Genomic DNA, 243793 nt, shown 5'->3' with positions numbered 1-243793 from the left:
AATTACATAGTCAAATATAGTTTGCAAATTTTGATGTATTTTGTGATCCCGTTTTCATAAACTGATCCTAATAACCCATGTAATGCAAGTGAAAATATAAAGTAAGAGGCGGGTACTCAAATTTATTAAGAATGAAGCTTGGGGACTTTCACTATCTATTTTTAATTTTTTTAATGGTTTGACCAATTTGCAACAAAAAAAATCCCATGTTACTTCTGGGCAAAGACAAGGAAGAGGAACGTGATGGGTGAGGGGACAGGGGCGACTGAGGCGGACCACTCCATCACAGCTGCCCCACACAGAAAATTGGAGGTTTGATTTGGATTCCGTCTTCTTAAGGGATTAGGGAAGGAGCAAAGCAAGAAGCCGGGTGCTCATGTGTCGCCAGGATTTCAGGAGCAAGAGACACTTTTCTTTGTGCCTCCTCAGCGCACCCCTCTGCAGTCCGTCAATTCTGGGCTGGGCACTGAGCTGGCCAAGCTTGATGGAAGACGGCGGTGCTCCAGGCTCGCTCCCTGGTCCTTAAATGACAGCAAATGAGGTAGGGCCAGGAGGGTGGGGACGGCGGGGTGGGAGGGGGCAGAGGAAGCCATCTCCGGCCGAGCGTTGGCTGAGGAGCCGAGCCAGCCAGTGAGCGGAGCCGGCGAGAGGGAGGAGCGCATCCTGATGCAGAGATGCTGCAGTGGCTTGGGGCGCGCACACACTTACGCACCCTCGCCCGCTGCCGCTACGCCAGGACAGCCAGTGGCTAAGGCCGGCGGGGCCAAGCAGCCGCGAGGCTGGCGGCAGGGTCTGCTCACCGGGTGGCAGCAGCATTGCCCCAGCCAACACCCTTCCCGCACTCCAGGTAGGTGCCTATCGTTTTTTTGTGTGTTCCAGACCAGGGGCTTCCCCGGTGCTGTTCCAGGAGGGGCTCAGAGCTCAGCCATAAATGTCTTGCTTGAAACTTGGGAGGGAACAGGAACACGCAGACTAAGTCCGGGTTGACCTTTCACCCCAGCCCCATAGTGGCCACCCCTCAGGCTCTTCCCCATACTGTCTAAGTGGGTGGCATTCTGCAAGGCCTGATTTACCTGGCCCAGGAAACTGGCCCCCAGGAGGGTCCAGAAATCTGAGCAGACAGTGGCAACTGCCTGCCAAGAGGGCAGGGACCCCTGGGCCTGCCCTGGACCCCAGCCAATGCCAAGCAGCTTTGTAAGACCAGGCTCTAGCCTGTCCCTAGAAGTCCCTACATGGGGACTTCCAAATTTGAGGTCATATGGGGGGCTGCTTCCGACAGATGACCCCTTTCCAAAGTCTTGGTTCTGCTGGACCAGAGAGGCTCTGGAAAAGAGGAGAGAGCACAAGGCTGACTGTCCAGGAGCTGGGACTTGGGAGAGAAACTGAGGCAAGTCATATCCCAAGGGTGAGGCTGGAATCTAGCCTGCAGTTCCTTTTCCCCTCCTCCCTCCTCAACCTTGTCTTCTTCCCAGATCCCTCCCCCTCAGCCTCACTGGTGGGAGGGAAGGATTTGCTCAAAGTTTGGCTTTCCAGGGGATTCTAAAGAGAGGGGCAACCCCTCTGCTAGCCCCATGGCTTATGTAATGGGCTGCAGGAGGGAAGCCGCACCTGCCAGGGACTGTCTGTAAGACTCTAAGACCACCTCTAAGACTGGCTGTAGCACTCAGGAGCAAGGGGCTAAGATGAGGCTGTACCTGTAGGGCAGTGTCTTGGACTGCACAGGCAGCCCGGACCCCGAAACTCTGTGCACCCCATTCCCGACCCCAGGAGATAGGGGAGTTGAGCTTTCTTCCTGCCTACAGGGTAAAGCTGCCAAAGTTGTTAGTACGTTTGTAATTAGTGTGACCAGCACTGAGTGGTTGTGCATGCAATGACCTCAGCCTTGGGCAGGGGTGGGTTTGAACACGGTTCCCTTCTGCGAAGGAGGCAGGAGAAGGTACTGTCCACATAGCCTGGTCCTGAACTCATACAGGCAGCTGATTCAGGCATTCTCTCAGATGTCCCATCATCTGCTTAGCTCTGAGATGATCTACCACCTGTCCTAGGTCCTGTTCAAAGGGACCAGACGCATCACTAAATAGCAAGGGCAGCAAAGTGTGGGCCACCTGTGGGAGGGGCCAGTGCGCCTGAGGCTCCAGGGGTGAGGCAGAGAACTGGTCTGGAGGTTAAAACAGGTGTCATGTTTCCAGGCTGCCTCCGAGTCAGAAGCATTCAGCTCCTCCCAGGGGCCCCACCAGCTAACTCTGGAGAGCCAGGCTCAGGCAGAATCACTAGTGCTTCAACCACAAGGTCAAAGTTCTTCCTACTCTCCTGTGGGAGATCTCGGCCAATTTAGAGGCCAGCAGGAGATGAGACAGACAAGGAGGCTCCTAAGCTGACGGCATCAAAGACACTCAAGGTCCATACTGCCCTTGTCCGGATGAAGTGAGGGGTTTGGGAAGAGAGGCGTGCTGCCTAGGGAGGCGGGGCCACTGAAGGGACCGCTCTCTGACCTTCCTCAGTCTCCACCAGGCCACATAATTCCCTATATCTCCTACCCCAGAGGTCCACAGGCCCTCAGTCTAACCCCAGACTCCATCCCTAGTGACCCTCCGCTGGGCACCTCCACTTTCTGCCAGTTTGAGTGGAGACACAAGTGTATTGACTCTGAGTACCTGTGATCCACTGGACAGTTGTGTGTCTTACCTTGGCCCGATTTCAGCTCTCTCCTAAGGCATGCATACATGGCCAGGATGTGTGTGAGCCAGCTTCTACGCTGATACTATCAGCCACGCATTCAGGAGCGCTGGAAGAGAGCAGAGTCCCTCTGCCAGAAAGTTTTTCCAGCCAAATAACGGTGGGGAAACATATTACAAAGCCGATCTGTAAGATAGGTTTGGGCAGTATTAGTATTTTTGGAGATTCTTCTGTGTGGTACTAGAGCATCAGGGAAGCCGTGGTTTATTGACACAGAGAGAAGAACCAGAGCAAAGAACACGCTGCTGAAGTATGAGGGACTTGGATCAGTCAGCAGATACTTCTGAGAAGGAAATAGAGCCATAGGGCAATCTCCAGTCACATGACTGTTAAGATGGCTGCAGAGCTGGGGTCAGTGTCAGGTTCAAGACGTGAGACAGTCATGCCTAGAGCCACAAGTTAGGCTGGGTGACAGGTACATTTCTCCCAGCCTCGGGTCATCCTCTTTCAAACAGCAAATGATGACATCCTTTTCATCCGCCTGCATGCTGGCATTTCTGGTTCTTCAGGAGGACAGCCGACTCTCATCTAGACTGAAATCCCCAGGGATGTTGCTAACGTAGGGCATTCATGGGGCAGATTTCACCCTCCTGGAACAAAGTTCCTTTTGTGGTTTAATGAGTCCATGTTTCTTTGTCTACTAAGTGAGGTACAACCAAAAACAAAAGTGTGTATCCCAAGCCTGAGCGTCATCCATCCTACGACACACTAGAATATACCTCAACATCCATCCCAGCCATAGGGCCCCCTTAAACTGCAGAAGTCAACCCCTGTCCTGCTCACAGGCACCCATCCTGATGTGAAACCATAAGGCCTCCTCCAAAGGCAGCCCATATCATCTCAACATCTGTCAATCCCTAGGACTTCGAGGTCCCCTCATGCACAGGCTCCTGCTCCCACCAGCTTGCAGAAAACTGTCTGGGCGCTGGAGGGTGGGGTGAGAAGAAGAAGGAGTCTCCTCTCAGTGAAGGGAGTGACATGCAGAAATTGCCTGCTAATGCATGAGGTCCTCTTCTTCCACATTTGATCCTTTAGAAACAAGTTGAAACAACTATTCATGCTCCTCCAGTTTCAGTGAGGATCTTTCTGAGGACTGGAGATAAAGAGCAGCAGAAAGAAGCTGTATTGTATTTTTTTTAAAAAGTGTGGCGTGTGAGGTCCTTCTCCCAAGGCCTTTGCTTGCTGCCCCACACTACACAGAGAAGGGCTGGCAGAGTGGGGAGACTGACTGGACCCCAGTCTTCACACTTCCTTCCCGAAAGACCTAAGTCGTCCCACCCCCACCCACCCCCATCCCTCTGGGCTTCTTAACTCTGAAGAGTAGACTCCAAGTTAAGAGCCCCTAGACTCCAGCCTGCAGACCAAGGGCCAGACTCCCCCAGTTGGTGTTGAAAGTTCAGACAGCCCCCTGAGCTGGGAATTACAGTATCTCCAAGGGACTTATTGTCTGTATTGATGCCTCAGGAACTGGCTGCAAACACACGAGTCGTGCATGCTGGGAAAAAAGAGAACTGAGAACTTCCACCCCCTCTCGCTTGGAGCTGAAGGTCCCTATCCCATCCACGCCTCCCTAAGCGTCTCTCTACTTCAGGCCCTTGCCCTGCCCAATGGTGCCTGGCCTGTGAGTGCCCCAGCAGCCTCCGCCCCTCTGCTCAGAGCCCCATCCTCCCAGCAGGCTGTGGTGCCTGAGACCCTCCTGGACTTTGATGGTCCTGCCATATAGTGATTCCCATCCTAAGAAGATGACAGGTGTTGAGCCCAGACTCCCTCTGCCCTAGTCAGGAGTTGGGCACATGAGAGAAAAATCACTGAGAGTACCATGGGCACACCCAGGCCACCATGTTTCCTGAACATGCGGTTTGGGTACAAGTCTGCCAGTGGGCTATCTTTGTGCCACAGTCTGGGGTGATTGCTGGGGTCTGCCTCATTATATCACCTCTATGGAATGGGAGGAACAAGCTCTGTCTTTACCATTAGCTTAAGACTTTGTCAGCAAGCCTGACTCGTACAGGTGCAGCGTGTGTAGATATTCTGGGGACAGGGGGAGCTTGGCTATAAGATCCGATTCCTCCCAAGCATTGGCAGCAGCCCAGGTATGGCTGTGACCTCACCATCATCCCTTGAGGTGACCCTTCTTGATCCCATTTTACAGAGGAGAAACTGAGGTGCAAGGGTTTAGTACTGAAGGCAGTGACTCAGGTTATAGTAGTTAGGGATGCTAGATCTCACTGGCTCAGTAACCTGCTCTATAACCTGGGAGACATGCTACAAGGCAGAGGCCGAGGTGAGCATACGAGAGGCCCGTGCACTACCTTAAAGGTTGACCCTAGATCTCTCTGTCTTCTGCTGTGGTCCAAACCCTCCCTTTCCACCACACTCTATTCACGACTACCACACCCTTTAATCTCTGGTCTCCTTGACTGGAGAAGGAAAGAGCGGGGCCTGAGCTGGACATCTCAAGAAGCAGCAAAATGCTGTTGAGTTAGCACTTTTTTTGTTGTTGTGTTTTGTTTTTTTGTCTGACTCCATAGAGACCCTTAGCCAAGAAACCCTGTCGTGAGCTGGAGTCTAGCTTATAGTCTGCTGTCCCCAAGCTGTCCCCCCTCTCACTCTTTGTTTCCTGAACTGGAAGCTTCTAGTGTCCCTGAAGCTCTCAGTGGCCTATTCTGCCATGGCTCTCACAGAATCACCAGCCCCTCGATGATGACAGCCTGTGCCCGACTGTGACAGCCTGTGCCTGCACCCCTGCATCAGGGCAGCTGGCCTGGGCAAGGCTTGGCTGGCTCAGAGCTGGCAAGGCTAATCTGGGTCTGGCAGAACTCCACTCCAGCCTCACTCTGACCAAAAAGGTCCTCTCCATCCTGGGCCTTCTAGAACATGTCATATGGGGCAGGGAGATGACTCATCTCTGAACTCGGAAGCACATCTCATGGCTACTCTCAGCTGGCCAGGGAGTGCCATAAAGGGAGTGTCTCCGTTCCTGCCTCCCGTGTGCTCAGCATAATGCCTGGCTTATGGTCACTGAAGACTATAGTGGGGTTGGATGTGGTAGCACATTCCTGTGACCCCAGCTAGAACAAGAGGCTTGTGGGTTCAAGGCATAGAAAAGACCTTGTCTCCCATCGCCGTCACACGTGTACATGTGTGTGTGCATGTGTGTGCACACGCATGCATGCATGATAATGGGAACAAATGCAAGGCAGTGTGGATGTTGGCTGCCTTATCTTCAGGGAGGCAGTAAGCTCCAACCTTTACTCCAGACATGTGTGTGAGTTCTTACTAGTTTATTCAGAGCAATGGGGCTCACTGATAACACTGACTTAGCGGCCAGTGTGTCCCAGGAGAAACCCCACATCCTCCTGATCCAGACATATCTCTAAGGCTACAGGTCTTGGTCCCTAGAGGGCGCCCAGGGCATTTAGACCAGACTGATGACTGATAAAAAGCCCAGATTAAACTAAAGTTTAAGGGAGGCAGTGGGATTGGATTATCCATAATCTACAGTCTTCACCAGAAAGACAATACAGAATCTTGGCCACCGCATGGCTGAGGCGACCCCTGTGACTTCATCTCTGCCTTGCTCTGGTGTATGCAGATAAACACCCACAGCCCGGCCTCCTCCCAGGCCAGCCCCGTGTGCCTGAGCTGAGCTCTGGCCCAGATGGCTGGCAAAGGGCAGGAGTACATGATAGGCAGCTTCCCCGTGCCAGGAGCGAGTTCACGATTCTCCAGTCCCAGGGATGTTCACATTCCTCAACAAGGGAGCATCCTGGGAAAGTCAAGAGCAGGAAGTAGATACCAGAGGAGATGGAGGCAGGAGAAGGGGGGCATCTAGAGCTATTCTCTACCTCTCTCCCCACAGTAGACTGACAGATGACTCCGGGGCTTCACAGCCACTGATAACCAGTACAAGGGACACCACATGTATCCACTGATAACCAGTACAAGGGACACCACATGTATCCACTGATGACCAGTACAAGGGACACCACATGTATCCACTGATGACCAGTACAGGGGACACTACATGTAGCCACAGAACTATTCTGTAGTGCTCACATCATCCCCATTTTACTGACGGGAAAATTGAGACTCCACACCAGGGTAATAACTTGCCCTCTTCCAGCATTTGTGGGCACCTACACTCACATGCGCATACCCACACAAGTACACATAATTAAAAATAAAACCAATTTACAGGAGGAAAAAGGAGATGCTTCTGCTCTTGACTCCCACCCCTGCTTCTTGAGTTTTCTGGGCATCCCTGCTGACACCCTGGGGAGCCCAGGGCAATTCTTCCTCCTGACTTTTAGCAGCTGGAAGCAGAAAATGTGAGAAGCCAGGTGGAGGAGGGCTGGGATTTTTTTCTGTGAGGCACATCCCGAGGTCTCATTCATCTCTAGTCTTGCTTCTGGGCCCACGGGGAAGGGGTCCTGACTGCTCTCTCAGGAAGCATGAGAGCCTAAGTTGAAGGACCTGAAAGATAGCAATTTCACCAGGGACACGGATGCAGACAGCAGGGCTCCACAGCCAGTTAGTGGGGAAAGCCTTGCCCCGGGCCTTCTGCAGGCAGGAGGGAGGGCAGGCTGGTAGAATCTGCAGCCAGGTGCCCTGGCCTATGGCAGCTCTGAGAGGGAGGAATGGGCTGTGGTGACCAGACTAATCTCAATAACTAGAAGGTAGCTCCTGGGAGTCCTTGTCCCTCAGAAATCAGGAGTTCTTCCTGAGGAGGAATAGATAGAAAGGTGACCCCCTTCCCTGTCCTTGCCTCATCACATGAGGCCCTCACCTTCCCAGCCATTGCCCTGCTCTCTGTGACCTGCCCAGTCTCTGCTATCCCAGTGTAAGATGGAAGCTGGGCCGTTAACCAGTGTGCTGGGAGTAGGGCTGATAGGACCAAGGTCAAAGAATCTTGGTGCTGCATCTGGGCAGAGCTAAGTCATAAAACTTCCCTTTGAGAAAATCAGTCCTGGTTCAGAGACTGTGCAGCTGCAGAGGGGCTTGGTGGCCCCCACCCAGGCGACTGTGGGAAAAGAGCAGAGAGAGTTGCCCTGGTCCCCAAGTACCACAGGAAGATGTTCTTGGCTCCCTTCCCAGGCACACACCCCACTCTCTCAGGGCTCCTCTGACACAGAGGGATCACGATTGCCGGCAAACAGGCAGGTGGGTTCCTGCCTTCCAATTAGTTCTGCTTCCACTTCCTGGTCGGCACCTGCTGGATGGAGGGAGAGGCACCGGGCAGACCAGACTCCCGGGGGAGGTGAGGGGCGGGGGCAACAGGAGGTACTCAGCCCTGGAAGCGCTCCTTGATAATAGCCAAGCCCCTCCTCTGGGACCCAAGGAAGATGAGTGCTTGTGCTTCCACAGTCACTCACCAGATGTGTTTGCAGCTGGGAGGGGTGCCATGGCTTAGAGCTCTTATCCTCTGTCTCCTTAGGTGTCTCTCTGTCTCCAGTTGATTCTTCTGGAGCTGGGCTTTGGCTCCTGCCCTCTGGACTCTGCCTGAAACACCCACCATGGGGACACACGGCAGGAAAAAGTCATGCTCGCTGCTGCTGGTGCTGGCTACAGTGGCCCTGGCCTCCTCTCCAGGTAAGAGTGCCTGATTCTATGGTTAAGTCATTACTACCACTTAGGCGGCAATTCCTCTGCATTGCTGAGGCCATTTTCTTGCTGAATTATTCCCATCTGTGAATCTTACCTGACCTGTGGAGTCGGGAGGAGAGGAAATGGATCCTGGTTATGTTGAAGATGAAGAAAAATGGCCCAGAGAAGCTGGATAGCTTACCCTGTGTCAGAAAGTGCAATGTGGCAAAGCCAGATCTCCATGCCAACCATTGGAGCTGTGGCCTCTAGAACAACATTGCCTAGTGTGGTAGGCATCGCCAAGTGTCACCCCTGAGCTAGCATGTGATTTAAATGAAAATGATGCCTTCGGCTGTACTTGCCTCATGGCCAGTGCTCAGTGGACACCCCAGGCCATAGGACACCTCCAATATATCCAGATGTTTTTCCCTGGAGAATGCTCCAGGGTCCCGGACCCAAGGGGTTAACAGGTACTTCACAGAATCCTGAGAGACTTTCTTGAGGCAACCTGGATGGGAGGGGCAGAAAGGGACAGATGAGGCTGATCAGAGTTGCTGACAGAGGGTCCCATCTCCATGGTAATCTCCGTACTCAGATCAGAGATGAGAAACAGCTGGCAGAGGGCAGAGAAGGGAGCAAGCAGAGCTGGAGAGTTTGTGCCCAGGAGCTGGGTGTCTCCAGGGCTTGTGCTGAGGGGCCAGCTGGCTACTGTTTGGCTGGGCCTGAACCCCAAACTCAGATCAACAGGAGTTTCTTTTTTCCCAAGAACTCCATGGGAGAAGGAGCACTCATCCCGCAGTCCTGGAGTCTAGACCCTACCCTGGAGTTTTGCCCACAACCCTCCAAGACACAGCCGTGCCTTCTAGATCTTTGTCTAGGCTGGCATGCTCAGAAGCTCTCACTGGGTCCCTGCTGCTCTGATTTGCTCTGCACCCAGCTTGATGGGGGTGCTGAGGAGTTGGGCTCACTCCAAGACCCCGGGGCCTAGTTATCTGCCCCAGGGTCCTCCAGACTGGGGGAACTAAAAGCAAGAGGTGTGAGCACCGCTCAGGCTACCCTGATCTAAACAGGTCAGAAGGCAGTTGCCAAAGGGCCAGGACCCGGGCTGCTGTCTCCCATGTGTGACCCAGTCCTCCATCTACTCTTATCTGAGACCTGGAAAGTGCGTCTCTGTTCTTGGCTTGCTCACCTGATCCTAGAGTAGAGCTCTGAACCACTCACAGCCCAGGGCAAAGAGAGGCGTGGCATCTTGCTTCATACAGCATCTCTCTGGCTCCTTCCTCCCACTGCAACATGTCTGATGTCTTCTCTGGGAAAAACAGTAAATGGGGGCAAAGGTGCTTTGCCCAGGACTTTGTGTCCTTGCGTGGTCACTTGTGAGATGGGATATACGGGTATGTCCGTAGCTCTGGAGGGAAGTGCGGGCCATGTGACATTGTCTGTGCACCAGGGGCTGATGGAGTCTGGGTGTGAGTGAGGTGCATCCTGTACCCCGATACCCTCCACTGCAACCCTTTTCAAAAGCATTTTGTTTTTCATTCCCCGAACTTCTGATGTCAGGTTTCTGGGGTGGAACCAGGGCCTCAGATGGTTCCAAAATCTGAAGTCAGAAATCATGGCCACTGTGGTTAAAAATGCTGGCTGCAAAATGAGGCTGGATGAGGCAGATCTCCCCCTTTGCTTTGAGGTGGGGCACGTTGTTACACCTTCCGGAGTCTCAGTCTTTGTTGGTGAGATGAGAATCACCCCCCTTCTCAGAATTCAGAGTGTGGCATCAGGTGACAGTGAGCAGTTGGATCGACAAGCACTATTCTTATTGTGGCTAAATTATTACCAGTGAGTAGAGCTACTTGTGAATATGTAACATACATATGGAATGAGCAAGCAGGGCTGAGTTCCTGGAAGCTGCTATTGTATAAGGTGGTTCCCAGCAGCCGGCCACCGCTGCTGTCTCCACATCCTTCCGTTTCCTCCCTCCGGCCCTCCCTCTTCCCCTCTCTGCAGGTGGTCCCAGCTGGGACAGGGTCCCCATCTTCCGCCTTCATCATTAACTCTGGATTAAGCTGGGTTTTCCAGGGGGAGATGATGCAGTTGCTGTCACACACCACCTCGGAGGCCTCGGGGCAGCAGCAAAGGAGAGTGACAAGCACTTGGTGTGGGGTGGGGGTGGGTAGCACGGACAGGACTCAGGGGAGGCCTTCCATAGACCACTCTGGAAGTCTACCCCATTCCTCAGACAGAGGGCTGCTTGACAGATGTCCCCACTCCCAAGAGGCCAGAGCTGGGCCTCAGCTGCAGCAGAGGGACCACGCTTGGAAGAGGGCTGGCAGCTGGATGTGCCCAGAAAGAAGCCACTAATTGGTTAATGGAGTTCCCTCCTCCCATCCCCCCACCTGACAAGGAGGGTCTGAAATCAGCTGCGTGAGAGATAGGAGCCAATTAAGAGGCCCAGCTCCCATCTGATCCCACAGTGACAGAGCCCCCACTGTGCTGATGCAGGTGTGAAGTACTGTCCAGCCCTCTGCCTGCTGACGCTGTTCTGGCAAGATGGGACAATGGCATATGCAGAGCAAGGTGGTGACTGAGATGGGGCTGGCAGATGTGAATCCCATTTGCTAAGCAACCCTACCTGCCTGATTGGCTGTGTGGCCCACCGGGCCTTTTTTTCCCTGAGATGTGACACAGTTTATAAAGTTGTCCCCACTTGACCTGCTACCACACACCCAACATCCAGCCTTTCATCTCCCCTGATCCCCGTCCCCAGTTGGGTCTAATAGCTGGTGGTTGAGCTTGCTCGCTGTGCCCAGGCCCTCCTTATTTCCTCCTGCCATTGACCTGGGAAGTGTAGTCTTCCTCTTTGCATGGGCAGACACCAGATCAATACCTGGGGGAGGGGGCTAGAACTTGCCCAAGGAGGCCCAGCCCAGCCTCCAAATGAGCCCTTTTCCCTGGATATACTTCCCTAGGAGCACTGGATTCTAGAAACACACACCCTTCTCTGCATTTCCTGCTGGTGATTTCCCATGTGCCACACCTGTGTGAGGTTCTCTGAGAGTCTCACCGTCTTGTCCCGAATGCTCTCTGTGACATGGCCCCCTGTGCTGTCTGCTCGTGGTTTCCTTCCCTATATTGCAAGGTCCTTCAAGGCAAGGGGGCGTGTGTCTGATTTTTCACAGCCCAGTGCCAGGTATAGAGCAAATGCTCACTGTGTGACCGTAGGTAGGTGACCAACAATGCACACATGGATTGATGGGACTTTCCCAGCCTTTTTAAATTCATTAAAATTAAATTTTGGTTTCTAAGTCACCTTCCAGATCCTCAGTAGCCACGAATGGCCACCCACTGGACAATGCAGAAAGTGAGGCATCCCCACTAAGTTCTGCTGGACAACATGCCCTTAACATTGGACTTGGACCATCTCACACCTTGAGCCTCTGGTGGTATCTCCTATTTGCAGGATGGAGTTTTGTCCAGGGAACCCCAGCTACCTTTGGACCTGTTTTCGAAGACCAGCCTGTAGGCTTGCTGTTCCCAGAGGAATCCACAGAGGATCAGGTGACACTGGCATGCCGTGCCCGAGCTAGCCCTCCAGCCACCTATAGGTGAGCCATGGATGCTGGGAAGCCCCGGGTAGCCATACGGGTTCTCCTCACATCAGCCCTACACGTTCAGGCCTGAGGTCCCACCCCAACATCACTCCTCCCTGCTGCAGGTGGAAGATGAATGGCACTATTATGAACCTGGAACCCGGTTCCCGTTACCAGCTGATGGGGGGCAACCTGGTCATCATGAGCCCCACCAAGGCACAGGATGCTGGTGTCTACCAGTGCCTAGCCTCAAACCCAGTGGGCACTGTCGTCAGCAAGGAGGCAGTCCTCCGCTTCGGCTGTGAGATCCGTGGGAGCCAAGATGTTGGGTGTGGGTGAATGGGGCCAGGGAAAGGTGCCCAGGAAGGACAGGTGGCAGCCCCAGGCTTTCCTGCCCACAAATGGCATGGTAGAAACTGCTTCTTCCCCATGGAGGAGGAGCTGGGGAGCCCCAAGCTCGAAGACAGTTCTTGAGCCCTGCTCTCCTTCTCCAGTTCTGCAGGAATTCTCCAAGGAAGAGAGAGACCCTGTGAAAACCCACGAGGGCTGGGGGGTAATGCTGCCCTGTAACCCACCTGCCCACTACCCAGGTAAGTGGGGCTCCTGGGCCACAGCGACGGGGGGCTGCACCAGAAAGGACATTTAGATGCTGGGGAGAGGAAAGACAGGACAGGAGATGATAAGTTTCGTGCTCCCAGTACCTGAGGACAGAGCTGAAGCCATCTCTTCCTTTTACATGTCTCCTCAGACCCTGTTTAGAGCTACAAGCTCTCCTGAGCAGGCAGAACATTCAGCATGTCAGGGTCTTGCCCCAGCACACCCTAGTCTCCTCAAACTCCCTTCCTTTCTAGGTTTGTCCTACCGCTGGCTCCTCAATGAGTTCCCCAACTTCATCCCAACGGATGGGCGTCACTTCGTGTCCCAGACCACAGGAAACCTCTACATTGCTCGGACCAATGCCTCAGACCTAGGCAACTACTCTTGTCTGGCCACCAGCCACATGGACTTCTCCACCAAGAGTGTCTTCAGCAAGTTCGCGCAGCTCAACCTGGCGGCTGAAGGTCAGGATCGTGGACTGTGAGGCCGGGCTGAGAGAGGCAGTAGGCTTTGGGACTTCCCTTGAGCCCAAGAAGAACAGCTCAGAGGTCCTGGGCCCCTGCTGTCAGAGACCCATGCACCGGTTGGGTAGCTGATCTTCCTGGGGTGCCCTGCCCAGGCCCCCAGGGGAAAGGGAATGTTTACAAATTCCAAACATTTGTGTTTGGAGATTTGTGGTCTTTGGAAGGCACGGCCCCTAAACACAGACCACCTCCCTGGAGTCCTTTGTGTGTGATTTCCATGTCTCTCTCCCCAGATCCCCGACTCTTTGCTCCCAGCATCAAAGCCAGGTTCCCCCCAGAGACCTATGCACTGGTTGGGCAGCAGGTCACCCTGGAGTGCTTTGCCTTTGGGAAGTAAGTACCACAGGAAGGACAAGAGTGCCCTGGGACTGCGCAGAGTTTCGTTTCAAAGCCCCTCAGGAGCAGGAGGGATCCCGGGATGAGAGAGGGCAAAGTCAGCAGGCTAGCAGGGTGCTGGTCACACAACAGGCATCACCCAGCACCAAACGAAATCAGTTCTGCCAGGAGGACATTACATACGAGGGCTTCATAGGCATGAGCGAATCCTGGTCCTCCTGACAGTAATGCAGCCCTAGGGCAGTTTGAGGAGCACCCAGGGCTAGAGGCAGGAAGCACCGTGTGCAAACCCCATCCTGCTGGTTCAAAGCCCCTGTTTCACCGCTTGCTGACTCAGAGACCTCTGGCAAACGACCTAACATCTCAGTCTAGGCTCCCTGACTGGTGGGTGGTCATGGTAACAGTGCCCGCCCTGTAAGATGGTTACAAAGATTAGACAAGTTAATGGATGCCAGGCCCTGAGAATGACGCTTGGCATTTACAAGTGCCGCATGAATGTTACATTAGGTCTTTTAAAAATTACCATGGAAAGCCTCTCTCTTGCTTTCCCAGAAAAAAAGGATCCATGAGAGCAGGGCTCCTTGGCCATGTGGGAAATGATTGTGCCTCCAGAAAACGTGTAAGGAGCATTTGGCGGGGCAATATGTTATGGCTCCCTAGACCCCTTTAGTATACAAATTACTAATAAAATGTCTTGGGAAAGTGGGGCGATAGGAAAGGGGACCTGTAAAGACTCCGGTCATAGGCCACTGTTGACCGCTGTGGTGTGAGGGCAAGCTGGCTTCAGAGTACAGACCACACAGAAAATCAGCTGCACTGGCTTCCTGGCTGTGGCTGGGAACAAGGGCCTCCGATAGGAGCGCCCTCTTCTTGGCTCTTCCTTGAGGATGTTCCTAGTCTTGTTTGTGCCCTCTTTCCCTCTGTCTCCTCCCAAACGAGTCCCCGTCACCTTGCCCAGCTCTTCAGGAGGGCCCGTAAGTGTGAGTGTAGGCTCTGGGGACACATGAGGCGCGTACCCAGCTCAGCTCACCCCCTCTGGCTCTTTCTCCCCTGTCAGCCCTGTTCCCAGGATCAAGTGGCGTAAAGTGGATGGTTCTTTGTCCCCGCAGTGGGCCACAGCAGAGCCCACCCTGCAGATCCCCAGCGTGAGCTTTGAAGATGAGGGCACCTATGAATGTGAGGCAGAGAATTCTAAGGGCCGTGACACCGTCCAGGGACGCATCATTGTGCAGGGTACAGAGCTGGAGACACCTCCCTTCTCTTTGAGGAAACAGCATGAAAAATCAAGGGACTGGAAGGCCTCCCCCTTGCCAGGGCTACTAAGCATAGTGGGAGAGGCCATTGCAGAGCTCAGCAGGGGCATACAAAAAGCACATGTCTTTCAAGAGATTTAGTTGCTAAAGCAGTCACTGGCACAACCATAGAGTGCCAGCTTTCTTCTGCCCCCACGTCTTTGTCTCTCAATCCCAGAATACCAACAGCGCCATCTGCTGTCGCTTACAAATACTGCAACCTTCTAATTCCCTATTTAATGAGCCTAAGGCTCCTCTCAGCCAGTCCAGGTTTTTTCTCTCTTACTTCCCCACAGCTCAGCCTGAGTGGCTCAAGGTGATCTCAGACACAGAAGCCGACATTGGTTCCAACCTGCGTTGGGCCTGTGCAGCAGCAGGCAAGCCTCGGCCCATGGTGCGCTGGCTGAGAAACGGGGAGCCTCTGGCCTCCCAGGTAGGAAACCGGGGCTCCCTCCCACACGACCACCCTCTTCTGCTTGCCTGGCCCTCTTACTAGCTGGGCCAACCAGGAGGTCTTGGGATGTTTTGTTGCTTCTTCCCATCTCAGAGTCACGTGGCCACAGGTGGGTCACCTGTGCACAGAGATCTGGGATCCCACCAAACGGGGGCATGATCCTAAGTCTGGCTCCCAGAAGGCCTAAGATACTAGGGAGGCCTGCGCTCATGAACCCCCCTACCTGATGCTGGCCTACAGCCTCTGCACCACCCCTTCTGTCCCTTCTGTCCCCCAACAGTCCTGATCTCCCTGCTCTGCCTTGGTTCTTCTGCACAGAACCGAGTGGAGGTCTTGGCTGGGGACCTGCGATTCTCTAAGCTGAGCCTGGAGGACTCGGGCATGTACCAGTGTGTGGCGGAAAACAAACATGGTACTATCTATGCCAGCGCCGAGCTGGCTGTGCAAGGTAAAGGAGTAGTCCTGGGACCTGCAGGTTGTGCTGGGTGGTGTGAGTCTTTGCTTCTCCAAACACACGCTTGCGTGTATACATCTGAACACACGAACACACACACACACACACACACACACACACACAGAGTTTCCCTTGGTTTTTCAGTAGCCCCTGAGTAGCACCAGTTTGAAGACACTAGACTGAGTTATCCAAGGACATGGCTAGACAAAGCGTGCTCGCTGCAGTGAGTGGTGATTTAACCTAGCTCTTTCAGCTCTGTGGCCTGTGGCACCCAATTCTCTGCCTCAGCTTCCAGATTTCAGAAATGTTTCCTGCTGGTGGTGGTGGTGCACACCTTTAATCCCAGCACTTGGGAGGCAGAAGCAGCTGGATCTTTGTGAGTTCAAGGTCAGCCTGGTCCAAAGAGCGAGGTCCTGGACAGCGAGGGCTGTTACACAGAGAAACACTGTCTCGCAAAACAAAACAAAGAAATGCTTTGCACTGCCTTTGACCACTGCTTTAGGGGAACTGAGACGCAAAGGGCTAACTGTGAAAGGCCTGACTTTGTTTGACAGGGGCCGAGGAACGTGAGCCCCTTGAGCTTGCTACGCAGGCTTTTTCTGCTGTAAGATGGACATGAGGATCCTTTATTAAGTTTTCAATAGGCTCAACAAGACCTTTTTAAAATTTTATTTGTATAAATGCTAATATTTGTATGTGTATCACATGCCCATAGAAGTCAGAACAAAGTGTTGATTCTCCTGGAACGGGAGTTATACATGGTTGTGAGCCACCATATGGGCACTGGTTCACTGAACTCAGGTCCTCTGCGAGAGCAACCATGCTCTTAACCACTGAGCCATCTCTTCAGTTCCAAGACTCATCCTTTCTTTCATTCATTTTTCAACATCTCCCGAGAAATGAACAAAAATTATCACTCTCTGGAATCAAATACTGTCCAATCCAATTGAGGGAGAGGAATAAGTAAACGTGAGGTTCATGCAGATAACTCTAAGAATGTGGTATAAGGAGATCCAGCAGAGCAGTGGTCCTGAGGTGAGCCAGTGAGATGGGCGGTCAGGGAAGACTCTCTGAGGAAGCCACGTTTGGACGTGACCTGAAGGAGCCAGCCTTGGAAAGATCTGGAGAAGCACAAAGATCCTGAAGCAAGAAAGACTTGGCAAATTCAGAGGATTAGAAAGGAAAGCTGAGGGTTGGGGTGGGAGTGTGGGGGGCTGGAGCCATGGCTCCACAGGACGCTGGCTGCTCTTGCAGAAGACCCAGGTTCTATTACAAGCACCCACATGGTGGCTCACAACTTTCTGTAATTCAAGTTCCCAGAGAATCTGATAACCCTCCTCAGGCCTCCTCATGAGGGTGTTGCATAGACATGCATGCAGGCAAAACACCCGTACACATAAAAGAAAGATAAATAGATCTTTCAAAGGAAAAGGAAAAAACTGAAAGCAAGACAGACATTTGGAACACGTGTGGCGGGAGAGAGTGGAGAGAGATGTGACGGCGCAGGGGTAGACTTGCGCTCTAGAGACACGCTGCCACTTGAGAGGCTGGTCTCCAGTGGCACGTCACAGGCCTTAGCACATGGCCAGGTGACATCTTAATGGTGCGGGGGGCTGTGGCTATCACAGGGTAAGTATGTAAGTAGCCTCTCTCCTACAGCTCTGGCCCCCGACTTCAGGCAGAACCCTGTGAGACGGCTGATCCCCGCTGCTCGCGGGGGAGAAGTCAGCATCCCCTGCCAGCCGCGCGCAGCCCCAAAGGCTACCGTGCTTTGGAGCAAAGGCACTGAGATTTTGGGGAACAGTTCCAGGTGGGTTCTGTGTGCCACGGCTGAGATGGCTTCTTGTTGGTTAGTCCCCTTCCCACGGCCACGGTGTGCCTATCCCTGGGGTGACTAGATCTTCTGTGTCCTTGCTGCAGAGTGACTGTAACCTCAGATGGCACCTTGATTATCAGAAACATCAGTCGATCGGATGAAGGCAAATACACCTGCTTTGCTGAGAATTTCATGGGCAAAGCTAACAGTACTGGGATCTTGTCTGTGCGCGGTAAGGACCATGGTCTGTTCAGACCCTTGGTCCGTTGCCAGAGTGCTCTTCTGCCAGACATCTGCTCCTGGCTCCGTATACTTCTGCTTCCAAAGCTACCTCAGAACTCAGTTTCTCTTGGGACCACCCTTGACCAGTCTCCAGAAACTGGTTGCTTATGAATTTTCTTCTTGGGGTACAGGACAGGGCCTCTCCCCTGCCTGGGGCCTTTCCATCCTTTTACACCAAAGAGCCTTATTTTGTTGTTGCTATTTTGCTTTGCAGATGCAACCAAGATCACTCTAGCGCCTTCAAGTGCTGACATCAACGTGGGTGATAACCTGACCCTCCAGTGCCATGCCTCCCATGACCCCACCATGGACCTCACCTTCACCTGGACCCTGGATGACTTTCCCATTGACTTTGATAAGCCTGGAAGTCACTACCGGAGGGCCAGTGTGGTAAGGCCAGAGGTCTCATAACTCTCTCTTCTTCCAGATAAGACAGGGGACCTGTTATATCCTCAGTCATCAAGCCCTCGAAAATTCTCCCTAATGCCTGAGGCAGCGCCCAGCAAGCCCATCCTGGGACTGACAGCCACCATTCCTAAATCCCCCAATGCCTATTCTTCTGAGTTAGAATCAGCTTTAGCATTATGAGTGACCCAGGAGTCCTCTCTGCTACTGTCCCTCTTCCCTGGTATAAATGTCATCACTAACTTGGCCCATGCAGGCTGTTTTATGTGTCACACTTTATTGTTCAGTGGTACCAAGTAGCTGATTCTTCCCATTGAACAGATAGGGAAACTGAGGCACAGCGGGCATACATGCCGTACAGCCAGAGAATCCGGGTTCTATTGATACTAGTCAGGGCTTCCTTCTGATCCATCATACCTTGCTGTTCCCTGTGCACAGAAGGAAACTGTTGGGGACCTGACTATCCTGAATGCCCAGCTACGCCACGGAGGGAAGTACATGTGCATGGCCCAGACAGTGGTGGATGGTGCATCCAAGGAGGCCACAGTCCTGGTCCGAGGTGATGGGAATCAGCTACCCCAGCTCCCCGAGAGGGTCAAGGCCGCTTCAGTCTCCCCACCTCCCGTCCCTCCCTGAAAGCTGGCAGAAGCCACAGAGATGGACACATCTGTTTAGTTCTTCTGTGATTCTTCGTGGATCCTAAATGAATAGAATGTTTCTTCTGAAGCCATACTCAAGAAAGAAAATGTCCTCTAAATGCCCCCAAGACTCTACCGAGTCCAGGAGTTCCAGATTTGGTGCTGGGAAATCTATACATCCCCTTATGGACAGCCTGTGACCCTCCAAGCCTGAGACATGTCCCTACCCACCATTCTCCTCTGTCCCTAACCTCTGGCTTCCCACCCAATATTTTTTGCCGTCTGGTGCTCCATCTAGATATTGAGCCAGGCCGAGCTGGGTACGGAGAAAACCCACTCACATTGGGAGCCATCCACATCTGACCCAGTGTACTCTGATTCTCGGTACAGGTCCTCCAGGTCCCCCAGGAGGTGTGGTAGTGAGAGACATCGGAGACACCACTGTCCAGGTTAGCTGGAGTCGTGGTTTTGACAATCACAGCCCCATTGCCAAGTACACACTGCAAGCTCGCACTCCTCCTGCTGGGAAGTGGAAGCAGGTTCGGACCAGTAAGTGTGAGGCCCCACCTGGAGCAGTTTCGATAAATCCCCCACTGGGTGCACAGGAGGAGACAGGGAAGAGGGTCAAGAGCTGAGCCCAAGGCTTCAAAGAGAATTAAATTTTGTTCTCTTTCTCCAGGGAGCACCTAGGCAGGCAGGGAAGTAGTCATAACCGGTGGGAAGGTAAGGAGAGGATGAAGGAGGCACTTGGTCTGTGCCCTTGATGCCTTCAAAGGATCATTGCTGGAGATGCCAGCATGCTCAACATATGTGGAATGAGGGGCACACAGCATTAGCAAAGGCCCTGAGACATCCGAGCTCAGCAGCTTTTCAGTCAGAGTGATTGAAAGCTTAGCTTGTGGTAGTACCAGGATGAGGACAGAATATGAAGGTCACACAGGCCCAGAACCTGCCCTCATCCCGGCAACAAATGGGTGCTAGCCACTGACCCCTGGGGCCTTGCAGATCCTGTGAACATCGAGGGCAATGCCGAAACTGCCCAGGTATTGGGTCTCATGCCTTGGATGGACTACGAGTTTCGGGTTTCAGCTAGCAACATCTTGGGCACCGGGGAGCCCAGCGGGCCATCCAGCCGAATCCGGACCAAGGAAGCAGGTGAGTGTCTGGAGTTCTAGAGGAAGCACTCAGCAGAGGGTGCCCTAGCAGAGCTGGAACGAAGTCCCAATCTGCTCACCAGTCCTGGGCTCTGATGTGAAGTTAGAGGTTACTGCGTGGACAAACGGCCTGATCCAAACTCCTTTCTGGAAAAAACACCTGCCGGTGGCAGATCTAGAATCATTGTTTCAGCCAAATATCTAAAGACAGAACTGATTTGATCAAGGGAAGAAAGGTCACACTGGGAGAGCCTGGTCTTGGACCTAGGACAAGAACCTTGAGCCATTTTTAAAGGTTTACACAAACTGCAGAAATCAGCTAATGAGGAAGACGTCTGTGAGCACGTGTACACTTGTGTGGGCGTGTCCACACGTGCTGTGGGGTTCTAGCGGAGCCGTCAGATTCCAGGCCCGTTTTAGCTGGTATCTGTGGAGCGGAAGGGATAAACTGTGATGTCCCATCTAAGATGCTCTCTTGGCCCTAACAGTTCCCTCAGTGGCACCATCAGGACTCAGCGGAGGGGGCGGAGCCCCTGGAGAGCTCATTATCAACTGGACTGTAAGTGGGCGGGGACAGAGAAGCAGGCAGGCGTCTTGCCTCTCAGGCGTCTTGCTCCTTTTGCTCCCTTCCTAGTTTGTTTCCAAACACAGTGGCAGCAAGCAGAAAAAACCACTGAGTCTCTCTAGGAGGCTGGCGGCTTCCCTCCCTCCCTTCTCCCCTTGCACCCGTAGCCTCTCACGAAACTCTTTAGAAGGCACGAGCATCCCAGGGCCACTCCTCTGGGTGAAGACTGGGCGGAGCCAGATGAATGGGCAGGGCCACATATCCATGACCCCTGGCCCATACCATGCTCTTGCCCCCAGCCCATGTCACGGGAGTACCAGAATGGAGATGGCTTCGGTTACCTGCTGTCCTTCCGCAGGCAAGGCAGCTCCAGTTGGCAGACTGCCCGGGTGCCCGGTGCTGATGCCCAATACTACGTCTACAGCAATGACAGCATCCATCCCTACACACCCTTTGAGGTCAAGATCCGAAGCTACAATCGCCAGGGGGATGGGCCTGAGAGCCTCACTGCGCTGGTGTACTCAGCAGAGGAAGGTGGGCTGGTGGGCCTGGGAAGGAAAAGGGATGCCCTATGGGAGGAGAAACAAGCCTAGGGTATGCCTGGGGTCCCTGGGATCCCTGGGATCCCCCAAATCCTAAGCAGGTGTAGCCCTAGTCAGGGCAACTCCATGGGACACTGAGGTGTCTTGGGAACGTATGCCCATTCTTTATTGGTCCCCAGAGCCCAGGGTGGCCCCTGCCAAGGTCTGGGCCAAGGGGACCTCATCCTCAGAGATGAACGTGAGCTGGGAGCCTGTGCAGCAGGACATGAATGGCATTCTCCTGGGGTACGAGGTGAGCACCAACTGGGGCTGAGAAGAGGTAAGGCTGGGCTCTCCAGAGTGGGCGGGAATATCTGCCAGCCTACTAGTCATTCCTCCTGGGATGGCTAATTCCTCAGCAAGAGGATCGTTTCCCCACCAGCCACCCACTTCCTCTTTCACCCCATACACTGGACACCTCCCTTGGACTGGACACTCAGTTGAGAACCCACAGATGCAGGGCCTCATAGCCACGTGACCTTGCTTTCCCGGTCTGCTGACCTAGAGTGCAGGTTATCAAGCTAGAGTCTACCACAGGACCAGCCTGGGTGGCGGAGAAGCCTGAGGACTGGGTAGCCAAAAGCTTCACTGTACACGTTAACATACCTTGCCTGTTTTAGATCCGCTACTGGAAAGCCGGAGACAAAGAAGCAGCTGCTGATCGCGTGAGGACCGCAGGGCTAGACACTAGTGCCCGAGTCACTGGCTTGTACCCCAACACCAAGTACCACGTAACTGTGAGGGCCTACAACCGTGCTGGCACTGGACCAGCCAGCCCTTCAGCCGATGCCATGACCATGAAGCCCCGTGAGTGTCTGCCAGGGTGAAGGAAAGTCGTGTGCCATGCGGTAGGGACTTGTAGAGGCTTTGTTTATCTAGTAAACCACTTGCTATTCCTGCCACATGGTCTGCACCAGGCAGAAGCAGGTCAGGGGAACATGGAAGTAGAGTCAGGCTTCTGGGGCCTCTTTCCCTTCTTCAACTTCTGTATTTTCATGGTGACAGCTTGCTCTAAGAATTCCTGCTATATGGGCAGGCATCAGAAAGGGGCTGGCTAGTGGGAAGGGGTGGCCATGGAAGCATATGGCAGTGTCTCCCGTCTCCCCTCCTCTGGCAGCACCACGACGACCGCCTGGCAACATTTCCTGGACTTTCTCAAGCTCCAGTCTCAGCCTCAAGTGGGACCCTGTGGTACCACTCCGAAACGAATCCACAGTCACTGGCTACAAGGTGAGGCAGGGGCACACGGAGCTGCCATCAGGAAGTAGTTATAGAGAGCTGCAACCCCTAGCAAGAAGGTTTGAGAAACAGGAGCGTGGCATTTGGGGTTAGGATGCCATGAAATGCAGGCGCTCTGGGTGGAGGCTATAAAAACAGGTGCACGGTACAGCGGCTGAAGGGGCAGGGCAGCAATGGGCCGGGAGTCTGAGAGTTTACTGCTTGCATGCTTGCCTTCCACCGATGAGAAGCCTGGCTAGTGGGAAACTGAGGGGGGCAAAAAGGCAAAACCTCGAGGGTCCAGGAAGCCGTACCTGGAAACTTCTATCCTGCAGATGCTGTATCAGAATGACTTCCACCCAACTCCTACACTCCACCTCACCAACAAGAACTGGATAGAAATCCCAGTGCCTGAAGATATAGGGCACGCCCTGGTACAGATTCGAACCACAGGGCCGGGAGGGGATGGGATCCCAGCAGAAGTCCACATCGTGAGAAATGGAGGTACTGCCCCTCCCCTTCATCCTCTACCCCTCAGCAGTCCTGGTCCCTCAGATACTGGTGAAACGATTGTCTCCAGGAGCCGACTCTACTGTAGACTCCCAAAGAAAAAGGAAAAGGCAGGCAAGAATGAGTAGTGCCCATGTCGCTGTCCTGTCCCCACCCCAGAACCACCCCAAGGCACAGAAGGGAGTGTACCTCTTTTATGGAATGCAAGGGGGCTGGGGACCAAGAGCAAAGGCCCCGGCCAGTGCTGTATGTATGGGTAAAGCCAAGAACACCGCTGGTGTTCAGCTCTTCGCCTCTGTGTGCTCCTCAAGAGAGCTCTCGGTCCTACTGCGAGGGTGGGGTTGGGGGCAGGGGGCTCCACCCCACAGTTTTCTCTGCTGGTTTCAGGCACAAGCATGATGGTGGAGAATTCTGCAGTCCGCCCCACCCGTCCTGGCCCCTTGCTCTCCGGTGTGGTGATACTGATGCTCACTGGCTTCCAGAAGCTCTGATCTGATCACTGCCTGCCACACCCAAGCTGGACACCCGCCCTAACGGACACAGCCCCCCCTCCGACGCCAAGGTTGTCTAACACTGTGCCTGCGAGTGGTTGGCTTAGACCCAACAGTACCCTTTATGTAGGAGGTAGGGTATCTCTATTCTGCCGCAGGATAGAAACCGTGCAAGGAATTTTTCTTTGAATCAGGAGGCACTGGGCAGTGACTTTCATGATTAACACTGGGCCCAATGCCTGGACCCCTTGGGGTCCTGGACAGAATGAACAGGCCTTTGGACAGAAGGCATTTGATAAACATCTTCAGATCAAGCGGATGGCCCTCTGGGGTCACACGTGGGCACTGCCATCTGAGACAAAGGTTCCAGGCCCAGCAGGAACATAGACGGCAGCAGGCTGAAAACATGGTCTATAAGTTTCCCTCTCTGGAGCAGAGGGACCTGCCTTCTAGTCCTCGCTGGAGAAGCAGCGCAGCTGGTCCCGGCCTGGTCTTCCATGGCTCCCAGGCAGTCCTTCCTGTTTGGTAGCCAACAACCAGACCCCAGGTTACTGGGGAGAGGAGCTCCAAAGGGTTGAGAGGCTACAGCCCCTGATGGAAAGGGTACCAGCCTGGGGCCAAGGTCTATTCATCATGCAGGTGGCACTGCCCTCTCAGCCAGCACTGCCAACCCAACCCTGTCACCCTCCAGACTGGATGACGGAGTGACAGAACTCTAGGTGGCTAGGGGACTAAAGGGCTTGTCTTGCGGTGTTGCCTTGCCCCATTGAGATGCCTCCTTCCTGGCCCCTCCAGGGTATGGGCAGGAGCCCAGCTGAATGCCACTCTTCCCTTCAGCTCTGCCACAGACGTATGCCTGCCTCCACCTCCCATAATTGCAGGCCCTGGAAACCAACCCTCAACACAGCATCCATCCTCCCTCCGTCCTGGGATGGAAAGGCCTCTGAAATGGGCCAGCATTGATGTGGCCATGCCTGCTTCCAGAAGTACCCTCCACCACCTGGCCACAAATGCTCCCTAAGCTGCCTAGATTACTCTCTCAAGTCCCCAGAAGAAAGGGGGGTTAATAAAGGGGGCAGCCTACCTTGAGTTCGGGGTACATTACCAGTGCAGACCAGACTACCAGAACTGAGGAGGCCTTATAACTCAGCTGGCCCACACTCGGTCCTTAACAGATGAGGAAATGGAGGTTCAGAGGGGCTTAGGGACTTCCTACGGTCCCATGACCTGTAAGTGACAAGACTTGGTCAAGCACCAGAGTCTCCTGCCTACCTGTGGGAGGCATCCTCGTCACTAAGGTGGCCGAGGCCTCCGGAGGATGAGCCCTCTGCTTCGAGAGGTCCCGGCTGTGAGAAGATCAGCGTGGATGAGGCAGACTTCTGCTGGGAACTCAGGAAGTGATGCTGGCCGGAAGCTTCTCAGGCCCTCCGAGAAAAGAGGCCAAAGCAAGGACAAGAGTTCCCGAGACCAGGACCCTGAGGCAGCATGGCCAGGAAACCCTGGTGTCCACACCTAGGCCCACAGGAACTGCAGGGCAGGCGTCTCAAGAGGCAGCTGCCCTGTTGCTCCATGGCCCATTTCTGTAGTTTACAGTTAGAGCTCTATTTTGTTATGGGTTTTTAAACTTTAAGCCTTGCTCTGTTTTCCTGGGCAGGTTTATGTTAGGATTTACCCACCACAATTTTTTAAAGACGTACACTCACACACCTCCCTACTGCCCCCAATCCAACCCCTAGCTAGGGACTGCTTTCCTGGAACTGATCAAATTCCCCTCTCCTGCTCCTGGCACCTCACATACAAGGGTGCTAGGGGCTCAGCCATGTGATCATTCTCCCTCATCAGGACCCCAAAGTTAGTGTAGCATCCTTCTCTACCCTACGCTGGCTAAGATTTGGCTCGGGCCTAGCCCTGGAAAGGGGAACGGAAAGAAACCCTCCAAGGTTTATCTATTTCCCACTGCCTTGGACTGCAGGAGGGATGCTAGAGAAGCTAGCAAGTGGCTGGGCAATTAGGATTGTAGAGAAGTGGGTATCTAGAGCGAGCTGGTTTGGCACTGGACCTAGCTCGGGAGGTGGGAGGAGGCTGTCCCTTTTCTTCTGACAAGGTCCATGAAAAGCAGGCAGGCTGCTGGGAGACCCGAGAAGACTTAGCCCTGGGCAGGCAGAATTTGTTTGGGGGGATGCAGAGCGGTGCCAGCCATCTGGGGTAGTCTGGGGGCTCCAAGTGGAGTGTTAGTGACAGCGTCACAAGACCAGAGGTGACGCACTTGTAAATAGAAAGACTCTTGTTGAGGAAACTTGGACCCTGACTGGCTTAGAAAAGAGGGCTAGATTAAATGGCTTCTCAGACTTCCTGGCCAGGCTTGGGAGGTTGGTGGGCTTGCTCCTGCTGTGGTCATGACGGTTAGGTTCCATCCATGCACATTAAACTACAAGAGGTAAAAAGGGACAGCCACAAATAAGTACTCTGCAGATGTCTCTTGAGGGACAGGGAAGTGCTCTGTTCTGTCCGTACAGGGGCTCAGGCCACCACTGAGCTATCTGCTCCTTGCCATGTGATGGTGTCTGATGGTGTGGATGAAGATAGTGGTTCTGCCATCCCGGGTGGCAGGTGACTTCCAACAGCAGGGGAGCAGGGAGGCTATGGGGCTTGGCAAAGGACAGGAGAGGACAAAGCCAAGGGCAGAAACGCCTGAAGGAACGAGGAAGGGGCTTCTTTTGAGTAAGCTCTGAGGAATTCCGAGTGCTCTTGCAGGATCTTGGATGGGTGAAGTCCTGACTGAAGGGGTGGGAGGTGCTGAGTCCTTTTGGAGCTGAGATCTTAAGAATCAAAATGCCTAACATAGGAAAGCCTTAGCGGTGCCATCTGCTATGGTCCCCACAGCTTAACAAAGCCATCAAAGGGACTCATCCACCACAGAGCAGTCCTTACCCACTAGTGCCTTCCCCCATGGGCATTGCCTCTCCGCAGTCCCCAAAGCCATCCTTGCCTGTGCTCTGGCCAAGAGCTCAATGTGGCTAATGAGGTTTTCCTCCCCTCATGCCTTTTCCAGGGGCACCATTCTTTTCCTAGTGTCGAATAGCCAATAGGACTCCTGCATGCCAAGGGACAGCGGTGTGCTCATACCTGTTACTAGTTCAAGTGTGGTGTCCTGTCTCGCTAGCTAAGACCAAACCTGGCAAGGGGTCTCTGGGTAGGATTAAGTGGGACCCTAAAGGATGTCAAGAAGCTCACTGGAAACAGTGCTGGGAGCTGGGAATGGGGTTGTACCTCTTGAACCTGTACATATGATCACAGCCTCTGGGAAAGCAGGGCTTTAAAGGAAAACTGTAGAGGAACAAAATAGGCCAGTCAGCTTTGTCCAGGTCCAGGAAGCCCCAGCGGCCTACGGCCTACAGTTTCTTTAGAGGAGACTCCACCTGCCTTGGCACCAGGTGCCTCTAAGTCAGCCCCCACTTCAGAGCCTGGACAGCTCTGATCTCGGGGCTTCGCTGGCCCACGGATGATAGTTCCTGTTCAGATGCGACCCCTCCACCCCAGCCCGCTATTCACTCTTGTAATAGTTATTTATTGACTCTGGTAGCAAGCAATTCTTAAATAAAGGTGTTTTCTCAACCTGCCTGGGCAGCTGGCAGTGGCTGCGGTCCTCATCGCCTCACTAGAGCGTCCCGGGCCTGTTCTGCAACTCGTACATCCGCCTTTCACGTGGCCAACTCTGAGGACGCTGTACACAGTGCAGACCGCTTCCTCTAACCTGGAGGAAGACAGGCCAGGTGGCTGGCGGTCGGGCACCTGAGCAGGTCTCACCTAACATACTTGGGGGACAGAGACACTTTCGGGTCCCCTGACAGTACATTTGACATGTTGACTCTCTTGTCCCAAAGGAAGTCCCCTCCATGAAGAGATTAATGACCCCGACTGGTAAGGAGGTGACTGTTGCTTCTGATCAATCAGGGTGGCTCCAAGAGGTGGAACTCCTAGGCTTGACACAGCAGATGGCATTACAGGCAAGCTCCTGCAGGATCACACTCAGGCAGTCCTCATTCAAACGTCACTGGTGTCGTGAGTAGGATGTCATGCTGGGTCCTGAATTGGCAGGGGGCTTGCTGCAGAAAGCATGTGCAGATGCAAGTAGGCTCGTGCTAAGTTGCCCAGGCTGGCCATGAGAGTCCTGTGTAGACTAGACTAGCCTTGAACTTGGAATTCTGCCCCAGTCTCCTGAATAGCTAGGATTACAGGAATGTAACCATGTCTAGTTAGAACTAAGTTATCATCTTTACAAAACCCATCTGAAAGTCTTTTGTTCTCTTCTCTGCTCAATTGCTTCAAATTCTGAGTTAAAATTCAAGAGCCCAAGGCATGCAGAGAAGGCTATGAACCGAGCTATCCTATCCACCTCATGTCTGACTACTGGCCTGCAACAGAATGCAGGGAACGTGTTAATATCTGGTCCTAAGGGGTTTCCATCTACACAGTGTGAAGCAGGACCCTTCAGCGGTGTGTTACCGAGTTTACTGGAACGGAATCCTTCAAGGTCCTCTTTAGAGTGAGCTATCCTTGAATGTTTCCGCAAACTGCCTAGGACTAAATGACATTCCCCAGACCCAAGACTTTACTTTACAAAACAGCTTCCCTCGGGGGAGCTCCCTGGACCCCCACAAACACCTGTGTCAAAGCTGAGACTGGTTTTGTCATATGGCTGACAACAGAGCAGGGCCAGAACCAGGTCTTCTGAAACCCATCCTTTCTGGGGTGACAGACAGGTGTAACATCTCAGCCTCCTGGTGTGACACAGTATGTACCTGTGTAGGGCTCTTCTCACAATGTCGGAGTCACTGCTCATGAAGCTAATCGCAAGGACATGGGGCAAGTCCAGGCTGTGGGACAGCATGCAGACTACTGGACAAGCCTGGCTCTCCAGTGCACCAATCGTAAGGAACAACGGGAAGGACTCGCTAGGAGACTGCAGAGACAAACACCGAATGCAGAACATGCATCTCTGGTACTGGATTACAATTACACTAAAAAGCTTTAAAGTTTTGAAAATTAAAACTGGACGAAAGCCGGTGGAGGACCAGCAACTGCTCAGTTGGCAAAGCGACTGCTGCACATGCACAAGGCCCTGAGGACATGAAAATCTGGGTACGGGGACGCACACTGGGAATCCAGCACTGGGAGGTACGGGGACACACACTGGGAATCCCAGCACTGGGAGGTACGGGGACACACACTGGGAATCCCAGCACTGGGAGGTAGGGGGACACACACTGGGAATCCCAGCACTGGGAGGTAGGGGGGGCGCACACTGGGAATCCCAGCACTGGGAGGTACGGGGACGCACACTGGGAATCCAGCACTGGGAGGTAGGGGGGCGCACACTGGGAATCCAGCACTGGGAGGTAGGGGGGCGCACACTGGGAATCCCAGCACTGGGAGGTAGGGGGACGCACACTGGGAATCCAGCACTGGGAGGTAGGGGGGCGCACACTGGGAATCCCAGCACTGGGAGGTAGGGGGACGCACACTGGGAATCCCGATACTGAGGAGGCACGGGATGCACACTGGGAATCCAGCACTGGGAGGTACGGGGACACACACTGGGAATCCCAGCACTGGGAGGTAGGGGGACGCACACTGGGAATCCAGCACTGGGAGGTACGGGGACACACACTGGGAATCCCAGCACTGGGAGGTAGGGGGACGCACACTGGGAATCCAAGCACTGGGAGGTAGGGGGACGCACACTGGGAATCCAGCACTGGGAGGTAGGGGGACGCACACTGGGAATCCCAGCACTGGGAGGTAGGGGGACGCACACTGGGAATCCCAATACTGAGGAGGCACGGGATGCACACTGGGAATCCAGCACTGGGAGGTAGGGGGACGCACACTGGGAATCCAGCACTGGGAGGTAGGGGGACGCACACTGGGAATCCAGCACTGGGAGGTACGGGGACACACACTGGGAATCCCAGCACTGGGAGGTAGGGGGACGCACACTGGGAATCCAGCACTGGGAGGTAGGGGGACGCACACTGGGAATCCAGCACTGGGAGGTAGGGGGACGCACACTGGGAATCCAGCACTGGGAGGTACGGGGACGCACACTGGGAATCCCAGCACTGGGGAGGTAGGGGGACGCACACTGGGAATCCCAGCACTGGGGAGGTAGGGGGACGCACACTGATAATCCCAGCACTGGGGAAGCAGAGACAGGTGGATCCCTATGGCCCAGTGGCCAGCCAGCCTCGCCTCATCTGTGAGCCCTGTGTCTCAGCAAAAGACCCTGTCTCAAAAATAAACAACAAAAGAAACAAAAACCCACAGTGGATGCCATCTGAAGAATAACCAAGGTTGACCTTTGGCCTCTACACCGCGCGCGCGCTCTCAAACAAACACAGAGGCAAGAAATAGTCATCTGTTTGTCTAGTTTTCAAATGATTCTACAATATCAATATACACTTTGGACTCTTTTTTTTTTTTTTTTTTTTTGGTTTTTCGAGACAGGGTTTCTCTGTGGTTTTGGAGCCTGTCCTGGAACTAGCTCTTGTAGACCAGGCTGGCCTCGAACTCACAGAGATCCGCCTGCCTCTGCCTCCCGAGTGCTGGGATTAAAGGCGTGCGCCACCACCGCCCGGCTTTACACTTTGGACTCTTATGAGAAAAGGTTAAGAACTGATGAATCTGGGCAGTCTGTGGGTGGTGTGTAGGTTTGAGTGAGCTGTCCTCCTTAAGTCTCAAACATCTTGTACTCAGTGGCTGTTTGGAAAGGATAAGTGTGACCTTGATGGAGGAAGTATGTCACTGGGGGTGGGCTTTGAGGTCTCTCTCTCTCTGCCTGCTGCTTTAGCCCCTGCTGCAGTTACTTCTGCTATCAGGACTCTGTCCCCCTTGGACTGTAAACCCCAAATAAACTTTTTCTCTAAGTTGCCCGTTTTGTGGTGTTTTAGCACAGCAACAGAAATGTAACTAATATAGGTAGTCACTAGACCCTGTCAAGTTAAAAGTAAACATTAGTCATCCTTTGCTCAGAACTTTAACTGAATTAGCGTCCCAGGGCTGGGGATAAGGAATGTTTAGTGTTCAGAGCTATCCAGGTGACTCTGGCACAGCTACCAAAGAGAGCATTGGTGCCGGAGAATTGTCTGTATTCTGTCAATGATGATTTAAATAAATGCTGATTGGCCATTAGCCAGGCAGGAAGTATAGGCAGGAAAACCAGACAGGAAGTAGAGGTGGGGTGATGAGAACAGGAGTATTCTGGGAAGGAAGCTCTTTCCCAGTCCTGCCCAGACCATGGAAGAAGCAAGATGTGACCCGCCCCACTACGTATTAGCTCTTATAATGTATACCAGCCTGAGCTAATGGGCCAATCAGTTTATATCTAATGTAGACTCTTTATGTGATTTTCTCTGGGACTAAACGGCTGGGGAACGGGGTGGGACAGAAACCCCAAAGAGCATGGCCCTCGTGTTACTGAGCAGGGCCTCAGGACTCTGTCACTCCTGCAGGTAGACAAAGGGGAGAAGAAATGCTATCTTGCTCCCAGCTGGCCCCAAGGGTTCCATAGGCCAATTATCTCAGACTCTGTCTAAATGATCCTCAAAAGCCTTAAGACTGGATTTCCTAAGGGGAAAACGAAGCAATGGTCCTCCCCTGAGGATCTTGGTGGCTGTAAGAAACCAGTACACTTGGCCTTTCCAAGAACACAAACCCTAGATATATATAGTGCAAAGAGGAGGAGCAAGACAAAGGATTGTTGCAATAAACAGGACATTCAATTTGATACTGAATGAGCTCAGAGGGCCATCTAGGGAGGACAGGGAGGGCGGGGAACCTCTTAACACTAAGATGTCTATCAGCTGGGTCAGGTGTCACTGCTCACCTTTATAACACACAGGCAGCCAATACAAAGCAATCTGTCCCAAGCATGCTGTAGGAAACCCAAGGAAAATGAGAACCAGGCCAACTGTGGGACAGTTTCTACATGTGAGAAACCTTAAATAAAATAACAAAGGGTTAAGTTGCCATACAGTTACTGTGAATTGTTTTTATTGAACAAAAATAAAAAGTTTCCACCTAATCTGCTAATAGTACATTCTGGTCCATACACACTGTTCAGAGGTGGAGTGGAGGTGACGGCACATACACCGTGAGGTATGGAGAGGAAAGCAAGCTTGGAAGACACAACTCACCTAGGAAGAGAAGCAAAAGCTGTAGTGGGTCTCCTGAGCAGCCAGTATGAGAAAACCTGCTGCCCTGCATAGTGGTATGGGGAAGAAGCCGCATCCTCCAAGCCTCCTAGCCAACCTATGGCTCTGAGAGGCCTCTCTTGCCACACTCATGTATAGGCTGGCTGAAAGGTTACAGGCTGCTAAGGCTGCTGTGGTCATCAACCCTCTTCAGCACGCTGTGGACAGCAATGCTCACTAGCACGCCGCCAACCACACCACAAGCAATCCCTATGCCCAAGGCTGAAGACACCTTCTTTTGCCACTTTGGTAGGTGGGGCTTAGAATGGTTGTCCAGATTAACTTCCCAGCCGGCATCGACTAACTTCTGGTCCTCAGTAAGGGACTGATGGAAATTCAGGTTTACCAGCTTTGGAGGGAGGACCCTCAGCCCAAAGTAGAGCCTCTTGACAAATCTCAAGTTTCTGAGCAGCTGCACATCACATCGGTATGTCCCCGAGTCGTACTCATAGGCGGGGTGAAATCGCAGAAAGTGAGAGTTGGCTCGGAAGGGTTTGAAAATCTCATCATTAGTAGAGATGATGCCCCGAGCAAGCTTCCAGGTAAAGCGGAAAGCTTCCTGTCCTACCTCCAGGATGTCTGCACTGAGACAGCTCAGCTCAAACTCCTCCCCATGGAAAATGGTGAAATGGAGCATCCCACAGATCCAGTTGGCCAGACACTCCAAACGCTGGGACTGGCACTTCCTCCTCACTCCATCAGGGCCCACCTCGCAGACAGTCTCCTCCTTGTAGCCAAGGCCACAGGTAACAGTGCAGGCCGTGGCATTGACAATGACTCTCCCCACAGCTTGCTGTAGCTTCTCAGGGATGGCGAGTGTTTTAGGCGATGTCAACATCAAAGGCAGGTGGGTTATCAATACCAGACTCCCAAGGATAAGATGAGGGGCCCCAGTCTTCATGTCTCAGTAGGCAAGTTACCAGCAGGCATCCCAAACAAACACTACACCGTAACACAGATCCTCCAGCTTGAAATAACCCTTAGCGTTGAGAGATTAGGATGCATTGCTGTCAGCAAAACAGACACATGCGTGCGTGTGCACAGAAGTGCAGCCCTTCTTCCCAGGGGAGCGCAGACAGAGGGAAAGACTTACACTACTGATGTCTGACTACGCTTGCCAGGGCCATCCTCACAGGTGCCATCCTCGTCACTTCCTCCTAATGAATTTACACCCACAGGCTTGAGAACAAAAGAGGGAAAAGACCTCAGAAGCCGAAGTCTACCTCCACATTACCCCAAATGCACGAGTCAACTCTTTCCCTCCCTCCCAAACTGTGGGAGAGTTTCAAAGTCCCATGCGAAATCTGACCAAACACAGAAACCAGTCTTAAGGGAGGGGTGAGGTGGGGCTGGGTTGCAATGTTCATCTGAATACCTTGAACTCTCTATTGAGAATGTCCCTAAACCACAGCTGCTGAAGAGATAACTCTGGATTTGGCTCCCCAAATTTCCATTTTTCTTTCTTTGTAAGCTAAGATCACCCTGTCCAGTTTCAGGAAGGTCGCTTTGAACAGTGCACTAAAAACACTCTCCCCCTCCCCTGCAGTGTCAACTACTTCATTTGTAAAAACTTTTAAAGGACTGGGAAGCAAGGTGTGATGACACCTGGAGGCCAGGGGCAGGGTTGCTGACAAATTCAAGGCCAGCCTGGGCTACAGGAGGAGACCGCTGCTCTCAACAGAAAAGAAGCAGCTCAACAGAGTGCTGGCAGAGTGATTGCCCAGCGTGTAGGAAGCTCTAGGTTTGATTCCCAGCACCACACAAACTGGATGTGGCAGCAAATTCCTTACCCCAGCACCCAACAAGATCGGAAGTTCCAGACATTTTCAGCTACAGAGGAGTTAGAGATACTAAAGGGTGTGTGTGTGAAAATTTAACCTAACCCACCCTTCCAAAGGAGCAAGTGAGACTGCGGCGGAGGCAGCCCAGAGGCTGCTGTCTTGTTCCAGGTACTCTCTTTCCCAAGGGAACCAGGATGCTGAAGCTGCTTGACTCTAGAATGTTCTATTTACCTTGCAGAACAGAGGAGCTCACTGTTTGTTTACATCACTGAAGGTTGCTATGAAACAACTATGATGATAGAGATGGGTTCTTAGTGACAAGACAGGATGATTAGTAAGTAGACTGATTTGGTATTCGTTAAAACAGTACCACCAGAGCAGTGGTTCTCAACCTGTGGGTCACAACTCCTTCGGGTACTGAATGACCCTTTCGCAGGGGTCATTTACCAGATATACTGAGTATATCACGATTCATAACAGTAGCAAAATTACAGTTATAAAGTAGCAACAAAAACAATTTAAAGGTGGAGAGGGGTCACCACAACAGATGAACTGTATTAAAGGGTTGCAACCTTAAGAAGTTTAAGACCCGCCGGGCGGTGGTGGCGCACGCCTTTAATCCCAGCACTCGGGAGGCAGAGGCAGGTGGATCTCTGTGAGTTCGAGACCAGCCTGGTCTACAAGAGCTAGTTCCAGGACAGGCTCCAAAACCAAAGAGAAACCCTGTCTCGAAAAACAAAAAAAAAAAAAAAAAAGAAGAAGAAGTTTAAGACCCAAGGGAACTAGAGTTCTGAGACATCTTATTCTTATGAGACAGTGAATATTCAATATGGATGTTAAAGTTACTTAATCAGAGAAAATGACTATCAAGAAAGAGTGTAACTATATTTAGGCTAACAAAGACCTTGGAAGGCTAGACCCTCCAAGACATGTTACTGTAACCTCTCAGAATGCCTAGCACTGTGGCCTCTTCAAAGCTTGCACTGAGTTAAAAAAGATGACCTTTTTTTTTTATTAATTAACACCAGGTTTTAGCTCAAATCATTTATTTCTAGTTTGTACAAAGGAAGAAATCCAAACTGCCTGACCTTTCCAGACCCAAATGACCAGAGAAAGATCTAAACTCCACACTTAAATTCTATAAGCCACAAAACGAAGTGGCTGCTGAGCTCCAAAGGTAGGCATCTTACAAACATCTGTACTTGTGGTTTAATAAACATCCCATTTTATTTACAAAGCATTAAAGCTTTGGCAAGAAGTACCCAAGGCTAAGTCTCATCTTGTACAAAACTACAGAATATTTTAAGAAACAAAATGGAGAGGCAGGGGAAACAACAAAAAGGAAAAGAGAATATACATATATTACACAAATCAAAAATCCTAGCTCGAAGTAGACGGAAGGTTTTTGAAATGACAAAAAATTCCAAAAGTATAAATAATGATTAGGAGCTGCTGTCAGAGACAATCTGGCAAGGCCTGAGCTGATTGTCTCAGTAGCCAGATAATGGAAACAGACGCAGCACTAGCATCCAGATGGAGGAAATCCCTGTATTGGTTTGCACACTACTGCGGGGTGCTGTACAGAGAGACACGATATGAAGAGAATGTCCACAAATAAAAATGTGTCCTGTGACCCACTTACCAATCACAACCATTGGTCTCGCTCACACTCGAGGAAGCGGCACAGCAATGACTCTGGGGACTTCCTGCAGGGTCCACCTCACTTCTACCCCACAATATAAAGTAATCAACGGGTTTGGCTATCTGAAGGAGCCTTCACCAACTGATAGAGATTTCACAATTAGCACAGTATTTAACCCCCTTTCAATGTTGAGAAAGTATGACCCATGGCAAGCCAAAAGCTTACTAATTAACCCTTTCCACACTTGGCTTCCTGACTTTGGATTTTCAGAAAAATTTCAAACACTTATTGTACACATTCATCCAATTTGCTATTTTTATTAAAAGAACAGCAAATGCAGAGAGAGCCAGAGCAAGAAAGAGAAGGGTAAAAAAGCTAAGCAACCTTTCACAGAAAGGAAGTGAGTGAAAACACAGGGGGCCTGGCTCCAGGAAGAGACACACAATGGCTGGTGGGGACAGGTTCTCCACAGGCAATGATTTAACGAATGAACCTCATCTTTGATTTGAAGCAAGCTGCTGCTGCTTTGATTTTGGGGGTTTCCACGTCAGTCCTCGCACAGGTGCCCCACCCCCATGATACAGAAGCTTGTGGAGAAAAATACCTTGCTTTGTTTCTAACTCTGGAAGTCAACACAGGTAAAGTAATAGACAAGCCACTGTTGATTCTTAGCTGGAGATGGATAAAACTAATCCTATCCAAAAGCCATGATTATTCAGACAGATCTGATACTGGAAAACATGCAAAGCAAGGGAAGCCCCGGATTCCCTAGAGCCCAGCCCCTGAGCGAAAGGTGGTGAGACACAAACGACAGGGCCTCCTAATTTCCTTCCTTTTCTGCCAATTTAAAATCTTTCAAGCACTCGCTTCTCTGTACAACCTTTATACACAATATAGAAATACAGGAAGCATCTGGGTGGTGAAGTTATGAAAGCAACAGAAAAATGCATCAGTTTTCCTAGGATACTGGTAGCAAAATTTCAGAAAAGAACAAAGTCACTCAAGGACATGCACTGAGGATGGAAGGCAACAGGAGATAGGAAATGACATGTCCAAAGGATGTGACTTCAATAGTTAGCTGAACAAAACATGGGCATTTTCACCAGCAACACAACCAAGTGTGAAGTTGAAGTGAGTCAGATCTGACGTCTTCACGCATCCTCATTCCTGAGAGCCTACTTGGACTTATGCTTGAAAGGGAAGGCAGGGACCTGTGCTCTTCTTCCATAATTCACTTCTTCATTCAAACATAAGATCCGCTCCTCCCACCTCCTGGGCAGGAGGAAAGGCCTTTGTTTTCAATTCAAGCCAATCTCAAATGACCGGCCACACTGTCCAAAGGCTACCTGACGACAACGTGAGGGAACGCAGTTTCACCGTCTTCATAGCAGTTCTGAGATTGCTCCTCCTGCTAAAGAGATGAGACAGGAGAGATTTCCTTTAGTGTCACAGGCACACATGGGCAAGAATGTCCCATCTGAAGAAAGTGCATAACCCAGTTCCCAGTCACTCTTCATAGAAGCAACTGTCACTCTAAACCCAAGTCCCCACCCAATACTGTTTCAGTACTGTCCCGATGTGTGTGTAGAGAGTGTGAATGCATGAGCCTCTACGTAACTGCTGAAAACCAGGCTCTCGGGTGATCACAAGAGACAGACTCCAGGGACCGACCCTTTCACTCTTTCATATAGTAGACTAATTAACCAGTCACTAACCAACAGTGAACAGACACCCCTGTCCCAGCCCCACTGTTCCTTACGTGACATTTGTATCAGTTTGGAACCCAGATAACGTGCACCATTGATGAAAGCTACTATCTGTGTTTCCATGCATCAAGAACTGGTAAGTGAATAAAATCTAAATAGTAAGATCACATCAGCACTTCCCTGATGACTCCACAGAAGCTGCTCGACTTGTGAGGGCATCTTTAAATGGCTGCTGTGAAATATTAACTAGGAAGTATAAAAAGAGAACAAGATGAAGAAAGCCTCCTGGATAGAATTTAAGTGAAGGATTACATGATGCTTGGAGTTGTGAAATGGTGAAAATTAACTGCGTAAGTAATGAAAGAAAAGTACTCATTCACAAAGTTGCTTTGAATGTTATTTTTTAAATGAAACTCTAATAAAAATGAAAACTGGCAATAAAAATATACTCACATTTGCTGAGAACAGACTGAAATGAGCACAAGATACAAGCTTCTCTACTGAATGCTACACTGTGAAAAGTAAAACTGTAATTCCCAAAGATGTTTGTATTTGACAAACATACTTTTCAAATCTCCTTCAATATAAAATATAAGGAATTTCCTGAGCTGATTTAAAACTATAGATAACAGAACACAGTCTACTAGACTCAGTTAATTTACTTCTTTCACGCTGGTCTCACTGACTGCTCCCAGAGGTATGTTGACTGAATTTTCAGTTTACAAATTAACACAGCACCACCATTTTAACCATTAATCATGATGGAGAAAAGTGGTTTGATCATAAATCAACATCTTTAATAGGCACTCAAGACAACAAACGAGCCCCTTCTACTGTACAAAACAGTTTCTACACTACCCCCATTCTCATGTAAGACGTGCGTGCATAGTCACACATACAGGCTTACTCAGGCATTAGGCAACAAACTGAAATCAAAGCAAGCAATACTATTAGCAAAGTAATGTACGAGAAAACAGCTCGACAAAGGCCTGCAGCATCTGCCCATGGAAACAATATTTAGTTGCATCATACAGGAAATCTCCAGCAGTATAAAATTAAGAAAAATTCAGCTTAAGATAAGCAACTATTTTTGGTCTCTCCCACTAGGAGGCTAATTCAGGATGGCCAAAGAGAACATTCTACATGGTTTCCAATCCTTCACTGTCAGCTAGGAGGGTCCCACAGAATGAGATAGCAGGATCCTTAAATTAGCCTCTGTGTGACCATTTCTAAGAGAGAAGGATGAGGAGGACAAATGTAGAGTCCACTCACTACTGGGCAGCTAAGACCAAGGCTGCTGCAAGGGATTAGGGGTGGAGCTCCAGAAGGCAAGCGCTGCTGCAGAGTGGTCCAAGGTAGGGCAATCTGCATAGTGCCCGATTCTGAAAAAGCAGCTCTTCTGCCCACTTTGGCCTTGTTACCTCCCACAGATCCAGGTTATACATCAAGGCACTGGTCTATGTGTCTACCATAGGGGCAAGGGGATATTGTATTATGTGATAAACCAGTCCTTTGTGGCATTTTGCTGATGAGGTTTACTGCTGAGGAACCTTAGGTCTTGGGTAACAAGGAAAACGGAGCTTGTGTTCTCACCTCAAGCTCAGAAGAGTTAAGGTAACAGAAACAGAGATATTAGACAATGGCACCAGCAGGCCTGTCCCTAGCGAGTCCCCAACTCAGGCTTACCCTTACCAGGCTTCCCTCCACACACACACTCCTCACGAGTGCCGGCTCCTGTGCCAGTCACACTAATGCGCTGTGTGAAATCAAAGAATTTTCAGCCGCCCCAGATTCCAGATTAAGAGTGGTTCTATTTGCCTTCCCGTGTCCCTTGAAATCTGCAATCTCTTGTTCTAACATACAATAGATAACAGCAGTTTCTTGTTAGAACAATTAAGGTTTACAAAATGGATTCTGCAGCAATTGGTCAGTTGCACATATTAATAAACAGCTGTCATTTATCCAGCTTGAGCAAAACACAGCTTAACACTACAATTCTGCCTTCGAAAATTTGACTCTAATGCAAAAGCTGTCTAGTTAAAGGGAGTCCACAGAAATGAACCTTGAACACACCCCCAGTGTAGACTGGTTTATTTCTACAGTGCCGAGAGCAGAACCCAGGGCCCTGAACATACTACACAAATCCTAACACCGACCTATTTCCCTAAACCATGGGCTAATTTTCAGAGATCTCCGCTATAAGCATTCTAAATGAGTTTTATTTCTTAATATCTGGAGGAAAATAATGGCTACCCACTATCTTTTACTGAAAATCTCTGGCGCATCAGTATTCCAGTTTTCCTCAGAAGTCCCTGGAGGGCCACAAGCAAATCAACAGCAGGTCCAGGTTTTACTTGCTCAGGATCCTCCAAAAACCACCGTGTTATTGAATGAAGCCCTTACCTCAACCAAAGAATCTCACACAGAAAACATGATAGTTTATCCTGAGAGTGACATTTCCAGAATTATCTGGGACATCTAGTGTCACCACTCACAAATTTGCAGCCCCATAAAGTTCCAAACTGTACTCAACTGTCAGGAAACCCTCTGAAATCTGAAAGTCTTGGAACTATGCCTCAAGATCCCTGCTGAGGTTCTGTTAACCATGCTGATCCTTAGCACTGTGGTATTTAATCTGCTCTGGAGATTTCCATTCAGGAAAAGATCAATGAACCAAGGCCAGAGAAGAAAGGAGGACATGGGAAGAAGGACACATAGTTGCATGAAGAAGCACACGCTGCATGCAATCCTGAGGCGCTGCAGGACTGGAGGGGAATGGAGGGGACTGGAGGGGACTGGAGCTGCTCTATCCCTTGTGTATATTTCCCCTCACCCCACCAGGGACAAGTTCTCTAGTCCTTCTTAAGGATAAAGCTGTTAAAACAGTTGCCTCCCATTAAGGCTGATCCACTTCAGCGCTCAACAAAAGTAATTAGGAAACAAAAAGCCGACATGAAGTACCCTGTTACTAAAGACACAGTTCTACTTCAGTACTTCCTTCAACTTGAGGCTAAACAAAGTGACAATGGGGCATCTCCAAAAACAGCCTAGACAGAAGTACCTACTCTTAATAGAATAGGCTGTAATGCTAGCCAGCATACATAACCAGCATACATAGCCAGTATACACACATATGTATAGCCAGTATACATACATAGCCAGCATACATAACCAGTATGCATTTCACATACAGTTCAAAGTTTTACTACAAATCCTTTTCTGCTACTAAAATAATAACACTAATGAATTTGAGGAATAAAACGGCATTCTCCAGGACTGGGTAAACTTTCCAACATTTTGATCTTGGGTCTCATTTAGACATTTAGTTACTGTGGCTACTAGTAAACATATTGATTAAAATTGAAATTTTAAGTCTATTATTGAGACTTAATTAAAACACTTTAGGACATAGTCTCCATGCTTCTGCATAGAGCAGGCTGGCCTCTATGAGTCCTGAGCTGTGTGTGGAGCAAGGACTCAGGAACAAGGAGCACAGGTCAGCAGTTGACTTCAGATGAGCAGTCTGTTGAGAAAGATAATTTAAAAATTCTGTAGTGGTTTATTTACCATTTACTATATATACTTCCTATTGAAAAATACAACATTAATTTTAACTAACAGGGTTTTGTTTTTCTGATGATGCAGCTCAAACACAGGCCCTTGCATAAGCTAGGCAAATGCTGCTCCACTGAGCCACACCACAGAGCTCCCAAGTCCTTATAGGATGGTTCTGAAGAATGGGGGGCGGAGGGGCGGGGAGTCAGGCGTGCTTGCATACACCTTTAAACCCAGAACTCTGGAAACAGACAGGAGAATCTCTGTGAGTTTGAGGCCAGCCTGCTCTATGCAGAAGCATGGAGACTATGTCCTAAAGTGTTCTAATTAATTTTATACATCTGGCCACATTTTAAATCACGCAACTGGACTTTTTGTGGCAGGAAAATCTACTCAAACTTCAGATTGGGTTTCTTGTGAGCTGACACCAGCACATGCACACGGGCACAGAAAGACCATCAACAACTGCTGATGTCAACAGACTGCTCATCTGAAGTCAACTGCTGACCTGTGCTCCTTGCTCCACACACAGCTCAGGACTCAGTATGGAGGTGGAACTGCTGACCAGGTGCTGTAACCACTGCTGCAGGGGACTCCCCTAGTCAGGGTACAGTACTGCAGCATGAAAAATGCAAGTCCTGATCTAGTGAACTTAGAGGAGTAATGACTTAGTCTGTTTTTAAGTTTCTCTATAGAAAATAATTCCTATTTATAGGCAACAATTAACTAGCATAAGGTACAAACTGAACAAGGAATTCTGCCTTGCATTCTACTCTTTATCATATGTGGATTAACACATTTAAACTAAATCTTAAAGGAGAAAAAACTAAATATAACCACTGACATTTTATCTATCTTGTGTCGAATAGCTACAAAAAAAGAGAATATTCTATTAACAAAAGCACTTCTTTTATGTATGTCCATGTGTGTATGTGTGTCTATCTAATGTATACAGACTTGTGTGTGCACATGCATGTGTATGCATGTCTAATGGATACAGACAGACTTTCAAATCTCAAGGTGTTTATGTGTCTGTCTGTCTAATGAATATATACAGGCTTGCATGTGTGCATGCGTGTGTGTGCGTGTCTAATGGTACATACAGACTTTCAAATCCCAGGGACATCTGAGTGGAGATGAGCTCTAACTTGATCATTGTTTTTCGAATAAACACCACTTAACTGGTTCCCAGGTATTTTCTAGGAATTTCCATTCCTTGATAAAACTCCCTCAGTCATGTATCATGTGTTGGGGGCTGATATGGCTCAGATGTTAAGGGCTAAGGCTCATGATCAAAAGGACACTTAGATGTTAGGAAGCTATACTGTATCTTTTTTGCAATCTCCTCCTATTTTCAGATACTGGGGGAACCCTCAAAGCCTTTATGGTACTGTTACAAATTCTCCTTTCTCTGGACAGTCGAGAAAGACCACCACACCTTGGAGCACCTGAACAATATGAAGATGCTGAAGTTTAATAGTCAAGTGCTACATTAAACCAGCTTAGCTTTTATTTCTGGCTACTGAACCATCCACAAATGAAAACTTAAAAAACAAACACTTAGGGCACATACAGTCTAGGACATGTATTGGCTAGAGGCTCATATCCTTTTGGGTCAGAGATTTTCCTCTAGGAATCTAATGGAAAGTAGGGGTTCCTCCCCAGAAATACTCACATAATACTTTGTATCTGAAGGAAGTAGAGCCCTGGTAGTCTATTTATGGACCTAAGGTTGAAAGCCAGTGAATTAAGTCAATTTTGGTTTAGCTTGCCTTTAGCAGCTTAAAATCCAAAGACTACTTGATGCTGGGGAAAAGGAAGGAAGAAAGGGAGGGAAATCCCATTGCAGTTAAAGGAAGTCAGGAGCTGTACAAAGCAAGGCCACAAAGCAAGCCAGACAGTGCTCCCAATGTGTCCTTACCTGCCAAGGGCTGGCTGAGTTCCGCCTGCACTTTACCCTTCGTTGATCCTTCCAGAGGTAAACCTCTGTCCCCTTTGTAGAGTTTCGGTTTAAATGGAGAATCTTTCTCTTTACCTTTTGATCCTTTAGGCCGGCCTGCTTGCTTCTTCTTGGATTTGCCATCCCCCTTCACACCCAGTAATGGATGGACTTCTGCAGGAGGACAGACACCCATGAGAAACAGTCCATACCACAATGGTCCCATATCCCAACCAGACCTTTGCGTGCAGAGAGCATTGCTTTTTATGGCCCACATCACTCATCGAAGGGAAAAAGCACATTGTTTTTAAAGCTACAAAAGAATGGCTACTACACTGACAAATACTTTTAGACCAAAAGGTGTACACAGTCTATATTACATGGTTTATACCAAAACACAGCAGCTCCAAACTGAGAAACAGTTAAAATACCCACTCATTCTAAGTCAATCAAACCCAAACAGGAGTGTGTGGATACAGCACACAGTACGGGCATAAGCGATCAGAAAACAAATGGACAGACCAGGGCCAGAGTCCTGACTCCACCATTTTCTGTGAGAACTTGGACCAGTTATAGAGTTTCAGCTCAACTTCTCTCTTTTATAAAGCAAGAATAATAAAATACATGCAGGGTTGACGTAACTATGAGCAGTGGTTTAGAAACCAGAAAGACACTGCTGCTTGGACTAGAGTATACAATCAGAGATTATACCGTTGTATAATTAATTTATCTATTGCTAGCTGTAAGAGAAAAGAATGGAAGGTGCTGATACGAACACCACCCCGTCCCTAGTAAAACCCTGTAACACACGGTAACACAAAGCTCCTGACCCCACTGTAAAACTGGAAAGGGAGAAATGACCGTGCAGGTCTGACTGGCACTTTAGCAGGCAGTGAAACACCTCTATGGAAAAGAAAAAAAAAAAAGATGAGCAGTTCAAGGAAACAAATTCTAAGTCATGTATCAGAAGACAAAGTATGTCTGTCATCTTAGGCAAGGTACTGGAGAGCAGAACATTCTCATTTAAATGTGAACACAAATGCAAACATCACAGAACTGTGAAGCAATATAGAAAAGGACTCATGGGAAAGCTCCTTTAAAGTAAAAATGGCTCAAAAGGAAATTACTCGTGTGTGCCCAAGAATATAAATCAATGTATCTATAGGCACCGGAATAAAGAGGCGACTCTTACCATCATTCGGCACTCCTTGGAGTTCTATATTGGTTGTTTTAGGTTTCTTCTTTGGTGGCTGGGACCCATCTGCTGAAGACTGCCTCTTCTTCTCTGAACTAGCCCCTTCGTCCATCAAGGAGGTCGGGACTGCATCCGGTGGGGGGCCATATGGATTTTCTTCAGGGTCTTCTACCTCAGGGGCAATGGGTAAATACAACAGAGCCTTTGAATCCTCCAGCTCTTCATCACTATTCGGAACAGGATCAGACAAGGGATTGGAAAAAAAGAGGAGATAGTTGCTTAAACCACAGCCCTTCAGCCTTTCCTCTAGTGCCTACATTTAATACACACAACAGTTACAGACCTAGACTTTAAGAAAGACGAGACGAAGGAAAGAAACTGGGTAAGAGAACCATATCCATAAATCATAACCATAAACAGACTAAGCTCATTACTGTAGTTTCTTTTCTTTTTTTGTCCGAGACAGGGTTTCTCTATATAGTAGTCCTGGCTGTCGTGGAACTCACTCTGTAGACCAGGCTAGCCTCAAACTCAAAAGATTCACCTGCCTCTACCTCCAGAGGCCACCATGCCTGTTTTTTTTTCTTAAAATCTACATCACATTTTGTTCAGCAAAGGACTGATTGCTAGTCATACTACTAAGCAGCTGAAAGTGAAGGGACAGCTGGGGGAACTGAGCAATGCACAAAACACAGGAATGATACCCAGGCTTCCAAGGCATTCACCTGCTACAGAAGGCAGCGATGGGGTCCACGCTGGTGACATCTACTTCCTCATCTTCAGCAGCATCAGCCCCTGTAGGACAGAAAATTGGAGAGGTTTGAAAAGAAATGGAAAACTGCTTTTGGCCTGAGAATAATCCTTGCTCATTTTACTTGATTACTTAACAATAGGGGCTGAATTCCTACTAGGAAATAGCTGACAACCAAGAAAGTTGGGAACGGCTCTTCAGTAAATGTCTCAGTCTACCCAGGAAACAGATCATCTCAGCATAAAACAATAAATGTTGCAGTAAAATAATAGATGATGGGGAGATAGGAAGAGGGACTGGTTAATGTGGACACCTAAAAAGGTTCACAAAACATAGTCCAAGACTACCAGAACCATCTGCAATGCTCTGCATCCCTGGAGGTATTCCCAAAACACAAAAGGGCGCAGTTTCCAAGCTAGAGAGATCTAACTTCAACCTCTATTCTCTAATTCCTGTACCATGAAGTATCCAGGTGTCAACGATCTGGGAGCATAGTAATCGTGTACACACACACACACACACACACACACACACACACACACACACACACACACTGTGCAAAGTTCTATGCTAGAAATCACGAAGATAAGTCAAATCTCAAGATAGTGGCAATGCATACATGTAATCTCAGCACTGGGAAGATCGGTAATAAAGATTCGGAGTTTGTGCTACATAATGAGACTCTTGTCTTCAAATTTGCAACAAAAAAAAGTCAGATCTTTATTTTCAAGAAGTCCCTATTCAAAAATTTGGAAGATGAAATTAAAAATGACAATAACTAAGGTCATAACAGTGATAGACTTTGGGGTTCTTCTTCCAGGCTGGACATACACTAAGTGCTTTATATGAATTACTCTATTTATCCTCTACAATGTGAAGACATGGGTGCTACATTACTCCACTTCCGAGATAAAGGATTCAAGCTTAACTATTTTGCCCAAAGCTGTCTGGTACCAGAGTCCATGCTCTTGACCTTTCTCCAACTGACAAAGATGTAACAGAAGACACGACACAAGCTGAGCCTGAGCACATCTCTGTGCTTTGCAGGGTGCTGTATGCAAATCCTGACTTAACCATCTGTGACTCATCAGGAAATACAGATGAAAAGTCAAGAGCTGCCTGAGCACTGGTGATGCCCATGTGAAATCTTAACTAGAATCTAAATTAAGGCTCCTCAAGCACTGAGAAAACTACACATGCTTAAGGAAAAAGGTGACCGATACAACACTAACACAGTTACAGCAGCATTACCTGTTTGCTCAGGCTCACTCTTATCTTCATCTTCAATATCAAACTCTGATTCTCTTTCCTCATATTCTACATTTTCATCCAACTCTTTGAAATCTGGGGCAAATGCACTCCAATTTTCCTAAGACAAAACAGATAAGTCACCACATGAAAAATCAGTAACAATATCAACTTATATTCAACATGAAACAGATTCTAAGATTAAACTTGGGGTTAAGAGAATAAAATCTCAGGTATCTAAGTGTTTGCCATCATGATGTATTTTCTATATAAACATTTCAAGTTATTAACTGCATTTTCTCCCTAAATAACTCCATCTTTAATCTTTTTTAAGTGTACTTCACAAAGGTAGTTTAAAAGTGTTCATCAATATACAATAAACTGAGCTGGAAATAAGAAAAGCAAAATAAATGTTAAAAGGTTGCAGAAAGTGTGTACATATGGAAACAAAGGTGGAAACCAGCTCAGAACTAAGACTGTCCCTCTGACGTGAAGTGAAAATAAATAAAGTCGTAGTTAGCTTACTCTGTATAAAGGATTTTTGATAAAAAACAAATATTTAGTTTCAAAGAAAATCAACCAGAAAAATACTTACTACTTGATTTTGGGCCCAAATGGACACTACTCCACTAGAAATAGAAGCTATGATGGGTCGAACTGGATGCCACTAAATCATAATTTAAGAGAGAGAAGAATTGTCTATCAGCACAGATTTAAGTCATTCGAGAGTGCGTGCACAACCGAAGCAATACACTGCTCTCTCTACTCACAGCCACGTCCAGCAGGAGTTCCCCTCTGGTTCCGTGCAAGATTTTCACTAAGTTGCCAATGCTCTTCTCCCAGATATACAGGGCATGCTGCCGAGCAGAGCCCGCTACTATATACTCCCCATCCCCAGAGAAGCAACATTTTTTCCATGGGGTCCTAAAAGACAAAGAACATCCCCCAGAGAAACTGGAACCGGAGCCCAGGGAAGGTCAGTCACGTCCTCTCCTGGCAACAATACCTACCTATTCACCAAGTCCTGCAGCTTCTGCATAGGCTCAGGCTCTCCATCCCTTCCACACGTTAAAATCTCTCTGCCGTCATAAACTCTGATTATTCGATCTGCTGTGTTAATTAAAAAGCAACTATAGAAAGGAGAGAGATTATTGACTAGTCAGACATCTGCCCCTGTTAAAAACTTCTATACTTCTTAGGCCAGCACCACAGACCACCTAGCTAACTGGAGTGAAATTAAGAATGGCCAAGATTCAATGCTTGTATATCTTCTTGTCACTCCAAACCAATGAAGTGAAAATATGTGTGCTTTGTCCTGTATATTCCCAAACCTCATGTTAATACTGTCTGGACTTAACTGAGATCTAAGACCTCTGAACTGAAGCCAGCCCACTCAATTCACAAGTTTGCAATGTGCAAGATTCATTAAATACTGCATTTATTGGCCTGTTTCAAACATTGTAAGATTTTTAATGAGTCAATAAGCTAAATGTGTATTTTCTAAATTATGTTTATTTGTTTGGGGAGGGGATGCATATGCCATAGCACACTTATGGAGGAGAGAAGACAACTTGGAAGTCAGGTCTCTCCTTCCACCATGTAGATCCTGGTAGCCAGCTTCTTTACCTGCTGAGCTAGTTCTCTGGCCTTAAATATGTCACTTTTAAAATGGCTAACTTTTTATTGTAACAATAAAGGAAATTTGTTTAAAAATATGTTTTTCATCATTTTCTTACGGTCTCTATTAACTATTTTGTTTGTTTGTTTTTTATTTTTCGAGACAGGGTTTCTCTGTGTAACAGCCCTAGCTGTCCTGGAACTCACTCTGTAGACCAGGCTGGCCTCAAACTCAGAGATCCACCTGCCTCCGCCTTCTGTCTCTCAAGAGCTGAGATTAAAGGTGTGCACCACCACCGGCCAGCTTTTTGGAAATTATAATTACATCATTTCCCCCCGACCCTTTCCTCCCCTTAACTTCTTCCGTGTAACCCTCTCTCCCTTTTCTCTCAAATGCATGGCTTCTTTTTCTTTCCTTGTTTTTACATGACTTAGTTATTCTTGACTCAAGAGCAATCTGAGTGACTGGGCTGTTGCTCAGTGGTGGAGTGTTTGCCTAGCATGAGACTCCAACTTCAATCCCCAGATACACCACGCACTTTGAAGGTGAACGTACCCCAAACACTGAATGCTCCTAAAAAGAGAATGAGTGCTGCTGCCGACTGACAAGCCATTTTTTTCTTGTTTCTGTCAGTCCATCTACATCTTACAAACTCAGGGGAACATCTGGAATTAAACCAGTTAGCACATTTTAAGTGCATGCTCAACTGGGATATAAATTCTGTGACACCAGTCCAGGTTACGTGCTGGCTAGCTTTATGTCAACTTGACACAAGCTAGAGTCATCTGAAAGAAGGGAATCTCAACTGAGAAAATTCCTCCATAACATCTGGCTGTAGAGTCTTCTCTTAATTACTGATTGTTGGGGGAGGGCCCAGCCCTTTGTGGGTGGTGCCATTCATGGGCTGGTGGCCCTGGGTTCTAGAAGAAAGGAGCTGAGTAAGTCACGGGGAGCAAGCCAGTTCGCAGCACCCCTCCATGGCCTTTGCCATGCCTCCTGCCTCCAGGTTCCTGCCCTGCTTGGGTTTGTGCCCTCACTGCTTTTAATGATGATTTGTTATACGGAACTATGAGCAAAAGAAACCTTCCTCCTCGAGTCGCTTTTGGTCATGGTGTTTCATCACAGAAACAGTAACTAAGACAGGTTGTAAGCATATTTGGGACTGGGGATGTACCTCAGTTTTAGAGCACTTGTCAGGAAGGCCCTGGAGTTCTGCCCCTAGCACTGCTAAAGATAAGTACGTGAAATATTTAAAATTCTCACTCAGTGCTATGTGCCAGGCATTTTGATTCTAAGCAACAACACTTAAACATCTTTTCTGTAAAGGAGCTGCCTGGCAACCTCCCAACAACAAAGATGTGACTACTAGTTCAATAAGGGAAATTTTATGAACCTAAGAACCAGACAGAGATTCTAACAGCTTTAATAAATCTAATAAATTATCACACACGGAAAATTATTATTTGCATTCCACTCACTTAAGAAAAAAAAACTAGGGCTGGAGAGATGGCTCAGTGGTTAAGAGCATTGCCTGCTCTTCCAAAGGTCCTGAGTTCAATTCCCAGCAACCATGTGGTGGCTCACAACCATCTGTAATGAGGTCTGGTGCCCTCTTCGGGCCTGCAGACATACACACAGACAGAATATTGTATACATAATAAATAAACAAACAAACAAACATAAAAAAAAAGAAAAAAACTAAGAAAATCAAAGACATCACTGGGTGTGGTAGTGCCATTCCATAATCTTTGACTCAGGAAGCTGAGGTAGGAGGATCACAAGAGCTGGGCCATCCTGAGCTATGTAGTGAGATTCTGTTACAAAAACAAAAACTCCATACACACAGGAAGACAAGGCCTCACTCACCTCCCTTTCCGGGCAAACTCAATTGACTTAATGGCTGTAGTATTGCTTGTTCCTGTTGTTACTCGGAAGGAAGCAACAAGATCCTGAGAGTCTGTTTTTAGGACCAAGATCTGAAGTTTACAGAACAAAAATAAAAAAGTAAATATTCTGGTGACTACTAGTAATCAGATCTGACTTGTTTTTAAATTGTGCAGAGACGTAGCAAAAGTCAAGCATCTTGAGTCCTATATATTCCATCTCACTAACTGGTATTATGTTTTACTTCTTTCAATAAACTACAGAGTTTTAACCATCTACTCTTAAAACACGATGATTAACATTATTCACAACAGGCAACAAGTGGCAACAACCCTAGAATCCACTGACAGAGAAATAGGTAAAATGTGGCATATACATACAATACGATTAAACTTTGAAGAGGAGGGAAATTCTGACACACAGTTTAACATAGCTACCTTGATGACACAATGCTGTACGAGATATACCAGCTGCAAACGGGGAATACAGTATTATCCCATTCCTATAAAGTGCTTACAGTGGTCAAATCAACAGGAAACGGGCTGACAGCCGCCAGGGACTGGGACAGCCCTCTCTGACAGCCGCTCAGTCTGCAGAGGCTGCTGTTGAGTACCACCAGGTACTGAGTCCTGCTGACCTGAACACTGTGAATGTTCAAGAGGAGTTTAAAAGCTTATGTGCATCATCTTCAGTTCTTCACGCATGGAGGCACACATTCTACAGCTGTTAATATTTACCTTAACCACAATTTTTAAAAAACTGCTACCGGAACAAACACCTATAATGTACTACCCCCCAAAAGTCTACACTTCCAAACACCACAAAGGACAAGTTTAACAAGGAAAAAAAGATAGTCTCAGTACTCTAGTTAAATTGGCCTGAATTATACCGTGTTTCTTTGTGTGCATGTTTATACGGGGTTTTTGTACAACTAGATATTAAGCCATTTTTACCAGCATGCTCTAGGTGATGACTTTTAAATATTATTCTCTTCATTACTACTACTGGTCAAGACCCTTCTGTCCTTTTTTGTTTTCTCTGGCTCTGGGGAGTAACCACAGCCTCTTACATATACAGCAAGCACTTTACAGCTAAGTTACACCCAGGCTTTCTCTTCTGTTCCTTCTCTTAGCGTCTTGAGAGAGGTCTTGCTGTGCAGGCCAAAGCTAGCCTGGATCACCATTTAATTCAGACTGTTCTCGAACTTGCAGTGATCCTCCTGTCTCTGCTTCCCAAGTGCTGAAAGAATTTTATAAAATAAGCTGCCACACTGTCTCCATTCCTTATCTAAATCAAATAATCTACTCTAATTCAAAGCACAGAAATGATTATTAAGGCACGAAAGAAAACTTAGCTACATTTCCATTCGGGGATTATTCCAGGGAGAAAAGAGCCTGAAAGTAGAAGTAAATATGGGCCAAGGCAGATGCCCAGTCTTTCTTCACTGACCTCACAGCTTACCTTGCCTTTTGCATTTCCTGTATAAATATATTCCCCTCGCCTATCAAAAGAAGCCACCACGTTCAAATCGGAGTCATCGTCTACCGGCAGAACAACATGTTTGGAATCTGAAAGGGTCAACATGACAGGAGCAGATTTCATGGGACACACGAGAACCTTGTTCCTGTTTAAAAATATGAACACATATTGGCTATTGCTATGGTATCAACAGATGGAGTCCCTGTCCTTTATCCCTGGTCCCTGACCACTTCCTCACTGGCTCTCCCAGCCCCAGCAAATGTGAAATGGTGAAATCACATAAAGTCTACACACCTAGTAACAGGGAACAGACTCAGACAGAGCCTATCTCGACAAATAAAATGTGATTATTTTATTTACTAAAAATATTTAGTAAACCAGTAATATACTAATTAAAGTAAAAACAAAATACTGATTTTTAATTATATTAACAAGTATATGTATATCAGATATGGCCTGGGCTTTAGGCACATATAATGATCATCATACTTACAGAGAAGTAGATTATGAGAGATCCCAAGAAGTGAAAAGCTGTGTCTGAGTAATGGAATACTAGGCAACTTTTCCTTAAGTGCAGTCTTAATAGTAAATTGTTTCTTCATACTAAAGGATTCTAAAGAATCAAAGCCAGGGCCCACTCATTACATCATTCCCACCTTTGGTCATTTCCAAAGTCTTAATATTGATCAGTTACAATCTCCTTATAATATATTCAGTAGAACTAACCTAAGCACAAAAATTACTTTATATAGGTTTGAAAAGCTGTTGTGTTTGCCTCTTAAAACCTCAATCTGAAGTTGTCAGAGCCCAAAGCTAATCCACTCAGAATGAGACCCCGCCCTAGGAAAAGAATATCTTAAACATACTGATCTCGAGGATGATATTGGACTTTTAGGATGGGTGAAGGGAATCGAAACCTCTGGTCGCAATCGCCTGATAGAACATCCCACTGCGACACTATGTTATCTGTAGAAGCACTCACAAGCTTATGACCATCTCGACTCCAACTACGGGGAGAAACAGAGGTGAATTTAGCACACAGCACCAGGTAAAATATATATATAACACTACTATGGATAAAACAGTGACCTACAGAACATTGTATGCATAGTAAATAAATCTTTAAAAAAAAGTTTAAAAGGGGGCTGGAGAGATAGCTCAGAGGTTAAGAGCACTGGTTGCTCTTCCAGAGGTCCTGAGTTCAATTCCCAGCAACCATATGGTGGCTCACAACCATCTGTAATTTGATCTGGTTCCCTCTTCTGGCCTGCAGACAGAACACTGTATAAATAATAAATAAATAAATTTAAAAAAAACAGTGACCTAATTGCACATGTCAACATTTTTTAAAGTATAGTTAAATCTATAAAGTTAAATCAAACTTTCTTTTTCTTTCTTTTTTTTTTTTTTTTTTGGTTTTTCGAGACAGGGTTTCTCTGTGGCTTTGGAGCCTGTCCTGGAACTAGCTCTGTAGACCAGGCTGGTCTCGAACTCACAGAGATCCGCCTGCCTCTGCCTCCCAAGTACTGGGATTTATAACAAACTTTCTTATTACATACCCAAGCTGACCCTGAACTCACAACTTCCTGCCTCCATTTCCTAAGTGCTAGGAATATAGATAGGAATGTGCCACCATGCCTGGCTCTTGTACTGTTTATATATAGTCACGGCCCTATTTCAAAATAACACTACAGTTAGCACCCAAAATAACAAACTTGAGTGTCTTAGTTAAGTTCCCAAATCAGCTGACCTTTAAGAACGTGAAACAAAAAGGACCTGAGGAGTTTCAGGGATAAAGAACATGTGAGTTTCCTAAAGTACTCCATGACAGCACCAACAAGACAAAAGAGACAAACATGCTATTTCAAAATAATGTGCCTGCAATCCTAGCACTCAGGAGGTGGGGGAAGGAAGATCATGAATTCCAGGACAGTCTGAGCTACAGACTGTCTATTTCAAAAGCAAAAACAATAAAAATTAAAAATGAATAGTCATATCTTAAATGCAGCTAAGTATACTAGACATTTTGTTAAACAAAGACCGGAAGGTAGACTGACTAGTTAGAGACAGCAGAGCCCAATGAATGACTCAAGACTAAACTCCCTGGATTTTCTTCCTGCTTCAGATATCTGGAACTAGGTAAAGAAGTCAACAACCGGATAATGCCAACAGTTACACACAATCCTCCCTTTCTTTCCCCACGCAGACAAGTCCTAGAGAAAAACCTGCACCCACTTGTCCTCATCAGCATGGTCTGGACAGACAGCTAGACTTGCACCCTGACCTTGCTCTAATGAGGCCTCTATGACTTATCACAGATGCTATGAGATGAGAGTGGAAACGGCTTCATTAGTGAGATCTCACCATCACAGTGCCTGTGAAGGCCAACAGAAAGAAAGAAGGCTCAGGGCCTTCTGTCCTTCCCAAATAGGATGATGTCAGCAGAGACCCATGGAGAGTCTCTATTTCCAACCTACCAGCAGCCTCTGTAAAGGGAACTCTAACTGAAAATAATAACTCAAAGTAAAAATTCAGTAGAAGAATCCAGCAGTCAATGGAGTGGAGGAAAGATAAGAAACAGTTAACTCAAAAAATAAAAAAATACTCAACATGGATAATAGTATGGGTGGGAGGAACACAAGCTCAGGGATCAGACAACAACAAATAATTTAATATCCACGTCATCAGAGTCCTACAAAGAACAGAGTATGGCTTCAAAGTATTGGAAGAAATAACAGTTAAATTTCTCCAAATATAACAAAAAATAAAAAAAAACCCTACCGACTAAAAACAGGTGACTGAAATCAAACAATATAAGTCAAAGAAACCATTCCAGGAGTTGGGGACATAGCTTAGTTGATACAGACCTTGCTTAGCATTCCTAAGACTGCACAAAACCTGGCACAGGGACACACACTTGTAATCTTGGCACTTGGGAGATAAAGGAGGATCAGAAGTTCAAGGTCATCCATAACTAACTTAAGGCCAGCCTAAATACACAAGGCCATCAACAGCAGGCATGAGAAACTCTCTTTTGAGTTGTTGGTTAGAGCTGCCCAAAAGACTCCCACTAAGGAAATCTCTCTCTGCAACAGATGAAGACCATTACAGAAAACTGCAACCAATCAAAATGCAGAGTAGTGGAGCCCAGTCCTAACTGGTAAACCCGCACCACAACTCCTGCACGTAAGGCTGGCGGAGCATTATAGAAGATGGGGTAGAAAGATTCTAAGAACCAGAGGAATAGGAAGTTTGCTGTGAGATTGTGTCTCCTAGGAATATCACGAAGCTACACCCATAAAGCCTCACCAACATAATGGCCCAACACCGGATGAACAAAGACAACAGACATGCCAATGTGGATGGAGAAAAGTTTACAGTTCTCAACCATAGACAATGAACTACAGGCAACTAAGGAGGGTTGAGAACAAAAATCTTCCTCAGAAGAGCACAAAAAATGGTTATCAAATATCAAATGAAAACATACACATTCAAATACCATATTATTGAGCAGGTTATATTCACATATTTATGAATATGTGTGAGTGTGTGTACACAGACACACACACGAAAAATTAAAGAAAAAAAGCTATGAATTTTAAAGAGAGCAAGGGGTGTGGTACATGGAAGGGTTTGAAGGGAGAAACAGGAAGGGGTAAATTATGTAACTATAATTATAACATCAAAAAACTTAATAAAACAAAAATAAAAAATTCCAAAACACAAGCATATGTTGAATGTAGAAACATCCTCAATCTTAAGTCTTAAAAGTGGTAATAGGAAAGTGGCATCTCATCTATATAAAAACAGTAACACAAAGATAACAATTTCTCATAAAAAAAAAAAAAACTATAGAGACCAGGAGTCAGACATGATGGCACACCCTTTAATCACGGCACTCCTGAGACAGAGGCAGGATAATCTCTCTGAGCTGAAAAACAGCTTGGTCTATATAGAGAGGGTTCTATATATGTAGAACCCTGTCTCAAAAACAAAACAAACCCACAATAACAAAGAGGCTCTAAACCAAGTTCTCTAAATGGAAAGAAAAAGATAAAATGGAATCTTAGAACACTACAGATTTGTCTTGTGCTGGTTACAATGTATGCAGAGGAAATGTGTAAGGGAATTACATTTTATACAAAAGAGGCATCAAGGGAAAGAAGGCAAGGGCTCTATACCTTATCTGAACTGTTGCAAAGTCAGCCCTGGGGTATTTTAGACTGTGCTTAATCTAGTAACTACTAAAGGGTACACAACGAAACACTGAATCAATATAAAACCCTATATTTGTTCAAGTAACCCACAGAAGGCAGGAATCAGAGAAAGAAAATACAGAAGAAACATAAAGAAAAACAAATTAATATGAACCCAAATATGAAAAATGCTTTTTATTGAAGAACTTAGCAGCCAAAGCAAAAAGAATAGAAGCTCACAACCTAAACATTACTTAACCTTATAGCTGTGTGATCTTAGAGAACTGTATAGTTTTTCTGGGCTTCAATTTCGTATCTATGATAGGAAGGAGAAAGTCTTTACTTATAGAGGACTACTGAAAGAATCAGAGTGTATATATATATATATATATATATATATATATACACTCTAATTCTAATTCTATATTTCTTAATCCAATGCCTGGCATATAAAGAGTGTTCAGAAAATACTCATGATCATTTGTATCAGAGATGAGGCAAATGCACTTCCTAGACTCTGGGGACAAATGATGGCAAAAATAAGGATTTAACTATGAGGGACTAAGTTCAAGTCTGCACACAGAAAGACTGGGGTGCCGTTCCTACCAGATCTACAATACCTGCAATTAATCCTGGCCTCCATATGCATACACACGCATACACCATACATGCAAACATACCTATACACATTTTAAAAAAAGAAAAAAAAAATCATGGGTCTGAGGTATTTATTTAACTCAGTAGTAGTGTTAGCCCAGAATGTATGCGGTCCTGGATTCAATCTTTAATACCACAAAAAATAAAGTAAATAAAATCAAAATTCCTTACCACAAAGAACAGACTGGATGGATGTGTGCACTAATTATTTTAGCAATGCCTCTTGTCAAGAAATCCCAAATAACAATTCGGCCATCGTTACAGCCAACTGCAAGCAGTGTGCCCCACCTGTTAAAGGTGCACGTCAGGGCCATGCTGATGCAGTCCAAAGTTCCATCAGCTTCCTACAAGACAAATGTAAAACACACACAAAGGCCATCATAAAAGACAATGCATGCAATAATGATCTCTGCAAGTGTGCTTACATCTTTTAAATTGATTTAAAAAATAAACAATAATTATAAGAGCTAACCAAAACCTCTGGAAACAGTGATGATCAATCTCTCACACAAATTTCTAGAGGTCAATGAGCAAAGTATTACAGGAGTAACTAGAAGAGTTCTTTGGCTCCAGGACAATGTAAACACAATGAAACAGCTTGTGTGATTGACATTTTAAAAAATTACATTATTTTACATCCATGTCAAGCTTTATAAAGTAACTACAATGAAGCACAGGAAATGTTACAAATGCTAATTACACATAGTGATCATTATTACTATATAAATCACATTCATCAAAACTTGTAAAGTACACAAAAAAGTTACTGTATAAATGATGGAAGTATTTATTTTAAAAAGCCCTTTAATTAAAGTTGTGAATATTTTTTTCTTTTAGTTAAAAAAAAATGAACCTTGTCGGGCAGTGGTGGTGCACACCTTTAATCCCAGCGTTCAGAAGGCAGAAGCGGGCAGATCACTGGGTTTGAGGACAGCCTGGTCTATAAAGTGAGTTCCAGGAAAGCCATAACTACATAGTGAAACCTTGTCTCAAAACAACAAACAAAAAAACGCCAGGAAGTGGTTGCATGCATGCTTAATCCCAGCAGTCAGGAGACAGAGGCAGTTGGATCTCTGTGAGTTCGAGGCCAGGCTGGTCTACAGAGCAAGTTCCAGGACAGGTTCCAAAGCTACAGAGAAACCCTATCTCAGGAAAGCAAAAAACAAAAACAAAAAAAAGAACCTTAAGATTTAAAAAAATTACTGAAATTTTTCAGCCAAAATTGCATATTACCTGTTGCTCAAAGTTAAACATTTCTTTTTCTTTTCTTTTTTGAGACAGAGTTTCTCTGTAGCTTTGAAACCTGTCCTGGAACTCACTCTTGTAGACCAGGCTGGCCTCAAACTCACAGAGATCCACCGGCCTCTGCCTCCCAAGTGCTGGGATTAAAGGCAGTGTGCCACTACTGGAGGGCTGGAGAAATGATGGCTCAGTGGTTAAGAGCACTGCCTGCTCTTCCAAAGGTCCTGAGTTCAATTCCCAGCAGCCACATGGTGGCTCACAACCATCTGTAATGAGAGCTAGTGCCCTCTTCTGGCCTGCAGGAATACATGCAGACAGAACACTGTAAATAATATATGTATGTGTGTGACACATTTAATTATTTAATCATCAAATAAAAGGCAATCACTGTTTACCACACATTAACAACAAAACTAAACTCACCTCTGGATAGTTCTGCCCAAAGGACTCTGCAAGAAGGCAAGAAAGAAAGTGGATGACACAAATCACACAAGGACCCGCTGCCCACGAACAGTCCACAGCTCACTGCCCAAGTGGGAGGGGCTGACACCTTTTCAGGCGTCCATGAGGTCATACTACTCATCACCACAGGCAGACGACATATCTTTCTCAAACTCTTGTGCTTTCATAAGCGTACAGGAAAGTATTCCAAAGCTGATGAGTACGGAAGCAGACGTGAATCCAACCAACTTCTATTTAGGTAACACTAAAGAGATTTGTCAAAATGCAAGATTCCTTTCACTCATGTTGTTTGTTTTCAAAAACCCCAGGAAGTGGGAAGAAAGTCAGGGATCCTAACTTTGAGTTGTAACACTCACCTGGTTGCAGCTTGGAGATGTCCTGAGAGGGCAGACAGACTACAGAGTGAAGAACACTAGCCCTAGCGGCTGGAGTTGAGAGAGCCAAGGACGCAGCCCAGAAACCGCTGTATGCTGCTGTGCTGGCAAGCTGAGCTGAGAGCAATAAGCTTCCGCTTAAGGTCCTAACAACAAGACTCTAGCTCCACAACCCTGGAGCCATGAGTCTAGTTCTCCAGCAGTAGAATATAAAACTGTGAGTTTGGAACAGTCCGTGAGCCTCTAGAATGCAGGGTCACCAACTGTCCTCACTGCCTATCCAGGAGTCCTATCTTACAAAACCAAAGAACCGCTTGTAAGACATTCAATCATGAAAAGGACTGAAAGCAAATGCTGAAATATATCAAGAGCAGTGTTTCTGAAAATTGTTTTTAAAGTTACTCAAGTAGAACAAGTGTTACATAGAAATGCGTATCTGGGCCTGGAGAGCTGGCTCAGAGGCTAGAGTGCTTGACAGGAGGCACTGAACACTTGAGTTTATATCCATAGCACCCACCTGAAAAGGGGGAGTGAGGAGACAGGGGCTAGCAAGATGGCTTGGGCGGCGGGGGAATAAAAGCACTTGCCATGCAAGCCTGGTGACCAAGCTCAATCACAGGAACCCACAGAAGGGAAAAGCCAACTCCTGGGAGTCCCCTGATTTCCCCAAGAGCATCATGGCGTGCACATACATACATAAGAAATGTGCGATCAAAAGGTAACAGCCTTCAAAACACTTGACAAAGTAAAAACTTAACATATGTTCACATAAGCATTTGCTCAAAGTTTTTTAAATAAAAAACTATACATATTACAAGGTGACATGTTTGTTTCATTTACTGATCCAGCCAGTGCGTCTTCCCAATCTTCGGACTATATTCACATGGTTGAAAAGTAAACAAATGCGTGTACTCATTTAAATACTAAAAACAAAAATCAGGATCACGAAGATGGCTGAGCAGGTAAAGGTGCTGAAAGCCAAGCCTGCAGTCCTGAGTTTAATCCCCAGGACCCACAAAGTAAAAGAAGAACCAACACCCACAGGTTGTTCTTTAACCTCCACATGCACCACACATACACACACATGTATTTTTAATGTAAAATTTTAAAAATCATTTGGCTAGAGATAGGACTCCAGAGCCTCAAAAGCTATGTAAAGGGCCAAGGTCAGGGAATGTGCAGGGGAAGAGGACAGGCCCTGGAACTCACTGGTCAGACACTCTAGCCGATCAGAGACCTCTGGGTTCAGTGACAGACCCCATCTGAAGACAGGAAGAGGAAGACACCCAACATCAACCTCTGGCCTCTCCACATATAAGCAAACACTGCACCTACACCAATGGACACACACACAATAGGTATCCACATCATATACACACAAAATATTTAATCAAAGAACAAACATTGAAAAATCATCAAGAAAGGCATTGTTATGAACACCTTTATGTAATTCTAGCATTCAGGAGACTGAGGCAGCACTGAGTTTACTACTCAACAGGCATTTCCACCCTTCAATACTCTAGGTGAAGAGAGCTAGTCACTAAGGGTAAGTCCCGCAGGTAAGAACTGGCTTACTCTCGCCTGCCTCGGTCAACCCTTCAGAAAACCTGCAGGTCTAACTTCTTCCACCACAACTGCAGAACAGCACTCACTCACTTAAAACCCTTCTCTGCTGGACAAAATGAACAAAACTCTAAGTATTGTTGAAGGAGCTGCGGGATGCATTCTGCCACCCAGGTCCCGCCACCAGCTAGCTTTATCCGAAATAACAACACACAAACTGTATTCTTTTAAACACTGCCTGGCCCATTAGTTTCAGCCTCATAACCCATTTCTAATAATCTATGTAGCACCACGAGGTGTGCTTACCAGGAAAGATTCAGCATGTCTGACCTGGTGGCTGGCTGCATCGCCGTCTGCCCGGGAGAGGGGAGCATGGCATCTCTGAGCTCACTTCCTCTTCCTCCCAGCATTCTGTTCTGTTTACTCCATCCACCCATGTTCTAACCAATAAAATGGGCCAAGGCAGTTTCTTTATTTTTTAACCAATGACCTTCCTCCATCAAAGTATAATCTTGAAAAGCAATCTCAGCTTGGCCCTGGCCAGCACTTTTCATTTGTCTTTTGTCTTGTATGGTCAGCATCTCTGCCAGAGCTTCAGTTAACCATGCCGAGTACCAGCTGCAAAACACACCATTTCCTGCACCCTCACTCATTCATGCCTAAGAACATTTGCCTCTATAGTTTTCTCCACTGGAAGGTAACCCTACAGAAGGCTCCTTTTCCGACTTTTCATTGGTTGCTTGGTTTGGCATCTCTATCTCAGTATCTTCAATTGAACAGTACCTCTGTAAAATTTCCCCAAATTTTACATCAGTCCCACCAACAGTGCAGAACTAGCTGCTTTCATATGGATTCCCCACAGTGTACTAAGGTACTGCAGCTCTGTATTACAGAGTTACTTGTTTTTCTTCTCCTGGTTGTGTTTCATATGGGTTCCCCACAGTGTACTAAGGTACCGCAGCTCTGTATTACAGAGTTATTTGTTTCTCTTCTCCTGGTTGTGTTTTTATCCAGGACAAAAGCAGCATCTTATTTTGTTTTCAACTGGTATAATTTAACCCACCCCCAAATGAATAAATCATCATAATCCATTAGGACAAGATTTTAATAAATTAGTGCAGGGAATATCAGAAAATAACAAACCAAGGCATAAAGTATAATTTCAAAAGCTTCTAGAGCCTGAGAGATGGCTCAGTGGTTAAAAGCACTTGCTGCAAAGCATGAGGCCTGGAGTTCAGATCCTGGAACCCACGAAGTCCAGCACAGTCCTGCACATGCTTGTAACTCAAGCACTGAAGGGGGCTGGTTACCAGTTCAGCAGAAACACATGAGCTCCACATTGATAGAAAAGACTGTGCCTCAAAGGAAAAGGACAGAGAATGACAAAGGAAGTCACGATTCCTCTGTATGCGTGACTTCTCTGGCCTACACACATGTGCACTCACACAAACATAGGCATACATCACACAGACACACCCTGCCCCCCAAAAATATTCCAATTACACATGTGCATACATAGCGGTTGTGATTATTTATTCCTTGGGCCAGTGAGATGGCTAAGGAGACTTGCTGTCAAGTCTAAGGAGCTGAGTTAGACCTCTAGAACTTCCCACATGGTGAAAGGAGAGAAATGACTGCCCAGTGCTGTCCTCTGATCTGCATATGCATTGCTGCCTGCACGCTCACCACTCCCCCCCCCCCCACTAAATAAAAAAGTTTAAAATTAGCCAGCAGTGGTGCTGCATGCCTTTAATCCCAGCACTCGGGAGGCAGAGGCAGGTGAATCTCTGTGAGTTCAAGGTCAGCCTGGTCTACAAGAGCTAGTTCCAGGACAGGTAGGACTGTTACACAGAGAAACCCTGTCTCAAAACAAAAAGAAAAAGAAAATGAAAATGAAAAAAAAGGGGGGAAAGAAAGTTTAAAATTAATTTTTAAAAACAAAATATCTCTTGATATGACTTATAGAAAAAAATGAGTTTGAAAACCTATCTTAGACTGGTGATGTGGCACTTCCTAAATGCATGTGCCTGGGACAGAAGAGAGGCTGTCCTGGTAATTTTGCATCTCCAGCATAGGCCACCTGTTACACAGCAACGTCTCAAGAAGTGGTCAGATGGTCACAGAAGTTATATTGGTCTCCAGTCTAGGATCCATCCCACAACCTATCATCCTTCCTTCATTTCCTTATCTGACCAGATGTCCTTCACGGTGTTCCCACAATCACGCCACTTCTGTTTCTTTCTCCTCTTATATACAATCAGTAACTTTCTCACGGTAAGACTCAGTCATTTCTACAGAGATGTTTATCTTTTGGAGACCCAGACTTCTTTTTAATTGTCAGATATGCTAAATATTCCTGAAGTTTCCCCCTTTGGAACCTTCTGTATCATTCAAAAGAACTTTCCCCAGGACCTGCAAACCCCTTCAAAGGATTATTGTAACATCTTTTCTCTCATAAACAAGGATAGGCTCTTGGTCTCCACTTCTCCCACACTTTCCTAAAATCACTGTAACAACCTTCATCTTAGACTGTTAAGGAGTGCAAGTTGCCCAGGGATAAAATGGAACAGCCTTTTCTCAGTTTTCAGTCCCAACTGCTCTGCAATTAGTGTCTACGGAAAGGAACTATTAACCCATATCCTCTTCTAGTGGCTGTACATAGGAAAATCTATGGAAGGAACCTGAAAATGTGCCTAGCTTATGGAAGAACTGCATATGTTATATAATTCATAATCACCTGCTCATTCTTTTTCCTCCAAATATAAGAAACAAAAGATCTTCTCCCTGGCGATCTTCTTCTCTGACCCTCTCATCTTTTCTCTTCCACCTATCCACAGGGTTTCATTAAAACCACAATGAATGGTGATCAGAAGTCAAAACTTGTTTCCCAAGCTCTCAGCCTACACTCAACATATCCAAGCTCTCTCTCAAACGCCCTTCCATCTTACCAGTAGTGTTGTTATTATTATTATAATTATTATTATTTGGTTCATCTTCTCATGAGCACTATACTCAAAATTCTGCCAACACTGCCTCTTCGTTTTTTCTTTCCATGTCCTAGCTCCCACATTCCTCATCACTCATACACTGAAGTTTCCAAATTAGTGTTATATTGTTTCAGCTACACATTACTGTCAGATAAACGTAGAAATCTTCGCTCCAACTGAGCTGTCAGTGGCTCTGCCCTCCCTTCCTTACAAAGCAAACTGTCCAACCTGTCGCCCCTGAGCCTCCACAAAATAGTACCAGTCCAAACTCCTGATCATCTCTTTCTCACAATATACATATTTTGGACAAGCATAAAAAAAATCTCTCACTGGGGGTAATGGAGAAATGGCTCAGAGGTTAAGTGCACTGGCTGCTTTTCTAAAAGTTCCAAGTTTGATTCCCAATACCCACATGGTAGCTCACTACCAACTGTAATTCCAGTTCGAGGGGCTCTGGTTCTCTCTTCTGGTCTCTATGGGCACCAGGCACCCAACTGATGCACAGACATACATGCAGACAAAATGTCCAGATATATAAAATAATAAATCAAAAAAACTCTCACTGATGGCTTATTTCATACACATCTTCCACATATTTTCATACTTAGTCTGTCAGCATTATATCCACATGCATACATGCACACTCTAAAAAGCTACCTGAAGAGAAAAAACACTTTAAAAGTGATCTTTGTAACCCTCTGTCCCTTACCATTAAGGGCAGCCAAGTCATATAGGAGCTCTTGAAAACAGACGTCGCCAAGCTGCAATGTTAAAACTACCTCATAGAAGGCCACAGGAAAACACCAATGTGGACAAGGAGTTGGGAGTCAATGACTTAAAGACACGGCGAGAATAACGGTAATCCACACCTCCCTACGGTTAAGGACCTTAAACTAGAAGTCAAGATAACCAGACTCTATGTGCCAACTACGTCACTTAGTGCTCAGTCACAACACTCTTACTTCTTTTTCTTAAATAAAATCTGATTAAATAATACAGTTCTAGTAAGAGTTATTCTATCTAGGTACCCGATTCCGTGACAGGTCTTCACAATTTCACCCTAGGTCACTCTGCCTCAGACTGCATCTCCAAAAACTCTGATCCTGCCTGCTCTGTTACTTCAGCACCTGCGATCCTCGAAATCACAGCTCAGTCAAAAAGTGCGCCTATGACTCCACAAACTGATCTGAAAGCGGCTTCGGAAAGGTAATGCATTCTTCCAGGACAGTAGCTGGATTTCCCCCTGCTGCTGCAACTCCACACCATGAGCATCCAATGAATCATCTAAGAAGAGTGTCCCTAAGGTTGCAGCCTGTGATCCTTCCCGCCCGGTTCCCTCCTTTCCAGTACCAAAGCGTTAGCTAACGCGCAGCCACAGCCCTCCTCACCCAGCAACTCGAGGTTCATCCCTGCGGACGCTGGCAGCCTGGTCTCCGCGCTGGCAACAGTTCTTTCTCCCCCACCCGCTCAGAAGCCCCGCGTCTAAGTGGGGGGCGCCGCGAAGAGCCTGGCGCAAGCTCCGGAGACTTTCGGATTTAGAAGGCCCCGCGGCTTCCGCTTTCCTCCCCCGCTTTCCTTGTTCGTTTTACGTAGCTGTCTACATTTATCCCTAATTTTTAAAAAAGATTAAACGCTTTTTGGAAACAACCAATTATAATATTTTTGAAATAGAAAAATGTCGTCGTCGGTCAGAACTCCAAAAAAGTGCAAAAATGCAAGGCTTTTCTCTCCGGGACCATGTAAGCGAGCAAGAGATTTCAGGCATATCACTAACCCCCTAACGCTTACTGTGCTGTGTGTTCCTTAGGTTGTCCCGGCGGCGGCCTGTGACTCCGCAAGAAAGGTTCCGGGTGATTCTTTCTATGGCAGGAAAGCGGGAAAGGTCGGCCCCTAGTGTTTGAGTGTTGGAGCTCCTAGACGTGGTCAGAGCGCGCGCTGGCTTGGCTCACCCTGTAGTTACCATGTGTCTGACTTAATTTCTTGAAGATTATTTCACGTCTCTAAAAAGTATGTCATACGCCACGGCAAGGAGTACGATAGCATTTGTTAGGACTTTTCCTACGGTTTTACTGTGTACATAACGTCGATTAGGACACGGGAAAAGAATTGTCCAGAGAGAGATGGACTGAGTTCCCCAGTTGTCAGACTTGACAGAGCAATCAGAGAAGACCAATGGACGTGGGACAGAAAGTGTTTATCCGACTCTAGATGTGGTGGGCATTCAAAAAAAAAAAAAAAGCCATGAATGGCAAAGGCCTCCTGAACTAAAAAGGAGGTAAGCACGTTCCCCTATGTCGATATAATGGCAGTAATCTAGAGTTCCTCCTGACCCCACCCCTTACAGGTATTTAATCCTCTGTGCCTCCGTTTCCTTGTGAGTAAAATGGGAGTAATAATACTACTACTTACAGGATTATGAGGATTGAATGCGTTAGCATGCAAGCACCTAAAATAGCAGGTGACAGCCATTATTCACCAGTTACCTTATCTTAAACATGTCAATTTCTTGTAGCCATTTAACCCAATAACAGTAATTGAGTCTCGGAGATATTAGACAATTTTCACTCCTTTGCATATTAGGTTTTCCCAAAATGCTACCCCAAAACTATACTTACCAGGAATATTCTGTAGATGTCATTCTGCACCCCGCACAATGCCTTATTATCAAGTCTCTTCAGCTACACCCACTGTGGATAAGTGAAAAAAAATCATTGTTTCACTTGTTTAGTAATAGAGATGAACTTTCTATATGTATACATTTTATTTTTCTCTTTTGTGAGGCAGTTGTTTGGTGTCTTTTGCCAATTTTTTAAATGGGACATGCATTTTGTAAAATTTTCAAGGAAGAAATAATATGATCAAATTGATATTTAAGAAATAAAACTCCTGGGGCTGGAGAGATGGCTCAGTGGTTAAGAGCATTGCCTGCTCTTCCAAAGGTCCTGAGTTCAATTCCCAGCAACCACATGGTGGCTCACAACCATCTGTAAAGAGGTCTGGCGCCCTCTTCTGGCCTTCAGGCATACAGACAGAATATTGTATACATAATAAATAAATAAATTTTTAAAAAAAGGAAATAATTTCAAAAAAAAAAGAAATAAAACTCCTGGAACTGGAGAGATGGCTCAGAGGTTCAGAGAACGGACGGCTCTTCCAGCGGTCCTGAAATCAATTCCCAGCAACCATATTGTGGCTCACAACCATCTGTAATGAGACCTGGTGCCCTCTTCTGGCACAGTGTGCAGGCACATATGCAACAGGCAGAATTAAACAAACAAACAAGCAAGCAAACCAGTTGGGGGAGGGAAAGAAAGAAACTCTTCTCGGGAAGTGGTGATGGCAGGCCTTTAATCCCAGCACTTGAGAGGCAGAGGCAGGCAGAGCCTAGTGAGTTCGAGGCCAGCCTGGTCTGTAAAGTGAGTTTCAGGACAGCCAGGACTGTTACACAGAAAAAGCCTGTCTCGAAAGACCAAAAAAGAAAGAAAGGAAGGAAGGAAGGAAGGAAAGAAGGAGGGAGGGAGGGAGGGAAGGAAGGAAAAAAAGAAGAAAGAAAGAAAGAAAGAAAGAAAGAAAGAAAGAAAGAAAGAAAGAAAGAAAAAGACTCCTACCCAGCTCTGTAGCACATACTCGTGACCTCAGCACTCAGGAGCCTGGGCTATATAGTGGTCCTGGTGTGAGAGGGAAGAAGGAAAGAAAATTTCAAGGGCTGTGTGTGTGTGTGTGTGTGTGTGTGTGTGTGTGTGTGTACGCACGCGCGCGCGTGCATGGTGTGCTTTCTGGTGCTGGTGACTGAACCTAGAGCCTTATCCACAAGCCCTACCCACAAGCTATAGCGTAGCCCTAAAAATAAAACTCTTAAGAACACTGGTCAATAGAAATTCACTTAGGGCTGAAAACTCTCCACAAATTTATTGTGATGATCCTGTGGAAAGATGAGGATGATTCAAATCACATCTATAATAGAGGAAAACAAGCAATGAGTTTGAGAGAGGTTAGGAGAAAGGATTGGAAACAGTAGAATAGGAAAGGTTTTGTATGTGGGAGATAAGGGAGGTAATATGTCTGACACAGGCCGTGTCTTAACTTTGGGGGCTCCGTTTGCTAGTGCATAGGACACCAAAAGAAACAGCTTGGACAAGGGAGATGGATAAGCACAGCTTCAGAGACACTGGGTTTAAGAAGTATATGAGAAGGCCACAGACCAGAAAGCATGGACTTCAGAGAAGTCCAGGCTAAAGACGTGCTGCTGTGCTTTGTCAGTTTTATAATATGCATACTTTTATATTTTAAAATCTCTAAGTCGGGGATCTAGCATATATGAGATTATCCCTCATAATGAATGAACAGTGTTTTTGTTTTATAGTATTCTACACATTGAATGTCTTGTAATTCATTGTATTCTACTTTGATGAAAAACTCTATTGGTGGGCTGTGTTTTGTGAGGGTTAGTTAGAGCTTATTAATACTATTAACTGCCAGAACGGGGTATCTGAATTTCTATGCTGAGGGGCCTGGAGCAGTTTGCACCTGTTATTGTGACTTTGTAAAAAAAAAAAATGAACTTGGTCCTTAGCCACGCTGAACTTCCCTCTCATTAAAATATTTTAATTTCATCACTTGGGAGGCAGAGGCAGGCAGATCTCTGTGAGTTTGAAAACAACCTGGTCTACAAGAGCTAGTTCCAGGACAGGTTCCAAAGCTACAGAGAAACCCTGTCTCAAAAAAAAAAAAGATATTTTACGTCCTCCATGCATTAGGCCAGCTAGTACTTACCTCTCTTCCAAATTAAAAATCAGAAATTCTGGACTGGAGTACAGTTCACTTGCCCTCTGAAGCACCATTGGGGAAGATAGGGGTTGGGGGATCTCTGCCTGGAACGCTTCTGCTTCACGGTCAACCATGAAATCCTGTGGGCAGCGGGCTTAGATAACTTGAGTGTGTTTGAAAGCTCCTATGTGATTCCAGCATACAGTCACTGTGGAGAACTGCAGCAGAGGGCTGCGGATGGCCTGAGACAGGGATTAAGTCACTCTCTGAAGTGGTATACAATTACAGGCCATGCTTACTGTCAGTAGAACTACAGAGTCAGTGTTGTTAGAGAGGAAACAAGGACAGTTACAGCACAGCTCTGAATTCCATGGAGAGCAGAAAACTGAGAAGAGAAGAAAAGTACATAGGGATATAGATGCCATTCACTTGAAAATACATGGCCGATGATGGACGCGTGTGTGCACACATGCACACACACGGGCATGGCGCGCGCACACACACGCATGCTCACACACACGGTTGTTCCTTGCAATAGTATCTGTAGTTGTCATATAATTGAAACAGTGAAAAATTCTGAAAAACAGAGAGCTTGAACTTTTAGTTTATGTTGATATGATCTCAAAAATCTGTTCATTTGTAAATAAAAGCAAATTCTTTGCGGGAAAACCCCAGGAGCTCGTTGTGGTCACAGATTATGCGGGAAGTGACCAGCAGTAATTTGGTTTATCAGCCATTGCTGTCTCCAATACTGTTTATGCTTTACTCCAATTATGTGTTGAAAACATGCTCTACTATTCCTAATAAAGAAGGAATATATTATAAATAGATGACAAAGCTTCTTACCAGTAAGAAGCCCTCATCTCTCACATATTCAGTTTTTTTTAAGTAAACCTGTCGTTCAAAAGTGACAACAAAAGTATGAAAATAAAAGAATTGTAAGCACTACCTTCCACCAGATGTAGCCATGCACAGCTGAAACCCAGTACTCAAGGGCCAATAAAGGGTGACTTCACACTAGTGAGTCTAAGGACAGCCTGGTCTACAATGTGCAACCCCCCTTTTGGGGATGAGAATGCAGCTCCTCCATAGAGCCAGCCCTTGCCTGGCAAGTATGTGTGAGACTGTGGGTTCAGTCCTCAGCATTACAAAAACAAAAAGAAACAGTTTGTACAGCTTTGCGACAAGAAGCTTTAGAAATATGAGGAAAACGGTTTTTTTTCTATTGTATACTTGCAAAGGTAATTCATTCATAGGAAAAAATGAACTACTAGCCATGGCAAATGATAAAGCTTTTAAAGACAACCCAAGGGAGGCATGGTGCAAGCTTCAATCCCAGCATCTGGGTGACTGAAGCAGGAGGACCTAAAGTTCAGGGCCAACCTGAGCCATGCTATCCATGCTATATAGCAAGATGCTTCCTCAAAAAATAAACTTAAAAAAAGGTATCGAGGGAGAGGAGAGAAGAGGAGAGGAGAGGAGAGGGGAGAGGTAGAATGGAGGGGAGAGGCAAGACGTCATAGAAAGGGAAAGGAGAGACAGACGGGAAGTCTCCATGTGCTCAGATTTTCCATGTCTCTCATGTTTCTCAGGCATCACCCCATTCCTAGCAACTACTCCATCTTTGGGACTTTCATCTTCTTGAACTATTCCTACCTCTGCTTTCTTGCTAGGGACCAACTAGACAATTATAGTCAGAATCCCAGGTAGCAACAAGTCAGCATTAAGTTTACCCTCTCCTCTCGTACTGGATCAAATTTCCTCTCTTGAAAAATTTCCCTTAATATAATTTCAATTACAAGAAATAAGCCTGAGTTTCCTGAGATCCTTTTTCCAGACCGATGGAATGAGGCTTGCCCTCCTTCCTGATGTCCATCTCTCTTGACTGGCAGGAGGAAACACATCTTTGCCTCTCAGCTGCCCTGGGTATTTTGACTCTCTTTGTTAGCTGTTGACCTTGGCTATCTGCGGGTCACTACTTATTAGACATCAGCCTTGTGGGTATTATGGGCCTCAGACCTTGGTGGGGTCTGTCAGTCATTTATTAGACTGTTGTATCTTGGTCCCATATTTTTGTGGACAGCGTGTGGTTTTTATCATGGCAGGGAGCTAAGTCCCATCACAGCTACCGAGTTGCAGCTGCAGTCATCTCTGGTTGCCTCACACCCAGCTCCGTGTCTGTGGGGTGGTCTGGGCCAGTCTCCTCTCTGGAATAGGTAGCGGGTCCGTCTGTTAGAACTAGCTGTAGCAGAGATGAGAGTCTATGAGAGCACAGACGTAGCTTGTAGATGGCGGGGGAGGGGCTTCCATGGGAGTGGGAGCCAGCCAGCCAGCTGACACTGACCTCGTTTTTCTCAGAATCCCCGTCCTTCCTCTTATCTGGTCAGCTTGGCTGACTCATACCCAGCTGCAAAGCTCTGTTTTCTACCTTCTTCAGTGTTCCTGGCTGCAGGAACTTTAACCCTAGCATTCCTCTTAACATGGACATCTGTTTTCACTGCAGCAGAACCCAAGGCATTGTGCATGCTAGACAGTGTCCTACTGATGCTCTAGCCTCGTTTGTAGATTAAATTTTTTATATTTAATTTATTTATTTACTTATTATGTGTCTGTAGGTAATGTGTCTATGGCATACCTGTGAATATCAGAGGACAATCTTGGGGAAGGAGTCAGCTCTGTTTCTACTACATGGGTCCTAAGAATTGAACTCAGGTTATCTGGCTTGGTGACAGGTGCCTTCATACTCTGAACCATCACCCATCACCCCTAATTCTAGATTTTTAATTAGAGTAGAATTGAGTTCTCACCTTCTGTTGGAGAGCCATTTCCTCTGAACTTCCCCTCCTAGAGGGAAAGGCTTCTAAGATCCAGCAAGCTTCCAGGCATGGCGGTGCACCCCTTTGCTCCCAGCTCCCAGGAAAGACAGGTGAATGAATCTCTGAATTTGAGGCTGCTGTAGTCTACATAGTAACCTTGAAGGCTATGGAAATGTGTAAGGCTCAGAACACTCAGAAATGTACCAGGTTCCCAGGGTTATCTAAGCCATGGACGATTGCTGGGGGAAGCAGAGGCTGTTCAGTGGAGCTGGCTGCAAGTTGTTTAGTTTTCCGGTGATGGGGTGTTCTTTGTCATCAACTGTGCCTAAGCGGGCTCTCTGGTGATGGCCTTCAACTCACCCATGCTTCTGGTAAGTGTTCCCAATAAGCTTGTCACTTTACCAAGGCGGACTTACGTAAACTTGGTTTTTGGTTTCTCATCATTGCCATACCTGGAGTGCACATCTGTTCCTGCCTCCCTGGGAAAAGACATGCTCTCCCTTCCTAAGGTCTGTATAGCTGTGATGGCTCCCACCGAAGCCTCTGTCAAACCATTTCTTCTCCCCCTTCCTGAGAAAAGAAATCCCTGTCCTTTAAAAAGCACTGCCTCCAAGTGACCCTACCCCTCCTCCTCCTTGCTGCTGACGTCTAGCCTTTCCTCCACTCTTCACAATGTGTTGTCTGTTCAGGGCCTCACTCGTCTTCCTTTTGGCTCTATTCCTGTCATCACCTCGGTGACCTCAACAACCTGGCAGTTTATTACATCACCTTGACTCCCTGGCTTCTTGCCTTCTCTCCTCCAGTGACCTCTCTGATTGCACTTTATTGCATTCCAGCCTCTCACTTGCAGGGACATAATGCTGTGGCCACCAAAAAACAAACAAACAAAAACTCGCACCGCCTTTGAGATCTCAATTTCAAGCACCCCATGCTCAAAATATACACTCTGTTTTTGTGGCTCACTTACTCTAGTTTCCTAGTCAAATTTTCCTTCTTATCTAAATCTCTGTGACTCCCAATCCACTTTGTTCTCTTGCACTCCTCTCACGTCTCCTGAAATTCACACCCAGCTCTAGTGTCTATTAATTGTACTGCGCTGGTTGCTTAGCCGTGGTGCTGAGTTCTCCTGATGTACTTGGGGAATCTTTTTAGTAAGCAAACTACTCTGGGAGGGGGTATTCAATGCTTAGTACCACTTAGAAAGGAGAAAAAAAATGCTGTAATAACATCAAACCACACAAAACAGAGAAATACACTTAAAATCCATTGCAACCCAGTAATAGCTCACCAACAGCCATGAAACAGAAAATGGTAAAATTAATGTAGAGTACTAGTGAGTTAAAAATTATTTAGTGTGCATGTAGAAATAATAAATGAATGAGATCAAGTAAAGGGGAAGGGGAAGTGAAGAGAGGAGAAGCAATGTCAAATAAAGAAAAAGCAGGGGCTGCAGAGATTGTTCAGTGGTTAAGAGCACTGGCTGCTCTTTCAGAGGATCCTGGTTCAATTCTTGGCACCCACATGGCAGCTCACAACCATCAATAACTCCACTGTCAGGGGACCTGGTACCCTCTTCTGGCCTCCATGGGTCCTGCACTCAGGTGATGCACAGACCACACATGCAGGCAAAACACTCATAATAAAATGAGAAAAATTTTAAATCATCTTAAAGGACAGGAAAAACAAGAGGGGGATGGTGAAGAATATTATGAAGGGGAAGAGAAAAGAGCAAGAAATTTTAAAAAGGAACACAAGGTTTCCCAAGGAAGAAAAAAATTTGTAACCAAAATTAGATAAACATAAGAAATGGAATAAAAAAGTTAAAAGATAAAGGTTTTTAAAAGCAATGAAATAAAGTCAAAATACTACTAAAAGTGTAGTAGACAGAAAAAAAAGAGAAATTGTCAGAGAAGATGAAAGAAAATTGCCAAACATAAGAAAAATATGTAATTAAAATGAGGTACATGCATGAAGGAAAACCAAAAACATACTTTACTGAGAAGAGCACAGTAAGAGAAAGAAGGGGTACCCCCCCCCCGTAAAAGGAAAGAAAGTTAAAAACGATGGAGTGTTGGGTTAGCTTCTTTCCGGCTGGGTCTTGAATATTGAAGTCTGCCAATATCTATGTATGGAGGAGCAACTGTGGACTCTATCTTCCCTGGGATTTATGGGTGTGCAACTTGTGGGCTCTCATCTTCCCTGGGATTTATGGCTGTGCAACTTGTGGACTCTCATCTTCCCTGGGATTTATGGGGGTGTGCAACTTGTGGGCTCTCATCTTCCCTGGGATTTATGGCTGTGCAACTTGTGGACTCTCGTCTTCCCTGGGATTTATGGGTGTGCAACTTGTGGACTCTCGTCTTCCCTGGGATTTATGGGTGTGCAACTTGTGGACTCTCATCTTCCCTGGGGATTTATGGGTGTGCAACTTGTGGACTCTCGTCTTCCCTGGGATTTATGGGTGTGCAACTTGTGGACTCTCGTCTCCCCTGGGATTTATGGGTGTGCAACTTGTGGACTCTCGTCTTCCCTGGGATTTATGGGTGTGCAACTTGTGGACTCTCGTCTTCCCTGGGATTTATGGGTGTGCAACTTGTGGACTCTCATCTTCCCTGGGATTTATGGGTGTGCACATGGAATATGTATGCAATGGCCACCATCGCTGTCTGTAGCTCTTTGTGTACTAGGGGGCGCTGCTGGACACGCTTAGCTTTTCCATCTTTGGATCAGATAGGTTTTCTGACTTTCCAAACTCTCCAGATTGTATGTGGCTAGTACTCTTGCTGGGAGTTCTTCCAATTGTGCTGGCATTCACTGGCACACACTGGGTTCTGTACTAGTGAACTTACTCCACACTTCCAGAACCCTCTAAGTGGTAATCACCCTGCTAAAGGGAGGCAGCTGTAGACACCAAGGGGTCTGTGGGAGTTTCAGGTCTCACTCTCCAGGAAAAGCCAAAGGATGACCCACCTGCTGACCACTGCTGCTACTCTGAGCGCATGAGGTCTTCAGCCGCAGACCCAGGGCAAGGGCATATTTCTTCACTGCTTCAGTCCCATGCCAGCTGGACTTTTCAGCTGGCCAGTGCCCTGCCCTCCTGTTTTCCATGGCTGTTTCCCAGGGCTACCACTTGCCTTGGGGCCACAGTAAGTTTAATTAAGGCACCATTACTTAAGACTGTTCCTTTTCTCTGGCCCTTAGAATAGCTCAGGTTTGAACAGTGGATTCTGTCTCAAGATGGTGCCCTGACACAGCCCCTGAGCCAGGGGAGCTCTTCTCATTGCTGACCCACCCCACTGAGAAGGCAGATCTTCAGCAAGCCCTGCAGCTGGATTGGAGACTTCTGAAGGCTGAGGGCTTGTCCTGCGGTTAGGACTGCTGCCTTTTTATCAGGACTCCCTGGATTTCTGTTTCCCCTGCCTCTTCAGACCTGGTGGTGTAACATGGTTCTTTTTGTGGCTTTTTGTTGCTCTTCCCTGGCCCCTTCTCTCTGAAGTAGAGCCTGTTTTATCTTACCTTGTGTACTGCCCCCCCCACACACACTTTGGTTTTTTGAAACAGGGTTTCTCTGTGTAGCCTGGCTTCCTGGAACTCGCTTTGTATACTAGGCTGGTCTTGAACTCAGAGACCTGCCTGCTCCTACCTCCCAAGTACTGGGATTAAAGGCCTGCACCATCACCGCCCAGCCTCCTTGGCCCTTCTTTACCAGATGACCCAGATGTAGCTCCTAGAGGTCAGCCATTTCATTTTATAGCTAGGCATTTGTTACAATAACCACTGGGCCATTCCATCTCTTCTAGCTTGAGAGGGCACAGCCTTTGTCCCTTTTTATCCTTCTGCTCTTTCATTATGAAGACACAGTGTTAATCAACTCTATAAACTGCAGCAACAAGGCTACATTTGTGAAGCAGAATTGACCCTGCCAGGCACCAAATTGGTCTGCACCTTGACCTGGGGCTTTCTGGCCTCCAGAACTGTATTCTAATTATAAATCATTCTATTTTTATTGTTGTTATTACAGGAGCAGACTGATAACCAGTTTTATCAGATAGTCTTTTTTTCCATTGACTTGAAATGCTACCTCGAGCATATACTAAGTTGTTGAGAGCATTGGTTGCTCTTCCAGGTACAAGTTGTCCCTAGGGTCCTAAAAAAACTTTAGTCTGTGCATGGCCACCCATACTAACTTTATAAGAATTTCTTGGTCATGATGTCTCTTCACAGCAACAGAACAGTGACTAAGACAGAAGTTGGTACCAGGGACTAGGGTATCGCTGTGGTAGGACTGACTGTGCTGTTTGTTGGAGGAATACAGAAGACTTTGGGACTTTAGACTAGTAAAGAAGCTGGATGCTTTAAGCAGGGATTAATGGGCATCATAGTAGGATCATGGAAGACAGTGCTAAGGGTGATTTGAATTATGGGGGGCCAGCTCAAGAAGTTTCAGAGGAGAAGAATATTAGTAAGTAGCCTAGAGATATTCTTGTCATATTTTGGTAAATAATGTGGCTGGGTTTTGCCCTTGTCCTAAAACTGACAGAAGCAAAATTGAAGAGTCTTGGATCCATTAATCCAAGACTTCAAGGCAGAGGAGATTTCAAGACAGCCTAGTACCGACTATGTCGGGTGGTCATTAGTAATCACTCTTATGCAGATCTATCATGAAAAGGAGCAAGATGGACAAAGAGAAATACAAAATGGCCAGTTTGAGGAGAAAGGGAGCACCAGGAAGTGTAATCAGAGTGAGGCCAGTTCTTGTGGAGATGAAAATGTTTAAAGAAAAGCCTGTTACTAAATGGAATAAAGGGTGTGGTGACCTCAGGGCAAGACCCCACCCAGCTAAGCTTCCGTCTGGTGAAAAGGAGATAAAGAAAAGCTTTAAGTAGTGAAGGAATTCATCAACAACAGAAAGCTAATGCACAGGGCTGTCCTTCCATTTTGGGAGACTGTTGGAATACTCCCGCTTTATTGCCAGCCTCACACTTTTCTCCCTTGAGCTGGTTCTACACCTGTCTGCAGCTTTCCCTGGCAGGTATCCCACGACTCTGGAGTCTCTAACACAATCCAGCTGGAGAGATGGCTCAGCGGTTAAGAGCACTGGCTGTTTTTCCAGAGGTCCTGAGCTCAGTTCCCAGCAACCACATGGTAGCTCACAACCATCTATAATGAGATCTGATGCCTTCTTCTGGTGTGCAGGCAAAGGCAAACACTATATGCATAATAAGTAAATAAATAAATCTTTAAAAAGGAAAAAAAAAAGCTGATGCAACTGTAATTCAATAGGAGGCCAAGTTCCAGCCCCATCAAACACCAGAACTTGGCAGCTTCAACCAGCCACATGGTTCTGGCTTTAGAGTCAAAGATTTAAGAGAGAGAGAGAGAAATTGTGGAGTCTCCCTTGACAGTCAAGGAAAGCTTCTGAAGCCAGGTTTGAAGCTGTGAAGGTAAAACCTGGATTGTGTTAGAGACTCCAGAGTCGTGGGATACCTGCCAGGGAAAGCTGCAGACAAGTGTAGAACCAGCTCAAGAGAGAAAAGTGTGAGGCTGGCAATAAAGCTGAGAGTCGGGAGTATTCCAACAGTCTCCCAAAATGGAAGGACAGCAGGTCATGGAGGGAGCAGGGCTTGGGAGCATCCTGTGAGCAAGGAAAAGCTGAAGCCAAACGGATAGCCCTGAAACATAAATGTGGTCTTTACTATGCAGCACATCTGCCATCCACATCTTACCAGCTTACAGAAGATCCACAGAACCGGCACAGCCATTCAAACGACACCAAATGAAGAAGAAAGCTAGGGCTGTGTCACTCAAAACAAACAAACAAACAAATACAAACATGAAACATGGTCCCACTCTAACACTGCCACGAAAAGAGCCACACTGCGCAAAAAAAAGGAGGGTACAGAGGCTGAGATTTGTGTCAAAGTAGTTTTTGTTATTGCACTTTATTCTACACACTTAGTATGTTACACTTATATAATACTGTAATAGACATTAGTTCTTTAAAACAAATAAAAATATTACATAAAGAGAAAAAATAAAACAAAAAACCCAGCAAGCCATCCAGACTAAGTTTCCTCCCCAGCAACCCCAGCTGTCGGGCGTTCCCACAGTCTCCTCCATGCTGATCACACTAGGTGCTGCTAAGAGAGCAGATGGAGTTCGGCTCTTCAGAGCGACAGTACCACCTGAAACTTCTAGGGGAGTCTGCAGTGCGGGTGCCCTAAGGCCACTCTAATATCACACTAGCTCTACCCCACATACCCCAGCGCCTAGAAGACTAAATCCTCATTTTCTTTTAAGGAAAATGTGGACGGTTTAACCCAGAAAATGCAAAATGCATGTTCTGAACACTTTCAACAGCTCTGCACTTTCCAAGGCTATAATCCATCCTGACACAACATGGGGTCGGGAAGCCTCCCAGTAAGCTAGATCAAACAAGCGGGGCATCTCTCCAGAGCAAGATCAGAGGGTGCCTTAGTTTCCCTAAGTGTGACTGTACTGACCCATCCCCTGGGCTTCTCAGTGCTAAATAAGACAACAACAACAACAAAAATAAAGTGTCAGTGCAGCTGTCACCTCACAGCCCTACCGCCCACGCCGCTCTGTCAGGAAGAACACTGACTTTCCAGCCCTCTTTGACCTCTGTGTTTTGTTTTGGTACTGGACACTGAGCCCAAGGCCATGTGTGTGCCAAGCACATTCTCCACTGAACTAGGCCCTGAGTGCTCTAACCTGTCTGAGAGCTCAAGCGAAAATACGAATGCACTGGGAGCTGACAGTCCAGCTCACCGTGCTCTGCTCTAACTGTGTAGTAATGCATCCTTTCTCGGGTTCCTTGAGCTTTAGTGTTAATATTTTGACCCAGTGGCTGCCTAGCCCTGTCCCTTAGAGTGGATGGAGTCAGAAGTGACTCTCTTTGGTCTGGGAAGAACCAGAGCAGTCCACTTTCTGAGAGCAGTGAAGACTGCTCAGTCAGAAGCAACTCAGCTGTGCTGCCGCGCGCTCAAGGGCACAGGAGAGCCGCGCAGGGGCCAGACTCTGCTAACATTTCTTCTGATTGCTCTGCAAGAGAGCCTGCCACTCCATTCTATAGCAAAATTAGTAACCAGGCTTTCAGCTCCTAAGAAGCAGCCAGGTGGTCACTTAAGGGCTACAGTAAACTGCCCCCTATGGAATTTTTTTTGAAGGTAACTCTTTATGCCACCCTTCTTCCTCCCTTAGCCTGGAGGTAAATCTTCAAAACTTTGGCTCTATCAAGCCCTGTGCTAAGTGCCACCACACTTCTCTGAGGACCTAGTGTCTTCCCAAGTAATATACAGTACAGTACATTTCATGGCATTTTATCACTAAAATAATAACAGATGCCAAAAAAACAATCCAAAATTAGCTTACAATGTTATAAAGTAAAATACACACAAATTAGACACATGTGTTCACATACTCAGCCAGCTGAGTATTGAAATACCACCACCACATACCCCTATGTGGCCTTTGGCTTGCCCGGCCGGACACTTTCAAGAATATCTTGGACTTTTTCAGATACTTTTTTATGAATGACTACAAAACTACTCCTTATCTCTTCACTTAGCATTAGCCTCTCCCTCCCACTGGGCAGAAAAAATGGAGGGAATCTTCTTTTTAAAAATTAAAGATAAAAAAAAAAAGAACCTACAATCTGACAGGAGACTGAAAATGGACTCTGGCTGGGGAAAACAAAATCTAACCTCCCACTTCTGAGTCTGAGCTAATATGTGCAAAGAATGTTAGGAATATGGTGTCCATGCTAGAACTACAGTCTCTGTATTAGAGTTCAGAACAAGGGGCAGCAGTCCTCCCCCCACACAGACCTCTTGAAGTTTCACACAGTAGACCTAACTCACAGAGATGGCTCATTCCTTCTTTCCTGACACCTGGCTTCCTGCACATCCTACTGTCTCCAGAGGACAAGTTAATGCTCAGAGCAGAGTACCTAAGTATAGTTGAGAGCTAAACTAAGCATTCTACCAAAGTGAGGCTAGAGCCAACACACCCAGAGACACTGGGCCTATCACGTGTCTGTTACAGTTTGCATGGAGAAAGCACTGCATGGCATTTCTGAAGAGCTGTAGTAGTAGAGACCAGTATGCTCAGCCGCATCCTCATCAGCTCACGGGGCCCAGTAGTAAAGTGAACTCTGAAAGCTCCATGAAGCTGGCGTGTGAGCATGAGAGCAGTTCTCAGCAGATGTGCGACTGTGGGGCTGACCCCCAGCACAGAGGAAGGAGATAAGAGAGGGAGCTGTACAGTTAAAAGCTGGGCATGGCAGCATATACCTGCAATCTCAGCACTTTGGAGCATGAGGCAGAAGGATAAGATTTTTAAGGCCAGCCTGGGCTATATCCCATTAAAACAACAACAAAATTATAGTCCATTTTTAATCAGACACTCAGTCCAACTACCATGATATCTGGAGTAGTCTCCCCTTTTTGAGGGAGAAGAAGGGTAGGGAGTGGGGAAAAACCCAAGGATCAAAGAGATTCTGTTCTGGGTTAGCCCTGCCCTGAAGAAACCAGGGCTCCCTGGCCCTGGAAATGTAAACACTGGGTTGTGAGGGCAGACAGCTTCACACCCAGCTGCCTTCTGGGGCTTCTGACTTACATACAACCTGAGATCCTGGTTACAGAGAACAAGAACCAGGCAACCACAAGGTATATTTGGCTGGGATGGTTTGTTTTTTGCCCTTATAATCATACAGTCCTGAACTAATGTCATGTTTTCTAAGTGCTCTCTACCACTGGGTAACTGAACTGTTCCAACCTAGAGCTGAAGTCATGACAATGATAGCTTTAGTCCCCTGCACTGCAGTGTCCCACCTGGTTTGGAAACATAGACCATGAATAGCCAGTGCTAGCAGTTGCCTCCTTTCAGTTCTGAGGCCAGAACATCACATTCTTCAGCGTTTACACATCTGACACAATCTTTTGCTAAAGAGATAGTGTGAGGCGGTATGAATCCTAAAACAGCCACTGAGTGCTTCAGGGTCCAGGAGCCATCTCTGCCCAGGAAGGTCTTGAGTTGTCAACAAGCACCAATTCCCTTGGGAGCTCCCTTAATAAACAAATGACAGATTCTCCCCATGGCCTAAAGGTGAGAGGGAAGGAAGGAACAGAATAAAGAAAAAGGTCTTGGTCTTCAAGTAGAGTCGTCTAGTCCTCTGTTTGGTTGCTCAGAACTGCACTTGCAAAGTCGGTCCATAATGCCTTGGAGCATAGGCTGGACGATGCCCAGGAGAGGCCTCTTAGAGGGGTCACCATCCCAACATGCTTCCATCAACTGCCAGCACTCCTCATCAAACACAGGAAGACGCTCTGGACGGGTCCCTAGAGGAGAACAAGGAAAACAGCCAATCAAGGAGAGCTGGGAGAGCAGAGAGCTCAGGTTCCCCCTGCAGATACCTAGATTATAACCTAACAGGAATGGCAAAACCAACACTGGCTTAGAAAACCCAACACTAAAAGAAACCATTTTTGAGATAATATAGTGCTGTCCAGTAGCAAAGGTCTGGTTTACAGTGTCCTTTCTGCATTCTATGGTCTGCCTAACGTTGTCATGCTGTGCAGTGGCCAGAGCACGAGTGTGCCCTGCTGTGCTATCAGGAGGGAGTTAAAGCATTTGGTGGCTCTCACCTCTGCGCACATTGTTCCAGAGATGATCTTTGCTAGCACACCTCTCAAATGCCTCAGGGAGCTTGACGGAGCCCGAGCAGATATACCAGAAAAGGATTCCAAAAGCATAGACGTCCACGGAATTATCGTACTTTCCTGCAGTAAAGACAGATGAGCAACAGTGAACCACCGCCTTGCTTCCACAGGTCCTTACACAATTCTTAAAGCTTTTTACTATCTACTGTTCTTCACAAGTTGCCTGGTAGGCACAGAACATTTGTAATGCCTATTTTACAGTATAGAAAGCTAGCTACTAAGACAGCCAAGAGATAAGAATTTGTCAAAAGAGATAGAAAATCATTTTAATGATTTTTATCATTTTAATGGGACAGTCTGCAAGATCAATTCTAAAGGGTCATATTAGAGAAATATGGGTGGGAACCAGAAAATAAATATTATAAAGACAAAGATTAGCAGGTATGGTGCACATCTGTAATTCCAGCACTCAAGAGGTTAAGGCAGAGGATCATTTGAAACCAGTCTAGGATACATAGGAAGATCTTAAAGGCAAAGAGGAGTATAGAGTTGGGCAGCATGTCTTTTTTTTTCTTTTTAGAGCAGGGATACAAAAGAAGAAAATATTTTTTAATAGTACTCTGACAGCAACAGGGTAGATAACAATAAAAGGAATTTAAATAAGCAGCAGGCAAGGCGGAGTAACAGCAGCAGGAAGAGAACAAAGTAAACCTAGGAAAAGAAAAAGGGTCTACTATTGTGCTCCAGTGGGCCAGACTCAGTTGTTTACTAGTTCCTGGTCCTTGTGTACCACCCAATGAAGAACCAGGTGACAACCTCTATGAAATGAATGAAATTTAGAGGCTGGAGAGAAAGAGAGCTCCGTGGTTTAGAGCACTTGGTGTTCTTACAGAGGCCCAGGGTTTGATTCCTAACATCCACATGGCTCACAGACACCTGAGGTTGCAGTTCCAGAGCATTCAACAACCTCTTTTGACCTCCTTGAGCACCAGGCACACTCATGGTACACATACATACATGTGGGCAAAATATTCAAATATATAAAATAAATATTAAAAAAGAAATAGAAATGCATTGTTAATTATTCCTCATATCAATACTAGTGACTGACCTATGATTTCTTTCCCATCTTCCTTGGTACAGTACCATCATCCTCCATCCACTATGGTTCAGAGTTTCAAAGTTCCATGACAGCCATTCTTTTCTATCCAACACTCACATCAAGGCAGTAAAAAGCTTTCCCATTGTCTTCTGAATTTATCTCAAATCTGTAACCCTGTTTATTTCCGCATCAGTACCAACCTTTATTAACCATGGATACAAATCTTTGCCTGACTGGTCACCTCACACTGATTCTTCACCCTCATATCCCTTCCACCAATGGCTGTGAAGCTGGTCCAGGCATATTATGTTCTTTGCCACCCTCCACTGCTCAAAAGCTCAGTACCTCCTTACTTACATAAGACCCTAACCCTCCCCAAGGTTTGCAGTCTATGGACTTCTCTGGCCTTGTCTGTCACTATTTGCCAAGTGGATTTCTTTCCTGCCATAAATATTTCTGTTTTGCAATTTCCCTTGGTATTTCCCCTTCTCCAGCCTCCAGATATTTCTGCCCTAATGATTGGAGTGTATAGGCAGAAAAGCCTAGGTTTGAGTCACAGTTTCATTGCCTTCTACCTCAGTGTTTGGGGCCAGTTACTTTATCAATCCAGCCCCGGTTTACCTATAAATCTGACATAAAATACACCAACATCACAGGCTTGCCGAAGGGATTAAGTAAAACAAGATCTTGAGGCCGGGCGATGGTGGCGCACGCCTTTAATCCCAGCACTCGGGAGGCAGAGGCAGGCGGATCTCTGTGAGTTCGAGACCAGCCTGGTCTAAAGAGCTAGTTCCAGGACAGGCTCCAAAGCCACAGAGAAACCCTGTCTTGAAAAACCAATAAATAAATAAATAAATACATACATACATAAAAACAAGATCTCGAGAAACATACCTGCCCTGCCTACTACAAAGTGCACACTCAGACCTGAGTTCCCTTTCCACTGATGTGGGAGTGTCATATATCAATCTGTTGATTTCATTAGCTAAGCAATAAAGAAACTGCTAGGCCCATTGGATAGGCCCACCCTTAGGTGGGTGGAGTAAACAGAACAGAATGCCGGGAGGAAGAGGAAGTGAGGTCAGACTCCGCAGCTCTCCTCTCCAGAGCAGACACCTCAGAGAGAGACGCCATGCTACCTGCTCCAGGGAAGACGCACGCTATGAAGCTCCGGCCCAGGATGGACTTAGGCTAGAATCTTCCCGGTAAGCGCACCTAGGGGCGCTACACAGATGATTAGAAATGGGCTAGTCCAGGTGTGAGAATTAGCCTAGAAGAGAATGGGCCAAGCAGTGTTTAAATGAATACAGTTTGTGTGTAATTATTTCGGGGCATAAGCTAGCCGAGCCGGGCAGGCGGCTGGGGTGTTTGGGGACGCAACCCTGCCGCTCCCCCTATTACTACATTCCACTATCTATTTTTCTAGATTGGACTCAACTATTACCCCAAATCTCACTTTTACCATAAAACCATCCAGCATTCCAACCTAAATTTATTCTTTCACTCTGCATCCCAGTAATCACGGCACCTGTAATTTAGCATTTAATGCTGTCTTACATCCCTTCCAAATTACTTTACCTCTCTCAGTATATCTCCATGTTGATAATAATTTCTCTAATGACAAGTTCCATCATTTAGAAGTTATTCAACCAATACTTTATGACTAAGTAAGTGCTAAGTATGGCAATTATGGCGCTAACAGCCCAGAGACACATCCAAAAGAGCACTTGGCAACTCCCATTTTCATTTACACCGTTCTTTCTCACTTCTTTACCTCTTCACTTCCCTGTTCTGGTTTCTTCATTACCTGGGCCACACCTGCCAGCAGTACTTGTCCACACTATTTACCCTGAGGGGAAGCACCCCACCTCAGAGTACTGGGGTCTAGCTAAATCCACTCTTTACCCTCTAGTCTTACCTGTGAAAAGTTCAGGGGCCATATGGATTGGTGTCCCAACAATGCTGCCTGACATCATAGCTTCTGGCTTGCAGAATCCTAAGTCAGTGATCTTGGCACGGTTTTGTTTGTCCAACTGCCAAAAATAGCAGGTCAGAGTCACCTTGTGTCCGCACACCCAGTCTCAAAGCAGTACTTACTAAGTCCTTCCTCCAACCTTACTATATCAGACTCGTTCCTGTCACTGTCCTCTTCCCCGAATGTGAGCAAGGACTGTTTCTTCACCTTTATATCCCCACACTGGGATCACTATAATCTTGGAAGAATGAGTAATGAAGGTCTGTAAAATGAGGAAAACATGTTGGCACCTGACCTCCCTCTCATCAGCTGAAGTAATTCTTTAAATTTTGAAGCTCTAATCCAGGGCTGGGTGTGGCTCTGTGGCAGAGACCTGAATCAGCATGCACAGACACTGGCTCTACCCCAGCATAGGAGAAAGAACAGCAACAAAAACAAATAAGCAGAAATTGATCCTAGAGAAGAAATGTGTCCCCTTTGGCTACTGATTGTCTCTTAGCTTCCTATCAATAATTTTTGAGTTATCTTTCTCTCCCTAAAACTGCAACTTTATGTGGTGTTGCCATGTGATACTGGAAGGTTCTTTTCCCTAGGTAATTACATTTTATTTATTTACTTTGTGTGTGTATAGATTAGAGAACAAGTTGTAGCAGTCTGTTTTCTCCTTCCACTATGTAATAACAGGTACCACAGCTTGTTGAGCCATTTCGGTGACTATAATAGATGTTTTCAAGAGGAGTCTATCAAAAGACTCCTTATGGTTTATGCAATGTGACTTCTAAGGTGCATTATGCATGTTAGCTCTCATCTAGCGTCTCTGATCAAGCCCTAAACAATAGCAAAGACCTGGACTCCTCAAAAATACCAATGACATAAAAAGGCAAAGATTATTCTAGATTGAAGAAGGCTAAAATAGCATGTAACAAGATATACTGTAGCATCCTTAGATTAGCTCCTAGGCAAAATAGATAAATAGATAAAAAACAGCAAACAGACCATATTTGGAGCAACAGGATATAATGGAGACAATAACAGAGTATATGTTTTGTTGTTGTTGTTGTTTGGTTGGTTGGTTTTGGTTTTGTCAAGACAGGCTTTCTCTGTAGCTTTGGTGCCTGTCCTGGAACTAGCTCTTGTAGACCAGGCTGACCTTGAACTCACAGAGATCCACCTGTCTCTGTCTCTGCTGGGATTAAAGGCACGTGCCACCACCACCCAGCCCAGAGTATGTGTTAATAACAGTAGTGTATCAATGGTAGATTTCTTGAGTGTGGTAATGGCATTTTAATTATTTAGAAGATACTTTTTCTTAGGAGAGATACACTGACATATTTAGGAGTGAACTGTTACCAGCAACTTACCTTCATATGGTGCAGGAAGAGAAACAGAAAATACGACTGTGAGTGGGGCACCCTGGCAGGAGCATAGGACACAAGGGCAGCTGGGTTTCCGCTATGCCAGCTTTTAGTGCCGCTCTATCCCACTCTTTTCTATGAAGTGAAAATTTCCCACAGTGGAGGGAAAAGTATTTGACACAGGTAGTCTGTTGAAATTGCTCCTTAAGCTGAAATTCAGGACACCATCTACCCACCATGGAAAAGCTCCTGCTTTCCATGCAGTCTTCCCTAGAATCAAAGGCCTTTTACACAGACCCTCTGCAGAGGGAGGGACCCTCTCTGAATAGAGCTCTTACTCACCAGCACGTTCTTCAGTTTGATATCCCGATGCACAAGCCCCTGGCTGTGCAGAAAGCGGATTCCCTCCACCACATCCAGAGCTATCTGCAAACGTGTCTCCAGGGTCAGCCCAGCCTGGGAAGGGAAGAGAGCCCAACTCCTTAGCCCAGCTGAGACCAACTGTGAGCGACTGAATGACTTAGGGTGGCACGGAGGGGATAGAACAGTGACTGGGAGAGGCAGGTAGAACACAAAGCACAAGGAAGCCCTTTGCAGGCTGCAGTTGGTCAGCAGGACCACCCCAGACCGAAGCATCTCACTCCCAGCATCCGGGTGACTCTGGCACTGTCTCATGGAAGATTTCCTTTCACAGGCTTGGTTAGCCCAGGTTTCATTTTATGGGCTCCAATTCTAAAGTTACTCGAAAACTGTCCTATTAGTCTCCTCCAAAAATTAATTTCCTCCAAGATCCTCAAATGGATCTGGCCCATTTATAAAAGAATTTCATGTGCTCCTGAGATAAAGAGGAAACCACTTAGAGTCTCTTCATCTCACCAATTTCTGTGACTCCTGAAAATATTCCTGCATTTCTCTCCCTTACTTCTGAAAGTCTCCATGTAAGCTCATATAGGGGAATCCAGACCCTCTGAGGTCAGCTTCTGTTTCCTTCTGTTCAGCTCCAAGGCAGGAGACAGACAAGAGAAATCTAATTCCCTTATTTGTGAATATTTTAGATGAGAGCTTAAACTCAGCATTCGGCTGAGAGTTTCCCCCTTACTCAAATGTCATTCTTCAGTGGCACACTCCAGTTTAATTTTTAAAAAAATCAAGACCACATAACAAGATCTTATGACTTCATGACTGACCCCACCCCACCTCTCTCTCATTGACTACAATTTTCTTAAACATGATTGGAAATTACACATCTTGCTATAATCTGATAGTACTTAATACAAACCTTGCACAAATAGTCATCAATAAATACTTGTTCACTTAACAAAAACTAGCTTTATCCAAAAGTATAATAAGAAGCTTTCCATTCTTCTAAAGAATCTACATTTTCATTCACACCACAGGACATCAGAGTGGTAAATAAGATGGGCCTGGTGGCACATGCCTTTAATCGTAGCACTGGAGGAGGAGGCATGAGGATCTCTTGTGAGTGAGAGACCAGCCTAATCTGCACAGGAGAGTTCCAGGCCAGCCAGTGCTACATAGTGAGAGCCTGTCTCAAAAAACAAAACTAAACAAAAAAAAAACGCAAATAAGCAATTTTTTAAAAAGTAATGAATAAAAGCATTACAGAAATATACTGGGATAAAAGTGAATTCTGAAAAATGTCTGACATTTTTCTGGAAATAATGAAGTAAATGAGGTTACTCCAACAATCTCTATGAAAGTGAGAAGTTCTGAAACAGCAGGAAAGGACGAAGTCCAGGAAGGAACCGGTCCCAGCTGGCTCTAGTCCCCGGCTGCCACCCTCACCTTCAGCCCTGTGTAGAGGTCCCGGTGCAGCCGCTCCATAATAAGCAGGACCGCGATGCTGGAGCCACCACCGTAGTTGTAATCAATGACCGAACCGTGAAGATCCACCAATCGCTCGTGCTTTGGCAAAGACCTAGGAGAAGGAGAAAGGCACCACACTCAGGCTCTAATTCTGCAAGAGATGCCAGGATGTAGAAAGAAAGAACCTCACAGTCACACATGGTCCAAGTCTAGAGAGAGGAAAAGAAAACTACTTCTCCGCCAAGTAAAGAACCATGGACTATCAATACTTGCAGTCCTTAGTGACAAGAAAGACAACAGAACGAAGATCTGAGAAATTGTGATATGAGAAAACTAAGCAAAGACAGCATTTCTGGCCTAACCTACAAACACTAGTTATAATGTCGTTAAATCTTGGTATACAGAGACAAGATATGCTGTAGCTTGTGATACAAAACTAAAGCCAGCCTTTGACTTCTATGGGTCTTCCCCAGATTAATGAAACCAAGACCTACCTCATGTAGTGAAACTCCAACGCCAGGTCATTCCAGTGCTTCTCATCAGGAGGAACAACTGACTTGAGGGCACAAGGGAAGTGTCCGCCCCAGTTGTCACACAGGTACACTACACCATACTGGCCCCGGCCTAGTTCCTGTCCTAATTTAGGTTTACCTATAAGATATAAAGACAGCAATAAGGCAGCTGGAAGAGGAACTTACCAGATATTCTTTTTAAGATTCTTAGGTGCAACCCTGCCTGGAGGCCAGAAGTTGGTAATCATGCAATCATGCGATGGGGAGAAACTCAAGTGCTGTTCTAACCCAGTAGGAAGTAACTAAGCTGGATGATTTTGAATAAACTTTGATCTTGTTATTCATATTACACCAGCAACAGAACCAAATAGGAATTCAGAAGCATCACTAAGTGCTGGGGCAGCTTTGCAAGGTAGTAGCAGTCTGAGACAATGGGATTCTTGGTAAAGGAATGCTAGAGGTCCCTGCATTCCCTCCAATTCACTTGGAAAGAAACAAGGACTCACGGTGAAGCAAGACGTCCTGTAAAGACCGGCTCTCTAGTGAAAGGCGGGCCAGACGGGGGGCGTGGTCTTTTCGAACCTTTAGCCACAGATCTTCAGTTTTCTCCAGCCGCCCAGAGTGGCCAGCTTCCAGCTAGGAGAAAAAGACAACATAAAACTCAAGTCCCTCACCTCAGATTCTCCATCGGATTCATAGAAATAATTATATATTTTTTATGCCAACAATTGTGAGAACTGAACAGCATATATATGACATGTTTAATACAATGATAGTGCATAGTCAATAGTCATTTTCCTCTTAGAAGCATAATCACATCTATTCATATCCTCCCTCTCCCTCCCTCCCTCCCTCCCTCCCTCCCTCCCTCCCTCCCTCCCTCCCTCCCTCCCTCTCTCTCTCTCTCTCTCTCTCTCTCTCTCTCTCTCTCTCTCTCACACACACACACACACACACACACTCAGGAGGACCATATAATTGTGATCTGGTATTGTTAGAAAGTCATTCTTCTGTCATTCATTATAAAATATGATATAAACTTATATAAAGTCAGTACTCCTCTCTGCTCTTTTTCATTCAGTTATATGGGAAGAAATTAACTGCACTCACTCTAATTTTCCTAGAGTTATAAAAAGATCCACATGAAAAATTTGGTGATGAAACTTCCTGTAACTTATTATTCTTTAACAGAATAAAAAATACACTGATTTTTTTAAAACTATAAGGATAACAGAGAGTAAATTACTTCCCTCTAGATGAGTATCTTTTCTGCTTATTCCAGCTTTCGCTCCTTTCCTGCATACCAACCTGCCTCAAGGAGGCTGCAAAAGCCTCGTGAGAACAATTGAGCCGAGTGCGGAACTGGCTACAAATGCTCTTGGCCAACTTGGAGGCACTGAGACTCTCGATGGCTTCCTGGGCCACCTTCCTCTTCCACTCTAGAGTGATGGTGGGTGGGCTCACCCATGTGATCCGCTGGATGATCTGCCGAGATGAGGACAGGAAAGTCACTGAAGGAAGCAGGAACTCCCCGGCAGCTCCAACAATGCCTCTCCTTCACTGGGCTCCTGCTCATCAGGAACAGCCCTTGACATAGGAGCCTATGGAACCCATCTACCTCAAAACCAGGGTTCATCCAGAGGAAAGCACCAAAGAACAGTAAGCCTAATTGAAATGCTTACACCCCTCAGCATGTTCTATTCAGGGCCAGGGATTAACTCTCCTCTGAAGCAGTAGTAACTCTACATAGATGCGAGTCTAAGATAGGAACCACACTCTTGGCCCCTGGCAACAGTGTGTGTGTGTGTGTGTTGTTTGAGACAGGTCTTTCTACATGTAAACCCAGGTAGGCCATCAACTCATAGAGATCTGCCTGCCTCTACCTCCTCAATGCTGGGATTAAAGGTGTGCACCACTATGACTGACTCAACGTCTAGATTTTTGTTGTTTACTTTTTTGCTCTTTTGGTACCAGGGAATCAAATCTGTGACCCTTTGTATTTTAGGCAAAACATCTACCACCAAGCTATATCCCCAGACCCAATAATACCTACTTCTGAGAAAACATTTAGGCTGAATAAAAGAAAGACAATACAACTAGTGAGGGGGAACTTTGTGGCTTCATCAAGTATTACATAAATCTATGGCTTTTTAGGGCTTAAAGGGAACACTGGTAGTCATTCATTGAGAACAAGCATACAACAGAATTCTTTCAGAGAGGCAAACCACCAAATAATGGCCACCTTATTTTAACAGCATATTCTACGATCTGTTCTGTTGGAGAGTCTAAGATGTAAGTGAGCCCAATATGGATTGAAATAATTCTCTGAGGAACACTCACCTGCTTGATTTGTTCCCAAAGCATCCTTGTAACTGAGGACCCAGAGTGAAATGTGACTTCAACATGATAAGCGGCATTTAAGATCTGAAAGAGAACACGTGATGAAACACATGCAGATAGTCATTTCTCAACAACTCCAAGAACAAGTCCAAGCTGGGTGTAGTGGCATATACCTTTAATCCCTGTACCTGGGAGGAAGAGTAAGGCGGGTCTCTTTGAGGCCACTCTGTTCTAGATAGCAAGTTCTCAGCCAAATGTTCTAGAGAGTAAAAGACCCTGTCTCTCTCTCTCTCTCTCTCTCTCTCTCTCTCTCTCTCTCTCTCTCTCTCTCTCTCTCACACACACACACACACACACACACACACACACACACACACACACACACACACACACCGTTGAGCCAGACACAGCACTTGGGAGGCAGAGGCAGAAGAATAACAGTTCAAGACCAACCTTGACCAAAATAGCAGTTAAAAGCCAGGCCAGTCTTGGCTACATGTGCATCACTCCTACCTTCTGCCTGCCCAAACCAAAGAATTACAGTCCAATCTGAAGGCTTGCAAATTTATCCCTAAACATATACAGAGTTAATTAAAGTTCATCACCTCTTTTACTTTACTTTCTTTCTTTCTTTCTTTCTTTTTTTTTTTTTTTTTTGATTTTTGACACAGGGTTTCTCTGTGTAGCTTTGGAGCTCTGTAGATTAGGCTGGCTTTGAACTCAGAGATCACCTGCCTCTGCCTCTGAGTGCTGGGATTAAAGGCGTGCACCACCACCATCGCCTAGCCTTCTATTCATTTTTTTTTTTTTTTGGTTTTTCGAGACAGGGTTTCTCTGTGGTTTTGGAGCCTGTCCTGGAACTAGCTCTTGTAGACCAGGCTGGTCTCGAACTCACAGAGATCCTCCTGCCTCTGGCTCCCAAGTGCTGGGATTAAAGGCGTGTGCCACCACCGCCCTTCTATTCATTTTTATCAACTGTAAATTTACAACTTATAAGTACCTCCCCCAGGCAGTAGTCATATAGTAGGAAAACAAAATGTAATTTCAAGTAGACTGTTTCAAAGTGAAATCCTTGGTTAATGTGAAGTTGGGCTTGTGTGTAAATTATTCTAGCTGTTATCTGTGAAACCATTCTTTTCATACCTGTTTGAGATAATTGCTGGTAATATGAACTGAGACATCCTGTGATTTTTCAAGGCTCTGCAGACACCGTTCCAGGGTCCCAACAAAGCTTTCCCGTAGGTAATCCACTGAGCTGATCAGCTTGTTGGCCACCGCCTGATTGAGCCTGGAGATGATGAGCTCTTGGATCTGCCGGATGCAGCATTTGATCTCTCTGGTGCCCACTGTTTCTCCATTCTCAGGGACAATGACATCTACAGAGGCAGAGATACACTAGTTAGCAGTGAAGGAAAGGTGCAGACACACTAAATAAGGCATCTCCCAAGTCATCACTGGTGAACTACCACGATGGCGGCTATGAAAAGATAGAGTTGGTTATCAAATTCTGAATCATAGTAAGATCAAAAGCCAGGTGATGCTCAGCCACTTACATTAAATAAGATCATGAAAATGAGCAGTTATGTCTAAAACAAGTCTATTGATCTTAGTAGCTTTTAGGATTCAGTTACAGGAGGAGAAGAACACCATTCCCTCAGTGGAAACTATGTGAAAGGCACAATAGTAAGCACTGTATATAGGTAATCTAACTTCATTTTCACAGTACCTTTGTTAATAGATACTAATGGATATATTCTATAGATTAGGAAATAGCCTCAGGGATAAGACAAAGTAGGCATTGGGAAAGAAGATGTGCAGTCAAGAAGCAATACAGCTAGAATTTGAGCATAAACCTCACTTGTTTCAAATCTAGGATTTTTTTTTATTATTATTATTTTTCAAGACAGGGTTTCTCTATAGCTTTGGAGCCTGTCCTGGAACTAGTTCTGTAGACCAGGCTGACTTCGAACTCACAGAGATCCACCTGCCTCTGCCTCCTGAGTGCTGGGATTAAAGGCACGTGCCACCACTGCCCAGCTGTCAGAGCAATTGTCACAAGCTATTACAGGTCATGACACAATTACAGCTTATAGCAATTGATAGTTCAGATGCCAACCCACCAGACAAATGGTTCTCTGAAAACTGTTGCTGTCATCTGTGATTTCACTTGTGCAATAACAGCTATGGTATCTCCCCATTACCATGCATTTTCATGAAATGTATACATGTAATCTCATGATTACATCTCAATCTTATGGGCACACGCATTTGTGAATGGTCAGGAAGATGACTTCTCATTTATCTGTATATATATATATTTTTCGAGACAGGGTTTCTCCGTAGCTTTTGGTTCCTGTCCTGGAACTAGCTCTTGTAGACCAGGCTGGCCTCGAACTCACAGAGATCCGCCTGCCTCTGCCTCCCAAGTGCTGGGATTAAAGGCGTGTGCCACCACCGCCCGGCTATCTGTATAATTTTGATGAACGGTGATGTGGGAGTGTCATATATCAATCTGTTGATTTCATTGGTTAAGCAATAAAGAAACTGCTTGGCTCTCATAGGTTAAAACATAGGTGGGTGGAATAAACAGAACAGAATGCTGGGAGGAAGAGGAAGTGAGCTCAGACTCGACAGCTCTGCTCTCTGGAGCAGATGCCATGCTCCCCTCTCCCGGGCCCACGCGATGAAGCTCTGACCCAGGATGGACGTAGGCTAGAATCTCCCTGATAAGCCACCTCGTGGGCTACACAGATTATTAGAAATGGGCTAGTCCAGGTGCGAGAGTTAGCCGAGAAGAGGCTAGATATAATGGGCCAAGCAGTGTTTAAAAGAATACAATTTGTGTGTTGTTATTTCGGGGCATAAGCTAGCCAGGCGGCCGGGGTGCTGGGGACGCAGCCCTGCCGCTACCATTACTACAGAACAGAAACATACTAAAATATGTTTCATAACTTTATCTATTGTTACAGGTGGACTATAAAACACTTAAAGGTCTGTTCTCTATCCTTGGATACATTTATATGTGTGTGTGTGTATACATACACATATGCTTGGGAATTTGTAACAGAGAAGTAATAAGAATGTAGAATGTAGAGGAATAAGAATAAGGATGTAAAAGAATAAAGAATTGAAACAGAAAATTAGAAATAAGAAATTATAGGCAATTAGGACAAGAGAATTAGAATTAAAGAAGAAATAAAGAAAATGACCCTCAGATCAAGTGAGTGAAATTAGTATAGAAATCTTTCATTTTCCCCACTCTTGAGAAACATTTCTCCTTTGAAACCCTGGGTAGGGACTGGGAGCTGATCTCTCAGTCCTTACATAAAACAAGAAAAAAATTTTGACATGTAACTCCATACATAGCCCAGGCTGACCTCACACCTACGACTCTTCTGCCTCTTCTTTGGGAGCTGGGAGTACAGGCAAATGCCACCACACCTAGATTAAAACATAAATATTTCCTAAAGTATGTACATCCTGTTACCCAGCATACATGACTGACTTTTATTTAAAGACAAAAATAGCAACAGAAATCTGGTCCTACCAGACTATGTGCAAGCTTGCTCTTAAATCAATTTGTTATTGCTTTAAACGTACTCAGAAAGGACTCAAAACAATTGCACCCAATATGTAGCTATTTAAGTACGTGGATCCACAGACCTACAAGTAAGCAGAGTCAGACATTTGGTCTACTAGCTTCAGTTATTCCAACATCTGTTTAAGCTAAACATTGCATCAAAGGCACTAAACATGGTACCAAAGGCACTAAACGTGGTATACCTTCCACAGTACAACCCAACATTACACTGTCACCTAACCCTGCTGCTCTGGCCGGCTGTCATCTTGTGGGTACCATGCCAGCACTGATGATCCAGGGTACTTAGTGAAGTGTTCAGAGGACTCTAGAACTTCCACTGAAATGAACATTTCTCAGCCACCAAAGATACATCTCTATTCATTTTTACTGAAAAAAAGAGAGAAGAGAGGGAGGAAGGAAAAAAAAGGAGATTCTTTGTTTTTGATGCAAGGTATAAGATGATGAATAACTTCAAGTTCATATTCTTCAACTCTGGCATTTCAGTACACAGAAGTATATACTAAAAGAAAGCAAAAGATGACAGACGTTAGTGAAATGTGGGGGGGGGGGGCACAAATAAGTGCAGCTGGCAGCAGATGGCAGAACTAATGACCTTACAAAATGTGGCAATTAAAGGGTGGTTGGACTTGGAAAAATTCACAGAAAAATAAAAGATATTTCGGATTTGAGGCAGGACACACGCAAAGAAAAGGTTTAGGGACTGTATGGAGGGTATCAAGCAATTAAGCAACCCAGTTAAAACTACAGGAAGGTGAGAATGGAAAGTATGGTTGGCACAGTTGATAAAGGCTTTGGGAGATCTCAGACTAGACTGGGGTTCTTGGTACTGATCTGTGGAACAGGAAGCCAATAAAGATGAAGTAAAAAAGAAAGAAACAAGCTAGGAGACTGATTGGGTAAAAATACTTCGCACAGACTAAAGAAGACAGTGTAGAACCAGGAGTGTTTTGAATGCTTATATTCCAACACTTAAAGAGGCTGAGGCAGGAGGAGTGTAAGTTCAAAGCCAGCCAGGGTTATACAATGAAATCCTGTCTCAAAAAATATACAGAAAAGCAAAGCATGGGTAGATATGAAGTGCAAGGAACTCATGGGTACTTGACAACTCTTTAAACAAGGGAATTCAGGGGAAAAGACAACACAGCACATGCTGAGGATTTGAAACTGGGGACCAGGATGAAGCGGGTATCAGTAACTTAGAGCAGTTTAAGCCAGAGGTTCTCAACCTTCCCAATGACCCTTTAATGCAGTTCCTCATGATGTGGTTGGTGATCCCCAACTATGAAATTTTTCATTGCTACTTCATAATTGTAATTTTGCTACTGTTATGAATCATAATGTAAATATCTGATATGTGACCCCTGTGAAAGAGTCATTCAGCCCCCTAAAGGGTCACAACCCACATGCTGAGAATGACTGGTTTAAGCAGAAAAGCACTGACTTATAAAATATGGGCTCAAGGACTGGGTGTGGCAGTGCATCTCTGTGAGTCTGAGGCCAACCTGACTTACATAGTGAATTCTAGGACATCCAGGACTACACAGTGAGACCATGTTAACACACACACACTCAAGAATTAGACTGTCTCAGTTCATATTCTGCCTCTATTATTTACTAGTTGTAGGACCTTTGGCAAAATTGCTTAACCCTTTTAAGCCTTTTTATTTCCTCATCTAAACAATGAAAATAAGCAGCATCTATCTAGTGAAGATTCTAACACACACAGCACTGACAAAGTCTAAAGTGGCTTTCATGGTCTGAGCACTCCTGATGTGCATACGTACTCGTAACTGAGAATGTCAGGAGTGACTGAAAACAGTGTCGTTTCAGCTACTGTGCGGTAGAGCTAATGCTCATGCATGGAGAGTCAGACAGCATCGAGAATTCAGACACCAAAAGCCCTGACTGATGGCTTCCCCCACTTTGTTATTCGTGGTGGATGAGAGACTGCTAGGAAAGCTAAACATGCTCTTGGAAATTTTCCTGAGCTGGATTTCAGGAGCAGCCTGAAGCTAAAATAAGATCATGGGACAAAAAGCAACACAACACCTTAATTATTTAGATGAGGTGGCCTCCTTTGCTCTCATGGACTTAAGATTCGCTTTGATTCTTTCCTAAGCCACGAGCTTACCTTTTCCTAAATTCATCCTTAGCGTTGTCTAATTCCCACCTTCTGTCTGCGTCCCTGTACTCCTGAGAAGAACTGCTTGAAGAATTTTACTATGCTGTACTTTGACCTTTGCTCTGTGGTAGTCTGAACGTAATTGGTCCCCATATGCTCCTAGGGAGTGGCACTATTAGGAGGTGTTGCCTTCTTGGAGGAAGTGTGTCACTGTGGAGTAGGCTCTGAGGTCTCATATGCTCAAGCTACACATTCCTGCTGCTTGCAAATCAAGACACAGAACTCTGAGCTCCTCCAGCACCATGTCTGCCTGCATGCCACCATGTCCCACCATGACAATAATGGACAAAACCTCTGAAACAGTAAGACAGCCCCTATTAAATGTTTTCCTTTCTAAGAGTTGCCATGGTCATGGTGTCTCTTCACAGCAATAGAAACCCTAACTAAGACAGGTGTCCTCTTGCTGGACCTTAAGAATCAAGACATGGGAGCTGGAGAGATGGCTCGAAGGTTAAGAGCACTGGCTACTCTTCCAGAGGACCCTGGTTCAATTCCTAGCATGGCAGCTCACAATAATATATAATTTCAGTCCCAGAGGATCTGATACCCTCATACAGACATACATGCAGGCAAAATACTGATGTACATAAATAAATAAAGTAATTTAAAAAGAATCAGGGTATTCAATTTCTAGCTCAAAGAATCAGAGGCCTCCTCTCTTCAGCCTATGACAGTCTGCTTCAGGACAAAGCAAAAGTGAAGTGAGAAAATGTCCAAAGGAGAGAAAGGTCCTGGCCCTGACCTGCTCAGGCCTGTGCAACCCACATCCTCTGTCCAGGGTTTGTCCTGAAAGTGATACCCTCTAGTCCTCCAGAAGGCTCTGGGTGAGACAGACCTGCAGCCTGTAGGCCTGGGAGGGGTGAGGCGGTCTCTCAAAGCATTCTCCCTCAATATTACCTGCCCAGTGTCACTGGCCTGACCCACAAGACAGATCCAGGATCTGTGGTGTGGCCATCTGCCAGACTCCCGAGGAGGGAGGCCAAGGGTGGCCCTAGCAAAGTATGTCTGCTAGCTGCTTTCATGCACCTTAGCCCTGCCCCTGGAGAGTACTTTTCTGTTGGCTTTTCCCTCCCAAGCCAACAGAAGCAGGGCATCAGCTGTCTGTTGCGGTGTTGGATTAGTGGGTGCTTTCTAATAGGGGGCATGAGGAAACAGTAGAGTCTGGGATCAAAGTGGTGTGTTGGTCCTTTCTAGGAAAGGAACCTTGGGATGAGGAGGCCTAAGGCATCTGCCAGATCCCAGTTAGCGGAGGCAGTGCCACAGCTTCTCCCACTAGCCACCCTAGGTCTGGCCTTGTCCAGAGCCCCAGGGTTGACTTCCTGTGACCACATCCCCAAGAATGGATCAGGGAATTGGGTGAGACCTGCTGCAGGCCATTCTGCCTCTGGGTCACTCGCCAAGCCCTAGAGGTCTGCTTTCTTGTAGCCTGCCTTTTTTATACTGGGTCTCTTGGCCCAGCTGCTTCCTTTTGATAAGGAGACCTGACACACCTCAGAGGGAGATAGGCTCCCACATACCCATCTGTCACCCACCCCCATACCATCCACAACCCAAAAAGAAATTCCTTCAAAACAGTTTAGGGCCAGAAGCCAGGGTGGGAGGGGCTTGTGCTCCATTGGGATAACACCCTGTGGAGTCAGTATACCAAGATCAGATTGGTTTTGTTTGTTTTTGTTATTTTTTTTTATTTTGTTTTGTTTTCCTAAACAGTCGTCAATGAGATTTGTCTTTGGACTCCAGCCTTGGTCTCCTAGACTGGGGCTATGGTAAGTGTAGGATAGGAAGAGTGCAGTGTGGCAGTGTCTGGATCCCACCCCACCCCTCTGAAAGTTCTCTTTTGTAAAAGCCAGGCGTGGTAGTGCCTACCTGTCATCCCAGCACTCAGGAGGCAGAGGCAGGAGGATCATGAGTTTAAAGCCAGCCTGGTCTACATTTGAAAAAGAAAGTTTTTCTTTTGTTAAAGAAATTAAATGAATTTTTAAATCTGAAATCTGTGGTGAGACGAACTATTCCTCCTCTTGGAATAGTCAGACGAAGACCCTCAATGGGACAAGGAAACTGCCTGAATCCCACTCACCAGCAGGCCACACTTTTAGAGAAAACTTGTTCTCTAAACAGGAGTGTAACAAAGGTGTAAACAGCATTTCCAAGTTGAAAGTCGATGGTGCAAATATGTATATAACGTACTGTATTTTTACAATGATTGTGGCATGGCTCCCCCACCCCCTTTTGTAGTGAGTATCTGTTTTTCAGAAACCTCACCTGCTTTCCCTCATGTGGTCTCTTAATCCTGAAACCCAGTAATTGTATTACTGCCATTAAAAGATGCAGTTATTTAAAAAAAAAAAAAAAGAATCAGAGGCCTCTGCAGTCCCAGCACCCCTCTAAGCTCTAGAACCTACCTTTAAACTCCATGTTGGCAGCATCATCCAGAAGTTCCTCTTTCATGGTGTTAAGTGTCTCAACAATCATGTCCTTCATTTCCTCCTGCTTTCGGTTGGCAATATTCATCAACGATTCATACAATTCATTCTCCTTTTTTCTAGTATATTCTAGACGTTTAGGAGTGATCTGTAGGTCCCGTTGCATGTCAAAAGCCTGGTTAATAAAGATGTCAAGACAGCGGCAGTGCACCACGTTCAGGGCCTTGGCTGCATCCACTAAGCGGGCCTGTAGCAGCTGGTGAGAAAATGTACTCAATTGTCTCAGCTTCTCACTTTGCTCCACCAACATGCTCTGAGCTTTGCTGTCCTCGTCAGGGGCTCCACAGTTCCTGTGACTGCCGCTCAGATAGCCCAGGTCCAACAGCTGTCGATACAGTGGTGACCGTTCACTCTCTGCTCGCCTGCTGGGGGAGTCCATAATCTCCAGCTTGGGTGCTTTGAAAAAGAACACAGGAAAGGAGAAATACTTTCTGATTTCCTGAAGCTCTTGCTCGTCCCTCTCAGAGAGTTCATCTTTGTGAAGTGCGTAGGTTATCACAGGCAAGAAATCATTCGCCAAGTCACCCAGAACATCTACCGCAGGCCGGTGGCTGTGGCATGGGGCCACCACAATATCCACTTCCTAGAAGGAGAAGGGGTCAGATCAGTACTTCAGGGTGGGAACCAATCCTTGCCTCCCTTGAGTCTAATCTACACTAAGACCAAAATCCGGACGAATAACAGAGCAACTGGACTTCATTTTACCCCAGTCACTTGTCCACCTACTTCCTTGGTTCCTAATACCCCCTTCTGTGACCTGCAAAAACAAGCATTCATCTAGACAGAGAAAATATAAGTAGAAAGGATGGCAGTCCCTTCAGCCATTTCAGATGAAAAGAACAGGACCTGCCTTCCTTTGATGCTTATAAAGTCCTATTGATTCCCCATGAAAAGGGGGCAATAGTGTAAGACAAATGAGTTCTTAGGGCAACTCTCAGACAGGGGGTAATCCTGTATTCTCCCTCTTGCCTTCCACTCACATCTCCATCCCCACCTGCCAGCCGGGCTAGCGCAACCAGCCTTTGAACATTGGTTGTAAAGCATGTCGTCATACCTTACAGTCTCTCCTGTAAGTTACAGGGTCCCTGGCACTCTGTCTCTCCTTATCTGCATTCAAAACATTCATAGATGACTTATCTGAAACCCATATTGTTTAGACATATGTAGTGGCATATGCCACCTGGGACACACAGTGAGTTCCAGGCCAACCTGTACCGGAACCTGGGGAAACCCTATCTCAGAAGAAAGAGAAGGAAAGAGAGGGTGAGGGAAGAAAAATAAAGAAAAGAGAAGTGAGAAAAAAATGAAGAGAAGACAGGAAAGAGGAGGAGAGGAAGAAATAGAAGGGGGAAGGAAAGGAAGAAAAGGGAAGAGAAGATGCTGTTCCCTGTTAGCCTATAAATCCTTTGAAGGAAGAGGCCATATTTACTTACTCACTATTAGAATGCCAATATCTAGCACAGTAAATCCACAATACAATCAGTTGTTGAACCAAGAAATCATTCTGCAAACTGGTAGCCAAAGTCACCAAACATTTCTGCCATTTTCCAGGACTCTGCAGATATTCCAAAGGCTCAGTCAGGTTACACTGTGGTGATACCATGAGGAATATAGGCATGTGCTCACTGGGTATGTGGGCACAAGTATGGGATCTGAGTCCATTCCTAGCAGCTGCATAGAGATCCAGGAATGGCCACAGGAGCCCCCTGGCTCAGGAAACTTCGAGTTCAGCGAGAGATCCTGTCTTAAGGCAATACGGTGAAGAGCAATAGTGAAAGTCCTGCTCTGCTTCTGCATGTGTGTGAGCTTGCACACACAATTCTATGCCACATGCATGCACACACATACACACACAATTATGATCACTTGGTATGGCAGATAATAAGGCTCGCCAATCCAATATTTAGCTTTTATATTTTGGGGAAATTGGGGTAAGGCAAGAGAAAATGAAAAACAGAACTGATGGGTTCTAGCAGGAAGCATGCCTTTTGGCCTTGCCCATCTTCCTTCTGCATAAGGACATGACAGAGTAGCAGCTGCATGTAGCTGCCTTAGGCAAACTTGCAGGTAGATGCCAAAAGAGAGAGTGTGGTGGCACAAACCTTTAATCCCAGCACTCAGCAGGCAGGCAGTCTAGTCTATAGAGTGAGTTCACAGCCAGGACTATGTAGAGAGACCCTGTCTCAAAAACAGAAGCAGTAACAAACAGGAAGCCTGACCCTAGCTGCCCATGTGAGGAGGAATTAACCTGCTTGCCTACACATCTGTGTGTGTGACAGTCTGTCACACATAACAGACTTCGTCGCAACTGATACTCCCAAATTTGTACGGAACTTTCCAGAAAGCCCTTTGGTTTTGAAATAAATCCTCCATGGCCTTTTTCCTATTCTGTAGTTTCTGCTTTTGTTTTCTCTCTCTCCTGAGCATATATTTCTATCCAGTGTACCGGTGCTCCTCATCTCTCTGAAACTGTCACAAAGGTGTGAGTGGGGACTCTGGCCAGTCATCAGCTGTGTTCATAAGTACACAGTTCCTGTTGCCTTCAGAGATCTACAAACTCAAACCAAGCCTTCCTGCAGAGTTAACTTACAGAATATATCTTACAAAGCTCTAAAAGAATTCATCCGTTATCTGTTCAGGTTTAAGTCCTTGACAACTGCCAGACTGAATATTTATTTGAAACTTAAGTTTGTTGTTTCTGTTTTGGTTTGGTTTTGTTTTTTGACAGGGTCTCTCTTATGTAGTCATGTGCCCTCAGACTTGCTACTTGCTATGTAGCCAATACTAGCCTTGAACTCTTGATCCACCTTCTACCTCCCAGGTGCCTGTTTTACAGGCTTGTACTATTATTCTGGGCTGGAAGCAACTTTCTTCTTTTTACATTTTACTCTGCGTGCGCGTGTGTGTGTGTGTGTGCACGCACACACTCACGCAGCCAGGCCCAAAGGTACACATACTAAGCCGTCTTGCCTCCTGTGAAGGTATCTATATTTGACAAAATGTATTTTAAAATGAAATCCTGACATATCCCCCTCTTTAATAGCCTTCTCTAGACACGAGAAGTCAGAGAAAGCTAGCCTATTTATCTATCTAGTATCTGTCTTCTATCAGCACTGATACATGTTTGTACTATGTTTTTGTTTTTTCATTTTTCCTTTTTTAACAAAGCACCAAGTTCAGGCTGGAGAGATGACTCAGAGGTTAAGAGCATTGGCTGCTCTTCCAGAGGTCCTGAGTTCAATTCCCAAAAACCATATGGTGACTCACAACCATCTACAAGTGAGATCCGGTACCCTCTTCTGGTATGCAGGCATACATACAGGCAGAATACTGTATACAAAATAAACCTTAAAAAAAAAAAAAGCACAGTTTCTCATTTTCTTGCCAGCAAAAAACTAAACTTGCCAGTCAGTGATGGTGCACACCTTTAAACCCAGCATTCAAGAGGCAGAGGCAGTCAGTTCTCTGAGTTGGAGGCCAGCCTGGTGTATAAAGTGAGTTCCAAGACAGTCAGGGTTATACAAAGAAACCCTGTCTTGAAACAAATTCTACCCCACTTCCTACCCCCAGCAGAAAAAAATAAAACAAAACCCTAAACTTTATTTCCAGGTAAGTCACATAATACTTTAGTCACTTGAGCTCCGAGAAATCTGAGCCTTTTAGCATCTCATTTGCAATTTGAGCAAACTACGTAAGTCCATCCACTCCTTACCCAAGCCAAGATCAAGAGGAGTCTGCTGTTTCATCTCTCCCATAAACACAGGGAGTGTATTCTAGGTGGAAACCATGCCTGGCTCTCATCTTGCTGTCCAGAACAGCCTCTTACTGCCCTGACTTACACATGCTGGGATGAGAGCAGTCCCTTCAGGTAAGCATCTTCAAAAAGCTGGTTCATAAGATTTCAAGGTTTAGATTGGAATACACAACTGCATAAATACCACAGCAAAGTCACAAGTAACAGTGAGAAAAAGACTAAAGAGTCCTAAGGACCAGAGGGAGAAAGAGGACGAGAAGAGGGAGCCTGGTATTTGTATGATGGGGTCAGAGGACTCTTCAGGAGTTGGTTCCTTCTTCGTTATTGTGAGGCAAACTCTAGTTTCGGCTGCCGTGCTGCACACTCCAGTAACTGGTCCACTCAGTTCTCCATCTCGCTGTAGGAGCACTGGGATGCAAATGCTGGCGGCACTCAGGCTTGTGGTAGACTCCAGATTGAATTTGGGCTTTCTTTCACCTACTGGGCCATCTCTCTGGCTCATACACTACATAAGTTACATGTAGTTTTTGTTTTGTTTTGTTTTAACCACAGCTCCTCTAAGTGTATACACTCCCGCTCTGAAACAGGATTTCATGTATCCCAGTTTGGCCTCAAACCTGCTGTGTTGTCAAGAACCTTGAATTCCTGATCCTCCTGCCTCTACCCAAATGCTACATCACAGACATGCATCGCCATGCTTTCCTTACGCAGTGCTAAAGACTAGATCCAGGGCTTCCTATGTGGTAGGTAGGCACTCTACCAACTGGGCTATACTCCAGCCCCCAGACATTGTAGAAAGATAGAACCGATTTTATTATAAGAAGAAAGCAAAATATTCAAAGTCTAAGTATTATCTGGAAATTTTTCATTTGAGGGAATTTATAGCTGATACTGTAAACCTGACCAAAAGCCGAAGCCTGGGAGGTCACAGGCCGTAGGAGGGAAACGCCTACTGCTGCCTTGCTAACTAACCATGTGGTCAAACTGCTGACCTCAGCCTTAGCCAAACAAGCTTCTCCCTGTAGTGGCCAGTAATTAACTAAGCAACTCATAGCTGGTCAAAATGCTGAGATATGAGACTGGGCCCGACATAGCATATCTATTAAAGCTCCACGTGTATCAAGGCTTAAGGAACATTGTAGAAAAGGGGGTAGAACCGCCATCTTCTGGAAGACATGGCCAGTATACTCATGCACTCACTGAAGCTTTGCTTACCCACACAGGGTCAAGTCAACAAGACCAGTCAACATTCCAACAGGCAGCATTAATTGGACTAAATGGATTATAAAAAATGGGGGTGGGAGGTGGACACATGAAGTTGAGATGGGGACATGTTAGGTGCCTAGGAAGAGTGAGAGGGGAAGAGTTAGGATAGAAATGATGAAAATACATTATTTACATTCATATGAAATTGTCAAAGAATAAATAAAAGATATATTTCATCTAATTTTTTTCAGAATAATTTTATTTGGTTAAATCGTAAACATTTTCAGGTTTTCCTCAAGGACCCCTTTGTGCCTAAGGAAACCATCAGTGAAAACTGCCAAGTCCATACATAAGACTGACACCCTCTTTAAGAGAACAGAAAGAACGGGCAGTGGTGGGTCACACGCCTTTAATCCCAGCACTCAGGAAGCAGAGGCAGGTAGATCTCTATGCGTTTAAGGCCAGCCTGGTCTACAGAGCTGGTTCCAGGGCAGCCAGAGCTATACAGAGAAACTCTGTCTTGAGAGAGAGAGAGAGAGAGAGAGAGAGAGAGAGAGAGAGAGAGAGAGAACAAAAAGAACATTTACTCATAAGTACAAATTCATTAAAAGAAAATTTCTGATTAAAGGCCTTCTTTTTTTAAAGACAGTGTCTGTGCCTCAAATTGTAGGGAATGGGATCTGGTTGGAAAACTTGTTTGACACTGGCTGTTCAAAACAACACCTTCTGCTGCCTTGACTTATATCTGAGCCACTTAAGGAAGCACATTCTAACAGTCCATCTCCTGAGCTTAACTGCAGGACTTTGTGTACAGCCCTGGCTGGCCTGAACCTGCTATACTCTGTTGGCCTCAGACTTATGTCAGTATCCCTGCCTCACATCTGAAGTGCTGGGATGACAGGCATGTGTCACCACACCTGCCAAACTAAAGGCGTTGTAATGATGTACTAGCACTTTTGAGAAAAGCTGTACTCCTAAACCTCTGTGCTGCTGTTTGGTTGTGTTGTGTTTGAAGGTTTTTTTTCTGTTGTTGCTGTTCTGAGACAGGATCTCCACATATACCTATGTAGGCCTTAAACTCACTAAGTAGCACAAACTATTTAATCTTCCTATTTCAACCTCCTCAGTGCTGGAAGGACTGCTATGCCCGGCTATTTGTAAATCCATGTTGCACTAAATAAAAATGGACAGAAAGCAAACGCAGTGCTCTCTCCTCCCACCCCGTCAGTTCACCTTGCTGCTGGTCCCGCAGCTCTCCCATGAGTCAGTGCAGACTGCCACTCACGCAGCAGTCAATATCACCTAGACCACAGTGGGATTTGTGAAGCTAATACTGTCTTCTGGAGGCAGAGAGTAGGAAATAATAATTAATACTGAGTGGATGAACCAGAGCTATCCCAAGTCCATTGTAGCCACCTGAGATAGACATCTGACCTCAACTGTCTATATCACAAAGGCTATATACCTTCCTACCACCCAGAACAGCCCCAGCATACAATAAGAATACAATCAGAACAGTCAGACAGCACACAGTAACTGTGAATTAACCAATAAAGAAACTGCTTCTGTTACTTGCTCAGAAGCACATGTGATCATCATACAAACTCTTGCACCTTTCAGGTCGCATCCCACACATTCATCTGACCCTGCTGCTTGAAGCAATAGGTAAGCATATTGCTCCTTAGTCAAGAGAAAACTCAGGAATCAGGATAGAATCCCTTGATTCCCATTTGAATCACAATGGAAGAGCTCTCTTGTAGGATACATTCTGCACAAATTCACAGACCACATAAGAGGTTTCTGTAAACCATCAATTCTTCTAGCAAGATTAAGAAAACATAAAAGAAGGGGAGGTGGGGACTGGGAGGAGTGGAGAGATGAAAGGCTGAGGTCAGGAGGTATTAAGAGAAGAATTTTAAAAGATAAAAAAGGAAATTTTTTGAAAAGAAAGAATGTAAAAGAAAGTGCTTGCTGCTCTCAGAACAGCCGAGTAACAGCTCTTTGGCTTTGTTTCCATATGAAGTGGTAAAGCCAATCATTGATCACTCAGTCACCAAAGAAGGCTGAGTGCTTCCTACGGTTATCTGCTCATGTTGGTAGGGACGCTAACTCGGCTGCTAAAGCTCAGTTACAGAAAAAATGACATCCGTGGTCAACCTGAGAGAAGCTAGAGTTATCTGAACATAGACAAGCCTTGGGCATTTTCACAATTAGTGATGGATCAGAGGGAGCCCAGCCTATTGTGGTGGTGCCACTCCTGACCAGGTGGCATGTCAGCGAAAGTCCTGAGGAGCACCCTCCATGGCCTCTGGGTCCTGCCTTGAGGTCCTGCCTGACTGCCTCCGTGGTGGGAGGGACCTGAGAGCTGCAGGCTGAACTAACCCTCTCCTCCCCAACCAGGACTGCTCTGAGACTCAAACAGCTAGCTGTGTGTTCAGGCTGAAGGTGGGAACTAGCAGTGTCTTGGCTTCCTCCTCATCCACAGCTCCGGTTCCCGAGACCACACGGAGAGCAGCGCACTAATAGAGCCACGGTCCTGCCTGTGCAGAGCACTTACACAGCGCAGCCTTCGCCCTACCCAACTTTTTTTGAGGCAAAATACTTTATTTTGGAAAGGTTTGATGTGTGAGGTTTGGAAAGGTCCACCCTCTCTGCTGTCCTCTGCAGGACAGATCTTCAAGGTCTTTCTGTCACAAGAGAGCCCTACCCATGTCTACCTACAGTTTTCCTCCATAACCCCTCTCATTGGCATCTGAAGTTTTCTTATTATTTTACAGGGTTGACTCTGAATTCACTTCCACTTTATTTAAGCATAGCTTTATTTATTATTAAGGTGTGTATAATATGTGTATGGAAGAATACAGGTGGCCGTGTGAGAGACCACATATGTGGAGGTAAAAGGACAACTTGAAGAAATCAGACCTCTCTCCATCTACCATGGATTCTGGAGAGCAAATGCTACTCTTCAGGCATGCTCAGCCAGCACTTTGACCCACTGAGCTATCTCACCTGCTCCTCACCTTTAAATACTAATTACATATTAAAGAAAAACTGCCCTACTCTTGCCATGTCGCAGAAAATATAATGACTCTGGTTGACACCAATGCTCTCTAAGGGGAAGTTTAAATAAATAGGTTTCTAGGCCATTAGATGGTTCCTAAGAAACTGAGGTTAATATGAGGCCATCCCAGGGCTCTATCCCAGAAGCACAGGAATAGAGAGGCCATCTCAATAGGAACCTGAAGCTTTATTCAGCAACTGATGAGACTCACAGGCAAAGAGAAAATAGATGGAAAAGAAAGATCTGAGTTAAATTTTCACACACTTCTGTACTGCACCTTCTGAAACAACTGTCTTTCATTTTACTCTAAAAGCAAGTACGATGGATTGTGAAGAGTTTATTCCTAGTAAGGCTGGGTAACTCAAGGTTCGCTAGCACAGGGGCTTCAGTTTGGAAAAGAAGGAAGTCTGCATTTGGCTGGTTATCAGAGAAGAGACAATGACTACAAAAATAGGGACTGTATTCTGTCTTTTCAAAAGTAAAACATTTAAATTGTGTGTGCATGTGTGTGTGTGTGTGTGTACATGTGAAAGTGCAGGGCCTGCAGAGGCCAGAAAAGGATGTCAGATCCCCTGGAGCTAGAGTTACAGGAAGTTATAAGTGGCCCCACAGAGCTGGGAACTGAATTCAGGTTCTCTTCAAGAACCTCCAGCCCAGGAACGATTCTTAAAAACACTGATTTAGCCGGGCGGTGGTGGCGCACGCCTTTAATCCCAGCACTTGGGAGGCAGAGGCAGGCGGATCTCTGTGAGTTCGAGGCCAGCCTGGTCTACAAGAGCTAGTTACAGGACAGGCTCCAAAACCACAGAGAAACCCTGTCTCGAAAAAGCAAAAAAAAAAAAAAAAAAAACAAAAAAAAAAAAACACTGATTTATTCTCTAAATGGAAGGGGGAGCTAGCTTATTATGTGCTAACATTGCTGGGTTCTTTATACATTTTGTCTCATTTTTGCTTCACATCAATCCCAAAAGACAGGGATGACTAGACCATCTTACAAAGTCACAGAGCTAAGTGACAAACCCAGATGGCTACACAGTTCCTCATCTACCTAGCCACAAAGGCCATGTTTAATCAGTTCCTGAAGATCTACTATGTATCAGGAACTGCCTGATCCGATGTCAGGGAAGTTCTGAAAAAAGGCATGGCATGCTAAGCAGAGGTCTGAAGAATCCTCTCTCACCCCATGCTTAAGAAGTATGCTGGCTGCAGAGTAAAGCCTCCATGTAAAACAAGACAGCGTCCTCTAAGAGTGCCTGAGGTATCACAAAAGAAATCACAAAGAAATTATTTTCAAAAAGCTTAACAGTCAAGTATAACTCACTCAGGGCTTTGTGCTCTGCTGTCTTATTCAGGGTTACTATTGCTGTGATGAAACACCATGACCAAAGGCAAGTTGGAAAAGAAAGGATTTATTTGGCTTATGCTTCCATATCACTGTTCATCACTGAAGAAAGTCAGGACAAGAAGTCAAAACAGGGCAGTAACCTGGAGGCAGCAGCTGATGCAGAGGCCATGGAGGGTGCTGCTTACTTGCTTGCTTTCCCTGATTTGCTCAGCTTGCTTTTTTATATAATCCAGGACCACCAGGCAGGGTTGGCACCACCTACAATGGGCTGAGTATGCCCCAACCCATCAATCACTAAGAAAATGTCCCACAGGTTTGTCTGCAGCCCAATCTTTTAGAGGCATTTTCTCAACTGAGGCTCCCTCCTCTCTGATGACTCTAACATATCAAGTAGACATAAAACTTGCCAGAAGATCTACTAACTGAGATGCATTCCTAGCTCCTAGATAAGAATTAAAAAAAAAAATCCTGGCTAGAGGTTTGGTTCAGTGATAGTCACATCTTTGTTATCCACAGGCCTTGAGTTCAATCCCCAGCACCAAAGAAAACATTCTCTTTTAACCACACATCTACTTAATGTGTCTATTAACCTAGAATAGGTGTTCCTGGTTTTCTTTGGCAAACAGTGTAAGCAGGATAGCTGCACTTCACTATGTATGTACAGCATACTAGGATAAGGGTAAGATTGCTAGGCAAAGAACACGTGCTTACTGTCTCCAAGGTATTTATGATTTAGTGTTGGTCTGAACTTCCTACATCCTACCTGATACATCATTTCAGTTCCCCTTTCTTGCCCCATAAAATAATCTGTTCTTTACTTCAATTAGCTCTCTAAAAATATCTCTAAAATATCTTTACTTTGAATACTTAGAATATCTCTTCTTTGGATATTTTAACATGCCCTTATTTATTTTCTCTTGGAAAACCATCTGGACCTAATTCTATGCCCTCCTTCCTGCCAACAACATCTTGCCATAGTCTTCGTTTATACTTCTTACCTATCAACTCCAATCTTTCCATCTAAATACTACATTCCACAGACAATGCAGCATCTAAGGAAATGCACTGGCTGGTCTCATGTCAACTTGACACACACACTAGAGTCATCTGAAAGGAGGGAAACTTATTGAGAAGATGCCTCTATATGATCCAGCTGTAAGGCATTTTCTTAATAAGTGGTCAATGAGGAAGGCCTAGTCCATTGCGGGTGGTGCCATCCTTGGGCAGGTAGTCCTGGATTCTATAAGAAAGCAAGCTGAGCAAGCCATGGGAAGCAAGCCAGTGGGCAGCATCCCTCCATGGCCACTGCATCAGCTCCTTCCTCCAGGTTCTTGCCCTGCTTAAATTCCTGTCCTGATTTTCTACAGTGATGTGGAAGTGTAAGCCAAATAAACCCTTTCTTCCCCAACTTGCTTTTTGGTCATGGTGTTTCACTGCAGCAATAAAAACCCTAACTAAGACAGGTAACATACAATGCTTGTTTTATTAGGCACCAGAATAAATGCCAATAACTAGCCAGAATGTATGAGTAGCTAGTCTCATAGCAATAATCTTAGGAAATTTCAGGGTCAAATTTTGTATAAATTTTTTGTTCTCTTAGGATGTTTTGTGGTGACTAGATTTTGAAAGCATTAACTGCTAAGATATAATTAAAAATCAGTATATGTATTAAAAACAGGTTATTCCCACTGCTAGCTACTTGTTGAGGGCTATAAAGAGAAAAATGTATCACTGTAACTGGTTAGTTCAAATATTTGCAAAGTAAGTAAGACCTTGTCTAGAAATGTTTGTCTTCCTCTGTTCCCTGAAATATCTCAGCAGACATCATTATGAGCGAACAACCATGCCACCATGTCAGTTGTGTAGCAGGTGACAGGTACATTTCCTAAAGGCCAGCAAGTACCTGTTGGGATAAACAAGCTACTGATAAGGGCGGAACAACACAGCTAGCTGTGGTGGCTCATATTTAGAATCCCAGCAAGTGGTAGGCTATGGCAAAAGAATTAAGTTCGAGGTCAACGGCAAAATAAGTAACATTTATGTTGTTGTTGATGATGATGATAATGGAAGAGGGGAAGAGGACAACAAGGAGGGGTGAAGGGCAGGGAGGAGGGGAGGAGGAAAAGAGGAAGAACAACAACCTCAGAGCAACTGAAATTATGTAACCGCCACAGTAAAGGAAGCACTGCCGGGGTGAGGGAATCCTCTCAGGTTGAGCAAACTGGATCTTTACAAAAGAAATACACACACACACACACACACACACACACACACACACCTACCACCAGACCGTACAAGTGTGAGGCAGACAACTGTTCCATTATCCCTGTAAGAGGAGATTTGAAAAGGAGGTGGGTAGATGCAGATGACAGAAAGTGAGTGGAGTGGGGAGGGAATATAAAATACTTGTATGAGAGATTATGAAATGTGCTGCCAACTGGGGAAAAAAGCCACATCTGAACACTGAGACTAAATAAGGTCTCAAATACTAAAGGCACAACAGTGTTCCCCTTATTAAAGCATAACCTGGGAATCTCAAGGGATCCAGACTAACAAGTTGGAGATACTGCGCAGTGTGAGTTGATATAAGCTGGTCTATTTTAGAATATGCTGAAAATGGTGAGGTTATGAGAACTTTAACATATTAGAAAAATGACCATTGTATAAGAGGGCAGAGGGAAATTCTGCCTTGATAGTTTGACAGCTCAAAGGGACATCCATTTCCCCTAATTCAACTTTGGTTTCCTTTAGTTAAATGTTTCCTTTCTTTGCCACCCCCTTCTCCAAATCAAATAGAACCATGAACTCACTGATCCTAAATATAACTGGAGCTGAAGAAAATATCTTTTTCACGGGCATGAGCACTCTCCAGGTAGCCGTGCCCTGCTCCCACAGTGAGTTCAGCATCCTGACGACTCGACAGATAAAAGCATGTGGTGAGAGAGTGGGAGCCAAACCCACAGAGGCCACAAAGCCCCTGGCATCACAGGAAGCTAAGCTTAGAATCCCTGAAATCTGCTCCCAGATCCACATCAGAGCACTGGAGAAGAAAGCAAATCTGGAGAAACTGCTTAAGGGAAATCTCATCAGCCACAGAAAAGAGCAGGAGAAACTAGAGAACTTCTCAGGAAGAGTGAGAAGCTTCATTTTAACCATGCCAAGAAAAGGCTGCTCTGGTACTGTAATTCCAGTACCCTTCTCAATTATAATCTTTGTGTGTGTGTGAGGGTGTGTGTGTGTGTAGCATGATTGATAAGCATCTGGCATACTGCTCTGGCTTCTACACATACACCAAAAACATGCACGCACACACACACACACACACACACACACACATACATTTAAATAAATAAATAAAAGCAAATAAAATCCTAGAGATATAAACCAAATAGGGTTGGTATGTAGCTCAGCAGTTCAGCACCTGAAAACAGAGGAAGCCCACAACTACAATTGAACTGAGAGAAAATGGGGATTGTTACATATCCCACTCCGGCACATAAAGATAAAAGAAACATGTAGAAGGAAGTGAGAAGACTGTCTCTTTTATAGGCCACAGTCACTGGCAGAGACACCAAGTATCCTAGAAGAGGGGTAGATGGAGAGGTACTAATAGAGACAGAAACACTCTCTCACATTGGTCACACTAGCCCATCCCATCTAGCACAGCCACACTGTGCTAGATGATGAACCCTGCTCTGACCCCAACCATCACATCCTTCACCAACCCCCCTTTCCGTCTAGCCTTGGCCTACTCCTAGCTATCTAGTAGCAAATGAAGGCCAGAAAGAGGGGAGTCTTCTTGTGTGTAAGCAGGAATGATGAAGAGGCAACATGATAGCTTAGGAGATGCCACAGCCCTGTGCTTTCCTTGGGAGTTTACATAAAAAGGTTCCCTTGTATCGAATCAGACCTGTCTATGTTCCTTCTAAGGTCGGGAAATGAACTGCCCCACTCGGTAAATTAACAGCTAGCGCTGAGGAGAAAACAACAGAACTTCTCACATGGTCTCAGTTTTACTAAAAATATTAATTATTCATCGTATCACTGTCTCTTTAGAGAGAAATGACTAGAAACCGTTCTAGAAACAAAAAGGGCCTTCTAACTTTGATAACTACTCTGTAAGATCTTGTCGAGATGCAACAATCACATATCACATATCCCTTCCTCTCTAATGGAGACAAACGTTCCCCAGGGCCTGCAGAATGATGAGCAGCCACTGGCGTGAAGCTAACTGCCCAGTTAGCTTCGAGGATTATGTTTCTCTCACTGTGTTCCTTTCAGAGCCCAGAATACACAGCACCAGACTACTTTTCTAAAAAGTCAGAAAAGAAGCTGGTGCAGACATACATGTAAGGCTGGTACCTGTAGGAGAGCATGATGCATTGTCACCTCCAGCTCAGCTAAAACATGAGCAGCATCCTTGCTGTCTTCTTGAACCTCCAAGTCCTCCTCAGGGATGGTCTCCCAGTTGTTCTGGTGTGCAGCCAGCGTGTGTACTAGTTCATACTGACCGGGGAGTGCCAGGCTGACCCGAGTCTGAGTCCCATAGGTGAAGCGGAGGCGCCGATGCCTACAGCTCTCGTCGCTGTCTAGCTTGATGGTGGGAAGCACCTGCACCCCCAGCAGCAGGTTCAACAGCTGGCACTTGGCATTACAGTCCTGGCCGAGGATCAATATGCAGGGAAGGCAATCCACAATCTGCTGGAGATATTTCTCTTCCTTAGGTGGGAAGGAAATGCAGCTCAGCTGACCTGGTTGGGGGATGGGGAGAGTGGAGGAAAAATAAGTGGTAAAGAATAAGGACAATAGAGAGACTCACACGAAGACTCAACTAGAAAGGCACAGTCCCAGAGGGAAATTTCCAGGAAACTTTTGATTAAAGGAGGTACCGGGAAAATGTACTAGTCAGAAAATATTCTTCAAATGTCATAACTGACCAACCAATAATGTCACCTGACCAACTCATGTCAGGAAACAAAAGGGGACAGTGACCTGACAGTCCTCCTCTTTCATGCAGTGGAGGGACAGTTTACAGGATTCCATCACAAACACAAGATAATTAAATGACAATAACTAGGGTCTGAATCCAAGTAGAGACTATATCTAAATGTACCAGAATTAAACCTTCCTCTGACAGAAGGCAAAATACTTGAATGCACACTCCTTTTAAATCCCTACCCTATGCAGTTTTAGCTTATGCTCCTCATTTAAACTTATTTTATTCCTAAATGCTGATGAATACATATATGGAGGGGGCAGTAAAAACCTCTGCAAGATGACATGAGCTCTAAGACGTGTTCTAATTCATCACCCTGACAGCTGAGCACAGCACCCCAGCTGCCAAGTTTTCTTAAGATACTGGATGCTTAATTGAGATCTATATTCCCACATCAACCCATACTCTTTTCTGTTGATGGCTGACAAGACCATGAGTAAGACAAAGGGACAAAACTGCTCAGCAGGATAAAATCTAGGCAAATCTAAGAGATGTGATCTCAAAATTAATCTCCTTTGAGGATACCACCACTAACCTAGAGGGCTCACTTCCTCAAACAGATTTCAGTACTGCTTGCTATACAGACCAAAAAGCTTAAAAACCTGTTTGGGAAAGAATATGAAACTGGTTCCTGGAAATGCTCAAGAAAGAACTCACTCAGTCACTCTCAAACTGCTTCAGCAGTGGGGTCTCCCAGCATCTAAGATTCAGGAAAGCCAATCTTTGAGCCAAACACACACGTCATAATTGAAGCGTAAGGAGATACTATTTGCCTTAGTCACCTAACAATATATTACATCAAACCACTTGTGGGGTTGTTTTGTTCATGAGGCGAGAGGCCTGACTCACTGAAAAGGTAGTTCTTCAGAACATACCTGCCTCATCAGAACATACCTTAACCTTCACCAGAAAGGTTCAAGAGATCTGTCCTCAATAAGTCCCTCTCTACATTTATTATGGTTCTCTGTTTCATGTATAGCTACTTGTGCGGCACCATGGCCTCGGCATATATATCAGCAACACTAGAATGGGAAACCTGCTCTCCTGGGGAAGAGACAGTTCCTCCGAAAGCCTAGAGAGCATTTCCTGAGAGCCTGTTTCTGTGCAAGCTGTCTAAGAAGCACACGAGTGAACACAGCCAGGATACTCACTAGTCTAATCCTAGCCTACACTCTAAACTGGGAAGGAACAAACAATGGTCTGTTGCAAAGAACAATAGGCAACTCCTGAGTTCTGGGTCCCTTTGTCCACTATATACCGTAATATATTCCATACAGAGCAGAGGTCCTTCTATTAATAACTATTTCTAAGAATCAAAGCATGAAGATCCTTCCTATTTCTCTGCCTCCTCAGCACCCAACACAATGACCGACAGCACTGAAATGATGTATTTGCTCTGTGTGGGAGCTCACTGGTTGTGAGCAGCCGTCTACCGAAGTGACTCTACTGCATCTGTAAAGCACAGTGTCGTAATGAACAGTTTCAAGAGAGCCATCATTCCTAAAATGTTCCATCTTTACACAGTGAGCAGCTGTGAAGAAAACAGAGCTGCAGAGTTTGAAAGGAAGATGTCAGCTGCCCTGCCGTCACTCTCACATCCTCGTCCCCATTTTCCTCTTTTCTAGCCCTGCCCAGAATCTCACCTAAGGACTCTGTTCACACTGACAACCTTGACTTTACCATCATAAAAGCAGTTTTACAAGCAAAACAAACCAACAGCCCTAAGTAAGTTCTGCCACTGCTGCTCCCTCTAGCAGAGTGTGTAATAAAGAAAATCCACTGAGCCTCTTTCAGGACAACACCTCTGAAAGTATCAGCAACAGGAAAGCCAATAAAGCATGCTGCATCAGCCAAAACCACAGAGACACACCCCATTATTCATCTGACCCAAATCATCACCTTCCCATGCTCCATCTCTCCTACAAAAACAGTCTGCAGAAACAAGCCTCTCTAGTCAAAACAGACAAAACTGGTGCTGTGGCAAGGGGGCTGAGGTTGAGCCCCGTTCTCCTTCCCATTTCCTGGCACTCTGCCAGGATTTCGTGTGCAACCAGCCGAGCTGGGAAGGCCTTTATCAAGAGAGCTGCTCTCTTGTTTTCCAGCATATCACTACCCTCGTCTTCTGCTTCTCCCATGAGGCTTTTTCAGTGATCGCCAACATGTCCACACAATTTGAATAAGTGCACAGATGAAATGAAGCCAAAAGCAGAAGAGATAATATTACTTCTCTGGGCACCTTTGTGACAAGGAACTCAGCTGGCAATGGAACAGCCTGAGGTGATTTTCTGATCCTGGCAGTCTACTGGCCCTTTCTGGTCCTTACACTGCTCATCCATGAACTGACAAGAGTTAGACCATCTTCAACACTCTCTCTCTCCGGTTCTGAATTCTCATTTTAACTGATCAGATTGTTGGCAATGCTATTCTGAGATAGGGTCTATGTAGACCTGGCTAGCCTGGGTACTAAGTAGATAAGGCTGACCTCAAACTCAGAGATCCACCTGCCTTTGATTCCTAAAGGTGTGTGTGTCAACATGGCAGGCTGTTTTTATTTTTAAATTGTACATGTATTTAATTGTGCAAGCTCCTCTTGAACTACTATTAAGTACAGATCAAAAGTGACTAGACTCTCATGGGCTCTAAGGACTACAATGCAGTCTTAGCAAGCTCTCAAGAAAAGATTAAAAGCTGTGTCTGACACTGGGGGAGGAAGGAAACCTGCTCCTGAGCTGCAGCAGCTGCCTCACAGACACTTAAAGGACTTCTGAGTTAATCGGGTTTTCTTTGATAATTAATACAGCAGCATCTGCATATGGGCCGCCAGAAGGTAACGGTGGGGCTTCTCAGCAAGTGCACATTAACCCTGCCAACTCTAACTGCAGGAAAATTCAAATCAAATTGTCCTGAACGCAAACCAAGGCTTTATCTCTCTGTCTTTCTTCATGGTGGTTGTTCTTAAACACAGAGTTATCCTGATTGAACTTCCTTCTAACAAAGGTTTCAAGTTAGAAGGAAGAAGTGCAAACAAAGGAGTATGCCACTGTATTTACTTGGTCTAGATAGTATTTTTGATCCCTTTCTGTATACTGACCTCTGTTTGCCTCATCTCAATGTACTTGATTCTCCCAGATAAACTTCTGTCCTCCTTTATAAATTAGAAAATAGGCTTAAAAAAAAAAAATCAAAGGTGGCCCAGGTGGTTTCCCCACTTAACTAAGGAGCTAAAACAGCAGTGCAGAGCTGCACCCTGGTCTCAGGAATGCCCCCACCATGCCATTTCCCAAGCCAGGGCTAAATATACAAAATTTGGTAATTACACGACTTCAATTTAAAACAAACTGTACAATTGCTATGACTGTTCCTCTAGCCCATGAGGAATAAAGCCTAGGAAGAAAACAGAAAGACCTGCCAGACATGGCAGCTCACACCGTGAGCCCAGCACCAGGAAAGCAGAGGCAGTAAGGTCAGGGTCTGAGCCAACCTGGGCTGTAATGAGAAGCTGTTAAAAACAAACCGCTGGTGAGAGGATGGCTCAGAGGTTAAGAGCACTTACTCCTCCTCCTAAATTCAATTCCTAGCCCTCATGTTAGACAACTCACAATCTCCTGCAATTCTAGCTCCAGGGGATCCAGTGCTTGTTCCAGGCCTCTGCAGTGCCCTGACACTCCTGGCACACACAGCGCGCACATGAGTGAAAGTAAATCCCTTAGCAGAGACGGGGGTTCTGAGACAAGGACTCACTATGTAGCTCTGGCTGTCCTAGAACTCTATGTAGACCAAGCAATCCTTGAACTCACAAAGATTCACCTGTCTCTGCCTCCAAGTGTGTTCTGATTAAAGACCTGAACCACTACGTCTAGCCAAAAAGAGTAAATCTTTAAAATAAATAAACAAACAAACAGAATTACTTTTGACTGGTGCACACTCAAAGCCACCATTTATTCCACATATTTCTGGAATCCCTTCTCTCAGAAGCTGTAGGTGACTTTCTACAAAGTTCTGAATGTTCTTCCCATCAGCCAGGGTATAGCACTTTTTGGATTTGAAGTTAAGACTCATAAAGAGAGAAGTAACATATTATGTCACTAGTGCCCTGTTAGGATACACTGATAGGCTGGATTACATTTGCAGAAATGGCTAATTGGCTTGTATCCATACACTTCCATTCTTGCTTGTTTTCCACCCCAGTTGGTAATATATACTCATGGTGAGCCAAGGATTAGAGAACATCAGCTCACGGTACTATCTAGAATAAGTGCAACTTTGGTCTTTACCTTTTAATACTATGGTAACACTGGGATCCATAAAATAGACTGCCAAAAACATGGCACTTCAGCAGGCTGAATACTTCCAGTAAAAGTCCAGAAGGTCTCTGAAATAAAGTCTCTCTCCTGATTCTTCTGCCTGCCAGTTTTCTACCCTTCTTCAAAGTAATTCATAGAATTCAATATTTTCTTCCTGAAGGTGGACATGGAAATTAGAAAAATCTTCCATGCCAAGCCAGTCATAAAAGTTACAAAATTCATACCTTTTCTCTTTTCCTTTTGAGACAGGCTCTCAGTGTAGCCCAGGCTGACCTTGAGTGAGTGCTGAGATTACTGATCAGCCACCATACTTAACGTCATTTCTTTTCTCTGGATTTCAGCAGTGTCTCGCTGCATACTGAGAGGAAAGAAGGCTATAAAGGAAGCCCAAGAAACGAACAGACAGGCCTGCTGGGCCTCCCCACTGTCTACAATAGTATAGGTCATACCCTCGCTAGTGTCATTCTACACAGCTGTCCCTTCTTCACCAAACCTAAGCACTACAATCATTTCCCCTGGATTTGGGGCCATCGTTTATGAAGCTCCGGGCACATAAAACTTTAATCCATCACTGTGCTTTGCTCATTAACTTGGTTTTGCTACAGGAGATTGGGTTTTGACCTTGAATGGAAAAAGAATGGTACCACACCTCAAGACTGAATGACAAGGACTTCAGTGTTCATTCAGGTCTTAATTCCTTCCCTTGGCTTTTTGTTTGTTTGTTTGAGGCAGGGTCTCATTGTGTAGTTTAGGCTGGCCTCAAATTTATAATCCCCCTACTTCTACCTTCCTACTGTTGGGATTGTAAGTGTATGCTACCACAACCACCCTTCAGGTTATTTTTTCTTGTTTTTGTTTGTCTGTTTATATCACTTTTAACTTAACTTCTCTGTATACTACGTGGTTTTGTGGCAAGCTAACATAAATCTTGTCGAGAAGCAAATAAAATAGATTCTATAGTTAACTAAAAGGAACTGTGACACAAACATACATTTCTAAAGTAAGTAGTGGAATTTGACTTTCCACTAGCTACATGTGCCAAGAGTAGAGGAAAGGATCAGTCCTACGCTGAAAAAGGAATGTTACAGTCTTTCCACTACAGTTCTGAAGTACTAAACTTGGAACAAGATTCCCAAAAGTTTACAGAAAAAAATCTTAGATAAGAAACATTTATTATTTCCAAAGAACTCTCTGAGCATCTGCTAAACATAAAAGATTCTGGGGGCTGGAGAGATGGCTCAGTGGTTAAAAACACTTGACTGCTCTTCCAGAGGTACTGAGTTCAATTCCCAGCAACCACATGGTGGCTCACAACTATCCATAATGAGATCAGATTCAGCGCTCATATACATAAAATGCACAAATAAATGAATCTTTTTTTAAAATAAATAAAATAAAATAAAAGATTCTGAATGATACAGGAGACACATGACTTAAGAAAACACATTTTGAGCAGCCTAGGTTTTAGAATCTTTTGGGACCAAATAGGACAGGGAACTGTGATGGAAGGGATGGTGTTTGGAGAAGAAAAGCTGAAATGTATTGAGGTAACCAATGTTCTTATTGCAGGCTCAAGTCTAGCTGCTGGAGTATGGCTGAAGTTATTCTGTGTGTTAGCCCTGAGAAGACCTCCATATTTTCAAAATCCCAGAGGTTGTCCTGCACTAAAGAAAAAAAGGAGACCTCCCTAGCAGCTGGTACCCCAGAGCCATGTGAAAAACGAAGGCACTCAGCAGCCTGCCACCAAGTCCCTTCCTGAGTGAAACTGCTTCTGATGCCATCGTGGTCACAGGGAACAGAAACACAGCAGCTGAGGCTGTCATTATGGGCTGCAGAAATGGAAGTGATTCCTCGAAGGAATCCAGGCCTATGCATCACTGAGGCCTTAAGTTCTGCCATTTGTAAGAAAGCACATTAACCATTAGGAATGATTCAAAGGTGAGGACATATCAAAGGATACTGTAACCAGCCTGAAAGGGTCTCACTAACCAAACAGGATAATTTAATCATAAAATAAAAAATAATAAAAGTTATGTCCTGTTCAAAAGTATCCCCAAGCCCAAGTCCACAGTGATATAAATAAAGCAAGCTCTCTTTAGAACAGCAACAAGAAAGGAAGAAAGAGTGTTGGATATGAACACTACCACTGAGCAGTGAGGACTGTTGGTGGATGCTATTCTAGATGCTACTCTAGAACAGTGGTTCTCAGTCTTCCTAAAGCTGCGCCCTTTAACACAGTTCCTCATGTTGTGGTGACCCCAACCATAAAATTATTTTGTTGCTACCTCATAACTGTAATTTTGCTACTGTTATGAAATGTAATGTAAATATCTGTGTTTCCCAATGGTCTTCAAAGACCCTTATGAAAGGGTCATTCAACCCCCTAAATGGGGCCAAGACCCACTAGTCTAGAGAAAGAAAGGGTTCTGAGGAACAAGCTATCAGTAAAACCTGAGAACACATTAGCACACAAGATTAAGCTGGAGCCAAGGGAGAAACGGTGAGGCTAAAGTGAAGCTATCTAGAGGATCCCCACCTAATTAGTGATCGCGCTCACCATCTCCAGAGTCGAGGCACAGTGGCCTGTGCTCTGTGAGGTGCTATGTGCTGTGTCATTTTTCTGAGATTCGTGAGGGCTCGTGACTGAGTCTACTCATCACAAACGACATGCAGATCAGATTAAGTCATTCTACACAAGGTAAGGCCTGTCCTTTTAACTTGTCACAGATACAAATGTCAAGGAAAGGGCAAGGAAGCTGCTCTAAGGGAGTCTGAAGAGGTGTGACAACTAAACGCAACATGTGTTCAAGGGAAATGCCAGGGACATGTACTGGGACAGTCAGCAAGCTCGAATGTGGCCAAAGACTGACGCAGTGAATCCACACTGACTTCCTGACTTGGAGAGCAGCATGGTGTGTGGGATGGCGTCCTTGTCTGGAGAACTGCACACTGGAGTGGTTAGAGACGAGACAACCTGTCTGAATCTTGCTCTTAAAGGCTCCGCAAAGATGGGACATAATATGGGGGACAAGGGTCAACTGGGAAATACTAACAACTGGCAAACCGTATGAACAAATATACGAGCTCTTTTCATGCTGCTGGAAGTGTTCATGCATCTTTGAAATTATTTCAAAATATTTTTTTTTGGATTTTTTCAAGACAGGGTTTCTTTGTAGCTTTTGGTTCCTGTCCTGGAACTAGCTCTTGTAAACCAGGCTGACCTTGAATTCACAGAGGTCCGCCTGCCGCTGCCTCCCGAGTGCTGGGATTAAAGGCGTGCGCCACCACCTCCCGGCTCAAAATATTTTAATGACCAGAAAGGACAGCTAGTTAAGACACAGCTCTAGATCCCAGGAAATAGAGACCAAGAGGGAAAATAGAGACCCTACAGGTCAAACACAGCACCAACAGGACTTGGTATATTTTTAAACAACTTGCTGCTGCCCTGTACAAATCTCTCCATCTCTTGGATCTTCCTCTGGTTTGCTGCTCCCTCTTGGGAGAAGAAGGTGCTTTCAGGGCACTAATCTAAGTAGTTCAGAATGAAATTTAGAATCCAGATCCACAAGCTGAAGCAGCAGGTCTCCAACAGACCAACTAGTAAGTTCTTTAATGAAGAAGCCAGAAGAGAAGCTTGACCTTACAGTGCCTGCAAGTGCCCCCCCTCTTCACTCGGGAGTAGAGGGAGCTTCGCCACGTCTAAAGAGTTCAGGCATCCACCTTCCTACCCTTAATTAGTTTTAGTCTATACTAATAAGACCGCTTTTCCAGGTTAGGCTGGTAGGAATTCTCTGTCTCTCTGTGAAACAAGCACAAGAAAACAGGTCAGTTGTTCTTCCAAGAGAAAGTGAAGTCACCTTCTCCAGAGGGGCCTTGTAAGCCACCCAAGAACAACTTCTCTTCCACTGGCTGTTTTCTCCACATCCTTCAGGTACTCACCTGTCTTCACAATTGCAAAGCTAAAGTCTCTTTTACAGAATATTCCTAAAAAGTAAGTTCTGTGAGAGTTCAGCTATGCTCTCTCTAACCTCAATTAGAGAAGGAGTTTTCATAGAAACTAATCTTGTAACCTGGCTCCTTCTGGGCTCTGCAAAGTCTGTGGGGGGGGGGCAGGCAAATGGGGAAAGAGAAAGACCAAGGGATTGGGGAAAGAGATATGAGAAAATAGAGAAGAGGAGAGAGATGAGAGGAAACTTGTGAAATTCTCTCCCCACTATCCAGAGAGGAAAGGGTAAAAGCCATCAAAGAGAAATCAATCTGACATAAATAATACATTAAAGTTCTTAATCTGATTAATCTAAATTTAGATACTTTACATCCATCCAAGTAAAGAGATAAAAGGCACTTTAAAAAAAGAAATGTATTTTAAAACTCAAAGGCTTTTATGACTACATAATCAAGACATTATTCTCCAGAACAATTCTGATGCATCAATTAGCTAGACATGTGAAAAGCTAAACAGTTCTGAAATCCTACTTCCAGCTTCCTGCCTAGAGAACAGTGCCCCAGGGAACAGAAGCAGAATTCCAAAGTGAGCCTGGTCCGAAGATTCCCACAACCACATGGCACAGAGCTGGAGAATACATCCAAACCATTCACATTACCCAAGAGAGGGCAAAAAACACACTGCATAAGATTGGCACTTCAAATGGGGACAGAAGGTTGTCAGTGAGTCCTCATGCTGTGGCTGGCTTTCCTTCAGGATTTTGGTCTGGACTTGAGAGGAAAATTATACATAAGGGGACTTTCACAGAAACCCTGATTTATACAGCTCAAAGCAAGAGTACACACATCTCAGCCACTACTACACATGTTCTCTGTCAGGTCTCAAGTTCCAAGATCCCAAAACCACCAAAAAACTGAATCCTCAAGCCCAGGAAAGGACTGAACTGAGCCTGGCATCTCAGCAAGGGACCACAGCCAAAGTTCTAGGAGGTAAGAAAGAAAAGTTCACCTTCCACACCCCATTACATTACTGACTCTCTGTACCATGTAGAGAACAAAACTCACTGTCCTAGAGGCTGTTTTCCTACATGCAGGTAAATTCACCTCGGATCTTGCGACTCTTGTTGGGGGGGGGGGGGAAGACAACCCACTTTTCCACAGGAGCATCACACTCTTCCTCTAAGAAAGGCAGAGGTGGGAGGATCACTAATGGTAACGGGATGGGATGTATTCTGCACTGAACCACACAAACATGACCACCATCATTACTCACAAAGAGTACAGAGTACCTCAACTCCTTTTTAAAGTTTGTTGTTTCTTTTTAGCAATGATGGAGATGGGATCCCAGTTAAGTAAGCTCTATCACTGAGCCAACCACCATGCCTCAACTCTTTATCAACACAGTGTGTGTGTGTGTGTGTGTGTGTGTGTGTGTGTGTGTGTGTGTGTAAGAATATATATGTATCATGCACACATCTGTAGAGGTCAGAGGACAACTTACTGGTTCTTTCCTTTTACCATATGGATTCTGGGGCTTGAATTCAGGTCTTCAGTTGTTTGTTAGTTTGTTTGTTTTTGAGGCAGGGTCTCTGCATAGTTACTGCTGTTTTGAAGCATTCTATGTAGACCAGGCTGGCTCTGAACTCACAGAGATCCATCTGCCTCTGTCTCCTGTTTACTGGGATTAAAGGTGTGCACCACCATGCCCCGTTTAGGTCTTCAGTCTTCTATGTCCTTAATCCCATCATACTCTGTCCCTTCAAAGACAGGTGATGGTTAAGGAGGCAGCCAATCTGTAGATCCTTTAATGGGACCCGATGAAACGCTAAGCTTCCTTTCCTAACTGCAGTCTGGAATGGCTCATCTCACTCAGGTCCCCGGGTAGTCTGACTTACACAGAGAGCTGCTGAGTGCGTGAACATTAAGAACACACTTCTCATACCTTGACGGCACTCTGGTCTAGTTAGTATTGTGTGAAAATCATTCTCTGGGGCATGAAAATAATTATTGTGGATGGGGCATGGATCTAACTTCAGCTCAACTAGGCACAGTCGCACAAGTCGACAGCCCCAGCTACTCATGAGGCTGAAGGAGCAGATCAAAGAAGCTAGGAGTGTAAGAGAGGTGGAAGACAGGCTGAAGAGGAAAGGGTGCAGAAGCTATTATGCTCAGAGAGGCCAATTCCTAGCAAGTCTCTGATCAGCAAAGGTGGTCCCTAAAGCCCTGAGCCTCAGGGAGTAGGAACCAGGACCTGAAGGTGGGTCACATTTTCTTCACTGAATGGGATAAGGTTTCCTACTACAGTAAATCATGGTTCTAAATTAGGACTTGTTTGTAACAGGCTCTGCGAAGAGTGCATTTGAATTCCTAAGCCAGGTCAGGGAAGCACAAGGAGCCACAGAAGAACTGGACCTGAAGCCTGGAGACCGGGTGGAGACCTGGCTCCAGTACAGTACTTTGTCCCACCTTCATGTTTCTGTCTTCTTGCCTTCTCTCCCCTCCCCTCCAAGCCCATGTGCCCACTTGCTAACCCATTGTTCACCATACCCTCCCATGGGCAAAGTCACATCTATTAGTATCTACACCTGGACCGCAGTGTCCACTGTCTCTAAGTGTCACAACTTTGTAAGGTGGGCATTATCACTCTCGCATCATACAATGAGATAAAGTGATCACTTTTTGTTTGCTGCTTTGACTTTTGAGATAGAGTCTCACTATGAAGCCCAGGTTAGCCTGGAACTCTGTATATAGTTCAGACTGATTTTGAATCCCAGATCCTCCTGCCTCAGTCTTCCAAGTGCTGGGCTCACAGCTGACTACACTCTGTGACTTCCAGGACAGAGCCTGTTTTCAGTAAGTGTTGGTGCTTAATTGTAAAATTCTGGCAACCCATCTATACTAAAAGTGACAAAAAGAGGCCAAAGAATGCTGAGAAACACATCTATTAAATAACAAAAGCAAACAGCTATAAAAACCTAAGAAGCAAAATTCATTTAAAAGGCCTATAACCTAGCCACTCTACCTTCCTGCTTTCCTCTCAGTTTATGTGTATAAATTCTAGCTGAGATTATACCTCTGCAGAGGACCAAGTTCAGGCCTCCAACTTCTTTTTTTCTACCACACACACAGAGGTTCTCTGTAATGATGACAATTATCATTAGTTTTTCTTAAGAGAAAAGTGTAAGCTAAAGTAGTGCCATACGCCTACAGTCTCCGCACTTGGGAGGTGAGGCAGGGTTACAGGTCTGAGGCCAGCCTGAGCTACATCTTGAGACTCTAAGAGGGAGAGAGAAGGACTGGTATCCGCTCATCCAAGGTAAGCCAAATTTCTTTACTTGACCCTAACCCCCATATGTAGCATGCTGACCGCACGTCCCAGGCACTCACGTGTCTATCTAATAACGGCTACGTGGGGCCAGGTGCGTACCTGTAATCCTAGCACTTGAGATAGAGACAGAGGGATCACTTGAACAGAGGTGCGTAAGACTAGCCCAGACAACAGTGAGACTATACCAAAAACAAACGGCAGCTGCTGCTTACCAGCACCTTAGCAGGCTGTCCTGAATATGCGCAGTCCTAACTCCCAACAATCCAGAGGTAAGGTCCATTACAACCCCCATCTCCAGATGAGGAAGCGGTGACATCACACAGCTATGATCAGTTAAGAGCGAAGGGAGGCAACACAGATGACAGCGTTCCAACCAGACATACATGAGTCATTCCCACTTCTTAAAATGGAGAGCTTTAAGAAAAACGGCAATAGCTAGGACCTCCACTGGATCATAAAGTAAGACAAATGTTTTCCCTTCTTCTGTTTTGTAATACTCTACCCTGCCTCGCCTGAAAGGGGTTCAAAGTCTTTATCTCATTGCTTCTGAATGCTCTAGCAGAGGAGAAGAAAACAAATGACAAACAAAACCCTCAACAGATGGAGGGGTCTCTCCCCCACAGCTACATGAGATGGCTGGAACAACAAAGGGAGAGTCGAATCAGTGAACCTTCTCTGACAGTTCTCTCTGTACAAGCGAAGCTACTCTCAAAACCAGAACATTTCAAGTGTACCACTACAATCACCACCACTACACAGCCCAGGCTGACCGGAGCTCACAGTCCTCCCATCTCAGCCTCCTAAGCGCTGGAGCTGCCGGCACGTGCTGCCATGTCTAATTCCATCTACATTTTTTTCCTTTCTGCTTTTCTTTTGATGGGGGAGGAGCAGTGTGAGACAGGGTTTTGCTAAGTAAACCTGGCTGGTCTGGAACTTGCTTCGGAGCCCAGGCTGGTCCTGAATTTAATAGAGACTCTCCTGACAGTGACCCTTCTAGTGGCGTTCAGGGTTGGAACTACAGGCCCATACCACCAAGGTGGGCCTCACCTGGGCCTTCCATCCATACTTAACTTGTAAATACTGGAACTCTTTTATGTTCTATACACGGACTTGAGTGAATTTATACCTAACAAAAATAAGAAGTGTTCTTTTGGAGTTCTTCCCAGTTCTCTGTAGTTGAAAGTGAATTTTAAAAAAAAAAAATGGTGTTATATATTATGACAAATAGCATACAAAGAAATATTAAAAAATGTTTTTATTATTGTTGCCATCTTTTTAGTCCAACAACTTCAAAGTATAGTTAGTCCCTGATCTTTAGTTGCTAAAATACACTGCATTAAACTGCAAAGGGCTTGTTAGGTTAAGAATTGAGGGCCCCTTTCCTCCATGTTCTGAGCACCTATTAATCAGAAATCAACACTCACAAAAGAAAGTTGAGACAGCCCCCAGTGACTTTGACCTTACCAAAAAGCTCCAACTAGCACAAGGAGCTAATTGTCCTTTAAAGAGTGGTTCTACTTTCTAACACCTTTACCAGACTATCTGGACAACAGCATCCTTCAAGTAGACACAGAGATACTTAGAACCCTGGTGCAGCCGCACCCCCAATGACTAGGAAGCATGGTATAAAACAAAATCAAATTGTTCCCCATCCTGTCAGCTGTGAGCTTCTGGCATTTTATTGAGATGGGTGCATTCCAAAGGGTGAAAAAGTTCAAATATGCAAAAGTTAGATCACAATGCAGTCAACCAGAAAAGCCAATTAAGCAAAAATAATACAGAGGTGTTTCTGTGTCTTAGGTTTGCCTTGAAAGAAAACAAGTCAACCAAGATGCTTGAAAATTTACAGTCTCCATCTAAGGTAAATCCATTCTGACTTTTTTGTAAAGGAGTAACTCCGAAGCAGTCATTTTAAATAAGAGCAGCAATAGAGGGCTTTTCAAGTAAAGCTGCAGGAGGGTCTTCAGATGGAGGAAGTCGCTGCAAAGAATGGAGGCCATATTCTCTTCTAGACACAAGTCTCCAGGTGTGGCCAAAGCACGTCAGAAAAGGTAGGTACCACCCTAGTGCTTTTTATTCTGAGTTACATAAGAACTTTCCCCTGACAGTGGTGGTACACGCCTTTAATCCCAACATTCGGGAGGCAGAGGCCAGCCTGGTCGACAGGGTGAGTTCCAGCACAGCCAGGGCTGTCTCGGAAAACAAAACAAAAAGACAAAGAAGGAAAAAAAATCTTTAAAAAAATACACATATTAAGCATCGGTGGTGCATGCCTTTGATCCCAGAACTTGAGAGGCAGAAGCAGGTGGATTTCTGTGAGTTCGAGCCCAGCCTGGTCAACAGAGAGAGTTCCAGGACAGCCAGGGTTACAAAGAGAAACCCATTTGGAAAAACCAAAAATAAATATATATTTGGTGTGTGTGGTGTGGTGTGGTATGTGTGTGTGTGGTGGCCAAGGTCAACTTTCAAGAGTAGGTTCTCTCTTGGTCAACTCAGGAAATCAGGCTTGGCAGCAGGTACATTTACCAGCTGAGTTATCTTGCTGGCCCAAAACAAGGACTCTTTATTTTTTTTTATTTTTTATTTATTTATTTTTTTTTTTTTGTTTTTGTTTTTGTTTTTCGAGACAGGGTTTCTCTGTAGCTTTAGAGGTTGTCCTGGAACTAGCTCTTGTAGACCAGGCTGACCTTGAACTCACAGAGATCTGCCTGCCTCCACCTCCCCAGTGCTGGAATTAAAGGCGTGCAAGGACTCTTTAAAACGGCCTCTTGGGCAATGGAACAGTATCACTGAAGGCCCTATCGGGACTCACCAGTCTCAGACAAATTTAAGATAGTAAACATGCACCTAATATGAGTGTGGAGTCCAACTCACAAGTTCATCTTAAGTCCAAATTTGTCACCAACATCACATTTCTCAAAGTGTTAATAAAACACCTGTATCAGATCCCAGCCTCTTCGACTGCTGAATTAGACTCTTAGGACCCACCTACTCCGATGACACAACAGAGCCTGAGACATGGTGTTTTTAATACACTCCTGAGGTTGTTTTAATGCATACTGCAGCTCGAGAATCACCAAATAAAAACGAAGGGCATATCTGCTGTTATGCTGTCCCCCAAACCCTATCCATATGGAATGCCAGTGGCTTCTCCCTTCCTAACACAGCGGTTCCCCTCCAGTTCCCCGCCAATTGCAGTTCAACAGTAATCAAGGAGGATCAAAGATCTGGCAGTATTTAAAGTGATTTGGGGCCTCTGACACATCCCACGGGGTGGGGGGAGATCAAGTCTAAAAGGGCAAGTTCTTTAAGGGCTCAGGACCGCCCCCCCTCCACCCCCAACAACAACAACAACAACAACAAAAAGTCTTCCTTAACTCTTTCACGATAAGCGCAAGTAACATCTCTGGCCAATTAATTGCTGGCACCCATTAGATGTATTTTCCTTCGGAGACTCCAAATCCTATTTAGAGGACATCTTCACAAGGCTGCCTCTTGACTGAATTACAAGCAGTTTACACTCAAACCCCACGCGTGCAAACATCCCAGTGCAGTCCCAAGGCGTCCAGGGACTTCAGGAACACCCAGCCTAATGCCTAACTGGGAGGACTCGGCCTCCTAACAGTGCAACCCCAACTCAAAGCAACTTTCCACTCTCCGCTTAACCTTCTCGGGTTCTGCCTCCCTGTCTCGAGCCCTCGCCACCTCTCCCCAGGGATGTCCTTCCACTTCATCTCAGATCCCCGCGGCCCAGGCCCCGCGCCGCCCCGCGGCCCACTCCCACCCGCCGCCTCCTCCTGGGCTTGTTTTGCTGACAGGAGTGCCACCCTCCAATTTTCCTCTCTGCTTCGGGCCTGTCCTCCTTACCCGCTGGCAGCGGGGCTTCGGCGACGTCGCCGGCAGGGCCAAGCTCCGCCGCGCAGCCACCCGCGGGGGAGGAGGGACAACTGTGACTGTGGGAGCACTTGATGTCGCGGAAGAACTTCTGGGTCTCTCGCAGGTTCTGCCGCAGCCGTCCCAGGTAGCGGCGGTAGCGGCCGAAGCCCCGGCACAGCTCGCGGATCATTCCGCCGCCTCCCGGGCCGGGGCCTGACACGGACTCGCCGGCCCACGGCAGTCCGTCGGCCTCCATCGCTCAGCCCGCTGTCTCCGCGGCTAGCTGCGCCGCTGGCCCGGCCCCCTCCGCCCGCCCCCTAGCGCTCAGCGAAGGCGGAATCCGCCTCCCGACGCCCCTGCCGGCACTCAACCGGGCCTCCAGCCTCGATCACCGCCACCGCAGAAAGTCAGGGCGCCCAGCGCTGGCCAGAACCTTTCTCCTCTCCCCCGCGGAGCGAGGGAAGCGCTCACCGAGGCACCGCCGTTGCGCGGGCTCCTGGGACTTGTAGTCTGGACTGGGTGGAACGCCACAACGCCCACGGGAAAGCGCGGGAGCGGGTGGACCCGACTGCTATCACTCTGTGCCTATACTCATTTCGTTTAAAGTGTATTCTTGCTCTGTACACAAGTCCCCAACGAAAGGCAAAAACAGTGGGGTCCGAACGCCGGTAGATGTGGGATACCCCGAATCAGGTCGAAATATTTTAATAGTCTAAAGAGGAAACAAGACTGAGGCCAGAATATCTGTATGGACACAACAGATATTAGAGAATTGATTGAGAACACCCTGGGAATAGTGAAAAGTCTCCTGTTTGTGCCACAGTCTACGTTTTCTTTTTTTCCTGCTCTAGATGTGGAAGAGGGGTTGTGAAAGGGTGGATGAGATATAAAAGAAAGGACTGTTAGTTTCTTGTAGAGCCGGCTGGTTAAAGGGAAGTTGAGGTCTGCAGCCTTCTAAAGCTTTCTGATTATCTTACGAGGCTTCTGCCAGTGTGGCAAACTTCCATTACTCAGACTGTGTCCCGAACTGTGTAACAAACACAAAAGACAGAATTTGACACCAGTCACCTCTTTACCTTTTTCCTGACACACACACACACACACACACACACACACACACACACACACCTTGCCTTGTAACTTTAACCAAGACCCTGTTTAATCAGCTGTGATGTCTGGACTACTCGATCTCTAAGGCTTTTCAGGTCTATAAGTCTAGCTTTTCATTTTTACCCACACACCCAGCTCATTGTATCTTGAGTAACCTGGGCTCTTCACTAAATGATGTCATTATATGAGATTAATTCGATGTGAAATGTGAAGGCTTGAACAGGAACTTGTGGCGCTTTCTAAAAGTCCACCGATTCGAATGAATCTGCACTTCAATGTAGGCTAGCTGCAAGGAGGGAGCCCCACATTCCTTCCCATCTGCTTCTTCCTTTGTGCATTCTCCACAGCCCATTCCTCTCCTCTATGAGATTGCATTCCCCATGTTTCCCAAAAGACTCAGTAAAACAGAAGTGAAAACACAAAATGATAGTTCCAAGAAAAGAAAGTTGATAGTGTTCTTTATAAATAGAACAGGGGCTGGGTGTGGTGGCCGAGCACTTGGGAGGCAGAGGCATGTGGGTCTCTGTGAGTTCAAAGTCAGCCTGATCTACATGTGAGTCTATCTATCCAGGGACACATAGTTAGACTCTGCCTCTATTCTAACAAAGCAGTGTGTGAAGATTCTTCACATAAAAGAATTTCCAGTTAGGAGAATCAGTGGAGAAAACACTCAGGCTGGAGGATGAATCTTTCTAGATGAGACGTACCTGTAATCCCAACCCTCAGGAGGCTGAGGAAGGATAATCACAAGTTCATGACCAACCTGGAGTACATAGCTAGACCTCATCTCAACATCACAAAGCTATTCGTTGCTACCTAATATTTTAAAAATAAGTAGGAAGGGACTGGAGAGATGGTTCAGTGGTTAAACGCTCTGACTGTTCTTCCAGGGGTCCAGGGTTCAATTCCCAGCGCTGACAAGGTGGCTAACATCTGTCTGTAACTCCAGGGGACCTGATGCCCTCTTCTGGCCTTCATGGGCACTGCTCACTTGGTGCACAGACATATAGGCAAAACAGTTATAGACTCAGAATAAAAATAAATCTCAAAAAATTAAGTTAGAGGTTGAGGAAGGAGGAGGGTGAGGTTTAAAGTCTGCCTGGAGTACATAGCAAGTTCCAAGCCAGACTTAGGTAGTAAGACCTGTCTCCAAAAAGAAAAATGATATAAGAATTCATACAAATTTCAGTTGATATAAATGGTACATGAGGAAAACTAAATCTCCTTTAGATTTTCTATCCCTGTTTCCTAGTCACCTAGTTCCCTTCAGGACACAACAACCATTGTAAAAATTGCACATGTACTTTAAACATAAGTGAACACCCTGTACACACTCTGTTACAGTCTTAAAGACTTTCATACCAGAACATAAAAGTCTACTTTATTCTTTTGGGCTGTGTAGTATTTGGCCATATGGATGGCATGTTTTATTGAGCAGGTCCTTTACTGGTGTAACATAGAAGTTTTGCAGCAGGAACCAAAACCTATGCATCATTTAAAAATGTGAAGGCTCATGTTACCAGTTTTGAGCTGCTGAGAAAAGAAATAGTTGTTGTTATTTAAATTTTTTAAGGTTAGGTGGAATCACTCAGTTGCTATGGTGCTTACTAAGCAGGCATGAACTACTGGGCCCAGTCCCCAGCACTGCATATGCTGGGCATGGTGGCACAATCCTGCAGCCCCCAGCATATACTGGGCATGCTGGCACAAGCCTGCAATCCCCAGCACTGCATATACTGGGCATGCTGGCACAAGCCTGCTGTCCCTAGCATATACTGATCATGGTGGCACAAGCCTGCAATCCTAACACTTGGGTGGTAGAAGAAGGAGAATCAGAAGTTTAAATTCATCCTTAACCATAGCGAGTTAGTTTGAGACCAGATTGGACTACATGACACCCTGTCTTTTGTGTGTGTGTGTGTGTGTGTGTGTGTGTGTGTGTGTGTGTGTGTGTTGGGGTTGGAATGAGAGCGCTGCCTGCTCAGTTCTCAGCATCCAACTGGCCCCAAGTTCAGTTCCCAGCACCCAGCACCCACATGGTGGTTTACAACCATGCGTAATTCAGGTTCCTGGGATTCAAAACCCTCTTATGGCTCATTGGGCACCAGTTACACACACATGTTGGACAAATATACATGCAGGCAAACATTCATAATTTTTAAAAATTAAGCCAAAAGGCTGCAGTGGTGAACTGTTGTATGACATTAACTAAAGATGTGCTGGGGAACATTTGTTTAATGATGCAAAGGTGTGTCACATTCTTTTATGTTGCATTTTATTTGTTTAACTCTGTGAAGCTGTGTTCCTTTGCCTGCCTAAAATACCTGATTGGTCTAATAAAGAGCTGAATGGTCAATAGCTAGGCAGGATAGCCGGGCGGTGGTGGTGCAAGCCTTTAATCCCAGCACTCGGGAGGCAGAGGCAGGCGGATCTCTGTGAGTTCGATGCCAGTCTGGTCTACAAGAGCTAGTTCCAGGACAGGAACCAAAAGCTATGGAGAAACCCTGTCTTGAAAAAAAATCAAAAAAAAAATAGCTAGGCAGGAGAAGGGATAGGAGGGGCTGGCAGACAGAGAGAATAACTAGAAGGAGAAGAACGTGAGAGGGAGCGAAAGGGAGAGGAGGATTGGAGGGGCCAACCACCCAGCAACACACCCAGCAACTGGAGTAAGAAGGGAAAAAAAGATATGCAGAAATAGAGAAAGGTAAAAGCCCAGAGACAAAGGATAGATTGGATAATTTAAGTTAAGAAAAGTTGGGGCTGGAGAGATGGTTCAGCGGTTAAGAGCATTGCCTGCTCTTCCAAAGGTCCTGAGTTCAATTCCCAGCAACCACATGGTGGCTCACAACCATCTGTAATGAGATCTGGTGCCCTCTTCTGGCCTTCAGACATACATGCAGAAAGAATATTGTATACACAATAAATAAAAAGAAAAGAAAAGTTGACTAGAAACAAGACAAACTAAGGACAGGCATAAGAAAGAATAAGTCTCCCTCTATTTATTTGGGAGATAGGTGGTAGGCCCCTAAAAGAGCAAATAACAAAGATCGGGGGGAAAAAACCAACAACAGTGAACCCTTCTTAAATAAAATAATCTACCAATAAAAATACATATTTTATTCAAATATTTAATTCAAAGGATAAATGAGGGAAATGAGAGTTTGAATGGGAGGAGCAGAGAATTTAAATTAATATAAAGAACTGATGAGTTTAATAATTAGTGAAGATGAACTCAGATCTCTTTTATTTCCACCTAGAATACCATTAAAATGACAAGAAGGATTTTTTTTTTTTAATTTCTTGAAATAAGATCTTCCTATATTCCAAGCTGGCCTGGAATTCACTCTGTACTCCTCTTCAATCTCAGAAGTTGGTAGAGGCTGAAACTTTCTTGTCAGTTCTAGAAGTATAGGCTGTACAGGGGCCATGAACAGAAATTAAACAAAGTTTTGAGGGCTAGAGAGATGGCTCAGTGGTTAAGAATGGTGGCTGCTCTTTCAGAGGATCCAGGTTCGATTCTCAGCACCTACGTGGAGATTCACAGCTGTCCAGTTCCAGGAGATCTGCTACCGTCTCCATGTGGCAGACAGATATTCATGCAGGCAAAACATCCACACATATAAAATAAACAATAGTTTTAAAATTTGAGGAAAAAACAAGAAGGTTTTAAGGGACCTGTAAGATGGTTCATTGAGTAAAGTCACCTGCTAGCAAGGCTGAAAACCTGAGTTCAATTCCTGCAACCCCCAGGACAAGAGAGAACAGACTCCTGAAAGTTGCCCTACGGCCTCTACCTACTGTGGTACTCACATGAGTAGGCACAGAAGCACACATAGTAATAAACATAATTTTTTATTTAAAGGATTTTAAAGTTATGTAAGTGCCCTTGAAATCTTGGACCTTCCTTAAGTTTCCAGCCGAAAGAATATGGAAGGAGTTAATCTCCAGAGAGGATAAAACAAGAGTTCTCCACCTCTGCGGGAAGCATAACTGAGTATATGGAAGCTCGATGTCCTCAAGCCCCACCCAGCAGCCAGGTCTTTGGTTACCAGGTATTTATTCACCAGATAGGAAACTAGAGGTGTCTCCTTCGAGGAGTGTGACCAGCTCCTGAGGAAAGATCCAAGGACACGGATCAGACAGTGACTTGGGGAGTGTGGCTTGGTTTGTTCCTGCTAGCCTTGAAGCGTCTAGAACAGCACTTGCTGTCCTTCCGCAGGCACTCATGAGCTATTTATCACAAGGAGTGTTTGCTGTGGACATTTCTGAATATCCAGGAAATCAGGAAGAGGGAAGAACCACTCACATCCTTACAAACTAGAAAGAACCAGTGGGTTATGGCTGTAGGTCTGCGGTTTTGTTTATTTGTGGTACTAGAATTTGAACCTAGTGCCTGCATGTAGAACAAGCACTCTATCTCTGAGCTATACCCCTAGTCCTCTTTGTTTTGAACTTGGAGTCCTTCTGTATCAACAGTCTGAGGAGCTGAAAGTATAAGCCTGTACTAGGAAGCCTGACTATTAGGTTTTTTGTTTTGTTTGTTGAGACAAGTTTTACTACATAGCCTAGATTAATCTTGAACTTGCAATCTACCTTTCCTTTTTTTTTTTTTGAGATAACATGAAGCATGATTAATAAAAGCTCAGATAGAGAAATTGGGGTTCAACCTGAAGGTCAAAAAAGTAAAGCAGCCGCCTCTGGCTCTTAGCTCAGTCCAAAAATGGCGACCCTGCCTCTAAGAATCTCAGAATGAGACTGAGAGCTGTCTCCTCCAGTCTTAAAATCCTGCCCAGGGCTGGGATTAAAGGCACACACCATCCGGTTTCTATGGCAACTAGTGCGGCTACTGGGATTAAAGATGTGTGTTACCACTGCCTGGTCTATAAGGCCAGTGTGGCTGTTTTACTTTTCTGATCCTCAGGCAAGTTTTATTTATTAAAATACAAGTAAAATGCCACTACAATAGCATCTCATGTAACCCGGGGTGGCTCAAGCTCAACATATGACTGAGAATGACTTTGAACTCCTGATCCTCTTGTCTCTACCTCCCAAGTAAGTTAATGGTGTACACCACCACACCTGGATTTTTGTTGTTTTGTTGCAAAGTCTTGCTCTGTAGTCCAGGCTGACCTTGATCTCCTTCCTGGTCCTCCTGCCTCCACCTTCCCAGGGCTTGGATTTTGAATATGTACTACCATCCCTGACTTAGAAATACATCTTTCAAACTTTTCTAATACAAGTTCTTGCTTAGATGATATTTTTTCTTTTCTTTTTTATTTATTTTTTAAAACAATCTTTTCTCAATTTACATACCAATCCCAGTTCCCTTTTGTCCCTCTTAGATGATATTTTTAATTAAAAAATTATTTTACATGTATGGGTGTTTTGCCTACATGTGTGTCAATGCACCATACGTATGTGTGGTGCCCTGGAGGTCAGGAGAAAACATTAGATTCCCTGGAACTGGAGTTACAGCTGGTTGTGAGCTGCCATGTGGGTGCTAGGAATCAAGCCCAGGTGCTCTGGAAGAGCAGTTGCTGCTCTTAATTGCTGAGTCATCTCTCCAGCCCCTGCTTAGAAGATTTTTGAAGACTGATCCTCCTATTCACATAGATAAAAACTGTGTGGGTCTGTGGAACAAATATGTTAATACTTAATTCTTCCATGTAAATTGAGAAAAAGTTTATTGCCAAGAAGCATGGTGGCACATACTTTTAATCCCATCACTGGGGAGGCAGAGGCAGAAAGATCCCTCTGAGTTCAAGGCCAGCCTGGTCTATCTAGTAAATCGCAGTACAGAGCTATGTAGAGAGATCCTGTCTCAAAAAGAAAAAAAAAAGTTAATTTGCTCAATTGTCTTCTTCTAAGTTACTGTCAGCTAAATGAAACCAGGCTTAAGGAAGGGGAGAATTATAGAAAAAGAGATGATTTTTAAAAAGAATGTTTAATTTTTCCTATGAATTAGAAACAATCACCTATATCAAATTTATTTTTTAGTTGTGTTTATTATGATTAGAAGGAGTACACATGCCATGGCACTTGTGTGTATGTCAGAGACAACTTTTTGGATTTGGTTCTCTCCTTATGTGGCTCAGGGGCCCCAACGCCAAAGTCTAGTAATAAAGCATTCTTCTTCCAGCCCAAGCATGTTTGGAAATTCCTAGATCTATATTGTTGTAGAGAATCTTCTGTCCTTCTTGGTCCGTTTTGTACACAGCTAGTAGTGTTGCAGAACAGTACTCATCCTATGCACAGCAACCACACAGGGAGTTCTCTTTTACCTTTTATTGCACTTTTGCATTTATTTTGTGTGCATGGGAGGGGCACAGGTGTGCCATGCATGTGTGTAGATGTCAGAGAACAACTTGCAGAAGTCAGCCCCTTCTACTTTGTGGGCCCCAGGGATTGAACTCAGAGCATCAGGCTTGACGACAATGCCTTTAACCACTGAATCACCTCACCAGCCTCCACATGGAGATTTCTGAGTCAATGAGCATTCTAGCTTGCTTTCTATGGCTGTGACAATCCCCGTGACCAAGATCAACTTAGAGGAAGAAAGAGTTCCTTCAGTTTCCATGTCCCAGGTCACACTCCATAACTGAGGAAAGTCTGAACAAGAACTCATATAGAAGTCATGGAAGGGAATTGCTTACTGGCTTTCCCAACAACTTTCTTGTATAGTCTAGGCCTACCTGCCTAGGGATGTTGTAACGGATTAAATAAAAATGCTGCAGGTTCCCGAGTGGCTGCAGTGGGCAGTGGGCCATGAGATCATGCTGCAGGTTCCTAAGCAGGGCAGGCAGCAGGCGGGGGTCCCGAGAGCAGCCAGTCTCAGGCAGGGAAGGTGCATGAGACCACAAGGAGAAACAGACAGATGGACGCACCACAAGACCATGCTGCAGGTCTCTGAAGGTGGCTGGTCCTAGGCAGGGAGCCACACAGTGGATGAGAGACAGAGACATGGATAGGCACTCTATGCAGAGTGAGGTTGGTTATTTATTTAGTGGGTTATGGAGGGGGAAGGGAGAAAGGAAGAAGAGCAGAGAGGCAGAGAGAGAGAGAGAGAGAGAGAGAGAGAGAGAGAGAGAGAGAGAGAGGAGAGACGGAAGCTGCCTCTTAGAGAGGGAGATGGAAAAGGAAGAGACTCAGGCTGCAAGCAGGAAGGAAGATCTGCCTGCCTCAGGACAGGGAGGAAGGGAGTGGATGGGGCTTGTTTCTTAAAGGGACAAGACAGATCATTACATTTCCAAGAGACCAGCTATGTGAGGATGTGACCAGTACCCAGCCTTCTTAGGTCTCCCCCCTCAAACAACACTCACAAATAAGCAGGAAGCAGTCTTGAGAATCTGCCCCCCAATTCCTTTAACTTGTGGTGCCTAAATCTCCTGCCTTTTTATTACAAAAAAGAGATGGGAATGTAATGATCTGTCCTGTCCCTTTAAGAGACAAGTCCCACCCACTCCCTCACCCTGTTTGCTGAGGCAGGCAGATCTTCCTTCCTGCTTGAAGCCTGAATCTCTTCCTTTTCTGTCTCCCTCTCAAAGGGGCAGCTTCTGTCTCTCCCCACTTCCCCACTTCCCCTACTTCTGTTTATCTCTCTCTCTCCTCTTCACCCTTCTCCCCTTCCAAAACCCACTAAATAAATATCCAACCTCACTTTGTATGGCATGCTTATCCATGTCTCTATCTCTTGCCCAACACATGCCTCCTTGCCCAGGACCAGCTGCCTTCAGAGACTTGTGGCATGGTCTTGTGGCATGCCCATCTGTCTGTCTCTCCTTGTGGGATTAGCTGCCCCATCAAGGTCTCTCACCCACCATGCAGCTTCCTGCCTGGGACTCATGGACCACTGCAGCAACTCGAGGAATTGTGCCAGCCCTGCCTGGGACTGATTGTTCTCAGGACCCGCTGGCTTGGGGACCTGCAGCCATTCTGCCAATGCAACCACTAGGAAACCTGCAGCATTTTTACTTACTCCATTACAGATGGTACTGTCCATTGTGGCCTGGGTCCTCCTGTATCATTCACCACTCTAAACAACTCTTCACAGACATGGCCACAGGCCTGCCTGGTCTGGGCAATCCCCCAATTGAGACTTCCTCAGATGACTCTGGGCTATGGGAAGTTGACAGCTAAAGCTAACTGGGCCATACACCTGTGAGATGCTTTAGGTTTCACAACTATAACAAGTTGTCAGTGGTGCCAATGTTGCTGACCCATGAACCATAACATGGGCAACAAGGATGCAAAGGTCCTTTACAGGAGTCAGGAAGGACTCAAGGTTAAAGAAATGAGTCTGACCAAGAAATTTGCATTAAATCCTGTTCTCCACTTCCTAAAATTTGTATTCCCTTAAACACTTATTTTTTAAGTCTTATTTCCTTACATGTAAAATGCGAATGATGGTACTTTATTTACATGATAATTATATGTAAAAGGACATCAGTAATCTCAAAGTAGGTCCAAGTATGTTTTTAAAAGAACAGTTGTTTCCTCAGGGTTGTTTTGTTTTGCTTTGCTTTCCCACAGAGTCTCACTAGGTAGCTCCAGCTGGCCTGAGCTAGATGAACCCGGCTTGCTGGAACTCCCAGAGATCCACCTGCCTATGCCTCTGGAGTGTTTGAACTAGAGGTGTCTACCACCACCCTCAGGAAGAAGAGCTGCTTTTAGCAACTGCATTATCATTACTATAAACCTGGGGTCTTAGTCAGTGTTCTCTCGCTGTGAAGAGACACCATGATCGTGGCAACCCTTTTTTTTCTGTTTCTATGCTATTATTTCAGTCTTTATTAATAAAATAGTGCTCTTTGCCTTATTCCTCTGATTTTTTTATTGGTTTTTATTGAGCTCTACATTTTTCTGTGCTCCCCTCCCTGCCTCTCCCCTTCCCTTCAACCCTCTCCCATGGTCCCCACGCTCCCAGTTTACTCAGGAGATCTTGTCTTTTTCTATTTCCCATGTAGATTAGATCCATATATGTCTCTCTTAAGGTCCTCATTGTTGTCTAGGTTCTCTGGGGTTGTGAATTGTAGGCTGGTTTTCTTTGTTTTATGTCTAAAAGTCACTTATGAGTGAGTACATATGATAATTGTCTTTCTGGGTCTGGGTTACCTCACTCAAAATGATGTTTTCAAGCTCCATCTATTTGCCTGCAAATTTCAAGATGTCATTATTTTTTTCTGCTGTGTAGTACTCCATTGTGTAAATGTACCACATTTTCCTTATCCATTCTTCGATCAAGGGGCATTTAGGTTATTTCCAGATTCTACCTATGACAAACAACGCTGCTATGAACATAGTTGAGCACATGTCCTTGTGGCACGATTGAGCATCCTTTGGATATATACCTAAAATGGTACTGCTGGATCTTGAGGAAGGTTGTTTCCAAATTTTCTGAGAAATCTCTATACTGATATCCAAAGGGGCTGTACCAGCTTGCATTCCCATCAGCAATGCAGAAGTGTTCCCTTTTCCCCCCAACCTCTCCAGCATAAGTTGTCATCAGTGTTTTTGATCTTGGCCATTCTTACAGGTGTAAGATGGAATCTCAGAGTTGTTTTGATTTGCATTTCTCTGATGACTAAGGATGTTGAACATTTCCTTAAGTGTCTTTCAGTCATTTTAGATTTCTCTGTTGAGAGTTCTCTGTCTAGGTCTGGTCTCCATTTTTTTTTATTGGATTATGTGTTCTTTTGATGACCAATTTCTTGAGTTCTTTGTATATATTTGAAATCAGACCTCTATCTGATGTAGGGTTGGTGAAGATCTTTTCCCATTCTGTAGGCTGTCGTTTTGTCTTGTTAACCACGTCCTTCGCTTTACAGAAGCTTTTCAATTTCAGGAGGTCCCATTTACTAATTGTTTCTCTCAGTGTCTGTGCTCCTGGGGTTCTATTTAGGAAGTGGTCTCCTGTGCCAATGCGTTCAAGTATACTTCCCACTTTCTCTTCTACAAGGTTCAGTGTGGCTGGTTTTATGCTGAGGTCTTTGATCCATTTGAACTTGAGTTTTGTGCATGGTGATAGATATGGATCTGTTTTCATTCTTCTACATGTTGATATTCAGTTATGCCAGCACCATTTGTTAAATATGCTTTCGTTTTTCCATTTTTTTTTTTTTGCTTATTTGTAAAAAAATCAGGTGTTCAAAGGTGTGTGGGCTAATATCCAGGTCTTTGATTGGGTTCCACTGGTCCTCCTGTCTGTTCTTATGCCAACACCAGGCTGTTTATAGTATTATAGCTCTGTAGTAGAGTTTGAAGTCAGGGATTTTGATGCATGGCAACTCTTATAAAGGAGAACATGTAATTGGGACTGGCTTACAGTTTCAGAGGTTCAGTCTGTTATCAGCATGGCAAGCTACGAGTTCTACATCCAAATTGGATGGCAGCAAAGAAAGTCTCAGCCTGGCTTGAGCATTTGAAACCCCAAAGCCCACCCTCAGTGGTACACTTCCTCCAGCAAGACCACATAGACTCCAACAAGGTCACACCCCCTAATGCCTGTCAAGAAGCTCCACTTCCTAGAGACCGAATATTTAAATCTATGAGTTCATGGGAGCCATTCCTATTCAAACCACCACACCTGGGTTCTCCTTTGTCTTGCTGCGTCAAATCTCAGTCAATCATTGGTCCCTCTGAGTCTTGATTTTCTTTTCCACCAAATGGGATAGTATCACTCACTTCCATAGTTACTGTGTGGGTGAAAATAATGGGTAAAAGCACATAAACTACTTTACACTTAGAAGTCACTGAATAAAGGTAACTTCTTTTGAGAAACAAAAGCGATTGTGTGCGTGTGTGTGTGTGTGTGTGTGTGTGTGTGTGTGTGTGTGTGTAGCTGAATTTTCCTCTGGGTCGCCAGCTCACGAATAACAACACAGTGTGAAAGCTCAGTCTTATTTTAGGCTTGTTCTTATAACTTAAATTAACACATTTGTATTAATCTATATCCTGTCATGTGGCGCTTTTGTCTTCCATCCCTCACCTCCTGTTTCTTCTCATGTCTGCTAAATTCATGCATCCAGATTCCTCCTCTCAGTTTCTCTCTCTCTTAGGAGGTCCCGTCTATTCTCTCCTGCCTAGTTATTTAGCTCTTTCTTAAACTAATCAGAAGGTGCCTCAGCCAGAGACATATCTTTACAGTGTAAACAAATATTCTGAAACTTATATGTATTAATGTGTGTGCGTGTGTATATGTGTGTGTAATTCACCTTATACTGAATTAGTGATTCACACCTAAAAGGCTGAGAACCCAGAAGTTGCTCGGTCCGGGAGGCTGGGTGACTCAGCAGTCCCAATCTGGCACCAGAAGCCGGGAGGTTCCTGGGAAACCGCTGGCCCTTAATCAACGACCATGCCTGGACATACTGGTTCTGATATCAGCTAAGGAATCAACAGGGGCAGCTGCCCAGCAGCTCAGCTCAGAGGCGAGAGGGAAGGCAGAGGAAGCAGAAGACAAACAATCCTCTGCGGTGATCTATTTATCCAGGCCGCCACCTGAAAATGCCACCCACAGTTTGGAACGATCATCCCACATCTATCAAGGCACTCGGGACAATTCCTAAGGTGACATGCCTCACTCAGGTGATTCTAATTTGTGGCAAGCAGACTCTAAAGTCAACTATCACAGTAACTGATATATTGGTAACGATAGACCTAGGAGTTAATGCTAGTTCTCTGATAACTTTTTTAAATTTTGTTTTATGTGCATTGCTGTTTTGCCATGGGTGTTGGATCCCTGGAACTGGAATTACAGGCGGTCATAAGCTGCCATGTGGGTGCTGGGAATTGAACCCAGGTCCTCTGGAAGAGCAGTCAGTGTTCTCTTAACCACTGAGCCATCTCTCCAGTCCCAGATAACTTCTCTTAAAAGAAAAGATCTGGGAGCTGGGGAGATGGCTCAGTGGTTAAGAGCACTGGTTGCTCTTGTAGAGGACCTGGGCTTGATTCCCAGCACCCACATGGCAGCTGACAATTGCTTATAACTCCAGTTCCCGGGGATTGGACACCTTCCTCTTACTTAAGTGGGCACCAGGCATGCGTGTGGTACACGTATAAACATGCAGGCAAAAACACTCATACACATAAAAAATAAATATAGACAGATAAAAGAAAGGATCCGCTCTTTCTGCTTCCTGTCTATGTTGCTGTGAGCGGCCTCTGCTGTGCCCTCCAGCCTCTGTGCTCTCCCTCACCAAGGCCTCGGAGTCAACAGAGCTAGGGCAGTCACCGAAACCTTTGAAACCCTGATGGATTCCAGAAAGAAGTCTTCCCTCGACTATGTGTGGCACAGCTGAGAATATCAACCAAAAATTAGTGCGGGAGAAGTGGGGTCGTGGCTGTGACTAAATCTGAACATTGCAGAAGTACCATGTGAGTGGAACTGGAAAAGTCTGGAGAAGCGAACTAAAGAAAACCTCGACCGCTTGAGCTCAGTGTGGCGGTTTGAATGAGAATGGCCGCAGAGGCTCACATATTTGAATGTTTGGTTCCTAGTTGATGGACTGTTTAGGAAGGATTAGGTGGGGTCTTCTTTGAGGGAATGCGTCACTGGGGGTGAGCTTTGAAGTTTCAAAATTCCTCACCAATGCACTAATCTCCTCCTCCTCCACCTCCTCCTCCACCTCCTCCGCCTCTTCCTCCTCTTCCTCTTCCTCCTCCTCCTCTTTCTTCTTCCTCTCTCTCTCTCTCTCTCTCTCTCTCTCTCTCTCTCTCTCTCTCTGCTGCCGCCTATAGATATGGATGTAAGCTTTTTTAGTCACTGCTCTGGCACCATGCCTGCCTCCCTGCCACCATGCTCTCTACCATGATGGTCAGGCACTAACCCTCTGAAACTGCGAGCAAACACCCCAATTAAATGTTTCCTTTTTATAAGTTGCCTTGGTCATGGTGCCTCATCACAGCGCTAGAACAGTAACTACGGCTGAATGAAGAGCCAGGTGGGACTTCAGAAAACCAAAATACTGATAAGAATGTGGCCCACAAAGGCTTGGCTTGTGAGGTTCTGTGGAGAGAGAAGGGCCAGATGCCATTAGCAGTGGAATCCGAAAGAGGAACTTACTGTAGAGAGCCTGAATGAAAAGGTGACGGCTAATTAACCTGGCAGAGATCACAGAGCGGTCCAGCATTTGGAGCGTGGCATTGTTATTGACGGCTTCTCTTTGATGACTTACAGTGAGAATCAGAGCAATAAGCAGCACAGCAGTTTGGAGATGTCGTTTAGTTTAAGAGGTGCTTGTCTCGCATGCGTGGAGCCCCAGGGTTCCACCCTCAGCACTGCGCTAAAAACATGGTAGTGCATGTCTGTAACCCTAGAACACAGGAGACGGAGGCAGGTGTAGCAGAAGTTTAAGGTCATCCACAGCCATATAGCAGCTTCAAAAATGTAGAATGCATGTGACTCTATATGAAAAAAGAAGCATAGAAAGTTGGAGTTTAGCCATAAAGCCTACATAAAGTTAAGGAAGGCATGATTTCTGAGAAGAAAAGAGTGAAAGACAGAAATGAATGCGTCAGGAGAAAAGCCACATACTTTGCATCAGGAAAGATACCACGAAGGCATCTCAGGAATTGGTCCCACACATTACAGGTTGAAGGGCAGATAAAAGTCAAGTGATTTAAAATTCTTTCTTGCCCAGAGGTAGTGGCACACTCCTTTAATCCCAGCACATGGGAGGCAGAGGCAGGTGGATCTCTGTGAGTTGAGTTCAGCCTGCTCTACAAAGCGAGTTCCAGGACAGCCAGAGCTATTACATGGAGAAATCCTCTCTCGAAAAATCAAAATAAATAAATTGTTTGATTAATTAATTAATGGTCTTTTTTGAGATGATAGTATCTCCAGAGTGTAGCATCTCCAGAGTGTCCAGCACCAACAGGCCCACCTAGTACACTGTTTCTCCAGATTTTGATCATGATGCTCAGCTGACCAGGCTCTCAAAGGCAAATGTAGCCATGGTCCAAGGAGTTCAGCTGCAGTTTGGTTCAGCAACAGGCTGAGCCATCATCCACATGATGCTGGTTTTGTAGGCATGCAGAATTCAATTAGAAGGGCCACAGAGGCTTCTATGATCCTATAATGGCTTCCTTTCTTTTCAAAGGAAGGCTTGGGAGGCTGGAAATAGTGAAAAGGTCAGGATCCCTGCAGGCAGCCCAGAGTGGGTGGTGTGCAGTGCTGGGAGAGTTGCGATGGATTCCCAGGGGATGCCGGAAACATGGCATGTTTACTATGGGAAGCTAGAGGAGCTGGCGGGAGATGTAGCTATGTGGAAAGAGTGCCTGCCTCGCATGTATGAAGCCCTGACTTAGACCTCTGAAGGTGTCAATCAAAATAAAGTCTAGCCTCCCTTTAAAAACTGAAGGGAGGAGCCGGGCGGTGGTGGCGCACGCCTTTAATCCCAGCACTCGGGAGGCAGAGGCAGGAGGATCTCTGTGAGTTCGAGACCAGCCTGGTCTACAAGAGCTAGTTCCAGGACAGGCTCCAAAACCACAGAGAAACCCTGTCTCGAAAAACAAAAAAAAAAAAAAAAAAGAAGAAGAAACTGAAGGGAGGTTGCTTTCACAGTACTCAACCTCACCTGGTTATTGGAAAGACTAAGTGAGTCATGGTGTACGAGACTTTTTTTTTAAGTTTTTTTTTAAATTTGTTTAATTTTTTATGTGCATTGGTGTGAAGGCGTCAGATCCCCTACAACTGGATCTTCAGACAGTTGTGAGCTGCCATGTGGGTGCTGGGAATTGAACCCGGGTCCTCTGGAAGAACAATCAGTGCTCTTAACCACAGGGCCATGTCTCCAGCTGTACGAGACATTTTTAAAATGAAAATCCTGTAAAATATTTAGAGAAAAACAATGGAATCAAAGAGACAACCCTGTCTTGGCTGGGGTGCTTGCTTTCTTCATCATCTTAAGCAAAGCACTTGACTTCTCAGCTTTTATCTCAGGCTTTATCATTTAGAAGGACCAAGCACCTCAGATTAATATGGAAAACCCTTTAATAAAAACACACATCCTGATCCTAGCTAAAGCCTATGGGACTCTGACCACGAACACAAGTCTACAACTTATCTAAGTTAAGCTGTAACCCTCTGATCTTACCTATGCTCTCATTGGTAGGTGGCCTTTTAGGCTCCTACCCCAAGTTACATTTTCTGAACAATTGGGTGGGTTTTACAGACACAGGAAGAAGCTGCAGTCTGGCTTCTCCCCAGAGCACACTCGCTGGGCTGTGAAACACTGGTGCAGTTTTCTACTGAGCCAGGTTTGTCCTCTGAGCAGCTGGCAGCCAAGGTCATTTTCTCTTTGCTTCTTCCTCTGGTGAGAAGAGGGGGGCTCCTCGAGAGCAGGCAGCCCCAAATGAGTGAGCACCAAAGAAGCAGATCCTCAGTGAATCTAAATTCTAATTATCTGAGAAGTACAACTCTACTGCCCTTATCTTTCATGGGTTCCGAGAAGTTTGATTAGCATGCTGCACGTCTTCGAGTTGTCTGAGGCAATGCTTCTTCAAGCAAATTCCACTGCTATGAGACTTAATATCTTCTTTTTTTTAAATATTTATTTATTTATTATGTATACAATATTCTTTCTGTGTGTATACCTGAAGGCCAGAAGAGGGCACCAGACCTCATTTCAGATGGTTGTGAGCCACCATGTGGTTGCTGGGAATTGAACTCAGGACCTTTGGAAGAGCAGGCAATGCTCTTAACCGCTGAGCCATCTCTCCAACCCCCGAGACTTAATATCTTCTAAGCAAGCCTATTGGTAAATTCTCTAAGACACTTGTTTGTGATTCTTAATTCTTTTCTCCAATAGTACTTATTTCATAGCATTGTTGAGGTTAAAGGTCATCATGTGAAAGCACTTACCCGCTTCCTGTTATATGTAATCTTCCTTCATAGCTGTGCTCATTCAGGATTATGGGGTTTTTTTTCCCAAAGAGGATAGTATTTCTAAGAATATTTTGTTTTTGATTATGAAATTGTCTACATGAATATTTATTAGCTTGAGGATTAAAGATCTATAAAATTGAACTGCTAAATGCATCCTACTTAATTATACATCAAGTGTCATCCCAATGTTGAATATTTCATCAGTGGCTTCCCTGGCTGAGAGAATGCAGAGCCTGGGGAAAGAAGGCAATCAATTAAAGAGAATTTGGTACAGCCCCAAGCAAAGACCATTTTTATTTTACTGCCAAGTTGAAGAACAAGGTTTTCCAAAGGGTTGTGTTGTTGTTGTTATTGGGGTTTTTTTGTTTTGTTTTGTTTAGAATAACTCACCCCAAAATTTTCAGACGAAGCCCTGGACATAGCTTGGCCATGATTCATTTTCCACCAGCAGTATCAGTAGGCTAGTATTGCTTTTCCCAGTCTAAATGGTTAGAGACTGGTGCTGGAGAGATGGCTCGGTGGGTGAGAGCACGTACTTTTCTTTTGGAGGACCCCAGGTGGTTCCGAGCATCAGTATCAGATGGCTCACAGCAGCCTATAACTGCAGTTCCAGGGCGTCTGTCGCCCTTTGGTCTCTGCGGGCATCTGCGTGGGACTGGTGTATATAAGCTCACACAGGCACACATTCACACAAATTTAAACCATAATAAACATAGGTGGTTGTATCCTCTCTTTACCATGTTTCCTGACAGTTCAGTAGAATCCATCTGTGTTAGTTTGAGTGAGAAATGCCTCCCATAGGCTCATGGATTTCAATACTTGGATCACTGGTGGTGCTGTTTGTGGGAAGTTACGGGATCTTTAGGAGTGGGGCTTTTACTGAAGGAATCCCATCACTGAGGGCAGTCTTTGAGGGTTTATAGCTCCCACCCCACTTCCTACTCAATCCCTCTCTGCTTCCTGTGTGGATGCAGATGTGCTCTGAAAGGTTGCCGCTCTTTCTGCCTGCTGCTGTGGCTTTCCACCATGACAGACTCTATCCTTCTGGAACCACAAGCTAAAACAAACCATTTCTTCTTTAAATTGCTTTGGTGGTAGTGTTTAATCCCACCAACAGAAAAGGGAACAAAACACTGTCTTCATTTTATTTCTTTATCCACACAGAACCACTTTACAATAGGTTGTTTCAGGTTTTTTTTTAATGTATAATTTATTTTAAGTTTTCTTTTGTGTATTTTGGGTGTTTTGCCTGCATGTATGTCTATGTGAGGTGTCAGAACCCCTGGAACTGGAGTTACAGACAGTTGTGAGCTGCCATGTGGGTGCTGGGAATTGAACCCAGGCCCTCTGGAAGAGCAGCCAGTGCTCTTAACTGCAGAGCCACCTCTCTAGCCCTCATGTTTTGGGTTTTTTGATTAGAATAAATAATGCCGGCATAAATAGTTTTCTTGTGGCTCCTGTAGCTTGTTTTCTTCTTTTGCATTATTTCCCGGAGATAAATTCCCTGGTGAAAGGTTACAGGATCAGTGTGGCTTTAGCTATGTATTATCTACCCATCCTCTGAACAGACCGTCCTGTGTTGTCGCATCTTGAAAGGGAGTACTATCTTCCCCCACCAGCCCCTCGTGAGAGCTGTAAGGCAGGCCAGGGTGGAGTCCCTGTGCTGCATGGGTATGCCCTGGGGCTGTACGATGCTCCCTGAAGATGGCGCGTGGTACAAGTGTGTACACTTCAGACTAAGATTTCACATGAGCTATGATCCCAAATCTCAAGAGCGGATTCCAGGATTAAGTTTGTCTTTCAGAAGTCACAAGATCAACAGAAGTTACTCCTTTGGTTTTTTTGTTTTGTTTTTTAAGAAACTGACATTTTCTTCTTGAATCAGATAGCATCTGTGCACTTGTATATCAGAAAGAAAGTGTGGCATCTGTTTGAAATAAAAGCTAGACTGTGGCACATGGTTTGCCATTCCAAACTGGGCCCCGAGGGGTTGAGATAAATAATACCAAGTAAAGAAAGTCCTGGCAGAGCTAGATTTTCAGAATCTGTTAGGAAAGTATAAAAATGAGGGGCAGGTTCTTTTCAATTGTGTGGAAAGTTATTTGGAGATTGCATATTAATATCATACATGGCAAAAAAGTCCCTTTTACAGTTGTGGAAAGGTTTATATCTGAATCATACAGCACACAGTGGGACTCATATGACAAATATTATTGCCACACATGGCAACTATTATAGCCTAGGTGACAGTGTAGTAGGCGTTGTGGAAAGGTCTGGATACTGAAAGTTAGCAGAACTGGTTTGGCCTTCTCAGCTGAACAGGTAACCTTGGACAAGATCTGATCCTGCCTCAGTTTCTATGAAATGAAAGTTACACTGCTTTCCTACAAACATTGCAGACAGAATGACAGTGTGTGTCAGGCTTGCAGTAAGTGGTCGTTTAACTCATAAATGGGTCGATAAAAGACCAACCAATCTTTCCCTACCCCAGAGCTTCTCCAACTTCAGTGTGACTATCACCTGGGCTACTTCTCCAAAAGGCAGGTTTTCAGATTCCTTCTCCAGAATTTCCAATTCTGTAGAAAAAAAAAAGGATGAAGCCTGGGAATCTACATATAAAACCAATTCCAAAGTGTTCATGCGATTAGTTCATAGACCATACTTTGAGAAACACTGCCCTATAATCTCAGAGAATTAAAACATAGAAAAAAGATTTCTATCATCAATAGGCTACAAAACTTTGATAGCAGGCAAGAGACCCAGATAATAAGTGGTTTTATTTCCAAGGCGCTGCGGGTAGTTTTTACCAAATGGAACTAAGATTTCCTACGCAACGTCTTATCTTTTAGCCCTTGTGATGGGTGACTGTGTCCTTGAGCCACCTTAGCAATCTGTCCCTTTTCTAGACTTCAGAACATCTCTCCCATTCAACACACTGACAGACACTGCATCTTTACTCTTGTGTTATTGCGCACTTGATTTGTGCCTCATTTCCCACAACTAGACTAAGTATCTTTTATTGTTTTATCCTCCACAAGCAACAAAAGAATCCTTTGCAGTGATAAGTATTTCAAATACATACTTTATTAAATACAGATATATGGGGACTAGGGAGATGATTCAGTGGTTAAGCTGCTCTTCCAGAGGACCCAGGTTCAATTCCCAGCACCCCAGGGTAGCTCACAAGTGTCCGTAACTCCAGTTCCAGGGGATCTGAGACCCTCACATAAATGCATATAAAATAAAATTAAATTAAAAATTCAGAATAGATATACATATTGAACTGCTAACCGTTGGTCATTGGCAGATCCTTTGCCATGAAAGCGGCTCAGACGCATTCATGACGGCTTGAGGTCTAGGCTTTGGAAAAGGGAAGTAAGTGCTGTGGCTCCACATGCTGCTTCCTCCCATAGAACAGAGCCTATTCTTACTGCCCAGGGTTGTATAGGGAGGATTAAATAAGAAAATGTTTATAACGTTTCTAGCAAAATGCCTAACATTTGTAAAGATACAGGCTCTTGCTGTTACATCTGAATGAACCACACAGAGTACATAGAGCTATTTCAACATCCTCTTTTTGATGCAAAGTCACTAACTGGTTATTTCTGAGCAAAACTGGTATTTTATCTTTCTATGTGCGTACGTGCATACATGCATACATGCGTGTATGTGTGTGTGTGTGTGCACTCAAGCGTGCATGTATGGCACATATATGTGAAGGTCAGAAGGTTTGCAGAGATGGTTCTCTCCCTCCACTATGTGAGTTCAGAGAATTGAACTCAGGTCATTAAACTTGGCAACAAGTGTCCTTACCTTCGGAGCCATCTTGCTCATTCAGCTTGCATAGTTCAGGTTACTGACATGAGCCCCGAGACCAGCACAGGCGTTTCCCAGGCACTGTTTGCTGGAGTCTTCACTTCGCTTTTTTTTGTTTGGTTTTTCGAGATAGGGTTTCTCTGTAGCTTTGGTGCCTGTCCCGGAACTAGCTCTTGTAGACCAGGCTGGCCTTGAACTCCCAGAGATTCACCTGCCTCTGCCTCCTGAGTTCTGGGATTAAAGGCGTGTGCCACCACCGCCCAGCTTCGCCTTGCTTTTTGAAACAGGGTCTCTCACTGAACCTGGAGCTCCCAGGTCAGGCAAGGCTGTCTGGCTAGCAAGCTGCAGGGATCCTCCTATCTACCTCCTCAGCCTGTGCTAGCATATCTGGCTTTCTAATGTGGGTGCCCTCATGCTTGTGTGACAAGCACATGAACTGTCTTTTTGGCCCCTTTTTCTTTTGTTTTTGGCATCTCAAATTTTAAGCTTTAGGAATCTGATTGTCCGGAATGTGTGTGGATTCTCCATAGAGATGAGAAAGCCATTTTTACCGCCCCAGCTTTCACAGAGCAGTTCAACTAAGGTTCATGCTTCGCAGTCATGTGATTATCGTGACTTTTCTCCCATTACCTTGGAACATCCAGCTTTCAAAATAAAGAATATGAATCCCGGGGCTGGAGAGATGGCTCAGAGGTTAAGAGCATTGCCTGCTCTACCAAAGGTCCTGAGTTCAATTCCCAGCAACCACATGGTGGCTTACAACCATCTGTAATGGGGTCTAGTGCCCTCTTCTGGCCAGCAGGCATACACACCAGAATATTGTATACATAATAAATAAATATTTAAAAAAAAAGATTATGAATCCCACCTGAGCAAGACCCACAGACTTTCAGCCTTGTGCTGTGAATAGGAAATACTCCAGCCCTGGGAGTGAGGCAGACACTGGAATCTCGGGGCTATCGTGCGAGCAATGGGATTGCCTAGTCCTTTGGCATAAGTCAGTTAACTACAAGAGGGTCTGTGCCATGGAGAAAATTATATAATATACATAAACTATAGTTTCTGTATACATATAGGAATTTCAGCTAAAAGCAAGAAACTGAGACAGTTCCCAGTGTCTAAGAATAAACTGGTTAGTGGCTAAAGCAATGAGAGATTTATTTGATAGGCTGTAGAGGAATTGTTCTAAATGGTTACAGAGACCTAGAGAATACGACTAAGTAATAATGTGGAATAATGTGAGAAATGCAATAACATGTAAAAGGCTCTGGGCACATTTTAAGAAAACCAGAAAAAAAAAACAGTAAAATTTAGCTTAAGCTCAGAGCTTTCAGCAATTGTGGAGTGATGTAGAACCTTCCCAGCACTCCCTGCCTCTTACAAAAGCCAATAAGGACCACAGGCTTAGGTGGTGGGATTGTGACATCATCAATCCTCCAGCCAATCTCTTTGATGATTATTTGCATAGTTTACTCCTCCTACTCCGAAAGAAGTTGATTTGTTTTCCTGACAGGACGGAGTGAAAGTGTTAATCTCCAACAGAAAAGGAAGAAGAAAACTACATTAGCAAAGACATATTTGTAATGACATTGATATCAAAATACAGTGATCAAAGTGATAACTAGTCCTGAGAGTGCTTTTCCCTTCTAAGTGCTCCAGTCTGCTTGGTATGCTGAATCTTAAAATAACTCCCCAGCAACTTGACAGCTCCTTATTCATTCCCATGTTTAAATGTTGTTTTAAAACAGATTCCAAGGAAGTGGAGGCCAAGTTCAAAGTATCCTTGGCTACAGTAGTGAGTTAGAGGCTAGCCTCAACTCATGAGACTCCACCAGACAAAAACAAAAAACTCAAAGGTTTAAAACAAATTCCTAACTCCTAATAGAGCTTTAAAAGAATACTAGCAATTTTCTGGGATGCTCTAGAAGTCTCTCACTGTTAAGAAAAAGAGAAACCTATTTTTCAGACCTAACTGTTTTTTATAGAAAGAAGAAGTGTTTACCCACTCTAGTCTTACCTGCCCATCTTCCCATTTTACCCTCTGTAGGAAAAAGCATCAGTTCACCAAACTGACCTGGGTGCTGACAAGGGCACAGGATTCTGGGACACTCCTCTTTATTTGTATATGTATTCACCAGGTTAGCAAAAGCGAGGGCTGACTTTGTTTATTATTCTAATTGAGATTTCTATTCAAAGAGAATGTTTAGTAGGTCAATTCTCTTGTTCTCATACAACCTAGGGGCGCATGGATCCATCACTAGCTTCATTCAGGTGTACTGGCATCAGCCGTGTGTTCCACACAGGCATTTTGTAGGCCCTGTCCTCTTGGCTCTTCAAAACAGCGATGTGAGCACGCATATCGCAACTGAGAAGAACGTGGGTTAAAAAGGTTTATTGATTTGGTTGCCCCCAACAGAATCAGAATGCTCACATAAAATTCCTGACATAAAGCTAGCATTCTTCTCACTATGTTATATTTACTTAAAATAGATGCATCAAAACAGAATGGAAAATTCTACTCCTATATGCCAAACATAGCCTCTTGCTTTGTGAGTCTGCAAATGTTTTTTATATCTTAAATATAAGCATATAGTTTGTGCTTGTATTTTCTAAAGCCACCGAGAACAGTTCGAGAACAGATCAATTCAATACTTTAAGCAGAATGTCTATCAGCCAAAGTACTTTTGAGTTGTATATATCCCAGCCAGGCTAGAAGAGGCCAGAGAAAGTGTTGGATCCCCTGGGACCGGAGTTGTAGACTGCTGTTAGCTGTTATTTGAGTGCAGAGAATGGAACCGGGGTTCTCTGGAGGAGCATTCAGTGCTGAAACTGCTGAGTCATCTCGCCAGTCCCACTCTTGAAGGATTCCTGAAGAACCCCATCTGCTTTTCTTCAGCTCAGAGTCAGTCATGATCAAAGATCAGGGTGGGCCCACTGTGCGCTCCACACTCCTTGCCACCCCTTTCTCTGTCATGAGGTGTGTATTTAAAACAGAGAAAAGGTGTACAGGGCTTCTGCAGTTCTCCCAGCTCAGGCAGAGAGCAGTCTGCTTCTCTCCTTTATACCTTGTACGAAGGGAATCTGCCCCCTCCCGCTATCTAGTCTACCCACGATCTGCTCTGGCACGCCGCCATTCCGCACCATTGAAAATTCGAAAAGCTTATAGTTTTGCATTCCCAAACTGTGCCTGATAGTGTGCAGTGGATCTGGGGGGTGTTTTTTTGCATTCCCAGCCCATTCTAAATTCCAATTTTCTAAAAATGGAGCAGCTTAGTTTAGAAAGTGGCTCCCTGACTGTAGTAAATTCTTAACAACTTGGTCTCTTTTAGGATACACATCAAAATAAGGGATTGGAATGGGAAAAAAAAGACTTAACAGAGTCAGGAAACTCACACACTAGTGGGACTGAAGTGAGGCTAGAATGGCCTGGTGAGTGTGAACGAGATTGGTAAACTGTAAAATCCTCCAGAGAAAGCTGTGTGACTCACAGGATCAGCCTTTCCCAGCAGCCCAGGCCAGTGGCTCTCAGATGCTAGCATGCCACAGAACTACTCAAAGGGCCAGTGAAACGTCCGTCTCTGGGTCCAGAATTTTAAATTTAATAGTGTCTGGGAATTTGTATTTCTGTCCAGTTCCTGAGTAACACTGATGCTGCGGGTCCCTGTTTAAGCCTTAACAATTGCGGCCCGCTGAATAAGGGCAATCCATCACTGCCATAGCAGGCATACCGTTTGCAGGGAGAACAGCAATTATTAATACTACTAGTAGAATACTACTACTCCCCATTTCTTGGTAACCCCAACATCGGCTCTCATTTTCCAAATCACTCAGTGCCTGTATAGGGCAAAAAATAGCATTCCTCTTCTATTCTGCAGTATGTATCATTAATACCTACCAGCAACAACCCATCCTTGCTTAAACGTTGCGTTCAGGGAGCAGGGGACTCTCACATGTTATTGTGTACCTAGTTTCCAAACGTAAAGCCTAAATTCTTATGAGATGTGTATTTAAAACAGAGAAAGGAGCAGTGTGGCAGAACACACCTTCTTCTTTGCTTTTGTGGCTATGAATGTAGGCATAAGTTTGTGACTCAGATCACGTATCCTAGAAGGGACCAGCCTGTCCCTAACTGAAGGGACGGGTATAACATAAGGTGCAAAGTTAGGGGAGTGATGATAAACACCTTACTATGCCCCCAACAAAGCGAATAGGCGGGGTGATTGTAAAGGCCTAGCCTGGGAGAGGTCGCTCCAGAGCCGGCCCTCCGCAGAGCTCCAACGCAGCCTCATGTCGCCCTCCAGACCCTCCCGGGGGACGCGCGGTGCAACCAAGCCTACAGCGGTGGCCGCGCGCCGCCGCGCAGCCCTCCGGCCTTCCCATTGGCGGGCGGCGCCATCTGCGCTCGCCTCGCCCTGGCGCCGGCGGGCGGAGGCCCGGGCGGGGTAGGCCGCTCTCGCGGCGGGCTGTGGCCGCAGCCTTGCGCTGCTGCTGGCGAGGAGCGGGGCGCGCGGCGGGAGGAGGCAGGCCCATGCGGGGCGGCGGCGGGCGGCGGGGCCGGGGGCCCAGGGCGGCCCTACGGGACCCGCCCGGCCGGCTCCCGCGCGCCCTGCCTGGCCCAGCAGCCCGGCCTGCGGGCAGGGATGCGCCGTGTGGTCCAGCTTCCCGCCGCCCTGCGCGGCCCTGAGGCAGAAAGTTTGGGGGTCGGGAGCGACCCTCCTCCCCGCCAGTGACTGCCCAAGGACTCCTGCAGCCCGGCTTCGCCCGCCACCTGCCTCCGCTCCCCAGGTCGGAATGAACTATCCCAAGCCTCCCCCTCTTCGCCCTTCCCTCATCCTCCTTTAAAAAGATATTTTCTTAAATTCAAGAACTCGTGATCTGCCTACTCCCCTCGTCCATAATTTAAACCCCAGGTCTTTTGAGTGCAAGAGGGGGTGCGGTCTCCCTCAAGACAGCACGCTAGAAGGACAGATTCCCCTTGCCGACCCACTTACACCATGAAGAGGTGCAAATCGGACGAGCTGCAGCAACAGCAGGGCGAGGAGGATGGGGCTGGGATGGAAGATGCCGTTTGCCTTCTGCCAGGCGCTGACCTCCGGCCTGGGGAGGCCTCGGGTGCAAACTCCGCTGGCGGGCCAACTTCAGATGCTGGCGCTGCGGTGGCACCCAACCCGGGTCCCCGAAGCAAGCCTCCTGATTTAAAGGTGAGCTCAGACCGTTCCCCAGGCAAGCCCAGCCCGCCACGTAGCTTTCCCCACCCCACGCAGAAGTGTCTTAACAGAATAAAAGTGATGGAGAAGCTCGCAGAGGTCAGAGAGGATGAACGACATTCCCGCTAGGACCGGAGTGGCAAGTTAGGTACTGTTTGTGCCTGTCTATCAGTTCCATTTCAGGCCTCTGTGTTCTTCATTATTCAGCCAACGGTCTAATGACTCACTCATCCGAGATTGTTTGAAGAACGTGTGTGAAATGCTATTTGCAGACAAAGGGCTGGAGAGATCCAAGATGCTAACTTAGAAAGTTCACAGTACTCTTCCTTCTGTAGGAAGGCTGGGGAAGAAGATTGCCGCACGGGATGCTAAATAGGTTACCGCTACCTTCCTATGCCAATTAGCCTTCTCCAGGTGGGATTTTTGAGCACCTCCCTGAACGAAGCTCAGTTTGTCTATCTATGAAAGGGGGCTGTAGATGTCTTGCCGTTAGGTGGAGCCAGAGGTTAAGCTAGTGCTTGGAGATCCCGGTCTGCCTGCTGAACCAACCCCCAGGGTGGAGAACTGACAGGTGGCAGGGCAGAGCTTGGGCTGGTTGGGGCCTCGGTTCAAGTTGCACACATGCTGAGCCGGCAGCCAGAACCAGAATTGGAAAAGGCCGTTCACATGGAGCTGTTTATTTTCCAGCCCGAGGTCTTCTAGACAATCGGCGAGCTGTATTGAATATATCTCTATGTCAATTACTGCAGCAGCCGGGATAAATAATGCGCCTTTGCTGGAGTTACCGCCAGGACTGCCAGCTCAGGCTCCTCGGGCCAGTTCACTACTGGGCTGAGAGAGATGTCAGCCCCAGGCAGGAACTTAGATGCCTTGGGGATTGATGCCTTGGAAATTTTCTCTGGAGAGGGTGCAGGGTCTGGGATAGGGGAGCAGAAAGGACTCCCGTCATGTTAAGACCGTATCGCTATGGCTGTGGGCACTGAGGAGCTCTCCAGAGAAAGCCAATGACATTCCTTCTTTGGCCTGAAGAGCTCAGAGTCAGGAAGCCAGGTGAGTGCATGTGTTCTTTTGTGGTGTGTGTCTGTGTGTGTGTGTGTGTGTGTGTTCATTTGTGTCCCTTGGGGGAAGGGAGCCCCTTACTCCTTGTGTGGTCTTGTAAAATTTTGTGGAAGTTTTGCAAATCTGACCTCTTGTTCACGAACCTTATGTCTAACCATGGGCTCTGTTGAACACTTAGGCTCCCTTCACAAAGCTTGTGATTTTCATCAGACCCCAAGAAGTGTCACTCCCTCCCCCAAGTGACATGTTTCTGTTTTAAGAGAGATGACAAGCACAAAGAAGTCCCTTTAATGCAGCAGAGAGGAACGGGAGGGGGATCTTTTGGCCTCACTCTGCTGGCTGTGATATGGGGGCTACAGTATCCCTGTGTATGGGAAGCTGCCTGAAGGTTGGTGTTTGTACCCTCCTATATTACCTTTTTTGGTGACGCTCATTTTGGTCAGGAGCAGACAGAGCAACAGCTCTGCACTTGACTGTAACGTATTAACAGCTAGACTGTCTTGAAGGAGAATTGGGAATTAAGGACCCTCCCCTCCACACATGCCCCACCTCCACACAGCCCCCCAGTGTGGACCCAAACAAGGAGAACGTGGCAAGTGCAGCTCATGCAAGCGCAGGGAGGCTGGCAGAGCTCTCCTGCCTGTTTATCTCTGTCCTCTTCAGCACAACATGTTTACTGCGGGACAGACTTCTCCACAGATGTGGCGTGGAGGCCACCCCAGTTTGGCAATGTCACTTAACTTTTCAGAGGAAAGAGACAAGGGATATTGGAGTGTGGCCAAACTTGTTTTCCATTGCTGGGCAAGTTTTCCATGGCTGACAGTTCAGTGGAAAAATTTCATCATTGTCTCTAGAAGTGGGTAGAAGTTGACTTGTTCTAAATTTGATGATGGTACCGAAAGGGACATGTTTCCTTTTTAATTTGTGATACCATTTGTCCCATACTTGTGTTTAGTTGATGCTGTTCAGCGGCCCTGGCTCGCTTTTGCTTTCATTTTGAACTTGGAGATAGGAACTTTCAGTCCCTTAGTCCTACTTCTGTTTTCTTATGACAGCTCTGGGGTTGTGACTGATAGAGTGTCGTGGGGGAAATCATCTTGAGCAAGGAGCAAAAGCATGGAAGGTTCTGTCTAAAGCACCTCCATGGTAGGAGAGGAAGCAGAAAATTCCCGTCTTTGCTAGAAGCATCTGAATGTTTGACTAGTGATAGCCAGCATTGTCGGGGGCCTCTACTGTCTCTGGTCCTTTAAGAAACATCATATTGTGTGTTGTGCATTTCTCGGTTATTTTGTGTATGGATGGGTGTGGGGGTGGATGTCCTGAGATCATAACTAGAGTTTTGAGCATGCTAGCCTGAAATCTGTGATTATGGAGTGGGTAGGACCCGTGGGGTAGGGGGGGGAGGGAGAAAAATAGCTACGTAGTAGCAGTTTTTAAACGGTAACTATAACAGAAAAGCAACCTGCAAATGGGCCTGGCCCCACAGGAGGCTTGTGTAAACACTTCTGAGGCTTGCCACAACTTCACATAAGCATGTATCCTCCAGGGGAGATCTCAGCAGACAGTGTGTAAGAGTAGCTTGACAGTTTAGCATGGATTCCTGTCTAGCCACCCAAGCTTATGTCTCCATTCATTTGTTCTCTTGATCCCATCCTTTACTGCTCTCCAAGTCCCTGCTTGTTGAGGAGAGATGCTGGTGACTTGCCACAGAGTCTGCTGGCTGACAGAAAGTGTAACAGAATTCTCCAGCAAGGAGACTGGCTGCAGTGTGAAGGGGTGTGGAGAGGAGCTTAAGAGAACTCTACAGACAGAGATCCTGTCCAGAATACAGCATGTAGTCGGGGCCTGGGTGAATGGTTGAGCTGAGCGTGTAGTTCTGTCCTGAGAGCTTGGTAAGCCTGAGATTGGGCAAAGGCATTACCCATCTCCCACTGTTCCAATCCCACTGTTCAGTTCAGGAACAGAGCCCTTCCTGAGAGGAAAAGCCTGGGGATGCTGGCCAGGGAAAGTTTCCAGAGGTGCTCTGTCTCCTTATAGAAGCCGGATTTCCCCCTGGGATTTCTGAATAGTCATTCCCTGAAGAAAAGGGGGAAGGTCCACCACCCGTTGTTCCCATCTGGTTGTAAGCACTTTTCACTCCTCTATACCATCTTCTCCCTTCCTACTGAGTGAGGAGCATAGAGGACAACAGATCACGCCAAGGGAAAGCCACAGCTGAATCCTAGTGGTTCTCCTGTACAGGTGCTCGAAGGTCCTTCAGGGCCCTGTAAATGGCTCATGATCCTTTCTTGTTCATCAGTGCATCGGCAAGAGGGTATGTTTATGCAGTCAACAGATCCTGGACACTTTCAGAGGGGAAGATGTTATTATAAACAGTGAAGTGGGACATGCATATAAAAAAGTATCCACAGAGAGACATGAATAAAGTTTAATAAAAGCAAAAATAGACAGATCATCTATTCACCACCAAAGTCAAGAAAATAACACTGGCATTCCCAAGCCTCTGTTGGTTGAAATGTGGTATCAGTTTTTAAATGAAGGAGAAGACCAGCTACTTTGGGGGTGGGGTATAAAGGCATGTGGGTTTCCTGGGACTTTAGATGATTCAGTGAGTGTGGGGTACAGCTACCTGGGACCGTACTACACTCTAGAGTCCTGCTGTCATTTAGAAATGGTGTACTCAGGCTTGAAGACCCCTGCACTCTGTGGGATATGGACCCCTGAGATAGATTTCATCAGGGGAGATAGACTTGAGGGAGACCTAACCCAAGAAATGGAAACTTAGTTTCTCAGCAAGGCAACACCAGGATGAAACACTTGCATGAAAACTCCCAGGCTTCAGTATACTTGGAACACCCTGTAATGGAATCGGAAACAAGAAGGGTGCTTGAAGAGGAGATGGTTTTAGATCAGGATATCAAAGAAAGGGCAGAGCGCTAATTAGCAAACGAGAGGAGAATTTCCAGCTAGGATAATAAGGTGACGAGAACCAAGTCCTCAGTACAGTCTTTGCCCTCTTCCCCGTCCCTGTCAGTGTCAGGGGCCAGAGAGCGCTGAGGAACGCTGAAGTTGCTAGTTTTGACCCATCTGTACCCGTCTATACCTCAGGACAGAGGATCCCAAGGTCCAGGACTGCCCCTACCCCTCTAGCCTGCAGCAGTATTCAGAGCAGCCCTACGTGTGGGCTCAGCAGGAACTAGGGCCGGCAGGAAAGCATGTGGCAAACGAAGCTCTCTGTTCCCCTGCCACATATTGGGTTCTAGATTCTCTCCCAGATGCCCTAGTTGCAATTCAGTTTACAGAACATGCTTCCTCTTGGTGTGTATCCAGTTGCAGCTTAGCTGCCAATTCCATTAAAAATGCCTTCCTCTATAAGGAGTTGAAGCATTCAATAAATTATGAATAGGGAGGTGAGGGTAAATGATACTATGGACAGGGGGAGGCTTGGTGAGTTCTCAGGGTGTGGCTGGGTGGTCTAACTGCTAACCCAGAATCACCCGTGTTTACCTCTTCCATGTGACTTGCCATCTCCCTTGGAAATCCCCACCAACTAGGATGGTGCATCTCTGGACCAAGGCCCTGGCTAAACAAGAGTCCAAACATAGGAGTCTCTCACCTGAATTAAGAAGTTAAAACAAAGCTGTTTGGGGTGGAGGAGGGAGGCAGGTTTTGGATTTGACCTCTCAAATGAATGAGGTTTCCTCATTCCAGCCAAGTTAGCTAAGTGATATCCACTGCAGGATGAGGCTGGCTGCAAGGGCACGAATCCCCAGCAAACCCTCCCTGAGCCACTTGTGGGGACAGTAAGTTCATTCTCCTGCCAAGCCAACACATTCTTGGCAAGTGACGAAGATGATAAATGGAGCCAGGGGTTCAAGCCATAGCAGGAGGGATCTGGATTTTAGACACAAGCAAAAACTGCTCAATTGAGTGTTTTCAAGTTTTAGAACAGATTAAGCCCTTGGAAAAGGTAGTTCTCTAAAGATTACATAACTTTTTAGGACAGTTTTGTGGACTTGGGACAAATAAATGAAGTGGAATAGCCATGTTTGCACTGGGGTCTCTGTTGGGTAAGAGGCGAGACAGCTATAGCGGCTGCTCCTCAGTCACTCGTCTTGTCAAGGATTCGGCAAGCTGGTGGGTGAGAAGCCCTTGGAGCAGGCACTGGGAGCGGAGTCGCAAGACAGCGCATGATGAATCTCAGAATGAGTGGTGGAGATAATGAGCCCTCATGGGTTCAGAGTAGAGGGAGGCCACGGACCCTGGCACGACCAGAGAAGGCTTTATGGAGTGGGCAGACGGACAGGGATGGTGACAATGGGAAGAGGCAGAGAGGGGACACATCGCAGTGACAGCTTTAATAAAAGTCTGTTGTTCTCGTGTGCATAAGTTAGTTCTGTCCAGAGACCCCAGTGGATGAGGTGGCCTTTCTCGACTGACCCTCCTTAACTCCAGTCTGACTGTTCTAAGTAAGAAAGGCGCAAAAATTCAAATGGGGTCATACTCGGCCTCAGCTGCTCCTGGGTTAAGTAAGCTCTGCTTTGCTTTGTTGTTTTGAATGTGAGCTGATCCTGGCGAAGAAGAATGAATCCAGAAACCTTCCATCGCTGTGAATGTTTCCAATAGAAACCCCGAGCAGGCTGGGAACCAGCAGCTGCTGCCTCTCCATCACTCTGTGGTCAGCAGCCGGAAGCCTGGAGCAATAGACCTTCCCTGCAGCCCCTCTGCGGCCCACGTCTGCTGCTTCTTGGGGGCAGTGGAGAGCACAATCCCCTCCGAAAATCCACAGTTTCTGTGGGTTTTCCTGGTAACTCGTTCTCTAGCGCTGGCCCTGTTTCCATAGAGACCCTATAAATAGAGGAGACGTTGGCGACCTAGGCTTATAAAGGCTCAGGGTGACCCAGACGCCCTATCTGTGATGGGGCAGAGGGAATTTCAGACCAGGTGGAGGAAGGCTAAACAGTTGCCACCTGGGGATCGTTAGTTCCGGGTTCCCCAGATCCTTTCAGCATTTCTGAGATTGAGGAGAACACAAGGACCCCCAGGTATTGGAAACTGCTTTAGGTCCTGTTTTTAGGCCAAATGGTGCCCAGGACACTGCACCCTGAAGCCTTTTCCTTTTGACTTCTTGAAGCTGTCTTTGCAGAATCCGAAGCAAACTTCCTTTTGTTGGGCCCACACCCAGGGAGGAGAACAGCTGAAGCCTGCTGTTCAGAAACCACGGCATTCTCAGGAAAGAATACCATTCTTCCTGAGAGCACAGTGTCACCCAGGGAGCTTGGGTCCTCCCTCCTCTTGAAGACAGTTCCAGGAAAGGGACAGTGCAAGTCCCTCACTGCTCTCCCCAGGTGTGGCACCTCCCTACCCATGCATATAAAGAGCTTGTGTCCGTCCCTGACTCTCCGGCCTCACAGCTCTCTCTCTCTCTGACACATGGTCTTGTCTGGCCGTCACAGTGGCTTTTGGCAGCTGGAGGAAAGCAAAAGTCAATGTGGAAGAGCAAGTGACATTTAGAAGCTGGAACCTGTTAGTCAGAGCAGGTGGTGCTTTCTGCTGCGTTGGTGGCGAAGTTCCCTTGAGCTGGTCGCCATGGTTTTCCTCTCTTCTGAAACTTGGGGCTGGGGATGTATATGCACTGAGGATTTTTATTCCCCCCTCATGTTAGTTATGTCAAAACCCTTAACCGTCTTCCTGACACCCACAGGTAGAAGCAGCTGGCCTGTGTGTCACCCTGCTTGCTATTCTTGCTTTTTACTCCCTCCCCACCCCACACTGTTTCATGGCTTCTTTTTGTTCTTTCTCTTCATATCTACTGTGGACTTTAACAGAGTCCTAGGTACTGCTGGTGGAAAGATCCTTTACCTGCAGAGCACCTGGGGAGGGGAGAAATAAAGAGCTGAAGAGCTGTGGTCCGAGGCTTGCACAAGTCCTATGACGAGGCCTGAGCAGACCTCCGAACAGTTCAGTGGCCTCCTTCTAACCCTGCGGTTTCTGCCTTAGGGTCCCAGGAGGCATACAGCATCACAACTACTGAAGCCTCATGTTAGGTGTGGGCCAGTAGATTAGACTAGACGGCAGAGGCTCGCCTTTTTGGCTTGGATGAACTACCTAACTCTTCTGTGTCTCAGTTTTTTATCAGCAAAATGGAATGAGGCTGCTTTAGCCTGTCAGTTTTTAGCTCCTGGAATAAGATTAGTTTCAGGTTAGATAGCATAAGTTGAAAAGCAAGGCTCATCAGGGTCAAGCTGATATGGCTAACGAGTAGTTGAGATCCTCCAACCTACCCCATGCACCCCATAATCCACCAGTTCCCAGGTTCTGGCTGTGTACCCAGGACCTCAGCTAAAGTTTTTAAGGGGAAACTGTCTCCCTGAGTGAATAGGAAAGAGGGGCTTCTGTGTAAGAGAAGCAAGTTAGGAATGGGGTGTGGAGGAATGGCCTAAAATAGAATATTAAGTTCAGAGGATATAGTATATTTAACAAAAACAGTTGGGCAAAGACCAGGGCCAAGAGGCCCCCTCTGTGGTGCCTCATGGGAAATCTTGTGTTAGCTTGAGTCTGGCCATGTGAGGAAGATGGTGGGTAGCTCAGGTAGGTCAGGAGGCCCAGGATCGGACTTACTCAGTTTATGGTACCTGCATGTTACTATCTCTGCCTTAGACATCTTGGTTCTCCCTAGTATATATTCAAGTGGGCTTGGGGTACTGACTCTCTCATTGCTGAAAAGAAGGCAACTCTGGGAACACCTGGCATAGAAGACGTGTTTCTAGGGTAACCCCAAACCTCAGTTCTTGAGAAGGAATAATTTCTCTCTCTGTGGGTGCGAGTGTGCAGTTGTTGCTTTTGTGGGTGTCTGGGGAAACAATGAGATTATGCAGGAGAGAACATACCTCCAGAGCTCAAAACTCAGCTTGCAGTGAGTTGTGAGGATGGACATGTGTAGCCGGTGAAGTGGCAGGCATCCGGGGTTGACTGGAGGACTCAGATGAGGCTCCTTCCCTTCTGAGCAAGTGCAGGCCTTGTAGTCACACGGGAGTGTGGGTGCAGCAAGCAATGACAGTGGTGGTGCGCAGCATTGAGTGGGCAGCCACTCAAAAGCTGGAGACTTGTGCTTTCCTGGTTTCTTCATGGTCTAACCTTTGCTCTGTTTGTTTCTAGAAGAAAATAAGGAAGAAAATTAGTGTGTGTAAATTTTTTTTTTGGACTGCCTAAATTGTTTTCTAATGACAGAGGTTGCTGTGTGAGGTTATAGGATGTTGGCACGGAGAAAGCCCTGCTGTGGCTCCTGAGCCCCAGGTGACTTGGCTCTGTTTCTCTCTTAGAGGTCAAAGTGAAGAGTTCCCCTTGTCTTCTAAGTCCCACCCATCCTCCCACAGCTCTGGAGCTCTACAGAGGACACGGCCCGCACAGAGATAAGCCATCTCCTCATGAGAAAGCTGCAGCCCGTGCACCAGCCATTCATCCTGGGCACTGCTGCAGGAGGGCGGCACCAGGCTCCAGGGCTCCAGCTTGGTTCTAGTCTGAGGGGGAATGAATCCCCTCATCTGGACAGCTGTTTCTGCTGTAGATACTCTGGGCTCGGAAAAGTAACGTTCATTTCATTGTCCGTTATGCCAGAACTTCACTGGCTGCTAACAGCACACGATTGTAGTAGAATCTTGTAGACGGAGGTAGGTTTTATGGACTGTTTTCTTGGATGTGTTGGTCCTCCATCATCAGCTGTCATCTCATGGTTACAGGATGGCTACTACATCCCCAGATACTATTGTCACATTCCAGATGGGAGAACTAGAAAAGACTAGTGCCTTTATCGAGAAAGCAAAGGTGTTTAAGAAACCATAGCTACAAGCAAATGTGCTGAAGCCGGAAGTTCTAGCAAGGTACATTAACACTTTGTAGTTTGGTTGGCGAGAAAGGGGGAAAGGTGCTGGACACACAATTAGCATAGCCTGCTTCGGTGGTATAACCTAATTATGTGGTCCTGCTTTTCCCAAGGGATCTCACAATGAGACCTCTTTGGGAAGGGATGTTTGGTGGTCTCGATGCCCCAGTGCAGCCTGAAGGACAGTCTAACATGGAAGAAGGGAGGTGATGGGTCTGGGGAGACCAGTCGAGAAGGATGCAGCCCCAGGAATGCCTGTGTACTACTTGTGTGCTTGCTACTAAGCCCCAGGCTCCAGTCTGAGAACATCCCATCTAGAGATCGGAACTTACTTTAGTATCCGAAGGGTAGATGCCCTTGTAAGCATGGCAGGCCAGCTCTAGGGACCCCAGCATTGGGAAGCCTGTACTAGCTGCTCTGGTCTCCTAAGAAAAGACCCTTCTTCACCTCCACCTGACAAGGCGTGCAGGGGCTTTCCATTGACCAGGGCTTTTTATCTCTCCTCCTTTAGAAAATCCAGCAGCTCTCAGAGGGCTCCATGTTTGGCCACGGACTGAAGCACCTGTTTCACAGCCGCCGCAGGTCACGGGAGAGGGAGCACCAAGCATCTCAGGAGGCCCAGCAACAGCAGCAACAGCAGGGCCTATCGGATCAGGACTCCCCAGATGAGAAGGAGCGCTCCCCGGAGATGCACCGCGTCTCCTATGCTGTGTCCCTGCATGACCTGCCTGCGCGACCCACAGCTTTCAACCGGGTGTTACAACAGATCCGGTCCAGGCCCTCCATCAAGCGGGGCGCCAGCCTGCACAGCAGTGGGGGGAGCAGTAGCCGGCGTGCCAAGAGCAGCTCCCTGGAGCCACAGCGTGGCAGTCCTCACCTGCTTCGTAAGACCCCCCAGGACAGCAGCCTGGCCGCCATCCTGCACCAGCACCAGGGCCGACCCCGTTCCTCCTCTACCACCGACACAGCCTTGCTCCTGGCTGATGGCAGCAATGCGTACCTCTTGGCTGAGGAGGCTGAAGGCATGGGGGACAAGGTAAGTCTCGGCAGGAGGGCCGCGAGAGAACCTCTGAAGTCAGGCTGATGGCCTGCTTGGCACTGCTTACACCTGCTATACCCCATTATCTGTCCTTGCTGAGAAGTCAGGACATGACCAATTCAAACACAAGGGGCTAATTTTTGTTTGTTGAGGGGATTGTTTTTCAAAAATGGTCATTTGCTTAGATTGTTTGATAGTAATTTTGGTTTGTTTTCCTTAAAGATGTTTTGAAGAGACAGGAGTCTGGTTATCCCTCTAATTAGCAGCATTAACTGGCCACTCAATCTCCTTGCTCCTCTGCATCACCAATTGAAACTGGGATGCAAGAAATGAATGAGTTAGCACAGGCAGCTTCCTGAACTGGAAGCTGGTACAGTTTCTTCACTGTGATTATTACCAACCAGAAAAGAAGGGGAGGAATCCATGAAGTGTTATTTGGCCCTTCATGAATGTATCCAACTCATTTGTTTATTCATTTAACAAATATTTAGCGAGTCCTCATTGGCTGTTACAGGAGTGAACAAACCAGCATTGCTGTTCTCATGCCGCCCAGCATCTAGAAACACTAGAGAATGGGTGGAAAGGCCCTCATGACTGCTTTGGGGATTTGGAAACAGAGTAGTCAGGGTGCAGAGGAACTGACCGAGACTTTCTGGAGGAAACTATTGAACTAAATCTCGAAGGAGGGAGGGAAGGTTGGTATGCAGCAAAGCAAGAGAGCTGGTGGCAGGTGCTTCTGCTTTTGGAGACTTGGGGAAGCAGAGGCCAGAGTACAGGGGGTTGTGCTGTGTCCTGTCTGGGAGTCAAGTGAAGCGAAGGGAGGCTGGGAAGTGAGTGCAGAGCGCAGTAGGACAGCAGGCAGTAGATTAGGAAGTGGGAGAGAAAAGGAGCCAAGGAAACCATCTTTGAAGTTATTGCAACAGCTGCAACCATGAAGATGTCAAAGAGGAAATCAGAAGATTCTGGAGAGTAGGAAGAGGCTATGGAAGTGAAGGAGAAGGAGAGGAACCTCTGACTTCTGACTTAGCTTAGTGGCACTCTCTCTGGCTAAGTCAGAGAAGAAGGAGCAGGGTCCAGGAAAAGGGTTGTCCTGCTGCACGTACATTGGGAGCTGCCCAGGTAGAGACGGCCCACTGGCTGGCGAGTGAAAACAGCATGGAGGTTGAAGTCACTGGTGTAGGTGAGACAGATCCTCAGAGGGGCATTTCAAGTGAAGAGAAAGCTCAGGTCAGATCGCACTGGCATTGAAGGGACAGGCAGCCAGCTCTGACCTGCTATTTTTCCCACATTGGTTTCTTCCCTCCTTGCCTCCTTTTTCTGCCTCGACAGCATCTCTCTTCAGGTTTGCTCCCCACACACCTGGGTGCCCTTCCAAGGCTCTGGGGCTGTGACTCATTTTCCTCTAGTGGTCTCTCTCTCCATCAGCAGAAGAAAAGTCAGAGCTGAAGACTTGATTGACAGGAGGCATGTCAAAAGGTCAAAGATGGCAGAGAGCTTGGGATTAGAGGGCTAGCATGATGTCTTGGCCTGCAGAAAGAGGTGAGGAAAGATGATGAGGTGGAAAAAGGAGATTCAGAGCTGAGGGAATTAAAGAGCCAGTGCACAGAGAAAGCCTAAAGAGGGGGTGGAGCTAGAGATGCCATTGTGGTACATAGCTATAATCCTAACACTTTGGAGCTGAGGCAGGAGGATTATGAGTTCAAGATTAACCCGAGTTATATAGTGAGACTCTCAATAAAACAAGGACTAGGGATATAGTTCAGTGATTGACTGTGTTAGCACATACAAGGCCCTCGGTTTGATCCTTGAAAGAAGAAAAAAAGGCTGGGCAGTGGTGGTACATGCTTTTAAATCCCAGCACTTGGGAGGCAGAGACAGGCAGGGTTGTTTTTGTGTGTGTGTATGAATTTGAGGCCAGCCTAAGTTATAGAGCAAGTTCTAGAACAGTCAGGGCTACACAGAGAAATCCTATCTTGGAAAAAAAAACAAAAGAAAGAGGAGATGGAGAGAAAGAAGAAGAGGAAGAAGAGAAAGGAGAAGGAAGAGAAGAAACAGAAAAGGATTTGTTATCTTGGGACTCAGACAAGGAAGGAATGGAGAGAGACTTAATTTGATATGTCAAGATCTGAGAGGTTAGGTAGTCCACTTGGTAGAGGGGAAGCTAAGAACATGGGCTTAGCTTGGGAAATGGTGGCAGAGGTCAGAGAGACATAAAGGCAGTCTGATGTGTGGAGGGCAGAGGGAGGAAAATTGTTAGGCAAGGACCTCAACAATGAGGGCAGGTCAGCCTGCAAGAGTTTGAGGAAGAAGGCGGTCCTGGTCCTCCTTCTAGAGCACAGGAGCTATGGGAGAAAGGGCTGCCTTGGGAAGAGGAGCTGTGGGGACAGCCTGCTGATGGACAAGTCCCTGCCTATGGAAGATGGATAGGCACAGTGGGAAAAGGGAGAGTAGGAGAATGGTGGGTGGTGTGGAGCTCTGTGTGGGAGGACAAGGGCAAGTGGGTTCTCCAGCATCAAGGTTCCAAGGACTCTGCTGTAAAGTTGTTCCTGCTATAGGTTGTCACTAGCCCAGAGTCAGCTCCCTACACAAGATCCAAAGCTTCCTAACATTGACTGTGATTTCTGAGCATCTTGACTTTTGGAAATATTTGGAAGTTGATCACTCAGCCATTCTGCCCGCCTAGCAGATGGACACTGGCTTAGGTCTGGCTGGATGCTCTTCCAGTGTGGACATCTTTTTGTGAATTCATTAAAATGGTCCCCTAAGCCAGGTGAGCCAGATTATAAGAGACATGTTAAAACCCCAGAGCTCAGTCCTGTAGCACAGTTGTGGTAGATCCTGGGTTTCCTAACCCCAAGCCCGTTGCTCCCCCCACCACGCCAGGCTGCCCTGCATGTGTAACTGGCACTGGTAGTCAGTGATGGGGCTCTGACCCAAGGTTTTGCTTTGGCAGAATGATCACACCCAGAGGTGACTTTGCAACAGTTTCTGGCCATGAGCTGTTGAGCCATTTCATATATTCTACATGTAACATGGGTTCTACGTGTCTTCAAGAAAAAGGGCTTTCCACAGATGGTTCTGGACCACCTGTCTGCAGCAGAGCCTCAGCTGGCAGCCATAAGTCAGCAGACCTCCCCGCCCCTCTCGAGTGCTTTCACTTGCCCCTTCCTGCTTTCCCCTTTATTTGACAACATTTATTGAGCATCTACTAAGTGCTGGGTCCTAGTCTAGGCATTGAGGATAATTCAGTGAATGAAAGAACAGTTCCTGCAGCAACACATCCCCCATCCTAGTGGGCGGAGATAACCACCAAATGACTGTGCAATGTATTTGGTAGTAAGAATGCTGAGAAGCGAAATAGAAGCAGAACAGGAAGGCAGAGGATGTGGGTGGGCATGCTATTTTGATAGGTTGGTCAGAAAAGCCTCTCTGACAATGTGATGGGTGAATTATGTGGATATGGAGACAGCAAAGTAGAGAACTCAGAATCAGATCAGGGACAGGCTGGATGGGGGATGGGGAGGAACGGGGAGCACTGCAGACTGCATGGGGGGCAGTATGCCAGGAAAAGGATTTTTAGGGTTTCTTTTTCTTTTTCTTCAAGTGATAGGGAAGGTTGCTAGAGAACTCGATACAAGATTACTGGTGTTACCCTGTAAGAACAGACAGGTTAAGCCAGGAGCATGATAGAACGCTGACACTCCAGAGGAGCTGATGGTTGGAGCGGGGTGGTTAGAGAAAGGATGCTGGCTGAACTCTTGATTTGCTTCAGATGTTAAGGCCAAGGGTTTCTGATGGATTGGATATGGGGCATGACGGGACAGAAGTCAAAGATGGCTCATGGTTTGGGGCCTGGCTGCAGGACAAAAGAAATTTCTGTGAGCTGAACAGCAGCAAGATGGCAAATTGAACAGCTATTCCTTTGCCGGGGGGTTGGGGGAGGAGCAAGCAGAGCTAAGTTTTGGCTGTGTTAAGTCTGAGGAGGCTATTAAACACCCCTGTAGAAATGCCAAATAAGCAGTAGGCTGTACAAGTCTGGAGTCCTGGGGAGAGATCCAACCTGGAGGCATAAATTTGGGAGGTGTCAGCATATAGATAGCATTTAAAACGATGGGACTGCATTTGCGAGCCTGGCTTCGGCTGGGAGAAGTGTGCAGTGAGGGGAGGACTGGATGCACTTGGCTGACAGGGTGTGGCCTCGTGAACCCAAGAGCTGGGGTACCCAGCAGCTGCCACCAGGTTGTTCAGCCCTTCATGAGAAAGTTCTGTATGTACAGCAACAGCCGAGCCCACCTCTCATGGGTGAGTGAGTGAGTATGTTTATAAATTTTAGTTGCAATAGCCTGTCACACAAGGGACTTGATTTTGGATGGAGGGGTGATCATTGAGACCTCCAGTTAATTGTGGTGCCCCTAGAGTTCTCCAGCTGCCTGGGAAAAACAGGGAATAGGTGGGCAGTAGGCACCTTCAGAAACTGGTGGTGATTGCTGCTTGGGAGTGCAGGGAGCTGGAGTCCTCTGGATAGGTGTGCCAGCTGGGCAGCTTTCTGGGGCTTTTTTGCCCTACTGTTTATCTTGACACCGTGTCTGGAGAATGTGTAGAAGGAGAGTTTCTTCTTGATGTGTATGGAAGGCCAAACCCAGAGCCTTGGGTGACCTCACTGGGGGACAGCTAGGGAAATGTTTGGTTGTTATTAGTTGTCATGTAGGTGCTGGGAATTGAACCATGGTCCTCTGGAAGAGCAGTCTGTGCTCCTAACTGCGGAGCCATCTCTCCAGCCCCATCTTTCCTATTCTTTTGTTTTGTTTTGTTTTTTTTAAGATTTAACTTTTGCTTAATTAATTAATTTTAGGCAGGGTCTCACTGTGTAGCCTTGGCTGGCCTGGAACTTACTATGTAGACCAAGTTAGCCTTGAGCTCTTAGAAATCTACCTGCTTCGTCCTGGAGTTAAAGGTGTGTGCCTGGCTTCTTCTTTGGAACTTTCAGCTTTGCTACTGTTTACCTGGTCCACCTTTATAACAGACAGTGCAGTTGGCAGAGCAGATGTCATTCTTTCCACTCCATAAGTGAAGGCTGAGTCTTCCAGAAAGGGAGGGACTGCAGGCTCAGGCCGTCCAGCTAGGTCCTGGCAAAGAGGCATTGTTTCTTCCTAAGGCATAGACTGTCCGGACCTGGAGCTGTCCCTCTAGAAGTAGGTGTGGCCCTGGGGGTCTTGAGGGGAGAGAAGTGCCTCCCTGTCCTTGGAAGATGGATCTTCTAGCCACCTTAAAGCCCCAGCATCTGACTCTCCAGACCCAGAGGCCATTGGCTGGTATGAGAAGCGTGTGGTTCCACTCTCTTGCTCCGGGTATGAATAGGAAGTATTCTTCTCTCTAGTAAACACAGCCCACATGCTCTCTTGCAGGCTCCCTGGCTATTACTAGCATCTATTTTTAATTCATAAGCCTCCCCCACTCCCCACACCCCTCACCATTGTTTGCAACTCACCAGCTGGCTCTCAGACCAGGGCACCCTGGTAGGGCTTGAGTTACCAAAACATCCCGGAGGCAGCTAGGGCTCCTGACGGGCCCTGCTGAGACTTACACGGCCCCCACCCAGAGAAAGAAGGGGGCTTGAAGGAGCAGGGAGTGGCAGAGACAGGTGGGGGCTCACATAACAGCAATTCAGTCCTGATAGTGGGACCTGGACTATCATTTGTCCCAAACCCAGCTATCTAAGCTCTGCCTTTAGTTATTTCCTTATTAGAAACAAACACTATTCCTCCTGGGCCCCACCCTTCTGTTTTCCATTCTGCGTGTGACTCTGAGAAAGGTCACTGTGGCACTCGGTCTTACACACGTCAAGTAGGGGAAACCATTTGTCAGCGTACGGGGTATCACAAGTGAGCACACAGTGAGGGTAACATTGTGTGTGACCCCGACTTCTGGGAATGGGCCCTGGGGCACGGACAGGGAGCCACTAGCAGGGTTAGGCCACTTGGCTCCTCGGAAAGAAGAGGAGACATGTTTCCTGCCCCCTCCCTATCTCTCTTTCATTTCCTTTTCTCTCTTTTCAAAAGCCAGTCCTGGAAAATGTGGGGTCAGAAGCTTCCCATCCCTTTGGTTTTTTTTCTTCATGTCTGTTTGGGCATCCCTCAGAACCTCTCCATACCCCTACCCAGCCTTGCCCATCCTGGACAGTGTAAGGCCTGCCATACTAGAGGCTGACAAGGAGAGAATGACACAGGAGCCAGCTGTGTGACTAATTTCTGACCTTGGCCTGGTCCTGTCTTCCTTTCTGTCCTGTGTGATCAAGGAGCCATGAAGGCCAGGGTCTGTGCAGCCTTGAGAGAATCTTATGACCAATAAACTCTTTTCTGCTGCCCCTGGGGTAGGTTGGGGTGAGGGAGCAGGTTCTCCATAGTCATAAGGAGTAAGGAGGTGAGATTCTGTCCTTCCTGGTCAGGTCACTCTAACTTGGAGGTGTTATCTCTAGTGCCAGACGGTGGAGGGAGAAGCGGTGGGGTGCAGCTCATCTCCCAGCCCAGGGCAGATTGAGGACATCCTGTGCACTTTCTACCAGATTTATCCAACAGCAAAATTTCCCTACCCCATGTAAATAAGTTCCCTGTTTACTTCCAGGATGGTGAGGGAGGGGGCCCATCCTTAGCCCCACCTCTTGCTAAGAAGTCTGAAGTTTTGGCAGACACCCAGGGGCCCTGGTTTATTTACGTCTAGCAGTCTGCTGCCTCAGGGGTGGGCGGGGCTGCCTGCTGAGAGAGGTTTCCAATGCCTCGTCCCCTAGGCATTGGGGGCCCGGAGACTACTCACCCATGAGGCCCCTGATGTCCTAGGCCTGGCTACACAGGGGCTGTGGTGACTCTGCTCTAGGATCACACCAGTTCAGCTTATTCACACAGCGACAACCCCTTCCCATATAGCACTGCCACCTCCCAGTGGTACAGCCACTCCCAGGTGTCTGAGGAGAACAGCTACCACCCGCGTGCCCTGCTCTCCTCTGTCTCCTCTCCTATTTCCCACTTTTCCTCTCTGTATGGAAGGTTCTTGCCTTCCATACAGAGCCAGAGGCCACTGTCCCACTCCTTGGAGGACCCTTTGAGACTGTGTAGGGCTTCCAGGCACTCGCCAAGCCAAGGTTAGCCCGCTCTGCTTTGCTTTGAATCATTCCTTCCTTGCTCAGTAAACCCAGAGTCCCCTGCTGCTTCCGTATACCCTGTTGTGCCTACTTTACTGTGATTGTATCCCTCACACTCAGGCAAAGCCCTCCACCTTGTTACGGTTTAGACATGAGAATGGCCAAAGAATGAAGACTGCACTTGACCCCATAGGTCATAACAGCCCCAGCCCCTTCTCTTTCAGAACCAAAGCTGGGGTCACTTGCCCCAGTACCCTTCCTTTGCCTTTGCCTTTGCCCTACCCCCACGGACATCCTTTCTCTGTGGAAATACTCTGCCCTCCTGATTAACTGGATTCTGGAGCATACAATTGCCTGGGATATGGTGTGTGGGTTAGACAACTGTTACCTAACCCCTTGTTGCTAAGCTCAAGCCAGAGCCTTGTGGGAGATGAGCTCTTTGTCTACAGCCCATGGGGCTGAGATGATGCCAGTCTAGAACAGGTAGGACACTACAGCCAAGGCTCCATTCTCTACCTCTCTCAGCCTCGGCTCCTTCGGCCATGCTGTGCACTGCCCAAGAAGGTGTACTCAGGGTTTGGGTGTCAGCCCCAGCCAGAGACGGTAACAGTCAGCAGAAAGTAGAACTCTGCCATCGGGCTCCAGACTATGTGGAGCCAGCACTGGGATGTGGGCATGGGCCATGGGAGTTGGCACACATCTCCCAGCTACCTAGCACACTCTTCCCTGCATTCGCCACATCCATGAGATGAGAAACATGACCTTGTCCCTCGGCGCCAGGTGAGGCAATGGAAATACAGTACCCTTAACCTGATCCCTGCATCTGCGTCTTGTTCTAGATGCAGTTCGTACTTTATGTCTTTATTTCCTGCGGGGCAGAGGGCTCTGGAATAAAAACAGAAGTTCAGAATACATGCCATTGCAGCCCTCTGAGGATCCTCAGAGAATCAGGGGCTTTCCTGAGCTAGGGTGCTGAGGTTATGGTAATGCCTTCCCCACCTCTCCTTTTCCTCCAGGGACAGGTGCCAGGGTGTCACAAACAGGTCATCAAGCAGATCTTACTGGCCCTTGACCCTCGAATACTCTGGAGGTCCTCTCTGACCTCCCTGCAAGCCTGGTTTCCAGTGTATACCTTCCCTCTTCCTTACGGCTCTCCTGACACCCCTACCCTCATCCCAGAGCTGGCTTGCTATCCGTAGCTCTTGAATAATTCAGCATGTTCAGCAAAAGCTAAATCAGATCCATAGCGATACTGTGATCAAGAGGCCCCCTCGGGGTGGCTGGAAAGGCGAACCCTGCCCTGGAAAGACAGGGGCCCTGTAATATTAACGTCATTATATAAGGTTTCATCGCCTCCTGAGACGGCGACTTCAAACCCAAATGTTACTGGGGCCCCGTTCCTGCCTACTTATTTCTTGGGGACTCAGTGGCCTTGTAGGCATGCTTCTGGGACATGCTGGTGCCAACAGTCCGTCAAACAGCGTGCCATAGTTTGCAGAATGCTTTTGTGCATATTTCTTGTTTAATCATATCAGCTCCAGTGGTAAGCTCAGAGCCCTGGAGTCAGCGGGAGCCTCCAGAAATTGTGTTTCAGTAATGTTCTCAATTATTTGTGGCAAATGGGGTTGGATAGAGGGTACTTTGTGTCCTAAAAATTGTGCAGGAAGGAGATGCCTTTTCCTCTGGGTCACTTTCTTCAGGACCTGTTCCCTGTAAGCCCTCCTCTGGGGAGCAGAGGACAGCAAAGGAATGAATTTGTTTGGCCTAATCATGAGCCAGATATATGGCTGTTTCCACTGACCAGGTTCCCAGGAATTACAAGGCCTTCCCCCACCCCCACCCCAGAGTATCTGAGACATTAGATCATCCAAGGCCTGGGGTAGAGGAGACGCCTCCTCCCTCCATGAAAGCAGCTGAAAGGTCTCATGGCGTTTACACGCCGATGCTGTGCTGTGGCCTCCTGCTCGATAGACCTTCTGTTTGCTTCTGCAGCTCCTAGGGCTGTATCTGTCTGTGTACTCCCAGAGTACACACCTGCCTTGATCACCGCAGTTCCTGGTGAATACCAACCATTCTCTTGTCTCCCCAGGGGAAAGCAGATCCTAATGGTGACTTGGTTAGGTTTGAAAGTAAGGGTGGGACAATGACCTCCCTGGCCCTTGTTTTCAGGGGAGGCATGGTGAACATCAGGGCAGCTGTTAGCCTCCCAAGAAGGAGCCCTCGCTGGGGCTTTGCTTGCCACACACCATATGCAGCCCAGGATATTTTAAGGCCTTACCTTGCCTTCTAAGATACTAAATTTAGTTGCTTCTCACCATTGTACTCAGGCTTCCCACTCTGTAGGATATGTGGACTCTGCTGACTGAGTTTTTAATTTTATTTGTGTTTTGTGGTACTAGGGAAGCAAACCCAGGGCTTCTTGCATGCTAAGCAAGTACTCACCACTGAGCTATACCCAACCCTATTTTTATTGTATTTTTTAAGAGAAAAAAAGTAAATAGTATGACTTTCTGCAGGAGGGAGAGGACGATAATATAAATAAGGCAGAGGAAAATAAGGAAGTAAAGGCTTGATATCAAAATTAAATGATGAGGAAGTATGGTGTGTAAGAAGAAGCCAAATGAGGAAGAAGCCAGGGTGAAAGAGAGCTGAACCCTGCCAGGCATGGAGAGCAGTGTGACTTCAGGCCCTGGCTCCACCAGCTCCCTGCTCAAGGACAATGTGGGTCTGTCTATTGCCCTCAGACTTAACTCTGTGTGGAGAAGATGAGTCCAGACACCCCCAGCTGTAGCTCAGCTGCTGGGCTTATAAACCAGTGGTAACCACCTGCCTGCCGTGGTGCTGTCTCTTCCTCAGCCATACCGTAGAGGAAGTGACCAAGAGGGATGACCGAGACTTACAGGAAGTACACGCAGTGGCGGTCACCCAACAGCACATTTTCTTTGCAAAAGGAAAGTTGCTTGTTGGTTTGTGTCCTTTCGGGGGCATTACTTGAATTACTTGTGGTGGCTCCCCTGTTTGTTCCCCTCTCAACTTCCCTTCAGATGACAGCTACTTTTCTGTTCCAGGCTAAGTCTTCGAGGTACCGTCTAGAATACTGTGATATGTGCATGGGTTTACACATTCACATGTGGTGATGGGGGCTCAGTTCTAGCAACCTGTTTCAGTGAGGCCGGCAGGGTGTCAGCCTCTGTGGACATAGCTGCATAGCTTCCGAGGCTCAGCTTACATTCTCTTTCCATGCCCCGCTTGGCTTTTTGGCCTCATCCTGCAGACCCCTCGGTGGGTACACCTGACTCCTTTGTGGCTAGGAAGAAGTATGGCTAGTACCTGTCCAGGCTACATAGCTTGTGGGTAGCAGGGTAAGAATCTCTACCAGCCATTCTGACTCCCAAGCACTGCCAGGCTACTGGCAAGTTTATTCAGCATCCCTGGAGCCCATTCTGTACATATCTTCCTCCCAGACATATTCACCTTCAACCCTTACCCATTCACATCCCTCCCCTTGTAACTGAATACTTTCAACCAAAGTTTTAGAGCAACTATGGAACCAAGCTTGAAACCCAAGGTCATAAATGTTCCCCGCGGTTCCTCTTGGCAGATTCAGGGTCTCTGCTCATGGATAAGGACAAGGACAACATCACAGAGGAAAGTGCTCTCTGCCTGCTGGCTTGCCAGGCAACACTGCCCTGATCACCATGTGTTCCTTTTCTCTTAGAGACTGCTGGTTTGTCCCTTGACCCCTTCCCACCCTCTTCCTGTCTGACATTGTGATGAGTTGTTCCAGGAGTGGAGCTGAAATGTCCCATTAGGGGGCAGTTTTCCCCATGGCCATCTTAATGCAATGTGGCTAGCAAAAAACTGTTTCTGCTGTTCTTAGCTTTCTGGATCAGAAAGTTGTCATTCAGAGACAACTCCACAATTTAAAAAAAAAAATGTGTGTGTGTGTGTGTGTGCGTGCGTGCGTACGTGGGAAGAAAACCCCAATCTTAGCCTGCTCTTAACCTCTGTCTCCTGTGGCCACTGCCCCCTCTTCCTCCTTTTTTTTTTTTGTTTGTTGTTGTTGTTGATATGGAAAAGGTTATGGGCCAGTGAGATGGTTCAGGGAGTGAAGTGAAGGTTCCTGTTGCCAAGCTTGATGACCTGAGTTATAGAAGGAGAGAGTGAGCACTCAATGCCAGCAAGATCTGCTCCACCCTCCACATGTGTGCTGTGGCATGTGTACCCACACACACACATACCCTACACACAAAGACAGATAAACAAATAAAGTGTAACTTAAAAAGGAAAAAGGAAAAGGAAGTTCAGAAAGAGACAGACAAGGGGGCGCCTCAGAGGACATAGGATTTTCCCCAGCAATCATGGGAAGTGTAAGACCTTAAGGCCAGAAGGCATGCTGTGCTGGTGTATATACTGGGCCCACTACACTCTCCCAGCTAAGCAGACCCCAGGTGGTCCAGTCTAGACCCCTGCACCTCTGCTCACGTGGGTCTGGATCCACCGGTACATCTGTCATCACTCGTATACTGTCCTCATTGTCCATACTCTGGTGGACGAGCGCTCCCTCCCGATGATGCAGACTGAAAGTAAACTCGGCTCTTTACAAGTAAGAGCATGGTGGGAAATACCAAGCAGTTATAGACTTGGTGTTGTTCGTTGAAGTTGTGAAATTCGATGTGAACCACTGAAGTGGTTTGGCCAATAAATATGTACATATATATGTATGTAACAATTTTGGAAGGAGGGTTATATGGGAGGGTTTGGAGAGAGGAAAAGGAAAAGAAAAAATATATAATTATATTATAATCTTGAAAAATAAAGAAATTTTAAGAATCTTAGCTTGGGGGTTGGAGAGGTTAAGAGCACTTTGCTCTTCCAATGAACCTGAGCTCGGTTCCCAGCACCCACATCAGGAAGCTCTCAACCCCCTGTAGCTCCTCCTTCAGGGAATTCAGTGCCTCTGGCCTCCACAGGCACCTGCTTTCACACCCACATACCCACACACACACATAATTTAGAATTTTTTTAAATTTAAAAATCTTAACTTGGCGAAGCCCAAAAGGAGGGGACAGGGAAGGGATATCTCAAGGGTAAGAATCTCAAGCCAGACTTGTTGCTACCTAGGATGGACCTGCTGCAGAGAACTTCCATTACAGCCCAGTGAGATAGTCAGCTGCCATTACACTGTTAGTGTCAAAGGAGACCAGCCTCGTGTTGGCCACAGGAAGAGGCCCAGATAACCATAAGGGTTACTCCTTACATTCCTATAGTTTAATATGGACAGAAAGACTTTATATTAATGACTGTTATGCAAAAGGAACAGTACTTGTCAAAATACTGTATAAACAGAGAGATCGTTTATGAAAATAGGAACTGCCTAGAGTTTTCCCTGATCCTACAGACCAGAGATGGCCCCAGTCATGGGAGACCCATGTAATATGTCTAGCCAGCCTCCTCAGAAACCCCTAAGTCATCAGCTGACACATGTTTGTACAGTTTCCAGGACCCCTGGGTGGGGGATTCCTGGTCTCGGTGATTTTGGCTGCAAACCTTGGCACTGGCTCCTAGAGATAGCACGGGGCCCTTCTTATCTCTTGGAACCTTCTTGAACTTGGGACTGCCCCATGAGCATGATCCACATTGACCGTTGGTATTTAAGCCCTGTGTGCTTCTGGGGGCTCACATGAGTGCAGAGTCGCGGGATGGACATTCTGTCTTGGGGAGCTTGCTGGTAGAGAGACTGGTGGACCCAGGACTGGCTTCTCCATCTCCTTCCTCACCACTTGCTGTTCTCTACGGTGGCCCTCTGGCCCCCTCTGCTGACCGACAGGATTTCCTACTGGGACTGCACAGATGAAGTCCAAGGAAAAAGGGACTGCTGTGAGTTTGTGTCTTTGTTGTACCCTGGGTGGTTCCTGCCTGGGCAGTGCTGGGGGACAGGACGTGGGGGGAAGCTGAAGCTGGGAGGGAGGCACAGAGGTGTCCAGAGCAGAGTGGCTTCATGGGACACAGTCTCAGGACAGAGGGATTCCCTTATTGAGGCTGCTGATGTCTCCAGGCCATTATTGGGGATTCTGGGTTAGAAGTGACCGAGCTTTAAGCCACGGAACAGGAAGAGAGGAGGAGAACTCCTGAGAGGGACCCCTTCTGGAAGACATACTTCCATTATGAGCTGAAACTGGGAGTTGGTGCAGCTGAGCAGGACTGTGGGAGGGTTTCTGATCACCGGGGAGATTCTTAGACGCGGAAATGGGAGGAACTGGTCAGTGTCTGTCTGGTGGGTAAACAGTTATTTGCCCTATATTTTCCTGTGACTTCCCACCTCCTGCATGCAGCTCGGCCAGTCACACTAGGACATCCTCCGACACACTGGGCTGGGGAGAGGTCCTCCCGCTGGATAGACCTCCATGTTTCCTGCCAGATGGGAAAAAGCGCTCTGGGGGAGGAGGAAATCTAGAGCAATCCAGCCCTAATCCCTGGCTGGGCCTCTCTCAGACTGGAGATGGCGGCCGCAGAGCCTGGGAGTTCGGGCACACCTGCTCTCAGGTCCCGATTCCCAACAGCCAGCCCAGTGCTGCCCAGGGACTGGGAGCCTGGGAGCCTGACACTGCCCTCAGACAGCTGGGGCCTTAAAGCTCCTGGCACATCTTCGCCAGCACGGCCTTGGGATACAGTATCCGCACAGGTGAGGCTCTGGGTCGGGGAAGGAAAGACTTTTCACGTGGGACATGGAGAGGGGTTGTAGAATGAAGGAGAGCCGTTTCTAGAGCTCGTTGGGTAACAAGCGCCCCAGAACCAACCTCTCTCCTGCCCAGTTACAGAGAACTCTAGATACAGGAGAACTGGCATGCCGTTAAATACAAGGGTGCTTCTAGTCATGGTGGCTCTGCATTCAGAAGGAAATGGAGAGGTTCTGGGAGCATTGACCCCCCATGGACCAAAGAGAGTTCAGGACCGTAGTGCTCGGCTACTGGAGAATCATAGGATGGAAAATAAAAGACTCTAAAATGACAGACCAGCTCCAGCATCTCAACCAAGAGTCTGTGCTGTGCAGAGAAGGAAGGAGAGCAGTGGGCGTTTATGAGGACAAAGGAGCTTTGTCCTGGGGGGGGGGGCAGGACTGGAGGGAGGATGGAGTTACAGGAGCAGCACTAACAGAAAGGGTCACAGCCCAGGTGGAGCTGAGACCAGGCCCTCCATCAGCTCTGCAGAGTTATCCCTTAGGCGCAGGGCGGGCTTGTGGGCTGCAGAAGGCACGGTGATGAGGCGCAGCTGGCTACACTTCTGCCTTGCGATGGATGGGTGCTGCATGGAGAAGGGGTGTGTCTCCTCATCTGTGCACAGTCTGCCCTCAGCCGTCCCCTTGTAGAAGGGAGAAGTGGGAGGGGGCGTGCTTTGCCTCCTCGCGTGGCTGGAGACTTGCTGTGGGACTGTTTCCACCTCCTTCTCACATAGACAAAGCTCTTTGTGTGCCCTGTTGAGTAGCTGAGCGTCTGACCTCCTGACCCCTCGAGACAGGACTCTAAGGCCTCCAGAGTATTTCCCCCACATCTTCCCATTGCCCACCTGGGAGTGCTTGGGTCAGTAAGGTGACCCATCCAAAGCTGGATTAAACATTTCTATGCACCCCATATGTTCCCACTGGGAAGAAAGAACCACCAGCCAAATAAGGTGGTATCTGCTGTATTGGAAGAGGAGCAGCCCTGACTTCAGGACCTAGGGCTGGGTGGGGTAGTCTTCCCCTCTGCCCTGGCAGTAATGTCAGGTGCCTTCTCTCAGTTTGACCTTTGAGGCTGGAGGATTTTAGCTGGCCACATGCTTTCCTCTCCATCCTGAGCTGGATTTATCTTCTTTCCCCCTGGGACTTAAGTTTTATTAAGGAAATCAGTGTTCTCCATCCCAAGAGAGTTTATAGAATAAGAGTCTCTCTGGGACAGCAGGGAGCTGGTCCAAGCACCTCTGCTGAATCACTGCTGAGTCCAAGTCCTGACTGCCTTGCCCCACCCCCAGCCTGCACATCCACTGCACTCTGACACGGTGGAAGCCAGGACCCGGCCTTCAGGAGCAACTCTTCTATGTGTGGCCAGGCACATAGATGGATCAGAGTGAACATGGGGCCTAAAGGGGGGATTAGGAGACTGGAAGATCTGTTTATTTGCTTCTTTTGTCTTCATCGTCGTCCTCTCCCTCCCCCCCCCCCCCAAGAGTAGCCTTACTATTGTCTTTCCATCTGGACATGCCAGCCCACTGTGGGTACCCTGGGCTGCCTGCCCCAAGGTAAGAGGAGATTATGAGTCTACTTGGGAACACAGACAGGAAGCATAGACTCCTCACAAGCAATGGTTATTTCTTTCTTTCATTTTTTTAAAAAAGACTTTATTTATTTATTTACTTACTTACTTACTTACTTATTTATTATGGCCTGCATGTATCCCTGAAGGCCAGAAGAGGGCACCATATCTTTTTTTTTTTTTTTGAGGGCACCATATCTTATTATGGATGGTTGTAAGCTACCATGTTGTTGCTGGGAATTGAACTCAAGACCTCTGGAAGAGTAGCCAGTGCTCTTAACCGCTGAGCCATCTCTCCAGCCCAGCAGTGGTTATTCCTAGGGCCCATGTGCATACACTGCTAAAGAAAGAAAACGAGGATTCACATAGCAACGACCTTTTCCTCCCTTTTGAAAGCGTCTCTTAAACTGGCGCTTTCTGTCCTAAAAGCACCTGCCATTTGCCTGCTGGCTTCCAGGATTCCAGCTGCTGGACTGCCATGCAGTGGGGAGGGCAAGTGTCCCACGGCCAGGTTAACACAAGGACTCAGGCCCAGGAGGAGGTGAGAACCGCAGAGGGCGATGGGAGCCAAGGCTGGAGAAGCCCTGATCCAGCCACTCCTGTCATGTGGCAGTGTGCCCCATCCAGGTTCAGTGTGTTGCTGAAAGCAGGCAGGGAGACAGGTCTGTGCACTGCCCGAGCTAAGTAGACAGGTACTCAGCTCTTCATGGACCGTGGGGAGATCTCACTGAAGCCAAGACAGAAAGAGGAAAAGCTGGCCCCAGAGACTCAGAAAACACTCCAGCTCTGCCTTCCCCAGAACCTTCATCACTGCATCTTAAACTTCAGTCTATAGCTGCAGCCCTGGCTAGTAAGCTCTCTGAGCAGGACCATGTAGGACCATGTTATGGATTCCCCAGCCGCCTAGCATGTGTGTGAGCCCTGCCCCCTCCTTGCCAGATCTTTCCTGCTCAGCCTGTTTGTGGGGTTTCATCCCAAGCCAGGTATTTATAGTGACCAAATTTCCTCAGTCACAGGAGTGGGGTCACTGTGCCATGGGGCTTCTGCCCTAGAGGTGGTACTGGCAGCTGGTGTAAGCTGAGGAAAACTCTACACCATTTGGAAAGAGGAGTGGTCTTTGCAGCCAAGCCCTCCTCCAAACCGGGGGCCTGAATTCTCCACCCGCCACTGGCAGGCACTGAGTCACTGCTGTGCCTCTCCTAGCGCCTAGTCTGGGAGAGAGCTGCTCTGGAGGGATTCAAGGTCCGGGTGCCCACTGTAAACCGCTCTGATGTGGCTGGATCCCTCCCTCCCATGTTCATGTGTACAACCATTACCTCCTCCGAGTTCCAAATCATCTTTATGATCCTCAGGAAGACCCAATACCCATTAGGGTCTCTTGCCTCCCCCAGTCCCCAGCAACTGCTCATCTGTAGATTTAGCACTGTGGAGGCTCCCGTAGTGTGACCATTCAGCATGTAGCCTCTACTGAGCAAACTACTTTTTAGACTCGTCTATGTTCTGGCATTATCAGAATCTCATTCCTCGCTGTAACTAAACAGTCTTCCATTATGTGGAGTCTCGTTTTGCTAGCCCATTCACTGGTTTAAATGGCCGTCTCTGAGCTGTGCCTACCCTTGGCTATTGAGAAGCGTGCCACTCTGAACTTGTACCAGTGTCTATTTCAATACCATTTTCAATTCCTTTGGTATTGTCAACTGTCACTTTGACACAGCCCAGAGTCCCCTGGGAAGAGGGAACTTCAATTGAGGAATTGCCTAGGTCAGATTAGTTTTCTTCCTTCCTTTTTTTCCTTCCTTTCTTCCTTCATTCCTTCCTTCCTTTCTTTCTTTTTTATTTTTGTTTTTTTGTTGTTTTGTTTTGTTTTGTTTTGAGACAGGGTTTCTCCGCATAGTCCTGGAGCTTGCTCTGTAGACCAGGCTGGCCTTGAACTCATAAACCCACCAACCTCTGTCCTCCGAGTGCTGTGTGTGCCTCTATGTCCTGGCTGAGGTAATTGCTTAATTGCTAATTGATGTGGGCAGTGCCATCCCTAGGCAGGAGGACCTGGGCTGTCCAAGAAAGGAAGCTGAGCAAGCCAGAGGCTCCTGCATCGTGCAAGCAGCATTTTCCCGTTGGTTTCTGTTTCAGCCTTGGCTTCCTTCTTGAATGGTCTATAACCTGTTAGATGAAATAAGCCCTTTCTTCCCCCAAGTTGTTGCTGGCCATGCTGTTTATCACAGCAACAGGAAGTGAACTAGAACATGTGCACACTCGGAGTTGAATTGGACAGTTATGAGGTAGTTCTGTATTTAACGGCAAGGGACCACCATTCTGTTCCCCTGCATTGGCTGCACCATCTCACCTTCTAACCAGCAAAACATTAGGATTCCAGCTTCTACATGTCCTTACTATGCTGATTTGCTTTGTTAAGAACATCGCTGGGCAGATGCAATGGCTCAGAGGTTCAAGGCACTTGCAGCCAAGCCTAACAACCTGAGTTCAATCCCCAGGACCCACAAGGGAGAGAACTGACCCCCCAAAAGTTGTCCTCTGACCTCCACACATGTGCCCCTCCAAAATAAATAAAAGTAACTTTAAGAACAAGAAATTTACTTTAAATAATGTGGTTTCCTATTGAATATGCAGTGTCTTGGTCTGTATTTATTTGTAGAAGCATAAATGACTGTACATTTTACATCTATAGCCATAATGCAGTTGATCATTTTATTTCCACAGTGTATTAATTGCTACAGAACAGTGAGAAAAGGTTCTGACTTCAGAAATATACAGTTTGAGGGGGCAAAACTAAAACCTTTTGCTTTAGATGCAAATTATCAATTGTTTTCATTTATCTATAGAATAATTTATGAATAATTTTCTGCATGATGATATGATAGTGTGCTTTTTATTGAGAACTTCATATATGAAAATAACATTTTCTACCCCCATTCCCTTCTCTCGCTCCCCCGCCACTTTTCCCTCCAAACTTCATGTCCTCCTCCTTTTAAAAACTCTCTGAATCCACTTAGCCCTGTGTGGGTATAGGACCATCTACTGCAGTGTGAGGAGCTTTTGGGGACCACATCCCTGAAGAAGACTTACTCTCCCTCCCCCTGCAGCGTCAGTTAGGCGTGGGATTTTATGAGCCCCTCCCTCGCCCATGCTGGGATTTTGGCTGGCTTCATCTTGGCTGCACATCTCTTGCATGCCATGCTAGCCACTGTGAGTCGTGTGTGCAAGAGCCCTGTCATGTCACTGCAGATGTCCACTGCCTCTGGCTCTTGCCTTTGCCCCCTCCCCCAGGGTTATCTCTGAGCCTTCGGGGATGGGGAGTGATGTAGCCATTTACTTAGAGCTGTACAGAGCTGAGAATCCCACAGCCTCTGGTTGACTGGTTATAGTTCTCCGGATTAATCTCTATCTGCACACAAAGAAGCTTCCCTGATGAGGGTCTGAGATGCACAGACTCTGATTCAGGACTGGTCCACATCCTGGATCTGCACTTTCCACGGTGGCTCCTGGAAAATCCGTATTTATTTTTAAGGAACTGCCGTATGTCCCTTACTTCATATCTCATTTTATCCTCTGAGAATCCCTTGAAGGAAGTAGGGTTACCCACTTCTTATAGACCATCTGAAAGCACACAACTGATAGCTGACCAAACCAGGGTTCCAGACTGCTGTCAGATGCCAAACTAGGCCCGTTCCAGTGCCCCTCACAGGCTTGTATCCTATCACTATTTTTAATAGAAATTTATTTTATTTTATTTTATTTTGTGTGTGAATGTTTATCTACATGTGTGGATGTATACATGCATACCTGGTGCACCCAGAGGTCAGAAGAGAATATCGGATCCCTTAAACTGGAGGTACAGCTGGCTGTGAACCAAACCCAAGTCCCTTGCAAGAGAAGCAAGTGCTCTTAACCACTGAGGCACCTCTCCAGCTCCACCCAGTTTTTTTAGGTGCTAGGATTTGAACCCAAGGTCTTTGTATATGCTGGGCAAGTACTGAGCCACTTAGCTGCATCCCAGCCCCCATTCTTCTTTGGCAAATCTTATCTATGTGCCTCACCACTTGAGGAACTCTCTTCTTTCTTTAACATTCCTTTCCCTGTTAAAATATAATCCTTCTTTGTGCCCCTGTGGCTGTCTGCCAGATCCTTGGCTCCCTCTATCCCTTGCCCCGTCTCCCTTCAGTCTTAAAGGGGTCTTGGTGGTGGCTGACCTCTGTAATCCCTCCACTGTGGAGGCCAGACTACATAGTGAGTTCCAAGCCAACCGAGGCTTGTGTGTATATGTCCTTTCTCCGTGTATATATTTCATTCTTTTATGTGTGCACCCATATACATGCACAGTGCGGGCAGAGGTCGCAGGCCAGCTCAGGGGAGTGGGTTCTCTCCTTCTCAGGTGGAGAGCAAGTCATTAGTCCTGGCAGCGATGCCTTTTACCAGTGCTAAGCCGTTTCACCTGTCTCCATAATTCCCTTTTCCTCGCTTGCACAGGATGCAAGACCCCCTCAAGTCTCACTATAGCCAATGCCAGCATAATTGCTTGAGGGTGAGGCCAGGTGTCTCGGGACCACTGACAGAAATCCTGAGACCACTCAAGGCAGGAATGTCTCAAGCTGCGGATGTGCAGGGACTTCCCAGCTGTCCAAGGGTCAGGCCCTGGGGCTAGGTGCCCACTAGGATTCAGATCCTATGCCATTCACTCACGCCTGTACTCCTGGGCCAGCCCTTAATTTTCTCTTCTGTAGAATGGGAATGGCAGTGTTGCCTGGCTCTTGGGTTGTTACCGGGGTTGAAGGGATGAAAGTGGAAATCCTGGCGAACCAACCACACCTGGCACAGAGCAGCAGACAAGGGAGGTGCACTGTTGCTGCCTTATTCTGCTATGGAAACCATTGGAATGGAAATTTGAGAGGAAAAAAGACCCTAGAGGGCAAAGGGAATTGATGCCACTTCTCTGGCAGCCTAGTAAGGTGCGTCCATGGAGGATGATGGCCTTTGACTGGAGATATGCCAGCGTGAGCCACACAGTTTATACCCCCTGCCAAAATACAGTTCTCAGGCGGGATGCCCAAGTTGGGGCCTGGGTAGAGGACGGAGAAGAGTGTGTATGCGGGGGTGGGAGTGGGTAAGGGTAGTCTCTGCTACCTTTGGGTGTCAAGAATGTCTAGCCTCACCGGGTGGCGGTGGCACGTGCCTAATAATCTCAGCACTTGGGAGGCAGAGGCAGGTGGGTCTCTGAGTTCAAGGCCGGCCTGGTTCTGCAAGAGCTAGTTCCAGGACAGCTAGGACTGTTACACAGAGAAACCCTGTCTCAAAAAACAAAAACAAACAAGAATCTTGCTTTTAATAAAGCTGGCCAGTGATAGCACAGGCCTTTAATCCCAGCACTAGGGAGGCAGAGGTAGGTGGATCTCTGAGTTTGAGGCCAGCCTGATTTACAGAGTGAGTTCTAGGACAGCCAGGGCTATCTCAGAAAAGCAAACCCCCCAAAAAAATGGAATTTAAAAAAAGTCTAGCCTCATTCCTGGGCACTGTACAGCATCCACTCTGAGACAGATGCCTCGTGGTGAGAGGAGCCTGGCAGGCAGACAATGTGCTGTCCCTCCCTAAGTAAGGCACTGCAGCTCTCCCAGCATCCCGCACCCGTCCCCATCTGTTCTGTCCACTGGCACCATTCACAAAGAGTGAATGGCAGCTTGCAGACTGCCAAACACATTACCATCGATGCCCATTACCTGCATATTCTTTGCCCCAGGAGGAGATTAAGGACCACCTGTGTTAAGGCCAAGTTCTTTGAGAGTAAAGGCCACGTGTTATATAGAAACTTACTTTGTACAGTTCCATCAATATTGAGTAATATGCTTTGATAGCCCAGCTTGGCTGTAGGCATCACTCCCCAAGAGGAAAATCTACCTAAATTCAGATCTGGCATTTATCATGTGCCTATGGGATGCCATCCAGGAAACCCTCCTATGGAACTTGAGAGTAGGCATGAGTACGCCCATTATACAGGCAGAGACACAGAGGCTCCGGAAAGCCAGAGAGACTGCAGGGAGTGACAGGCGCAGGAGGAGAGTCCCGAGGCACACACACCTGCTGGGAGGGTGAGGGGACATAAAGGGACACCCAAAGCCCGGAGGAAAGCCCTTACTTCAGAAGACTGTCCTCTTGGCATCCTTAGGGGACCCTAAAAGGAGCCCCTCCCTGCCTCCTGAGTTTGCCGGCGCTGTTGCCATAAGCGGTGTTCTCCAGTAACTCTGCCTGTAGTTAGCTCTGTCTGCTTCCAGCATGTGTGACAAGGCTGCTTTCTTTTGTTTAATCCCGTCTACAACATGGCATTCCCCTCTCCCCTCCCCCACCCTGTGATCTGATCCAGCTTGCTTCTGTTGTGTAATGATAAGGGACTCAGCTGCCAACAGTAGCCTGGGGTTAGTGGGCTCCAGGCCTGCCCACAGATCTATCTCAAATTCAGTATCTTCCCTGCCCTTTCCCTCTGATCCCCTGCCTCAGCTTTTCTCAGATCTCTCCCCTGTTTGTCTGAGTTTGTACCACACTGACACACTCAGGAAGCCTGCCTGCCTGCCTGCCTGCCTGCCTGCCTGCCTGGTGGGGAGAGGAGAGGCTCTTGCCTTCCTTCCTGCACATTCTCTTCCTTCTCAGGTCTTCCAGACTCCTGGCCTCTAGTGGCCTCTGAGTTACCTCTGGGTCTTTAGACTTCAAGGACCTGCCCAGTAGGGTGGGTGGGTGTGCTCTCTTTCCTCAGTTCTGGGAGAGTGGGAGAGATCGAATGTTCCCACCGTCATGAGTCAGAGGAGATTGCTGATACCCTCGGAGAGCAGGAAGGTAACAAAAGGGCTGTGAACAGGGCTAGTGATCCACGCAGCTGTGTTAAGTGAAAACGGGGTACGAGGCTGGAAGGCACGGGCCTACAAGTGGGCTTTCATAGCTCCGAAGGAAACGCATGGTCAGACAAGAGCCTAATTAAGAGATCGAATCCAGAGAGACAGCTGAGCCCATCTCTGGCCTCAGGGCCAGAGGGTCTGTCTTTTCATAGTGGTGTGTCCCCAAGTTACTTGCTAGAACACCCTGCTCCAAAGGCAAAGTAGACATGCCTAGACTTCATTTCAGAGAGAAAGCTCTTCATAAGGGTAAAGCTGGCCTGCGCTGTGGGGCCTGCTGTAGAAACTTAGGCTCTTCCTTCATCCTGCATCTGTTATCCAGGTGGAGAAGCCACACTCAAGGGTGGCCGGGGCTACACTGACAACCCTGCTGAGCTCCCTCCCGTGTCTCACAATTGGTTCTCCTCCCCAGGGTGACAAGGGAGATCTTGTGGCCCTGAGCCTCCCCTCTGGCCCTGGCCATGGTGACACTGATGGCCCCATCAGTCTGGACGTGCCAGATGGAGCGCCCGACCCCCAGCGGACTAAAGCTGCCATTGACCACCTGCACCAGAAGATCCTGAAGATCACCGAGCAGATCAAGATTGAGCAGGAGGCGCGGGATGATAACGTGGCGGAGTACCTGAAGCTGGCCAACAATGCGGACAAGCAGCAGGTTTCGCGCATCAAGCAGGTGTTTGAGAAGAAGAATCAAAAGTCCGCCCAGACCATCGCCCAGCTGCACAAGAAACTGGAGCACTACCGCCGGCGTCTGAAGGAGATAGAGCAGAATGGGCCCTCGCGACAGCCCAAAGATGTGCTGCGCGATATGCAGCAAGGGCTGAAGGATGTGGGCGCCAACATGCGTGCTGGCATCAGTGGCTTCGGGGGTGGCGTGGTGGAGGGTGTCAAAGGCAGTCTCTCTGGCCTCTCGCAAGCTACCCATACTGCAGTGGTGTCCAAGCCCCGGGAGTTCGCCAGCCTCATTCGCAACAAGTTCGGCAGTGCCGACAACATTGCCCACCTGAAGGACCCTATGGAAGATGGGCCCCCCGAAGAGGCAGCCCGGGCGCTGAGTGGCAGTGCCACGTTAGTCTCCAGCCCCAAGTACGGCAGTGACGATGAGTGTTCCAGCGCTAGCGCCAGCTCTGCTGGGGCGGGCAGCAACTCTGGGGCTGGGCCAGGAGGTGCACTGGGGAGCCCTAGATCCAATACTCTTTATGGTGCCCCTGGAAATCTGGACACTCTGCTGGAGGAGCTGCGGGACATCAAGCAGGGCCAGTCACACCTGGAGGACTCCATGGAGGACTTGAAGACTCAGCTGCAGAGGGACTACACGTACATGACCCAGTGCCTGCAAGAAGAGCGCTACAGGTGGGTACCTCTTGGCTTCCCAGCTGCAGGTGGGCCCCGTGGGAAAGGAAGGAAGCTGTTCTGAGCTTTGGAGGCCACTAGAGAAGCATCCAGAAGGGTCTTGCCATGCCGGGAGGAACCCCTGAGGAGCTTTCTCCAGACTGGAACAGGGGTCACTAGATCTCTGGAACAAAGGTTCTGCCGGTCTCAGGATACTTTAGGTCAGTGGTTCTCAACGTTCCTCACACTGTGACCCTTTAGTACAGTTCCTCATGTTGTGGTGACCCCAACCGTAACATTATTTTCATTGCTTCTTCATAACTTTAATTTTTCTACTGTTACAAATTATTGTAACAGTAAATTATTATTATTGTAAAGTAAATAACTAATATGCAGAATATCTGATATGTAACACCCATGAAAGGGTCGTTCGACCCCCAAGTTGAGCATCACTGCTTTGGGGTGTTATGCGCTTAACTCACACAAGGGAGACGAGAGCCAGCACCAGGTGTGATCTTCTGGAGACCCTGGTTCAGAAAGAACCTTGGAGGCAGCTACCTGGGTTCAAATCCCAGATCTTCCTTATATTGGAGTAACTCAACTGAGCAGCTCACACTCTACACTGTTTGCCTGTCTGTGAAGTGAGGGTAATGCTGACCTGACCTTAGGGAGTGGTCATAAAGAGAGAATGAGTCGGCTAGGTGTGATGGCACGTGCCCTTAATCCCAGCACTTAGGAAGCAGAGGCAGTCAGATCTGTGAGTTCTAGGCCAGCCAGAGCTACATTGTATACATTGTAATACTGTTAACAAACAAACAAACAAACAAAAACTGAGCGAGTCAACCTGTAAATGTGAAGTAGAGATAGATGGACAGTTGGAATGCCTAGGGGGTTCCCGAGGTCAAGAATGGGCTGGAGTTTGGTCCTTTCCCTGCCTCCCTCCCTCTCTCTCAGGGATTCGGGGGACCTTTTTCCTTAGCACTTCTTCTTTCTAGATGGCGGCTTGTAAAACTGAGGGAAACCCCATCTAAAGCCAGCCACCCTCACTCTATAGCCATCTTTGGATACTTGGTGCTTTTCAGAGCAGGGATCACATTCTCTATACTTCTGGGTCCCTGCTACCCACAAAGCATCTTAGAGTTTAGAGCTGGGTTAGAGTTACTCAGTCCTTAACTCCCCATCATGAGCCATGAGATCCCAGACAGGTTCTCATTCTCCCCACCTGTCGATACTGTCTGGTGAGGTTGCAGTGCTGGGTCATGCTTACCACAGGGCTGGCACAGAAAAGAACAATGCTCTCAACCAGGTTAAGATGAGGGCAGGACTGGACACATGGGTGGGCTGAGTGTCATTACCGACAGTGGTTTGTAAGAAGTACTGTCACCTCCTTTTTTCCTACCAGGTATGAGAGGCTGGAGGAGCAACTGAATGACCTGACTGAGCTCCACCAGAATGAGATGACCAACCTAAAGCAAGAGCTAGCCAGCATGGAGGAAAAGGTGGCCTACCAGTCCTACGAGAGGGCCCGAGACATCCAGGTATGGCCCAGGATATGTGGATAGAGCTGTAGACACAGGGTACAGGGGACAGCATTGGGGTGGACCTATCACATAAGGCATGATGAGCAGAGGTTTATCTATAGCATGGAGGAAAAGGTGGCCTACCAGTCCTATGAGAGAGCCTGAGACATCCAGGTATGGCCCGGGCCTCTCTGGGGATGTCCTGATGTGTGGATAGAGCCGTAGGCCCAGGGTACAGGTGACAGCATTGGGGTGGACATATCACACAGGGCGTTTATCCATAAATGATGAGCAGAGGTTTATCCATAGGGCAGATAGGTACAGGATGCAGAAGGCAGTGTTGCTGGGGTAGAGATAAGAACAAGGTAAGTCCTTGGCCAAGTGTATGCATTATGCAAAGGCAAACTGGTAGGCAAGGGCCACTTATGGTTGCCACATCTTTGGTATCAGATTTACAAATGAATTAATTGTTATTCCTGGGCATTTGCCTACCTCAATATGGAGCTGGAATCAATAAGCAAGACTTCCGCTTCCTTACATCCTCCTCAGACAGTCGTCAGTCAAGAGTTCTGTCCCCAGTTGTAGGTGTACCCTTCTTGGCCCTGAAGAGGGGCTCTGTTACCACCTTCTTGGTACAGTGGCATACTAGTGTATTCTTTGCTGTAGCGAATGTGTAAGGTTGAATAATCTGTAAAGAGAAAAGATCCACCCAGCTCTCCCCTCTGGAGACCCAAGAGGATGTCATCCTGTCTTTGGAGCTGGTAAAGACCGCATTGCTCTAGCCTCCCAAAGACAGGGACTGTATAGGAGAGTCACACAGTGAGGCAGAAAGCCAGAGAGATTTAGGGGTCAGACTTACATTACACACACACACACACACACACACACACACACACACACACAAAGGTTCTGCAACCCTAGCATTGCCATGACAGAAACCAATCTTCCAGCTCACAAACCCTTGGAGATCACACTTAAGCCCTATGGGGAAAAGAACAGGCAGACTGGGTTCCGACTAGAATCTCACCCACCCTGAGCTCCCTTACACCACCCTCTGTCCCCTGCAGGAGGCCGTGGAGTCCTGCCTGACCCGGGTCACCAAGCTGGAGCTGCAGCAGCAGCAGCAGCAGGTGGTGCAGTTAGAAGGTGTGGAGAACGCCAACGCACGCGCTCTGCTGGGCAAGTTCATCAATGTGATCCTGGCACTCATGGCCGTGCTGCTGGTCTTTGTGTCCACCATTGCCAACTTCATCACGCCCCTCATGAAGACACGCCTACGTATCACCAGCACCGCCCTCCTGCTCCTCGTCCTCTTCCTCCTCTGGAAGCATTGGGACTCGCTCACCTACCTCCTGGAGCGTGTGCTGCTGCCCAGCTGAGCAGCTGCTATTCCGCCCTGTGCTCTCCGGGTTCCACTGGTCACACATCTCCAGGAGGGCCTGGGACTCCTGAGTCCCTTGGATTTTGTCACATGTCCTGTTTGGCCTCTTGCCCAAACTCCCCATTCGGCAGCTCCTGCCCCTTCTCTGCACTGCATCTGTTTGACACCATCTCTTTTAGCCTGAAGGTTGCTGGGGAGGTGTGGAGGGGTGTGGGGGGGTGGGGTCGGGGCTGGAGGAAGTGGAGACACTCATGGCCAAATGGAGCAAGGGAGGACACCAGGGCTGCATTGTTTGAATTATTTAGTCATGTGGGACTTTTCTGGGCTGACCTAAGGATGTCCTAGGTCATGAAGGCCCCTAAGATATAAAACCGGTCTCAGTTTCCCTAGGAAAGAGCCCATCCTGGGGGTAGCCATAGTTTCCTCCCACAGAGATGGTCTGTCTGGATATAGCCAGTGGGAGGCTATGCTGACTGAGTCCAGGAAGGGGAGGGTCCCCAGCCTTGGGACCAGAGGGCAGGCTTGACACAGCCCCCTAGGAGCTCAGCCCCTGCTCTTCTCCTCACTGAGCTGATTTGAGACTGGTTTCTGGAGGCTGGGTGAGGTGTGGCTTTGGATTTGTGTTTTCTCTGCCCATCTTTCTCCCTTCACTGGGTGTGCTGTGAAACACAGGCCCAAGCGCCCTGAGCCTCTAACCCAAACCTTTAGGCCTCTGGGATCAAGCTGAGTTCTATTTATTTATTTATTTATTGACTTATTTATTTGTTCCTACCTTTCCCTTGCTTCTGCCCAGCTGGGCTCCAGGGAGAAGACCTGCCCATTCTCCCTCTGCAGCCAGGGCGTATTCTTGGCTCACCACACTCCAGACCATGTACCCTCTGATGTTTCTGGCTGAAAGAAGGGGTACGTGGCCACCCAGCCCGCTCTCCCAAGCAGCCCCACCAGATGGGTGGGAGAATCATGGCCTCTTTTATATATACCTATTTATTTTATACGTGTGTCTTTGAGGGGGAATAGGATGTTTGTTGATTTACTTCTTTAAGGCTCTGGAGTGTTGCGTACGATTCTGTACAGCCCAGCTTCCCGTGGGCCCTTCCAAGCACAGTGGAGATTTCTCGGGATGGGAGAGAGGAACCCGTGAAGCAGGAGAAGCAGTGCCTGCCAGCTGTGGTGGACCTTCCTGAGAAATAAATATCCTCTACGTTTTCCAACCATCCTGTCTGGTGTTGATTGGTTAAGCTGTCTCTCTGAAAATCACAGGTTCTCTTCCCCACACTCAAGCATTCCGGGTAGCACAGGCTGGACCTCATCTGTTGGCCTGAATTGTCTTCCTTCAGGAGACAACATCGAATGAGACATATCCACCCTCCAGCCTTGTTCTGAGCAACTTAAGTGAGGTGACTACCGTTCCATCCAGGCCCAGTTTTGCCAGAGCACTTCCCAGGAGGGATGTGGAGTTAGGACCAGTTGTGGCCACAAGAGGTCAGCAGAGTCCGTACTCCAAAACCTCTCTCAAGATGCAGTTCCAAACCAGCATCTATTGGGGCTAGCATGGCTTTGTCACTGTGGTCTGGCTGGGGCAGGGAGCACCTGCTTCCCAAGAGCTGTGGTGTGATCCTCCCCATGAAGGTCCAGGGCTTAGTATCTGCCCCCGTGGTTGGAGCAATCAGTCCTTGCAGCCTCAGAGTGCTTCCTGGCAAGAACTTAGTGGGTACTTACAATAGGACCTTTGAGGAGGATGCAACAAGGAGGGGCTGTGATTAAAAAGAACAAAAACAAACCAAACAAAAAACAGCCGAGAACCTTGGGTCTTGGCCAAAACTTGTGCACTGCAACCACCTCCTACCTACTCTGGGCCTCAGTTTCCCCATCAGTAAAGTAGGATGGATGTGGCCACTCTTCATGTCAAGGAGCCCTGGCATTCTGTAGTTCTGAGTTCCACAAGCCAAAATTGTAACTGTGTCTAGGGCTCTAAGGCCTGGAGAGGACGCAGTACTGGCACCGCAAGGGGGTGGCATTGCCAGTCTGACTTTGCCCTCTGTGTTAGATAGTTTTGCCAGACTGCTTTCCAACTATTCCATTCCTGGTGCTTGCACTCCCAGTTCTCCTCCAACTGCATATGCACATGTACCTCCCTTGGGGGTCACAGGCGGCTCAGAGCCCACATTCCAGGGCCACAGGTAGGGGGTGGCCGCTCCTGGCTACAGACATTTCCTACATTCCTCCCAAGGTCAGATGCCGGCTCAGAATTGGCTCTAAATGTCACTGCCAGCTGCAGCCCACACTGAAAGGGAGGAGGAAAGCAAGGCCACTCTTGGCCAGTTCTGAGGCTGCAAAGCAAACAGCCCGAGGGAGGTGGCAGGCCCCCAGCTACATCTTCTTTGTAGAAGCCAGCACTGGCTTGTTTCCCTCCTCGGGAGTACAATGGTGCATCTAGCAAAACCTTGCTATCCTGGGGCTTGAGGCAGCCCTGTTTGTGTCTGTGCTGCCTCTGTAGAGAAGGAGCGTGAGTTGCCCCCACCTCCTGCTCTCCCCTGAGGTCCTGAGAGTGAGACTTTGTGTCAGGGTTACCACTTGTAGTCTGCCTCCTTCAGACTACAAGACCTTCCCAGAGCGCCTGTCCCACAAGCGTTGGTCCCACCCCCAGAGTGCTGCAGAGCTGTCAGACTGGTGGACTCCCACAGCCTGGGTCCCTTATAGTGGGGGCAGATGAAAGAGGAGACTTGGTGCTCCTTGGCAGTCAGCTGAACCAGAGCCAGTGTGCTTTGTATCCAGCAGAGCCAGCCCACTCGGCACCCTCGTGGATCCCAAAGCTTCGGCAAGTGCAAGCATGGCAAACCCGAAAGGCAGCAGGCAGCCCAGAACAACCGCAGGGTATAGCTGGTTTGTCTGTGCAGTAAGGGAAAGCAGGAGACACTGGGGCCATAGCTAACAGAGGAAGGAGAGCTCTAGCCAGAACTTTAGAGCAGCCTAGCCTCCCCTGCAGTGGCAGGCCCTGGAGTGAATCCCAGATCAGGGCTCAAACCCAGCACAGCCACCTGCCTTAGACCTGTTCCAGCTGCTCTCATGCCAGCTCCCCATCAGGAAGAATGGAGTCTCCAGCTGGGCAACACCTTTAATCCCATCACTTGGGAGGCAGAGGCAGGAGGAGCTCGGAGTTAGAGACCAGCCTCTTCTACAAAGCAAGTTCCAAGATAGCCAGAGCTGTTACCCAGAGAAACTCTGTTTTAAAAAACCAAAACCAAAACAGAAAGAATGGAGTCTGATGGCCAGCTCTGGCAACAGGAGACATACATGGCATCGCACGCCTAAACTTAATGGCACAGGATCCGGAACTGAGTGAAATGACCCAGAGTGACCTCTGCACACTGACCCTGGGTGCAAGGCCCAGAACTGCTTGGAGAAGTTGAGGTGGACTCTGTAGAAATATGCAGTGGGGCAGAGGCAATGCCCTGACCTGAAGACCCAGGAGAGGCCTTGATCCCTTTTCTCCAGACTAAGAACCTGTTTATTTGCCTACGTCGTCTCTCTCTCAGTATCAGCAAAGCAGGGCCCAGTCCCAAGGCTCAGTAGAGGATCAGACGAGGCCTGCCGATCCTAAACCAACATGAGAGCCTTACAAATTTATCAGCGTGAGGCCCTCCCTCCTCTAACAGGTGGGTGTCTAGGAAAAAGGGTGAGAAGTGATTTCGAGGTGCCAGGGTACGAGCTAAAACTGCCAGGCCATGTGCCCGAGTTTCCCCGCTTTAGTGTGGAACGATGCCTGCACTGCCTTTCTAGGCAAAAACATGTCAAGAATCCCCCAGTGCCCCCAAAGGACACCTAGGGAGCTTTTTCCAGGAGGGTCCCCAGCCATCTGGGACTCCACCGGGAACTCTGATCTGCCACCAGGGCTGGGCAGGGCTTAAGAAGTAGCCAAAGCAAAGTGTCTTGAAGGCTCATAGCAGCCTGCAGATGAACATGGGAGGAGGCAGTGGGCCCCACCAAGGCCTGCTGGGATGGTGTCAAGGAAGAAGAGGAGGCCGGGGCTTGCCCTAGCATATTCAGACGTGTTGGTAAGTCCTGAGTCACCCAAGCAGCCAGAAGGGCAGTCTGGGTGTGGGCGGCAGCACTGCCTCATATACACAGAACCTCCAGCAGAGCGCTCCCACACTGGCCGCCCAGCCCTGCCTGACACAGTTCCTGGGTGACAGTCCAGATGAAGAATGCTGGACCCAACGCTGCAGAGCAGGCCACTTCTGCATGCCCCGGCCTCCAGGAAGGACTCATCAAGTTGACTCTGCCTCCAGAAGTACCCCAAGGCCATTCCCCAGTCTGCCTTGAGGGTCCAGGCTCCACATCCGAAGCTTCTTGATTGCCACTTTCCTTATCCTTGCAGTAATTTAGCTCACTGAATCGAAGCTGAAAGTTGGAAATGCCATGGTGAGATGTGAGCTACAGGAGGGCCCAGTCCTCCCATCACCACCTGAGCTGAGAAGCCACTAGCTCGCCTCTGGAAGGTCTGAAGCTGTCATTGGAAGTGGTCCTCTGACAGTTTAGCCTCAGACTATTTTAGGTGGAGGCCGAGAGAGAAAGTTTAACTTCTCTTCTAATGCGTTACAAATTCATCCCAGAAACATGTCACTAGCCAACTTCAACCATCTCCCCTCACCTTCTCAGTCTTGAGGGACACAGCCAAAGAGGAAGGTGCTAAGAGGGGTTTCAGTCTTTTCCACCTCTCCCTCTGTGGTTCTTGGGGTTCCCCTCAACTAAAGCAGATGACCTTAAACCACCCAGTCTTAGATTTATTTCAACCCCAGAAATATGGTTTTGAGTACCAGTGCATGCATGACCACCCAGACACAACACACGCATGAATGTATACGTGTGCACACACAGACATAAGAACATATACACACAAACATATAGACGATCACACATGTACATCTATGAAAACATGAACACACAAAGATGTGCATGCAAACACACAGAGATGCATGCAAACATACACATGTACAGTCACAGAAACATGCACTCACATACATGCATGCACAAATGCATAAACACATACAAACACAACTATGTGCATGAATACATGCCTGTACAGGCACACATATGTATGTAATTGTGCATACACTGACATATAAACTCTCTCTCTCTGTCGTGCGCGCGCACACACACACACCAGCACACTCACGTGCACACAGTATACTGATTAGTTTTATCAACTTGACAGAGCCTGCGTTATCTGAGGAGACTTTATCTGAGGAGGTCATTGCCTCCATCAGATTGGCCTATGGGCATGTCTGGATGTCTGGGGCGGGGGATTTTCATGACTGATGATTGATGTGGACCATGTTACCCCTGAGCAGTGTTGCACTTGGGCTGGTGGTCCTGGGTTGTATAAGAATGCAGGTTGAAGGGCCAGAGAGTCAGCTCGGTGGTTAAGAGCACTGGTTGCTCTTCCAGAAGTCCTGGGCTTTGTTCCCAGCACCCACACAGTGGCTCACAACTGTCCATACTCCAGTTCCAGAGGATTTGACACCCTCTTCTGGAATCTCAGGCACCAGGCATGCATTTGGTGCACAGATATATATGTAAGCAAAACATCCATATTCATAATATGTATCTATTTTTTTAATTATTTTTTATTTTAAAAAGCATTTTAAATATATAAATAATAAACAGTAATTAATAAATTATGTATGTATATGTTTATTAGTTATGATTTATATATTTTAAATAATTTAAAAATAAAAACAAAATACATTTGATATTATTTATATATTAAATGTAAATAATGTGTTATTTATATATACATATGTTGTGTGTATATACTTTATGTATGTGTGTATACATATATGTATACATTTTTTTCTCTTGAGTTTCTCTAATACTTTGTTGCAGAAAATTGAGCAAGGAAGTTCTCAGCCTTTCCTTAAAAGAAAATGGAATCTTGGCCCGGCATCACAAGTCTAATTATACCTCAAAGGAGGCTAAGGCAGTAGGATTGCCATAAGTTCAAGGCAGTCAAAGGTACATAGTGAGACCCATCTAAAACAAAACAAAGAGAGAAAGAGGAAGAGAAAAAGAAGGTTTGAGTCAGGCATAGAGTTGGTAAAAATGTGCTTTGTTTTGTTTTGTTTTGTCTTATTACTATGTAGCCCTGGCTGGCCTTGAACTCACAGAGATCCACCTGCCTCTGCCTCCCAAATGCTGGGATTAAAGGTGTGTGCCTCCACGCCACTGCCTGTCTACACACTGGGAAAAGTGTAAACATCACAAGAGTGGAGAGTGGCCTGGCCTCAGCACCAGTCTCCAGAAGCAGCACGGCCTCAGCTTGCCACACACTCACCCTGTCTAAATCCTCTGCTGCCACCTCCTCCCACTTCCACGGGCAGGCGTCTTAACCACAGAACCTTTTACTTCTAAATGTCACACTTGTTCAACTTCTGGCCCTCCCATCTCCCTCACCCAATGTCCCAGCAAACACTGAGGCGTCTTTAGGCTGCCTCCTCCTTTGGACCCTGGCTCCACCTAGTGTGCTCCCTCCAGCCTGGGGCATCAGGCCCAGAGAAGAGCACTGTGGGCTCTGTCATCGTGACAGACACAGGACATTATTAGAGGGAAGGCTTTTTAAACTCATGGTTTTAGGGTTTCAGGGTTTTCAGTCAGTGGTGGGCTGACCACCAGGCTCGCCAGCCTGAGACGGTGAGGCAGAGCAGTATTGCGGCGTCCTGAGCATGTGACAGGGGAGGCTGCAGAGAGCGCAGAGAGGGGGTCATCCTGACCAGAGACATCTCAGTGATGGATTTCCCCTAGCTGGTCCCACCTTCAACATGTGAGCTTTGCAGGGGACACTCTATCCAAACCACAGCAGGCGTGATGAACTTTCAGTTCGTCTCTGCATTCTCACAGTTACCATCAGACGAGCAGGAGAAATGTACAGATTTCGCTTCACGTGTACATGGAAAACCCCCAAGAAAATAAGAACCCAAAGTCCAAATCTTTACTTAGGAGTGAAGTGGATTGATACTTAACATGTGTCCAGAGGCCTAGGGAGGGACCCTCTTTTTTTCATATACATAAAGCTTCTTAAAAACCTAAACTGGCCTAAAAGTCCCTTTAGAGCCCAGATCGGCCTCAGATTTGTGATCCCCCTGCCTCTTTCTCCAGAGTATTGGAAATACAGGCACGCTCACCACAGCCGGATGAAGGGAGCTGTCTTGACAAGGTTAGTTTGTAGAGATATTTCCCAGCCTCAAGCCTATTCCTTGTAGCAAGAATGTTTCTTCTCTCCCATATAAGGAGAAAAGGTGACCTCAGAGGTCCTTCCCTATCTGCAGGCTTTCAAGTACCTTTTGTTCCACAAAATCCTCGCCCACAGTGGCATTTTGGGGGCCGGATGGTTCTGCTGCTCCTCCCTTAAATGAGACAATATGCCTTGCTTTAGGAGATGGTTATTACTATGATTTTACAGATGGGGAAACTGAGGCTCAGAGAGGCCTAGGCACTTCTCCTGCTCCTGCTAGCAGGGGCTTCGGGAACTGGATTTCTAGCTGACTGCTGACTGTTTAGGGTACCAGTCCTGACCCTCTACATCTGTATCCATCCCAAACAAAGAGAAGCCATCCTAAACAAGCGATAAGGTGTTCTCAGACTGTCCCCGAGGAGGAAGCCTGCCAGAGTTCGGCAGTCCACTCTGGCTTTCGTGTCCCATTTCACACGTCGACTGTATGCCAGGCCCTCCTGCCACACGTGTCACAGAGGACTCAGTTTCCCCAGATGTTAATAACTTTCTAGGACCCGTACTTCAGGACACACACACACACACACACACACACACACACACACACACACACACGGCATGGTATGAGGCTGACGGGGACAAGATGGAGGGTAGGTTGGGCCTCAACCCAGAGCTTCTCCTACTGTCCCCAGGCTGCCCTGGGAACTTGGGAGAGGGTGTGGTGTGGACAGGCCTGCCGGGTGAGAGCAGATTTGGAAGGAGGCTCAGGAAGGGTGTGAGGGAGGGTGGGCCTCTGAGGCACAGTTGTGATCACACAGGAAGCGCGCCTGCAGCTTCGGCAAGTGGTACCAGTCAGGGCAGGGCAGCCTCTTCAAAGGCCACTTCACAGCTGCCTCATCTTGTAGCCAGGTGTGAGCCGGCAGCTTGCCTTAGCATGAGCCCTTCCCCTATTCCCTTATAAGGCAGCTCACCAGCCTGTAAGGTAGGCAAGGGAGGCAAGGAGGCCAAACCCCAGTTGTCCCCAGAACTGGAGGATGGAGTGGATAACCTGCATTCACAAGCCCAGCTGGCCAGAGCTTGTCTCCTCAGCTTCCCTCCCCTGAGGAAGAAGGGGCAGACAGTGGCCTGGTGACTCACTCACCCAGGAGCCATCCTCCCATCCCTCTCCCAGACCTGGCCCAGCCCAGTCCACTCCTATACTACAGGCTAATGGTCGTCTTTTCATGCGTGGGAGGGAGGGGTCTCGGCTTCCTTCCCCAAGCCCTGCTCTGGGCTGCCTGCTCCGTGATAGAGAGCCCTTCCCGAAGGCAGACAGCCCGCAGGGGACCAAGGGTCACTCTCTTCTGCTTCCTGAGGCTTCTCACCGGCTCTCGCCCAGTCCCAGAGGAATGGCATGATCATTTGTTCGTCCCCTCCTTGGAGAGTTTGAGTCCTGCCTGCAGTTATCTGCTCCTACAAACGCTAATACGTGAAGCAACGACAAATTCCATTCCGCTCCGTATGGCCAGGACTTCATCCCTTCGGCTCAGTTACCTCTCTTCCCATAGAGCCCACGAAGCAGCACTTCAAGGATTTAATGTCCGTTCCCAGGGCCCACTAATTCTAGGTTCTCTTCACCCAACAAGGCTTTCGACAGGCTGGGGTGTGGTTCAGAGTGTATTATGGACAGGGCATTGGGCTTCGCCCCAGGACTACATACACTAATGATAGCCTTTTAATGTCTAGGCCTGTGACCACTGGAAACATTCCTGCGTCTCTGTTCCTACACGTGGTGTGGAGAAGGGAGCCCATTGCTCCTGTGGAGGCCAGGCCGGCAGGAGTGACACTGAAATCCCACCTAAAGTCTTGCCTCCTGAACACAGGAGAAAATGGCCCCTCTTGAAGAGGTCACTAGCCTGCAGGTATAGGCCTCCCTTAGTAGGAGCATCAAACTCGGTGTTCAGTCCCAAAGTCGCTTGAGGATCCCTGGAAGCTGCATCCATACTCTCCTCTGAAGCATGCATCTGTTCCATTATTCTGTGTGACACCAACGGACCTAACAACGGCCCAGGGGCCACAGGCTAGGCCATCTGAAAGCAGTCAGGACAAGAGTCCTCACACCAGCGCAGGGTTCATGCCTGCTGTCCGGGTTCGCGTTCTCACCTGAGACAGATCCAGGGGCACGGACTGTCAGCAAACAAGAACTAGGCCAAGGCCCAGAAAAAGGTCAGTGCCTTCCCCAGGATCAGCCTGAACAGCCTCGTCAATGTTCTTACCTACTTAGGGCCTCCAAAAGGCCTGAGTATGGAGCTGGGATCCCAGGATCTCAGAGAAAAGGGATGAACTTCTGGCTGTGGACTGTCCAAAGGATGCAGACTCCCATACTTGGCAGGATCATACACCCGGGGACAGACAGCATGTGGCCTGGGGTGGAGGGAGCAGGGTGTGGACCCCATCTGTGGATGTGAGTGTTACACCCAAGCTCAAACTTGTCAATCCTAAAGTTTCCAGGGAAGTCCTGTTCCCTAAAACCTTGCCACTTGCTTTGGTTCACTGACTCCCTTCCTTGGTGAAGCTTTTCCTAGAGAGACTTAGGACGTCATCCTCACAGCCTCCCTTCCCAAAGTTCCATGTGTAGACCCTGCTGGGAGATGTTTCTCAGTGGACTCACAGGACTGTGCAAGCTGCAGACTGGAGCCCCGAACTCAGCTCACTCCTTCCCCAGCCTTCCTTGACGAGAGGTCCACACACCAGAAACTAGGAGCTGTCCTTTGCCTCCCCACCTGCTCTGTGGCTTCACGACATCCCACCGTCTCAAATCTTTGTGGCCAGAGGGAGTCCAACACAACTGTTGTCATCTAGGGGTCTTGATCGAGTTCATTTTCTATGTTACTTAAAGAGGCAGGGGAAATCTTGAGTGCACCAGGTCAGGGAAACCGCAGATACAGGAGACAGAGACAACCAGTATAAATAAAGGCTTTTATTAGGGGTGAGGACACAGATACACAGTCACACAGACACACACACACAAACACACACACACAGACACACACACACAAACACACACACACAGACACACACACACAAACACACACACAGACACACACACACCTAGGGACACAAAGACCCTCTGCAGAGCTAAAGAGGGATTTGGAAGCTGAAACTGGGTCTCCTTGAGGGCTGGGAGGTTTTAAGGGTCTTTGAGTGGTCTTCCTCCCCTAAAGAGAACAGTTTTAGCAGACAGAGAAGCTGATAGGTCCACAACTGTGGAGAAAACACATCCTAGCCTCTGCTCACAGGCCCTTAGGCCTTCGTCTCTAGTCAGGAAGAGAGGAAGAAGCCAAAGTTTGCCATCTTTATCATCTTTACTTTGGATCCTTCTTTCCGTCTGCCTGCCTATTGGGGATCCATCTAACTCCTAGTATCTCCCCCTACCTCTGTTCTGAGTAGCATCAGGTCAAAGCTGGCTACTAGGAATCACCCAAGGAGCCTGGTGTGGTAGGGAATACCTGTAATTCCAGTTCAGGAGCATTCAAGAGTTCAGGGTTGTGGAACTTTTCCCAGGTTGTGGTAGGCAAGGAGGGAGATAAAGTAAGAAAACTAGACGGGTGGTGGCGCACGCCTTTAATGCCAGCACTAGGAAGGCAGAGGCAGGTCAGTCTCTGAGTTCAAGGCCAGCCTGGTCTACAGGGTGAGCTCTAGGACAGTCACCGTTACACAGAGAAACCCTACCTCAAAAAACAACAACAAAGATACAAAAGTTGTCACTTTTAAGTCATTCCCCAAGCCAACTAATTTTAGTTTACCCCAAAGGGCAAGCAAGCTGTCTGGGTGGGGACAGGACTGGGAGCTCGAGAGGGGCTTTGGGGGCAGGTGGTGACCTTCCGCAGGCTGGGCTGGGCTGATGGCACAGCACTCTGGAGGTGGCAGTGAGCATGGTGACAAGTTCAAGTCCAGCCTGGGCTCCGGCTATTCCTGAGTTGTCAGAATGCTTACCTAGAGGGACAAAGCCCTGGGTTTGGTCCCCAGCACTGTATAAACCTGGTATAATTGGTGAATGCCTATAATCCCACCTAGCTCTTGGGAGCAGGAGCCGGGAGGATCAAGGCCATCATTAGCTACAGAATGAAATCAAGGCCAGCCTATCTAAAAAAAGGAAAGAAAAAGAAAAAGAAAGATCAACAAGTCTTCTCTCTCGTAAGTTATGAATTCACAGGGCTGGGGAGATGGCTCAGGGGGGTAAAGGCACTGGCTGCTCTTCCAGAGGTACTGGGTTCAATTCCCAGCACCCACTTGGCAGTTCACAACCATCTATAGTGGTATCTGATGTCTTCTTCTGACATAAAGTTATACAAGCAGATAGAGCACTCATATATATAAAATAAATAAATAATTGTAAAAAAAAATACTAAGTGACAAATTCCTGAGAGCTTTAAGCACTCCTCTGTCCCTGGACTTCCAGGCTCTATAGCCTAGATTCTGTTTAGTTCTAGACTCCCAGCTCAGCACCACACCCAATATGCACTAAATGAGGAAGAAAACAAGACATGCTTGACAACCTTACTGGCAGCCTGATTTCTAGGGCACGCCTGTCTCTCTTACCAGACTGCGTGCCCCAGAGTTCGCTCTGGTGACCCAAGGAGACCCACACCAGCCCCTCCTCCAGCGGCTCTCTGGACTGCTCCCCAGGCCAGCTCTCTTCCTAGGGGATTTCAAGCCCCAAATAAGTATCTTAAGGATTTTTCTCCCAGGCCTGAACCCCCACCCCAGAGCCTTACCCAACCCTCCAGATTCACCCCGCAGCTCCACACCCTCAACTCTCCCCTCCTGCTGCAGCCAAAGTAAGGGGTGGGGGAGTCAGATGATCTCAGCATCCTCCCCAGGGACGTCAGTCCTCCCCTGCCCCCACCCAGTGTCACTTCCTTATTTTGGCAGCAACTCACTCCTCTGATGATCTGTTTCACTTTCCACCGTTTCCTGTGTTTTATGTGGCCCCTGCTGAGCCCAGCTCTGGAAGACAGTCCTCAGGTCTGTCCCTTGGTGGTGAAGACAGTCCTCAGGTCTAAAGGCTATCCGCCAGGTCCTGGAGCACACTTACTGTTTTTGTTGATGTTTTTGTTCTTGATTTTTTTTTCTTTTTAGAGACAGGGCATTTTTGTATAGGTTTGTTTATCGTGGAACTCACTTGTAGACCAGGCCGACCTAGAACTCACAGAGATCCGCCTTCCTCTGCCCCCCCCACCCGAGTTTTAGGACTCAAGGACTGCACCACCACCGCTGCCTCTGCCACCACCACTAGGCTTGGCACACTCACCTTTGCAAAGCTGTTCAGGATAAGAGACTCTCTATCCTCTCTGGATCAGAAGGCCAATGCCTGATCCAAGATCCTCCTACTCTCTAACCTCAGTCTGCATGCTTTAAGGATTTCCAGATTTAGGAAACAAAAATACAGGACAAATTACTCAGATTTGAGTTTTAGGGAGACAGTAAAAATTCTAGTTCAACATCTCCCCTTCTATGTCTGAACAGATAAAAATGGGCTTAAAAGCATACCTTGTTGGGAGAGCGGTATGGACCTGGCCCCCTATTAGATCCCCAGCAACCATCAAAAACTATTTAGAGTCTGGGGAGACAGCTCAGCCAGTAGGAATGCTTGCTTCTCAAGCATCACGGTCTAAGTTCAAATGCCGGGCACGTATATAAAAATCTGGATGTGCCTGTGAGGTCCTGGAACACCAGAACTGGGTGAGACAGGAGGATTGCTGGGACTTGCTGGCTGCCAGCCTACCTCCAGGTTCATTGAGAACCCTGTTTTAAGGGAATGGGGCAGAGAGCAATAGACAAGACACCACTGTCCTCTGGTCTCCACATACGTACACATGGGTATGCACATTCATCCACCCACATGGGTACCATACACACATATGTACCAGAAAAAAAACAACAAAAAAAAAATCACAAGTCATTAGTGACAGCATTGTTTCTATTCTCTCTCTCTCTCTTCTTGGCCATTTCCAACCTCAAGTGTGTGGTGTGTGTGTGTGTGTGTGTGTGTGTGTGTGTGTGTGTGTGTGTGTGTTGGGAGAGCCTGGTGCCCTTGGAGGCCAGAAGAGGGTGTCTAATTGCCTGGAGCAAGAGTTACAGACAGCTGTGAGCTGCCGTGTGTGTGTGCTGGGAACTGAACCTGGGTCCTCTGCAAGAACAACCAGTCTTCTTCATGGCTGAGCCATGCCTCAGGCCCCATACTTTGTGTAATTATGTGGTGTTCTCTTTCTTCTGACAAACAGGCTTTCACTCTGTAAGCCAAACTGGCCTCGAACTTGTGATCTTCCTGTCCGTCCCTCCCAAATGCCGGGATTACAACCGTGCCATCAAATCAGGCTCTTATTATTATTATTATTGATGTTATTATTTTAAAGACAGGGTCTCACGTAATCTAGGCTGACCTTGAACTTGTTTTGTAACAAGGCTGTCCTTGAACTTCCTGTCTTCCTTCCTTTTCCTCCCAAGTGCTGGGATTACAGCTGTGTTTCCTGAGAAATGTGTTCTGAGCAGTCTTGTTTCTTGAAATGGCACCCAGGGCCTTTTGTCTGCTAGGCAAGCACTCTTCAGGATCAGCTCCACTGTTTTGTTTTTTTTTTATTTTGCAACTTCACGCTTCAGTGGCATTGAGTATATATTTTTATTATTGTGCAGTGTTCACTGCATCTCCTGCATTTAGAGCTGACTATAATATCGTGTATGATGGGGCCTTTGGAAAACTCTAGGGAATGAGAACGGAAAAGACAAGTGATTTCCTTTCTTCCTTTCCTTTCTTTCTTCCTTCCTTCCTTCCTTCCTTCCTTCCTTCCTCTCCTCCTCCTCTTTTTTTTTTTGTTTATCTGTGGTGCTAAGGGTTGAACCCAGGACCCCACACAAGCTAAGTCAGTCCTATAATGACTTTTACATCCTAGGTAAAGAAGCTTTGACTGTTGTGCACTCTGAAATGACTCCCTGACCTACACTTGGAAAGCAATAGCGACACAATGCCAGCGACTTTCTTGGCACTCGATATTTTTTGTTCCTTAAATTAATCTGAAATGAAGAATGCCATGATTTCACGCGCATATGTAATGAGGAGCTGCGGGCCACTTCACACCACCCGGCTAGCTTTACCTGAAATAATTACACGGAAACTGTATTCTTTTAAACACTGCCTGGCCCATTAGTTATAACCTCTTATTGGTTAGCTCTTACATATTGATCTAACCCATTTCTAACATCCGTATTGCCACTTGAGTGTGGCTTACCGGGACAAGTCTAACGGGCATCCATCTTGGAGCCAAGAGTCATGGCGACTGACTGACTCGGCTTCTTTCTCCCAGAATTCTGTTCTGTCTACTCCGCCTACCTAATTTTCTGTCCTATTAAAGGGCCAAGGCAGTCTCTTTATTTAACCAATGAAATTAACACAGAACAGAAGACTCTCCCCCATCACGCACACAGTTTGAAGTGAGTACGAAAGGGTTCTAATTTTTGAGGTAACCAGTGAGAACATGGGGAGGCTGAGGCAGGAGCTTGTCTAGGGCTACAGTGGGGAGGGAGAAACTGATCGAGGCACCTGTTCACGGGACACAAGGGGAGGTAATACAGTTTGATTCAGCTGGGCAGGAGGAGAGGGCTCCACTGTGTTGACGTATCGCCTACCAAGTGTCTTCATGTATAGGCCTCTTTAATTCTTACAGCAACACTGTGGGTTTGAGAGGACCGGGAAAGTGACTCTAAGTGTTATAGCAACTTTGTGGAGGATCTAAGAAGCATGGGAAGATAGCCGGGCCTTTCAGGCAGCAAGAACAAAAGAGAACAGTCATAGTAGCCGGGGCCAGTAGAGCTTGCTGCTTTGCTACCCACCCAGAACGTCTGGCAAGGAAGGAATTAGCCTACTCTACCCACTCCTGTCTGGCATCCTGTTACAGCCTTCATGGGCATGTCCTGCAATGGCAGTCGCCAAGGGAAAGCAAGGTGACACGGTTGTGAGGAAGGGCGCAGGACTGTCAGGTGTCCTCACTGGTCACCTACTAGGCTGTGGGGCTTAGCATCCAGACAGGGAGGGCAGCTCATTCCTCCACTGACTTACCCAGCACTGCATCCACACAGTGGCCCACTGACAAGCCACAGATCTGAGTATCTCACCGCACGCCCTGCCTCTGACCTCCACCGTCAGCGCCCACCTCTGTGTCGTTAATAATTGTCCTGTAGGTGTTGCTTTATAGCTTTGGTTCTATCCCATATAAATTCATGGAGGGAGGGGACCATTTCTGTATTTTCTATGGCATCAGTAACAATAGTCTGGCCTCAGGAATTGTTGATGGATTGATTCATTAGGTAACACGTTGTCACTTGTTTCTCTGTCAGATTCCCTTTTATAAGGGGCCGGGCTGGCTGATGGAGGACACCCTTCGCCCGCTCGCTTGCCGGGTACCTGGTCTCGCTGCTTAGGCTGGCTGCTGTGATGTCTTATTACAAAGCACTCTCACACGCTGGCTCCTTTCATCCTTGCAACACGATGGGTGTGAGGGGACTGTGAAAGTGGCTCTGACTCACTTGACATGCTTTGTGGAAGAAAGGAGGCGCTAACAAAGACGTCGTCATGGTGGCATTCAACAGTGTGCGGCTAACCTTAGTGCTGTGCCAGTGATTTGAATGACCCTCCGGGGCTGGCACTACCGCTCAGGGCTAGCTCTTTTCAGCCGGCTTCCGGCTGTTCAGGTGAGACCTCCCCATTGAATGTGGGTTTCCTCTGAATGTATCCCCCTGCCTGTGGATGTAACTTCAAGTATCTGTTTAGTCTGGCCACTGTTATATTGTTTACGATAAATGAGCTGATTGAGTTCTCGCTTCCCATCCACTCGTGACCTGGAGTTTCGGGTAAGCCCAAGTCTGTCTCCACCGCCTTTGGCAAGCAGGTTGTTGGTCAGCAAAGTTGCAAGGTGAGCCTGCCCAGACACGATGCAGAGCCTCCTAAGCACCACCTTGCCCCTTCCATAGGTCTGGGTGCCAGACTGGAAGGCAGAGCAAGCTGGGAACCCCTTTGCAAGGAGGGACTCCTGGCAGTGGCTAGACTGCTTCCCAGCATGAAAGCACCAAGCAGGGTGGCCATGAGCAGTGACAGCCAGAAGCCCCAGCCTGGGCAGGAGTTCACACTCCAGCCCGGGAGCTTTGAAGGATGACTGCCCCCTCCGTCTGTGTGGAGCTCCTGTGGTCAGCTCCGCTGTAGGAGCTGAGCACACACACACAGCCCAGAATCCAGAGCAGAGCAGTCAAGAGAGAGATGAGGAGGTGGGAGGCGGGATAGGAATTCTGCTGACTGGATCCTGACCTCCACAGACATACACAATTGAGCGCTTCTATCAGGAAATGGGGGCTTAGCCTCTGGAGCTGGGAAAACCCTGGCTAACCACGTGTGTTTACAAGGGAAGCTGAATCAGACCGGTCGATCTTCTAAAATGCTCTGCTATTTCTAGAATCCCATCCCGTCAGGGCCAGCGGCCTCCTTCCTCTTCCCAGGAAATCCCTGGCAGGGAGAGAGCAGAGGCCAAGACGGCCCTTTTTGAAGAGTAAAACTAAAGAGTTGATGTCCTTTTATGGACTAGAAGCCCCTCCTCCATTAAGATTACTCATTTTCCCGGTTTGTCCTAAATGCCTCAGACAGGATGAGAAGAATTTTGAGGTGGGAATAGCCCAGGAAGGGAGCAGGAAGACCGAGGAGGTGTTCAGATCCAAAAGGAGATAGAAAAAGCTTGTGTCCCAGAGAGGGAGGCTCTGGTTCCTCCAGAGGCCCTCAAGCGAGCGCTTGTCAACCTTGTCAACGGGACCAGAGTCATGCCCCTTTTCAGTCCTTGTCTGGGCAGCAGACTATGTGCAGCCTCCCCAGGGGCCCGAAACAGAGAATTCTGAAGCAGAGGGGAGACCAAAGATGATCTGATATTATTCAGTCCCAGCCTCTATACAGCAACACCTGACCCCACTTTAGGAACCAATTTCCCTAGGGACCCCCAGGCAGAGCCAGGGGGACATTCCCAAAGTTCTAAAGGAATTCGTGAAAACCTTAGAAAATGTGGGATTTCAGGCCTGAGTGTGAGAAAGTCCTCCCGTCCTTCAGAAAGAGAGAGAGAGAGAGAGAGAGAGAGAGAGAGAGAGAGAGAGAGAGAGAGAGAGAGAAAGGAGAGAACCTTACGAGCTTTATTGGAAGAATGCTGATGTCACCTGTGTCTGCAGCTCTGCAGGCCTTCCCAGAATCACGGCAGACAGCTTGGGAGGCAGCTTATCTTTTGAAAGATCTGCCTACTTTCTTAGCTCCTGTCCTGAGTGGTCCCCACGCCCCACTTCATCCCAGGTCCTCCGCTGCTCCACCTGCAAGCCTTCCCTGCACAAGCTAATGGACTCTCTGCCCTTACTCTTGGCTCCTCTCTGTCACATCCTGAGCATCCTCTGTCAGGAAAGGTTTGTCCGTTTTCCCTTCAGATTATACCACCAAATCGGATGGCTTCCCATTTCTGTATTGCTGCAACTCCAGTCCAAGCAGCTCTCAAAACTGGCCTCTTGCTAGGTCCCCATCAAGTCTTCCACTTCTGGTCTCAGCAAGCAACTAAATTCTTTTATCTATTTTTACCAACGTGTGTGTGTGTGTGTGTGTGTCTGCGCGTGTGCGCGCGCGTGTGTGTGTGTATGTGTGTGTGTTCATATGTGGAGGTCAGAGAACAACTTGTGAGAGTCATTTCTCTCCTTTCTGGCCATGTGGATGCTTGGGGATCCTATGCAGGCGGTCTGGCTGGGTGGCAAGTGCCTTTACTTGCTTAAGTAATCTTGCCTGCTAAAAAGATTCTTTAAAAAAAAAGTCTGTTAGGTCATTTCAGTTTTTGCTCAGTGCCTCCCAAGGATTCTCTGTTTTCCCCAGAATAAAAGCCACAGCCTCAGAATGGCCCACAGGCGCCATGGCTTTTCCTCCTATGGCTTCTCTTGACTCCCCTCCCTGCTAATCTTTCATTCACTTTGCTCCGGCTTCACTGGCTGTTCTGAAATGTAGTTCCATGAGGGCATAGATTTCTTTTGTCAGTTTTGTTCATAAATGTATCCCTAATGCTAGGAATGGTGGAGAATTGCTCTGTGTACCAGGCTAACCTGGACTCCAGACTGAGACCCTGCCTCAGAAACAAAAACAAAACAAAGCACAAATATATCAGAAGGCTCTTAATAAACTGAAAAACAGAGCTTAGTGGTGGTGGAGGGGTTGTTGTGGTCCTGGGGATGGAACCCAGAGTCTTGCCCATGCCAGCCAAGCGTTGTTATATGACTGATCTATAAGTCCAGTTCCGATAACTACTTGGTAATCGATGGAAAGGCTTAGTGAACGGGACACAATATATAAGAGATATAAGTTATATATAAGCTACAGCTTGCATTCGGAGAGAGGCTCAGTGGTCAGCTTTGGCCCTGCCCCTGTTCCCCATCCTAGCCTGTACCTCCATCCTCACTTCCAGGAAGTCAGCCTGCCTGCCATCTGTTATGTGGTTCCTAACACTTCTCTGCTGCTGCTTTAAGAAATGCTTGTGCCACTCAGCCAAATCTTTGTCCTTGATCCATCTTGTTCCTCCGTGAAACAATCTGGCCGACAGAGTTCAGATTCTCACTCCCAGAGCTGAAGGCTGCCTGTGTTCTTCTGGGCAAGCGGGGTCTGCTGCTCCCTACCCGGCTAGCTCTACTGGTCCCCCTCTCACTTTCCCCCTTTGAGAGGGCCCAAGGCAGCTAGTAGGCCAGGACAGAGGGAGACCCAAGTGTCATCCGGGTCTTGAGCCATGGAGCCAGGCCAATGTGTCATGGGAGCCCCCCCCCCGCCATGGCCCTGCCCCACGAGGGGTTGTCCACTCAGGAACATCACGATCCCGCCTGCATCTCAGGAAGAGGCCAGGGCCAGGGAGCACTCAGAAGGCCTTTGTGATCTCCTCGAGCCGCCTCCCCCATCCTTGTCTAAGTTGTTCACATTCCGGAAGCACTGATGTGGCACTAAATATTCCTGCAGCTCCAGCCTTGTCCCCCGGGGCCCAGCGTCATCGCTGAGCCTGCTTTCTGGAATGTTTTTGGTATGAAGTGTCCCGGCAGGTGAGGAGAAGGCCTGTGTAGAAGGAATCCACAGACCAGGTCTAGATTTTTGGGGGGCCTCTCCACATTCACCCTTTCATCCTATTCATGACCTAGCTCCTGGGGAATTAAGCAGACCACAGGAAGTCGAAGCTCCCCATCACCCAGAAGCCCATCAGGCCTAGCTCCTACCTGGATGGTGAGATGCTCTGCCCATTCTGGTCCTCACCCCACAGCACAACTTTCTCCTTGGTCTCCCCCTTTCCTTCTGTCCCTTGCCTCATCTTTCCCATTTCTTGCTTGGACCTTGTGGAGACCAAGGGAAGGCATTTCCAGGACAGGAACTTCCTTCAGACCTTGTGCCTTCCAAGAGCACCACACATAACAGATACTCCCTGGTATGTGTCACAGAGTCACTAGAGCTCCCTGTCCCCAAGGTGTGACTTCACAGATCTAGGGTTGAAGTTTCTGTTCTGATGACGTAAATTAATGTTTCAAATGTCTGTTTCTTCTGCAAAATGTGAACAAATAACACCAGACCCACAAGGATGTAACAAAGCTATTGGGAGCATGGAAGCTGGCCATATGCATGGAGGACCTGATGCAGGCTGGGATGCTGGTACTGGCTCAGGAGGAGGAGGAGGAGTCACGCTGAGACCTTATCACAAATAAACAAGAATTGGGGTTTGCAGCTTAGTGATAGAATGTTTGCCTAACATAGCTCCAAGCTTGCTCCCAAACATCAAAACCAAATAAGTAAAATAAACAGTACCCTCCCAGGGCACACGTCTTTCCTTTATCTAAACTTCCCACCAATGCTTCCTGAACAATTTTCACTGAGTTTAATTCTTCTGTGACCCTACGCACTGCCTGTCCCCAGCCTGACCACAACCCAAGTTGTCTGTCACACTTCAGCTCACAGCACACCCAGGGCTTGCTGCAGCACTGCGCACGCCACTGTGGGACATCCCCTTCTTGGGGACGAAGGCCCAGCTTGTGTTTTTCTGGTGTTTACTCAAGCCTAGCCCAGGCCTGGGACCTCAGGCACATCAGCTGTCACTCAAGCAATGTGTGTGTGTGTGTGTGTGTGTGTGTGTGTGTGTGTGTGTGTGCGTGTGTGTCCTATCTTAACCCCACAATAGACCAGCCCGCCCTGTATCAACTGTCCCCAACTGCCACCTTTCTCTAGGTATAACGAGGGAGGCACAGTCTGCATCTGGGAGGACAGGTGGGTTGTCTAGCTGGAAAACTGGAGCCAGCCAGAACTGGAAGATTAGGGGGTGAATACCAGAGGAGGTCAGGGGTTGGGGGAGGGGAGAGGGCCAGCTTGGAACCGAAGCCAACCAGCTGCTTGCTGCACTTTGTCCTCTGTCCTCCCTCTTCACCAGTCCCGAAGTCCAGCCATTTCTCAATGGAACAGGCTGCTGGGACAGCTCTGCAGGGGGCCGAGGGGCTGTCCAGGGAGGGGGGGACATTCCAAGCATTCTTCAAGTCCTCCCAGAGTGAGGAGCGGAGCCGGGTCCAGGACAGGAGGAAAGGGAATTTCTTCAGAGGGAATAAAAAACCGTGGGAGAGTCTTCAGGCAGCAGGGGGCAGGGCAGAGGCCAATGGGGGAGGGGAGCAGGACTGAAGGGGGCTGGGGAAGGGAATCAGCCTGACAAATCCACCTGACCCATTTCTTCTTTGAGTACTGGGGAAGAGGAGAATTCGGGACCCTGGGCCATGGCTATTCTTCCAGAACGCTTAGCAGGGTCAGGCCCAAGCACCTGCTGCAGGTGGACTGGGTGCTTTGGAGAGGGTTGTTTTTTGTTTTGTTTTGTTTTTTGTGTATGTGTGTGTGTCTTATTTTATTCTTTTGCTAGGGATTGAGAGTACACATTAAACAAGACTCTGACCACCCAGATGCACCTCCAAACCCCTTTGTTCTGTTTGGATCAAAGTCTGTGTCGCACCTATGGCAGCCCAAGAGAATAAGAAGGTTCAAAGATGTGAAGCCAGGTCCCCAAAGAGAACCAGAGATTGTTTGTCCAGTCATCATGCTGGTTTAATGGATTGAGGTTTATTTGGCCACAGATGAGGGAGTGTGGACAGCCTAAGGTGTGAAGGGACCAGACAGCCAATCCAGTGCTCAGGACCTAAGATTGAAAAAGCCAGCCCTGCCCCCTCCCACCCCTTAGAGGGACATCACTGCCAAATACTTCTATAAACTTCAGTGGCCCAGTGGCTCTCCCCATAACACAGCATTCACGTTGCTGAAAGCAGCAAAATCCACTTAAAAAAACAAACAAACAAACAAAAAATAAAATAAAAGTGAGAACCAAAAAAAAAATAAATAAATCAGCACATTCTAGGTCCCGTTAGCCTGAGAAATAAACACATCCACCCATAGTCTAGATGTCAAGCAGCTTCAAGGCAGAAGCTCAAGTCTTTGAGGTCTGAGGTGGGATCCAGAGGCATCTTCTGGACCCCTTGAGATGAAGTCAAACAGCAGCCGGAGTCTTTTCAGGTCTCTGAGATCCACAGCAGCGACAGACTCTGGGAGGCTTGGGTTTGGCAGATGAGAACCAGAGGCTGCTTCCTCTTTAAGTTAGAGAGGAAGGGTTACTCCAGATTAGCCCCAGGCATGTCAGGGTTCTAACTCTGGTTGGTGGGAACAGGACCTTGTGTGAAGATGCACCCCGACACTGGCAGCCAGGGGAGAGGTGGGTAACACTCATGGCATAGCGGAGGTAGGCACTGGCTGAGTGAGTGCGCATCAGGTCTCTGAGGTCCCACTGCAACATCCCGGCATCCCGGCAGCCTGGAATCTGTGAGTTCTTCTCAGTCTCTCCAGCATGGGTACCATTTCCCTCCTCAACTTTCTGGTTCATCAGGCTGAAGACTTGGAGGCCTGGATGAACTTTTCTACTCCCTCCCCCATTTCCCCAGGAACCCTCTGCAAACCCTCTCCGAACCCACCCCAACTAGGTCTGTCTTCAGCTGAGCTTTGAGCAAATTCCTAGGGCTTGTCGGTAGGCTGCTGTCACCTCTTGGCAGTCTGTCAGAGAAAAGCAGCTATCCCCCAGGGGCTCCTGCCACCATCGCCTCAGGCCTTCTGAGGGTGGCTGCTCAAGCCCCCTCAGGTTGTCCACAGACACACAGCCCCGCAGTGGGGTTTCAGGGAGCCGCTCAGGTAAATCCAACTGGTCAAAGGACTCGGAGGACAGGATGCTGTCCTCACTCACGGCCCCTGAGGGGCGGCTGGCCCGCGCTGCAGGGTGAGGGGAGGCCAATTGGTCCAGGGAGCCAAAGGTGCTAGGGGCGGTGCCTTCCAAGGCTGTGCGCGAGAACTTGCCATTGAGTTTGAGAATGCCCTTTCGGTGGAGGAGGTGCCCTGAAGCTTGTGGAGACTTCTGCTCCACGGGGTCCCCATTTACAAACACATCACCAGAATCTAAGAGTTCCCCAGACTCACTGGGCTCTGGAGAGGAATAGTAACCAGACTCACGCTGCCGAGACTTCTTGAGGATGCCCTTTCTCGGGAGTAGGGCCACAGCAGAGACAGGCTGCCCTGGGGTATCGGGCACTGGGCTGAGTTCCTGAGGGTCCTCCTGGACCGCCCCTGAGGAGGTAGAGGCCTTTTTCTTGAGAATGCTTTTTGGTAGCTTGAGGCTGCTCTTGCCAGGGCGAGGGGATGTGTCCTCTGCTGGGTCGCCCTGCAGAGTCTGAGCCATGTCATTCTCTTTCCTGGACTTCTTAAGAGAATGTTGCCGCTCCAGCCCGGGGCCAGTGCTTCCACCTCCTGGTACATGCTGTTTGAAGAAGCTGCACACCTTGGCCCCGTTCTCCAGGAGCGGACGGGAGGAGCGTCGTAGCCAGTCGGCCATGGAGGCCCGGGCAGAGTCGCCACCAGCGTGCCCACCCTCGCGCAGAACCTCCTGTTCCCCAATTCTGGTAGTATAGCCCCAGTTGACCCACCAGTGACTGGCTACATCCTCTAGTGTGGCCCGACGAGTGGGGTTCACCATTAACAGCCACCGGATCAGGCCACAGGCATCTGAAAAACAAAGGCAACGGCTCCAGTTTGACAGTGCAAGAAGGGCACCCAAGGTCCTCTAGCACAGGCCTGTCTCACTCAAGTGCATACACTGCTCATGTTTCTGGGTTAGAGCAGTACATTCCTTCCTCAGGCTCCATACAGCTTCAGGCCCACTCCCTAGGCCAGAGAGACTCAGTCAATTGCCTCTGTCCCACAAGCTCTCTTTATCAGCCCTGGTTTCTACATCCGTACGCTCCTTCCCTGCTGAAATTCAATTCTCTGACAGGGACTGTGCTCAGGGCTAAAGCAAGGCTCTCACATACATCTTCCTGCTCTCTGTATCATACGTGAAAGCTCAGATTTCTTAGGAGGAGGAAAAAGGCAATAGGCAGCAATACAACTATAGCAAGGAGGGTTAGGCTGGACCTTAGAAAGCCCTTCTAAAGCAAGCTTCTAATGAAGAGAGCTGCCCCCTCCCTCAGAGGTCTCAGGCTGGAGAGAGACCAGTAGGGTGCATGCTCACTTTCCCTGTGTCACCGTGGACTGCTACCTTCCTTATCACCATCGTCTAGTCGCTGTCTCAGTGATCAAGGACAGTGACAACCCCCACGCACCCAGCCTGACCACAGTGCTTACTTACCAGACGGCTTGGGGGGTTCACGGTAAGCCCCACTGCTGATTTGTTTCACCAGTGTTTTATGATCCTGCCCATCAAAGGGCATGGTGCCATGCACCAGAATGTATAGGAGAACTCCCAGAGACCAGCTGTCCACCTGAAAAAGAGGGCAGGGGACGCTCAGCAAAGACACAGCATGTGCCACAGACTGGAGGGGGGCTGCCACCCATATCTCCAACACAAAGGAAGAGGGCAAGGTCACATCTGAAGACTTCCTCTTACTTCCCCTTGTAATCAGAGGTGACGTAGGGGAAGCAGCAGAGGGATCGGGGTTTCGTAAGAAAAGATACTTATGGCAGTCACTTCCCCTGGGAGGGACGGTCACAAGCATGGGAGCAGTGGCCAGGCCATCGCCATCATTCTGGGTCAAGGTGAGGTGGCTGGACTGAGTGCCAGGAGGTGATGAGAACCAGGGGACAAGAAGAAGACGGGATGCCAGGGAGCCTCAGTTCTATGACAGCTCTCTATTTCTGCCTCAAGGCTTGGCAAATTGTCACCTTGTAGGGGCCTGAGCTTTGTGCTCTGGAAAAGGATGTACCTAGCAAACTAGCTCAACCTGCATGACCCAGATTCAGGGATACCAGCAGGAGGAGAGCTCTTACCTCTGGGCCCACATAGGGCTTCCCGTTGATGATCTCAGGTGAGGCATAGAGAGGGCTCCCACAGAATGTTTGAAGGAACTTGCCTTTGTGGTACAGGTTGGAGAGGCCAAAATCAGCAATCTATAGGGTTGGGACAAACACAAGTCATGTCAAAGGTTGGGTTGTTCACGGCTCTTGGCCATCCTCTCTCCAGATCCTGGGGAAAGCCAAGCCCTGACAGAAGGAAATACACTCCCAACCCACATCTCATAGCTCAGGTCCTAAAAGACAGTGCCCTAAGGCCTTCATTAGGCAAGTAAGGGCCCTGACCCAGTGACCATGTGAAGTCTGAGCTGCCCTTCTGAGCAAAGGTCTCATCTCTGTTCATACCTGAACAGGAACCCAGGGTGAACATGCATGGCCAAGGGGGAGAGGAGAAGACAAAGGTCAGGGCTGACCACACACAGGAGATGGAATCTTCTCAAAGGGTCCCTGAGATGACTGATTTTAGGGGTCTGAGAGTTTCTAAGATTATCCTCTTTTCTATTTATTTCAGCTAGAGGTGGAGGCCAAGATCCTGGAGCTACCTGACCCTTCACCCCATCAAAGGGTCATGTGTGCAGGGTGGGGAAGCCTATTCGTAAAACTCTGGATCCCTTGTTTATAGCTTTATTGGCGTCTTATCAAGACGTTGCCAGGTGAGCCTATAATGACGTTGATGATTGGTACCAACGGAGCCTGTGTGCTTGTCTAGTGTGTGTGTGTTTACTGGCTCTGGCCTCCCTCTCCTGTCAGCTTCAAAGAAACCCTGCCTGCTTCGGGAACTGGCTGGATAAGGGTTACAGACTTAGTACCAGGATATCTCAGGACACGCAGGTCAGCAGTCATGGAGTGACCTTTGTCCTGTGTCAGGTAGATTCTGAGCAGGGTCAGATTATGTCACTCTCCCAGTTGTTTGCCGGGCTAACCTGTTACCAAAATCAGCTCTTGCCATCTTCCCCTTCCAGTCCTGAGATTCTGGTTTATCTCCCTGACCTGAACCTCTGACTGACAAATCTAGCTGCTTCAGCATGAGCGTCCAGTGGCTGTGGGAAACCGAAAGTGATGCTCACGAGGAAAGAAGCTACAGGGTTTCTTGTAGGTAGCAGATTAAATTGTGTGCACAGGTTCGTGTACGACCACAGTAGGGTGATCTTCCTCTTGGGGGCTCAGGGCCCCATCCATAAAGGAAGTGTTGGGATGAATGATGACTGAGGTCCAGGGTTGGCTTAACTTCAGGGACCCCTGAGCACTTGGAGCCACTTGACTGGAGACAGAACAGAAAACCTAGGGTGGGACAGGGAAGCTTCTAGAAACCAGAAGTGATGCTCACCTTGATATTTCCATTGGCATCTAGAAGGATGTTCTCCAGCTTGAGATCACGGTGAACAATCCCATTCTAAAAGAGAAAGGGAACCCAGTCAGGGAATGTTACCAGGCAAGGGAAGGGAGACAAAAAACCTAGTCTAAAAAATGGAATTAATAGAGTTGAGCACAGGCAGGCTGGTATTCAGAAATTCGCTGACATAGTCCAAGGAATCATAGGCCCTCCCGTGTGCTAGCATCCCTTGGTCTGAGAGTCCAGAAGCCTTAGGGCCCCAGAGGCACCCTCTTCCCCCAAACACAACGGAGACCGGTGGGCACTTACCTGGTGGCAGTAGTGCAGGGCAGAGACGATCTGTCGGAAGAAATGCCTGGCGTCCCGCTCACTCAGCCGTGGCCGCTCACTGATGTAATCATACAGATCACCCCGGCTGGCGTACTCCATGACAATGACAATCTTGCTGCTGTTCTCAAACACTGGAGAGGGCAAATGACAATGTCAGGCCTCCCAACATGGACCATGGTCTCTTCCATAGCCTCAAACCAGATAGGATCTCCCTCTGGAATGTCTGTTCCAGGGGCCAAGGGTTCCAGGGCAGCCAATAAGGGTAAGAAAGTAACCTTTGAAGGCTCTGCTTCTCCTAGGACCAGCAAATCAAGACCAGAGGTCAGTGGCTAAGTTTAGGCTTTGGAGGACTCTGCAAACTCCCAGGAGAGAGAAGCCAGCACTGCTAGGGATAAAAAGCAGGGCTCTTTGGTCCAGACCCTGTACTTCATCTTATGACCTTGGTGAAATCCCTACTAGATCTCAGTGAGCACGAAGAGTTACTGGATGAATCTGACAAACGGTCACACCACTGTGCCTTAGTTTCCTCCCTTGAGAGCAGACAATAAATACCAGCAACCTCACAGGTCTGCGGTGGGAAACAGGTAAGAAATCAGTGACGGCTCTTGCTGGCACAGTCTCTGCCACACGAGAAAGCGCTTGGAAAATGGGACCTATTGCAGTATCAGTGTCCTCACGTAAAGTCTAACAACAGACCTGCCTCGTGACAGTGAGGGTTGAGACAGTCCTCACTCTTGCCACCTCTGACTTCCCATTCGGAGTACCCAGGCCAGAGTCAGCATGCATATGGCCTCAGACACAGAGACAATCAATCAATATGGGGTAATTAATTGGCTGTCTGGCTTTTGGCGGTCAGCCCACCCCAGTTAGCCCATCTCCGTGGGGAGGAAGGGCTGTCTCACCACTCCAGGCTGTGACCTGGCTCCGGTCCTCTAAAAAGTAGAAAGGAACTGGCTCCTGGAACTGGCCCTTCGGCTGGTGTGTCTGAACATGCTGGCCTATGACACTACATCTGTGTTAAACGGGTCCTATGAGTTTGGCTTGCTTGGCCAGCCCCAGAGCTGTTGCTGTCTAGCCTCTGAGAAGCAGCTAAGGGATGACTCCCCACTCCCAGATGTCAGCTACAAAGCCAGAAGAAGGTTTATAATGTCGTTTTCCAGGTGAGCATGGTGACCCAGGCTCTTAGGGGCTCTTGACCGAGACTCCACACATGTGAGTCTCAGTTTATAAACAATCTTTATGCTAGGAAACAGATAAAGAGCCAGCATGGTGCATTTTGGGGTACATTTAGATTAGAAGTCAAGTCTCAGCATTCCCCAACCCCAAACCCTAAAGCCCTGTAGTGAAATGAAGATGAATCTAGAGGAACCCTTCAGACACCCCAAAACAGTAATATCCTGTGTCTGCACTATTAACACACATACATACGCAGATACACAGACACACACACACAGGTACACAGACATTAAGACACATACACATGCAAACACAGATACACAGACACACAGATACAGAAACACAGAAACACAGATACACAGACATACACACACACAGATACAGACACAGACACACTCAGATACAATGACATACAGACACACACACAGAAATACAGACACACACAGATACAAAGACATACAGACACACACAGACATGCACAGATACACACACACACACACACACACACACACAGATACACAGATATACAGACATATACTCATGCACACACATACCCGGAGCATCACCTCAGTTCTCAGACTCAAATAGAAACTGGGTATGGAGAGATGGAGAGAATTTATATTCACCCAGATTCATGCGTGTGAGGGCACGCAGGCACACACTGCCAATCACCAAGCATGCCTTCTCAGCCACTTGTCTGGGCTCCTCATGGGACAAGCTCAAGACACGGGGTCATAACAATAGCTTTGCCCTTTATCTTCCTAGGAACCCGAGAGTAGAGACATCTCTGTGCTTCCCACCAGGAGTCTTCAGACAGAAACCTGCTCTGGACAAATCCACAGGCTCTCTTCCTCCCCTGCCACCTCCCGCTGTCCCTGTGATCCCCTTTAGCTGCTATTACATAAAGACTTGAAGCAGACAGGTGTACGTGGGAGGGTGTTCTCCCTCCTTCCCTCGTCACCTCTCCTCCCGCTCACTTTGTTGTCTGGGCCGCAGGGAGGAAGGCAGCCAGAGTGATCAACCAGAACTGATATCAGAGGGGAGGAGGCCAAGAGAGACAAGAAGAGGCAGAGTAAGCCCATGGCAGGAGTGATTCAGGGGCACAGGATGACTTTAGGAGGCCTGGCTAGCATACGAACAATGAACAGCACCCACAAACCCGAGACAGGGGCAGACTCTGGCATTTCAGCTTCCCCTGGGTTGCTGAGGATCTCATGGGGTTGGGAGGCAGTGCTACTACAGAAAGAACTCAATAATGAGGACGAAAGGCTTGCAGGCTGGGATGAGGATGCAGCTCCATTTACAACATCTACCTAGCAATGGGATTGTAGGTAGGACTGCAGCCATGTGACAAACACAAACAAACCTACAGCTTTTCCACTTATAGTGTACTCAATGATACTAGCCAGTTGGATTTTTGCAACCACCCTGTGATGTAAATGGGACTATACCATTTTAGAAAAGAGGAACTAAGGCCCAGTTCTTACTGAGTGTTCTGTGTCATCTGACAGGGTTCTGAATCCAGCTTCTGCAACTCTAAGCCTTTATCGTTCTTATTTCTTCTTTTATAAAAGAACTTTATTTGTTCAAGTTATGTATTTATTTAAAGGCAGGGTTTTGTTATGCAGCTTAGACTGGCTTCGAATTTATACTCCTCCTGTCTCAAGCTTCCTGAGGCTGCTGGGATTACAGGCATCACAGCTTGGATTACAGGCATGTACCGTTGGGCTCATGTTTACTTCTTTGTGTTGGCAGTTTTGACTACTACACACACACACACACACACACACACACCTACACACACACACCTACACACACCCCTACACACACATAAACACAACAGACACCTACATACACACACATACACACAACACACACACACACAGATTTATGACTCCCAGTTCCAAATGTCCCACGGCCATACCTTCATGGATGGCAATGATGTGCGGATGGTTGAGTGATGACATAATCTCAATCTCCCTCCTTATATGCAACAGATCCTGCTCATCTTTGATTTTGTCTTTCCGGATCGACTTGATGGCCACCTGGGAAAAGAAGATGCCCGAGATTAAGGAGAAAGGTATAGCAGGGAGAGGCGTCCCTGAGGATGCTCCATGAGCCCTGACCCTGTTACTCTGCCTGCAGCACAAACCACAAAATGTACCAAGAGAAGCCACCACCTTTACCAGGGCAGGTGACAGGAATCTGGAGATGGCCTTGTCTAGAAAAAGTTTTTCATGTGGGCCCAGTGCAGTCCACCTAATGCAGCACTGACCAATGGCCTCACTTCCAAACTCTACCAATGAATAAGAAACAGAACAACCTACACCTGTGAAGTTTGATGCTTCAGGATTTACAAGTCTAATGGGCACAGTGCACCCCAAAGACAAGGATGATTTACTCAGTACTGGCAGCTTGATACCAGACAGAGGACCTAGCTAGTACACATTAGAAAATGAATAGCAACTCACTGCATTAGTAAATAAACTGGTCCTCATAACTCTGGGAATTAGATTTTTTAAAAAAATCAGGTGAAGAACCGGGAAACCCAAGAGGCTAAATATGTTCCTTAAAGTCATAGCCACAGCCTGGCACAACTGGCAGCCTGATTCTGAGTTGAGTCTTTTTTCTGTCCCCCACTCCAATTTGGTAAACAACCAAGCGCTAGCCAAAAATTACAACCCAAATGCCTATCAACAGGCAAATGGATAGACAAAATTTGATGTTAATCAGTCAGAAAAAGGAATAAAATTCTGATACCTTCTATAAGACGGTTAAACCATGAAGACATACTCAGGGAGCTAAGTTAGTCGCACAGAGTGACAAATATTATGTGAGCCGATTTTATGAGGCACTAAAGCAAACACTGTACAGACAGAAAGTAGATCAAAAGCTACCAGGAGCACAGGGCTCAAGAGTGGCATGGGGGCGTTCCTATTTAATGTGCACAGAGCTCCTATTTGGGATGACAAAGATTTTAGAGAGCTGGAGCAATGTCCCAGTAGCTAAGAGCACTGGTTGCTCTTCCAAAGGATGTGTGTTTGCTTCCCAGCACTCATATGTAGCTCACAACTGTCTGTAACTCTAGTCCCAAGGGATCAGATGCCCTCTGCAGATGGACAAACACGCATCCAGAGCAGACACCCACACACATTACATTAAAAAATTAAAGAAAGCTATTTTATATTGTGATGTTTAACAATATTGTGGATATATTCAATATGCTAGTGAGTTATACACATAAAGATAGTTAAAATGGAAAATTTTATACAGATCACCAAACACACACACACACACACACACACACACACACACACACACACACAAAGGAACTACCCTCCACAGACCAGTCTTTGAAGTCCAGGTAAGGAATGTCCCTTCCTTCCCAACAAGTAAACAACTCGACAGAGGGTCCTCTGGGATTTGGTGTCTTTCTCTGGAAAGGTGGGACACACAATGATTAACCCCTCCAGCTGGTATGTGGTGGCTTCAGGAAGAGTGAGTACAGAGGAAAGGAAGGCGCTGCAGCTCAACACCTACGAGCCTCGGTCTCCCTGGCCCACGGCACTCAGTAGTGGTCTAGGACAAGGCCCAGCCAGAGTGACTAACGGGAAACCACAGAGCTAGGACTCAGGGTGCCTGATTCTCAGGCTCTGTCCTGGTGGCTTCGGGCGAGTCCCAACCCTCTCAGAGTTTCAGTGGCCTTTCTGTGAAATACACAGGCTGAACTAAGTAGTCTGAGGGGCTTCACTGCGCCGAGTCTGTGAAGTGAGCTGGACAAAGGCCAGGGGCCCTCAGAGTCTGGTGAGTGTTGGGTGTCCCAGACCGGTCAGTTCCTGGCAAGTTCTGGCCAAGGACACCAACAGAATGGTAAACACAAGACTTCCTCTTCACACACAAAATGAAAAATATGAAGGCCCAGACTGAGGTAAACAGCTCCTCATACAATTTCCCAGGAGGGCTGGCCTCCCCTCTGGATTCAAAAGGAGACAGAAAGGAAACCCCAGCTCAAGGGGTGGGGCCTCTAATCCACCCTTTCACAGGCTCTGGAGGTAGACAATGGCTTTTGCTCTCAGGACACCAGGCTCTTTGGGCTTGTGCTCCCCGTCTGACAAGAATGTGGAATAGCCCTAATCCTGTAGAGGAGTTGCTCACAATGCCCACAGACCGGTCACCCAGGCAACAGGCCACGGATGGCATGCCCTCCACCCCATCCTGCCCTAAAGCTGCAAGGCTGAAAGGGGGCAGGCCCCATTCTCAGCCCTCCTCAGAGCAGGGCAGGGAAGACAATGGCAGATGGTCACCATGGAGCCTCATCCCCGAGAGGCCCAATGCAGGGGATGCTGCAGCTGTGGGGATCAGGCTGCTGCAACATTCTGCTCTAACTCCACTCATCTCTCCCTAAAGAGCCAGGCCGAACACCCCCAGGGCTTAGACCTGGGTGCAGGACAGGGGAGCAGGACACAGGCCTTGAATATTCCTTCAACTAGAAGACATTCACCACTGAGCGATACTCCCACATACCTCTTTCCTCACCCTGAAGGGGAGCTTGCAGGGCTTGCTCCCTCCTCTGTAAGTCTTTGTTCGTAAAACCAGACAATGAGTAAAGGGGCTGTGAAATCCTTAGAGACAAAGATCTATAAAAAATATATAGTAGGTAGGAAAAGCAGTCATATGTAAACACACACAGCGCTGTCTGGACAGCTGCAAAAGCCTGAGAATTTAAAATGCATCGAGGCAAAGACCGGGCAGGGGTTAGATGCACAGTTGTGTGGACACAAGCGTATGGAATACTGAAATGATACCACAGGCTTAGGGACAGAGCTCTAAAGGAAGTAAGGGTTAAAAGAAACGAGTTTCTAAAAATTGAAGGTTAGAAGAATTGGGTCTTGAGTACTTCGCACGGCCAGTAGGCACACAAGTAAAACCTCAAGACCCATTTCTTCTAGCCTTAGATGGCCTGAAATTCTAATTTTCTCCCCAGTCTCATTCCTGCTGAATCCATGGTTATCCACAGTGGGTCCTAAGAGATTCCTTCCCAGGAAAGAAATGAGACAAGCTATCAGGCCTCCATCCCAAACTCTTCCAACCTTAATATGTCATAGATATGGTACCACTCAAGGCTAGAAAGGAGCCCTGAGTGCAAAAAGCCTTTAACATCTATACACTAGGGGACACTCATTACTCATATCTATTGGTCAAGTCTCTGGGTGATCTTTGCCTCAAGGAAGCAGCGACCAGATAGGACTCCCATTCCCCTCCCTCCCAGGCCTGGGTGGAGTCCACCTCAGTTACAAGAACTAATTTCTAGGGACCTTTATTCTCACCTACAAGGTAATTGGCAACTGTGCCTTAGGACAAAAGAGGGTTCCAGCTCGACAGGCACCCAAACCCAGACGGAGGATGGCCACGTGCCAGGATCTATCTTTGTACTGACACAATATTTTTTTAATTTTATATGTATGCGTGTCTTGTTTGTATGTATATGTATGTGCACCATGTGTGAGCCTGGTGCCCAGGGAGGTCCGAAGAAGCTGTCAGATCCCTTGGAACTGGAGTTATGCATGGTTGTGAACCACAGTGTAGGTACTGGGAATCCAAACCGGGGCCTCTGGAAGAGCAGCAAGTGTACTGACCCATCACTTCAGCTCCCTGACACAATTATTAACGCACTCCTTTTTATTCTGCAGATTACCCACATCTAATCAATTTACTATATGGTCACCACACTCTGAGGTAGAAGAAGCATGAACCTGCCCCAGTGATGCTTCTGTGTATGAACAGAACTGCATGGCCAGCTGAGCAGGGCTGGTGAACCCGGATACCCAGACTCACACCTGTCTGTCTCAAGCCATGCAACTCAAGGCACATGAAACTAGAAGAATCTGGCTAAGTGGGTTGTCTAGTTTGTTTGTTTGGATTTATTTTTATCCTATGCAAATGGGTGTTTTGCCTGTGTACCACATGTTTACAATGCCCGTGGAGGTCAGAAGAGGGCACCGAATCCCCTGAAATTGGAGTTAAAGATGGTTCTGAGCAACCACGTGTGTACTAGAAACCAAACTCAGGTCCTCTGCAAGAGCAGCAAGTTGCTCTTAGCTGTCTCGTTTTAACACCCTCGCTTGTGGAGGAGCTTGGGGAGTGGCTTTAAAGAGTCGCTTTCTCTACTTGGAAGAACACGGGAAACCAGCCCAGGAGCAAACCGTGTCAAGTCTGGAAGGATGGGTGAGGTTTTCAGCTAAGACAGTGGGCTACGAAAGGGCAAGAACATTCCAGGCAGATCAGGGTGGAGCTCTGAGTTCCCTTCCATGCTCCAGCATTCTGTGGAGAGCTCCTTCAGGAACGGGTCACTGCAGTGTCAGGAAGCTGCCATACAAGGACTGTGGCAAGGCCACCATGATTGGCCATGTTAACTGCCAGAGCATAATTCCTGACTTCATCCCAGTGAATTTTCTTATCCCTGAAGCTCTGCAAGCTGGTAATGGCAGGAAAGCAAATTCCCCAACCTGATTTGCACGCAGTGAAAACTTCCAAAAGAAAAACCGACTTCTCCAGAGTTTCTCCAAGCACGGGAAAAAACAACATAGGAAGAGACGTTAGGATCTCAGAAGACAAAAGTTCTGTGGAAGTGTCCAGCCCTGCCTCCCATCCCTGGAGAAGGGACTGTCCATGCCTTGCCGTAGGTCACATTGTGTGTGCCATTCTTTCCCACTTAAAACCTGCCTAGTCTTTGCCAATACCCTGAGGAGGCAGTGCTGAGGCCCCTTTGGCAAATACCTCCTCTCTCCCAGAGCTCAGATGAGGAATGATCTACATTCAGAAGGGGATCAAAAAAAAAAAAATTGAGAAGAAAAAAGAAGAGGGGTGGGTTGCAGAGATGCTGGTTCCGGGTGCTCAGATGGTATAAGCTGGGCATCTCTGGTCATAGCCAACATCCTTGACTCCTCTCTGGTCCTTCATGGAGAAGCTGCTGTCTGGGAAGGAGGCGAGGAGCTGGACGATGACCCACTTAGATAGTGCGGGAGTGGTTAGGTTAGGCCGCTCCGGCTGAGCAGTGGGGATGCGCCACTCTACCAAGAACTAGGCAAGAATTGGGAAGAGTCTCTGTGGGTAACTTGAGCCATCTCCTCTAGTCCTATACAATACCACCTCCTCCTAGCTTCTTTCTAGTCCACTCTGCCAGGTTCCTGAGCAAGGAGCTTCCCTGCCCAGCCCTTTTGTGTGGTTTGGCTGGAGCCCAAGGACAAGAGTCGCCTGCAGCCTCCCTCCCTGTTGCTGAGCAGGCAGGTGCAGGAGGAGCTGGGACGGCAGCATCTTGCCCAACAAGCCTTTGGCTGCTGGCCAGCAGAAGTCCTCCTCTGAAGTTGGCTGAATGAGAGATGAGGGCTTTGAACAAAGCAGAGGCCATAGTGGTCCAACTCAAGAAGACTGAGCACAGCCTATGCCCCTTATTGTGGCAGAAGAAGCCCAGAATAGGAGCCCCTAGGTCAATGCATCCCCACTGGAGCAGTAAATCCCATGTGCGTTAGACGCTGTGCTAAGATTTACAGATATTATCTTAGTCTTAAACCCACGACACAGGAATTATTATAATCCTCGTTTTCCAGATAAGGATACTGAGGAACAAAGGTCTTTTCATCTGGTAAGCAACGGGAAGCACAATTTGACACTTTGTAGGAATAGAGTGTCGTTCCTTCACGCACTGTCCCGCAACACAGTATTGAGAAGAGGGGTTCCCAGCGACTTCTCCTACTCTAAACATTGCCTGGAGGGCTGGGAAGGCAGCTGGAGCTAGCCAATGGGATGACAAAGCTCTGAGGCAAGCCCAGGCTCATTTCAAAGCTAACTTCTAGACCACGACTCAGCACTTGGTCATCTGAGACCTAGGTGGACAAGTCTGGAGCTTCTGTTGCAGATCTGCCATTACCCGGCCAGAAGACAAATCACTTCCCCTTTCCGGGCCTCGGTTCCCTCATCTGACAATGAAGGAAGGAGATTCTCTCCTTTTCCCAACGTCTAGAAGCCTACTAAGCCACTGAAAATGTGAAAGGAGCAGAAGCACTGAGACCACATAGAACTCCCCACTTGGGCTCCCTTCCTGCCCCTCAGGGCCCCCCTTAGAAGGAAGACTTCCACGCAGATCAGACCAAAGGCTTTGGTGGGCCCCTAGCAGGTGTTTTTCTCTTTAGGGAGAGGGGTTAGTTAGGGGAGCTGGGAGACTACGCAGCAGGACATGTCATTTGGATACCAGGAATGTGCCTGAGATCCAGGACAAATATTTGTTTTTCCTCTGATGCCATCCTGGAGCAGTCATTAGTCCCCCACCCCCGTCCTTCCCTGCAGACAGTCCCACAGGACCCTCCTGACCATCTCTGCAAGTGGAGAGCGGGAAGGGAGCTGGGGATGTGGTGAGGAGTGCCCACGACAGATGTCACCCAGCAGGCTTCCCTGTGAACTGGGCTCCCACCACCAATCTCAGTGCATCCGGGGAAGACATAAGCAGCCCCATGTCCCTTTCCCCCACGGACACATCTGAAGCATCAAGTCTCTCTCTAGGGAGAACAGTCAAGATGTAGGGTTGGGTGGGTGGGGGTGAGGGCAGTGCTCCAGGATTGAGAAATCGTTAGCAGAGCAGAAAGTTGCTTTCTAAGAAAGTGGGGGGACCCTCAGCAAACTCAACAGCTGTCCTGGATGGTCTGGTTGGGGAGGTCGAGAGCAGACTTCACATTTGCTGATCTTGCACACAGCAAGGCACATGAACCTGGGACTTCCCTCTGAACTTTCTGTTTTGATATAAGAGCCACCAAGGCCTAAATGTGATGTGTGTGTCTCTCTCTCTTCTCTTTTCTCTCTCTGTATAAGGCAGTGACCTCAGTCAAGAGCTGATGGGATCTCTGAACTTTGATCTCTGCTTCTCAGCCTGTCTAGTTCCTCCACCCAATTTTCTCACAAGAGACACAGGCAACAAGCCACAAGCAGCTATCTTCAAGCTAAGCCCCTGACGAAGCTTGGGCCCAGCCGTGTCAAGCCTGGAGCCTCTGGGGCCCTGGCACTTTATAGAAAGAGAAAGAAAGGAGAGCCAGGAAGTACACGATTGCCCAATAGCTGTAACCTGGCAGCGGGCAACCAGGGACTGTGCCAGGCCTTAGCAGGAAAAACATACTTGCTCCCATTGATGGGGCCATAATCCACTCCTTTCTCCAACATCCACTCTCCTTCACCAATGAAATGACTTCTTGAATTTCAAACCAGCTACTGGCTGCAAAAGCAAACAATTAGGGGAGGGGACCACTGCCATAGTCAATAGAGCAAGCTATGGTCACACAAACACACCCCCCTCACAAACAGCACTCACTGGATCTGGCAAAATATCACCTCTAAGCCACCTGCTCCGAGGCTCGCTGCAATGTGAATTATAGACCTTTATAATACACCCTGCGTGGTGGGGAATGAGAGACTGAGCATTTTAAACAAGTACCTGGCTAATGCCAGGCCGGCTGAACTGGAGTGGGAGAGCCACTGCTATGTAACTTTGGCTAAATTTGCTATCCTTTCGGCGTGGGAGAGCTTTCCAGATAGAAGCATCCATTATCAATGCAAACCCCGTGATCAGGACCCATGTGCATTCACACTGCTTCTTTATTCATTCACTCTCCCGAGCAGCTTGTGAGACAGGCTGTGTTCCCTCTGTTTTGCAGAAGGGGAAACAGAATATGGATGAAGGAACTTGCTCAGAGTTACAGATGACTATGGCAATTACACACGCATGAAATCAAAAGGACACGTTCCCCCAAAGGCCTCACACCCAAAGACACGGTGAGATACAGTGGACCTGGCACCAGAGCCTGGTTGTACATTTCCCACAATCAAAGGCCATCATAACGAAACTGGAAAGGACCCAAGTGTCAGGCGAGAGTTAACGATTTCCACGCCTCATCCATCTACTGAGATCAGGCGCTTTCAACTTCCTCCTTCCATTCTACTCCGTAGAAGTTTGTTCCAGGGAAAATGCAAGTTAAGCCCCATCTTCTCAAACGACAGGCCTCTGGTGCTGCTAAGGTTCTCAGGTCCACGAACACTGTCACTGAAAACCACGGACAGACACACATAAAATGCGCGCGCCTGGCAACTCAGCCAGGACACCGCAAGGGACGAGCTGTGAGCTCCCGGGAGCCGGGCGCTGCAAGGGACACTCACCAGGCGTCCCGAGGTCTCTCGTGCCTTCTTCACCTTCCCATAGGTGCCCTTGCCCAGTGTCTCCAAGAACTCGTAGCGGTGCCGCAGGTTGTGTTTGTGATGGTGCCGCTTCACAGCCTGCTTCTTCATCAGGGGTCTGGGCGACTTGATGAGCCCGTCCGCCAGCGGCTGGGCGCGCTCGGGAGCCAGGGCGGAGGCCGAGGGCGCCTGGCCCGCGCCCCGGGGGAAGGCCACCGACTCCATTGTGCGGGACGGCGAGGCAGAGGGGCTCGGGCTGCTGCAGCAGCGCGTGGAGAGCCGCGGGTCCAGAGGTCACTGTCGTACCCCAGAGCGCTAGAAAGCCTCTCGGTCCGAATTGCTATAAAACGTTTGGAGGGGGAAGGCCCTAGCCACGCCCCCGAGTCCCATTGGCCCGCTTGCCGGCGACTCGTGACCAAGGCCTCTCGCATTGGCTCACTGGATCCTGCCCCGCCTCCTCCCCTTAGCTAGGCGCGGAAAGGTGTGAATGGAGCCCCGCCCACCGGGGTGCTCAAGGGCCAGGAATGCGAGAGAGAAAGGATGCTGAGCCGAATTTCTACTGAAGTGTAGGTCCTTATGTTTGAAGGCTCTCTGAACTGCTTTTGCCTCTAAATGGCGCCAATTTGTTCTATTTGTTGTGTTCTTGGTTGGCAAGGGACAATCTGAGGGCACTAGAAGACCCTGAAGTATTTCTCCACACGCAGTAAATTGCTCCTCTTGAGCCAAAAAGTCTGTAAAGCCGTTTGATAACTTCTTCAGGTACATAAAGGAGAAAGGGAAGGAGGAGATGGACTGGGATGAAGGTTGATTCCAGCTAAGCACGGGGGAGAGCTGCCCTGCCTCCGAGTTCACCCTGCTTGTGTTCCGTCAACCATAAATGGATTCTGGAATCCAGCAGGCCTGGAAAGTCCTTACCTCTTCTGCAAGAAAGAAAAGAAAAGAAAGAAGGAAGGAAGGAAGAAACGAAGAAAGAAAAGGGACTTATAGGGTTGAGTGTATTCTCTCAAGAAGTGGTTGTCTTTATGGGTTTTCATCCATTCATTTAAAAAAAAGCGCATCATACAGACTCCAGAAACTTACTGCCCTGTGTCCCTAAGTTTACAAGGAGCTTCGTAGTCCCAGAGTTTCTTCTGGTGACTTTTAGCCAGAAGAACAGGTGGTTGGGCATGAGGTCTGGCTCCATTTGAGAGGCCTGGAAGACTAGGTCCATACCCCCTTTCCTGTTGTAGAAAGTGAGTATACCTCTGCCAAAGGCCACACAGCTGGCAAGAAAGCCACAGGACTGGGATTCAGACGCTGGCCTATACCCGGACAAGAACATGGGACAAGAGGACTGCCCTACCCTCCCTTCTCTGCAGGACCTCATTCCCGACTATGACGTCAGGATCTGCAGACAACCACATCCTCAGTTACCAGGTTTTGTTGTTTTTTAATCTAGCGTCTGTCCATTTTCCTACTTCTGCTCATCTTTTGATTCTTTCCAGGGAAAATATCTCCGTGCTGCGTGGAGCCCTCTCCAGCCAGTGAAGATCCCCCAGGAGCCAGGCTCTCTTTTCCACCTCTGGGTCACTCATGAACTGTATAGCTGCTTTGGCGTCCTGTCTTCTGCCAGCCTGCCTTCCCATTCTGAGTGATCTGTAAAAATAGAAAGTCTCGGCCGACAGTTCATCTGACCTGCGGTATATACCCATAACCTGTGTCGGGTCCTGGAGGCCCATCCAGACAGATTAGGTCCCTGAGGTCCATCCAGACAGATTAGGTCCCAGAATCCAGACAGGTTAGGATTCTGAATCAGTTACAGAACAGTAGGCTGTAGCTCCCAGGGCTGGGAGACCTGGGTTCTAATCCCAACTAACATGAGAGCTGTAGCGAGCCCCTAGCCCAGATGAAAGGAAACTAGTTTGGAGGTGCTTCCTAAAGACAGGGCTTTCAAAGCAGAGACTGGAGGACTCATGGTCATTAACTTGCTGGGTCAGCATTTCCTCATAAGATAAAGAAGTTTCCAGATAAGCCCAAGATTCCCTTTAAGACTAAGGGGCTGGAGAGATGGCTCAGAGGTTAAGAGGTTAAGAGCACTTGCCTCTCTTCCAGAAGTCCTGAGTTCAATTCCCAGCAATCACAAGGTGACTCACAACCATCTACAATGAGATCTGGTGCCCTCTTCTGGTGTATAGGGATACATGCACGCAGAACACTATGTACATAATATGCTAAAAATCTTTAAAAAAAAGATTGGACTGTTGGAAAGCCTTGAGGCATTAAAAAAAAAAGAACTTAATCTAAACCTGGTGGTGGTGATGCATGCCTTTAATCCCACCACTCCTGAGACAGAGGCAGGAGGATATCTGTGAGTTCAAGGGGAGCCTGGTCTACAGTTCGAGTTCTAGGACGGCCAGGGCTACACAGAGAAACCCTGTTTTGAAAAACAAGCAAACAAAAATCGCATAGGTATGCATCACTATTCTAAACATCCCCAACAGTAGTTAGCAGATCGCAGATCGTGGTGCCCGGGGATGCACACAGACCATATGAATGGATGTACAATGGAGGCAAACAAACAGACCTGGCCATCAGAACTGGGGCTGGAGAGGTGGCTCAGCCATTAAGAGAACTTGTTTCTCTTCCAGAAGACCAGGGTTTGGTTCACAGCACCCACACACTGGCCTGCGGTCAGCTATAACTCCAGTTCCAGGGGATCTGGTGGGCTCTTTAGGCCTCTAAGGAAACCGGGCACAAGTGTGCTGCAGACATACACACAGGCAGAATACCCACACACATAAAATAACAACAACAATAACAACAAAGCTGAATAGAACAGTCAAGGGATGGAATTCGACTTTCATTCTGTATAGGGAGGCTTGGAAGGTGGCTCGGTGACTCAGATCTTGGGCCCAGATATTTGGATAGGATGTGCTGGGATGTCCAGGCTGTGCAGAGCCACTCTTGGTCCTATCGACTTCCCGTTCCAGCCCTGGGAGGAGGCTCTCCTATCCCTCACACCAACTAACCATTTAAGGGGTCTTGAAGAAAACAGACCTTCTGTGTACTCACTGGGAATAAGCGTCCATTCCTGTCCTCCTGCACGCCATAGTCTGAATGTGCTGCATGTTGGGCTGCGGGAGCACCTCCAAGGGAGTACTGTGGCATTTTTCAGGTGAGCGCAGGAACACAGAGGAGGGCAGCAAGGCTCTGCTGTGGGGGAAACGGGGATGGGTGAGTAAGGCAGGTGTCAGACACATCTCGGGGGACGACTAATAATTAGTTCTTCACTCTCAGGAAGTTCTCTGCTCAACAAGATAAATAAGTTAAGCGCACAGTTTATCCTATAATCTACCATAGGAAGTGGGAGCCCTTCAAGCTGGTTTGAAGTGCAGGGATAGGGCAGAAAAGTTGGGTCTTACCTGGCTCAGTTCAAGGGAGGCCCTCAGAGGAAGCCACTTGGGTCTTGAGGGGTGGGTGAGACTTAGATTAGTCTCAGGCATGAAATAGGGGTGTATGGGAAAAGGAGCAGAGGAAGTCATGGGCTTGTTCTCTGTGTGGCTAAGAGACATAAGGATCCCAGAGGGTCTGCTCCCTGGACTGTCTCAGTACTGATGTTCAATGTTTTCTCAGGGAGGAGAGCAGATGAGGGGCTTAGCACACCACCCCCTCCAGTCAGAGACATCGTTCATTAAATTGCCTTTTCCTTACAGCTCAGGTGAGTTAGAGTTCTCAGTCACCTTTTAACCCCACCCTGCGGTGGACAATAGGACCTAGGTGTTTGGACCTTGCCCTCTCAGAGACTGGTGGAATTGTGTGAACAGGAACCGGCCTGTTAGAACTGGTTCCCCAGAACTAGGCGTTGTGAACCCAGTGAGCCTGGATAAACACTAGGAAATTGAGATGTCTGGCTCAAAGCTGCCCTCTCCTGGCAGAACTGAGAATTGACGGACTTGTAGGCTAATTGAAACTGCCTAGCCTCAGTTACGATGATGTCTATTTACCATTTGTTGAGCGGGCCCGAGTTTAAATATCCTAGATACAGTGTCACCATCTAGGAAGTAGCATAGCAGGAAGCAAATAAACCTGACAAATAAACAGCCTGACATCGTGGCTGTGCCCCCATTACATTGCCTTGTGGGACCCAAATGAGTTCTGGAAATACAAGATGGATCTAGTGAGTTACAAACAATCTAAAACTGTAGCAAAGCCCTACAAGGAATGTGACAGCCTTCGCTGGCCTGTCCTGGTGAATTTCATCCCCACTGTGTAGATGAGTAAGCTAAGAAACAGAAAAACGAAGAACCTGTCTCTACAGGGTCACAAAGACGTCACCAGAAATGGCAGCATTTGCCATTCTGATTTGGTTGGGTGAGGAGTCTGGTGGCCTAGTCAGTCTCCTGATGCTCTGTGTTCGTGTATCAAACATGTCCCATGTCTCTCGCATGAACTTGCCTGGGGACCAAATGGTTTCCTACCTGTCTGTTTGGACTTTTACTGGGCTTCAGTCTTCCCAAACTCCCCGCCTGCCAATCCTGGCAGAGATCCAAGTGTGGAGCAGGGAGGCCGTACAACAAGGACTTAACAGACACTTGAGCTCATGCACCCAACCCAGGCAGGAGGACAGTGAAGATAAGCTCGGAGCTAATGAGCGATGTAGAAACTGCCTAAGGCTCTAGAGCTATGCTGGGGGACAGGGAGAAGGCCTGAGGGAGGAAAGGAAAGGCCTGTTAACTACTCTATATGTTAATTTTTAAACTCCTCAACACCGAGATGTGGGTGCTGGGAGTTTGAGGGGTGGGCGTCTAGTTAGTTTTGAATTCTAGGGGTTGCAGTCATTGGTTTGCGAAGGATGTCTCACCTCACTGTTAACGGTAGTAGCGCACAAAGATCTTCCTCCTTTCCTGCCCCTTATCCCACTTCCTTTTCCTAATCTCTGAGGTTCTGTAATTCCCCTTCTGGGGGGGGGGGGGATTAAAAACCTGGGGTGGGGCTGGAGAGATGGCTCAGCAGTTGAGAGCACAGGCTGCTCTTCCAGAAGTCCTGAGTTCCATTCCCATGGTGGCTCACAACCATCTGTAAGGAGCTCTGGTGCCCTCTTCTGGCCCGCAGGCAGACATACAGGCAGAACGCTGTTTACATAATAATAATCTTTAAAAAAAAAAACAAAACCTGGGGTGTCTGCGCTTAGGCAGTTGTTAAAAGTTAGGATTCCTCTAGTGGGCCCTTGAGACTGTATGGTGTCACTGTCGTGAGTCACCCAAGGCTGATGATGGGCTAAGATAAGTACAAGTCCGTAAAAAATATACCCATCTCTCCTGTTGTCAACACTCCATGCCCACAGCCTTGATGCCCCTTCCCCGTGCCCTGGGTTAGATGCTGGGTACGTGGGCAGTTGATGTGATCGTGGCAGGGAACACAGCGACCTGAGTGGGAGTCAGGGACAGGGATTTCTGTCTGCTGGCCACATGACCTGGTCCAGTGACTTGGTTTCCCTGTCTACTTGGTCTAAGGAAACCCTGAACTTGAAGATTGTTTTCTATAAAGTTCTAGGCTCCCCAGCAGGTGGGGCTTCTGGCAAGGGACACTGTGGCTCAGGGCCTGGTAGCTTCAATTCATATAAATGTCCCCCTCCCCAAAATGAGAGAATATTTTCTTTCTGCTGGTCCTACCTCCATTCAGGGAAAACCCAGAATGACTAGGAAATACAGAGAAAGGATATGTGCCCAGATTGGGGGGGGGGACGACAAGCTGTACAGTGCCACCGCTCTGCCTTGTGTTTGGCTTCTGCTGCCAGCTCACACCCTTGGCCTCCCAAGCTGACCCTGGAATGCTAAGGCCAAGCAAAGCACATTCTTTAGCTGGGTCAGCAGCTCCTGGCCCTGGGTAAAGGAAGGTGGGAGCCAGCATTCCTCACGGCCTGAATAGCACCAGTACAGTCTGGTATTAGGGGGTTGCCCTCGCGCACAAGGTGGATTAACAAGCCACTGTCACCAGAACTCTTAAAAAGCTGGCCCAGCACTCCTCCTGGAGCCCACAGCGAAGAGCTGAAGGGGCCCATCCACAAGCAAGGGGGGTTGAGCATCTGCTCAGTTTCTGACCTGCTTCTGTGTCCACAGAGGCTGGGGAAGAAATTAGGAGAGAAAGCGGGCAGCTAACGATTCCTATCACAGTCTTGCTTTCTCTGGGTCTTTTGATTTCGGGCTTTCCTCGGACTGGGCTCCCACCTGACAGGGTCTTTGGGACTCCCTGGGTCACATGGGTTAGTGACACCATCATAGGCTGAGGAGACCTCAAAAATGTGGAGAGAGGGCTAAGGAGACAGAGGCTCACATTTGCCACACACTGGAGTGGGATTCAGGGTGGAGGGGACAGAGGTATAGCGAGGGGCTAAGCCTGCTACCCTAAGGCGCTAGGAGCTCAGGTCCCAGGTAGTGCAGGAACTTTGTGGAAGGGAAGCTCCCAGACAGTAGGGTGTGGAGCAGGGGAACCTGCGAAAGTGATTTATCTATCACTGTTTTCTTGTTCAGGTTTGCTTTTGAGACTGAATTGCTAAGCATAGGACCAATGCCTACCTCTTGTTGAGTAATGGTTAGGTGCGACGATTCTGAGTCCTTACCATGTCCAGATGAGAGAGCAGGGTGAAACACTTGGAAACAGTGACCCCAGGCCCTTGGCACAGCCATATATTCTAAGGCTAACCAGAGGAAAAGCTCCAGGAGCCCAGCTGAAACCCTGACAAACTACAAGACCCCTAACCTGGGGTCTATCCTGACTGTTTCCCATGGTGTATACAAATGGGAAGGCAAATTTTACTCCCCACAGCCCTCAGGCCCATCAACTCTGAGGTGTCTCATCAAGTACCAAATGTCCAGACCCTTCTCTGTCCCCATCCATCCTTCCGAAGACCCAGTGAGTCATCTGGGAACTATTTCCTGTTTGGAGGGTGGAGGTGGCTCCCAGAGTTTGCATAAGAAAAGCTGCTTCTGTAGGCAGTGGAGAGGTCTGGTCAAACTAGGAGATGGGCTGGGGCACTGGGATTTTCCTGCCTGGGGAAAGCCATCTGTTGTCCATTGATCAGCACACTGGCACAGGCCTGTGCAGGCACGGTGCCAGGTGCCAGCAAAGAACTCAGCAGAGAGGGTAAGTGAGGAAGGCCCAGTACTCCCTTCTTGGAGCCCAGCAGCTTCTCAGGAGTCAGAATACAGGAAACCTTCAGGCCTATCTCCTCACCTGAAACACAGGAATCCAGCCTAAGCAAAAACTTCCTCTAGTGGTGGTAGCAAATGGCAGTGTGGCATTGTTAGGGGGTGGGGTGCTGCAAAGGTCACAACCCAGGGCAACAGATGACCCCACCACATGGCAAGAACTCCAGAATCTTGTAGCAATCCACCCTTCAAACGGTTAGGACTTGAGCTTTGAGGCATGGCCGAATGATTGAATTGAGAGGATTCTGAATTAGGTATGGAGGCCTATGCCTTTAATCCCAGCACTCAGAAGGCAGAAACAAGTGGAACTCTATGAGTCTGAGGCTAGCCTGGTCTACATAGCAAGTTCCAAGCCAGCAGAGGCTCTATAGTAAGGTCATGCCTCAGAAAAGGGCTGGGGGATTCAAAGTCTGGCCACCGCTTACAGTTGAGAGTAAATGTATATATATATGGATATGGATATGAGAGTGAAAGCTAAGTTATTTGCATGACAGATGTCCATAAGGGGGTGTGTATGCATATGTTTGTAAGGAGTGTATATGACTGTGTCAGTGAGTGTGGGTGGCCATTTGCATGTAGAGCGTGCCCAGGAAGGTGTGTCAGAAAAGAGGCTGTGTGAGGAGTACGTGTGTAAACTGAGTGAGGGTAGAGGAGAAAGAAGGCAGAGAGTGGGGTACAGGGAGCAGAGTGAGCCCTGGGGTGCCGGAGGCAGTGCAGGGAGCGGGTGTAGGGCAGTCGAGGTGCACAGTCTGCAGGTCTGCTAGGCTCGCTCTCAAGAGTCACACCCCTTGCAGTGGGGAGGGTAGCAAAAGAGGCCCTGAGGCTTCTGTGAGGCAAGCACACAGCTGCCTGTAGAGCCCACTGGGGAGGGACAAGGTCAGAGAAGTACCACCAGGACACACTCCAAGCATCCCACCCTAAGCCTCGGCTCCCCTTGGGATCTACTCAGACCCTGCCTAGACTTGGACTCTTCCCGCTGCACACCCAACATGTGTGCTCTATGGCATTCCGGATCTTCTCTGGAGGCCTAGCTCTAACAGTGGGCTGATGAAGGAAGCTCAAGGCTCGGGGAATTATTGTTCTCCCTGCTCTGTCTGTCATGCTTGGTTTGGTGGTGAGTTGATACTGGTCATCGTCGTCCCCCCTCCCCCGGCTCCCCGCAGACCATATGTTGATATCCTAACCTCTAGTATCTGGGAATGAGACTTCACCTGGAAACAATATATATTCATATATATGTAGATATAAAATAAAATATGCTCATCTTAAAATAAAGTCATTGGATATGCATGGACCTCAGTGTCCTTATAAAGTCGGGGAAACTGGGACACAGTCATGGCAAGGTGGCTGTGTGAAGACAGGTGCCATTGAAACGATGTTGCTGCAAGCTAAACCACAAGGACTTGCAGATAACACTGGAGCCAGGAAGAGGCGTAGAGACCCACCCCTCCACGAGCCATCAGTCAGAGCACAGCCCCACTAAACCCTTTGACTTCAGACTTTTAACCTCCAGATGTGGTACCCACATTTCCTGCTGTTTCCAGCTGCCCCTAGTCTGTGATGTTTTCTTTAGGGCATTCCTGGAAAGCAAATGCCCATGACAATTTTTATTGGCCTCGATTTGTCAAAGCCACCTTGTCTGTCTACCTCTCTGGATCTTGTCTGAGTCTTGCCTTGTGCCAAAGTCACTGCAACTGCTCCATCTCCCACACTGAAGCCACCAGTGAAAGTCCCTGAGTCCCTGGCTAAGGTTTGGGCCTGTTCTATAGGTCACATGAGGTTGAGAGTCAGACATGAAGCCCCTTGCTCTTCTCCCTATTCTGGTGGCACTAAGAACAAGAGTGTGTGTTTACATATGTGTGGGGGCAGGGCTATATTTAGAGAACAGGGTCAGGTGTTCACTCCCAACATGCACCAACTATGCCCTCAGGATTAGGAGTTCAGGGTCCCTAGATGTCAGTATGTCAGTTTCTTCTTCTTCTTCTTCTTCTTCTTCTTCTTCTTCTTCTTCTTCTTCTTCTTCTTCTTCTTCTTCTTCTTCTTCTTCTTCTTCTTCATCGATTTATTTATTTATTATGTGTACAATATTCAGTATTCTGTCTGCATGTATGCTTGCAGGCCAGAAGAGGGCACCAGATCTCATTACAGATGGTTGTGAGCCACCATGTGGTTTCTGGGAGTTGAATTCAGGACCTTTGGAAGAGCAGGCAGTGCTCTTAACTGCTGAGCCATCTCTCTAGCCCTCAGTTTCTTCTTTAAAGTGGGGAGGAGGGTTGGAAAACTGACCACACTCCTCCTCCTAGGCCAGAGCTGGGGTTTGTGGGTGGTTGGGTGGGGAATCCCATAAGATCAATGCAATTCAAGACTTTGTTAGAAAGAGGCCCAGAAGCCTGGTGGTGGTGCCACATGCCTTTAATCCCAGCACTGGGGAGGCAGAGGTAGGTGGGTTTCTGTGAGTTTGAGGCTAGCCTGGTCTACAGAGCAAGTTCCAGGACAGGCTTCAAAACTACACAGAGAAACCTTGTCTCAAAAAACAAAAACACAATGAAGAAGAAGAGGAGGAGGAGGAGGAGGAGGTAGAAAAGGAAGAGGAGGGGTCTGTAATGAAGTGTGGCATGGGCCAGCCTTTCTCTTCCGATTCTGTAGCCACCTGAGATTGATGATCACTTCATGGATTGGCTTGAGACAAGTCTTAGACAGTATGGCCTGCATGACTCTGGAGCTCCTCTTGATTGTGGATGGTACCTTGGTGTCTATGCTTCCTCTACTGCCCTCCACCTTGTGAGACAGACTGGGGAATTCAGACAAGGAGGGTAAGGAGCCTTCTGAGGTCGGTGGTGTGGGGAGACCTGTGGTAGTTGGAAGTGTGAAGTCTGGAGGCAGGCCATTGGCTGTACTGCCTCTGTAGTGCAGGCAGTATAGAGCCACAGCTTTCACACAGACTGAGGGCTTCCCTCATTCCTCAGTGCGGTATCCGTGGTCTTCCCACAAGGGAACTTGGGCAGGGGTGACCCTAGCAGATACCAGTTCCAACCTTGAGTTGTTCTGTTAATTCTAACGTCTAACTCAACCTTATAGGAGGGCTGCACCCTTAAGGTTCCAACTATCTTCAAAGGAATCAGCCCTATCCACAGATATGGGGCCATTGTGCCTGGAGAAGACCCTGTATGGATTGGCTCCTCTTGGGTTGGGGATGATATGGGTAGGACAGAAGCAGAAATGAGGTAAGGAGATAGAGTCAAGAAGCCCCCTATTCTCCATAGCAGTTGCAGCCCCCCTCCCCGCCATTTTTATCTAATAGTTAGTTCAGGGGAGCTGAATGGAATTGGATCCAGAAGCAATGGAGGCTTCTTTGTGGTTTGCTCTTTAGGGGAACCAATGGCCACAATCTGCCCCCTCACGTTGGCGAGAAAAACGTTTTTGGCCAGCAGGTGGCAGTGTCCTCTAGGAACCCAAAGAGAATAACCCAGCATTCCTTAAAGACCTGGGTTTCACCCTGTCTTAAAGACCCAGCAGGAAGGGACACCCCTACCCCCTCACCAGAAAGAGCTCCTTCTGACCCCCCAGACCCTGATAGGCCATTCCCCAGCGCAGACTCCTTACGAGGTAGTTAATTGGCCCAGCCTTGTGAAGAGAGAAGCGGACCCCCTGGCTCCTCCACAGCCTCATAGGGATTTGATTCTTTGTGTCCTCAAGGCTAACTGGTTAGGTTTCGTTTCTGTGCAGGGGTTGCAACTCAGGTCTCTGAGCAGGCCGCCGAGCAGGGGCCGTGGAAGCCTAATGAGGTTCTGTGCAGGCTAGCAGGAAGGCGCATCTGTATCCAGCCTTCTGGCCTTCTTTTTTCTCTCTCTCTCTTGTTTTTTTCAGTCAGTGGACAGTTCTTTCATGCCTAAAATGAGCTTCAGCTGAACTGATCGAAATAAGACGTGGGTATAACCTGGCAAAGATTGGATGATCACAACCTTGGCCAAACATGTGTCTCAAGAGAAGAAAAATCACCTGCCTCTTTGATAGCGGGATAGCTACGGCCAGGAGAAGGCAGAACTCTTCACCAGGAATGGTCAAGAACAGGTGTCCAATTGGTCCCTGCTTAGCCTAAGGACACGGAGGGAGATGGTCTCACGGGGTTTTCTATCTACGAACCAGGGCACCCCTGGCTTTGTCTCCGGGGTCCAAAGAAGACAGGAGTAAAGACATCAATCATTGTGCCGCTGTTATTAACCAGAGTGCAATTAATCCACCTTTGTGGATTTGGAAGCCACAGTGTAGATGAGAAGGTTTCACCAAGAGACACTCTGAGAGCCGCTGAGCCCAGAACGGCCAGGCCTCTGGTGGGGAGAGGGTGGCAGAAGGCAGAATACAGGAGATAGTGATGTTCCATCACCACATGCCCAGTAAGGACCTGAGAGGAAGGGTCCTTTCTGCCTGGCCCGACGTGGGAGCTCCCGACTACCTTCCCACACATCCGCCTTAGCTTCAAGTCCAGTTCCTGTTAAGTAGGTGGGAGCTGGAGCAGGACCACAGCTGACTTCTATATGGGGGATGGATATCAACCAAAGAAAATGAGGAGGCTTGGGATGCCCCATTTCTTCATCAGTTTACCTGACACTCAAACTAGCTCAGAGATGGGGAAGGACCACAATGGCTCCCCTTTGGGGTGGCAACTGCCCCCCACCCCCGTAGTTAAGTGAGAGGAGGGAACATTCCTGTGCCTTTCTGTGTCTGAGCACTGAGTGAGGATTCTCCCCAGGCCACAGCCCAGCTCTCTCTTATAGGTGCAGTCAGCTGTGCTTTCTTCAGCTTTCTGAGACTGGTAGGTTAGGGGGCAGAGGGAGGTCACTGAGAGCCCTAGGGCTTGGAGACCGGAGGACGTAGTCCGAACTGCTTTGATGAGACTATTCCTCATGTCAAGAGTGGAGCGATGCTGTCCAGGCAAGGGCACCGCTGGGGCCAGCTAGGAGTCAGAGACATACAGCGCCTCCACTGCATCGCTCAGACCCTGGCTGACGCCCCCCACAGCCAGGAGGCAGTTCTTGAAGACGATGCTGGAGCAGGCACAGCGGGGTGTGGGCATGGAAGGGAGGGTCTCCCACTTGTTCTTCTCTGGGTGGAATGCTTCCGCTGTTTCCAGGACAGTGGGCTGGTTTCCTGAAAACAACGGGGGAATCAGATCTTAGATCAAGGAGCCGAGCCTTGTCCCACAGTGACCATTTCTCAACCCAGAAATAAAAGTCGAGCAACTTCTTTGTCTTTTTACAGGATGGATCCGGTTTTAACATCCTGGTACAAGAATTCCTGTCAAGCAACTTTGTACCCTGTCCCTTCTCTTTACCTTTAGATTCTAAAATTAGGATTATGGTGCACGACTTTAATCCCAGCACTCAGGAGACAGAGGCAGGTGGATCTCTGAGTTTGAGGCCAGTATGGTTTACAAAGTGAGTTCCAGTACAGCCAGAGCTATACACAGAGAAACCTTGTCTTGGAAAAATGAAAGAAAAGGATTGTTTTCTTTACTCTTGCTTATCAGGGGTTTCTAGAACACCACTGCTTCCCTCCTGGTTTCTCTCTCACACACAGCTTCCCCCATAATCCAGCTCATGTAGTTGTTCATGAATGAGTATGGTGGGTATGCGAACTCTGGCCGCCTGGAAGCCTTTATCACCGTGTCCAAATGACTTCAGTGGCCCCAAACCCCAGTCCAACCTTCACACTGTCAGCAGTCTCTGAGAGGGAGGAGCCATACATCAGGTATAGAATTAGGATTATCGATTTGCTTTGCTCTCCCAAGATGCACCTGGACATCCAACAAGAGCTGGGTCAGGATGATGATCCCTTCACCCTTTATCTCCAGCTAAAGGGGCTCAGCGACCTGGCTCAGCACAGGGCTTCACAGTTATCAGCATGTCCCCTTTGCTTTCTAGATCTCCATTTTCTTAGCATAGAGCTGAAAGAACACATGGGGACCCCCGTGGAAAGGTCAAGTCTGGACTGTATTGAATTCTTTGGGGTGAAACAGTGGGAGGTGTGTAAGAAGTCAGTACCACCCGCTGCTCAAGTGCAGTGCCAAAGACCAGAACCACAGCACGGGACAGTTGAGATGACCTATCCTTACCAAGTCCCCCAGCCACTATGACTCGTCCACTCAGACCACCGGCCACGAAGTCCGCCCGGCGCTTCTTGAGGAAGAACGAGCGTTCCATCTTCAGCCATCCCCCTGCAAGTGATGTGCAGTGACAGGGCAGAGACAGAGGATTAGGTGCTGACGTCCCCTAACAAGTATAGACGGATCTCAGGTGGCTCTCACCCTGGGGGCTACCCCCTTGAGTTCAGGGTGCAGAGAGGCTCCCTTGCTGATTGAAAGAACACACTCTGCCTCTTCAGCCTTCTCTGGTGCTCGGCAGTCTAACGTCTGCAACTCCCGTGAGTCCCTGTTCTATTTAGGTTTTTCCACAGTTCTAAACTGTGGTAAACAGAGTAATCAGGAGCCCCCTGATTCTCCATCAGCACAGGAAGAGTCCTAACCTGGTCCTATACAGATACCGGCGGTGATGGAGGAAAGGCCATGGTGAAAACAGCCAACCAGGCCAAAAGGTACCTTGAATAGAGTTTGACTCCAAGCATCTCTGTGAGTTAGGAAGGGAGCTTAGACACCAGAGAGGCCTGCTTGGATATGTAAGCAGCTCCAGGAAGATTCGCCAGGATGGGGAAAATTAGTCAGAAGAGAGGCCAAGGGGATGGGGACCCAGCTCACCCTGTTCCATGTCGAACACATCCATCGTCCGGAGGAATTTGGGCTGCCGATAGAGACGACCTTGTCGCAGGCCTCCCAGGCTGTACAGGTGGTTGTCCAGGGTCACAAAGCTGGAGAACGCCCGCTTACAGGGAATGTTGGGGAATTTGGTCCAGGACCGAGACTCTATGTCAAAGACCTCGAAGGCATTGACTGCATACTTAGACTGTCGCCCTCCTGGAGGTGGGAAAAGGGTACATGGTGGGCAAAAAAAAAAAAGAAAAAAAAGAAAAGAAAAGAAAAGCAGTCCCTGAGAATCGGTAGGGCTGGGATTTCCCTTCTGTTGTTATTCAGTCATTTGAAAGACTTGTCAAGGGCTGGAGCAGTGCGATTATCCCCAGGGACAGAGACATTCATTCTCAGGCTGTGGGCCTTGCCTCCCAGGGAGCTCACCCAAGGGAGCAAGGAGAGGAAATGAACAACAAGTAGCTAGTCCCTACCCAGCACGTAGATCTTGGAGCCCCGGAGGAAGGAGGTGGCCGCGTATCTGGGAGTGGGCATGGGTGCCAGTGACACCCACATGTCCTTTAGCATGTCATAGTGTTGCAAGTAGTTGTGTGGACGAAGGTCCAGGCCCATCCCGCCTGCAGCGTACACTCGATAATCTAAAAGAAAAGCCACACACAGACACGGCTCGGTGCACAGGCACCCAGAGGCAGGTCCAACAGAGTCCATAACATTTCACAGGCCACGCCAAGATCCCAGTGGCTGCGCTGCCAGAAAGTCATGCTGTTTTGATGCAGTGGGTAACAGCATTTGAGGTCCCTGCTATGGCTAAATCTGGGTCTCCCTGAAGCTGTGGCAGGACTGTGTGCCTCAGCCGTCCTTAGCACCAAATCCTTGCCAAAGCCTGATGCACTAAACCCTGCTCAGAGACAGATGGCAGTGAAGTCTAGGCCTAGATAACCCTTTGCAGGTTTGGCCCCCACCGTCCTCCTGTCCTCCTTTCTAGGCAGCCAGAGGGGAAGGCGAGGGAAGAGGCTTTTGCGATGATCTCAGGTAGTGACCTGCCCTATAGGAATTCTCAGACATTAATTCTCCAGATACAGTGAAGTCCCTTAGACTATAGTCAGCCCCAATGTCACTGGCCCTCTCTACAAACTGTGCAGTCAGCGGTTCTGTCTGCTACCCCAGTGGGAAATGGCATTCTCCTTCACATAGACAGAGCTCACAGGATCCAGGAGGCCCCTGTGCTGAATGGGATAAGGCCAGGCCTGAATGAGGAGGAGGCTTTGGGGAACTGACCCCTCAGAAACCTTGCCCTTGGAAAGCTAGGTTTTGTAAGCAGGGAGTCCCCTTCTTTCTCCTCTGCTGTTGGCTTTTAGGTAGCTTTTCAGGGGCTCACTGGGCCAAAGAGCATGGACTAACGTTTGTGTTTCCCCAGCCCCTGCCAGAATGGGAATCTTCAGCTTCTGTATGTGGTTCATGCTCCCAGCAGCCTTTGCTCACAGTCTTCCTCTCTATGGTGCCGTGACTACTGTAGAAGGTGGAGCCCTATTTCCATCCTAGTCCTAAGCCTAAAACTGGGAAAGGGCCTGTGACAAACTGATTAGCATAAATTCCACCTTCCCTCTAGGAACACCCCCTGCTGGAAAAACTCTACCCAAGGTCATTCAGCCCAGTGGTCAGTTCTCACCCGTCCTTTGAGGCTCAACTGCGATTCCCTGCGCTGCAGAGCAGGGGGCCCAGAGGACTTGGCTTCGTGCCTCCTGAGTGATGGTATCTCCATTGCTCTGCTACCACATGTAACTGATACCAGCTTCATCTGTTTCTCCCAATACACTGGAGGTCCTTGAGAATTGGCTAATCTGTGAACCCAGTACAATGGCTGATGTGTAAACACTTACCAACATAACTGTTGAACCCATTTGACTTTATAGTTCGGGGCACAGGCATGGTCACGACTTACTATCTATTTAACCTTGGGGAATTAACCTTTCTGGGCTTCGTGCTGCTTTTTCTAAAATAGCATAAAAATAGCACCGATCTCATTGGATATATTGCAAGTTCAAAGGGATGAAGCACAATGATAAACAGTTTTTAGCTTTCAGCAAGATTTATTGAGCTAGGGATGAAGTTCATACGCATTGTTTTCAGCGTCCCCATGGGCCTCCATCTTCTTTAACATGAAGCTTAGACTGCCCTTGAACTCATAAACCTTCTGCTTCAGTCCACTGAGCCCTCGCTGCTGCCAAGGCAAGTCTTGAACTTGCCACTCTTCGGCCTCAGCCTCCAGAGTAGCTGGTGTTACAAGTCTTTATTCAATCAGCATCAGGCCTGGCTAAACCCTATTGTCTACCCTGCCCTGGGACTCTGGGTCCCAGCTTCTTGCTAATCACTTTCAGGGACCAGATTTTCTACTCTGTTCCTTTATCCCCATGACCTAAGACTGTGCCAGGAACAGAACAGGTGTTGAAGAAAAGCTGGTTTCTCATCTGCCATACGCCAGACAGGCAGCTGGGGTCATGTGGCAAGAGAAACAGGGAAGGATGGGGAAAGGGAGGAAGGCCACTCCACCAAGCCTACAGTATAGAGGCAAGTGTCTATAAACTTGGGTTTCTTAACTCCTATCCTCATAAAACTCTGTGTTTTAAGAAAGCAGCAGTTGGACCCCCTCTATAGCGGTACTAGGCCCCAAAAGAGTGGAATGGGGACTTTGAGAAAGTAAAATAAGAATTTTAAAACCACATGCAATTCACAGAACTTGATGGACCTGGTTAATCCAATAGACGAGTCAATCTTTGGAACATTCTGACCTCCACTTAGCACCACTGAAACTGCAGTCAGGAGTTAGAGAAGATCCTGGGATCTGGGTCCCAAAGCCTCCTTGGCAGATGACCTGGTGTTGGCTGAAGGATGGGATGAGCATCCTCAGGAACTACATAGATAGGTCTGGGTGTGTGTGTGGCCAGTCGCGAATGTAGTCATTCGGCTGAACGCCAGGGTCTCCAGAGTCATTCCAGATAACCCCATAGCTCACACCTTGGCTCTCCCTCTGCAGCGGCCTGCCCAGCCTGCCAGGAGGAACCCGCTGGAGCTGACTCCTGGCATCAGATGGAATTCCTAGACATTTCACCTGCTCAGCCTCCCTTCCCAATCTGTTAAATAGGGGCAGTGGGTCTCTAGTGTCAGTACTTAATGTAAGGCTCAAATGTAATGGTTGATGTACCATTGGCCCCCCAAATCATGTGGCATTCCAACGGTTTTCCCGTGACCCTTTACTTTCTTCTCTATGCCCACCCTCAACCCTGGCCCCACTTGCCTTTGGCTGTAACAGAAATGCCCATGGCAGCCTCACGCAGCACGCTTCTCTTCTTCCACTTGCCCTCATCGATATTGTACATTTCCACGACCTTCA

At 47.5% G+C, this 243793-nt stretch overlaps 7 protein-coding genes across 13 annotated transcripts in view; 2 read left to right on the top strand and 5 right to left on the bottom strand.

The window, feature by feature from the left end:
* The first annotated feature begins 645 nt into the window (after positions 1 to 645).
* On the top strand, positions 646 to 26845 carry Cntn2 (contactin 2). Of its 2 annotated transcripts, XR_012912041.1 has the most exons (24): positions 646 to 847; positions 8174 to 8328; positions 11780 to 11924; positions 12035 to 12210; positions 12404 to 12499; positions 12761 to 12970; positions 13264 to 13363; positions 14424 to 14599; positions 14955 to 15091; positions 15431 to 15560; positions 17226 to 17376; positions 17487 to 17614; positions 17879 to 18054; positions 18508 to 18628; positions 19098 to 19256; positions 19713 to 19862; positions 20350 to 20420; positions 20726 to 20960; positions 21148 to 21260; positions 21628 to 21814; positions 22125 to 22237; positions 22561 to 22729; positions 23123 to 26660; positions 26699 to 26845. XR_012912041.1 is itself a non-coding variant. In XM_075987903.1 (23 exons), exons 2-23 carry the CDS (start codon positions 8253 to 8255, stop codon positions 23224 to 23226), a joined length of 3123 nt encoding a protein of 1040 aa, XP_075844018.1. In that variant the 5' UTR covers positions 646 to 847; positions 8174 to 8252; the 3' UTR covers positions 23227 to 26845. The 2 variants fall into 2 exon arrangements, 1 of the variants encoding a protein (XP_075844018.1); XM_075987903.1 differs by having other exon boundaries at positions 23123 to 26845.
* A 4607-nt stretch (positions 26846 to 31452) lies between these two features.
* Tmem81 (transmembrane protein 81) lies at positions 31453 to 32526 on the bottom strand. The gene has a single exon (XM_075987902.1). The coding sequence runs from the start codon at positions 32377 to 32379 to the stop codon at positions 31591 to 31593; it is 789 nt and encodes a 262-aa protein (XP_075844017.1). The 5' UTR covers positions 32380 to 32526; the 3' UTR covers positions 31453 to 31590.
* Positions 32527 to 35202: 2676 nt separating this feature from the next.
* On the bottom strand, positions 35203 to 63346 carry Rbbp5 (RB binding protein 5, histone lysine methyltransferase complex subunit). 4 transcript variants are annotated; one of them, XM_075987898.1, is made up of 14 exons: positions 63146 to 63346; positions 56795 to 56820; positions 55301 to 55473; positions 51143 to 51283; positions 50259 to 50421; positions 48780 to 48889; positions 46306 to 46425; positions 46066 to 46219; positions 45891 to 45962; positions 45299 to 45416; positions 44022 to 44091; positions 43294 to 43523; positions 42084 to 42275; positions 35203 to 36312 (listed from the first exon to the last, which is right to left on the bottom strand). In XM_075987898.1, the coding sequence occupies exons 1-14, from the start codon at positions 63162 to 63164 to the stop codon at positions 36284 to 36286; spliced, it is 1617 nt and encodes a 538-aa protein (XP_075844013.1). In that variant the 5' UTR covers positions 63165 to 63346; the 3' UTR covers positions 35203 to 36283. The 4 variants fall into 4 exon arrangements, with proteins under 4 accessions (XP_075844013.1, XP_075844015.1, XP_075844014.1 ...); XM_075987900.1 differs by having other exon boundaries at positions 42198 to 42275; XM_075987899.1 differs by having other exon boundaries at positions 36145 to 36309.
* Positions 63347 to 75251: 11905 nt separating this feature from the next.
* Positions 75252 to 126600, bottom strand: Dstyk (dual serine/threonine and tyrosine protein kinase). The gene is made up of 13 exons (XM_075987897.1): positions 126204 to 126600; positions 110126 to 110514; positions 96317 to 96980; positions 89275 to 89507; positions 88132 to 88215; positions 87100 to 87276; positions 86298 to 86427; positions 85774 to 85930; positions 85259 to 85391; positions 83795 to 83908; positions 82041 to 82155; positions 79006 to 79140; positions 75252 to 78699 (listed from the first exon to the last, which is right to left on the bottom strand). The coding sequence occupies exons 1-13, from the start codon at positions 126466 to 126468 to the stop codon at positions 78512 to 78514; spliced, it is 2784 nt and encodes a 927-aa protein (XP_075844012.1). The 5' UTR covers positions 126469 to 126600; the 3' UTR covers positions 75252 to 78511.
* Positions 126601 to 151886: 25286 nt separating this feature from the next.
* Positions 151887 to 189974, top strand: Tmcc2 (transmembrane and coiled-coil domain family 2). 3 transcript variants are annotated; one of them, XM_075987894.1, is made up of 5 exons: positions 151887 to 152222; positions 161681 to 162205; positions 184940 to 185880; positions 187262 to 187397; positions 188447 to 189974. In XM_075987894.1, exons 1-5 carry the CDS (start codon positions 152016 to 152018, stop codon positions 188756 to 188758), a joined length of 2121 nt encoding a protein of 706 aa, XP_075844009.1. In that variant the 5' UTR covers positions 151887 to 152015; the 3' UTR covers positions 188759 to 189974. The 3 variants fall into 3 exon arrangements, with proteins under 3 accessions (XP_075844009.1, XP_075844010.1, XP_075844011.1); XM_075987895.1 differs by lacking the exon at positions 151887 to 152222 and adding an exon at positions 152315 to 153278; XM_075987896.1 differs by lacking the exons at positions 151887 to 152222; positions 161681 to 162205 and adding an exon at positions 175094 to 175223.
* A 20135-nt stretch (positions 189975 to 210109) lies between these two features.
* Nuak2 (NUAK family kinase 2) lies at positions 210110 to 226787 on the bottom strand. The gene is made up of 7 exons (XM_075987893.1): positions 226441 to 226787; positions 218168 to 218288; positions 215047 to 215198; positions 214732 to 214797; positions 213381 to 213500; positions 212743 to 212875; positions 210110 to 212120 (listed from the first exon to the last, which is right to left on the bottom strand). Exons 1-7 carry the CDS (start codon positions 226681 to 226683, stop codon positions 211060 to 211062), a joined length of 1896 nt encoding a protein of 631 aa, XP_075844008.1. The 5' UTR covers positions 226684 to 226787; the 3' UTR covers positions 210110 to 211059.
* Positions 226788 to 237841: 11054 nt separating this feature from the next.
* Positions 237842 to 243793, bottom strand: part of Klhdc8a (kelch domain containing 8A) — a 6892-nt gene continuing 940 nt past the window's right edge. Inside the window, exons 1-5 of the mRNA XM_075987892.1 lie at positions 243698 to 243793; positions 240876 to 241040; positions 240397 to 240612; positions 239758 to 239859; positions 237842 to 238793 (exon numbers count right to left, since the gene is read on the bottom strand). The exon at positions 243698 to 243793 is cut by the window's right edge and continues 940 nt beyond it. Coding sequence (XP_075844007.1) covers positions 238600 to 238793; positions 239758 to 239859; positions 240397 to 240612; positions 240876 to 241040; positions 243698 to 243793 — 773 coding nt within the window. The 3' untranslated portion in view covers positions 237842 to 238599. The remainder of the gene's footprint in view (positions 238794 to 239757; positions 239860 to 240396; positions 240613 to 240875; positions 241041 to 243697) is intronic.

The sequence above is a fragment of the Microtus pennsylvanicus genome, chromosome 10 (genome assembly GCF_037038515.1).
Source record: "Microtus pennsylvanicus isolate mMicPen1 chromosome 10, mMicPen1.hap1, whole genome shotgun sequence".
Taxonomy (NCBI): Eukaryota; Metazoa; Chordata; class Mammalia; order Rodentia; family Cricetidae; genus Microtus; species Microtus pennsylvanicus.
The sequence above is the reverse complement of the archived record's forward strand: the minus strand, read 5'-3'. Positions and strand labels throughout refer to the sequence as shown.

Coding starts and splice junctions, on each gene's coding strand:
- Cntn2 (XM_075987903.1), top strand. CDS start 8,253: ATGGGGACACACGGCAGGAAAAAGTCATGCTCGCTGCTGCTGGTGCTG. Junction 8,329..11,779: donor GGCCCTGGCCTCCTCTCCAG/GTAAGAGTGCCT, acceptor TCCTATTTGCAG/GATGGAGTTTTGTCCAGGGA. Junction 21,815..22,124: donor TGCCATGACCATGAAGCCCC/GTGAGTGTCTGC, acceptor CTCCTCTGGCAG/CACCACGACGACCGCCTGGC.
- Tmem81 (XM_075987902.1), bottom strand. CDS start 32,379: ATGAAGACTGGGGCCCCTCATCTTATCCTTGGGAGTCTGGTATTGATA.
- Rbbp5 (XM_075987898.1), bottom strand. Junction 50,422..51,142: donor CAATATCATCCTCGAGATCA/GTATGTTTAAGA, acceptor ATTTTTAAACAG/GAACAAGGTTCTCGTGTGTC. Junction 43,524..44,021: donor ATCGCTGCCTTCTGTAGCAG/GTGAATGCCTTG, acceptor TGTTCCGAATAG/TGATGAAGAGCTGGAGGATT.
- Dstyk (XM_075987897.1), bottom strand. CDS start 126,468: ATGGAGGCCGACGGACTGCCGTGGGCCGGCGAGTCCGTGTCAGGCCCC. Junction 86,428..87,099: donor TTGCAGCCTCCTTGAGGCAG/GTTGGTATGCAG, acceptor TTTTTCTCCTAG/CTGGAAGCTGGCCACTCTGG. Junction 85,392..85,773: donor TTGGAGTTTCACTACATGAG/GTAGGTCTTGGT, acceptor TCCTTCTCCTAG/GTCTTTGCCAAAGCACGAGC.
- Tmcc2 (XM_075987894.1), top strand. CDS start 152,016: ATGAAGAGGTGCAAATCGGACGAGCTGCAGCAACAGCAGGGCGAGGAG. Junction 152,223..161,680: donor GCAAGCCTCCTGATTTAAAG/GTGAGCTCAGAC, acceptor CTCCTCCTTTAG/AAAATCCAGCAGCTCTCAGA. Junction 185,881..187,261: donor CTGCAAGAAGAGCGCTACAG/GTGGGTACCTCT, acceptor TTTTCCTACCAG/GTATGAGAGGCTGGAGGAGC.
- Nuak2 (XM_075987893.1), bottom strand. CDS start 226,683: ATGGAGTCGGTGGCCTTCCCCCGGGGCGCGGGCCAGGCGCCCTCGGCC. Junction 215,199..218,167: donor CATCATTGCCATCCATGAAG/GTATGGCCGTGG, acceptor TGCCCTCTCCAG/TGTTTGAGAACAGCAGCAAG. Junction 212,121..212,742: donor TGAACCCCCCAAGCCGTCTG/GTAAGTAAGCAC, acceptor TTTGTTTTTCAG/ATGCCTGTGGCCTGATCCGG.